Below are 262,356 nucleotides of genomic sequence, written 5' to 3'. Positions count from 1 at the left end.
ACATCAATGTGAGCTGTAGCAAGAAGGTTTGCTGTGTCTGTCAGCGTAGTGTCCAGAGCATGGAGGCGCTACCAGGAGACAGGTCAGTACATCAAGAGACGTGGAGGAGGCCGTAGGAGGGCAACAACCCAGCAGCAGGACCGCTACCTCCGTCTTTGTGCAAGGAGGAACAGGAGGAGCACTGCCAGAGCCCTGCAAAATGACCTCCAGCAAGCCACAAATGTGCATGTGTCTACTCAAACGATCAGAAACAGACTCCATGAGTGTGGTATGAGGGCCCGACGTCCACAGGTGGGGGTTGTGCTTACAGCCCAACACCGTGCAGGATGTTTGGCATTTGCCAGAGAACACCAAGATTGGCAAATTCGCCACTGGCGCCCTGTGCTCTTCACAGATTAAAGCAGGTTCTCACTGAGCACATGTGACAGAGTCTGGAGACGCCAAGGAGAACATTCTGCTGCCTGCAACATCCTCCAGCATGACCGGTTTGGCAGTGGCTCAGTAACGGTGTTGGGTGGCATTTCTTTGGGGGGCCGCACAGCCCTCCATGTACTCGCCAGAGGTAGCCTGACTGCCATTAGGTACCGAGATGAGATCCTCAGACCCCTTGTGAGACCATATGCTGGTGTGGTTGGCCCTGGGTTCCTCCTAATGCAAGACAATGCTAGACCTCATGTGGCTGGAGTGTGTCAGCAGTTCCTGCAAGACGAAGGCATTGATGCTATGGACTGGCCCGCCCGTTCCCCAGACCTGAATCCAATTGAGCACATCTGGGACATCATGTCTCGCTCCATCCACCAATGCCACGTTGCACCACAGACTGTCCAGGAGTTGGCGGATGCTTTAGTCCAGGTCTGGGAGTAGATCCCTCAGGAGACCATCCGCCACCTCATCAGGAGCATGCCCAGGCGTTGTAGGGAGGTCATACAGGCACGTGGAGGCCACACACACTACTGAGCCTCATTTTGACTTGTTTTAAGGACATTACAGGCTGATCTAACTTTGATGTAATGTGTTTTTCCACTTTAATTTTGAGTACGACTCCAAATCCAGACCTCCATGGGTTAATAAATTTGATTTCCATTGATAATTCTTGTGTGATTTTGTTGTCAGCACATTCAACTATGTAAAGAACAAAGTATTTAATAAGAATATTTCATTCATTCAGATCTAGGATGTTTTATTTTAGTGTTCCCTTTATTTTTTTGAGCTATATATATATATATATATATATATATATATATATATATATATAATTTTTTTTTTTTTTTTAACTAAAATCATTTGGGATAGGGTTAAATTCATGATCTTCACCTAATTCACTCACTAAAAAAAAACGTCAATTTCGGAGTGGTTTTTGGCTAAATAGTCAGTTAAGTGGTTAACGGACATATGCAGTATGAGTAATGCTTACCCATTGTGCAGCACTACATAAAGCAATGGCTTTTTCTATAACCACAATGAAACAATAGCACTTTCTGAACATTTCTGTGCAAGAGTAATGATACACAGGGGGCTTGTAACAGGTAACAATCCTGCATCTGCTGTGTGACAGCCCCCTATATAACTCCTGGCTCTCTCCTCCCGTAAACAACTCTGTGCCCCTGGACCTTCTCTCCATCCTCTGCCAATAAGTGGCCACATACAGCCAGTCTCCTGGGACCTGGCCTCTCCCTCTCTGTCACGCCTGGAACAGAGGGAGTTAGGTCCAGCTGTCAGCACACTGACCCTCAATCCTCCATCAATAGATGGGACAGCTGTTGCCACGACTCCTAGAGGCATTGTGGCCGGAGCCCTATAAGCATACGGCTTTCTCCCCATTTTCATTCTAACGTTTTCTTTTTTTTCTTCCTTTAACTCAGTTAAAAAAAGAAAAAAAGAAAAGCAGAGGAAGCACCGAGCAGCTGTATTCAGCAGGTTCACACAATACATCTGCACATGTGAAGGGTTTATGGATTAATACCATCTATTCTTCCAATATTAATCAGCGTACTTCGTGTAAGACAGTTACAACAGTGCATTGCTAAACCTTACCCACGAATGCATGAGATGGTTTGAAAGGACGTTTCACAATTATTTATTAAATGAAAAGTATTATTATATAGTTTTTGGGATTACCATGACTGATCTCTTCATCTTTGCGGTTCCCTATAGTGAACGGTGTGGCTTCTTTTATATATTCCAGGCAGCCCTCCTCCCCTTCCCCCACTACCGATCACACACAAACTACAAATCTCTAATGTCACTTCTCCCGTCACACTCTTCTTTCATCTATTAGTCTAATATCCATGCATAAAATATAAAAACATGCACCAGCCCTAATCAATAAAGATCAAGCAAGAAATGCAACACCAATGTAGGACTACAAGCGAACATTTGGCCAGATGTTTGAGAATAAAACAAGATTTATTTTGTAGCCTGGTGTAAATAGAATAGATGTGGTAACGCATTGATGCTAGGCAGTTGTTCGCATTCATTAACCTATTGCAGGCGTTCCACCTATGGGGGTTATTCAGGTTTGTTAACAAACAAACAAAAGTTAGCAATTGGGCAAAACTATGTGTACTGCGTGTAACATGTGCAGAGAGAGTTAGAGTTGGGTGGGGTATGGGTCATTAGGTCAACCACTTTTGGTCGACAGTCATTGGGTCAACATGGTCACTAGGTCGACATGAGTGACTGTTTTTGGTGAAATTTTTGTCGTAAAGTGACGGGGAACCCCAATTAGTGCACAGTATTCGCTCGCCATACTTCGGGCAATGTTACCATTCCCAATTGTAGTCCACGTGGATCGTAAAGTATGAAAAAGTTTTTTTTTTAAAGTGAAAAACTCATGTCGACCTTTTTCCATGTCGACCTAATGACGGTCAACCTAAGTGCTGTTAACCTAATGACCCTATCCCGTTGGGTGGGTTACGGTATATTGTTTCTGTGCAGGGTAAATACTGGCTGCTTTATTTTTACACTGCAATTTAGATTTCAGTTTGAACACACCCCACCCAAATCTAACTCTCTCTGCACATGTTACATCTGCCCCCCCTGCAGTGCACATGGTTTTACCCAACTGCTAATGTTTTTGGTTTGTTAAAAAACCTGAATAAGGCCCTATGAGAGTATCACAGGATCCTCTCCTTCAAAACTGTTCAATGCTTCCAACTGGCAACCAATCCTATAGAGCACAGGTTCTCAAACTCGGTCCTCAGGACCCCACACAGTGCATGTTTTGCAGATAACCCAGCAGGTACACAGGTAAATTAATTACTCACGGACACATTTTTTAAAGGTCCACAGGTGGAGTTAATTATTTCACTTGTCATTCTGTGAAGAGACCTGCAAAACATGCACTGTGTGGGGTCCGAGTTTGAGAACCTGTGCTATAGAGCAGTGTTTCCCAACCTCGGTCCTCAAGGCACACTAACAGTCCTGGTTTTAGTGATATCCAGGCTTGAACACAGGTGACAATTAGTACCTCAGTTATTTTGATTTAACCATCTGTGCTGAAGCCTGGATATCACTAAAACCTGCACTGTTGGTGTGCCTTGAGGACCGCGGTTGGGAATGCCTGCTATAGAGTAAAGGCTAACGCGGTTCCTCACCTCTCTTGGGGGGGGAAGGGATTCAAGTGTTTTGCGCACCAGTGGCAACTGGATAATGCCCAAGGGAGCAAATAAATTGTTGCTCCGTTCAGACGCGTACAGCCACCGGCTGTGACATTACAGTTATGTTGTTCCGTCATTTTGATAGGCTGGTGCCTAATTTTGATATATAATGCAAGAACCTAATATTGAGACTTCTAAAAAGAAAATACAAATGAACTTAACAGTAATTAGAAGCAAAGATATCATTCAATAAAAACGTACCTATGGGATTTTAAAGCAGACTGCCTGACTATAGGGGGTTGTTCACCTTTGCAGAGACCATTACTGATAGGCAGGTTAAATCCCGGGATCGGCAAGATCCCGGGATTTTGGCCCAAAATTACCAGGAATTGCGAGGTGGGGGGGGGGGGGGATTTGGCTTTGGAACTGGGTGATTGAGGCAGCACACTGGTGGTACGGGACGGGTATACTGTGCTCACCTCTGTTTCCTGGTGCTCGCCAGACTGATAATATTTTCATTGACCAGCTCAGTCCTGGGTATTGAGAGTTTTTCAATCCCGAATTCCGGGATTGAAAAAAAAATAAAAAAATAAAAAAAAAAAATGATCAGGGATTGGCCTCCATAATTACCACCCACACATCCTCCACGTGCCCACTACTCCTGGAATTGAACTGGTTCAGGGGTTTTATTGTAGTGTGGCAGATTATAAATACAATGTACTAATTATGTAACAAACAGTCTCTGCAATACTAAGTCAGAAACATATCCAAACAGGGTATTGTATGATACACTTTGCAAATAGACTTGCTAGCACATCACATAAAACTATGACAAGTTCAGCAACAGTATTATAGATATAAGAAATAGAAAGGAGATCAAAGGTCCATTATAACACTTACCAAAAAGGGGTTATAAAAATAAGAATTTACTTACCGATAATTCTATTTCTCGTAGTCCGTAGTGGATGCTGGGGACTCCGTAAGGACCATGGGGAATAGCGGCTCCGCAGGAGACAGGGCACAAAAGTAAAAGCTTTAGGATCAGGTGGTGTGCACTGGCTCCTCCCCCTATGACCCTCCTCCAAGCCTCAGTTAGGATACTGTGCCCGGACGAGCGTACACAATAAGGAAGGATTTTGAATCCCGGGTAAGACTCATACCAGCCACACTGTACAACCTGTGATCTGAACCCAGTTAACAGCATGATAACAGCGGAGCCTCTGAAAAGATGGCTCACAACAATAATAACCCGATTTTTGTAACAATAACTATGTACAAGTATTGCAGACAATCCGCACTTGGGATGGGCGCCCAGCATCCACTACGGACTACGAGAAATAGAATTATCGGTAAGTAAATTCTTATTTTCTCTGACGTCCTAAGTGGATGCTGGGGACTCCGTAAGGACCATGGGGATTATACCAAAGCTCCCAAACGGGCGGGAGAGTGCGGATGACTCTGCAGCACCGAATGAGAGAACTCCAGGTCCTCCTCAGCCAGGGTATCAAATTTGTAAAATTTTGCAAACGTGTTTGCCCCTGACCAAGTAGCAGCTCGGCAAAGTTGTAAAGCCGAGACCCCTCGGGCAGCCGCCCAAGATGAGCCCACCTTCCTTGTGGAATGGGCATTTACATATTTTGGCTGTGGCAGGCCTGCCACAGAATGTGCAAGCTGAATTGTACTACACATCCAACTAGCAATCGTCTGCTTAGAAGCAAGAGCACCCAGTTTGTTGAGTGCATACAGGATAACAGCAAGTCAGTTTTCCTGACTCCAGCCGTCCTGGAAATATATATTTTCAGGGCCCTGACAACATCTAGCAACTTGGAGTCCTCCAAGTCCCTAGTAGCCGCAGGTACCACAATAAGCTGGTTCAGGTAAAACGCCGACACCACCTTAGGGAGAAACTGGGGACGAGTCCGCAGCTCTGCCCTGTCCGAAAGGACAATCAGATATGGGCTTTTGTGAGACAAAGCCGCCAATTCTGACACTCACCTGGCCGAGGCCAGGGCCAACAGCATGGTCACTTTCCATGTGAGATATTTCAAATCCACAGATTTGAGCGGTTTAAACCAATGTGATTTGAGGAATCCCAGAACTACGTTGAGATCCCACAGTGCCACTGGAGGCACAAAAGGGGTTGTATATGCAGTACTCCCTTGACAAACTTCTGGACTTCAGGAACTGAAGCCAATTCTTTCTGGAAGTAAATCGACAGGGCCGAAATTTGAACCTTAATGGACCCAAATTTGAGGCCCATAGACACTCCTGTTTGCAGGAAATGCAGGAATCGACCGAGTTGAAATTCCTCCTTGGGGGCCTTCCTGGCCTCACACCATGCAACATATTTTCTCCAAATGCGGTGATAATGTTGTGGGGTCACCTCCTTCCTGGCTCTGACCAGGGTAGGGATGACCTCTTCCGGAATGCCTTTTTCCCTTAGGATCCGGCATTCAACCGCCATGCCGTCAAACGCAGCCGCGGTAAGTCTTGGAACAGACAAGGTACTTGCTGAAGCAAGTCCCTTCTTAGTATCTCTTGAAGTTCCGGGTACCAAGTCCTTCTTGGCCAATCCGGAGCCACGAGTATAGTTCTTACTCCTCTCCGTCTTATAATTCTCAGTACCTTGGGTATGAGAGGCAGAGGAGGGAACACATACACCGACTGGTACCCCCACGGTGTTACCAGAGCGTCCCAGCTATTGCCTGAGGGTCTCTTGACCTGGCGCAATACCTGTCCAGTTTTTTGTTCAAACGGGACGCCATCATGTCCACCTTTGGTCTTTCCCAACAGTTCACAATCATGTGGAAGACTTCCAGATGAAGTCCCCACTCTCCCGGGTGGAGGTCGTGCCTGCTGAGGAAGTCTGCTTCCCAGTTGTCCACTCCCGGAATGAACACCGCTGACAGTGTTATCACATGATTTTTCGCCCAGCGAAGAATCCTTGCTGCCATTGCCCTCCTGCTTCTTGTGCCGCCCTGTCTGTTTACGTGGGCGACTGCCGTGATGTTGTCCGACTGGATCAGCACCGGTTGACTTTGAAGCAGAGGTCTTCCTAGGCTCAGAGCATTGTAAATTGCCCTTAGCTCCAGTATATTTATGTGGAGAGAAGTCTCCAGACTTGACCACACTCCTTGGAAATTTCTTCCCTGTGTGACTGCTCCCCAGCCTCTCAGGCTGGCATCCGTGGTCACCAGGACCCAGTCCTGAATGCCGAATCTGCTGCCCTCTAGTAGATGAGCACTCTGCAGCCACCACAGAAGAGACACCCTTGTCCTTGGAGACAGGATTATCCGCTGATGCATCTGAAGATGCGATCCGGACCATTCGTCCAGCAGATCCCACTGAAAAATTCTTGCGTGAAATCTGCCGAATGGAATCGCTTCGTAAGAAGCCACCATTTTTCCCAGGACTCTTGTGCATTGATGCACTGACACTTGGCCTGGTTCTAGGAGGTTCCTAACTAGCTCGGATAACTCCCTGGCTTTCTCCTCCGGGAGAAACACCTTTTTCTGGACTGTGTCCAGAATCATCCCTAGGAACAGCAGACGTGTCGTCGGAATCAGCTGCGATTTTGGAATATTTAGAATCCACCCGTGCTGTCGTAGAACTACTTGAGATAGTGCTACTCCGACCTCCAACTGTTCTCTGGACCTTGCCCTTATCAGGAGATCGTCCAAGTAAGGGATAATTAAGACGCCTTTTCTTTGAAGAAGAATCATCATTTCGGCCATTACCTTGGTAAAGACCCGGGGTGCCGTGGACAATCCAAACGGCAGCGTCTGAAACTGATAGTGACAGTTCTGTACCACGAACCTGAGGTACCCTTGGTGAGAAGGGCAAATTGGGACATGGAGGTAAGCATCCTTGATGTCCAGGGACACCATATAGTCCCCTTCTTCCTGGTTCGCTATCACTGCTCTGAGTGACTCCATCTTGATTTGAACCTTTTTATGTAAGTGTTCAAAGATTTCAGATTTAGAATAGGTCTCACCGAGCAGTCTGGCTTCAGTACCACAAATAGTGTGGAATAATACCCCTTTCCTTGTTGTAGGAGGGGTACTTTGATTATCACCTGCTGGGAATACAGCTTGTGAATTGTTTCCAATACTGCCTCCCTGTCGGAGGGAGACGTTGGTAAAGCAGATTTCAGGAACCTGCGAGGGGGAGACGTCTCGAATTTCCAATCTGTACCCCTGGGATACTACTTGTAGGATCCAGGGGTCCACTTGCGAGTAAGCCCACTGCGCGCTGAAACTCTTGAGACGACCCCCCCCCCCCCCCACCGCACCTGAGTCCGCTTGTACGGCCCCAGCGTCATGCTGAGGACTTGGCAGAAGCGGTGGAGGGCTTCTGTTCCTGGGAAGGGGCTGCCTGCTGCAGTCTTCTTCCCTTTCCTCTACCCCTGGGCAGATATGACTGGCCTTTTGCCCGCTTGCCCTTATGGGGACGAAAGGACTGAGGCTGAAAAGACGGTGTCTTTTTCTGCTGAGATGTGACTTGGGGTAAAAAAGGTGGATTTTCCAGCTGTTGCCGTGGCCACCAGGTCCGATGGACCGACCCCAAATAACTCCTCCCCTTTATACGGCAATACTTCCATGTGCCGTTTGGAATCCGCATCACCTGACCACTGTCGTGTCCATAAACATCTTCTGGCAGACATGGACATCGCACTTACTCTTGATGCCAGAGTGCAAATATCCCTCTGTGCATCTCGCATATATAGAAATGCATCCTTTAAATGCTCTATAGTCAATAAAATACTGTCCCCGTCAAGGGTATCAATATTTTCAGTCAGGAAAACCGACCAAGCCACCCCAGCGCTGCACATCCAGGCTGAGGCGATCGCTGGTCGCAGTATAACACCAGTATGTGTGTATATACTTTTTAGGATATTTTCCAGCCTCCTATCAGCTGGCTCCTTGAGGGCGGCCGTATCTGGAGACGGTAACGCCACTTGTTTTGATAAGCGTGTGAGCGCCTTATCCACCCTAAGGGGTGTTTCCCAACGCGCCCTAACTTCTGGCGGGAAAGGGTATAACGCCAATAATTTTCTATCGGGGAAAACCCACGCATCATCACACACTTCATTTAATTTATCGGATTCAGGAAAAACTACAGGTAGTTTTTTCACACCCCACATAATACCCTTTTTTGTGGTACTTGTAGTATCAGAAAAATGTAACACCTCCTTCATTGCCCTTAACATGTAACGTGTGGCCCTAATGGAAAATACGTTTGTTTCTTCACCGTCGACACTGGAGTCAGTGTCCGTGTCTGTGTCGACCGACTGAGGTAATGGGCGTTTTAAAGCCCCTGACGGTGTTTGAGACGCCTGGACAGGTACTAATTGGTTTGCCGGCCGTCTCATGTCGTCAACCGACCTTGCAGCGTGTTGACATTATCACGTAATTCCCTAAATAAGCCATCCATTCCGGTGTCGACTCCCTAGAGAGTGACATCACCATTACAGGCAATTGCTCCGCCTCCTCACCAACCTCGTCCTCATACATGTCGACACACACGTACCGACACACAGCACACACACAGGGAATGCTCTGATAGAGGACAGGACCCCACTAGCCCTTTGGGGAGACAGAGGGAGAGTTTGCCAGCACACACCAAAACGCTATAATTATACAGGGACAACCTTATATAAGTGTTTTCCCTTATAGCATCTTAATATATTATAATATCGCCACCAAAATGCCCCCCTCTCTGTTTTAACCCTGTTTCTGTAGTGCAGTGCAGGGGAGAGCCTGGGAGCCTTCCTAGCAGCGGAGCTGTGTAGGAAAATGGCGCTGTGTGCTGAGGAGAATAGGCCCCGCCCCCTTTTCGGCGGGCTTCTTCTCCCGTTTTTCTGACAACCTGGCAGGGGTTAAATACATCCATATAGCCCCAGAGGCTATATGTGATGTATTTTTAGCCAGCATAGGTACTTTCATTGCTGCCCAGGGCGCCACCCCCAGCGCCCTGCACCCTCAGTGACCGTTGGTGTGAAGTGTGCTGAGAGCAATGGCGCACAGCTGCCGTGCTGTGCGCTACCTTAAGAAGACTGGGAAGTCTTCAGCCGCCGATTTCTGGACCTCTTCTCTCTTCAGCATCTGCAAGGGGGTCGGCGGCGCGGCTCCGGTGACCCATCCAGGCTGTACCTGTGATCGTCCCTCTGGAGCTAGTGTCCAGTAGCCTAAGAAGCCAATCCATCCTGCACGCAGGTGAGTTCACTTCTTCTCCCCTAAGTCCCTCGTTGCAGTGAGCCTGTTGCCAGCAGGACTCACTGAAAATAAAAAACCTAACAAAACTTTTACTCTAAGCAGCTCTTTAGGAGAGCCACCTAGATTGCACCCTTCTCGGCCGGGCACAAAAACCTAACTGAGGCTTGGAGGAGGGTCATAGGGGGAGGAGCCAGTGCACACCACCTGATCCTAAAGCTTTTACTTTTGTGCCCTGTCTCCTGCGGAGCCGCTATTCCCCATGGTCCTTACGGAGTCCCCAGCATCCACTTAGGACATCAGAGAAAATAAGAATTTACTTACCGATAATTCTATTTCTCGGAGTCCGTAGTGGATGCTGGGGTTCCTGAAAGGACCATGGGGAATAGCGGCTCCGCAGGAGACAGGGCACAAAAAAGTAAAGCTTTTACCAGATCAGGTGGTGTGCACTGGCTCCTCCCCCTATGACCCTCCTCCAGACTCCAGTTAGGTACTGTGCCCGGACGAGCGTACACAATAAGGGAGGCAATTTGAATCCCGGGTAAGACTCATACCAGCCACACCAATCACACCGTACAACTTGTGATCTAAACCCAGTTAACAGTATGATAACAGAAAGAGCCTCTTAAAGATGGCTCCTTAACAATATAACCCGAATTTGTTAACAATAACTATGTACAGTATTGCAGATAATCCGCACTTGGGATGGGCGCCCAGCATCCACTACGGACTCCGAGAAATAGAATTATCGGTAAGTAAATTCTTATTTTCTCTATCGTCCTAAGTGGATGCTGGGGTTCCTGAAAGGACCATGGGGATTATACCAAAGCTCCCAAACGGGCGGGAGAGTGCGGATGACTCTGCAGCACCGAATGAGAGAATTCCAAGTCCTCTTTTGCCAGGGTATCAAATTTGTAGAATTTTACAAACGTGTTTTCCCCCGACCACGTAGCTGCTCGGCAGAATTGTAATGCCGAGACCCCTCGGGCAGCCGCCCAAGATGAGCCCACCTTCCTTGTGGAATGGGCCTTAACAGATTTAGGCTGTGGCAGGCCTGCCACAGAATGAGCAAGTTGAATTGTGTTACAAATCCAACGAGCAATCGTCTGCTTAGAAGCAGGGGCACCCAACTTGTTGGGTGCATATAGTATCAACAGCGAGTCAGATTTTCTGACTTCAGCCGTCCTTGAAATGTATATTTTTAAGGCTCTGACAACGTCCAACAACTTGGAGTCCTCCAAGTCGCCAGTGGCCGCAGGCACCACAATAGGTTGGTTCAGGTGAAACGCTGATACCACCTTAGGGAGAAAATGCGGACGAGTCCTCAGTTCTGCCCTATCCGAATGGAAGATTAGATAAGGGCTTTTATAAGATAAAGCCGCCAATTCAGATACTCTCCTGGCGGAAGCCAGGGCCAGTAACATAGTCACTTTCCATGTGAGATATTTAAAATCCACCTTTTTCAATGGTTCAAACCAATGGGATTTGAGGAAATCTAAAACTACATTTAGATCCCACGGTGCCACCGGAGGCACCACAGGAGGCTGTATATGCAGTACTCCTTTAACAAAAGTCTGTACCTCAGGAACTGAGGCCAATTCTTTTTGGAAGAATATTGACAGGGCCGAAATTTGAACCTTAATAGATCTCAATTTGAGACCCATAGACAATCCTGATTGTAGGAAATGTAGGAAACGACCCAGTTGAAATTCCTCCGTCGGAACACTCCGATCCTCGCACCACGCGACATATTTTCGCCAAATGCGGTGATAATGTTTCGCGGTGACTTCCTTCCTTGCCTTAATCAAGGTAGGAATGACTTCTTCTGGAATGCCTTTCCCTTTTAGGATCTGGCGTTCAACCGCCATGCCGTCAAACGCAGCCGCGGTAAGTCTTGAAAGAGACAGGGACCCTGTTGTAGCAGGTCCCTTCTCAGAAGTAGAGGGCACGGGTCGTCCGTGACCAACTCTTGAAGTTCCGGGTACCAAGTCCTTCTTGGCCAATCCGGAGCCACTAGTATTGTTCTTACTCCTCCTCACCGTATAATCTTCAATACCTTTGGTATGAGAGGCAGAGGAGGAAACACATATACTGATTTGTACACCCAAGGTGTTACCAGTGCGTCCACAGCTATTGCCTGTGGATCTCTTGACCTGGCGCAATACTTGTCCAGTTTCTTGTTGAGGCGAGACGCCATCATGTCTACCATTGGTCTTTCCCAACAGTTTACTAGCATGTGGAAGACTTCTGGATGAAGACCCCCCTCTCCCGGGTGAATATCGTGTCTGCTGAGGAAGTCTGCTTCCCAGTTGTCCACGCCCGGGAAGAACACTGCTGACAGTGCTATTACGTGATTCTCCGCCCAGCGAAGAATCTTGGTAGCTTCTGCCATTGCACTCCTGCTTCTTGTGCCGCCCTGTCTGTTTACATGGGCGACCGCCGTGATGTTGTCCGACTGAATCAACACCGGTTTTCCTTGCAGGAGTGGTTCCGCCTGGCTTAGAGCATTTTAGATTGCTCTTAGTACCAGAATGTTTATGTGAAGAGACTTTTCCAGGTTCGTCCATACCCCCTGGAAGTTTCTTCCTTGTGTGACTGCTCCCCAACCTCTCAGGCTGGCGTCCGTGGTCACCAGGATCAAATCCTGTATGCCGAATCTGCGGCCCTCCAATAGATGAGCCTTTTGCAACCACCACAGAAGATATACCCTTGTCCTTGGCGACAGGGTTATTCGCAGGTGCATCTGAGGATGCGACCCTGACCATTTGTCCAACAGATCCCTTTGGAAAATTCTTGCATGGAATCTGCCGAATGGAATTGCTTCGTAAAAAGCCACCATTTTTCCCAGTACTCTTGTGCATTGATGTACAGACACCTTTCCTGGTTTTAGGAGGTTCCTGACAGGTCGGATAACTCCTTGGCTTTTTCCTCGGGAAGAAAAACCTTTTTCTGAACCGTGTCCAGAATCATCCCTAGGAACAGCAGACGTATCGTCGGAAAACAGCTGCGATTCTTGGAATATTTAGAATCCAGTCGTGCCGTCGAAGAACTACTTTAGATAGTGCTCTTCCGACCTCCAACTGTTCTCTGGAACTTGCCCTTTTTAGGTCGTGCAAGTAAGGGATAATTTAGATGCCTTTTTTCTTTGAAGAAACATCTTTTCGGCCATTACCTTGGTAAAAAGGCCCGGGGTGCCGTGGATAATTCAAACGGCATCGTCTGAAACTGATATTGACAGTTCTGTACCACGAACCAGAGGTACCCTTGATGAGAAGGACAAAATTTGGACATGGAGGTAATCCTTGATGTCCAGGGACACCATATAGTCCCCTTTTTTCCGGTTCGCTATCACTGCTCTGAGTGACTTTATCTCGATTTGAACCTTTTATGTAAGTGTTCAAAACATTTTAGATTTAGACTATGTGTCATCAAGCCGTCTGGCTTCAGTACCACAATATAGTGTGGAAAAATAATACCCTTTTCCTTGTCGTAGGATGGGTACTTTGATTATCACCTGCTGGATATACAGCTTGTGAATTGTTTCCAATGCTGCCTCCCTGTCGGAGGGAGCCGTTGGTAAAGCAGACTTCAGGAACCTGCGAGGAGAAGATGTCTCGACTCTCCAATCTTTACCCCTGGGATAATACTCGTACGATCTAGGGGTCAACTTGCGAGTGATCCCACTGCGCCCTGAGACTCTTGAGACTACCCCCCCACCTTGAGTCCGCTTGCACGGCCCCAGCGTCATGCTGAGGACTTGGCAGACGCGGTGGAGGGCTTCTTTTCCTGGGAAAGGGCTGCCTGCTGCAGTCTACTTCCCTTACCTCTATGTCTGGGCAGATATGACTGGCCTTTTGCCTGCATGCCCTCATGGGAAAGGAAAGATTGAGGCTGAAAAGACGGTGTCTTTTTTAGCTGAGATGTAACTTGGGGTAAAAAGGTTGGATTTCCCAGCTGTTGCTGTGGTCCCCAGGTCCGATGGACCGACCCCCAAATAACTCCTTCCCTTTATACAGCAATACTTCCATCTGCCGTATGGGATCTGTATCACCTGACCACTGTCGTGTCCCTGACATCTTCTGGGAGATATGGACAACGCACTTATCTTGATGCCAGAGAGCAAATATCCCTCTGTGCATCTCACATACATATATATAGAATGCATCCTATTAAATGCTGTACATGAATAAAATATTTTCAGTCAGGGAATCCGACCAAGCCAACCCAGCACTGCATCTCCAGGCTGATGGCGATCGCTGGTCGCAGTATAACCACCGTATGTGTGTATATACTTTTTAGGATATTTTTCCAGCTTCCTATCAGCTGGCTCCTTGAGGGCGGCCGTATCTGGAGACGGTAACGCCACTTGATAAGCGTGTGAGCGCCTTATCACCCTAAGGGGCGTTTCCCAACGTACCCTAATTTCTGGCGGGAAAGGGTATAACGCCAATATTTGCTATCGGGGTAACCCTACGCATCATCACACACTTCATTTTATTTTATCTGATTCAGGAAAAACTACAGGTAGTTTTTTCACTCCCACATAATACCCTTTCTTGTGGTACTTGTAGTATCAGAAACACGTAACACCTCCTTCATTGCCCTTAACGTGTGGCCCTAATGAGAAATACGTTTGTTTATTCACCGTCGACACTGTATTCAGTGTCCGTGTCTGTGTCTGTGTCGACCGACTGAGGTAAATGGGCGTTTTTTCAAAACCCCTGACGGTGTTTCTGAGACGCCTGGACCGGTCCTAATAGATTGTCGGCCGTCTCATGTCGTCAACCGACCTTGCAGCGTGTTGACATTCTCACGTAATTCTCTAAATAAGCCATCCATTCCGGTGTCGACTCCCTAGAGAGTGACATCACCATTACAGGCAATTTCTCCGCCTCCTCACCAACATCGTCCTCATACATGTCGACACACACGTACCGACACACAGCACACACACCGGGAATGCTCTGACAGAGGACAGGACCCACTAGCCCTTTGGGGAGACAGAGGGAGAGTCTGCCAGCACACACCAAAAACGCTATAATTATATAGGGACAACCTTATATAAGTGTTTCTCCCTTATAGCATCTTTTATATATATACAATATCGCCAAAATCAGTGCCCCCCCTCTCTGTTTTAACCCTGTTTCTGTAGTGCAGTGCAGGGGAGAGCCTGGGAGCCTTCTCTCCAGCTTTTCTGTGAGAGAAAATGGCGCTGTGTGCTGAGGAGATAGGCCCCGCCCCTTTTTCGGCGGGCTCGTCTCCCGCTATTTTTGAAGTTAGGCAGGGGTTAAATATCTCCATATAGCCTCTGTGGGCTATATGTGAGGTATTTTTTGCCTCTAATAAGGTTTTTATTTGCCTCTCAGAGCGCCCCCCCCAGCGCTCTGCACCCTCAGTGACTGTTGTGTGAAGTGTGCTGAGAGGAAAATGGCGCACAGCTGCAGTGCTGTGCGCTACCTTTATGAAGACTCAGGAGTCTTCAGCCGCCGATTTTGGACCTCTTCTCTCTTCAGCGTCTGCAAGGGGGCCGGCGGCGCGGCTCCGGTGACCATCCAGGCTGTACCTGTGATCGTCCCTCTGGAGCTAGTGTCCAGTAGCCAAGCAGCAAATCCACTCTGCACGCAGGTGAGTTCACTACTTCTCCCCTAAGTCCCTCGTTGCAGTGATCCTGTTGCCAGCAGGACTCACTGTAAAGTAAAAAACCTAAGCTAAACTTTCTCTAAGCAGCTCTTTAGGAGAGCCACCTAGATTGCACCCTTCTCGTTCGGGCACAAAATCTAACTGGAGTCTGGAGGAGGGTCATAGGGGGAGGAGCCAGTGCACACCACCTGATCTGGTAAAAGCTTTACTTTTTTGTGCCCTGTCTCCTGCGGAGCCGCTATTCCCCATGGTCCTTTCAGGAACCCCAGCATCCACTTAGGACGATAGAGAAAAGGTATTAAAGACCAGAGATCAATTCTGCTATTTACAGCATCATACATACTCTTATAGTCACAAGTTGTGAGGGAGAGTCTGCAAATAGCCACAAGCTGTACGCAACAAACTATGGGACTATTTCAGACTTGGTCGCAGCAGCAAAATTGTTCTCTAATGGGCAAAACCATGTGCAGTGCAGGAGGGGCAGATGTAACATGTGCAAAGAGAGTTAGATTTGGGTGGGGTGTGTTCAAACTGCAATCTACAGTGGCAAACGCAGGATTTGCATGGGGGGGGGGGGTTGTTCCAGAACTGGGCGGAGCCAATCACGGGGGTGGGGACTGAGGTGACCCAGTATATGCTGGGTCCGTAAAACTAGTGTGTGTGTATATATATATATATAAGATTTTACTCACCGGTAAATCTATTTCTCGTAGTCCGTAGTGGATGCTGGGAACTCCGTAAGGACCATGGGGAATAGCGGCTCCGCAGGAGACTGGGCACAACTAAAAGAAAGCTTTTAGACTACCTGGTGTGCACTGGCTCCTCCCACTATGACCCTCCTCCAAGCCTCAGTTAGATTTCTGTGCCCGGCCGAGCTGGATGCACACTAGGGGCTCTCCTAAGCTCCTAGAAAGAAAGTTTATTTTAGGTTTTTTATTTTACAGTGAGACCTGCTGGCAACAGGCTCACTGCATCGAGGGACTAAGGGGAGAAGAAGCGAACCTACCTGCTTGCAGCTAGCTTGGGCTTCTTAGGCTACTGGACACCATTAGCTCCAGAGGGATCGACCGCATGGAACTGGCCTTGGTGTTCGTTCCCGGAGCCGCGCCGCCGTCCCCCTTACAGAGCCAGAAGCAAGAAGAGGTCCAGAAAATCGGCGGCAGAAGACATCAGTCTTCACCAAGGTAGCGCACAGAACTGCAGCTGTGCGCCATTGCTCCTCATGCACACTTCACACTCCGGTCACTGAGGGTGCAGGGCGCTGGGGAAGGGGGGGGGGGGCGCCCTGAGCAGCAATAAAAACACCTTGGCTGGCAAATATATCACAATATATAGCCCCAGAGGCTATATATGTGATAAATACCCCTGCCAGAATCCATAAAAAAGCGGGAGAAAAGTCCGCAAAAAAGGGGCGGAGCTATCTCTCAGCACACTGGCGCCATTTTCTCTTCACAGTACAGCTGGAAGACAGCTCCCCAGGCACTCCCCTGTAGTTTGCAGGCTCAAAGGGTTAAAAAGAGAGGGGGGGGGGGCACTAAATTTAGGCGCAATATTGTATATACAAGCAGCTATTGGGAAAAATTCACTCAATATAGTGTTAATCCCTAAATTATATAGCGCTCTGGTGTGTGCTGGCATACTCTCTCTCTGTCTCCCCAAAGGGCTGTGTGGGGTCCTGTCCTCAGTCAGAGCATTCCCTGTGTGTGTGCGGTGTGTCGGTACGGCTGTGTCGACACGTTTGATGGAGGCTTATGTGATGGCAGAGCAGATGCAGATAAATGTGATGTCGCCCCCTGTGGGGCATATACACATACATACACTTACACATATTAAACATGCATACATATATATACACAGATTATATATATATATATATATATATATATACATACACACACACATACACATATATATATATATATACACACACACACACACACACACATCGTGTGTGTGTGTGTGTTTATATGTATGTATATATGTATGCACATGGATATATATGTACTTTAATTAAAATAAAGTAAACTTTTATTGCACTTACAAGTGCCACCAGGAAGACAGCAGGCTGCAGAGGACGCTAGACAATCATTAATAATACTCATGCAGCTAAAAAAAAAGAAAAAAATAATTTTTTATTTTTTTACTGGAGGGGGGTTTCTGGGTGCGCCACTGATCTAAATTGCAGTGTAAAAATAAAGCAGCCAGTATTTACCCTGCACAGAAACAATAACCCACCCAAATCTAAAGGTGCATACACACGGAGCGATATAACTGAGCGATTTTGACTATATAGTCAAAATCTCTCAGAAAGTTAGTGCATATCTCTCCATGTGTACACAGCCAGCGATAGCGATGCGCGTCCCCACCAGGTCGCTATCGCTGCTAAAAATAGACTGTGCAGGCAAGTCAATTTTGGCTAGGTCGCTGGAAAAGAAAAATCATCCCCTTGCTTGAATGAGTTAGCCAAAATCGCCCATAGCCAAAATCACTGGTAAAGTTAGTCAAAATCTCCTACTGGCAGTTCAAGGGAAATCGCTCAGTCAAAATCTCTCCGTGTGTATGCACCTTAACTCTCTGCACATGTTACCACTGTCTCACCTGCAGAGCACATGGTTTTGTCCATTAGAGAACAATTTTGCTGCTGCGATTTTGTCTGAATTAGGCCCTATATAATGTACCTGAGGAATTCCCTGACCCATGTATTATATTTTTATCTTTTTCTTCAGATCTAGATCAGCACTGGAAATCCAGAATCAGAATATTTTTTGCTTTTTAAAACCCATGTTGGAAGGCAGATCCCCCCCCCCCGGCATAGGAAGTATGCAGGAAATAAGCAAAGATCGCCAACTAGAATAATGAATGATGAATACAGCCAGACATTACAGTAACACACCGCGGAATTATACTTACCCCAGTATACCAGCCATATTCCCACCATCACTGAAACATCCTGGAGTAGCTGACCAGGATAGTCCTAGCCGCACAATAGTAACAATAGTAACACTTTAAAAACTTTAATGCAGTAGTTTATTTATTCTAACACAATGTTGTCGCCAAAATAAGTAAAAAGTGTCTGTTCCTGGAGACCAGTATGACTAGTATGTGAAAAATAGTTTCAGAACAAATTATATTCCTTTATTATGTTAATAGATTATATAGATTATATAGATAATGCAAAGGTGTCTCCCTACCTAAATATTAACACTCTGTATTCAACCAATGTAGATTAAAAAAAAATAATAATAAATAATTTGTTGCATTTGAACCGCACATGACAAGCTTCCTGTCAGTACAGTATTGCTGGAGTATAGATGGGCTCGGATCTTAGTAACCAACACCCGGATATAGTATCACCAGATTCGCTTTCTATTGTCTCTTATTGTTGTACCCACGAACACACGCCTTGTCCCAGAAACCTTTACACATCCAGCGCAAGCAGGGAAGTAGTCTCAGTCATCTCTTACTGGCAGACACTCCACGATCTGGTTCCAACGCCATCCTCCCACCATAAAGGTCAGTCCGAGGCTGGCGCTCTGTCTATATCTGGAGACCTGGGACTGGACCTACACAAGCTACAGTGTCTATACACATAGCCTCCCCAGTGGGCAATAATAGGAAGAGAGTCCAGGAAACAATAATAATGCCCTTATTTATCAATGAGTGATACATTTCACTGCAAGTGATAAATTGCACCAGCCAATCACCTCCTGTCATTTTTCAAACCCAGCCTGTGACATGGAAGATAGGAGCTGATTGGCTGGTGCAATTTATCACTCACAGTGAAATGTATCACTCATTGATAAAATAAGATTTTAAACCTACCGGTAAATCTTTTTCTCGTAGTCCATAGAGGATGCTGGGACTCCGTCAGGACCATGGGGATAGACGGGCTCCGCAGTAGACATGGGCACTTTAAGAAAGACTTTGACTCTGGGTGTGCACTGGCTCCTCCCTCTATGCCCCTCCTCCAGACCTCAGTTAGAGAAACTGTGCCCAGAGGAGACGGACAGTACGAGGAAAGGATTTTTGTAATCCAAGGGCAAGATTCATACCAGCCACACCAATCACACCGTATAACTTGTGATATACTACCCAGTTAACAGTATGAAAAACAACATAGCATCAGTCCAAGACCGATGAAAACTATAACATAACCCTTATGTAAGCAACAACTATATACTAGTCTTGCAGAAGTAGTCCGCACTTGGGACGGGCGCCCAGCATCCTCTACGGACTACGAGAAAAAGATTTACCGGTAGGTTTAAAATCTTATTTTCTCTAATGTCCTAGAGGATGCTGGGACTCCGTAAGGACCATGGGGATTATACCAAAGCTCCCAAACGGGCGGGAGAGTGCGGATGACTCTGCAGCACCGATTGAGCAAACAGGAGGTCCTCCTCAGCCAGGGTATCAAACTTATAGAACTTTGCAAAGGTGTTTGACCCCGACCAAGTAGCAGCTCGGCACAGCTGTAGTGCCGAGACCCCTCGGGCAGCCGCCCAAGACGAGCCCACCTTCCTAGTGGAATGGGCCTTAACAGATTTTGGTAACGGCAATCCTGCCGTAGAATGCGCCTGCTGGATCGTGTGACAGATCCAGCGAGCAATAGTCTGCTTTGAAACAGGGCCGCCAACCTTGTTGGCTGCATACAGGACAAACAATGCTTCTGTTTTTCTGATCCTAGCCGTTCTGGCCACGTAAATTTTCAAAGCCCTGACCACATCAAGGGACTCTGAATCATCCAAGTCACGAGTAGCCACAGGCACGACAATAGGTTGGTTCATATGAAAGGATGAGACCACCTTAGGTAGGAATTGAGGACGGGTCCGCAACTCCGCTCTATCCATACGGAAAACCATATAGGGGCTTTAATGTGATAAAGCCGCCAATTCCGAAACTTGCCTAGCTGAAGCCAAGGCTAACAACATGACCACCTTCCAAGTGAGATATTTTAACTCCACTGTCTTAAGTGGTTCAAACCAATGTGACTTCAGGAAACTTAACACCACGTTAAAGGTCCCAAGGCACCACCGGAGGTACAAAAGGAGGCTGAATATGCAGTACTCCCTTCACAAAAGTCTGTACTTCAGGTTAAGAGGCTAATTCCTTTTGAAAGAAAACGGACAAGGCCGAAATCTGAACTATAATGGAGCCTAATTTTAGGCCCAAATTCACTCCAGTTTGTAGGAAGTGAAGAAAACGGCCTAGATGGAATTCTTCTGTAGGAGCATTCCTGGCCTCACACCAAAAAACATTTTCGCCATATTCGGTGATAATGTTTAGACGTCACGTCCTTCCTAGCCTTTATTAGCGTAGGAATGACCTCATCCGGAATACCTTTTTCCGCTAGGATCCGGCGTTCAACCGCCACGCCGTCAAACGCAGCCGCTGTAAGTCTTGGAAAAGACAGGGACCTTGTTGTAACAGGTCCTGCCTTAGAGGAAGAGGCCACGGATCTTATGTGAGCATTTCTTGCAGATCCGGATACCAGGTCCTTCGTTGCCAATCTGGAACAATGAGAATTGTTCTCACTCCTCTTCTCCTTATTATCCTCAACACCATGGGTATGAGAGGAAGAGGAGGAAACACACATACCGACTGGAACACCCACGGTGTCACTAGGGCGTCCACAGCTACCGCCTGAGGGTCTCTTGACCTGGCGCAATACCTTTGTAGCTTTTTGTTGAGACGGGATGCCATCATGTCTATTTGGGGCAGTCCCCACCGACTTGCAATCTGCGCGAAGACTTCCTGATGAAGTCCCCACTCTCCCGGATGCAGATAGTGTCTGCTGAGGAAGTCTGCTTCCCAGTTGTCCACTCCCGGAATGAACACTGCTGACAGAGCGCTTACATGATTCTCCGCCCAGCGAAGAATTATGGTGGCTTCCGCAATCGCCACTCTGCTCCTTGTGCCGCATTGGCGGTTTACATGAGCTACTGCGGTGATGTTGTCTGACTGGATCAGAACTGGTCGATTTCGAAGTAAGATCTCCGCTTGACGTAGGGCGTGGTATATGGCCCTTAGTTCCATGATGTTGATGTGAAGACAAGTCTCTTGACTTGACCAAAGGCCTTGGAAATTTCTTCCCTGTGTGACTGCTCCCCAACCTCGGAGGCTCGCGTCCGTGGTCACCAGGATCCAGTCCTGAATGCCTAACCTGCGGCCCTCTAGAAGGGTGAGCACTTTTCAGCCACCACAGGAGAGATACTCTGGCCCTGGGGGACAGGGTGATCCGCTGATGCCGTTGCAGATGTGATCCGGACCATTTGTCCAATAGGTCCCATTGGAAGGTCCTTGCATGGAATCTGCCGTATGGAATGGCTTCGTATGTTGCCACCATCTTTCCCAGAACTTGAGTGCAATGATGTACTGACACTTGTTTTGGTTTCAACAGGTTCACGACTAGAGTCATGAGTTCCTGCGCTTTTTCCGTCGGAAGAAAAACCCTCTTCTGGTCTGTGTCCAGAATCATGCTCAAGAAGGGCAGACGAGTTGTAGGATTCAGCTGCGACTTTGGAATATTGAGAATCCAGCCGTGTCGCTGTAACACATTCAGTGAAAGTGATACGCTGTTCAGCAACTTCTCCCGTGATCTCGCTTTTATGAGATCGTCCAAGTACGGGATAATTGTGACACCCTGCGTGCGCAGGAGCACCATCATTTCCGCCATTACCTTGGTGAAAATTCTCGGGGCCGTGGAAAGCCCAAACGGCAACGTCTGAAATTGGTAAGGACAATCCTGTACCGCAAATCTCAGGTACGCCTGATGAGGAGGATATATGGGAACATGCAGGTATGCATCCTTTCTGTCCAGAGATACCATAAAATCTCCCCCTTCTAGGCAGGCGATGACCGCTCTGAGCGATTCCATCTTGAACTTGAACCGTTTTAAGTAAAGGTTCAGGGATTTTAAATTTAAAAATGGGTCTGACCGAACCGTCCGGTTTCAGGACCACAAACAGAGTTGAATAGTACCCCTGCCCTCTTTGAAGCAGGGGAACCTCTACCACCACTTGTTGAAGACACAATTTGTGAATCGCATGTAACACTATCTCCCTTTCCAGGGTTTTTTTCGGTAGGGCCGATTTGAAAAACCGGCGATGAGGCACCTCTTTGAATTCCAGCTTGTAACCCTGGGAAACAATTTCTATTGCCCAGGGATCCACCTGTGAGTGGACCCAGACGTGGCTGAACAGTCGAAGACGTGCCCCCACTGGAGCGGACTCCCTCAGGGAAGCCCCAGCGTCATGCGGTGGATTTTGCAGAGGCCGGGGAGGACTTTTGTTCCTGGGAACTAGCTGTGTTGTGCAGCTTTTTCCCTCTGCCCTTACCTCTGGCAAGAAAGGACGATCCACGTACTCTCTTGCTTTTATTGGAACGAAAGGACTGCATTTGATAATGAGGCGCTTTCTTAGATTGTGAGGGAATATATGGCAAAAATTTTTATTTACCTGCCGTAGCCGTGGAGACGAGGTCCGAGAGGCCCTCTCCAAACAATTCCTCACCCTTGTAAGGCAACAACTCCATATGTCTCTTGGAGTCGGCATCACCTGTCCACTGTCGGGTCCATAAGACACGCCTAGCAGAAATAGACATAGCGTTTATCCTGGAACCAAGTAAACTAATGTCTCTTTGAACATCCCTCATATATAAGACAGCATCTTTTATATGCCCTAGGGTCATTAAAATGGTATCCTTATCAAGGGTCTCAATATCCGCTGATGAGGAATCTGTCCATGCTGCTACAGCACTACAAACCCAGGCCGACGCAATAGCCGGTCTGAGTAACGTACCAGAATGTGTGTAAATGGACTTCAAGGTAACCTCCTGCTTGTGGTCAGCAGGATCCTTGAGGGTAGCCGTATCTTGGGATGGAAGCGCTATCTTTTTTGATAAGCGCATCAAAGCTTTGTCCACCCTAGGGGAGGATTCCCACCGTATCCTGTCCTGCGACGGGAAAGGACACGCTATTAGAATCCTTTTGGGAATCTGCAGTTTTTTGTCTGGCGTTTCCCACGCTTTTTCGCATAATTCGTTCAGCTCATGTGAGGAGGGAAAGGAGACCTCAGGTTTCTTTCCCTTATACATGTGTACCCTCGTGTCAGGGACAGGGGGTTCCTCAGTGATATGCAAAACATCTTTTATTGCGATAATCATATATCGAATACATTTAGCCACCTTTGGCTGTAATTTTGCACCATCGTAATCGACACTGGAGTCTGAATCCGTGTCAACTATTTGGGATAGTGGGCGCTTCTGAGATCCAGGCGACATAGGGACAGGCATGGGTTGACTCTCTGACTGTACCCCAGCTTCAGCTTTGTCTAGTCTTTTGTGCAATAAATTAACATTAGCACTTTAAACATTCCACATATCCATCCAGTCAGGTGTCGGCACTGCCGACGGAGACCTAACATTCATACACTCCCCCTTCCTCCTTAGGTGAGCCTTCAACCTCAGACATGTTGACACACACGTACCGACACACCACACATACACAGGGAAGCTCTTTTCTGAAGACAGGTTCCCCACCAGGCCCTTTGGAGAGACAGAGAGAGCGTATGCCAGCACACACCCCAGCGCTATATGACCCAGGAAAAAACACAGTATGTTTACCCAGTAGCGCTGTTGTTGTGTATATGCGCCAATTATGTGCCCCCCCCTCTACTTTAAAACCCTTCTTTCACCGTGTGTCAAGCAGGGGAGAGTCCGGGGAGCTTCCTCTCAGCGGTGCTGTGGAGAAAAATGGCGCTGGTGAGTGCTGAGGGAGAAGCCCCGCCCCCTCAGCGGCGGGCTTCTGTCCCGCTCAAATTTTCCAATAACATGGCGGGGGTTCTTTATATACATGTACAGTGCCCAGCTGTACATGTATATGTGTGTATTTGCCATAAAGAGGTTTATATTGCTGCCCAGGGCACCCCCCCCTGCGCCCTTACAGTGACCGAGGTGTGTGAGGTGAAGGGGAGCAATGGCGCACAGCTGCAGTGCTGTGCGTTACCTCAGTGAAGATCAAGGTGTCTTCTGCCGCCTCAGATGGTCTTTTCCTCACAAACTCACCCGGCTTCTTTCTTCCGGCTCTGCGAGGAGGAAGGCGGCGCGGCTCTGGGACGGACGGCGAGGGTGAGACCTGCGTACCGATCCCTCTGGAGCTAATGGTGTCCACTAGCCTAAGAAACAGAGCCCTGAAACTCAGAGAAGTGGGTGTGTTTCTCTCTCCTCAGTCCCTCGATGCAGGGAGTCTGTTGCCAGCAGGCTCCCTGAAAATAAAAAAACAAACAAAAATGCTTTCTTACAGGAAACTCAGGAGAGCTCCTGAAATGCACCCAGTCTCCACTGGGCACAGTATCAAACTGAGGTCTGGAGGAGGGGCATAGAGGGAGGAGCCAGTGCACACCCAGAGTCAAAGTCTTTCTTAAAGTGCCCATGTCTCCTGCGGAGCCAGTCTATCCCCATGGTCCTTACGGAGTCTCAACATCCTCTAGGACGTTAGAGAATTAAGGGCATACATCTGGAATCAGAATTACAGGATGTGTCGTAGGAAAAAAAATCAGCGAGTATGTCTACAAAAGGTTTTATTCATATATTCACACACTTCATAACACAAGTCCCTCTCTATGTACACAGGGATGGTGGGGCCAGGGCACAGTTCTCAGTCCAAGTCAAGGATGGGGGTAGGTGGATGCCAATGTCATTGCTGTTTGGAACGAGGCCAGAAGCGGCTGGCAATGGAGCCCAGCGACATGGTCTGTCTCTTGCTGAGCTGGGAGAGTTCAGCTAACCGCTGCTGCTCTTCCTGGGAGAGGAGAACAGAGGAGATAGTCACACTTATACCGTACCATGTTATTCACACCCGTCTCCCTCCCACTGGTGCTTAGAGGAGAACCTCGTTTCCACACCACATGGCCTTACACAGAGAGGCCAAATTCATAAGAGACTATCTGATACATTCCATTACTGTCGGATCCTCTCCGACAGAGGATCAGACAATTCCTTATTCAATTTGTGGGCGTTTTCAACGACTTTTGTCCCGTTTTTGCCCATGCCAATCCGACTTTTGGCATGGGCGAAAACGGGACAAAAAACAGAGTGAAAGCACCCGCAAATTCGTCAAAACAGATGGATCGGCTGCAAATTCGCCGATCCACCTGTTTTTCGACAGTATCAGAATTCCCAACAATTCGAAAAAACGCCACTTACATTGAATAGGGCGAATCGAAAAGTGCCGTTTTTTTGACCGATCGAAAATTCCGACCGGAATTGAACATACCCCTACATAGCAGAGTTTAAGGAAACCTGGGATAACATATAAACTCCCTGCTAAACAATTTTCCATAAATGTTGCAGCAGTGACTTCACATGTTACACATACTACACAATGTCACAGCATCTCACCTGTTGTAGCTGGTTCTGTCGCTGCTTAAATGTTTCTAAAGGGTCTTCCTCCAGAGAGTAATTCTCCAGGACTGTGCGGACGTCACCTACGCCGGTTGTTGCAATGGCTGCACAGATTGAGAGAGAGAATGGATATTAGATCAGACTCGCCTCAGTGATATCACCGTTTTCTAGTCCATTCAGCCTATGAAATGGCGGCTTCCGCAGAGTGTAACAGGCGCACTTAAAGTCTTGAAAAAGTCCTCAGATGGAGGACAAAACATGTTGCTCTGAGAAAACTACTCTATGCCACCATTTACCGCTGTATCCTGCCAGTATACTTGTGCACAGACTACTGCCGTCACTCCTCAGCGCCACGCACCTATACGCAAAGGACTGTTTCACTGGGCGGTAAGTACTGAGTGAATACAAGCTACGTAGCTCCAATATGGGTCTGGGACTCCAGGTCGACAACAAAAAGGTCGCCGCCAATTTGTCGACATGGAAAAAGGTCGACATCAGATTTTTATGTTTTTTTTGGTGTCGTTTTCTTCGTAGAGTGACCGGGAACCCTAATTAGTGCACCGCGTCCCCTCGCAGCCTTCGCTCCGCTACCGCTTTGCTCGGCAGATTACCATTCCAATCGTAGTCCACGTGGATCGTTAAGTATGAAAAGGTTCCAAAAAAAAAAAAAAAACAAATTCGCAAAAAACTCATGTCGACCTTTATCCATGTCGACATGTTGTCCATGGCGACTTAAGGTGTGTCGACCAATTGCCGTCGACCTAAGGTGTGTCGACCTGGAGTCCGGATACCCTCCAATATAGGGGATTTCTTACAGACCACTGGATAAATGATCCGAGTCACCTATCCTCTACTAGGTTATATACAGCTCATCTGGCTAGCGCAATATTCCATTGGAAGCAATGTACCAGCTATATGTTAGTGGGCTCTGGGATATAATCCGGACAGATTTACCACTATTCATTGGACTTGGCATACCAATCTGGACACCAATAACCCGGCAATCTGAAAAGCGCCTGCCATTATAATTACTTGCATGATATCAGATACTGGGCATATTTTATTACATGCGCGGCAATAACAAGCGTATGGTAACTATTTTATTTTAGAAATCCATGTATGTTTTGTCTGTGTGTGTGTGTGGCTATTCATCTTAATAAATTGATTTACATTATTACAGAAGCAATTTTATGGTCTATGCACCTCTGAACTCATTTAACTCATTTAACAATTTAACCACTTAACTGGCTTTGTGGCATGTGATTGCGACCAGAGCCGGGTGTATGTTACTTGGCCAGGTCGCATCACATGCGACGCGCTGCCCCCCCTCAGCTCTCCGGAGCCTCTGTTGGGCGCTGCCTCCAAACCCGGCAGTGACATGGCAGTCTCTGACCGCCGACGTCACTGGCTGAATCGCGCCCCAGAATGCCGTGTGGCCGGCATTCTGGAGCGCATGCTCCGAAGTAGCACAGTGCATGGAAAGGAACTTCATTCCTCCCCCAGCACAATCTAGCACATGTGCACAGATCAGCTGCAGCATGGGGCACCGATGAGGACACATGCTCCGCTGCGCCCTGCACGGGGATGGGTAAAGGGCGGGGGGTGTTGAAGATAAATATTTCAATTATGCTGGAGGGAAAAAAAAAAAAAAAAATACCATGGGTCACAGGATAATTGGGGTTGGAGGTTTCAGAAGAATGGACATTTAATAGGGGAGGCGGGGGGGTGTACTAGTGTCAATTAGCTCCCTCTGGGGCAGATGTACTAAGCCTGGGGAAGTGATAAAGCAGTGATAAGTGGAAGGTGATAATGCACCAGCCAATCAGCTCCCGTCAATTTACATATTGGAGCTCATGGGCTGGTGCGTTATCACCTTGCACTTATCACTGCTTTATCACTTCTCCAGGCTTAGTACATCTGCCCCACTGTATGTAAGACACACTCACTTTTCAGGAATGCTGTGAGGTCGTATAGTGCCCGGTCTTCCGAGTTGCCATCCCACTTCTTTATGGCAAGGCCATTGTAAGGCTGTAGTTTAAATGCTTCTCTATTACAATCCACAATCACTATGCGTGAGGGCTCTCTGTTCAGGCAGGAGATGTCCTACACACAGATGAGCAATGTTATAGAGAGAGAGAGAGACAGTAGGATATTCAACAAAACATCTATGCTTTCACCTCCAGGAAAGACCTTGGAGAGAGATAAAGTACCAATCAGCTTCTGTCAGTTTTCAAGCACCGCCTGTAACATGGCAGTTGGGAGCGGATTGGCTTTTATTTTATCTCTCTCCACAGCTTAGTACATCTGCCCCCTAATCATTTAGCTCCAAGTTGCACATACAAGCAGCAATATGGAAAACCAATTTTGTCTTTTTTAGGCCAAACTAGTCCATTCAGCATTGAGCATATTGTAGCTTCCTAAAGCCCCAGTTATCAGATGACTGACACACATGAATTTCTGCCACAGTATTGCGCAGACCGCACAATGTGAAAGTAACAGCACAGACAGTAACCAGTGCCAGAATTTTAAACATAATCTAGTGTGACAGAGGGTATTTTGCACGTTCTGATGCTCAGATCAGGACTCGTTCCCTAGGACAAGGGGCAGGTAGAGTTAAGAATCCTGCTCCTTGCTACAGCAAAGGTATTACACACAGCTGCACTACGTGAATGCGATTGTGTGAAGGTATAAAGGTTTGTGGGAACCAGTTTACGGGGCTAGCTAGAGGTCTGGGAAGCCGTGTTTTCTGAACAAATATGAAGTGACATCATTTGTGAATAATAAGCCACCTGACAGAGCAAACTCAGTGAAGAGTCGTTCTTTGTAAAGCAAACCTTTGAAACTAGCCTCCCAGGAGTGATAGGATAATGCAGAAAGAGAGCACAGAGCATGACACGGGGCGAAGACGTGCGTTACGGAGCAATCCAGACCTCTTTAGGCAGCGGAGCGGGTGTTGTCAAACTAGAACAAGGTACTTACACATTGGAATAAGTGCTTTATTTATAGTTTGGGAAACTTTAGGTTTTGGACTAATCCATCTGCCTATCCTTAGGTACAGAAGAACGGGACAGTCCATTTGCCAAATACAAAAGTGTTCTAAAACTAAAACATGCAAGAGCTGGTGGGGCGTGGCCTGACTGGATATGGAGTAGGATGTGCATTCCTAGCTCCCCAGCCTACCTAATCCTGTTTAATATCCTGCTGCACCTGTATCTGCCCACCTGGCCTTGCTTGGCTGTCTGAACGGCTGCTGACCGTCCTGGGCTGTGCTCTGGTGCTCTCCTGTGCCCTGTGTCCCTGCAAGAACTACTTTTAGGTGCCGTGTTGCTCCCGCCCTGCAAGTGCCGGCGCCATCTTGGAATTTCCTGCTGGGGTCCTGCGCCGCCTGACCGCTTTCCCCAGCCGTATCTTTGACCGGGGGACTGCCTCTAGAGCCCGGCCGCTGTGCCCGCTCTGGCGATCGGCTCCTCTCTCTCCTCTGCTGCCCGGGAGACGGCTGTGCTAGCCGCGGGTCGCTGCCGGGCGCCATCTTGGGGTTGGCGGTACGCGCGGACGGAGCTCTGCCGCCTATCCCCGCCTGGTCCTGTGCCGCTCCACCGCTGTCGCGCGGCGGGTGAGGGATCCCCGCCACTGAGAGTGACCTGTGGACCCCCTCCTCCTGTATATTTACCTGGCGGCTGGTTCTGTGTGGGATCAGGGGCTGTCTGGCGCCATCTTGGGGTTGGCGGCCTGGGATACTCTGCTCCTGTGGATCCCTCCTACTGCCTGAGCTGCTGGGACCTGGATGTTAGTGGAGACTGTGCCTATGCTCTGCTGGGAAGCACTGTGCTGACTGTTTGCAAATCTCTGTAGTGGAATCACTCCTGTGTTGCTTCTGAATTATCCCCCCTGGTGCCTGCTGGGAAGTCAGCTGAACATCTCTCCCTGCTGCAGTGGTGATTGTCTCTGATATTGGGGGTGCCTGCCTGGTCTCCCCCCCCCCCCCCTCCCCCAACTCTCTCTCCTCTGTACTCCTGGCTGCAAGTCTCACTGATGTAACTTAACACAATTTGTCCTCTGCAGTTTGTACCCCTGGGGAAGCACTGCCGCTCCTGAGCCTCTCCCTGCTGCCTGTCCTGTGATTTATAACAAAACCCCTGTTTATCTGGTTCTGATTCTACAACCTGATGGTCCGCAGGCGCCGTGCCTCTGCTGCGGCCCGCTTAGCGCAATTTGCCCACGTGGAACGGACTCTGGCCTCTTCTCCTTCCTACTCACCATCTTCAGCTGCCTCCTCTCCCTAAACTCTTAATATGGCGGGGGTTGCGGAGGTTACCATGTCCCAGCTTTTGCAAGCCATCACAGATTCTGAGAAGCGGCTCGCAGATAAGGTGGCTGAAGTGCATTCAGACATTTCGCTTATACGTCAAGATATGCAGAAACTCAGGGACAGGGTTGGGGAGACGGAGAACCGCATTTCCTCGTTGGAGGACTCCTGCACACCTATCCCTGCCCGTCTCACCTCCCTGGAAACAGAGATGTCTGCTTGCAAGCTTAAATTGACGGATATCGAGGGACGCCTCCGGCGAAATAATGTCCGCTTCGTGGGTCTCCCTGAAAAGGCAGAGGGGTCTCAACCGGAACAATTTCTGGAATCCTGGCTACTGTCGGTGTTTGGAAAAGATTCGTTCACCCCACAGTTTGCGTTGAGAGGGCTCATCGAGTTCCTACTCGTCCTCTCCCTCCAGGTGCGCAGCCCCGGACCTTCATAGCCAAAATTCTTCATTACAAGGACAGGGATACTATTCTACGTCTTGCCAGGGTCGAGGGCCCGCTGGAACATGGGGGTCAGAGGGTGGCTGTTTTTCAGGACTTCTCGGCTGAGGTCCAGAAATCTCGCTCCCAGTTTACGCAAGTTAAGCAGCGGCTTCGTGCTCTACAGCTCCAATATTCTATGCTATATCGTGCGAGACTTCGGGTGGTGTCTGGCAACCGCACACATTTCTTTGATACTCCAAGGGAAGCATCTGCCTGGATTGATCTACAGCCCCGGCCTCCTGCTGCCCCACCCTGAGGGACTCATATGTACGCATATGTGTTTCAAGTTTGAATGTACCGTTTTCTGCAAATGCTTTTTGCCAGGGTTGGTGAATGTTGGGCACTGGCAGGTTTCTTCTGATAATGGGCTGGGGACTTCATGTACTCAAGGTTATGGAGTATAGTTGCCCCACTGATAGTTTATTTTAGGTTCCTTGACGCTCTTCTAGAGTCAATCTAATGTTCGGGAATCGGTATACCTCTGTTCGGGTTGGTATGCGGGGAGGGGGTGGTTGGGTTTTGTTATTTTTCTTATCATTATTTATATTTTTATGTGGTTTTTTTTTCTGTGCTATTCTGCTCTGAACGTGCTAAAATAAGAATTTACTTACCGATAATTCTATTTCTCGGAGTCCGTAGTGGATGCTGGGGTTCCTGAAAGGACCATGGGGAATAGCGGCTCCGCAGGAGACAGGGCACAAAAGTAAAGCTTTTACAGGTCAGGTGGTGTGTACTGGCTCCTCCCCCCATGACCCTCCTCCAGACTCCAGTTAGGTACTGTGCCCGGACGAGCGTACACAATAAGGGAGGATTTTGAATCCCGGGTAAGACTCATACCAGCCACACCAATCACACCGTACAACTTGTGATCTAAACCCAGTTAACAGTATGATAACAGAGGAGCCTCTGAAAGATGGCTTCCTAAACAATAACCCGAATTAGTTAACAATAACTATGTACAAGTATTGCAGATAATCCGCACTTGGGATGGGCGCCCAGCATCCACTACGGACTCCGAGAAATAGAATTATCGGTAAGTAAATTCTTATTTTCTCTATCGTCCTAAGTGGATGCTGGGGTTCCTGAAAGGACCATGGGGATTATACCAAAGCTCCCAAACGGGCGGGAGAGTGCGGATGACTCTGCAGCACCGAATGAGAGAACTCCAGGTCCTCCTTTGCCAGGGTATCAAATTTGTAAAAATTTACAAACGTGTTCTCCCCTGACCACGTAGCTGCTCGGCAGAGTTGTAATGCCGAGACCCCTCGGGCAGCCGCCCAAGATGAGCCCACCTTCCTTGCGGAATGGGCCTTAACAGATTTAGGCTGTGGCAGGCCTGCCACAGAATGTACAAGTTGAATTTTGTTACAAATCCAACGAGCAATCGACTGCTTAGAAGCAGGTGCACCCAACTTGTTGGGTGCCTACAGTATAAACAGCGAGTCAGATTTTCTGACTCCAGCCGTCCTTTAAATGTATATTTTTAAGGCTCTGACAACGTCCAACAACTTGGAGTCCTTCAAGTCGTCTGTAGCCGCAGGCACTACAATAGGCTGGTTCAGGTGAAACGCTGATACCACCTTAGGGAGAAAATGCGGACGCGTCCGCAGCTCTGCCCTATGTCGAATGGAAAATTAAATAAGGGCTTTTATAAAACAAAGCCGCCAGTTCAGATACTCTCCCGGCCGAAGCCAGGGCCAGTAACATAGTCACTTTCCATGTGAGATATTTCAAATCCACATTCTTTAGTGGTTCAAACCAATTGGATTTGAGGAAATCTAAAACTACATTTAGATCCCACGGTGCCACCTTAGGCACCACAGGAGGCTGTATATGCAGTACTCCTTTGATAAAAATCTGGACCTCAGGTAATGAGGCCAATTCTTTTTGGAAGAATATTGATAGGGCCGAAATTTGAACCTTAATAGATCCCAATTTGAGACCCATAGACAATCCTGATTGCAGGAAATGTAGGAAAACGACCCAGTTGAAATTCCTCCATCGGAGCACTCCGCTGCTCGCACCACGCAACATATTTTCGCCAAATACGGCGATAATGCTTCGCGGTGACTTCCTTCCTTGCCTTTATCAAGGTAGGAATGACTTCTTCTGGAATGCCTTTTCCTTTTAGGATCTGGCATTCAAACGCCATGCCGTCAAACGCAGCCGCGGTAAGTCTTGAAAAAGACAAGGACCCTGCTGAAGCAGGTCCCTTCTCAGAAGTAGAGGCCACGGATCGTCCGTGACCATCTCTTGAAGTTCCGGGTACCAAGTCCTTCTTGGCCAATCCGGAGCCACTAGTCTTACTCCTCTTTGCCGTATAATCCTCAATACCTTTGGTATGAGAGGCAGAGGAGGAAACACATATACCGACTGGTACACCCAAGGTGTTACCAGCGCGTCCACAGCTATTGCCTGCGGATCTCTTGACCTGGCGCAATACCTGTCCAGTGTTTTGTTGAGGCGAGACGCCATCATGTCCACCATTGGTTTTACCCAACGGTTTAATAGCATGTGGAAAACTTCTGGATGAAGTCCCCACTCTCCCGGGTGAAGGTCGTGTCTGCTGAGGAAGTCTGCTTCCCAGTTGTCCACGCCCGGGATGAATACTGCTGACAGTGCTATCACGTGATTCTCCGCCCAGCGAAGGATCCTGGCAGCTTCTGCCATTGCCCTCCTGCTTCTTGTGCCGCCCTGTCTGTTTACATGGGCGACTGCCGTGATGTTGTCCGACTGGATCAACACCGGTCTTCCTTGAAGCAGAGGTTCCGCCTGGCTTAGAGCATTGTAGATTGCTCTTAGTTCCAGAATGCTTATGTGAAGAGACTTTTTCAGGCTCGACCACACTCCCTGGAAATTTCTTCCCTGTGTGACTGCTCCCCAGCCTCTCAGGCTGGCATCCGTGGTCACCAGGATCCAATCCTGCATGCCGAATCTGCGGCCCTCCAATAGATGAGCCTCCTGCAACCACCACAGAAGGGATACCCTTGTCCTCGGCGACAGGGTTATCCGCAGGTGCATCTGAAGATGCGACCCTGACCATTTGTCCAACAGATCCCTTTGCATGGAATCTGCCGAAAGGGATTGCTTCGTAAGAAGCTACCATTTTTTCCCAGGACTCTTGTGCATTGATGTACAGACACCTTTCCTGGTTTTAGGAGGTTCCTGACCAGGTCAGATAACTCCTTGGCTTTTTCTTCGGGAAGAAAAACCTTTTTCTGAACTGTGTCCAGAATCATCCCCAGGAACAGCAGACGAGTTGTCGGCATTAATTGGGATTTTGGAATATTCAGAATCCATCCGTGCTGCTTTAGCACCTCTTGAGATAGTGCTAAACCCATCTCTAGCTGTTCTCTGGACCTTGCCCTTATTAGGAGATCGTCCAAGTATGGGATAATTAATACGCCTTTTCTTCGAAGAAGAAATATTATCTCGGCCATTACCTTTGTAAAGACCCGAGGTGCCGTGGACAAACCAAACGGCAGCGTCTGAAACTGATAGTGACAGTTTTGTACAACGAACCTGAGGTACCCCTGGTGTGAGGGGTAATTGGAACGTGGAGATACGCATCCTTGATGTCCAAGGATACCATAAAGTCCCCTTCTTCCAGGTTCGCTATCACTGCTCTGAGTGACGCCATCTTGAACTTGAACTTCTTTATGTACAGGTTCAAGGACTTCAGATTTAGAATAGGCCTTACCGAGCCATCCGGCTTCGGTACTACAAAAAGAGTGGAATAATACCCCTTCCCTTGTTGTAGAAGAGGTACCTTGACTATCACCTGCTGAGAATACAGCTTGTGAATGGCTTCCAAAACCGTCTCCCTTTCTGAGGGGGACGTTGGTAAAGCAGACTTCAGGAAACGGCGAGGTGGCTCTGTCTCTAATTTCAACCTGTACCCCTGAGATATTATCTGCAGGATCCAGGGATTTACCTGCGAGTGAGCCCACTGCGCGCTGTAATTCTTGAGACGACCGCCTACCGCCCCCGAGTCCGCTTGCGAAGCCCCAGCGTCATGCTGAGGCTTTTGTAGAAGCCGGGGAGGGCTTCTGTTCCTGGGAAGGAGCTGCCTGTTGCTGTCTCTTCCCTCGTCCTCTGCCTCGTGGCAGATATGAATAGCCCTTTGCTCTCTTATTTTTAAAGGAACGAAAGGGCTGCGGTTGAAAGGTCGGTGCCTTTTTCTGTTGGGGAGTGACTTGAGGTAGAAAGGTGGATTTCCCGGCCGTAGCCGTGGCCACCAAATCCGATAGACCGACCCCAAATAACTCCTCTACGCATCGCCTGTCCACTGTCGTGTCCATAAAGCTCTTCTGGCCGAAATGGACATAGCACTTACCCGTGATGCCAGTGTGCAGATATCTCTCTGTGCATCACGCATATAAAGAAATGCATCCTTTATTTGTTCTAACGACAGTAAAATATTGTCCCTGTCCAGGGTATCAATATTTTCGATCAGGGACTCTGACCAAACTACCCCAGCACTGCACATCCAGGCAGTCGCAATAGCTGGTCGTAGTATAACACCTGCATGTGTGTATATACCTTTTTGGATATTTTCCATCCTCCTATCTGATGGATCTTTAAGTGCGGCCGTCTCAGGAGAGGGTAACGCCACTTGTTTTGATAAGCGTGTTAGCGCTTTGTCCACCCTAGGAGGTGTTTCCCAGCGCTCCCTAACCTCTGGCGGGAAAGGGTATAAAGCCAATAACTTCTTTGAAATTAGCAGTTTTTTATCGGGGCACCCCACGCTTCATCACACACGTCATTTAATTCTTCTGATTCGGTAAAAACTACTGGTAGTTTTTTCACACCCCACATAATACCCTGTTTAGTGGTACCTGTAGTATCAGCTAAATGTAACATCTCCTTTATTGCCAAAATCATATAACGTGTGGCCCTACTGGAAAATACGGTTGATTCGTCACCTTCACCACCGGAATCAGTGCCTGTGTCTGGGTCTGTGTCGACCGACTGAGGCAAGGGGCGTTTTACAGCCCCTGACGGTGTTTGAGGCGCCTGGACAGGCACTAATTGAGTGTCCGGCCGCCTCATGTCGGCAAACGACTGCTTAAGCGAGTTGACGCTATCCCGTAATTCCACAAATAAAGGCATCCATTCTGGTGTCGACCCCCTAGGAGGTGACATCCTCATATTTGGCAATTGCTCCGCCTCCACACCAATAACGTCCTCATACATGTCGACACACACGTACCGACACACAGCAGACACACAGGGAATGCTCTATACGAAGACAGGACCCACTAGCCCTTTGGGGAGACAGAGGGAGAGTCTGCCAGCACACACCAAAAAGCGCTATATATGACAGGGATAGCCTTATGATTAAGTGCTCCCTTATAGCTGCTTTTATATTAATATATTGCCATTTATTTTGCCCCCCCTCTCTGTTATACCCTGTTTCTGTAGTGCAGTGCAGGGGAGAGACCTGGGAGCCTTCCTGACCAGCGGAGCTGTGACAGAAAATGGCGCCGTGTGCTGAGGAGATAGGCCCCGCCCCTTTTTCGGCGGGCTCGTCTCCCGCTATTTAGTACATTTAGGCAGGGGTAAATATCTCCATATAGCCTCTGGGGCTATATGTGAGGTATTTTTAGCCTTTTTAAAGGTTTTCATTTGCCTCCCAGGGCGCCCCCCCCCCAGCGCCCTGCACCCTCAGTGACTGCCGTGTGAAGTGTGCTGAGAGGAAAATGGCGCACAGCTGCAGTGCTGTGCGCTACCTTAAGAAGACTGCAGGAGTCTTCAGCCGCCGATTCTGGACCTCTTCTTGCTTCAGCATCTGTGAGGGGGCCGGCGGCGTGGCTCCGGTGACCATCCAGGCTGTACCTGTGATCGTCCCTCTGGAGCTTCATGTCCAGTAGCCAAGAAGCCAATCCATCCTGCACGCAGGTGAGTTCACTTCTTCTCCCCTCTGTCCCTCGTTGCAGTGATCCTGTTGCCAGCAGGAATCACTGTAAAATAAAAAACCTAAGCTAAACTCTCTAAGCAGCTCTTTATGAGAGCCACCTAGAATTGCACCCTTCTCGGCCGGGCACAAAAATCTAACTGGAGTCTGGAGGAGGGTCATGGGGGGAGGAGCCAGTACACACCACCTGACCTGTAAAAGCTTTACTTTTGTGCCCTGTCTCCTGCGGAGCCGCTATTCCCCATGGTCCTTTCAGGAACCCCAGCATCCACTTAGGACGATAGAGAAATTATGGTTACTCTGTATTTGTGCGGGGGATGACTGATACCGTGCTGATGTGCTGTTGGCCTACTGTTGCCTTACTTAACTACTGTGTCCCACTATGGTAAATGTTTTCTCATGGAACGTTAGAGGCCTTAATGATAAGGTTAAACGTTCACTAGTTTTGAAATATATTAAGTCCCAAAATCCTGGATTGGTTTGTCTTATGGAGACACATCTTACTAATAGTCGGGTTCTTTCACTCAAAAGGCCTTGGGTGGGGTAGGCGTTTCACTCCACTTTCCACTCACTCCAGGGGGGTTTCACTGCTGATCCATAAAAACCTGAATTTCGTTTGTACTAAGGTCCAAATTGATCCACTAGGTTGCTATGTCTTTTTAGCTGGCACTATACATGGCTCTGCATTTGTGTTACTTGCTATATATATTCCCCCTCCTTATAACTCTGAAATTTTGGTGAAGGCCTGTGCTTTTATGCAAGACTTTCCCTCCGCCCCAGCTATATGTATTGGTGATTTTAACGCTGTTTTGGATGAGGCGGCTGATAGATGGAGGCCTGTTACCCAACAGGCGGAACCTAAACCTACTGCCTTTGCCCGTCTGATTTCTGAACTCGGCCTAGTGGATGTCTGGCGTTTACGTAACCCCACTGATAGTTGTTTTTCCTGTTTCTCAAGCTCGTATGGGGTGTTTTCACGTATTGATATGACACTACTTACACGTTCCCTACTCCCCTGTGTTTCCTCGGTGAGATTCTTACCACGTGGGATTTCTGATCACTCCCCTATATTGTTATCTATAGGTTTTGATATACCCAGGGGAGCGTCATTCTGGAGGTTGAACCCTTTCTGGCTAACCCAGATGGGTGCGGCCTCCGAATTAATTGCACTTTGGGAGGAGTTTTTTGCTAATAATCCTGTTTGTGATAATGCTTTGTTGATATGGGATGCTTTTCTCCGGGGTTCCTTGATGTCCAGAGTTGCCCCGTTGAAGATATCTAGTAGACAGCTTGAGGGGGAGTTGGAGAGGAGGAGTGCGGAGCTTGAACAGACCTATTTACGTAGTGGCCTCGCTGCGGACCGGGTGTAATGGCTGATTGTCCATAAGCAGTTGACGGACTTACTCCTTGATAAATCGAAGAGGAGTCTGCTTTTTCGTGCCCATGATTTTTATATTCAGGGTGACCGCTCGGGAAAATGTCTGGCTTACCTGGCAAGGCAGGAGTTGCCCCCCCGTCACTGTGCATGGCATAAGGAGTGTGTCTGGTGTTGTATGCACTGACACACCTTCTATAGCTTCTATTCACATTTTTCGGATGTTTATAGGTCCAGGGTACAGTATACATACTCAACACTGTCTAATTACTTTGATAAAATAGAGGTTCCCTCTTTAAGTCCTGAGTCACGACAATTTCTGGATGCCCCATTTACACTGGAGGAGGTTAGAAATGCCATTATGTCCTTTCCCAATAATAAGGCCCCAGGGGTTGATGGTCTCCCTATCGAACTGTATAAGGCTCATTTGGATTTTTTTGCCCCTAAACTCCTGCTGTTTTTTGAGTTGTTGTTACAGGGTGGCACCCTTCCCCCATCTATGGCGGAGGCACTGGTGGTACCGATACCGAAGCCGGGTAAAGACCCCCTTCTTTTAGACTCGTACCGTCCTATCTCCCTACTGTCAACTGACATAAAAATTCTTGCTAAACTTTTAGCGCTCCGACTTAATACTGTGGTTTTGGAGCTAGTACACGGTGATCAAACTGGCTTTATGCCGGGCAGATCTACCACCATCAATCTCAGACGATTATTTACGTATATGCAGTTGGCGGGGGATGATATGGACGGTGCGATTGTGGTTTCTCTCGATGTTGCCCGTGCCTTTGACTCCGTGGAGTGAGTTTTTCTCTGGGAGTCACTTACCAGATTTGGGGTAGGCCTGAGCTTTTTATCCTGGGTTAAACTTTTATACTCCTGTCCTGCTGCGAGGGTAATGGTCAACGGTTTTACTACTGAATCTTTTCAGTTGCAGAGAGGTACCCGTCAAGGGTGTCCTCTGTCCCCGCTGCTTTTTGCTCTCGCGGGGGAGCCCTTGGCCTGCGCAGTTACGGCCGCAGCGAATATAGCGGGGCTCTGGGTTGCGGGCCAGGAGGAAAAAATTGGGTTGTATGCAGACGATATGACATTATTCCTAAGTGATGTATCCCCCTCATTACCTGCCCTTTTGGAACTATTACGGGAATTTTTTTTTTTTTTCAGGTATCTGTATTAACTGGGGCAAATCGGTGGTGTTTCCATTAAGTCCCTCTGCATCACCTCCACCCTCTTACAATCTTCCCCTCCAATGGTGTACCCAATTTAAATACCTTGGTATTCGGATTTCCCATTGCCCTAAAGATTTTATTACCCTGAATCTGACCCCTCTGATTGATAATCTGCGTATGAAGGTACGCACCTGGCAGAAACTCCCTTTAACTGTGACGGGCCGTGTAAACCTTACCAAAATTATTATTCAACCCAAATTTCTTTATATACTACAGAATTCTCCAGTTTATATCCCTGCCTCACAATTTTCGTTGATTTCACGTTTTATTACTTCCTTTATCTGGGGTGCCAAGCGGGCACGTATTGCATACAAAACACTTAGTAGACCTAGAGCCGAAGGTGGCCTGGCCTTACCGGATATACGTTTATACTATTTGGCTGCCCAACTAGTACAACTTTATGAATGGGCTGCCCCCGGGGATTATGGGGGCCTTCCTGTGGCTCTTTTAGATAGGGCTGGCCTCTTATTTTCTCCGTTGCAGTTTTTATTAGCAAATACTCCACTGACCTCTCTCTCCCCATTATTACAACAGGCTCGTAGAGTATGGTTGGCGGCTGAGAAGCTGCTAGGTGATCCCACGGTGGACCCCTGCTCTCCGCTTTGGAACAATATGAATTTCTCCGAGCTCTTTAAAATGGAGGGTGGTTAGATTTGGATTGCATATGAGGTGACTGCAGTAAGGCAACTTTACCAGGACGGGGTACTCCATAGTTATGAGTATCTGTCCACTACGTATAGTATCCCTAGACAATATTTTTTCCGCTATTTACAGCTCCGACATGCTATGACGGCACAGTGGCGGGGCTCTGCTCCACAACTTTCTGAATCCCCCGCTCAAACGGATTCGTACTATGCCTGCTCGTGGGAGGGTTTCGGCTTCGTACTCCTCTCTTCTCTCCTCCTCTGGATTGGGTGGGTTGCCCGCCCTCAGGGCTAAATGGGTGCTGGATATAGGTGAAATTGATGGAGGAGGATTGGAGTTATATATTGGCTTCCCCGCGTGCGGCCTCGGCGAGTGCTAGATTCCAGCAAATACAGCTATATATTTTACATAGGGTCTACTGGACTCCTTCTCGTCTATTTAGATTTGGAGGCTCGACCTCTGATAATTGCCCGAAATGCTCTGCTCCGGCTGCTGGGTTCTGGCACTTGCTCTGGCGATGCCCGTGGGTGGGAGGATGTTGTGGCGTCTGTTGCCCGTACGGGTATTAGGATCCCGTTTCTGACTCCGCGTATTTGCATATTCGGCCTAGACTTGAGGGACCGCCTTCCACTTCACTCCTGTCTCTATGTGACTATTGTTATGGCACTGGCCCGGGTGTGTATTGCTCGCACCTGGATGGCTCATGCTCCTCCGTCATCTGCTGAATGGGTTGCCCTTGTAAATTCTACCCTTTCCCATGAGCGCTTTATGTATACGAAGCGTAATTCCTTATTGAAATTTGATAAGATTTGGGCTCCTTGGAAGAACTCTTCGTACTCTATTGACCCCCTACTGTAAATAATGTATCCATGTATCAACTGACCCTGTGCATTGCTTCCGATACGGCCCGGCTCGCCTTCTTTCAGTATCTCCCCTCGACTTCTAGCACGCCATCTGATTCTCTTGTTTTCTTTTCTATGTCTGTGGATGTGACTATGTCCTATATTCACATAACGCAATAGTTTGAAGAACCACCTATGAAGCACGTCTTTGATTTTGTAGATTTTTTTTTTTTTTTTAACTTTGTAATGTTTATTGTAAAGTTCTATTTTTTGTTCTTCTCTCATGCAAAACAATAAAAAAATACATGATTGAAAAAAAAAAAAAACATGCAAGAGCTACAGGAAAACACTAGTAAATATAGAGGTACACCTGATGAGAACTTATGTTGGATACTTGGTAAACATTTGTAGTAAATTTACCTTAACATGATGTCCATCTGAGTAACGTGTGGCATCACGGAAAAGCCGGTATGATACAAAACCGTGAGGGTCAATGCTGTCGATCAGCGGGAATGCTGTCTGAAGAACAAAACCGCGCATTAAAATATATATATAATGGGGAGGAGGGTAGTAGCATAGGCAGAGGTGTGAGAGGAAGAGATACAAGAAAAAAATAGTCAGTGTCTGAGGAGATTCCAGAGAGGTCAAAACACCACAAAGTGAGTGAGAACACCGCGCAAGGAGGGAGGCAATTTAGCACATCCCCACTCCCTCCTGGATTGTAACTGGTGGATGAGCAGTGCAACCATGGCTGCATGTTGAATAAGCAGGCTGGGGGTGCTGCCTGGGCAAAATCCTCTGCCTGCATCTTTGCCACCAGACACTACTACAATAGTGTGCAACCACAGACAACCTGTCCCCTTGCTAGGGTGCAGTGGTGTGTACTAAGGAAGGAGGGAGGGTGGGACAACACATTTGGGCCGGGTAGTGGGGGTGTTCAAGTAAAAAAAGGATTGTACGGAATAAGTTAAGAAGCCAACATATTTGTAAGAGAAGACTAAAGAACAACCAAGGGTAATTTGAAGCAGGAGAAGAAGCTAACACGGCAGACAACATATACAGCGCTCAAACTTACCATGCCTGTTTCAGAGGTAAATATAATAATCTCATACAGAGGCGCTAGTTGCTGAAACAAGTTGTCAATACCGGCTCGCTTTTTGAACCTCCATCCTGTTTCTAACTGGGAGCAGAGAACAACATTAGAACAGGAAATTGGTATGAGGAGCAAGGGTGTCATTTTATATCAAATATGAGAATAAAAGCGGGAGTAGAGAGTGGCACAGAGAGAAGACCGGGGGAATCAGAAACGCTTGGATCACTCACCGACCACTCCGGATGCAGCAGCACATTCTTCAGCTCAAGAACTAAGGTGTAGGGAGGCTGGTAATAGGGCTCTTTCAATGGGTCTGGCAGAAGCTTGGGGCTTGTGGGCTCTATGATCATCTACGACACAGAGGGAAGAGACATAAGCGATTAAAGTGTCACCGTAACGAGGGGAGCAAGGAGTGACATACGGCGTAACCTCACCTGCCGATAATCTTTAAAGTATTTGTATGTTCTTCTCATCTGCTGTACAACGGGAGGATCTGAAACCGGAATAGTGGAATTAATATGACAACATGGTAGGTAGGAGTGTGTGATAAAGGAATGTATAGGTCATAGTTACAAAGATCAAAGCCTAACCAGGTCCACCGACTATTCCTGGGAGATACTTCATCTCGGGATCGCAGTCAGCTGCAGAGGTGACAAGCAGCAGCCAATAAGAATCAGGCAGATTCATACTGGCTAGACTGTCACATGTAACAGCCTCCATTGTGCCGGCAGAACGGCTAGGGGGTGAGATGCCCCCAACAACATGTTAGGATCACTGCATCGATGCTTAGGAATAAATGGCAGAGCAACAGATTCATAAATTGCTACCAATCCAGCTATTGTAGAACTACATCTCCCATAATGCTTTGTAAGGGCTGGCTGACCTCTGTATAGTTGGAAAAAAAAAAAATTAGAGCGACTGAAGGCTCTCCCATGGTTGCCTACCTTGCACTGTACATTCCTTATTGCCTCGTAGCCCCCCAAAAATAAGATTTTAAGCCTACCGGTAAATCGTTTTCTCGTAGTCCGTAGAGGATGCTGGGACTCCGTAAGGACCATGGGGATAGACGGGCTCCGCAGGAGACATGGGCACTTTAAGAAAGACTTTGACTCTGGGTGTGCACTGGCTCCTCCCTCTATGCCCCTCCTCCAGACCTCAGTTAGAGAAACTGTGCCCAGAGGAGACGGACAGTACGAGGAAAGGATTTTTGTAATCCAAGGGCAAGATTCATACCAGCCACACCAATCACACCGTATAATTTGTGATATACTACCCAGTTAACGGTATGAAAAACAACACAGCATCAGTCCATGACCGATGAAACTATAACATAACCCTTATGTAAGCAATAACTATATACAAGTCTTGCAGAAGTAGTCCGCACTTGGGACGGGCGCCCAGCATCCTCTACGGACTACGAGAAAAAGATTTACCAGTGGGTTTAAAATCTTATTTTCTCTAACGTCCTAGAGGATGCTGGGACTCCGTAAGGACCATGGGGATTATACCAAAGCTCCCAAACGGGCGGGAGAGTGCGGATGACTCTGCAGCACCGATTGAGCAAACAGGAGGTTCTCCTCAGCCAGGGTATCAAACTTATAAAACTTTGCAAAGGTGTTTGACCCCGACCAAGTAGCAGCTCGGCACAGCTGTAGTGCCGAGACCCCTCGGGCAGCCGCCCAAGACGAGCCCACCTTCCTAGTGGAATGGGCCTTAACAGATTTTTGGCAACGGCAATCCTGCCGTAGAATGCGCCTGCTGGGTCGTGTTACAGATCCAGCGAGCAATAGTCTGCTTTGAAGCAGGGCCGCCAACTTTGTTGGCTGCATACAGGACAAACAGTGCTTCTGTTTTTCTGATCCTAGCTGTTCAGGCCACGTAAATTTTCAAAGCCCTGACCACATAAAGGGACTCGGAAACCTCCAAGTCACGAGTAGCCACAGGCACGACAATAGGTTGGTTCATATGAAAGGATGTGACCACCTTAGGTAGGAATTGAGGACGGGTCCGCAACTCCGCTCTATCCATATGGAAAACCAGATAGGGGCTTTTATGCGATAAAGCCGCCAATTCCGAAACTCGCCTAGCCGAAGCCAAGGCCAACACATGACCACCTTCCAAGTGAGATATTTCAACTCCACTGTTTTAAGTGGTTCACACCAATGTGACTTCAGGAAACTTAACACCACGTTAAGGTCCCAAGGCGCCTCCGGAGGTACAAAAGGAGGCTGAATATGCAGTACTCCCTTCACAAAAGTCTGTACTTCAGGTAAAAGAGACCAATTCCTTTTGAAAGAAAATGGATAAGGCCAACATTTGAACTTTAATGGAGCCTAATTTTAGGCCCAAATTCACTCCAGTTTGTAGGAAGTGAAGAAAACGGCCTAGATGGAATTCCTCCGTAGGAGCATTCCTGGCCTCACACCAAGAAACATATTTTCACCATATTCGGTGATAATGTTTAGAGGTCATGTCCTTCCTAGCCTTTATTAGCGTAGGAATGACCTCATCCAGAAAACTTTTCTGCTAGGATCCGGCGTTCAACCGCCATGCCGTTAAACGCAGCCACGGTAAGTCTTGGAGCAGACAGGGACCCTGTTGCAACAGGTCCTGTCTTAGAGGAAGAAGCCACGGATCTTCTGTGAGCATTTCCTGCAGATCCGGACACCAGGTCCTTCGTGGCCAATCTGGAACAATGAGGATTGTTCTCACTCCTCTTCTCCTTATTATCCTCAACACCTTGGGTAGGAGAGGAAGAAGAGGAACTACATAGACCGATCGGAACACCCACTGTGTCACTAGGGCGTCTACAGCTACCGCCTGAGGGTCTCTTGACCTGGCGCAATACCACTGTAGCTTTCTGTTGAGGTGGGACACCACCATGTCTACCTGGGGCAGTCCCCACTGACTTGCAATCTGTGCGAAAACTTCCAGATGAAGTCCCCCCTCTCAAAGCAGGTCGTGTCCGCTGAGGAAGTCTGCTTCCCAGTTGTCCACTCCCGGAATGAACACTGCTGACAGTGCGCTTACATGATTTTCTGCCCAGCGAAGAATCCTGGTGGCTTCTGCCATTTGCACTTTGCTCTTCGTGCCGCCTTGGCGGTTTACATGAGCCACTGCGGTGATGTTGTCTGAGTGGATCATACCCGGTAGGTTGCGAAGCAATGTCTCCGCTTGCCGAAGGGCGTAGTATATGGCACTCAGCTCCAGGATGTTGATTTGAATACAAGTTTTTTTGTAACTTGACCCAAGACCTTGGAAGTTTCTTCCCTGTGCGACTGCTCACCCACCTCGGAGGCTCGCGTCCGTGGCTACCAGACTTCAGTCCTGGATGTCGAATCTGCGACCCTGCAGAAGGGGAGCACTCAGTAGCCACCATAGGAGAGACACTCTGGCCCTAGGGGACAGGGTGATTAACTGATGCATCTGTAGATGTGATCCGGACCACTTGTCCCGTAGATCTCACTGGAAGGTCCTCGCATGGAACCTGCCGAAGGGAATGGCCCCGTAAGATGCCACCATCTTCCTCAGGACCCAAGTGCAGTGATGTACTGACACCTGTTTTGGCTTTTATAGTTTTATAACCAGAGTCATTAGTTCCTGGGCCTTCTCTATCGGAAGATAAACCCATTTCTGGTCCGTATCCAGAATAATACCCAAGAAGGGCAGACGAGTCATAGGAACCCACTGTGACTTCGGGATAACGAGAATCCAGCCGAGTTGCTATGACACCTTCAGCGAAAGTGACACGCTATTCAACAACTGCTCTTTTGCCTTATTAGGAGATCGTCTAAGTATGGGATAATTGTGACTCCTTGCTTGCGTAGGAGCACCATCATTTCCGCCAATTACCCTGAAATTGGTAATGACAATATTGTATTGCAATTCTTTGGTACGCCTGATGGGGTGGATAAACGGGAACATGAAGGTATGCAGCCTTTATGTCTAGATACACCATAAAATCCCCCCCTTCCAGGCTGATGATGATCGCTCTGAGCGATTCCACCTTGAATATGAACCTTTTCAAGTATAGGTTCAGATTTGTAATTTTAAAATAGGTCTGACCGAACCGTCCGGTTACGGGACTACAGCCAAGGTTGAGTAATATCCCCTTCCCTGTTGAAGGAGAGGAACCCTGAGCACCACCTGTTGTAGATAATAGGATTTTGGTACTTACCAGGTAAATCCTTTTCTTTGAATCCATAGGGGGCACTGGAGTACTCTTGGGATATGGACGGGCTTCCGTAGGAACAGCACTGAATATTTAAATTTAGAACACTCCACCCCTCCATATCCCCGAGTACTTCTCAGTGTTTTTTACTGAGCCGAAACAGGAACTATAGAGAGGTTGACAATGGAGTATTACATATAACATAATGGACAATAACGAAGTTGACACATAACGTTACTGACAACTAAACAGTTGACACCCTAACCAGCACTTGTAATTTGAACCAGTCGGTGAAAGTGTGTTACCATAAGATCCTCAGAACTAACCACAACTAGGTAAAACTGCTCTGGGTGGGCGTCCAGTGCCCCCTATGGATTCAAAGAAAAGGATTTACCTGGTAAGTACCAAAATCCTATTTTCTTTATCATCCACTAGGGGTCACTGGAGTACTCTTGGGACGTACCAAAGCTTCCCCCGTGGGCGGGAGAGCTGTTTGGCACTTGTAACACTAGGCGGCCAAAGCTAGATGCTGATGCCGGAAACGTATCAAACTTGTAAAAGCGCACAAACGTGTGCACTGAAGACCATGTAGCCGGACGGCAAAGCTGCGTCGTAGAAGCCCCCCGACCAGCTGCCCATGAAGTTCCCACAGAACGTGTGGAATGAGCGGTTACTGACGTAGGCGGTTGTAACCTAGCATGAAGGTAAGCCTGACGTATGGTCAGTTTTATCCATCTGGATAAAGTTTGTTTAGATGCTGGCCAACCTATCTTGGCAGCATCATAGAGAACAAATAACGTATCCGTCTTACGAACTGAAGACGTTCGGGATACATAAACGCGTAATGCGCGTACCACATCCAGAGTTCCAGAATGTGCTTTCAACACAGGAACTACTATTGGTTGATTTATGTGAAAAGATGACACTACCTTTGGTAAGAAGGCGGGATTCGTCCGAAGTTCCGCTCTGTCATCATGAAACACCAAATACGGTGCCTTGCATGACAAGGCACCCAAATCCGAAACACGCCTTGCCGAAGCTAAGGCTAGGAGAAAAATAGTTTTCCAAGTGAGAAACTTTATATCCACTTGCTGTAAGGGTTCAAAATATGAAGACTGTAAGAACTCTAAAACCAGATTCAAGTCCCATGGCGCTGTAGGTGGAATGAATGGAGGCTGTACTCTGAGTACACCTTGGAGAAAAGTGCGTATAGACGGCAATAGAGCCAATCGTCTTTGAAAGTAAATTGACAAAGCAGATACCTGCACCTTTAGTGTAGATAAACGCAATCCTCCATCTAACCCTGTTTGTAGAAACAACAAAAGGCGGCATAACTTGAAAGATGATGTCGGGAATTTCCGAGCTTCACACCAACCTATATAGGCACGCCATATTCTGTAATAATGAGCTGCCGTAACCGGCTTCCTAGCTCGTAACATGGTTGGTATAACTGAATCTGGGATACCCTCTCTTTTTAAGAGGGCGGTCTCAACAGCCACCCCCGTCAAACGCAGCCGCGCTAAATCGGGGTAAAGGAACGGACCCTGTTGTAACAGGTCTGGACGTAGCGGGAGCGGCCAAGGATCGTCTGCGAGTAATCCTCGGAGATCCGAGTACCAAGCTCTCCGAGGCCAATGAGGCGCCACTAGTATGACTGTGACCGACTCTTTTGATTCGTTTTAGCACCAGAGGGAGCAACGGAAACGGTGGAAACAGATACACAAGACTGTACGGCCACTCGACCGTGAGAGCATCCACCGCCACCGCCTTTGGATCTCTTGTTCTGGACACATACTGGAATGTCTGGTGATTGTGTCGAGACGCCATCAGGTCCACCTGAGGATAACCCCATCGCTGAACCAACATGTGAAACACTTCTGGATTTAATGCCCATTCGCCTGGATGAAAATCCCGACGACTGAGATAATCCGCTTCCCAGTTGTCCACTCCCGGAATGAACACGGCCGACAATATCACCTGGTGGCATTCCGCCCAATTGAGGATTCGAGCTACTTCCCGCATTGCCATGCGGCTTCTCGTTCCTCCTTGTTTGTTGATGTATGCGACCGCCGTCGCATTGTCCGACTGCACTTGGACAGGCTGAGAGCGAAGCATGTGCACAGCTTGTCGTAGCGCATTGTAAATTGCGCGGAGTTCTAGAACATTTATAGACAATTTCTCGTGATCCGCCCAGAGACCCTGGAGCTGACAATTTTGAATTACCGCTCCCCAACCTCTGAGACTGGCGTCCGTAGTTAGAATTATCCAATTCCAACCTCCGAACCGTCTTCCTGCGGTTAAATTGTGTTCCTTGAGCCACCAGAGCAGAGATACTCTTGCTGTTGGCGACAACCTCACCCTGTGGTGAATCTGCAGATGCGAGCCCGACCACTGGGCAAGCACATTCAGCTGAAATGGACGAGAGTGAAATCTTCCGAACTGAAGCGCCTCGAAAGCTGCCACCATTGTGCCTAAGAGGCGAATGCACAAGTGTACCGACACTGTGCGTGGCTTGAGCACTAATTGTACTAGATGGCGTAGCATTTGTACTTTCTGCTGTGGTAGGTAAATTCTTTGATTGACCGTATCGAGAATCATACCTAGGAACTGAAGGCGTTGAGACGGAATTGGATGTGATTTCTTGAAGTTGACAATCCAACCGTGGTGAACCAGTACATTGTATGTTAGCAGCGCATGTTGGAGAAGTATCTGTTGAGACGGAGCTTTGATGAGCAGATCGTCTAAATACGGAACTATTGTCACTCCCAGGGATCTGAGGTGAGCCATCATCACAGACATCACTTTGGTGAATACCCGAGGTGCTGATGACAGGCCAAACGGTAGAGCCTGAAACTGGTAATGGTTTTGGCGTATTGCAAACCGTAAGAATTTCTGATGAGGCTGCCAAATTGGAATGTGTAAGTACGCATCCTTGAGGTCTAGCGCGCTCTAAACCCGCAATCACCGAACGTAGAGACTCCATCTTGAATCTGTAGTAAGTTACGTACTGATTGAGCCCCTTTAAGTTCAATATTGGTCTGACTGAGCCATCCGGCTTCGGTACCACAAGCAGACTTGAATAATAACCCTGACCCTGTTGGTGTACAGGGACCGGAATCAACACTGCCGAATCCAGTAGGGACTGAATGGCAATTTGCAAAACCGTCCTCTTGTCGTCCGACAGAGGCAATCCTGTCTTGAAAAACCGCAGAGGCGGAAGACAGTCGAACTCTATTTTGTAACCTTTTAACACTAAATTGCGGATCCAGCCATCCGCGGATGTGTGGAACCACGCCACATGGAACGTCTGAAGGCGTGCTCCCACAATTGGAGAACCGAGATGGCCTGGTAGGCTGTCATGCCACTGGCTTGTCGGTAACCTTAGCGTCTTGGCGAGTTGTGTTGGTTTGTTGGAAACCACGTCCGCGACCACGTCTAGCAGGCGTGGCTGATCCTCTGCCACGTCCTCGAAAGGGCTGAGGTCTAAAGGATTTGAACGAAGGTCCAGCGTACCTTCTTCTTGGAACCGGTGGAGGCAATGGTAAGAAAAATAAGAATTTACTTACCGATAATTCTATTTCTCGTAGTCCGTAGTGGATGCTGGGGACTCCGTCAGGACCATGGGGTTTAGCGGCTCCGCAGGAGACAGGGCACAATAATAAAAGCTTTAGGATCAGGTGGTGTGCACTGGCTCCTCCCCCTATGACCCTCCTCCAAGCCTCAGTTAGGATACTGTGCCCGGACGAGCGTACACAATAAGGAAGGATTTTGAATCCCGGGTAAGACTCATACCAGCCACACCAATCACACCGTACAACCTGTGATCTGAACCCAGTTAACAGTATGATAACAACGAAGGAGCCTCTGAAAAGATGGCTCACAACAAGAATAACCCGATTTTTGTAACAATAACTATGTACAAGTATTGCAGACAATCCGCACTTGGGATGGGCGCCCAGCATCCACTACGGACTACGAGAAATAGAATTATCGGTAAGTAAATTCTTATTTTCTCTAACGTCCTAAGTGGATGCTGGGGACTCCGTCAGGACCATGGGGATTATACCAAAGCTCCCAAACGGGCGGGAGAGTGCGGATGACTCTGCAGCACCGAATGAGAGAACTCCAGGTCCTCCTCAGTCAGGGTGTGCCCCTGACCAAGTAGCAGCTCGGCAAAGTTGTAAAGCCGAGACCCCTCGGGCAGCCGCCCAAGATGAGCCCACTTCCTTGTGGAATGGGCTTTTACTGATTTTGGCTGTGGCAAGCCTGCCACAGAATGTGCAAGCTGAATTGTACTACAAATCCAGCGAGCAATCGTCTGCTTAGAAGCAGGAACACCCATCTTGTTGGGTGCATACAGGCTAAACAGCGAGTCAGATTTTCTGACTCCAGTCGTCCTGGAAACATATATTTTCAGGGCCCTGACAACGTCAAGTAACTTGGAGTCCTCCAAGTCCCTAGTAGCCGCAGGTACCACAATAGGTTGGTTCATGTGAAAAACAGAAAACACCTTAAGGAGAAACTGAGGACGAGTCCTCAATTCTGCCCTGTCAGAATGAAAAATTAAGTAAGGGCTTTCATATGATAAAGCCGCCCACTCTGACACACGCCCGGCTGAAGCCAGGGCCAATAAAATATTTCACATGGAGGGTGAAGATTCTAATTCCACAGTGGTGAGTGGATCAAACCAATGTGACTTTAGGAAACTCAAAACAACATTGAGATCCCAAGGTGCCACTGGGGCACAAAAGGAGGCTGTATATGCAGTACCCCTTTTACAAACGTCTGAACTTCAGGCACTGAAGCCAGTTCTTTCTGGAAGAAATTCGACAGGGTCGAAATTTGAACCTTAATGGACCCTAATTTTAGGCCCATAGACAGTCCTGTTTTCAGAAAATGTAGGAAACGACCCAGTTGGAATTCCTCTGTAGGGACCTTCTTGGCCTCACACCACGCAACATATTTTCGCCAAATGCGGTGAAAATGTTTTGCGGTTACATCCTTCCTGGCTTCGACCAGGGTAGGGATGACTTCATCTGGAATGCCCTTTCAGGATCCGGCGTTCAACTGCCATGCCGTCAAACGCAGCCGCGGTAAGTCTTGGAACAGACAAGGCCCCTGCTGGAGCAGGTCCTCTCTTAAAGGTAGAGGCCACGGTTCTTCCGTGAGCATCTCTTGAAGTTCCGGGTACCAAGTCCTTCTTGACCCATCCGGAACCACGAGTATCGTTCTTTTTATGATTCTCAGTACTTTTGGTATGAGATGCATAGGAGGGAACACATACCCTGACTGGTACACCCACAGTGTTACCGGAGCGTCCACCGCTATTGCCTGAGGGTCCCTTGACCTGGCGCAATATCTGTCTAGTTTTTTGTTCAGGCGGGACGCCATCATGTCCACCTTTGGTTTTTCCCAACGGTTTACAATCATGTGGAAGACTTCCCGCTGAAGTCCCCACTCTCCCGGGTGGAGGTTATGCCTGCTGAGGAAGTCTGCTTCCCAGTTTTCCACTCCCGGAATTAACACTGCTGAGAGTGTTATCACATGATTTTTCGCCCAGCGAAGAATCCTAGCAGTTTCTGCCATTTCCCTCCTGCTTCATGTGCCGCCCTGTCTGTTTACGTGGGCGACTGCCGTGATGTTGTCCCACTGGATCAATACCGGCTGACCTTGAAGCAGAGGTCTTGCTAAGCTTAGAGCCTTGTAAATTGCCCTTAGCTCCAGTATATTTATGTGGAGGGAAGTCTCCAGACTTGATCACACTCCCTGGAAATTTTTTCCTTGTGTGACTGCTCCCCAGCCACTCAGGCTGGCATCCGTGGTCACCAGGACCCAGTCCTGAATGTCGAATCTGCGGCCCTTTCATAGAGGAGCACTCTGCAGCCACCGCAGAAGAAAACACCCTTGTCCTTGGAGACAGGGTTATCCGCTGATGCATCTGAAGATGCGATCCGGACCATTTTCCCAGCAGATTCCACTGAAAGGTTCTTGCGTGAAATCTACCGAATAGGATCGCTTTGTAAGAAACCACCATTTTTCACAGGACCCTTGTGCAATGATGCACTGATACTTTTCCTGGTTTTAGGAGGTTCCTGACTAGCTCGGATAACTCCCTGGCCTTCTTCTCCGGGAGAAAACATCCTTTTCTGGACTGTGTCCAGAATCATTCCTAGGAACATTAGACGTGTCGTCGGAAAAAGCTGCGATTTTGGAATATTTAGAATCCACTCGTGCTGTCGTCGAACTACTTGAGATAGTGCTACTCCGACCGCCAACTGTTCTCTGGACCTTGCCCTTATCAGGAAAGCGTCCATATTTCTTTTAGGAAGAATCATCATTTCGGCCATTACCATGGTAAAGACCCGGGGTGCCGTGGACAATCCAAGCGGCAGCGTCTGAACTGATAGTGACAGTTCTGTACCACGAACCTGAGATACCCTTGGTGAGAAGGGCAAAATTTGGACATGTAGGTAAGCGTCCCTGATATCCAGTGACACCATATCGTCCTGGTTCGCTATCACTGCTCTGAGTGACTCCATCTTGATTTGAACCCTTGTATGTAATTGTTCAAATCTGGCGGGAAAGGGTATACCTCCAATAATTTTCTATCGGAGGAAACCCACGTATCATCACACACTTTAATTTATCTGATTCAGGAAAAACTACAAGTAGATTATTCCCACCCTACATAATACCCTTATTTGTGGTACTTGTAGTATCAGAAATATGTAACACCTCCTTCATTGCCCTTAACATTTAACGTGTGGCCCTAAAGGAAAATACGTTTGTTTCTTCACCGTCGACACTGAAGTCAGTGTCCGTGTCTGTGTCGACCAACTGAGGTAAATGGGCGTTTTTACAAGCCCCTGACGGTGTCTGAGACGCCTGGACAGGTACTAATTTGTTTGCCGGCCGTCTCATGTCATCAACCGACCTTGCATCGTGTTGACATTATCACGTAATTCCTAAATAAGCCATCCATTCCGGTGTCGACTCCCTAGAGAGTGACATCACCAATACAGGCAATTTGCTCCGCCTCCTCACCAACATCGTCCTCCTACATGTCGACACACACGTACCGACACACAGCACACACACAGGGAATGCTCTGATAGAGGACAGGACCCCACTAGCCCTTTGGGGAGACAGAGGGAGAGTTTGCCAGCACACACCAAAAACGCTATAATTATACAGGGACAACCCCTTATACAAGTGTTTTCCCTTATAGCATTTTCACATATGTAATCATATCGCCAAATAAGTGCCCCCCCTCTCTGTTTTAACCCTGTTTCTGTAGTGCAGTGCAGGGGAGAGCCTGGGAGCCTTCCTCACAGCAGAGCTGAGCAGGAAAATGGCGCCGTGTGCTGAGGAGAATAGACCCCGCCCCCTAAAACGGCGGGCTCTTCTCCCGGAGTTTGTGAGATCTGGCAGGGGTTAAATACATCCATATAGCCTCAAGGGCTATATGTGATGTATTTTAGCCATAAAAAAGGTATAATACATTGCTGCCCAGGGCGCCCCCCCCAGCGCCCTGCACCCTCAGTGACCGCTGGTATGAAGTGTGCTGACAACAATGGCGCACAGCTGCAGTGCTGTGCGCTACCTTATGAAGACTGAAAGTCTTCTGCCGCCTGTTTCTGGACCTCTGGACCTCTTCAACTTCGGCATCTGCAAGGGGGGGTCGGCGGCACGGCTCCGGGACGAACCCCAGGGTGAGACCTGTGTTCCGACTCCCTCTGGAGCTAATGGTGTCCAGTAGCCTAAGAAGCAAATCCATCCTGCACGCAGGTGAGTTTACTTCTCTCCCCTAAGTCCCTCGTAGCAGTGAGCCTGTTGCCAGCAGGACTCACTGAAAATAAAAAACCTAACTTAAACTTTTATTCTAAGCAGCTCAGGAGAGCCACCTAGATTGCACCCTTCTCGGCCGGGCACAAAAATCTAACTGAGGCTTGGAGGAGGGTCATAGGGGGAGGAGCCAGTGCACACCACCTGATCCTAAAGCTTTTATTATTGTGCCCTGTCTCCTGCGGAGCCGCTAAACCCCATGGTCCTGACGGAGTCCCCAGCATCCACTTAGGACGTTAGAGAAACAGACTTACCTCCCGTAGCCTCCGCAATCCATGCGTCCAATTCTGGACCAAACAACTTCTTGCCATCGTAAGGCAACGCCTCTATACTTCGTTTGACCTCTGCCTCCGCATGATAAGTACGCAGGTAGAGTGCTCTTCGTGCCGTAACTAGCGACGATGAAATACGAGAAGTGAGCTGACAGACGTCAGTAGACGCTGTACAGAGATACTGTACAGCCTCAATCATTTGATTTACAAGAATTATCAGGTTTTCGTCATGTAAAGCAGATTTGAGTTCTGTAAGCCATATTATGAGCGCCTTAGTGACCCAAATGCCAACCAATCCAGGTCTTAGCATCACACCTGCTGCTACATACATGGATTTTAGCATAGTTTCTATCTTGCGATCTGAAGGATCTTTAAGCGTAGTAGCTGCTGGCACTGGTATGGTTAATTTCTTGGTAAGCTTGGACACTGACGAATCAACTATTGGTGGATTCTCCCATGTACACGTTACCGAGTCTGGAAACGGATAACTAGACTTAAATCTGCGAGGTATAGAAAACCGTTTATCTGGATTCTGTCGTGTTTCTACTAACATCTGATTTAGAGAATCCGACAGAGGAAAACTTATTGGCGTCTTCCGTCGTTTCGTAAATACGACCTGATCATTTGTGAGAGGCTCCTCAGTTTCAGGAAACCTCAGAGACTGACGTACCGCTCTGATGAGATCATCAATGCCGGAACTGTTAACCTCCTCGCCATCTGACTCCACTTCGCCCTCCTCACACTCATCTCGTTCCGTGAGGTCTGGCATGGAATCGTCAGAATGCAACATAGCAGACACTGGAAAATCATAAGATATGAAATTTATCCCGTTTACCCAAAATGGATTTGGACCTTACGCAAGGCTGAGACGCCTCCGGTAGTTCTGGCGGTCTCACCCTAGACTCAGATCTTACCGTTTCCCGCTCCTGACGAGCGGCGGTCAATTCTGATTGTAACCTATCCAGTACATTTACTAACATACCCCACGGAGGGTCCGGTGAGGAAATTGGTTGTAAAACAGGAGCAGAAATGGTATTCTGAACCGAATTCACAAAACATACTGTACATGTGGTAGATCCATCCGGTAATACACTGTTACAGACTTTGCAATTATGCTTTTTAGTTTTTGCTGGTGCCTTACTCATTATGGCGACAGACAATACAATACACAAAAAACAGACACCTGCACGACTCAGTAAAATAGCAGTAAGGTGTCTCTGTATATATATCTGGCCAAGTGCAGTACACGTGGCCAGTACTATGAAATGTGATCCCACTGCAGTTTCATGCTGATATTATAACCAGCCTGTGTAATCATGATAAAACCTCCTCCCTGGCAGTATAAACATCTTATATAGTTATATGCCATACTACCAACAGCCTGTTTCTGCTGTTCTTTCTCCCACCCCCTCGCATCTGCCCCATAGCGTGCAGTGCGGGTAGCGGGCACCCCGGTACCTGGGAGCGCGTGTTAGCGCTATGAGACCCGGCAGCAGCGGTCAAGCGACGGGCGGAAATGCAGTACAAGCGGCGGGCGGACCCGTTGTTTCCCCCTGCAAGACGCGCCGGACCAGCGGGGAAGCCGACTTCAGAGACGCGGGAGCAGTGTCTGAAGCGGCGGGCGTAAGCGGGGCTATGTTACCCGGCGGCCGGAGCAACTGCGGCGGGCGGCAGACACTTCCCCACACCTCGGGGCGGCAGCGGAAGCTGACCGCCCCCCGTTCTCTCCCCTCACATACCTTTATAGAAACGTCTGTGAAGAGGCTCCGACGGGGCTTCTTAGTAAGCGCCGGCCAGCCTGCAGGAAATGCTGTGTGGGCTGTGAGGGAGCTCTTTCAGAGAGGCCCGACACGCCCCTGCTGCTATCAGCAGCTGCACTATCCCTGACCCTGCCTTTTGGAAGGGGGAAAGGGATGTGTAAAATAGAAAAAATAAAAATAAAAAGAAAATTCTTCAATATTAATCGTGACTTAAGTCACCTAGCTGTTGCTACGTTGAGCACAGAAAAAACACTGAGAAGTACTCGGGGATATGGAGGGGTGGAGTGTTCTAAATTTAAATATTCAGTGCTGTTCCTACGGAAGCCCGTCCATATCCCAAGAGTACTCCAGTGACCCCTAGTGGATGATAAAGAAACAATGTGTGGATTGTATTTAATATTATCACCCTTTCTGGGGGAGAAGCCGGTATGGCCGATAAGGAAGACCAGCGAGGAGGCACCTTCGAATATCAGCTTGTAACCCTGAGAAACAATTTCTATTGCCCAGGGATCCACCTGTGAGTGAACTCAGATGTGGCAGAAGAGTCGAAGACACGCTCCCACTGTGGCGGACTCCCCTAGGGGAGCCCCAGCCTCATACGGTGGATTTAGTAGAGGCCGGGGAGGACTTCTGTTCCTGGGAACTAGCTGTGCCCTGTGCCCTTACCTCTGGTAAGAAAGGACGCTCCTCGTACTTTCTTGTTGTTCTGCGACCGAAAGGACTGAATTTGATAATGTCGTGCTTTCTTAGGCTGTGAGGAAATATAAGGCAAAAGATCAGAATTACCAGCTATAGCTGCGGAGACCAGGTCCGAGAGCCCTTCTCCACACAATTCCTCAGCCTTGTAAGGTAAACCCTCCATATGCCTCTTTTAGTCGGCATCACTTGTCCATTGCGTGTTCCACAGGACACGTCTAGCAGCAATCGACATAGCGTTGACTCTAGAACCCAGTAGACTAATGTCTCTTTGGGCATGATTATTATATACATACACATATATACATACACATATACATACACACACACAGGTCAATAACATGGCATCCTTATCCAGGGTTTCAATCTCCGCTGATAAGGTATCTGTCCAGGCTGCCACAGCGCTATACGCCCACGTCGACACAATCGCCAGTCTGCGTAATGTACCAGAATGTACGCATTGCAGGCGGACACTGTAACCACTATGTAAATGGACTTCAAAGTACTTTTACTGCATGCTATCTGCAGGATCCCTGAGGATAGCTGTTAAGTCAGCGCTACCTTTTTTGGGTAAACGTGTCAATGCCTTGTCCACCCTAGGGGAAGATTCCCATCGTATCCTGGCCCTAGTAGGGAAAGGATACTCCCTGAGAATTCTTTTTGGGAATCTGCAGTTTCTTGTCTGGAGATTCCCGCTCTTTTTCTTCATGAGAGGAGGGAAATTTACCTCAGCTTTCTTCCCCTTAAACATGTGTACCCTCGTGTCAGGGACAGATGAGTCATCAGTGATATGCAAAACATCTTCTATTACAATAATCATATATTGAATATTATTTCTGCCAGTCTTGGCTGTACTTTGCATTATCTTAGTCGACACTGGAGTCAGACTCAGTGTCGATATCAGTGTCTATTATTTTGGATAGTGAGCGTTGGGAGACTCTGAAGGTCTCTGCGACAAAGGGACAGACATGGGTAGATTCCCTAATCTTTTGTGCAATAAATTTATCTTAGCACTTAATTCCACATATCCAATCAGGTGTCGGCGTTGTCGACAGACACCACACACACATTTGCTCCATCTCCTCCTTAGGAGAGCCTTTTACCTCAGACATGTCGACACACACGTACCGACACACCACACACTCAGGGAATGCTCTTCTGAAGACCGTTCCCCCACAAGGCCCTTTGGAGAGACAGAGAGAGAGAGAGTATGCCAGCACACACCCAAGCGCTATATGACCCAGGAAAAACACAGCAATTTAATGTTTACCCAGTAGCGCTGTTATTATCTGCGCCGAATTATGTGCCCCCCCTCCTCTTTAAAACCCCCTCTTCTACTGTGGTATAAGCAGGGGAGAGTCCGGGGAGCTTCCTTTCAGCAGCTGTGGAGAAAAAACATGGCGCTGGTGAGTGCCGAGGAAGAAGCCCCGCCCCCTCGGCGGCGGGCTTCAGTCCCGCTAAAAGTGTAAAATTGGCGGGGGCTCATGCATATATACAGTGTCCAGCTGTATATATGCTCTCTCTTGCCAAATAAGAGGTTTATATTGCTGCCCAGGGCACCCCCCCTGCGCCCTGCACACTTACAGTGACTGCCGTGTGTGAGGTGTGTGGGAGCAATGGCGCACAGCTGCAGTGCTGTGGTTACCTCAGTGAAGATCAATGAAGTTTTCTGCCGCCTCTGAAGATCTTTTCCTCTCATACTCACCCGGCTTCCATCTTCCGGCTCTGCGAGGAGGACGGCGGCGCGGCTCTGGGACGGACGGCGAGGGTGAGACCTGCGTACCGATCCCTCTGGAGCTAATGGTGCCCAGTAGCCTAAGAAACAGAGCCCTGAAACTCAGAGGTGGGTCTGTTTCTCTCTCCTCAGTCCCTCGATGCAGGGAGTCTGTTGCCAGCAGGCTCCCTGAAAATAAAAAACCTAACAAAAATGCTTTCTTACAGGAAACTCAGGAGAGCTCCTGAAATGCACCCAGTCTCCACTGGGCACAGTATCAAACTGAGGTCTGGAGGAGGGGCATAGAGGGAGGAGCCAGTGCACACCCAGAGTCAAAGTCTTTCTTAAAGTGCCCATGTCTCCTGCGGAGCCCATCTATCCCCATGGTCCTTACGGAGTCCCAGCATCCTCTAGGACGTTAAGTACTGCATTATGTACTATGGTAGATTGGGAAAAATTTTCTCCTTTAGAGCAGGGATGGGGAACCTTTGGCTCTCCAGCTGTTGTTGAACTACACATCCCAGCATGCCCTGCAATGGTATTAACATGACCAAATAGCAAAACTGTAGCTGGACATGCTGGTATGTGTAGTTCAACAACAGCTGGAGGGACAAAGGATCCCCATCCCTGATTAAATCACCGAACCAATAGTCTGACCATCCCTTCCTAAACCTATAGGGAACATCAGGGCTGTTTCGTGTATATTCCACTTTGACTCATCACTGAGTATAGGAAATAGAGAGGAAGCAATGTAGTATTTTTGAAAAAAAGGTTTCTATTCTGAACAGGATTAAAAATCTACATGAATTCATCAAAAGAACTGCTCGTCTGCCAAATCACAGCATGGCGACTGTGGTCCGATCATTAGCTTTTATAACTAAAACGTGGAAAATAAATAAATCATAAAATATTGTCCTTTAACTCACCATTGTCAAATTCATCAGGTATCTAAAAGAACGAGAAGAGATACATTAATGTGTGAGGTTTCTGGCTGTCCATGGTTCTAGAACAAGACTCACACTGCACTAATGTCCCATACAGGAGGCCAGTGTGATAAGTATACACACAATCATACTGCGACAGGTCAGATACCAAATACTCTACATTAGTTTGGAGAAACAAAAATGGTTCATCAGTATGAGTACAATCGCTAAAATGATGGCCTTGTAAAATTTGCAATCTCTCACATAGTCAGAGGCAAAAAACAGAAATGGATTTTCTGAGCAATGAAAGGTTTAAAGCCCCGCACACACGGGGAAGATGTGTCCTGAGCAATCTAGCACAGACCGCTCAGCACACAGCGTGATGTATGCTGAGCGAGGGGGGCTCTCACTTCACACAGCAGTGAAGTGAGCACTCTTACTATAGTCCGCGATAGCGACGCGGCTATGGGCATACACACGGAGAGATTCGTGCTTAATTTCTAAGCAATCTAGTCAGATTGCTTAGAATTTAAGCACGGATCTCTCCGTGTGTACCCCCCTTAAATCTGCAAGAAGGAAAGATCTACACATGTAATGACTTTGATCTATTGGACTACAGTGTGCACAGAACATAAGCAAGGCCCCAGTTATACCCACACTGTGAAAGGAAGGCCAGTTGATAAGTGTGCTATTAAACACACAATAAACAGCGGAGAAACAAAAGGTTGGTCCCACCTCACACACCTCGGAGTGTGCCAGATCAGAGGGACCAGCAAGGTGAGACACTCTGCATATCAAAGGCCGGAAGAGGAAGGAGAGGAGCCAACAGGATGACTGTGTGATTAAAGGGATCCGCTCTTTTACATCTATAGACTCGTTAACCCAGACAGACAGCAGACAAACCTGGATAATGCTGGAATTACCCAGGCATCACATGCTACAAATGGGCCAAGGGCTCAGTGTACTGTTCCTGCATTGCCTCCAACTTTAATCTGAGTTGGAAAATTTCTGGAGAGAATGGATCTAGTTCAGAGTAATGTATTCCGTCGCGACTGCCCCTTTGCAGGCAAATGCTGTGTGAAAATGTGCATACGTCCCAGGTACCGGGATTTCTAGTAAGACACTCACCGGCAACTTTGCAAATCCAAACATCGGTTGCAGGTCAGTCAACTATTGGCCTTCTAATTTTAAGGGCCCCATACACTAGGACGATAATGCCTGATTTCATCCAATTTCGGGCATTCGGCCCGATATATCGGATAAAATCTGGCATTTTGGAGGCGTTTCCAATCTGATCCGCATTGGTTTTTAGCCTTGCAGATGGGTGTAATCTGTCTTTTGCCACTCTCTCCCCCCCCCCCCTTTTCAAAGTCTGCAAAAATTACCCAAATATATACTTCTACCCATTTTTTAGGTAACCTGAATTTACTGAGCACTCATTTTGCTGGAAAAAAAAAAAAAAAAAAAAAAAAAAGATAGCTTCTATAATATTTTTTTTGAAATGCATATAAACAGCCATTTAACTATATTTAAGTACCCCAAATCTATTTAATAATATGACCTTTAATGTACTTCTATACTGTTATCCTATGTTAGTTTGGCATTTTTTCGGGTCCAGGCTTATTTCCCCATTTTAACCTAAACAAATCCTGTTTTCGTGATTTTGGAATTGAATAGGTGCAAGTTCAAAAACAGTGAACACAGGATTTGCGCAAAATTTCTTGCTGTGAAAAGTGTTTTTTGTGGAATCTCCATATTTTGATTGACAAAGAGTCAAAATTTCCCAGCAATATTTCAAAACTTTGACCCCCTAGATCTCAAAAACTGTGAGGCCTAGAGAAGAAAATATTGACATGGGCTAGTAGCTACGTGGTAGTATCCAGTGTACAAAGTATCATGAAAATCTGAGTTGGTGGGTGTCATGCCTGGGTGAACGGACATCGGGTACCATAGGGTCAGGGAGCTCTGTCCAGTGGTCTGTTATGGTTGTATAAGACCTAAATGGGTGTTCTGTACATGTATATATTCATGTTACAGCCCAGTTTAAAGGATAAAGATTCAGTGTATTGTTTGTAAAGCAGTGTTTATCCAGTCACAAAGACAAAAAGCGGAGCTACGTATTAGATCAGAAGTCTGTCCAATAGTAGAAAACGATTGGGTATTAATTATCTCCCCTACTCAGAGAAGCAGCCAAATACCAAAATAAACATATACTTACACACATCACATTATAATCAATGCAAAAAATATGTGTGTAAATATCTATATATTATTTACATATGTACACACAAGCAAACAAATTGTGTGTAAATAAACGCACACATTTGCTATCCCATCAGCTGCCGCAGACATAGGGGTCGATTCAATTCTCTCGACAGTTGAATAGCGCCGGGAATTAGCTCCCATCGCTATTCATTTCAGCTCATGTTAAGTCGGCGAAAGCCCGTTCTCCCGGACTTAACAGGTTGATTTGTCGGGAGAACGGGCCTTCCACGACTTAACTTCCCGGCACAATGCTGATTCCCGACAGAATTAGCCTCACGCTGGCCGCGCGGCAGCACTTTTGTCGGATTTCCTCTCGCATCCCCCGGGGGTGAGAGAATTCCCGACAATCGAGTCACTTGGCGCTGTATTGAATAGCACCGGGAGCTAATTCCCGGCGCTATTCAACTGTCGGAGAATTGAATCAACCCCATAGTGTCTTCAATATAACATCATACATCAGTCATTTTGTCATATTTAATGCGCAAGTTTGTCCAAGGAGAGATTAAAAGAAAAAGAAAAAAAATGACTTAAATCAAACTGACGGAGGTACTAATTAATTTCACCTGTGCTCAAGCATGAATATCCTTAAAACTTGGACTGTACTGGCCGTTTGGGAACCTCTGCAATAAATGTTTCTTGGGTCACAGCCTACGTAGCAGGTTAGCCAGACTGGACGCAGAGGTCTTTTAGACACAGGTTACCCCACTGCTCGCTGCTCTGCTCTTATAGCTTGTTCTGAGGTTTCTCTACCAATGTATTTAAGGTGCCAATGGCCGCTTGTGATGTCCCTAAAAAATATTAAGTCCCCTACTACAATGATGTTCACATCTTCAGACCACTCCTTTTTCTAAGACAGACTTTAGCCTTTCTACCAGGCATGTAGAGAGGGATGTAATTCCAGGTACACTGCTATATGGGGAGACCACTGGGCACTTCAGGAAGTGCAAATCTATGGTGCCAATCAGTTATCATTAAGATGTTCCAGCAAGTCGGGCCAAGTGTAGGTACATGCACAATAAACCCATATTCACAGGACAAACTCCATAAACAGAAACATGTAAACGCAGTCAAAAGTTCACAGTATTTCAATGTTCTCAAAGACTTTTTGCTTAACTTTAAGAATCCTGATTGAGGGACCTGGAACTGTGTGTTGTGACGTAAGAAGGTTTTAGGACTCCGTGTTCAGGACAGAACCTTCCATCTTTAAATGGTTATATGGTCCCAACTCTTGCAATGCATCAGATGTAATCTATGTATATTTACATGTGTTATTTTGTAATGTGTTAATTTATACTAGTCATTGCAAAGCAGCATTTCTGCCCTATTATCTGTTAATTGCAATACTTCAAAGCATGAGAGATGTACAACACAGCCCTCAAGGTTCAATATTCGGGAACTTCCTCTTCACATTCTACTCTTAATTCTAAAAGAACTGCTATATAGCCCTCTGCCTACATCTGCCCATCATCAAAGGGGAGCAATAGGAAGCTATATGGCTGGTGGCTGGAGTCTCGTGAAAGTCAGTCTTTGGATTAAAGACCTTGTAGGAGGACACACTTGACACGTCACTGTGAAGAGCCCTACGTTCAAGGGTGCGTGTGACATTCCCAGGGATTGCAGATTAAAGCCTAGACTGGTCTGGAAACAAATCTCACACCGGACAACAAGGTGGTTTAATACCACTTAGATGTAGCGCTAAGTAGGGCAGAATGACATACACCTAACGAGAAGGGCTCTAATCATTACAAAATAAAATCCCTGACACCCAGGTGAGATGACGATTGCACAGACCATAAAATCCATCTTGTACTTCCTTTCCGTGTCCAAATAAGGTGTCCTAGGAACCCATCACTGCTTCTCCTGCCAATTCAGGTACATCACAGCTGTAATCATTGGGAAATAAGTATCGCAGGTTTAAGATTCTGGGTGGAAGCAAATGGGAAATAAGGTAAAAAGGACACATGGGAAACTTACTAAACAGGGTTGATCGGTATCCATTCAGATGGTCGACAGTGTTAAGGTCGACACTCATTAGGTCGACCACTAATGGTAGACACTGAAAAGGTCGACACATGAAAACGGTCGACACATGAAAAGGCCGACATGACTTGAATTTTTTTTTTAGATTTGTAACTTTTTCATACTGTACCATCCACGTGGATTACAATTGGGAATAGTAACCTGTGCCGAGCGCAGCGAGGCACCTTGCCAGCAGCATGGCGAGTGAAGCAAGCCATGCAAGGGGACGTGGTACACTAATTGGGGTTCCTGGTCATGTTACGGAAAAAATTACACCAAAAACAGTCCAAAAATCCATGTCGACTTCATGTGTCGACCATTTGTCCATGTCGACCATTAGTGGTCGACCTAATGAGTGTCGACCATTCATACCAGAACCGGGTTGATCGATACTAGAGCTACTGGTTTCTGCTACAAGCAGCCACGTACATAGGGGGGTCATTCCGAGTTGATCGCTCGCTAGCTACTTTTTGCAGCCATGTGAACGCATAGTCGCCGCCACTGGGGAGTGTATATTTGCTGTGCAAGTGTGCGATCGCTTTTGCAGCCGAGCGATGCAAACACAGTTTGTGCAGTCTGAGTAGCTCAGAACTTACTCAGGCGCTGCGATCACTTCAGCCTGTCCAGTCCCGGAATTGACGTCAGACACCCGCCCTGGAAACCTTTGGACACGCCTGCGTTTTTCCAACCACTTCCAGAAAACGGTCAGTTGCCACCCACAAACGCCTTCTTCCTGCTAATCTCCTTGCGATCGGCTGTGCGAATGGATTCTTCGTAAAATCCATCCCTCACCAACGATCCGCTTTGTACCTGTGTGACGCGCCTGCGCACTGCGTTGCATATGCAGTTTTGTGCTGCTAAAAACAGCAGCGTGCGATCAGGTCGGAATGACCCCCATTATACAACACAGACTGCCGTTAACCAGGAGAGCTTGCAGTCCAGGGAAGAAGAGTACTAGGATGAGTTTAGTTCCATGTGTGACAAGACAGGTAGTATGGGTCACACCGTGTTATACGGGCTGATGCAATCGGGTGTACATAGGGGCTGATTCAGAGGTGAAAATTATAGCGTTTTCTTCGCAGTTGCCCGTTGTTTAAAGATTTGTACAAGAGCCACACTGCGCATGTGCAGATCTGGGGATGAAATGCCGCTCATAGTGCCCCAGGCCCCGCTGTATGATTGACATGCTGCTGCCCTGTGTGGGTGGCATTGTGAAGAGTTCCAGAAAACGAGCGTGTTGCCCCCATTTTCTGATTGTGTCCAAGCCAGTGGCTGTGTTCTCGGAGGCAGCTTTACCGGCCCCGGCAGTGTGACTCCAGACACCCCGCGTAACCTCATAATTACTCAGGATGTCTGACTGTCACGCAGATGACCCAATGCTGCGACCACGGACACAGCAGCGGATCAGAGAAGCCGGCAGTTTGTGTCTTATTACTTAAGATGCCTCCTGAGGCTTATACATACTTTAACGTCCAACGACGAATCAGCCCATTGCTGCACACGTCTTCCTCATGTCCTTGCACCTGTCTTAGTCATTTCAAAGATTGCCTCCTAACAGACACTTACTGTATTCAGTGTTCTCCACGTGAGAGTAAGAAGCATTTTTAGCAAGCACGCCCTCAACGAACAGAACGGATCAGAACGCCACTTTCCAACATCTTCCGGGGCAAGTGTGGATGGGGTGGGGGGGCTATGCAATATTGGCATATGATCAACCCAGCATTTGCCCCAAAGAGGGTTTAAGTGAAATCAATTATGGTCGGATCTTAAGCTTGTCAAATCCACACCATATTTCATACTATTATTACCAAGGAAAAAAAAAATTCTAATTATTTTCTGAGCTTCTGTAATTACAAGATCGTTAGATTAATTTTGGAGTCTTCTGGAACCACACCTGCTTTTACTGAATAAACAAAATGGAACATGAACGAACAGAAGATAACTCTGTATCAGATCAAACTGACCGCAAACATACAGCCAATGTCATTGAGAACTATTTTCAGCATAAAGAAGAATAAGGAGCCCCGATCTAAACATCATCAAGTCTATCTGGGATTACATAAAAGAGACACAAAGATTTGAGCAAGCCTACGTCCACAGAAGATCTGTTGCTAGTTTTCCCAAGATGCCTGGAACCACCATGCAGTTCTTTCAAAAGCTGTGTGCAAGTGTACCTACAGCAATTGTTTTTAAGGCAAAGGGTGGTCACACCAAATATTGATATGATTTAGATTTATTTTCATTTATTTTGCATTTTGTTAATCGATAAAAATAAACTATTAACCCCTATTTTTGCAGTATTTTTTCCACACCTGCCTAAAACTTAGGTACAGTATTGTATATAAATGTTATGGCACTATCAGGGGATAGACAGGAGAATACACTATCCACCTGGACATCATCAGTCATGAGACAATGCAGGAGTATATAGCAAACTAACCCTACTAATGAATCATTAAAAAAGGGTCACGTTTTCAATTTTCTCTCTTTAAATAATGGCAAGCAGTATAACAGCATTCAGCCACAGCCTAGACTAAGGGGTCTATTCATGAAGAAGTGGAGAAGTGTGGATAAGTGAGCCAGTGAAGAAGTTGCCCATGGTTACCCCAAGTGATGATGCGGAGTGACAAAGCTGAAGTGACTTATTTGAGACACTGCACGTCAAGTAATGGCCCTTTTCCACCGGCATGAAAATACCAGGTTTTTGCACGTGAACGCGCTTCAACCTGGGATTTTTGTCAATAGAAACTGCTCCCTCAAAAAACAAAACAAACCCCCCCAAAACACCCAGTTGAGTGACCCAGCAATCCTTCCTGGGTAGCTAGGAGGGTTTTGCCCAGGAAAACAGGTCATCCAACCAGGGTCCAATTTACAGAATGGGGAGAGCCAGATTTCTCGACGCTTGGAGATGTCATCACCAGGTGTCAGGAGAAGAGAGACTAGACAAGAGCAGTGGGAACGGGGTCTGTCCTGGATTGGAACAGTTTGCAAATCTCAGTTCAGACCAGGGACTTTTGTGGAAGAGAGGTATAATAGAACACAGTTTTGTTTTTTTACTCTCACTTCTGTGTATTAAAGCAAAAATAAGAGAGTTTGCTTTCCTGCCTGGATAACCAGCACTGTACGAGCATGCAGAATTCCGAAGGAACCTTGTGGCAAATTCAATCTGCTCTTACAAGTGAACGTGTAGTAGTATACATAAAAGCCCATTGTCCTCCCCTATGGAAGGCTAGCTACAGGAAATAAGCAGCACTAGGTCTTTATTTTACTAGCACAAAGAAGCACAATGAGCCCTGGTGTTATACATAAACTGCCAGTACACACTGTAAATGTCCCCTTATTGTCTCACACATTGAACACTACTGACCCCTAGTGGCACATTTATATTATACTGAATGATCTATGCAATAATCCTTTTTGGACAGAAATAAGGAGAGGATTTTAATTACAAATCCTTTTCTCGTAGTCCATAAGGGATACTGGGGACACTTAGTACGATGGGTACAGATGGGGTGCAAAGAAGCCGTTGCACTTTAAATTTCTTCAACAGGGTGTGCTGGCTCCTCCCCTCTATGCCCCCTCCCTCGCAGCTCGGTCCAGGAAAACTGTGCTCTAAGGAGATGGACATACTTGAGAGGAGGAAACATGACAATACAACTAGTGGCGAGATAAGTATCCCTTATCCTCTTTTCTCTATCATCCATAAGGGATTCTGGGGACACTTAGTACGATGGGGACGTACCAAAGCTCCAAGAATGGGTGGGAACATGCTGAGATGCCTACAGCACCGTATGTCCACACTAGACATCCTCTTTAGCCAGGGTATCAAACCTGTAGAACTTTAGAAACGTATTTGTCCCCGACCAGGTAGCGGCCCGGCACAGTTGCAAGGCTGAGATACCACGGGCAGCCGTCCAGGAAGAACCTACAGACCTGGTAGAGTGGGCCTTGACAGACTGAGGAATAGGCAAGGCCGCCGAAGCATAGGCCTGGTAAATAGTAAGCCTAATCCAATGGGCAATAGACTGCTTTGAAGCAGGGCGACCCTTTTTGTGAGCATCATACTGCACAAAGAGGGAATCTGACTTTCGGACAGCAACAGTCCTCTTGATGTAAATCCTCAGGGCTCGCACCACATCCAAGGACTCAGGAATTGAGGAAGTAGCAGTAGCAGCCAGAACCACAATAGGCTGATTCAGGTGGAATGCAGAGACCACCTTAGGCAGGAACTGTTGTAGAGTCCTGAGTTCTGCTCTATCCTCATGAAAGACCAGGTAGGGACTCCGACAAGACAAAGCGCCAAGTTCTGAAACGCGCCGGGCGGAAGCCAAGGCAAGGAGCATGACCGTCTTCCACGTAAGGTACTTTACCTCTACCGACATCAGAGGTTCAAACCAAGAAGACTGTAGAAAGGTCAGAACCACTTGTAGATCCCAAGGTGCCGTGGGTGGCACAAAAGGAGGCTGGATGTGAAGGACACCCTGCAGGAACATCTGTACCTCAGGTAAAGAGGCCAATTTCTTCTGAAAGAAAATGGACAAGGCCGAGATCTGAACCTTTATGGAGCCCAACCTTAGGCCATATCCACACCAGCCTGTAAGAAACGCAAAAAGCGTTCTAGGTTGAAATCCGCAGGTGGATATTTTCGGCCCTCACACCAGGAGACGTATCGTTTCCAGATATGGTGGTAATGCTTTGACGTGACAGCTTTCCTGGCTTGCATCATGATGGTAATAACCTTACCTGGAAATCCTCTCTCAGCTAGAAGGTTCAGCTCAACCGCCATGCCATAAAATGAAGCCGCCGTAAGTCTGGGTAGACTAGCGGTCCCGGCAGAAGATCCTCCCGAAGTGGCAGTGCCCAGGGGTCTTCTATTGTCATGGCCAGAAGATTCGCGTACCAAACCCTTCGAGGCCAGTCGGGGGCAATGAGAATTGCCTGACTCCCTCTCTTGATTCCTTTTAGAACCCTGGGGAGCAACGGAATTGGATGAAAAGGGTACACCAGCTGGTAAACTCATGGCATGGTCAGCGCGTCTACTGCCGCCGCCAGAGTGTCTCTCGTCCTGGAACAATAGCACTGAAGCTGGTTGTTGAGCCGAGAGGCCATCACATCGATCTGTGGACAGCCCCACCGATCTGTTTTCAGTCGAAATAGCTGTGGGTGGAGACCCCACTCTCCTGGGTGTAGGTCGTGACGACTTAGGAAGTCTGCCTCCCAGGTGTTTACTCCTGGAATTAAAATGGCCAAGACCACCCTTGCATTCCTCTCAACCAAGAGGAGAATCTTGGATACCTCTTGCATGCAGGCCCTGCTCTTCGTCCCTCTTTGTCGATTGATGTAAGCCACCGGCGTGGCATTGTCCGATTGAACTTGAATGGCTCGACCTTGGAGCAGATGACAAGCCTGCAGCAGAGCATTGTATATCGCGAGTTCCAGTATATTTATGGGAAGGCAGACTTTGAGGCTTGACCACCTGTACTGAAACTGTGCCCCTTGGGTGACCGCTCCCCAGCCCCAAAGGCTCGCGTCCGTGGTCAAGAGAATCCAATCCTGGATCCCGAAGCTCCACCCCTCCAAGAGGTTGGAGGGTTGTAACTACCACAGGAGAGAGATCCTGGCCTGCGATGAGAGACGTATGACCTGGTGCATCTGCAGATGCAAACCCGACCACTTCTTCAGGAGATCCAGTTGGAATGTCCTTGCATGGAATCTGCCATATTGAATGGCCTCGAAGGAGCCGAGCATCTTACCCAACAAAAATGTACCGAGACCCTGTTTGGTTGCAGAACTGCCCGAACCAACTCCTGAAGTGCCTTTGCCTTGTCTGCAGGAAGGAAGACCTTCTGAGACACCATGCCCAGGACCATTCCGAGGAACTGGAGACGCTGGGTTGGCACCAGGTGGGATTTTTGAAAATTCAGAATCCAACAGTGTTGTAACAGGGATGTCGTGCGGCAGATGCTGTCCAGCAGTAGTTCCTTTGATCTTGCTTTGATCAGCAGATCGTCCAGGTAGGGGACAATGTTCACTCCCTGAATCCTGAGTGGAACATAATTTCCGCCATCACTTTGGTGAAGACCCTTGGGGCAGTGGATAGGCCGAAGGGTAGCGCCTGGAACTGGTAGTGTTCCTCCAACAGGGCAAACCTGTGGTAGGCCTGATGAGGCGGCCATATAGGAATATGGAGGCGAGCGCCCTTTATGTCTAGAGAGACCAAGAACTCCCCCTCCTCCAGACTGGAGATCAATGCTCTCAGAGACTCCAATTTGAACCGGAAAACACGCAGATATGCGTTTAACGATTTGAGGTTCAAAATGGGCCTCACTGAACCGTCCGGTTTTGTTACCACAAAAAAGCTGGAATAGTATCCCTCGCCTTGTTGCTGAAGTGGCATAGGAACATTGACCTGAGTCTGGGCTAACTTTTGAATGGCCTCCTGCAGCGTGAGGTGCATGGTTTCTGAAGCCAGAAAACACGATTTGAAAAACCTGTGAGGTGGAGAACTTTCAAACTCAAGTTTGTAGCCCAGGGAGATCAGGTCTTTTACCCAGGCATCCTGGCAGGAGCTGTTCCAAATGGAGCTGAAGAATCTCAGACTAGCTCCCACCCTGAGATCCCCCTGGAGCAGAGGGACACAGTAATGCTGAGGGTTTTGAGGAGACAGAACTGACGCTCTGGTCCCGAGACCCAGTGGTGGGTTTACATGACTTACCTCTGGAGCCTCGTGCCGCATTTGAGGCACCTCTTGCCTTACCCTTAAAGCGAGCTGTTTGAAAGGACTGCAGTGAAGGCTCAGTGTAAGAATGTCTAGCCGGTGGAGCAGCAGAGGGGAGGTACGCGGACTTTCCAGCAGTAGCCTTCGAGATCCAGGTATCTAATTCACCTCCAAAGAGCCAATCACCTGAGAAGGGCAAGGCTTCTACACTCCGCATCTGCCACCAACTGCGTTACCACAACTCTCTGCGTGCAGAAATCACCATGGTAGAGGTACAGGCATTTATAACGCCAATAACTTTTATGGTATCACAGAGGAAGCGGGCAAATTCTTGGGGGTGTAGTATGGTATGCCGGCGGCCGGGCTCCCGGCGACCAACATATCGGCGCCGGAATCCCGACCGCCGGCATACGGACAGCGTGGCGAGTGCAAACGAGCCCATTGCAGGCTCGCTGCGCTTGCCACGCTGCGGGCACGGTGGTGCGCTACGCACGCCACGCTATTTATTCTCCCTCCAGGGGGGTCGTGGACCCCTAAGAGGGAGAAAAAGTGTCGGTATACCGGCTGTCGGGATTCCGGCGCCGGTATACTGTGCGCTGGGATCCCCACAGCCGGCAAACTGAAGACCACCCAATTCTTGGATGTGCTGAATCAGCGTCACCATATCAGCCAGGGACTTATCCCCAGTGAGGCCCTCCTGAAGGTTACCAGCCCAACCTGCAATAACAGGTCTTTGGGAGGCCCCTGCTGCAACACAAATAGATTTTAAGGTTGTCTCTATTTTCCTGTCTGCGGGTTCCTTTAAGGCTGTAGCCCCTGGAAACGGCAATACTGTCTTTTTTGACAGACGTGATACTGACGCATCAAAAGCAGGGGGAGTTTCCCTGACCTTCCGCCCCTCCTAAGCAAAAGGAAAGGTGGCTATCCATTATATTTTGACACATGGAATTTTTTTTCAGGAGTAGCCCATGGCTCTCTGAAAAGATCCTCCAGTTCCTTTGAGACAGGAAATGTGACCTGCAGCTTTTTCTGTGCAGAGAAAAAGGATTGCTGCACATCTGTCTCATTCCCAGGAATATTTAGGACATCCCTTATTGCAATGATAAGCGAGTCTACACCCTGTGCAGCAGAGGAATCATCTAACTCAGTATTAGATTCCAGGTCCTCCCCCTCTTCCACCTCTGGCACCTCCTCCTCGGATTCCGAGAGGATATCCGGAAACCCCCTTTTTTGGGGTAATGGATTAGGAAGAGGAGAAACATGTCTGCTGTCTGCCCTATTTTTTTGTCAGAGCAGCCATAGACTGTTGTAACTGCTGCCTTTCCTGTCTGGCAGTAGTCCATTCATTGGACATGTCAGCCATCATAGCTTTAATAGAACTGAGCCAAGCTGGCTCCTGCAAATCACCCCCAGAAGCCCCACTACCTTGTGAAGGCTGACTGCATTGTTCACACATGAGAAAATCTGCAGAGGAGGGGGAAAACCAAGTGTGACAAAATAGGATTTTAATTACCTACCGGTAAATCCTTTTCTCGTAGTCAATAAGGAATATTGGGGAGACCTAGTACGATGGGGTTTAGACGGTTGCTGGTTCCATAGACGACGGCTGCCAGCCGCACCCGACATCGCCAATAACAAGCCGCTCCTGCACGAGGACATCAGACGCCGCCGTTAATAAGCTGCCTCGGCCAGAGGACGCTCGGGCTTGACTTTCTCCTCATCTGCAAATAGGTCCCCGATGCAGCAACAAACGGGATAGAGTGAGTAGCAGCTATCTTAAACAGCAATCTTAAACAAGTGGCTTAAACTAGCACTTGTGTGATGTTTTTAAGTGTTACGGGAGAAATGGCGCCATTACAGAGGGTGGAGCTTTCTCCGAGCGGGACCAGCGGCATTTTGGAGCCTTCCTCTGCTTAAGGCTGCAGCAGCAGGCACACTCAGCTCCTCCAGACACTCAGGAAACACTGGAAAACTGATACAGTGTGTAGCAAAGGGGGAGAGCTGCTATTGTACACAATCTGTCCCCTGAAACAGGACAGAATACCAGCGTTATACTGTGATATATCAGCTTACAGCCTCACTGGGGCTATTTAGCTGGGGTGAACTGGTCTTCCCTCTCTCTCTCTGGGCGGGACGTACTAAAGGAAAAATGCGGTAAAACCCCCGAAAATGGGAGTTTTACCGGATTTTCAAATGCACTAAGACCCTATAGCCGTTTTTTTTCGCCGCCCAGGGTATCGTCATATAGAAGCCTATGGGCTTCTTATCGCCAACCGCCGCAGACGCCAACCCCCCTCCCCCCGGCATACCTTCCTCCAGGCAGCCCTGGACCCAGAAGGTAATTTCCTCCTCCCCCTAGCAACACAGCCGGAGGTCCTTCCGGCTGCAGGGGGAGGAGGCGGCGCCGGGAGCAGCCTGCTGCTGCTTCCCAGTGTTGGAGGAGTCTGGAGAGCCGAGGGAGATGACGGAGACCCCCCGCAGACCACCTCACAGGTATCGCGGGGGGCCTCCGTAACCGCATTGCGATATTATATATATATATATATTCATTCTATCGCTTATGTAAGTGGTCTGATACCTTTTTTGGATTTTAACCAATCGGACTAAGGGGATTATTCAGAGTTGTTGTTATTATTATTATGCACCTTGAGTCCTGTTTGAGAAAGAGCGCTATATAAATAAAAAGATTTTAAACCTACCGGTAAATCTTTTTCTCCTAGTCTGTAGAGGATGCTGGGGACTCCGTAAGGACTATGGGGTATAGACGCCTCTGCATGAGATATGGGCACTCTAAGAACTTTTAGTATGGGTGTGCACTGGCTCCTCCTTCTATGCCCCTCCTCCAGACCTCAGTTAGAGAAACTGTGCCCAGAGGAGATGGACAATATGAGGAAAGGATTTTGTTAATCCAAGGGCAAGATTCATACCAGCCCACACCAATCATACCATATAACCTGGAATATATGCAACCAGTTAACAGTATCAAAAAACAGTATCAGCCAAAGACCGATTCCAACTGTAACATAACCCTTATGTAAGCAACAACTATATACAAGTCTTGCAGATTTAGTCCGCACTGGGACGGGCGCCCAGCATCCTCTACGGACTAGGAGAAAGAGATTTACCGGTAGGTTTAAAATCTTATTTTCTCTTACGTCCTAGAGGATGCTAGGGACTCCGTAAGGACCATGGGGTATATACCAAAGCTTCAAACCGGGCGGAAGAGTGCGGATGACTCTGCAGCACCGACTGAGCAAACGCAAGGTCCTCATCAGCCAGGGTATCAAACCTGTAGAATTTTGCAAAAGTGTTTGAACCCGACCAAGTAATTGCTCGGCAAAGCTGTAATGCCGAGACGACTCGGGCAGCCGCCCAAGAAGAGCCCACTTTCCTAGTGGAATGGGCCTCTACCGAATTTGGTAACGGCAATCCCGCCGTAGAATGAGCCTGCTGAATCGTGTTACAGATCCAGCGTGCAATAGTCTGCTTAGAAGCAGGAGCGCCAACCTTGTTGGCTACATACTGGACAGACAGTGCCTCTGTGTTCCTAACCCGAGCCGTTCTGGCTACATATATTTTTAAAACCCTGACTACATCCAGGGACTTGGAATCCTCCAAGTCACCCGTGGCCACAGGCACCACAATAGGATGGTTCATGTGAAAAGACGAAACCACCTTAGGTAGAAATTGCGGACGAGTTCTCAATACCGCTCTATCCACATAGAAAATCAGATAGGGGCTCTTGTGAGACAAAGCCGCCAATTCGGACACCCGCCATTGCAGATGTCAAGGCCAATAACATGACCACTTTCCAAGTGAGAAATTTAAATTCAACTGTTTAAAGAGGCTCAAACCAGTGCGATTAAAGGAACTGTAACACTACGTTAAGGTCCCATGGTGCCACTGGGGGCACAAAAAGAGGCTGGATGTGTAGCACTCCCCTTTACAAAATTTTGGACTTCTGGGAGAGAAGCCAATTTCTTCTGGAAGAATATAAACAGGGCCGAAATCTTTATCTTAATGGAGCCTAACTTTAGGACCATATCCCTTCCTGTCTGTAGAAAATAAGATTTTACTCACCGGTAAATCTATTTCTCGTAGTCCGTAGTGGATGCTGGGAACTCCGAAAGGACCATGGGGAATAGCGGCTCCGCAGGAGACTGGGCACAACTAAAGAAAGCTTTTAGGTCACCTGGTGTGCACTGGCCCCTCCCACTATGACCCTCCTCCAAGCCTCAGTTAGGACACTGTGCCCGGACGAGCTGACATAATAAGGAAGGATTTTGAATCCCGGGTAAGACTCCTACCAGCCACACCAATCACACCGTATAACTCGTGATACTATACCCAGTTTAACAGTATGAAAACAACTGAGCCTCTCAACAGATGGCTCAACAATAACCCTTTAGTTAACAATAACTATGTACAAGTATTGCAGACAATCCGCACTTGGGATGGGCGCCCAGCATCCACTACGGACTACGAGAAATAGATTTACCGGTGAGTAAAATCTTATTTTCTCTGACGTCCTAGTGGATGCTGGGAACTCCGTAAGGACCATGGGGATTATACCAAAGCTCCCAAACGGGCGGGAGAGTGCGGATGACTCTGCAGCACCGAATGAGAGAACTCAAGGTCCTCCTCAGCCAGGATATCAAATTTGTAGAATTTTGCAAACGTGTTTGCCCCTGACCAAGTAGCAGCTCGGCAAAGTTGTAAAGCCGAGACCCCTCGGGCAGCCGCCCAAGATGAGCCCACCTTCCTTGTGGAATGGGCTTTTACTGATTTAGGATGCGGCAGTCCAGCCGCAGAATGCGCCAGCTGAATTGTGCTACAAATCCAGCGAGCAATAGTCTGCTTAGAAGCAGGAGCACCCAGTTTGTTGGGTGCATACAGGATAAATAGCGAGTCAGTTTTCCTGACTCTAGCCGTCCTGGAAACATAAATTTTCAAGGCCCTGACTACGTCCAGTAACTTGGAATCCTCCAAGTCCCTAGTAGCCGCAGGCACCACAATAGGTTGGTTCAAGTGAAAAGCTGATACCACCTTAGGGAGAAACTGGGGACGAGTCCTCAATTCCGCCCTATCCATATGGAAAATCAGATAAGGGCTTTTACATGACAAAGCTGCCAATTCTGACACACGCCTGGCTGAAGCCAAGGCCAATAACATGACCATTTTCCACGTGAGATATTTTAGATCCACGGTTCAGTGGCTCAAACCAATGTGATTTTAAAAAACTCAACACCACGTTGAGATCCCAAGGTGCCACTGGAGGCACAAACGGGGGCTGAATATGCAGCACTCCTTTCACAAACGTCTGAACTTCAGGTAGTGAAGCTAGTTCTTTCTGGAAGAAAATCGACAGAGCCGAGATCTGTACCTTAATGGAGCCTAATTTCAGGCCCATAGTCACTCCTGCTTGTAGGAAATGCAGAAATCGACCTAGTTGAAATTCCTCTGTTGGGGCCTTTTTGGCCTCACACCAAGCAACATACTTCCACCATATGCGGTGATAATGCTTTGCAGTTACATCTTTCCTGGCTTTAATCAGCGTAGGAATGACTTCCTCCGGAATGCCCTTTTCCTTCAGGATCCGGCGTTCAACCGCCATGCCGTCAAACGCAGCCGCGGTAAATCTTGGAACAGACAGGGCCCCTGCTGCAGCAGGTCCTGTCTGAGCGGCAGAGGCCATGGGTCCTCTGAGATCATCTCTTGAAGTTCCGGGTACCACGCTCGTCTTGGCCAATCCGGAACCACGAGTATTGTTCTTACTCCTTGTTTTCTTATTATTCTCAGTACTCTTGGTATGAGAGGCAGAGGAGGGAACACAAACTGACTGGTACACCCACGGTGTCACTAGAGCGTCCACAGCTATCGCCTGAGGGTCCCTTGACCTGGTGCAATATCTCTCTAGTTTTTTGTTTAGGCGGGACGCCATCATGTCCACCTGTAGCCGTTCCCATCGATTTACAATCAGCGTGAAGACTTCTGGATGAAGTCCCCACTCTCCCGGGTGGAGGTCGTGCCTGCTGAGAAAGTCTGCTTCCCAGTTGTCCACTCCCGGAATGAACACTGCTGACAGTGCTAGTACGTGATTTTCCGCCCATCGGAGAATCCTTGTGGCTTCTGCCATTGCCATCCTGCTTCTTGTGCCGCCCTGTCGATTTACATGGGCGACTGCCGTGATGTTGTCTGACTGGATCAGTACCAGCTGGTGTAGAAGCAGGGATTTTGCCTGACTTAGGGCATTGTAAATGGCCCTTAGTTCCAGAATATTTATGTGTAGGGAAGTCTCCTGACTCGACCATAGTCCTTGGAAGTTTCTTCCCTGTGTGACTGCCCCCCAGCCTCGAAGGCTGGCATCCGTGGTCACCAGGACCCAGTCCTGTATGCCGAATCTGCGGCCCTCTAGAAGATGAGCACTCTGCAGCCACCACAGCAGAGACACCCTGGTTCTTGGAGACAGGGTTATTAAACGATGCATCTGAAGATGCGATCCGGACCATTGGTCCAACAGGTCCCACTGAAAGATTCTGGCATGGAACCTGCCGAAAGGAATTGCTTCGTAAGAAGCCACCATCTTGCCAGGACCCGCGTGCAGTGATGCACCGATACCTGTTTTGGTTTCAGGAGGTCTCTGACTAGAGATGACAGCTCCTTGGCTTTCTCCTCCGGGAGAAACACTTTTCTGGACTGTATCCAGAATCATACCCAGGAACAGTAGACTTGTCGTCGGAACCAGCTGTGATTTTGGAATATTCAGAATCCAACCGTGCTGGTGTAGCACCTCCTGAGATAGTGCTACTCCCACCAACAACTGCTCCTTGGACCTCGCCTTTATTAGGAGATCGTCCAAGTACGGGATAATTAAAACTCCCTTTCTTCGAAGGAGTATCATCATTTCCGCCATTACCTTGGTAAACACCCTCGGTGCCGTGGAGAGTCCAAACGGCAGCGTCTGGAATTGGTAATGGCAATCCTGTACCACAAATCTGAGGTACTCCTGGTGAGGATAGTAAATGGGGACATGCAGGTAAGCATCCTTGATGTCCAGGGATACCATGTAATCCCCCTCGTCCAGGCTTGCAATAACCGCCCTGAGCGATTCCATCTTGAACTTGGATTTTTTTATGTATGTGTTCAAGGATTTCAAAATTTAAAATGGGTCTCACCGAACCGTCCGGTTTCGGTACCACAAACAGTGTGGAATAGTAACCCCGTCCTTGTTGAAGTAGGGGCACCTTGATTATCACCTGCTGGGAATACAGCTTGTGAATTGCCGCTAGCACAGCCTCCCTATCTGAAGGAGTAATCGGCAAGGCAGATTTTAGGAACCGGTGGCGTGGAGACGCCTCGAATTCCAGTTTGTACCCTTGAGATACTATTTGCAGGATCCAGGGATCCACCTGTGAGCGAGCCCACTGATCGCTGAAATTTTTGAGGCGGCCCCCCACCGTACCTGGCTCCGCCTGTGGAGCCCCACCGTCATGCGGTGGACTTGGAAGAAGCAGGGGAGGACTTTTGCTCCTGGGAACCTGCTGTTTGTTGCAGCCTTTTTCCCCTACCTCTGCCTCTGGACAGAAAGGACCCGCCTTTTCCACGCCTGTTTTTCTGAGTCCGAAAGGACTGTACCTGATAAAACGGCGCCTTTTTAGGCTGTGAGGGAACATGGGGTAAAAATGCTGACTTCCCAGCAGTTGCTGTGGAAACTAGGTCCGAGAGACCATCCCCAAATAACTCCTCACCCTTATAAGGCAAAACTTCCATGTGCCTTTTTGAATCTGCATCCCCTGTCCACTGGCGAGTCCATAAGCCTCTCCTAGCAGAAATGGACAATGCACTTATTTTAGATGCCAGCCGGCAGATCTCCCTCTGTGCATCTCTCATGTATAAGACTGAGTCTTTTATATGCTCTATGGTTAGCAGAATAGTGTCCCTGTCTAGGGTGTCAATATTTTCTGACAGGGAATCTGACCACGCAGCGGCAGCACTGCACATCCTTGCTGACGCAATAGCTGGTCTAAGTATAATGCCTGAGTGTGTATATACAGACTTCAGGATCGCCTCCTGCTTTCTATCAGCAGGTTCCTTGAGGGCGGCCGTATCCGGAGACGGTAGTGCCACCTTTTTAGACAAACGCGTGAGCGCTTTATCCACCCTAGGGGGTGTCTCCCAACGTGACCTATCCTCTGGCGGGAAAGGGAACGCCATTAGTAACTTCTTAGAGATTACCAATCTTTTATCAGGGAAAGCCCACGCTTCTTCACACACTTCATTTAATTCTTCTGATGGGGGAAAAACTACGGGTAGTTTTCTCCCCAAACATAATACCCTTTTTAGTGGTACCTGGGTTTATATCAGAAATTTGTAACACCTCTTTCATTGCTTCAATCATGCAACGAATGGCATTAGTGGACATTAGACTAGACTCATCGTCGTCGACACTGGTGTCAGTATCCGTGTCGACATCCGCGTCTGCCATCTGAGGTAGCGGGCGTTTTAGAGCCCCCGGTGGCCTTTAAGACGCCTGGACAGGCACGAGCTGAGAAGCCGGCTGTCCCGCATTTGGCATGTCGTCAAATTTTTTGTGTAAGGAGTCGACACGTGCACGCAATTCCTTCCATAAGTCCATCCACTCAGGTGTCTGCCCCGCAGGGGGTGACATCCCTTCTATAGGCATCTGCTCCGCCTCCACATCATTATCCTCATCAAACATGTCGACACAGCCGTACCGACACACCGCACACACACAGGGAATGCTCTAACAGAGGACAGGACCCACAAAAGCCCTTTGGGGAGACAGAGTGAGAGTATGCCAGCACACACCAGAGCGCTATATAATGCAGGGACTAACTGAATTATGTCCCCTATAGCTGCTGTTATATATACTGCGCCTAAATTTAGTGCCCCCCCTCTCTTTTTTACCCTTTTCTGTAGTGTAGACTGCAGGGGAGAGCCAGGGAGCTTCCTTCCAGCGGAGCTGTGAGGGAGAAATGGCGCCAGTGTGCTGAAGGAGATAGCTCCGCCCCTTTTTCGCTGACTATTCTCCCGCTTTTTTATGGATTCTGGCAGGGGTAATTATCACATATATAGCCTCTGGGGCTATATATTGTGGTATTTTTGCCAGCCAAGGTGTTTTTATTGCTGCTCAGGGCGCCCCCCCCTAGCGCCCTGCACCCTCAGTGACCGGAGTGTGAAGTGTGTATGAGGAGCAATGGCGCACAGCTGCAGTGCTGTGCGCTACCTTGGTGAAGACTGATGTCTTCTGCCGGCGATTTTCCGGACCTCTTCTTGCTTCTGGCTCTGTAAGGGGGACGGCGGCGCGGCTCCGGGACCGAACACCAAGGCCAGTTCCATGCGGTCGATCCCTCTGGAGCTAATGGTGTCCAGTAGCCTAAGAAGCCCAAGCTAGCTGCAAGCAGGTAGGTTCGCTTCTTCTCCCCTTAGTCCCTCGCTGCAGTGAGCCTGTTGCCAGCAGGTCTCACTGTAAAATAAAAAACCTAATTATATACTTTCTTTTTAGAAGCTCAGGAGAGCCCCTAGTGTGCATCCAACCTCGGCCGGGCACAAAATCTAACTGAGGCTTGGAGGAGGGTCATAGTGGGAGGAGCCAGTGCACACCAGGTGACCTAAAAGCTTTCTTTAGTTGTGCCCAGTCTCCTGCGGAGCCGCTATTCCCCATGGTCCTTTCAGAGTTCCCAGCATCCACTAGGACGTCAGAGAAAGTGGAGAAAACGGCCCATGTGGAAACCTTCCATAGGAGCATTCTTGGCTTCACACCAAGATACATACTTTCTCCAGATACGGTGATAATGTTTCGCCGTCACTTCCTTCCTAGCCTTTATCAGAGTAGGGATGACTACTTCCGGAATACCCTTCCCCGCTAGGATTCGGTGTTCAACCGCCATGCCGTCAAACGCAACCGCGGTAAGTCTTGGAACACGCAGGGCCCCTGCTGCAACCGGTCCTCTCTGAGAGGAAGAGGCCACGGATCTTCTGTGGGCATCCCCTGAAGAACTGAATACCAGGCCCTTCGAGGCCAATCTGGAACAATGAGTATTGTCAGTACGCTTTTCCGTCTTATGATTCCCAATATTTTTGAGATGAGATGAAGAGGAGGAAACACATAGACCGACTGAAACACCCATGGTGTCACCAGGGCGTCCACCGCTACTGCCTGAGGGTCCCTTGACCTGGCACAATACCTCCAAAGCTTCTTGTTAAGGCGTGATGCCATCATGTCTATTTGAAGAAGCTCCCAAAGACTTCTTGATGAAGTCCCCACTCTCCCGGATGGAGATCGTGTCTGCTGAGGAAGACTGCTTCCCAGTTGTCCACTCCCGGAATGAATATCGCTGACAGAGTGATTACGTGATTTTCTGCCCACCGCAGAATCCTGTTGGCTATCGCAATTGCCACTCTGCTCTTCGTACCGCCTTGGCGGTTTACATGAGCCACAGCTGTGACGTTGTCTGATTGAATCAGAACCGGTAGGTCGCGAAGAAGATTCTCCGCTTGTCGTAGGCCGTTGTAAGCGTCCCTTAATTCCAGTAAGTAGATGTGTAGGCAAGCCTCCTGGCTTGACCACAGTCCCTGAAAATTCCTTCCTTGTGTGACTGCTCCCCATCCTCGGAGGCTCGCGTCCGTGGTCACCAGGACCCAGTCCTGAATACCGAACCTGCGACCATCTAGAAAATGAGCACTCCGCAGCCACCACAGGAGAGACCCCCTGGCCCTGGGGGACAGGGTTATCCTCTAATGTATTTCAAGGTGATACCCGGCCACTTGTCCCGAAGGTCCCACTGAAAAGTCCTCGCCTGAAAACTGCCGAAGGGGATGGCCTCGTAGGTCGCCCCTACTTTCTCCAGTACATTGATGGTTTTAACAGGTCTCTGACCATGTTCTGGAGTTCCTGGGCTTTTCCCATTGGGAGAAAAACCCTCTTCTGTTCTGTGTCCAGAATCATGCCTAAGAAAGACAGCCGAGTTGTTGGAACCAACTGTGACTTTGGTAGAATTAGAATCCAGCCATGTTGCTGCAGCACTCTCAGGGAGAGCGACACGCTTTTCTGAAACTGTTCCTTGATCTCGCTTTTATCAGGAGATCGTCCCAGTACGGGATAATTGTGACCCCTTGCCTGCGCAGGAGTACCAAAAACCCTTGGGGCCGTGGAAAGCCCAAACGGCAACATCTGAAATTTGAAATGACAGGCCTATACAGCGAATCTCAGGTACGCTTGATGAGGAGGATAAATGGGGACATAAAGGTATGCATCCTTTATGTCTAGTGACACCATAAAATCCACCCCCTTCCAGGCTGTAGATCACTGCCCTGAGCGATTCCATTTTGAACTTGAACCTTTTTAAGTACAGGTTCAGGGATTTTAAGTTGAGAATGGGTCTGACCGAGCCATCCGGTTTCGGGAGCCCAAATAGGGTTGAATAGTACCCTTTTCCCTGTTGCATTAAGGGAACCTTGATAATCACTTGCTGTAGACACAGCTTTCGAATTGCAGCCCACACTATCTCCCTCTCTGGGGGAGACGTTTGAAGAATCGGCGGGGAGGCACGTCTTCGAATTCCAGCTTGTAACCTTGGGACAATTTCCATCGCCCAAGGATCCACATCCGACTGAACCCAGACGTGACTGAATAGTCGAAGACGTGTCCCCACCGGAGCGGACTCCCTCAGGGGAGCCCCAGCGTCACGCGGTGGATTTAGTAGAAGCCGGGGAGGACTTCTGTTCCTGGGAACTGGCCGTAGCAGGCATTCTTTTTCCCTCTAACCTTACCTCTGGCGAGGAAGGAAGAGCCCCGATCTCTTCTAGACTTATGCGACCGAAAGGACTGCATCCGATACTGCCGCGTTTTCTTTTGCTGTGGGGGAACATAAGACAAAAAAGGTAGATTTACCCACGGTAGCTGTTTAAACCAGGTCCGCGAGACCTACCCTAATTAAAAGCTCACCCTTGTAAGGCAAAATTTCTATATGCCACTTTGAGTCGGCATCACCCGTCCGTTGGCGGGTCCACAGCACAGATAAGACTGCGTCTTTGATGTGACCTAAGGTCAATAAAATGGTATCCCTATCTAGGGTATCAATATCAGCTGACCAGGTATCTGTCCAAGCTGCTAACGCGCTATAAATCCAAGCCGATGCTATTGCCGGTCTGAGCAAAGCTCCCGTATGTGTATAAATTGATTTTAAGGTAGTTTCCTGCTTGCGATCCGCAGGATCCTTTAGTGTCGCCGTGTCCGGGGACGGTAGGGCCACCTTTCTGGACAAGCGTGTTAAGGCCTTGTCGACCATGGGTGATGATTCCCACCGTAACCTGTCCGTTGAGGGGAAAGGATACGCCATAATAATTCTTTTGGGAATCTGCAGTTTTTTGTCTGGAGTTTCCCAAGCTTTTTCAAATAATGTGTTCCGCTCATAAGATGGGGGAAACATTACCTCAGGTTTCTTTTCCTTAAACATGTGTACCCTCGTGTCAGGGACAGAGGGGTCATCTGTGATATGCAAAACATCTTTTATTGCAATAATCATATAATGAATACTTTTTGCCACACTTGGGTGTAACTTTGCAACATCATAGTCGACACTGGAGTCAGAATCCGTGTCGGTATCAGTGTCTACTATTTGGGACAGGGGACGTTTTTGAGACGCTGAAGGGCCCTGTGACACAGTCAAATCATTGGACTCTGCTTTGTCCAATCTCTTATGTAATAAATTTACATTTGCATTTAAAACATTCCACACGTCCAACCAATCAGGTGTCGGCGTTGCCGACGGAGACACCACAATCATCTGCTCCACCTCCACCTTAAATGAGCCTTCCGCTTCAGACATGCCGACACAACCCCACACACACAGGGATATTTATATGGAGACAGATCCCCAATAAGGCCCTTTGGAGAGACAGAGAGAGAGTATGCCAGCACACACCCAGCGCCAACTGACACCGGAAATAGAATTCCCAGATAAAACAGCGCTTTTATATAAATATATGTATAATATACACTACTGCTGCTAATAAGTGCCCCCCCCCCCCCCCCTCTGTTTTGCCCTGTGTCTTCAGCAGGGGAGAGTTCAGGGAGCCAGCCCCATGCAGTGTGCTGTGGAGAAAATGGCGCTGGTTAGTGTTGAGGGATCAAGCTCCGCCCCCTCACGGGCGGGCTTCGGTCCCGCTCATTTTTACAATACTGGAGGGGGTTATGATATATATTGCCTCTGTAGCCTATATATGTATGTTTGCCAGCCCTAGAGGTTTATTGCTGCCCAGGGTGCCCCCCTGCGCCCTGCACCCATCAGTGCCTTGTGTGTTGTGTGTGGGAGCAATGGTGCACAGTGGCTTACCTCAGTGAAGATCTGAAGTCTTCTTTTCTTCTTATACTCACCCGGCTTCTATCTTCCGGCTCTGCGAGGAGGACGGCGGCGCGGCTCTGGGACGAACGGCAGGGTGAGACCTGCGTTCCGACTCCCTCTGGAGCTAATGGTGTCCAGTAGCCTAAGAAGCAGAGCCCATCACTTAAGTAGGTCTGCTTCTCTCTCCTCAGTCCCACGATGCAGGGAGCCTGTTGCCAGCAGTGCTCCCTGAAAATAAAAAAAACCTAACAAAATTATTTTTCAGAGAAACTCAGGAGAGCTCCCCTGTAATACACCCTATCTCCTCTGGGCACAAAATCTAACTGAGGTCTGGAGGAGGGGCATAGAGGGAGGAGCCAGTGCACACCCATACTAAAAGTTCTTAGAGTGCCCATATCTCCTGCGGAGCCCGTCTATACCCCATGGTCCTTACGGAGTCCCCAGCATCCTCTAGGACGTAAGAGAAATAATTATTATTTACATTTTATTTATAAGGCGTCACAAGTGTTTCGCAGCGCCAACGGACATACAATAGAACAGTACAGGGAGACAGAACTTAACATTACAGTAAATAAATAACAAAAATAGAGTACAGGTAACGAAGAGCACCACAATTCTCAATACAGCTTAGTTATAAGTAGCGAGTGAATGATCAGCGTACTACTTGGGGCTGGAGGCCATAGACAGAGATGAGCCTTTACCAGCAGGAGAAGAAGCAGGTAAAGATGGTCGCTGAGTAGGAGAGAGCTGTGAGTGAAGTGTGTGTCGAGAAGAGGGCTTTGACAATAAGAGAAGAAAAAAGAAAAAAAAGTGCCCTGCTCTGAGGAGCTAACAATCTAGTGGGAAGGGGCGACAGACAGATGACATGAGGTGCAAGCAAACGGGAAGTAGCCTGATGGCAGGATGTAAGGAAAGCAGAGATAGTTAAGGCATGAGGTAGGGGGATGGAGGAGCAGCCTCAGGACTATGTTATGCATCAGAGGGGTACGCTTTGATGAACAGGTAGGTTTTAAGTGCCCGTTTGAAGCTTGTGCCCATTGATATAAAACCAAAAGTTAGCAACTGGGCAAACCCATGTTGCACTGCAGGTGGGGCAGATGTAATATGTGCAGAGAGAGTTAGATTTGGGTGGATTATATTGTTTCTGTGCAGGGTAAATACTGGCTGCTTAATATCTACACTGCAATTTAGATTTCAGTTTCCCACCTAAATCTAATGGTGCCCATACACCAGGGCGATTGGCCGCGATGCGATATCCAGCTGCGATTTCCCCGGCAGGGAAGGCTGCGATAAATTGCATCTGTAGTGGGGGTTTTTTTTGCATTCGATGTGCATGCAATCACGCGATAAATCGCATGCCACTTGCGACCTGAAATCAGGTGCTCGCATGTGAGTGTCCAGGAGGTGAGTGCGAAACAACAGTTCACACATCGTAGTGCGATAAATCGCATGTGCTTAAAAACCACATGCGATCGCGCATGCGATACGATAAATATTAAGTGCAGCACATAATATCTTGAGATGCGAGTTTCGACCAGCGTGCCCGCGCATCACATCGGGGGGACACATGCGATCGACATGCGATATGTGCAATATATCGCACCAATGCGGTCATAATCGCATCATAGGACCGGATATCGTCCTAGTGCATGGGCACCATAAATCTCTCTGCACAAGTTACATTCTGCCCCACCTGCAGTGCAACATGGTTTTGCCCAAATGCTTACAACTCTGAATAACCAGTAAGCGGCCAAGGGCCTTTGTATTGGCACGGCCGCCCAAGCATCCCTATATGTGGCAGCGGCGTGTCTTCAACCGCAAAAGCAGACAGCAGGGCTCATTTATCGTTGTTTACATGTTCAGTGCGATATTACCCATGATTGCATTGCAATACGAGATTGCTTTGGGCGAATGTATTAAGCTGCACCCACAGGCACAGGGGGCTCTGAAAGGATTCCGTCCCTACTATGATCTCAGTCAGCTGCAAAAGCTTCTGCTCTTGTGCAGTCCAGCTGACTGCACATACACAGCGGCCATATCTGTGGAGGTTTCCAGGGAAACCCTCCAGAACTATATTTGTGGTGTGTAGCCCATAGGATACCGCCTTCTGTGCATTCTGGATGTTGGTAAATATGGCAGCATCGCATCCCCCACAGAAACCTATAGGGGAAGCGGCTGCTGGTGAAAATGGAGCAGCTTTTAGAAGAAATCTGCTGCAGTCCCTCCTACATACATTCAGGGGATAATTAATATTTGTGGTTAACCCCCCAAAAAATGATTAAGCTGCAAATATACAATGATAAACGGGCCCTAATGCAAGGTGATTACAAACCTGGCAGGAATATCCCATTTGAATAAATTCCCCCCATGGTTTCTCAAATTCAGCAAAGAGCATCAACACTGACCCCTAGTGGTGACGTATGGGAGGATCAATACTAAATTAGCACTAGAATGGAGTATTTAAATTATATATTTATTTATTACCAGTTATTTATATAGCGCACACATATTCCACAGCGCTTTACAGAGAATCTTTGGCCATTCACATCAGTTCCTGCCCCAGTAGAGCTTACAATCTATATTCCCTATCACATGTGCACACAAACATTCACGCTAGGGTTAATTTTTGTTGGGAGACAATTAACCTACCAGTATATTTTGGATTGTGGGAGGAAACCGGAGTAACGCAAGTACGGGGAGAATATACAAACTCCACACAGTTAGGGCCATGGTGGGAATTGAACCCATGACCTCAGTGCTGTGAGGCAGTAATGCTAACCATTACACCATCCGTACTGCCCAATATAGCCTTAGGTGACAGCAATAACACATTATTAATTACATATAGAAGATAAAAAGCAAAGTCATTTTCACATAGACTGAAATTCCAGGACTACCTAATAACTAAGGTGACAATGATACTGCACATCACACAAAACATCATGGGGGACATAACGTGATAGACACGGGAGGACGCAAATTAAGTTTTACCTTGTTTCCCTGTTCGTCCAAAGAGCTGCTACCTGCATAAATAACAAAATGTAAGAGAAGCATGAGCCACGAGGGAGGAGGGACATCACAGTGAAAGGAAGAGCAGTGTCTATATTACATAATGCAACATGGTATTCTCACCAAAAGTGTACACCATATATCCACTACTCAACACGCCGACGAGTCCGGCTACCCTCAGGATAATCTTTTTGGCCTTTGCTTTGTTTTCCTTCTGCTGCTCCTCAGATTCAGGAGAACCCTTCGGGACTTCGGGGACCTGTGAATTGAAGACAGAGCACCTGGCATTAACATGAAGCGGACAGAACATTTATATGGTCAGAAGGGAAAAGTCAAGCAGCACACTGGTGGGATGTGGGCCAAGGGCACAGAGTGGTTAGGTGGCAGGGCAGCCAGACAAAACACAGCGAGGACGACCACACAAGGGGCAAGCAGAGATTGGGGGGGGGGGGGGGGGGGGAATAGGGCTCCAGCTAGGGACCAACCAGTGGTGAGGGACCAGACACGGGCCAAGCAGGTGGCAAACGGGGGAGGGGGAGACAACCAAGGGAGGCAGGCACGAGGTATAGGGCAAGGGGCAACCATGGGTGGCATCAGGCATAGGGCAAATGCCAACCAAGGGAGAGCGACAGCAGACACCGGTAGACCAAGTGTATGTCAAAGGTGGTATCAGGAAAGCATCAAGCAGGTGGTAAGTGGTAATCGCAGGTGAGGGGATGGCATCAGGTGGCTGACAAGTAGCCATAAGGTGGGGGAGCTGTACCGGAGGCAGTAATGGTGAAGAATCAGGTGTTGTCAAGTAGCAGGGGGGAGCACCAGGCAAAGGTCAAGGGGCGGCAATACCAGGGTGGGATCAGGCTGAAGGCAGTACCAGGGAGGGCACCAGTCAGAAAGCAAGGGGCAGCAATACAAGGGAGGCATCAGCTGGTGGGCAGTACCAGGGAGGGCACCAGGCAGAGGTTAAAGGGCAGCAATACAAGGGAGGAATCAGGCAGAGGGTAAGGAGCAGCAATACCTAGAAGGCATCAGGCTGAGCGCAGTACCAGGGAGGGCACCAGGCAGAAGGCAAGTGGCAGCATCATGTGGTGGCCAGTAGCAGGGAGGGCACCAAGCAGAGGGTAAGGGGCGACAGTACTATGGAGGCATCAGGCAAGTGCAGTACCAGGGAGGACACCAGGTAGAGGGCAAGGGGCAGCAATACTAGTGAGGCATCAGCTAAATGGCACCAGGCAGAGGGCAAGGGGCGTCATCAGGTGGTGAGCAGTACCAGTCAGTGCACCAGGCAGAGGGTAATGGGCGGCAGTACCAGGGAGGCATCAGGCGGAGCGGGGGCTGAGTGGGAGGCAGAGGTCACTGGGTGACAGATGACAGGAGAGACGGTAACAGCTCCTGGGGTCTCACCTCCTTCTGCTGGGACCGCATCTTGTCCTGCAGTACGGCGCCGGTGAGGCTGCCCCCGGAGTCGGAAGCGAGCTGCCGGCATCCTGTCAGAGCCTGGGGTGAGGGAAGCAGCTGCCGCAGCGACCACCTGCACGCAGGCACCAGAGCAGCCGCCATCTTCTTCACGCTGCGCAGGGAAGCCAATCCCAGGAAAGCCGGGCCAAGATTCCACCAATTAGCGCTGAGGAAACAGCCAACCAATCAGGACTGTAGGAGCACGCAGCCAATAGAAGCTCGGACAGCTGTTTTTTTTTTCTCTGCAGCGAACTGGGAGACAGTTTGACCTCAGCGAGTGTTACTGTGCGGCCGTCATGTTACGTGTGGCAGATCCCACAGCCATGTTACGTGTGGCAGGACAGGGTGGTTTGCAGACACACCTCCTGTTCCTAAAGGCACTAGTACACGTGGTGGCTGGCTCCTCACCTCCTCTGCAGTGTAAACGTCCCAACCTATCCCTTTTCACTACCGCCCTTGAACTGTGGATGCTCATAATCTAGTATCAGAGAAAACGCAGAGGAAGAGCTTTTGGGCAGTGACTGTCCATGGCAGTGGGTGTTTATGGCTGGGGTGTGGTATTGAAAGTCGACCACTATTGGTCGACAGTAACTAGGTCAAAAGGTCGACATTACTTTAAAAAAAAAAATTGGTGTCGTTTTCGCCGTACAGTGACCGGGAACCCCAATTAGTGCACCGCGTCCCCTTGCATGGCTCGCGCAAGGGACGCAGGTTACCATTCCCAATCTAGTCCACAGAGATTGTAAAGTATGAAAAAGTTTTAAAAAAGAATAAAAAAAAAAAAATTATGTCGACCTTTTGACCTGTTGACCTAGAGACCCTGTTGACCAATAGTGGTCGACCTAAACACTGTCGACCTAAGTCTTGTCGACCTGGAGACCGGATACCCTATGGCAGTGGGTGTCTGATTGCTGCCAATGACCATGGATTAGACCCCTGTCATCTCTTGGTGGGTAGGATAAAATAGAAATAAGGTGGCAATTACATTTTCTTTTATGTGTCACCTCAATGACCGGCTGCGCACATTACCATGCAGATTATGGGGTGCAAGGAAAAGGAGGAGCAATGAGGCATCAGTACGATGTGACCACCACCCTATCTCTTGTACATCCCTGGGAATTGAATTGCTCCCTAAGAACCGCTTGAGGTTTTGCACTCAGGGAAGGACGGTAATCACTAAGGGGCAGATTTAACAACGACTGATATTCTTGTTATCACTCGTTACTAATCTTAAATGGTGCTGCAGGCAATCAGCTCCTTAGTGTCATGTGTTTAAGAAATGACTGAAGCTTATTGGCTGGAGCACCATTTAAGGTTAGTAACGAGTGATAACGAAAATATCACTCTTTAAATCTGCCCCAACATTCTAATAGCACAGCAACTAACACTGGGCCTAATTCAGAGTTGATCGCAGCAGCAAATTTGTTAGCATTTGGGCAAAACCATGTGCACTGCAGGGGGGGCAGATATAACATGTGCAGAGAGAGTTAGATTTGGGTGTGGTGTGTTCAAATTGAAATCTAAATTGTAGTGTAAAAATAAAGCAGCCAGTATTTATCCTGCACAAACTCAATATAACCCACCCGAATCTAACTCTCTCTGCACGTTATATCTGTCCCACCTGCAGTGCACATGGGGGATCATTCCGAGTTGGTCGCTTGCTGCCGTTTTTCGCAGCGCAGCGAACAGGTTACTACTGCGCATGCGTATGCACCGCAATGCGTACGTGCGTCTTACGGGTACAAAGTGGTTCGTTGCTGGGTGATGGATTTAACGAAGAATACATTCGCATAGCCGATCGCAAGGAGATTGACAGGAAGAAGGCATTTATGGGTGTCAACTGACCATTTTCAGGGAGTGTTTGGAAAAACGCAGGCGTGTCCAGGCGTTTGCTGTATGGGTGTCTGACGTCAATTCCGGGACTAGAAAGACTGAAGTGATCGCAAGGGCTGAGTAAGTCCAGAGCTACTCAGAAACTGCAAAAAACGTTTTCGTCCCGCTCGGCTGCACACGCATTCGCACACTTGCAAAGCAAAAACACACTCCCCCGTGGGTGGCGACTATGCGTTTGCACGGCTGCTAAAAGTAGCTAGCGAGCGATCAACTCGGAATGAGGGCCCATGGTTTTTCCAAACTGCTAACAAATTTGCTGCTGTGATCAACTCTGAATTACCCCCATTGCCTCTTCCGCCTCCAAGATTAGTCCCCACCACTGGAACTTTCCCCCTCTCTGAATCTCCATATCTCTCCAAAGCAATGGCTTATCTATAACGGGTACAGTGTGTGCAGTACATATAGGCCCCTTAGTTCAGAGGGGCCCTGACCACACACCTTGCACCCATTTTTTTCAGTACCTCTCCAGAGTCCCCCACTGGCGGCAGCAGTGCTGAACAGTAGGAAAATCTCCGGGAAAACAGAACGGGCTCATATTTATACATTAACACATATTCTGTCACAGGTGTAATGAACTTATAACTCAATGCATACAGGTTGACCCTGATGTACTAAAATACTAGCGCAAGATTTACAAGCCGTGTTATAAATTAAATTTCATATTCAGGGGGAATTTTAATTTTACTGCTGATCTCCATAAAATTTATGTTGATAACTGTATGTGGTGATAAATACAAACATGGAGGTGAACTTGGCGGATGATTCTTGGGGCTGTTGCGATCCTTACTGCATTTACCCCGGGGGTCTTGCGCATGTGCAGAACGGGTCCTGCAATCTCAACGTAGGAATGCGAATGCCTCTGCCTGATTGACAGGCAGAGGCGTTCGCTGGGAGGGGCGGACAGCATTTCCGTTTCCTGCAGATGAACGGTCGTGATGGTCATCTCAGATGCAGTCGCATCGCAAATGCTGGGAGGAGGTGGTGTGCTGGGAGGAGGTGGTATTCAGGGAGGAGGTGGTACGGAGGAGGAGGTATGCTGGGAGGAAGTGGTATGCTGGGAGGAGGTGGTATTCAGGGAGGGAGGAGGTGGTATGCTGGGAGGAGGTGGTACGGAGGAGGAGGTATGCTGGGAGGAAGTGGTATGCTGGGAGGAGGTGGTATGCTGGGAGGAAGTGGTATGCTGGGAGGAGGTGGTATGCTGGGAGGAAGTGGTATGCTGGGAGGAGGTGGTATGCTGGGAGGAGGTGGTACGGAGGAGGAGGTATGCTGGGAGGAAGTGGTATGCTGGGAGGAGGTGGTATGCTGGGAAGATGTGGTATGCAGGGAGGGAGGAGGTGGTATGCTGGGAGGGAGAAGGTGGTATGCTGGGAGGAGGTGGTACGGAGGTGGTGTGCTGGGAGGAGGTGGTATGCTGGGTAGAGGTGGTATGCAGGGAGGGAGCAGGTGGTATGCTGGGTAGAGTTGGTATGCAGGGCGGGAGGAGGTGGTATGCTGGGAGGGGGTGGTATACAGGGAGGGAGGAGGCGGTATGCTGGGAGGAGGTGGTATGCTGGAGGAGGTGGTACGGAGGAAGTGGTATGCTGGGAGGAGGTGGTACGGAGAAGGTGGTATGCTGGGAGGAGGTGGTACGGAGGAGGTGGTATGCTGGGAGGAGGTGGTACAGAGGAGGTGGTATGCTGGGAGGAGGTGGTATGCTGGGAGGAGGTGGTACGGAGAAGGTGGTATGCTGGGAGGAGGTGGTATGCTGGGAGGAGGTGGTACAGAGGAGGTGGTATGCTGGGAGGAGGTGGTACGGAGGTGGTGTGCTGGGAGGAGGTGGTATGCTGGGTAGAGGTGGTATGCAGGGAGGGAGGAGGTGGTATGCTGGGTAGAGGTGGTATGCAGGGCGGGAGGAGGTGGTATACTGGGAGGAGGTGGTATACAGGGAGGGAGGAGGCGGTATGCTGGGAGGAGGTGGTATGCTGGAGGAGGTGGTACGGAGGAAGTGGTATGCTGGGAGGAGGTGGTATGCTGGGAGGAGGTGGTACGGAGAAGGTGGTATGCTGGGAGGAGGTGGTACGGAGGAGGTGGTATGCTGGGAGGAGGTGGTACAGAGGAGGTGGTTTGCTGGGAGGAGGTGGTATGCTGGGCGGAGGTGGTACGGAGAAGGTGGTATGCTGGGAGGAGGTGGTACAGAGGAGGTGGTATGCTGGGAGGAGGTGGTACGGAGGTAGTGGTGTGCTGGGAGGAGGTGGTATGCTGGGAGGAGGTGGTACGGAGGAGGTGGTATGCTGGGAGGAGGTGGTATGCTGGGAGGAGGTGGTACGGAGGAGGTGGTATGCTGGGAGGAGGTGGTACGCACCTCCTCATGCATTTGCATTGCTAAGGATTGCTATTGCAAAGCTGCTGCAAACAGCTTTGCAATTACAATCCTTAGTGAATTATGACCTTATTCAGGTTTGTTAGCAAAGAAAAAGAGCACACTAATTGGCAAGAAGCCCCCAAAGTAGGACTGCAGCAAAAAAGGCAAACAAGGTATTCTCATGTATAAAGTGGGGAACTGATTCAAGGGATGAGAGTGTTATACTCCCATTATATAAATCACTAGTGAAGCCACATCTCGAATACTGTGCACAACTATATATAAGGGGTCAATACACAGAGCTAGCGGGAGATTTGTTTTTGGTAAGATCATCACAAAGGACACTGGACACCCTCTTAGGTTAGCGGAGAGGAGATTTTGCACACTGAGACGGAAAGGTTTCTTCACAGTACGGACAATACGTATTTGGAATTCCCTGTCTGAGAGAGTAGTAATGGAGGACTCGGTCATTACTTTTAAGAACGGGCTAGATAAATTCCTACTGGATAAGGATATACATGGTTATGGTGGGTAAATTATGCACTCTAGTAATAAAATTAAATAAATAAAAACATAACTTGTCTTTTTTCAACCTCAGCATCTATGGGGGCTAATTCAGACCTGATTGTAGCCGTGCAAAATTTTGCACGGCTACGATCAGCCACCCAGACATGCGGGGGGATGCCCAGCACATAGCTAGTCTGCCCCGCATGTCTGTCCCTCCCCCCCTGCCGCACCCGGTAAGTCCCTACTTTGGCGCGTCCTGGGTCTCAGCGGCTGCACATGACGTCATGGTCTGCGTTGCTCGGACAATGCCCCCAAAACGGCGGTTGAACGCCGCCGGCCCGCCCACTGACCACATCAAAACTTACCCTCTGCTGGGTAATGCTCATAGCAGTCACCTCTCAATAGGGTCTATTCATGAAGCAGTGAAATGAGTGGAGAAGTGAGCCAGTGGAGAGGTTGCCCTTGGCAACCAATCAGCATTGAAGTAACATTTATAATTTGCATACTATAAAATTATACAGAGCTGCTGATTGGTTGCCATGGGCAACTTCTCCACTGGTTCATTTCTCCACTAATTTCACTGCTTCATGAATAGACCCCATTGAGAGGTGACTGCTATGAGCATTACCCAGCAGAGGGTACGTTTTGATGTGGTCTGTCAAGGTTTAATGGGCCCTACACACTTGCCGATGTTTCCGATTTGGATGATGTTAATTTTCAACGATTAACGACCATCGTCCAAATTGGCTTGCTATGCTAAACGAGGGAAAACCAACACTGAGCGACCGCGGGGACGCGCATCGTACATTGTTGGTGCATACACACTGAGCAATATAACGATTTAGCGTTCATTACAGAACTAGATTGTTCATATCACTCATACACATCGGCAAGTGTGTAGAGCAGGCATTCCCAACCACGGTCCTCAAGGCACACTAATAGGCCCTACACACTGGCCGATCCGCCGCTGAGCGGCCCGACGGCGGATACGGCCGACGGGTGATCCGGAGGCGGGGGGGGGGGGGGGCAGTGACGGGGGGGAGTGAAGTTTCTTCACTCCCCCGTCACCCGGCTGCATTGAAGTGCAGGCAAATATGGACGAGATCGTCCATATTGGCCTGCATGTACAGACGACGGGGGACCAGCGATAAACGAGTGCGGGCCGCGCATCGTTCATCGCTGGGGCCTCCACACTGCACGATATGAACGTTATCTCGTTCATTAATGAACGAGATCGTTCATATCGTGCAGTCATGTCGGCCAGTGTGTAGGGCCCTTTACAGTGCAGGTTTTAGTGATATCCAGGCTTCAGCACAGGTGACTTAATTAGTAGCTCAGTTATTTTGATTTAACCATCTGTGCTACAGCCTGGATATCACTAAAACCTGGACTGTTAGTGTGCCTTGAGGACTGTGGTTGGGAATCCCTGTTGTAGAGCCTATAACACTGCTAATCCCGGAGGCACATAGTCTAACGCACAGGTTTTCAAACTCGGTCCTCAGGACCCCACACAGTGCATGTTTTGCAGGTCTTCTCACAGAATCACAATTGAAATAATGAGCTCCACATGTGGACCTTTAAAAATGTGTCAGTGAGTAATTAATACACCTGTGCACCTGCTGGGTTACCTGCAAAACATGCACTGTGTGGGGTCCTGAGGACCGTCTTTGGGAAACTCTGGTCTAACGTGATAAAAATGCCTCTAAATGGTTACAGCCAAGTATCTGTTGGGGAAAGGGGGGAGTATATAGAATCAGGCGCCTCGGGAGCAAGACAGTTAACGTGGGTACACACTAGTGTGTCCCCCTCCCAGGCTGGGCCGCCCGACGGTGGGCATACACAGTGTGCGATATCGCCAGTGTCAGACTGGGGCATGAAGGGCCCACCGGGGGAATGCAGTGATAGGGGCCCATACTTAGGGATGTGGCCAGCCTACAAAGGGGGTGTGGCCAGCCTCCACAGAGGCTTGAAATACACAATAATATAATGCAGTGTAATGCAACATATCTACCGTGTATAATAAAAGTGCACAGTCTGGAACCTGATCCCTAGAGGAAGAAGTGGGCCCTCAGGTAGTGGGGCCTACCGGTGGTTTCCCTGGTACCCCGTCCGACCCTGGATATCGCTAGCATGCAGCTTTGAATGAGGAGTCCAAATTGAGCTGCATGCACGGCCGAGACCCAGGGTCGCATGGCCACGCATCGCTCGTTGTTTACAGCATACATACTAGTTGATATAGTAAACGACGTTGCTCAGAAAGGGTCAAAATGAGCGACGTTGTTTACTTTATCGACTACTGTGCACAGGGTAGCGTCTAGTTTCCCTTTGTGGAGAGGACCTTTCTCCCTGTGCACAGGCACACATCAGGGCCTGGCCAGCAGGGGGCAGAGGTGGGCAGGTGGCTGTGACACGGGGAGATACAGAAGCCTGCACATTGCTGGGAGCAGGATAGGTGCTTTCACAAATCAGGCTATGGCCAGCAGGGGGCACAGGTGGGTACGTCCAGGCTCCAGGGCACTTTCTCTCTATCACCTGTGACGTCATTTCCGGGGTACCGACCACTGCCGGAAGTCACCTCGGAAAGCGGCTTCCTGCGTCCTGTGTCAACCGTACATGGTGGCCTCTCCGGCGCTGTAGACGTCGCTCCCCGGTTGTAGTAATTGCGGGTGGCGGAGCTGCGGCCGTCTCTCTCCGGTGTCCGGGCGGTGAGTTCTCCCTGCTCCCAGTGCTGGCTGTGTGCTGTGCAAGGCCGCATGGACCGTACGCCGGGCTGTGCCCCCGCTGCTGCTTCCTACCCAGCTGTATGGTCGCCGCCGCTGTGTGTGTAATACTGAGATGACACACTGCGCTCCCACCGCCACTGCTGTGCAGCTACACTGTAACCCACATATATACATCAGTGACTGTCCCCACCGCCATAGTGCCACCGTATGCCATGCTCTGTCCTCACAGCGTCACCGTATGCCATGCTCTGTCCTCACAGCCACAGTACCACACGCTGCGCTCTTCCCCACAGTGCCATGCTCTGTCCCCACAGCCACTGTGCCACCACATGCCGCGCTCAGTCACCACAGCCACTGTGCCACCATATGCCACACTCTATCCATGTCATGCTACTGTATGCTTCACTCTCTCCATATAGCCACTCTCCCTTATGCAGCTTTCTATTCATACACAAATGCCAACATACACTGTGTTCTGTCCCCACAGTCATGCCACCGTCGGGCACTGTCCCCACAGTCATGCCACCGTCGGGCTCTGTCCCCACAGTCATGCCACCGTCGGGCTCTGTCCCCACAGTCATGCCACCGTCGGGCACTGTCCCCACAGTCATGCCACCGTCGGGCTCTGTCCCCACAGTCATGCCACCGTCGGGCACTGTCCCCACAGTCATGCCACCGTCGGGCTCTGTCCCCACAGTCATGCCACCGTCGGGCTCTGTCCCCACAGTCATGCCACCGTCGGGCTCTGTCCCCACAGTCATGCCACCGTCGGGCTCTGTCCCCACAGTCATGCCACCGTCGGGCTCTGTCCCCACAGTCATGCCACCGTCGGGCTCTGTCCCCACAGCCATGCCACCGTCGGGCTCTGTCCCCACAGCCATGCCAAAGTCGGGCTCTGTCCCCACAGCCATGCCACGTATGTCGCGTTCTGTCCCCACAGCCATTCCACCTATGCCGCGTTCTGTCCCCACAGCCATTCCACCATATGCCACGCTCTGTCCTCACAGTGATGACACATTGGTTTATCCATTAACAAGCCACCATATACTGTAATCCACAAACACTTCCGTATGCTACATTACTATTACCATGCCATTGCATGCTGTACTCTGTCACAGTGCCTCTCCACTGTATGCTGTGCCCCCATCACAATTCTGCTGTATGCCTGGCCCACATCTGTGCTGCACTATGTCAATAAAAATGTATTGCACTGTATTGTACTTCCCTATAAATTCTTTACCATATTCCTATATTGTGCCATCATAGGTGTACTACCATATACAGTATTGTTCTCACACGACTACAATCACATGGGGGATTTCAATTAGCATTGCAGGGATGTAGTTCTCGTTTTTAGTGGCTGGAGCTATTCTATTGATTACATTGCCACAGACTCTTTACCCAGGAGGTGAACTTTACTGTGACTGTGATGCCCAGGGTTTAAGTGTTGGGCGCGATACCCTAACCGCATATGGGAAGTCTGCGGTTAGCCGCAGGGGACTATATAATGCAGATATTGGGTTATAGTAGAAATCCACTGTGTCCGGCACTTTTAAACAGCAGAAAAGGTTCCTGTTGCCTTCCCAAGTAGACTCGAAATATTAGCAAAGTGGGGCGACACGCTATGGGCTTTTGACCATAAATGAAATGTGGTCTCGGCAAATACATTGTCGATGTAACGCTGTGACGGGAGGCGATCACGACATGCCTGTCGGGATCCCGGCGGTCACCATGCCCGACGCCGGAATCCTGACCGGTGGTTAAATCCCGCTGCCACAGGCTTGTCTCCCTCTGGGTGTCCATGACACCCACAGAGGGAGAACAGATCCTGTGGCGTGCACAACCAGGCCGCAAGGGGCTTTCTAGCGCTCGCCCTACTGCCGGCATGCCGGTGGCCGAGATCCCGCTGTCGGGATCATGACAGCTGGGATCCCGACCACCGGTAAAAACACGTGACAGCTTTTAGTTTACAGGTAAATGTCCCCTGAGCAGCACTCCACTTTGCTATTATTTGTATATAAATATAGTTGTGCGCATTAATGACCAAATAATTGTCATATACTGAAGTGTCCCTATTACTATCTCTTTATAGAGTATACTGTACTTAGCCCACATATCACAATATGCTGGTTTCATACAAACATATGATAGAAGTTTACAGTGTTCACATAACCGTTTCCTCATGTACTGTGTTGTACCCATGTATTTTGATGTCACTCTGAAATTCTAGTTACGCAACACTTTATAAATAATGGGAAATTTGCAAGTGACTAAAGAGTAGCTCCCCCCCCCCCCCCCCCAACAACCGTAATCAATCGTATGCTGTAATGCTCAGCTGCCAATAAGATATTTGTTATAGTCCCTGCAGTGTAACTGATGTATTACATTTACGCAGGCTTATTATTCCTGTGTCCGCACTTAGCGGAGTAACATGTCCGACAGTGAGGACAGCAACTTCTCTGAGGAGGAGAGTGAGAGGAGCAGTGAGGCTGAGGAAGTGGAAGACAATGAGGTGAGTGACTGGCGCTGACACCGTGACTTGATCCTTGCTCCTAAAGTGTCACTAACACTAAACAGCAAGTTTGTGAAGTCATTTGTTTGTGGCATTCACAAGTGAACATGTAAAAGTTCCTCTATTTCTGGCTTTGCATTTACACTATTGGTCCGTTTCTCTAATTAGATGCCCTGCATTGTCCTTCTGTAGGCATGCATACAGCAAAATAGGCATGCGTAGGGGAACCTCTGCCACCGTCATCACATCTCCACTCCTACAGTAGATCCTGAAACGTTTTCATATACACGTAGAATCATTTATGTGTTTATGAATGTTACTAATTTATGGCATTTTGTGTTCTAGCTTTGGGTATACCTGTAAAAATTGGCGCCATTTACATGCATAAAACAGCTCCAAAGTTAATATACTTATAGGCCCTACACACTGGTCGATCTCACTGAAAAATATGAACGATCTCGTTCATTAATGAACGAGATACCGTTCATATCTTTCAGTGTGGAGGCACCAGCGATGAACGATGCGCGGCCCCTGCACTTCTATGGAGCCGGGTGACTGGGGGAGTGAAGAAACTTCACTCCCCCTGTCACTGCCCCACGCCGCCGGGCAGCTCAGCGGCGGATCTTTAAATGTGTAGAGCTCTTAAGAGTGGATCTGTAGCAGGGTTTGTGCATTCCGTGGTCTCTCTGCTGCTGTGAGAGTTGCTTTGTGGCAGCCGTGTTACCCTCATAACATTTAAAGCTGTTATTGGATTACCATGATCTTCCGTAGTTATTTGGTATTTAAAATATGTAATACAGTACAGTTTTAACAGCAAATAGTCTTGGTTAGGATTAATTGGTCTCGGTGCCTGGAGCCCTTTGCCGCTGCCATACTTGCACAGACGGCTACTCGCATAAGAAACCGTGTTTATCCTACACAAGTCCTCCGCCAGAATCGTGTTGCTGCTGACATTTACCAGTCTCCATATTGGGGTAAATTTACTATAAGGTAGGAGATTTTTAGAGCTGGTGATGTTGCCCATAGCAACCAATCAGATTGTATCTATTATCTTCTAGAAGCAGCTAGACAAATGTTAAGGAGAATCTGATTGGTTGCTATGGGCAACATCACCAGTTCTAAAAAACTCCCACCTTAGTAAATTTACCCCAGTGAGTCAGTAGTGATTTTAAGATCTGTGCTTTTGAAGCTGGATACACACTGTAAAAATATCTGTCTATTCGGGATACGGGCTGTCGAAATACAGATGACGGAATACCGACACTTCTCGGAATGCTGTTGCCGGCATCCCGAGATCACAATGCCGGTATCCTGACACCCGGGTTCCTGATCCACTGACTGCTGATCCACCGGAGAAATGAGTTGCGGAGAGGGGGGGGTGATAGGCTTGGGCTGAATGGGGGATAGGGAGGGTTTAGGCTGCAGTTGTTGTGGCGGGGAGGGGGGGGGGGGGATGCATGCTTCTGACCTTTATCAGGATTCTAAATGGACATCCAGACAAATGACATCCGACCATTGTTGCCCATTTTCTGGCTTTTGGGAGCAAATGATTGATTGTCATTTGCTCCCAGACATTACAGATCTTCACTCCAACCTGAAAGATTGGACAGATAATCTTATAGTGTGTATCCAGTTTAAGAAGAATACTGATTGTGATAGTCTATATTAGCGGTTCCCAAACGTGATCCTCAAGTAGCCCAGCAGTTCATGTTTTCCAGGTCTCCTCACAGAATCGCAAGTGAAATAATTAACTCCACCTGTGGATCTTTGAAAATGTGCCAGTGAGTAATGAACACACCTGTGCGCCCGCTGGATGACCTGGAAAACATGAACTGTTGGGGGTCCTTGAGGACTGAGTTTGGGAACCACTGGTCTATACAATTATAACCTGCAGCAAACGCATCCCATTTAGCTCAGGCCATCTTATACAGCACTCTCTGTCCTGGAGCCGCAGGCTTTCATCGCTCACGTTTCATCAGCACCCTTCCCTGTAAGCAGTTTGTTCCCCGACCCGGTAACGCCGCATGATCATACACAATGCATATTTTCTCGTTCACCCAATGAGGGACCGTGGATACAGTGTAGTACAGGAGCATGGACACCTGAAATTCAACTCCAAAAAATGAAGCTGTTCCTTCTATTCCACACTGGCTGCCTGGGAGTACAAGGTATTACAAGTGCTTGCAGCCACCTGGAGCTGTGGCCTATTGCTGAGTTTTCGGGGCGGCGCATGCAGCGATCTGCGCCCATCTATGAATCAGGTCCTGTGATTCTTTTAAGAGAATGTTTTCTACTGTCCCTCTTGCTTGGTACCCTTTGTAAGACCAATACTGATCGCACAGGCAGCCACTGGGGTATAAAGGTGGGAGAAACTTGAGTTTTTGGAGTTAAGCTGGGTACACACTGGAGCGATATTGGCCCGATATGCCGAATCGGAACGACATATAGGCATATCGCTCCGTGTGTATCCCCAATATGCGTTCCGCAGCTTGTCATTAGCGACGTCCTCAGGATTGTTTTTCTGCACATCAAACCTGACAATATCGCTAGTGTCCTGTGGTATGCCTATGACGGACAGAACACGATTGTTCCGTCCTTCATTAACGTCGCTCAAGTGTGTGCACACAATCTGGGCTGATGGGCATTCGTTCTGACGTCGGAACGTATTTACGTCGCTCCAGTGTGTACTTGGCTGAAGATTTAAAGTGCTCAAGCTCCTGTACTGTATGTCTATACCTCAGCCTGTCTAGTGTCCCCCATAAGTCTCAGAGGAAAGGATTTAACGGTTAAGCACAAAGATCCCATTATTTTGTATTTGGCTCCAGGAAGTGGAGACGGTGAGGGCCAGCCCTGCTAGAAGTGAGAAGGGTGATGAGGAAGAGGTTGAAGAAGAAGAAGATGAGGATGAGTATGATGAAGAGGAAGAAGAAGACGACGAGGATGACGACCGTCGTCGAAAGAAGCCAAGACATGGAGGATTCATCTTAGACGAAGCCGGTTAGATCATTTGAAGGTGTCTTGGATTTTCCAAGTACTCTTAGGTTACTATTCCGTTATTAATCAGACTTAGCCTCTCTCCACAGATGTGGATGATGAGTATGAAGATGAAGATCAGTGGGAGGATGGCGCAGAGGACATTCTGGAGAAAGGTAATTTCTGAACCACGCAGATCATAGCGTCTTTGCTGGGCTGTGTTAGTGTGTTTTCTTGGTGTGGAAGTTTGTGTACTGAACGAAGCGGTGACAGTGAAAGGATAAAGTGTGTGGGGGTCTTTTATTATTTGTTGAATAATGTGTTGATGTGTCGGATGCTGTGGTGTCTGTTGGGGCTCTGGCCCAGAATGCCAGTTGGGTGACCTTACTAATGACTCTGGCGCTTGGTTCTCGTTGTGTCTGATCTCTGTCATGGCTTGGGTGGCGGTGGGGTCTGTGATTGTCGTGCAACTGAGTTCTTGTCTCTTGCTATTTGCTGTTCTAGCGATGCCATTGGTGTTCAGACTTTGTTAGAGGATTCTCTTTCAGCTCTGGCGCTTTCTTGTTGTCTGCTGTTGGGTCAAGTCTTTTGGAGATTGACTGGGTGTGGCTGGTGGATGACTCCCTTTGGACCCCCAGTGTTGTATGTCTACAGGTCGATGCTTCGTGGGAGCTTGGGGGGAGTTAGTAGATTTTGTCTGTTCATTTGTAATTGTTAGACCTTACTCCGGTTTATCTTATTCCTTGCATGCCTTCTCTCAGTGTCTGGTAATAAAACTCTATATTCTTGCGTGTTACATTGTGTAATGTATATAATGTATCCTAATTCCATTGATCATAAACATTGTGTGTGTAATATGCCCACCCTGCTAGGGTGTTGTTGGACAGCGCAGTTTAGACCATCTGCTTGTGCTCCCTGAGGTCCTCAGATGTCAAAAACCCACACCTTGCATTATTGACCTTCCAGCCAGATACCGGGGGAGATGCACAATGATGGTTTCATGTAACAAAACATGTTTTTAATACAAAGCTCTTCATCAGCTGTGAGATCCTATTGTAGTATCCAGAAGTAAATCACTGGTCTCATCCGCCATATTCACCTGGCCCACACAGTATTTCTCACAGCCAGCGACATGTACACTAGTGGAGGTTTCACATTGTTTAGAACCTGGCTGTGTCTCTCCGCAAGCGATTGTCCACTGATTCTAGCTGTTGGAAGAATCGGAGAGCCTCCTGCAGTATACGTCAGGACTTTGGCGTTGATGTATCAAGCAGTGGAGAAGTGGAAGAGTAGAAAATGTACCCATAGCAACCAATTAGCTTATACCCATCATTTTCTAGACTATAATTGAGTAATGTAGCCTCATAGTCAATTGGTTGCTAGGGGCAACTACTTCACTGGTCCACTTCTCCAGTTCTTACACTGCTTGATGCATCAGCTTCATAGTCACCTCTTTCTTTAGGTCTGATAAGCATCTGGCTAGCAGACGATGGGCACTTCTATATTGTGGCATTTTATCTAGATAGTTTGGCAGCCTACGTGGATAAAAGTAATCTGCAGAGAATTAAGTCTGTTGCATTTATTTTAGACCTTCTGCATGTTTTGTAGGAGAGTATTGACAGAGAGCTTTGTACTCTAAACATGTTGTGTGACGTCCAGTGACCTTGCTTGTGATTTGTGATCACTGTGTGTCTCCCGTATCTGTGAGGCTGGAGATCTGCCCCTTCACAGCAGCTAGTGCTGTGTATCACACACCCGGTTCCCCTCTCTGTGTCCTCTTATTATTCCCCTTCTCCTCACTGATCAGAGTGTGTGCAGCTTGCCCTCGTGCCGGGAACATTGCAAAAATCTTAGTCTTGCCCTCTGCTTCTCCCATTGTACCTCTCTCCATTTATGCTGCTCCGTGACTCATGCTGCTTCTTCTGCCATATATTATAATTTCTCCCCTTTCCCCATTTCCGGTCCTCGTGGTTGATTTTGGCGCTATGTTTTGCACCATACTGTCTTGGCTTCACCATCGCTCGCAGCTGAAGAAATTGAAGGTGAGTGATCATGCCACGCACACCAACCTGCCTAAGATCAGCCGCAGCGATGGGTAATGTGTTAGCGGGAGGGCCAATAAATGGGTCTCAGGAGTTAGCAGGAGAGACAGATTCAGTATGATTTAACGGCATTAGGAATGCCGGCTTTCAATATCCCGTCAGCGGCATCTCACCCGCCAGACTGCCGGCAGCGGGGCGAGCGCAGAGTCCCCTTGTGGGTTCGGGGCGCTCGCCGCAGGATTTATTCCCACTCTATGGTTGTCGTGGACACCCACGAGTGGGAATAGTCCTGTTGCGCCGGGATTCCGGCTGGCGGCATTGTCGGCTGCCGGGATTCCGGCGTCGGTAAACTGACCGCTGGGATCCACGACAGCCGGAAAATAAAACGCATCCCGTGGGAGACGTACACTGCTAGAACATTACTTAAAGCTTTGTGTATATAGCATTTGTACTGTGACTGATAGCATCCACAAAGCTGATGTCCCAATTTTTGTGTACGGAACTTGTAAATTAAAAACTTCTTTGGAACTCTGTGCGATTCTGTATATACGCTATGACTAGTACGGCTCAAGACTGGGTACTCTGCCCCCAGCCAATACGTTCCTCCACTCTCTGGTTACCTTGAAGTTTCGTGGATGATTTTTTTTTTCTTTTAGTTTTATATGCGATTTGCTTTTATCTTGAAAAACTGATAATTTATTATCTTTTTTGCCATTGTCAGCAGCACGTGTGTAATGTACAGTCACATTATAAGTGTTTGTAGGAATAAGGCGTTACTGACGGACTGTAGATTGAGGAAAGTCCGTTATAAGTGACAGCAAGAGGCTATTTTTGCCACTAGGCAACAGTACATTGAAGTGAACCCCTCACACAGACATGGCGAAGTAGCTGGGTCGCGATAGGATGGGACATTCATGAGAATGCAGGCTTGTTATAGCCTAGCAATCGGCGGTGATCCTATAGTTTCTGTTGATCTCATAGGATATATTTTCATGAATAATAACTAATCGCACACAATAGCTGTCTCTTGCTGTGTGCAGACATATCTATATATAGTGTTCATTCTAGCACCCTGTACCTTTTCAAATCCTGTGCAGTTCCTCTTTCCTGCCTGGGGTGTCGCTCTCTGCTTCTCAGCACACACAGGTCTGTATCACAGCACTAAGTTACAGATCCGAGTGTGCTGAGAAGCACCACAGCAGAGAGCGACACCTCTGGCAGGAAAGAGGAACTGCACGGATTTTGAAAGGTGCAGGGTGCTAGAATGAATACTATATATTTTTTTCAATATATTTCCAAGTACATCGGTATTCGGTGTCTTATGCGGATGGGGAGATTAATTTAGTTACAGGAGAGCTTTTTTTTTTTTTTTTTTTTTTTTTTTTGTGTGAAGTGGACTGACACCAGTTTGACACAGTGGAATACTTTTTACCCGCAGCTTCTAACATTGATAATGTGGTCCTTGATGAGGATCGCTCCGGGGCCAGGCGCCTACAGAATCTGTGGAGGTAAGAGTCGCCTTGATGGTAAGTGGGACGGGCACAGACCGGTGCTCTATAGTGTCACAGTGCCAGCGCTACGCACACTGTCTGACATTATCTTCTCTGTGTCAGCGCATGTGTGTTTCTCTCCACAGAGACCAGAGAGAAGAGGAGCTGGGGGAATATTACATGAAGAAATACGCCAAGTCCTCAGTCGGGGAGCAGTGAGTACATTACTTCATTCGTTTAGACATATGCAGTGTTCCATGTCTGTACCTAATACCTGTTCTCTTCTTTCCAAGTATATATGGAGGATCGGATGAGCTGTCAGATGACATCACCCAGCAGCAACTGCTTCCTGGAGTCAAGTAAGAAGCTTTTACTTTCCACTGTGCCAGCGTGCTTTGTAGAGCACATGTAGTATCACCTTTCCATCATAGGTAGTAATAAGTAGCCCTGGAATGTTTTCAGATGTTTACAAAGTGTTTCTCATTTTCGCAGATTATGCTTTATTTACATCGCAGGATAATTAATATCAATGGTTAGGTTTTCATAGGCGGATGCCTCATTCATTTTTTGCCTCCTCTTTCCAGAGATCCCAATCTGTGGACTGTGAAGTGTAAGGTGAGTGTTTTACTAGTGTGCCTAGGGAGCGGAGAGCGCGATGGTTGTAGTGACAGATGGAATCTTAGGGTTAGGCTTATGTTCGGTGTGCTTAGCGTTTGTTAGTCTGCAAGTAGTAATCTATATTAATCAGACATTATTCTTTTAACGTGCTCTGCTAACAACTAGGTTCACATTATGAATCCAGACTCTAAAAGCAATCTGCAAGGTCCTAGTTTCAGCACTCGGCCATTACTAAGCTCACTGTAGCATTTAGGACTTTGTTCAGCCAGATCTGCGTCCATCTTCTCATGCTGGTGGTCGCCCTCTCCAACGCCACGACGATCCCCCCCCCCCCTCCAACGACACGGCGATTCCCCCCTTCCCATTGGCTAGGCATCTGCAATGTGTGTGCCCGCACCATGCATTAGCTTGTAGATATCCGTAAAGGTTGATGCTAGTAGCATAGTGTTCCTGTAGTAGAAGCGCCTCTATCATTCTATATTAATATTTCCATATGTATGGTGAAAGTAGCACTTTATCACACCTATTACCTGGTGGTCACCAGGGGGTTAATTTCTTAATTCGCCCATTTCAAAGCCACCACGTCTTTCTACCGTTTTGTCCTCTAGATTTAAAGGGACAGTAATATTAAATACAAAGCCAGGCATGTGCTATAGTTAATACTAACACCCCTGTGATCCCAGCTTCACTGCTTAGTGGATTTTACCCCCTAGTGTTTAATACCGCTTCTGTTTGATTCTTTATGACTTCTGTAGGCCGGAAGTTGATTGCTAGAGTGATGACAATCTATCCTGAAGATTGGCATTGCTGAGCTGTGGCTAAAGAGAGCACTCCTAACTAGGGAAATGCTCCACCCTCATTGTCAATACACTTTGGGGGTCATTCCGAGTTGATCGTAGCTGTACTAAATTTAGCACAGCTACGATCAGGCACTCAGACATGCGGGGGGACGCCCAGCACAGGGCTAGTCCGCCCCGCATATCAGTGCCGGCCCTCCCCGCAGAAATGCAAAAGCATCGCACAGCGGCAATGCTTTTGCATTTGAGGAGTAACTCCCGGCCAGCGCAGCTCCTTGGGCTGGCCGGGAGAACCTCTTTGCTGCCCGGGTCGCAGCGGCTGCGTGTGACGTCACGCATCTGTGCCCCCCCCAACACTCCGGCCACGCCTGTGTTGGCCGGACCGCGCCCCCCTAAACGGCGGCTTAACGCCTCCGTCCAGCCCAGCAACCGCCTCTGCTTGCCAACCAGGCAGAGGCAATCGCTAGGGAACAACGGCCTTCGGCCGGCGCATGCGCAGGTCCGACCCAATCGCTGAGCTGTGATAAACTGAGCGAGCGATCGGGTCGGAATGACTCCCATTATAACAATAGTTACGTAAAGTAGCTTCAATAAAATCTCCTGTAGCATACGTTATTGCTACTAAGACAAGACTGTGTTGCTTAAAGTACGTTACATGGGATGTGCGAGAGAGGACAGCAGAGACCATACGGGGTAGGAGGCTGGTAGCCACACAAATGCTTCTGGTTACTTGGGGTGTGTTTGTGCTGAAGGTTATTGTTTCCTGTGCCCCTGCAGATCGGAGAGGAACGTGCCACCGCCATTGCTCTGATGAGGAAATTCATTGCATATCAGTTCACAGACGCAGTAAGTGTTGTTGGGATCCCCCTCTCCAATTGTGTTCCTTTTCTTTTTGGTCTAAAAAACACAAAACTGGGTTACATCTGTATATTTGGTGCTACCTCTGCATTCAGACCACTCTATTCTTCTTCTCCTCTGTTTTATACCCTCCAGTTCTTCTAAAAGCCACTTTCAGTCTGCTTTTTTTTCTACTTCTTCCTACAGCCCCTTCAGATAAAGTCTGTAGTCTCACCAGAGCATGTCAAGGGTTATATCTACGTTGAAGCCTACAAACAAACTCATGTCAAACAAGCCATTGAAGGGGTGGGCAACCTGCGAATGGGCTTCTGGAACCAGCAGATGGTACCCATCAAAGAAATGACTGATGTCCTAAAGGTGGTGAAAGAGGTCACGAATCTGAAGCCTAAATCATGGGTCCGGCTCAAGAGGGGAATATACAAGGATGATATTGCCCAGGTAATCAGGTGTAAGGTCTGTATTGGAGGGGAGGCTGGCATTCATTCTCCACTCCAGGTTGAAGCAGGCTATAAGTCAGCAATGGCATGTCCTTGAGCATCTTCAATGTGTCTAAGTAGTAGGAACACGGGTGAAGTTAAGTATCTGGGTTTACTATACTCGTGGGGCAGCTATCAGAGGATGGCAGGAAATGAAAATCTAACTTCTCGTATGTGTATAAATATGTGTAGATGTAAATGTAATTTCTCTAACGTCCTAAGTGGATGCTGGGGACTCCGTCAGGACCATGGGGTTTAGCGGCTCCGCAGGAGACAGGGCACAATAATAAAAGCTTTAGGATCAGGTGGTGTGCACTGGCTCCTCCCCCTATGACCCTCCTCCAAGCCTCAGTTAGATTTTTGTGCCCGGCCGAGAAGGGTGCAATCTAGGTGGCTCTCCTGAGCTGCTTAGAATAAAAGTTTAAGTTAGGTTTTTTATTTTCAGTGAGTCCTGCTGGCAACAGGCTCACTGCTACGAGGGACTTAGGGGAGAGAAGTAAACTCACCTGCGTGCAGGATGGATTTGCTTCTTAGGCTACTGGACACCATTAGCTCCAGAGGGAGTCAGAACACAGGTCTCACCCTGGGGTTCGTCCCGGAGCCGTGCCGCCGACCCCCCTTGCAGATGCCGAAGTTGAAGAGGTCCAGAGGTCCAGAAACAGGCGGCAGAAGACTTTCAGTCTTCATAAGGTAGCGCACAGCACTGCAGCTGTGCGCCATTGTTGTCAGCACACTTCATACCAGCGGTCACTGAGGGTGCAGGGCGCTGGGGGGGGCGCCCTGGGCAGCAATGTATTATACCTTTTTTATGGCTAAAATACATCACATATAGCCCTTGAGGCTATATGGATGTATTTAACCCCTGCCAGATCTCACAAACTCCGGGAGAAGAGCCCGCCGTTTTAGGGGGCGGGGCCTATTCTCCTCAGCACACGGCGCCATTTTCCTGCTCAGCTCTGCTGTGAGGAAGGCTCCCAGGCTCTCCCCTGCACTGCACTACAGAAACAGGGTTAAAACAGAGAGGGGGGGCACTTATTTGGCGATATGATTACATATGTGAAAATGCTATAAGGGAAAACACTTGTATAAGGGGTTGTCCCTGTATAATTATAGCGTTTTTGGTGTGTGCTGGCAAACTCTCCCTCTGTCTCCCCAAAGGGCTAGTGGGGTCCTGTCCTCTATCAGAGCATTCCCTGTGTGTGTGCTGTGTGTCGGTACGTGTGTGTCGACATGTAGGAGGACGATGTTGGTGAGGAGGCGGAGCAAATTGCCTGTATTGGTGATGTCACTCTCTAGGGAGTCGACACCGGAATGGATGGCTTATTTAGGAATTACGTGATAATGTCAACACGATGCAAGGTCGGTTGACGACATGAGACGGCCGGCAAACAAATTAGTACCTGTCCAGGCGTCTCAGACACCGTCAGGGGCTTGTTAAAACGCCCATTTACCTCAGTTGGTCGACACAGACACGGACACTGACTTCAGTGTCGACGGTGAAGAAACAAACGTATTTTCCTTTAGGGCCACACGTTACATGTTAAGGGCAATGAAGGAGGTGTTACATATTTCTGATACTACAAGTACCACAAATAAGGGTATTATGTAGGGTGGGAATAATCTACTTGTAGTTTTTCCTGAATCAGATAAATTAAAGTGTGTGATGATACGTGGGTTTCCTCCGATAGAAAATTATTGGAGGTATACCCTTTCCCGCCAGAAGTGAGGGCGAGTTGGGAAACACACCTTAGGGTGGATAAGGCGCTCACACGCTTATAAAAACAAGTGGCGTTACCGTCTCCAGATACGGCCGCCCTCAAAGAGCCAGCTGATAGGAAGCTGAAAAATATCCTAAAAAGTATATACACACATACTGGTGTTATACTACGACCAGCAATCGTCTCAGCCTGGATGTGCAGCGCTGGGGGGGCTTGGTCGGATTTCCTGACTGAAAATATTGATACCCTTGACAGGAACAATATTTTATTGACTATAGAGCATTTTAAGGATGCATTTCTATATATGCGAGATGCGCAGAGGGATATTTGCATTCTGGCATCAAGAGTAGATGTGATGTCCATATCTGCCAGACGATGTTTATAGACACGACAGTGGTCAGGTGATGCAGATTCCAGACGGCACATGGAAGTATTGCCGTATAAAGGGGCGGTCCATCGGACCTGGTGGCCATGGCAACAGCTGGAAAATCCACTTTTGTTACCCCAAGTCACATCTCAGCAGAAAAGGACACAGTCTTTTCAGTCTCAGTCCTTTCGTACCCATAAAGGCAGGCGGGCAAAAGGCCAGTCATATCTGCCCAGGGTTAGAGGAAAGGGAAGAAGACTGCAGCAGGCAGCCCATTCCCAGGAACAGAAGTCCTCCACAGCTTCTGCCAAGTCCGCAGCATGACGCTGGGGCCATACAAGCGGACTCAGGTGCGGTGGGGGGTCATCTCAAGAGTTTCAGCACGCAGTGGGCTCACTCGCAAGTGGACTCCTGGATCCTACACGTAGTATCCCAGGTGTACATTGGAAATTCGAGACGTCTTCCCCTCACAAGTTCCTGAAGTCTGCTTTACCAACGTCTCCCTCCGACAGGGAGGCAGTATTGGAAAAAAATTCACAGGCTGTATTCCCAGCAGGTGATAATCAAAGTACCCCTCCTACAACAAGGGAAGGGGTATTATTCCACACTATATTGTGGTACTGAAGCCAAACGGCTCGGTGAGATCTAAAAGATTTGAACAATTACATACAAGGGTTCAAATCAAGATGGAGTCGCTCAGAGCAGTGATAGCGAACCAGGACGATATGGTGTCACTGGATATCAGGGACGCTTACCTACATGTCCAAATTTTGCCCTTCTCACCAAGGGTATCTCAGGTTCGTGGTACAGAACTGTCACTATCAGTTCAGACGCTGCCGTTTGGATTGTCCACGGCACCCCGGGTCTTTACCATGGTAATGGCCGAAATGATGATTCTTCCTAAAAGAAATATGGACGCTTTCCTGATAAGGGCAAGGTCCAGAGAACAGTTGGCGGTCGGAGTAGCACTATCTCAAGTAGTTCTACGACAGCACGAGTGGATTCTAAATATTCCAAAATCGCAGCTTTTTCCGACGACACGTCTAATGTTCCTAGGAATGATTCTGGACACAGTCCAGAAAAGGATATTTTCTCCCGGAGAAGAAGACCAGGGAGTTATCCGAGCTAGTCAGGAACCTCCTAAAACCAGGAAAAGTATCAGTGCATCATTGCACAAAGGTCCTGTGAAAAATGGTGGTTTCTTACAAAGCGATCCCATTCGGTAGATTTCACGCAAGAACCTTTCAGTGGAATCTGCTGGGAAAATGGTCCGGATCGCATCTTCAGATGCATCAGCGGATAACCCTGTCTCCAAGGACAAGGGTGTTTTCTTCTGCGGTGGCTGCAGAGTGCTCATCTATGAAAGGGCCGCAGATTCGACATTCAGGACTGGGTCCTGGTGACCACGGATGCCAGCCTGAGTGGCTGGGGAGCAGTCACACAAGGAAAAAATTTCCAGGGAGTGTGATCAAGTCTGGAGACTTCTCTCCACATAAATATACTGGAGCTAAGGGCAATTTACAAGGCTCTAAGCTTAGCAAGACCTCTGCTTCAAGGTCAGCCGGTATTGATCCAGTGGGACAACATCACGGCAGTCGCCCACGTAAACAGACAGGGCGGCACATGAAGCAGGAGGGAAATGGCAGAAACTGCAAGGATTCTTCGCTGGGCGAAAAATCATGTGATAACACTCTCAGCAGTGTTAATTCCGGGAGTGGAAAACTGGGAAGCAAACTTCCTCAGCAGGCATAACCTCCACCCGGGAGAGTGGGGACTTCAGCGGGAAGTCTTCCACATGATTGTAAACCGTTGGGAAAAACCAAAGGTGGACATGATGGCGTCCCGCCTGAACAAAAAACTAGACAAATATTGCGCCAGGTCAAGGGACCCTCAGGCAATAGCGGTGGACGCTCTGGTAACACTGTGGGTGTACCAGTCAGGGTATGTGTTCCCTCCTATGCATCTCATACCAAAAGTACTGAGAATCATAAGAAGGAGATGAGTAAGAACGATACTCGTGGTTCCGGATGGGTCAAGAAGGACTTGGTACCCGGAACTTCAAGAGATGCTCACGGAAGAACCGTGGCCTCTACCTTTAAGAAAGGACCTGCTCCAGCAGGGGCCTTGTCTGTTCCAAGACTTACCGCGGCTGCGTTTGACGGCATGGCAGTTGAACGCCGGATCCTGAAAGGGCATTCCAGATGAAGTCATCCCTACCCTGGTCGAAGCCAGGAAGGATGTAACCGCAAAACATTTTCACCGCATTTGGCGAAAATATGTTGCGTGGTGTGAGGCCAAGAAGGTCCCTACAGAGGAATTCCAACTGGGTCGTTTCCTACATTTCCTGAAAACAGGACTGTCTATGGGCCTAAAATTAGGGTCCATTAAGGTTCAAATTTCGACCCTGTCAAATTTCTTCCAGAAAGAACTGGCTTCAGTGCCTGAAGTTCAGACGTTTGTAAAAGGGGTACTGCATATACAGCCTCCTTTTGTGCCCCCAGTGGCACCTTGGGATCTCAATGTTGTTTTGAGTTTCCTAAAGTCACATTGGTTTGATCCACTCACCACTGTGGAATTAAAATATTTCACATGGAAGGTGAAGATTCTATTAGCCCTGGCTTCAGCCAGGCGTGTGTCAGAATGGGCGGCTTTATCATATAAAAGCCCTTACTTAATTTTTCATTCTGACAGGGCAGAATTGAGGACTCGTCCTCAATTTCTCCTTAAGGTGTTTTCTGTTTTTCACATGAACCAACCTATTGTGGTACCTGCGGCTACTAGGGACTTGGAGGACTCCAAGTTACTTGACGTTGTCAGGGCCCTGAAAATAAATGTTTCCAGGACGACTGGAGTCAGAAAATCTGACTCGCTGTTTAGCCTGTATGCACCCAACAAGATGGGTGTTCCTGCTTCTAAGCAGACGATTGCTCGCTGGATTTGTAGTACAATTCAGCTTGCACATTCTGTGGCAGGCTTGCCACAGCCAAAATCAGTAAAAACCCATTCCACAAGGAAGTGGGCTCATCTTGGGCGGCTGCCCGAGGGGTCTCGGCTTTACAACTTTGCCGAGCTGCTACTTGGTCAGGGGCACACCCTGACTGAGGAGGACCTGGAGTTCTCTCATTCGGTGCTGCAGAGTCATCCGCACTCTCCCGCCCGTTTGGGAGCTTTGGTATAATCCCCATGGTCCTGACGGAGTCCCCAGCATCCACTTAGGACGTTAGAGAAAATAAGAATTTACTTACCGATAATTCTATTTCTCGTAGTCCGTAGTGGATGCTGGGCGCCAATCCCAAGTGCGGATTGTCTGCAATACTTGTACATAGTTATTGTTACAAAAATCGGGTTATTCTTGTTGTGAGCCATCTTTTCAGAGGCTCCTTCGTTGTTATCATACTGTTAACTGGGTTCAGATCACAGGTTGTACGGTGTGATTGGTGTGGCTGGTATGAGTCTTACCCGGGATTCAATATCCTTCCTTATTATGCACGCTCGTCCGGGCACAGTATCCTAACTGAGGCTTGGAGGAGGGTCATAGGGGGAGGAGCCAGTGCACACCACCTGATCCTAAAGCTTTTATTATTGTGCCCTGTCTCCTGCGGAGCCGCTAAACCCCATGGTCCTGACGGAGTCCCCAGCATCCACTACGGACTACGAGAAATAGAATTATCGGTAAGTAAATTCTTATTTTCTTATTGGGGGACACTGCTACAATGGTGTATAAACATCTTTAAAGTGGTCTACACAAATTCAAAAGCTCATCAGTTTAGCCTAAGAACCCAAGGAGTTTGGGTGTTCTGGTGCTGGACTGTCTATAAAAGCTAACTTTAAGATTTATTTTCTTTTACTCTTATTTCATTGGGGCATCTTCTGAGGTGTGTGTGTGTGTGTGTGTGTGTGTGTGTGTGTGTGTGTGTAGCACTGTGTTTGAGGTGTGCAGGAGACGGTAGAGCTTGGAATGCTCCCTCTTCCTAAACCACCCCAACTCTGCAACCCCATCCCATCCTCTCTCACTACTGTTCACAATTCTCTTCCCTCCTCCTTTCCTCTTCCCTTCAATCCCCTTTTTCTTTCCCCTTCCCCTTCCCTTTCCTTCATCCAGCCTTTCCCACTTAATCCACCCATCCTCTCTCCTTCTTCTCAAATCTCCATTTCCAGTCTGTCTCCAATAACCTCCCTCCATCCTGTCTCCAATGCCAACCATCCTCTCGCCTCCATCTCTAATCCTACATCCTTTCTCATCCCCCATCCTACCCCCCCAATCGCCCATTCTCTTCTCCTCAGTCCCCCATTCCCCTACTCCTTATGAAACCCCCCTTCCTTCCTACACCCTCAATCACCCCCATACTCTTTTCTCGACAATCCCACATCCTCTCTCCTATACATCTTATCCCCCTCAATCCCCCACCCTCTACTCTCTATCAAATCCCTCTTCCACCCCCTCATTTCCTATCCACCCTCAATCCCCCCCATCCTCTCTTCAATCCCAACTATCCTCTTTCTCCCTTATTTCCCCTCAATCCCCCATCCTCTCCTCCCTATCAAATCCCCATACCTCCCCCATCCTCCATCTCCTCCCTCTCCCATCCTACTTCCTCTCTCCTCCTCAATCTAGCACCCCCTCTGCTCCGTCCTCTCTCTCCCAACCCCCCCCCCCCCCCCAACACTCTCTCACTCTGGTTGATTTCATTTTCTGAATGTTTCAGTCTGTGGAATGTGTTTCTGCACCTTACTTTTGATCTAGTTACACTCTCCTTTGGGATTTAGCAAATGTACTGATGAGATGTTGCTGTGGTGCTATAGAAAATGGGAAAATCTTCTCATTTTGTATCGTTTTTAACGCTTAAACACCCAGCTGCTTTATCTTCCTCTGTACACATGTTAACAGTGCCCCCCTCCCCCCCCCCCCTCCCCTCCCCTCCAAAGAAAATCAGAGAGCATGAATTTAATACAAGTACAAAAAAAACTTTTTCTATGTATTTTTTATTATGTGTAAAGCTGATAGTGACCTGTTCCTCCCAAGGTGGATTATGTAGAGCCCAGCCAGAATACAATCTCTCTGAAAATGATTCCCAGAATTGACTATGATCGGATCAAGGCACGCATGAGTCTGGTATGTAGGTGACCTGATGATCATTACTGCTCCTGGTCTGACTGTCCATACTTTATGCATCGCTTGCCACTTGGTTTTGAAACTTCCTTTTCTGTGCGCTGCGGATTATTATTAGCTCTGTATAAGGTAATACCAAGAACATTGTGATCTAATGTAGTGAAATCACCTGACATGATCCAAATACTTGTTTCTGGCAAAAGCCTATTAAACATTACAATTAAACAGTCACACACCCCTGCTCACTCCTAAAGTCTCTGCCTAGTTCTGTGTCATACAACTCGTTAAGCCAAGTGATGCACTGTACCCTCTCCTGCTCTTATTGGTTATTCCTGTCCGTATTGTCTGACTTCCTCCAGCTGTCTGCCACACTACCACCAGCATTGTCTGGCTTCCCCCAGCTGCCTCATTCCCCCCCACACCACCACCAGCATTGTCTGGCTTCCACCAGCTGTCTCCCACACCACCACCAGCATTGTATGGCTTCCCCCCCTTCCCCCCCCCATCTGCCTCACACCCCCCACACCATCACCAGCATTGTCTGGCTTCCACCAGCTGTCTCCCACACCACCACCAGCATTGTATGGCTTCCCCCCCCCATCTGCCTCACACCCCCCACACCATCACCAGCATTGTCTGGCTTCCACCAGCTGTCTCCCACACCACCACCAGCATTGTATGGCTTCCCCCCCCCCAATCTGCCTCACACCCCCCACACCATCACCAGCATTGTCTGGCTTCCACCAGCTGTCTCCCACACCACCTGCATTGTCTAGCTTCCCCCAGCTGCCTCACACACCCCACACCACCACCTACATTGTCTAGCTTCCCCCAGCTGCCTAACACACCCCACACCACCACCTACATTGTCTAATTTCCCCCAGCTGCCTCACACACCCCACACTACCACCTGCATTGTCTAGCTTCCCCCAGCTGCCTCACACACCACACACCACCACCTGCATTGTCTAGCTCCCCCCCCCCAATCTGCTTCTCACACCCCACACCACCACCAGCATTGTCTGGCTTCCCCCAGCTGCCTCACACACCCCACACCACCATCAGCATTGTCTGGCTTCCCCCAGCTGCCTCACCCCCCCCCCCCCCCCCCCCACCAGCATTGTCTAGCTTCCCCCAAGCGGCCTCTCACACCCCACACCAGCATTGTCTGGCTTCCCCCAGCTGCCTCAAACACCCCACACCACCACCAGCATTGTCTAGCTTCCCCCCAATCTGCCTCTCACACCCCACACCATCACCAGCGTTGTCTGGCTTTCCCCAGCTGCCTCTCACACTCCACACCATCACCAGCATTGTCTGGCTACCCATATGCTACCTCACACACCCCACACCACCACCAGCATTGCCTGGCTTCCCCCAGCTACCTCACACACCCCACACCATCACCAGCATTGTGTGGCTACTCCCATCTGCCTCACACACTTCACAACACCACCAGCATTGTCTGGCTTCCCCCCAATCTGCCTCTCACACCCCACACCATCACCAGCATTGTGTGGATTCTCCCATCTGCCTCACACACCTCACACCACCAATAAGCTAATGCCTCCAATTTTACGTTTTTCTTTATTGCTTTCTCACACAATATAGAAAGATTGGTATGCTAAGAGGAAGAGGTTCCGTAGACCTCCACAGAGATTGTTTGATCCGGAGAAGATCAGGTAAGAGCGTAGTGTGCTGTAAAGCAACATATGGTAATCATAGAGCAGGTAAATGTGTAATTTGCTGCTGTTCTTCTATTACTGATCAGTCGCCTCCCTCTGCACAGGTCCTTGGAGGGAGATGTCTCCTCAGATGGAGACTTCCTCATTTTCGAGGGGAATCGTTACAGTCGTAAAGGTTTTCTCTTCAAGATCTTTGCCATGTCTGCTGTGGTAAGCCAGCCCCTCTGTGTGCGATAGGATGCCTCTGCCCATAGTGACATAACCCCAATCTAAGCCTACTCCCACGTCATTCACAAATTAATGTTTTTAAAATCTTTGTAGTGGGGTATATGTCACGCTGGTTCCCCCTTTAATCTCTGTATGTAATCATTAAATGTGTTGTATATACAGAGGCAGAACCCAGCTCTCTTCCCCACAGATCACAGAAGGGGTGAAGCCAACGCTGTCTGAGTTAGAGAAGTTTGAAGATCAGCCAGAAGGGGTTGACCTGGAGGTGGTAACAGAGTCAACAGGTAATGCACTCCAGATCTTTCATGTACTTCGTCTCAGAAGGCAGGATCACTGCAGAAATGGTAGACGTGTTGTAAATATAGATTTACACAGACTCCTAATCAGAGTAGCCCGCTTCCAGAGAAACTCTTGCAAGGTACCAGTTTACTGCACGATTCTCCAGCTGGAGTCTGAAGTTTTTCATAAATACCCTACATCTGCAGACTCTCCCTTTTATGTGAAGATAGCAACTCTGAGCTTTTTCCCAGTGTTGTGGCAATACATGTACCAAACATTCCCTGTCTTCCAAAAACTGCTGGGACTTGTAGCTCCACAACACTTTCCTGCTATCCACCTTAAAGGAATATAATGCTGGGTGGTACACACTTGGCGATAAATCTGCCTTTTGAGTGAATGGTCGATACGTAGCGGGGGGTGTACACCCGATACGTCCGTGAAAGACGTTGTTCACAGACATATCGTGTCTGCTCCACAGCACAGCGGATGGACGATATCTGATGATATGTCGGGCATCTGTCTGTGTTACTGGGTGGTCCGATGACCACCCGAACACTTGCTGCAGGACTTGGGTCAAGACGACCCATCAAGTGGACGATTGCTAAGTGTATATGCTTACCTGCATTAGCCGCTGTGTCAGATACGCTGACGAGGTGTGTACCCAGCCTAACTGTTTTGTGCTTTCGGACGTCAATGTGTCTGTTATTTCTGTGTCTGTTAATGCCTAATGACCACAGCACTGGTAATATGACTGTTACACAGGAAAAGAACGTGAGCACAGCCTGCAGCCCGGAGACAATGTGGAAGTGTGCGAGGGGGAGTTGATAAACCTGCAGGGTAAAATCCTCAGTGTGGACGGGAACAAGATCACTCTCCTGCCCAAACATGAGGACCTCAAAGTGAGTTTATCCTTGATACATTATTCTGATTCATTACTATTTATAACATTGCTTTAATGATATGATATTTTATATATATATATATATATATATATATATATATAAAACTAGGCTGGGTGCCCTCCGTAGTGGAATAGGTATTCGGACAAAATAACACAGCGTCACTCCAGGTCTTAAAATGGTGCAATCTTCAAAAAGTGTATTAAAAAAAAATCAATCACATATCCAACGTTTCGAGGTGATTGTTTTTTTTTTCATATACAATTTTTGAAGATTGCACCATATTAAGACCTGGAGTGATATATATTTTTTTTTTAACTGTGCTCTGGTGAAAAAGTTTGAGCCCATAATGAACTTAAATATGAAGATATGAGGTCATATTGAAAAATATGTAAAAGGATCCTAGTTTGCCAGAGGGACGGGATGCCGGGCAATCTCCAGAAGTTTTTTTTAAAGCGGCAATCATTTACAAGGTAAAACCAACCTGATTTTCTCTATCGTCCTAGTGGATGCTGGGGTTCCTGAAAGGACCATGGGGAATAGCGGCTCCGCAGGAGACAGGGCACAAAAAGTAAAGCTTTAGGATCAGGTGGTGTGCACTGGCTCCTCCCCCTATGACCCTCCTCCAAGCCAGTTAGATTTTGTGCCCGGCCGAGAAGGGTGCAATTCTAGGTGGCTCTCATAAAGAGCTGCTTAGAGAGTTTAGCTTAGGTTTTTTATTTTACAGTGATTCCTGCTGGCAACAGGATCACTGCAACGAGGGACAGAGGGGAGAAGAAGTGAACTCACCTGCGTGCAGGATGGATTGGCTTCTTGGCTACTGGACATGAAGCTCCAGAGGGACGATCACAGGTACAGCCTGGATGGTCACCGGAGCCACGCCGCCGGCCCCCTCACAGATGCTGAAGCAAGAAGAGGTCCAGAATCGGCGGCTGAAGACTCCTGCAGTCTTCTTAAGGTAGCGCACAGCACTGCAGCTGTGCGCCATTTTCCTCTCAGCACACTTCACACGGCAGTCACTGAGGGTGCAGGGCGCTGGGGGGGGGCGCCCTGGGAGGCAAATGAAAACCTTTAAAAAGGCTAAAAATACCTCACATATAGCCCCAGAGGCTATATGGAGATATTTACCCCTGCCTAAATGTACTAAATAGCGGGAGACGAGCCCGCCGGAAAAGGGGCGGGGCCTATCTCCTCAGCACACGGCGCCATTTTCTGTCACAGCTCCGCTGGTCAGGAAGGCTCCCAGGTCTCTCCCCTGCACTACAGAAACAGGGTATAACAGAGAGGGGGGGCAAAATAAATGGCTATATATATATTAATATAAAAGCAGCTATAAGGGAGCACTTAATCATAAGGCTATCCCTGTCATATATAGCGCTTTTTGGTGTGTGCTGGCAGACTCTCCCTCTGTCTCCCCAAAGGGCTAGTGGGTCCTGTCTTCGTATAGAGCATTCCCTGTGTGTCTGCTGTGTGTCGGTACGTGTGTGTCGACATGTATGAGGACGATATTGGCGTGGAGGCGGAGCAATTGCCTGTAATGGTGATGTCACTCTCTAGGGAGTCGACACCGGAATGGATGGCTTATTTAGGAAATTACGTGATAATGTCAACACGCTGCAAAGTCGGTTGACGACATGAGACGGCCGACAAACAATTAGTACGGTCCAGACGTCTCAAAAACACCGTCAAGGGTTTTTTAAAACGCCCGTTTACTTTAGTCGGTCGACACAGACACAGACAGGGACACTGAATCCAGTGTCGACGGTGAATAAACAAACGTATTCCTTATTAGGGCCACACGTTAAAGGCAATGAAGGAGGTGTTACGTATTTCTGATACTACAAGTACCACAAAAGAGGGTATTATGTGGGATGTGAAAAAACTACCATAGTTTTTCCTGAATCAGATAAATTAAATAAAGTGTGTGATGATGCGTGGGTTCCCCCCGATAGAAAATTATGGGCGGTATACCCTTTCCCGCCAGAAGTTAGGGCGCGTTGGGAAACACCCCTTAAGGTGGATAAGGCGCTCACACGCTTATCAAAACAAGTGGCGGTACCGTCTATAGATAGGGCCGTCCTCAAGGACCAGCTGACAAGGCTGGAAAATATAATAAAAAGTATATACACACATACTGGTGTTATACTGCGGCCAGCGATCGCCTCAGCCTGGATGTGCAGAGCTAGGGTGGCTTGGTCGGATTCCCTGACTAAAAATATTGATACCCTTGACAGGGACAGTATTTTATTGACTATAGAGCATTTCTATATATGCGAGATGCACAGAGGGATATTTGCACTCTGGCATCATGAATAAACGCGATGTCCATAACTGCCAGAAGATGTTATGGACACGACAGTGGTCAGGTGATGCAGATTCCAAACGGCACAGTATGGCCGTATAAAGGAAGAGGACTTGTTTGGGGTCGGTCCATCGGACCTGGTGGTCACGGCAACTGCTGGAAAATCCACCGTTTTTTACCCTAAGTCACATCTCTGCAGAAAAAGACACCGTCTTTTCAGCCTCAGTCCTCTCGTCCCTATAAGATCATATCTGCCCAGGGATAGAGGAAAGGGAAGAAGACTGCAGCAGGCAGCCCATTCCCAGGAACAGAAGCGTTCCACCGCGTCTGACAAGTTCTCAGCATGGCGCTGAGACCGTACAGGACCCCTGGATCCTACAAGTAGTATCCCGGGGGTACAGATGGGAATGTCGAGACGTTTCCCCTTCGCAGGCTCCTGAAGTCTGCTTTACCAAGTCTCCCTCCGACAAGGAGGTAGTATGGGAAAAAATTCACAAGCTGTATTCCCAGCAGGTGATAATTAAATTACCCCTCCTACTACAGAAAAGGGGTATTATTCCACACTATATTGTGGTACTGAAGCCAGAAGGCTAGGTGAGACTTATTCTAAAAAATTTTTTTTGAACACTTACAAAGGTTCAAATTAAGATGAAGTCACTCAGAGCAGTGATAACGAACCAGGAAGAAGGGGACTATATAGTGTCCCGGGACATCAGGGATGCTTACCTCTATGTCCCAAATTTGCCCTTCTCACTAAGGGTACCTCAGGTTCGTGGTGCAGAACTGTCACTATCGGTTTCAGACGCTGCCGTTTGGATTGTCCACGGCACCCCGGGGTCTTTACCAAGGTAATGGCCGAAATGATGATTCTTCTTCGAAGAAAAGGCGTCTTAATTATCCCTTACTTGGACGATCTCCTGATAGGGGCATAGTCCAGGGAACAGTTGGAGGTCGGAGTAGCACTATCTCGGATACTGCTACAATCAGCACGGGTGGATTCTAAATATTCCAAAATCGCAGCTGATCCCGACGACACGTCTGCTGTGCCTAGGGATGATTCTGGACACAGTCCAGAAAAAGGTGTTTCTCCCGGAAGAGAAAGCCAGGGAGTTATCCGAGCAAGTCAGGAACCTCCTAAAAACAGTGCATCATTGCACAAGGGTCCTGGTAAAAATGGTGGCTTCCTACGAAGCAATTCCATTCGGCAGATTTCACGTAAGAACTTTTCAGTGGGATCTGCTGGACAAATGGTCCGGATCGCATCTTCAGATGCATCGGCGGATAACCCAATATCCAAGGACAAGGGTGTCTCTCCTGTGGTGGTTATAGAGTGCTCATCTTCTAGAGGGCCGCAGATTCGGCATTCAGGATTGGATGCTGGTAACCACGGAGCCCAGCCTGAGAGGCTGGGGAGCAGTCACACAAGGGAAAAATTTCCAGGGAGTGTGATCAAGTATGGAGACTTTTCTCCACATAAATATACTGGAGCTAAGGGTAAATTTATAATGCTCTAAGCTTAGCAAGACCTCTGCTTCAAGGTCAGCCGGTATTGATCCAGTGGGAAAAACATCACGGCAGTCGCCCACGTAAACAGACAGGGCGACACAAGAAGCAGGAGGGCAATGGCAGAAACTGCAAGGACTTTTCGCTGGGCGGAAAATCATGTGATAACACTGTCAGCAGTTTTTCATCCCGGGAATGGAAACTGGGAAGCAGACTTCCTCAGCACGACCTCCACCCGGGAGAGTGGAAACTTCATTGAGAAGTTTTTTCCACATGATTGTAAACCGTTGGGAAATACCAAAGGTGGACATGATGGCGTCCCGTCTGAACAAAAAACGGGACAGGTATTGCGCCAGGTCAAGAGACTCTCAGGCAATAGATGTGGACGTTCTGGTAACACCGTGGGTGTACCAGTCGGTGTATGTGTTCCCTCCTCTGCTTCTCATACCTAAGGTGCTGAGAATTATAAGACGTAGAGGAGTAAGAACTATACTCATGGCTCCGGATTGGCCAAGAAGGACTTGGTACCCGGAACTTCAAGAGATGCTTACAGAGGTCTTATGGCCTCTGCCGCTAAGAAGGGACTTGCTTCAGCAAGTACCATGTCTGTTCCAAGACTTACCGCAGCTGCGTTTGTCGGCATGGCGATGGAAAGCCGGATCCTAAGGGAAAAAAGGCATTCCGGAAGAGGTCATTCCTACCCTGGTCAAAGCCAGAAAGGAGGTGACCGCACAACATTATCACCACGTGTGGCGAAAATATGTTGCGTGGTGTGAGGCCAGGAAGGCCCCACAAAGAAATTTCAACTCGGTCGTTTCCTGCATTTCCTGCAAACAGGAGTGTCTATGGGCCTCAAATTGGGGTCCATTAAGGTTCAAATTCGGCCCTGTAAATTTTCCTCCAGAAAGAATTGGCTTCAGTTCCTGAAGTCCAGAAGTTTGTCAAGGGAGTATTGCATATACAAACCCCTTTTTTGTGCCTCCAGTGGCACTGTGGGATCTCAACGTTGTTCTGGGATTCCTCAAATCACATTGGTTTAAAACCAGTCAAATATGTGGATTTGAAGCATCTCACATAAAAAGTGACCATGCTCTTGGCCCTGGCTTGGACCAGGCGAGTGTCAAATTGGTGGTTTTTTCTCAAAAAAGCCCATATCTGTTTGTCCATTCGGACAGGGCAGAGCTGCGGACTCGTCCCCAGTTCTCTCCCTAAGGTGGTGTCAGTGTTTCACCTGAACCAGCTTATTGTGGTGCCTTGCACCTACTAGGGACTTGGAGGACTCCAAGTTGCTAGAAGTTGTCAGGGCCCTGAAAATATGTTCCAGGACAGCTGGAGTCAGAAAATCTGACTCGCTGTTTATACTGTATGCACCCAACAAGTTGGGTGCGCCTGCTTCTAAGCAGTCGATTGCTCGTTGGTTTTGTAACACAATTCAACTTGCACATTCTGAGGCAGGCCTGCCACAGTCTAAATCGGTTAAGGCCCATTCCACAAGGAAGGTGGGCTCATCTTGGGCGGCTGCCCGAGAGGTCTCGGCATTACAACTCTGCCGAGCAGATACGTGGTCAGGGGAGAACACGTTTGTAAAATTCTACAAATTTGATATCCTGGCAAAAGAGGACCTGGAGTTCTCTCATTCGGTGCTGCAGAGTCATCCGCACTCTCCCGCCCGTTTGGGAGCTTTGGTATAATCCCCATGGTCCTTTCAGGAACCCCAGCATCCACTAGGACGATAGAGAAAATAAGAATTTACTTACCGATAATTCTATTTCTCGGAGTCCGTAGTGGATGCTGGGCGCCCATCCCAAGTGCGGATTATCTGCAATACTTGTACATAGTTACAAAAATCGGGTTATTATTGTTGTGAGCCATCTTTTCAGAGGCTCCGCTGTTATCATACTGTTAACTGGGTTTAGATCACAAGTTGTACGGTGTGATTGGTGTGGCTGGTATGAGTCTTACCCGGGATTCAAAATTCCTCCCTTATTGTGTACGCTCGTCCGGGCACAGTACCTAACTGGCTTGGAGGAGGGTCATAGGGGGAGGAGCCAGTGCACACCACCTGATCCTAAAGCTTTACTTTTTGTGCCCTGTCTCCTGCGGAGCCGCTATTCCCCATGGTCCTTTCAGGAACCCCAGCATCCACTACGGACTCCGAGAAATAGAATTATCGGTAAGTAAATTCTTATTTTTCCCTAGAGCTATTTAAGAGAACAACTGCATCTGTTATAGATAGATATCTGGTCAAATGGTCGACAGTGACCATGTCGAAATTCAGAAGGTCGGCACTGCAACGTCGACATCAGAAAGTCAGCATGGCTCAAATGTCACCATGCGAAATGACAAAATTTTCTTGCACTAGGGGGAGAAATTCTCTGCCTGCTGCAGCATCAGAGGTCCAATGCCAAAAGCGACTTTAACAGCACCGCCACCAGGGGGCGTTTTGTCGACAGTTCATCATGTCATACCACACTCTCTGACACCTATTGTAGGACATTGACGCACAATGTCAACATTTCTAAGCTGTCCCTAATGGAGGGTACGTAACAAGGTTGCTGTAGTCAGCACCTACTGTCCTATATGGACATCAATGAATGCAACAGTATTTGTGCTGTGACACCCAATCCACCAATGTGGTGTATGCGCCCTTACAGGTTCAGGAACAGAAAGTCCTGCCCCCAAAGTAAGCCTGGTGAAATGAATCCACCTGGCAATAGACTTTGGAAGCTGGTCAGCTTCTCTTGTGATCATCAGTAAGAATCAATAATCCTCAATACCCTGACAACACCCAGAAAATGGAAAGGGTCCTCTTCATCTGAAGATGTACTTGGGTCCAAGATCAGGATAACAATGCTACACCAAATCTAATGATTCGAATACAGGGTGCTGCAATGTTGTAAATGCAGTTGGGATTCCCAATGCAAAAACAGCAACCAGTCCGGGCAAAAAGTACATGTAAGAAGTCAATCGCTTCGCGCAAAGTGGTAGAACTTCCAAACCCTGTGGTAATCCAGGTTCTTCAGCTTCAATCGTGCTTCAGCCATGGTCTAAACCACACGTTGGGCTCCATACTCAGAATGCTTGTGTGTAGCCCTTTAAAAAATAAATAAATAAATGCTCATGAGGAGATACAGGAGGATAACTGTTCCCTGAGGACTACATTAAATATATATATATATATATATATATATATATATATATAATAGTTACCTAATGCCTGTGTAAATATATGAAATATATACTATTTACCTAATGCCTGTGTAAATATATGAAATATATTCAAATTGGTTAATGTAACACTTGTAGTGTGTATATAATAGAGGGTTGATGGTGGTGAACAGGGACATTAAACAGTAACGCTTTTAATGGGTAATGTGGCACATTGGCACGAACAGGACTAGAGAGACTCTTCCAGAAGCCCTCGTGCCGACTAGGGGGTGCCCGGATTGAGAGAGCCGTAGAGGGGAGCGCGAGGGGGAAGCGGGAAGGAGAGCCGCGAGGACGGAGGAACTCTGAGGAGTCACTGTGAGGCGGAGGTGCGGGACCCTTGTCGCTGTATAGTACGGCCACGGAGACCTCTGGTACGCCCATCCAAGTTGAGAGAGAGTGAAGGGACTTACCCGCGGTAATCTCCGGAGAGCCGGGTAGAGTGAGAGGATCGCGGGCAGCCGAAGCCCGGTAACCAACGCCGGACAGAGGTGACTCCAGCCGTGAGCGGATCTGAGGAAAACTCCAATGGGCAGCGCAGATGGCCTATCCCCGAACACACCCCCTCAGGGACCGGCTAACAGGTGCTCCACCAACCCGATCGATGCAGCGGTGACACAGGAACAGTGAGTGCCTGTGTAAGGGAAAATAGGAGGCGTCTTCAGCCATTTAATAGAAAGTGAGGGGTGTATCTACATAGACTGCATCGCAGAAAGGCCCCCACTGAAGGGGATTTCATTTAGTAAAGAGTACTGCAGTGAAGGGACTTCATCCCAGTATCTCACCAGCAAATTAGCAGTTCTCCTGTCAATGCTATATGAAGAGTCCTAAATAAAAGGGGCTGTTAATTATTGCACGGAACAAAAATCTCCCTTCTTAAAGAGTATAAAGTTGCTTATAAGAAAGTACCTGATATTTATAATAAATAATAATTATAGAAGCAGTATATGGCCTGCCCACCTTTCACCTCCTAATTACCCAGAACTGCCGTTATCTAAAAACGGAAAGGGCAAGTGAATAACAGGATCTGACGACAATAGTGGTTGACAGATCCCCAGTAGCTTTCCATGAAGAAGGTAGTTGGGGGAGACAGATCATAGAGGCATTCTTTATAACTCACTCTGGAAATAGATATCTAATGAGGAATTCCCATTCCTAAATTGTGTGGACCTGTGAGTTATAAATTGCGGAGGATCTTCGAGTCCGATACACAGACTAGAATAGTGAAGGTGGAAAACTCCAACTCCACAGTGATAAAAAGGATCGAACTAGAGGCACACAGGTACCGGTCTCCGGGGACGCCTGTAATTGTAATCTCAATCTGCAGAGATAAGCTCCTTGGGCCCCCCTTCGGCCCTCGATAGGCCACGATCAGTGGAATTTTAGCACCCTACACCAGACTACTGAAGACAGGGTACAACAGAGGGTGTACCTATATTTACCTCTTCTATTTAGTTACAATACTAGCAAAACATTCATCCTGAAGTGACGACTACAGCCGGAGTATCTAAAGTAAATTGGGCCCCAACAGTGCACCAACGTTAACTAAAGGGTATACCCAACAAGTGAAAAAAGAGACTGCAGTGGGACACATAAGGTTAGGGTAGCTTTATTTATAATCTATCTGATAACCCCCGTAATAATAAGTTTGTTTTATTGCATAACAGGTAACAATTTTTCTCTATCGTCCTAGTGGATGCTGGGGTTCCTGAAAGGACCATGGGGAATAGCGGCTCCGCAGGAGACAGGGCACAAAAAGTAAAGCTTTCCGATCAGGTGGTGTGCACTGGCTCCTCCCCCTATGACCCTCCTCCAAGCCTCAGTTAGATTTTTGTGCCCGGCCGAGAAGGGTGCAATCTAGGTGGCTCTCCTAAAGAGCTGCTTAGAGAAAGTTTAGCTTAGGTTTTTTATTTTACAGTGAGTCCTGCTGGCAACAGGATCACTGCAACGAGGGACTTAGGGGAGAAGAAGTGAACTCACCTGCGTGCAGGATGGATTGGCTTCTTGGCTACTGGACATCAGCTCCAGAGGGACGATCACAGGTACAGCCTGGATGGTCACCGGAGCCTCGCCGCCGGCCCCCTTGCAGATGCTGAAACATGAAGAGGTCCAGAATCGGCGGCAGAAGACTCCTCAGTCTTCTAAAGGTAGCGCACAGCACTGCAGCTGTGCGCCATTTTCCTCTCAGCACACTTCACACGGCAGTCACTGAGGGTGCAGGGCGCTGGGAGGGGAGCGCCCTGGGAGGCAAATGAAAACCTATTTGGCTAAAAAATACCTCACATATAGCCTCCGGGGGCTATATGGAGATATTTAACCCCTGCCAGAATACACTAAAGAGCGGGAGACGAGCCCGCCGGAAAAGGGGCGGGGCCTATCTCCACAGCGCCATTTTCCTTACACAGCTCCGCTGGTCAGGACGGCTCCCAGGTCTCTCCCCTGCACTGCACTACAGAAACAGGGTAAAACAAGAGAGGGGGGGCAAAATAGTGGCAAAAATTATATTATAAAAGCAGCTATACAGGGAGCACTTATTATAAGGCTATCCCTGTCATATATAGCGCTTTTGGTGTGTGCTGGCAAACTCTCCCTCTGTCTCCCCAAAGGGCTAGTGGGGTCCTGTCTTCGTTAAGAGCATTCCCTGTGTGTCTGCTGTGTGTCGGTACGTGTGTGTCGACATGTATGAGGACGATATTGGTGTGGAGGCGGAGCAATTGCCAAATATGGGGATGTCACCTCCTAGGGGGTCGACACCAGAATGGATGCCTTTATTTATGGAATTACGGGATAGTGTCAACACGCTAAAGCAGTCGTTTGACGACATGAGACGGCCGGACAATCAGTTAGTGCCTGTCCAGGCGCCTCAAACACCGTCAGGGGCTGTAAAACGCCCTTTGCCTCAGTCGGTCGACACAGACCCAGACACAGGCACTGATTCCAGTGGCGACGGTGACGAATCAACCGTATTTTCCAGTGGGGCCACACGTTATATGATTTTGGCAATGAAGGAGGCGTTACATTTAGCTGATACTACAGGTACCACTAAACAGGGTATTATGTGGGGTGTGAAAAAACTACCTATAGTTTTTCCTGAATCAGAAAAACTAAATGATGTATGTGATGAAGCGTGGGTTGCCCCCGATAAAAAGATGCTAATTTCAAAGAAGTTATTAGCTTTTCTCTATCGTCCTAAGTGGATGCTGGGGTTCCTGAAAGGACCATGGGGAATAGCGGCTCCGCAGGAGACAGGGCACAAAAGTAAAGCTTTTACAGGTCAGGTGGTGTGTACTGGCTCCTCCCCCTATGACCCTCCTCCAGACTCCAGTTAGATTTTTGTGCCCGGACGAGAAGGGTGCAATTCTAGGTGGCTCTCATAAAGAGCTGCTTAGAGAGTTTAGCTTAGGTTTTTTATTTTACAGTGATTCCTGCTGGCAACAGGATCACTGCAACGAGGGACAGAGGGGAGAAGAAGTGAACTCACCTGCGTGCAGGATGGATTGGCTTCTTGGCTACTGGACATGAAGCTCCAGAGGGACGATCACAGGTACAGCCTGGATGGTCACCGGAGCCACGCCGCCGGCCCCCTCACAGATGCTGAAGCAAGAAGAGGTCCAGAATCGGCGGCTGAAGACTCCTGCAGTCTTCTTAAGGTAGCGCACAGCACTGCAGCTGTGCGCCATTTTCCTCTCAGCACACTTCACACGGCAGTCACTGAGGGTGCAGGGCGCTGGGGGGGGGCGCCCTGGGAGGCAAATGAAAACCTTTAAAAAGGCTAAAAATACCTCACATATAGCCCCAGAGGCTATATGGAGATATTTACCCCTGCCTAAATGTACTAAATAGCGGGAGACGAGCCCGCCGAAAAAGGGGCGGGGCCTATCTCCTCAGCACACGGCGCCATTTTCTGTCACAGCTCCGCTGGTCAGGAAGGCTCCCAGGTCTCTCCCCTGCACTACAGAAACAGGGTATAACAGAGAGGGGGGGCAAAATAAATGGCTATATATATATTAATATAAAAGCAGCTATAAGGGAGCACTTAATCATAAGGCTATCCCTGTCATATATAGCGCTTTTTGGTGTGTGCTGGCAGACTCTCCCTCTGTCTCCCCAAAGGGCTAGTGGGTCCTGTCTTCGTATAGAGCATTCCCTGTGTGTCTGCTGTGTGTCGGTACGTGTGTGTCGACATGTATGAGGACGTTATTGGTGTGGAGGCGGAGCAATTGCCAAATATGAGGATGTCACCTCCTAGGGGGTCGACACCAGAATGGATGCCTTTATTTGTGGAATTACGGGATAGCGTCAACTCGCTTAAGCAGTCGTTTGCCGACATGAGGTGGCCGGACACTCAATTAGTGCCTGTCCAGGCGCCTCAAATACCGTCAGGGGCTGTAAAACGCCCCTTGCCTCAGTCGGTCGGCACAGACCCAGACACAGGCACTGATTCCGGTGGTGAAGGTGACGAATTAACCGTATTTTCCAGTAGGGCCACACGTTATATGATTTTGGCAATAAAGGAGATGTTGCTTTTAGCTGATACTACAGGTACCACTAAACAGGGTATTATGTGGGGTGTGAAAAAACTACCAGTAGTTTTTACCGAATCAGAAAAATTAAATGACGTGTGTGATGAAGCGTGGGGTGCCCCGATAAAAAAACTGCTAATTTCAAAGAAGTTATTGGCTTTATACCCTTTCCCGCCTGAGGTTAGGGAGCGCTGGGAAACACCTCCTAGGGTGGACAAAGCGCTAACACGCTTATCAAAACAAGTGGCGTTACCCTCTCCTGAGACGGCCGCACTTAAAGATCCATCAGATAGGAGGATGGAAAATATCCAAAAAGGTATATACACACATGCAGGTGTTATACTACGACCAGATATTGCGACTGCCTGGATGTGCAGTGCTGGGGTAGTTTGGTCAGAGTCCCTGATCGAAAATATTGATACCCTGGACAGGGACAATATTTTACTGTCGTTAGAACAAATAAAGGATGCATTTCTTTATATGCGTGATGCACAGAGAGATATCTGCACACTGGCATCACGGGTAAGTGCTATGTCCATTTCGGCCAGAAGAGCTTTATGGACACGACAGTGGACAGGCGATGCGTAGAGTAGTTATTTGGGGTCGGTCTATCGGATTTGGTGGCCACGGCTACGGCCGGGAAATCCACCTTTCTACCTCAAGTCACTCCCCAACAGAAAAAGGCACCGACCTTTCAACCGCAGTCCTTTAAAAATAAGAGAGCAAAGGGCTATTCATATCTGCCACGAGGCAGAGGACGAGGGAAGAGACAGCAACAGGCAGCTCCTTCCCAGGAACAGAAGCCCTCCCCGGCTTCTACAAAAGCCTCAGCTTGACGCTGGGGCTTCGCAAGCGGACTCGGGGGCGGTAGGCGGTCGTCTCAAGAATTACAGCGCGCAGTGGGCTCACTCGCAGGTAAATCCCTGGATCCTGCAGATAATATCTCAGGGGTACAGGTTGAAATTAGAGACAGAGCCACCTCGCCGTTTCCTGAAGTCTGCTTTACCAACGTCCCCCTCAGAAAGGGAGACGGTTTTGGAAGCCATTCACAAGCTGTATTCTCAGCAGGTGATAGTCAAGGTACCTCTTCTACAACAAGGGAAGGGGTATTATTCCACTCTTTTTGTGGTACCGAAGCCGGATGGCTCGGTAAGGCCTATTCTAAATCTGAAGTCCTTGAACCTGTACATAAAGAAGTTCAAGTTCAAGATGGAGTCACTCAGAGCAGTGATAGCGAACCTGGAAGAAGGGGACTTTATGGTATCCTTGGACATCAAGGATGCGTATCTCCACGTTCCAATTACCCCTCACACCAGGGGTACCTCAGGTTCGTTGTACAAAACTGTCACTATCAGTTTCAGACGCTGCCGTTTGGTTTGTCCACGGCATCTCGGGTCTTTACAAAGGTAATGGCCGAGATAATATTTCTTCTTCGAAGAAAAGGCGTATTAATTATCCCATACTTGGACGATCTCCTAATAAGGGCAAGGTCCAGAGAACAGCTAGAGATGGGTTTAGCACTATCTCAAGAGGTGCTAAAGCAGCACGGATGGATTCTGAATATTCCAAAATCCCAATTATTGCCGACAACTCGTCTGCTGTTCCTGGGGATGATTCTGGACACAGTTCAGAAAAAGGTTTTTCTTCCCGAAGAAAAAGCCAAGGAGTTATCTGACCTGGTCAGGAACCTCCTAAAAACCAGGAAAGGTGTCTGTACATCAATGCACAAGAGTCCTGGGAAAAAATGGTAGCTTCTTACGAAGCAATCCCTTTCGGCAGATTCCATGCAAAGGGATCTGTTGGACAAATGGTCAGGGTCGCATCTTCAGATGCACCTGCGGATAACCCTGTCGCCGAGGACAAGGGTATCCCTTCTGTGGTGGTTGCAGGAGGCTCATCTATTGGAGGGCCGCAGATTCGGCATGCAGGATTGGATCCTGGTGACCACGGATGCCAGCCTGAGAGGCTGGGGAGCAGTCACACAGGGAAGAAATTTCCAGGGAGTGTGGTCGAGCCTGAAAACGTCTCTTCACATAAGCATTCTGGAACTAAGAGCAATCTACAATGCTCTAAGCCAGGCGAAACCTCTGCTTCAAGGAAGACCGGTGTTGATCCAGTCGGACAACATCACGGCAGTCGCCCATGTAAACAGACAGGGCGGCACAAGAAGCAGGAGGGCAATGGCAGAAGCTGCCAGGATCCTTCGCTGGGCGGAGAATCACGTGATAGCACTGTCAGCAGTATTCATCCCGGGCGTGGACAACTGGGAAGCAGACTTCCTCAGCAGACACGACCTTCACCCGGGAGAGTGGGGACTTCATCCAGAAGTTTTCCACATGCTATTCAACCGTTGGGTAAAACCAATGGTGGACATGATGGCGTCTCGCCTCAACAAGACACTGGACAGGTATTGCGCCAGGTCAAGAGATCCGCAGGCAATAGCTGTGGACGCGCTGGTAACACATTGGGTGTACCAGTCGGTATAGGTGTTTCCTCCTCTGCCTCTCATACCAAAGGTTTTGAGGATTATACGGCAAAGAGGAGTAAGACTAGTGGCTCCGGATTGGCCAAGAAGGACTTGGTACCCGGAACTTCAAGAGATGGTCACGGACGATCCGTGGCCTCTACTTCTGAGAAGGGACCTGCTTCAGCAGGGTCCTTGTCTTTTTCAAGACTTACCGCGGCTGCGTTTGACGGCATGGCGTTTGAATGCCAGATCCTAAAAGGAAAAGGCATTCCAGAAGAAGTCATTCCTACCTTGATAAAGGCAAGGAAGGAAGTCACCGCGAAGCATTATCGCCGTATTTGGCGAAAATATGTTGCGTGGTGCGAGCAGCGGAGTGCTCCGATGGAGGAATTTCAACTGGGTCGTTTTCCTACATTTCCTGCAATCAGGATTGTCTATGGGTCTCAAATTGGGATCTATTAAGGTTCAAATTTCGGCCCTATCAATATTCTTCCAAAAAGAATTGGCCTCAGTCCCTGAGGTCCAGATTTTTATCAAAGGAGTACTGCATATACAGCCTCCTGTGGTGCCTAAGGTGGCACCGTGGGATCTAAATGTAGTTTTAGATTTCCTCAAATCCAATTGGTTTGAACCACTAAAGAATGTGGATTTGAAATATTTCACATGGAAAGTGACTATGTTACTGGCCCTGGCTTCGGCCGGGAGAGTATCTGAACTGGCGGCTTTGTCTTATAAAAGCCCTTATTTAATTTTCCATTCGACATAGGACAGAGCTGCGGACGCGTCCGCATTTTCTCCCTAAGGTGGTATCAGCGTTTCACCTGAACCAGCCTATTGTAGTGCCTGCGGCTACAGACGACTTGAAGGACTCCAAGTTGTTGGACGTTGTCAGAGCCTTAAAAATATACATTTAAAGGACGGCTGGAGTCAGAAAATCTGACTCGCTGTTTATACTGTATGCACCCAACAAGTTGGGTGCACCTGCTTCTAAGCAGTCGATTGCTCGTTGGATTTGTAACAAAATTCAACTTGTACATTCTGTGGCAGGCCTGCCACAGCCTAAATCTGTTAAGGCCCATTCCGCAAGGAAGGTGGGCTCATCTTGGGCGGCTGCCCGAGGGGTCTCGGCATTACAACTCTGCCGAGCAGCTACGTGGTCAGGGGAGAACACGTTTGTAAATTTTTACAAATTTGATACCCTGGCAAAGGAGGACCTGGAGTTCTCTCATTCGGTGCTGCAGAGTCATCCGCACTCTCCCGCCCGTTTGGGAGCTTTGGTATAATCCCCATGGTCCTTTCAGGAACCCCAGCATCCACTTAGGACGATAGAGAAAATAAGAATTTACTTACCGATAATTCTATTTCTCGGAGTCCGTAGTGGATGCTGGGCGCCCATCCCAAGTGCGGATTATCTGCAATACTTGTACATAGTTATTGTTAACTAATTCGGGTTATTGTTTAGGAAGCCATCTTTCAGAGGCTCCTCTGTTATCATACTGTTAACTGGGTTTAGATCACAAGTTGTACGGTGTGATTGGTGTGGCTGGTATGAGTCTTACCCGGGATTCAAAATCCTCCCTTATTGTGTACGCTCGTCCGGGCACAGTACCTAACTGGAGTCTGGAGGAGGGTCATAGGGGGAGGAGCCAGTACACACCACCTGACCTGTAAAAGCTTTACTTTTGTGCCCTGTCTCCTGCGGAGCCGCTATTCCCCATGGTCCTTTCAGGAACCCCAGCATCCACTACGGACTCCGAGAAATAGAATTATCGGTAAGTAAATTCTTATTTATACCCTTTCCCGTCAGAGGTTAGGGCGCGCTGGGAAACACCTCCTAGGGTGGACAAGGCGCTCACACGCTTATCTAAACAAGTGGCGTTACCCTCTCCTGAGACGGCCGCACTTAAAGATCCAGCAGATAGGAGGATGGAAAATATCCAAAAAAGTATATACACACATACAGGTGTTATACTACGACCAGCTATAGCGACAGCCTGGATGAGCAGTGCTGGAGTAGCTTGGTCAGAGTCCCTGATTGAAAATATTGATACCCTGGATAGGGACAATGTTTTACTGTCTTTAGAGCAAATAAAGGATGCAATTCTTTATATGCGTGATGCACAGAGGGATATCTGCACACTGGCATCACGGGTAAGTGCTATGTCCATTTCGGCCAGAAGAAGTTTATGGACGCGACAGTGGTCAGGCGATGCGGACTCAAAACGGCATATGGAAGTTTTGCCGTATAAAGGGGAGGAGTTATTTGGAGTCGGTCTATCAGATTTGGTGGCCACGGCTACAGCCGGGAAATCCACCTTTTTACCTCAAGCTACTCCCCAACAGAAAAAGACACCGACTTTTCAACCGCAGCCCTTTCGTTCCTTTAAAAACAAGAGAGCAAAGGGATATTCATATCTGCCACGAGGCAGAGGAAGGGGGAAGAGACACCAACAGGCAGCTCCTTCCCAGGAACAGAAGCCCTCCCCCGCTTCTACAAAAGCCTCAGCATGACGCTGGGGCTTCTCAAGCGGACTCGGGGGCGGTGGGCGGTCGTCTCAAGAATTTCAGCGCGCAGTGGGCTCACTCGCAGGTAGATCCCTGGATCCTGCAGATAATATCTCAGGGGTACAGGTTGGAACTAGAGACAGATCCGCCTCGCCGTTTCCTGAAGTCTGCTTTACCAACGTCCCCCTCAGAAAGGGAGACGGTTTTGGAAGCCATTCACAAGCTGTACTCTCAGCAGGTGATAGTCAAGGTACCTCTTCTACAACAGGGAAAGGGGTATTATTCCACTCTATTTGTGGTACCGAAGCCGGACGGCTCGGTAAGACCTATTCTAAATCTGAAGTCCTTGAACCTGTACATAAAGAAGTTCAAGTTCAAAATGGAGTCACTCAGAGCAGTGATAGCGAACCTGGAAGAAGGGGACTTTATGGTGTCCTTGGACATCAAGGATGCGTACCTCCACGTTCCAATTTACCCCTCACACCAGGGGTACCTCAGGTTCGTTGTACAAAACTGTCACTATCAGTTTCAGACGCTGCCGTTCGGATTGTCCACGGCACCTCGGGTCTTTACAAAGGTAATGGCCGAGATGATGATTCTTCTTCGAAGAAAAGGCGTATTAATTATCCCATACTTGGACGATCTCCTAATAAGGGCAAGGTCCAGAGAACAGCTAGAGAGGGGATTAGCACTGTCTCAAGAAGTGCTAAAACAGCACGGCTGGATTCTGAATATTCCAAAATCCCAGTTAATGCCGACAACTCGTCTGCTGTTCCTAGGGATGATTCTGGACACGGTTCAGAAAAAGGTTTTTCTCCCGGAGGAAAAAGCCAAGGAGTTATCCGAGCTTGTCAGGAACCTCCTAAAACCAGGAAAGGTGTCTGTACATCAATGCACAAGAGTCCTGGGAAAAATGGTGGCTTCTTACGAAGCAATTCCATTCGGCAGATTCCATGCACGAATTTTCCAGAGGGATCTGTTGGACAAATGGTCAGGGTCGCATCTTCAGATGCACCAGCGGATAACCCTGTCTCCAAGGACAAGGGGTATCTCTTCTGTGGTGGTTGCAGAGTGCTCATCTATTGGAGGGCCGCAGATTCGGCATACAGGATTGGATCCTGGTGACCACGGACGCCAGCCTGAGAGGCTGGGGAGCAGTCACACAAGGAAGAAACTTCCAGGGAGTGTGGACGAGCCTGGAAACGTCTCTTCACATAAACATTCTGGAACTAAGAGCAATCTACAATGCTCTAAGCCAGGCAGAACCTCTGCTTCAAGGAAAACCGGTGTTGATCCAGTCGGACAACATCACGGCAGTCGCCCATGTAAACAGACAGGGCGGCACAAGAAGCAGGAGTGCAATGGCAGAAGCTGCAAGGATTCTTCGCTGGGCAGAGAATCATGTGATAGCACTGTCAGCAGTGTTCATCCCGGGAGTGGACAACTGGGAAGCAGACTTCCTCAGCAGACACGACCTTCACCCGGGAGAGTGGGGACTTCATCCGGAAGTCTTCCACATGCTGGTAACCCGTTGGGAAAGACCAATGGTGGACATGATGGCGTCTCGCCTCAACAAAAAACTGGACAGGTATTGCGCCAGGTCAAGAGATCCGCAGGCAATAGCTGTGGACGCGCTGGTAACGCCTTGGGTGTACCAGTCGGTGTATGTGTTTCCTCCTCTGCCTCTCATACCAAAAGTATTGAGAATTATACGGCAAAGAGGCGTAAGAACGATACTAGTGGTTCCGGATTGGCCAAGAAGGACTTGGTACCCGGAACTTCAAGAGATGATCACGGAAGATCCGTGGCCTCTACCTCTAAGGAGGGACTTGCTTCAGCAGGGTCCCTGTCTGTTTCAAGACTTACCGCGGCTGCGTTTGACGGCATGGCGGTTGAACGCCGGATCCTAAAGGAAAAAGGCATGCCGGAAGAAGTCATTCCTACTTTGATTAAAGCAAGGAAGGAAGTAACCGTGCAACACTATCACCGCATTTGGCGAAGATATGTTGCGTGGTGCGAGGATCGGAGTGCTCCGACGGAGGAATTTCAACTGGGTCGATTCCTACATTTCCTGCATTCAGGATTGTCTATGGGTCTCAAATTGGGATCTATTAAGGTTCAAATTTCGGCCCTGTCGATTTTCTTTCAAAAAGAATTGGCTTCAGTTCCTGAAGTCCAGACTTTTGTTAAGGGAGTGCTGCATATACAGCCTCCTGTGGTGCCTCCAGTGGCACCGTGGGATCTCAATGTGGTTTTGGAATTTCTAAAATCTCATTGGTTTGAACCACTAAAAAAGGTGGATTTAAAATATCTCACATGGAAAGTGACCATGTTACTAGCCCTGGCTTCGGCCAGGAGAGTGTCAGAACTGGCAGCTTTATCTTACAAAAGCCCATATCTGATTTTCCATTCGGACAGGGCAGAACTGCGGACTCGTCCGCATTTTCTCCCTAAGGTGGTGTCAGCATTTCATCTGAACCAGCCTATTGTAGTGCCTGCGGCTACAAGTGACTTGGAGGACTCCAAGTTACTGGACGTTGTCAGAGCATTAAAAATATATATTGCAAGGACAGCTGGAGTCAGAAAATCTGACTCGTTGTTTATATTGTATGCACCCAACAAGATGGGTGCTCCTGCGTCTAAGCAGACGATTGCTCGTTGGATCTGTAGCACAATCCAACTTGCACATTCTGTGGCAGGCCTGCCACAGCCTAAATCTGTAAAGGCCCACTCCACAAGGAAGGTGGGCTCATCTTGGGCGGCTGCCCGAGGGGTCTCGGCATTACAACTTTGCCGAGCAGCTACGTGGTCAGGGGAGAACACGTTTGTAAAATTTTACAAATTTGATACTCTGGCTAAGGAGGACCTGGAGTTCTCTCATTCGGTGCTACAGAGTCATCCGCACTCTCCCGCCCGTTTGGGAGCTTTGGTATAATCCCCATGGTCCTTTCAGGAACCCCAGCATCCACTAGGACGATAGAGAAAATAAGAATTTACTTACCGATAATTCTATTTCTCGGAGTCCGTAGTGGATGCTGGGCGCCCATCCCAAGTGCGGATTATCTGCAATAATTGTACATAGTTATTGTTAACTAATTCGGGTTATTGTTTAGGAAGCCATCTTTCAGAGGCTCCTCTGTTATCATACTGTTAACTGGGTTTGATCACAAGTTGTACGGTGTGATTGGTGTGGCTGGTATGAGTCTTACCCGGGATTCAAAATTCCTCCCTTATTGTGTACGCTCGTCCGGGCACAGTACCTAACTGAGGCTTGGAGGAGGGTCATAGGGGGAGGAGCCAGTGCACACCACCTGATCGGAAAGCTTTACTTTTTGTGCCCTGTCTCCTGCGGAGCCGCTATTCCCCATGGTCCTTTCAGGAACCCCAGCATCCACTACGGACTCCGAGAAATAGAATTATCGGTAAGTAAATTCTTATTATGTATAGGAAAATCCGTTGGTATAGTATATCATTATTTTGTGTGTAGTGATTTACAATGAATATATGTATTGGCAACATACTGTGAACATAAGGTAAGGGAGTGTCCATTCTGTGAATAAAAGAACCTATGAAGGTATTAAAGTCATATTAATAAATACTTACCGTGGACGTGGACAAGTTGTCTCAGTCATCTGAACATACGAATCTGAAGGACAAAAGAAGACACAAAAGGTAAATTAAACATCTTACCCAACCCACACGAGAAACAGTAAATATAACCCTACTGGCAACAGCTTTCCCAAGCAAGCCCGGGTTGGAATAACGACCGCTTGGGTGGAGGCACTCTGTCATATGTATTAAGTACCCCCAGGTGGTGAGATAGGGGTTACATTTGGAGGCACTGCTGAAATTTAAAATACCCATGATTCATTGGTCGACACCGAATCTATAGATCATGGAAGAAGTTACCAGCGCTGATCTCTATAGGTGGTGTAAAGAAAAGGGTGTGGAGCCCTTATGCAGCTTTGGCCTTGTTGGAAAGCTATCATTAGTCAGTGATGATGCCGTCATTCGGGCTGTAGGACAACTGTATGTTATCAGTCAACCATGTACCGTTGATCGATGGAAAGGACAGGATGGAGAAACTTTTGCTATCTTACTTAGTAATAGACTCCCTTTGGATAACACCTTACTACCCAGTATGGTGGTGGTTGAAGATGTCCCTGGGCGAAAAGTTCAAATAGTGTGGCCTGAAGGTATGGAAGAAGCAGCCACTCCAGTAGAAGATACGGGAAATGGTACCTCTGCTGCGGGAGACTGCTTTCATATTAATAGTGGGGAACCGGAGAGGATAGTTGATAAGGAAGAATCTCCTGAGAAAGGGGTGGAAACAATGGTAGATAAAATGGTTAGTCACATGGAGAGATGGCATTACGAAGGGGGTTATCGGAGACTCAGGATTTTCTCGGGTATTTCCCCTGTGCGTGCTGGTGAAGAAACCTACGATACATGGAGAGAGGCGGCCATTCAGCACTCTGAAGAGTGGCAATGTCCGGAGCATATAAAACGACAGCGTATAGTGGAAAGTCTCAGGGGACCCGCTATGAGGGTGATTCAAGCCACTAGGAGGAGTAAGTCGACAGCTACTCTAAAAGACTATCTCGAAGCTTTGGATTTCTCTTATGGCACCATGGAGGATGTAGGGGATTTGATTTCAAGATTACATCGCACATATCAGGAGCCGGGGGAGACCCTGACTCAATATATTTATAGAGTGGATCGATTGATTTATCAAATTGTAGAGAAAGGGGGGATAACTAAGGAGGCGCAGTAGATGACAGCCGAATGAGACAGGTTCTGAAAGGAGCACTCACTAATAATCCAGTGGCGCAGAGACTTCGGTGTACCTGTCTGTCAGGGCCATCCCCAACTCTCACTGAACTAGTGAAGGAGGTCAAGTTAGAGGAAGTGCAAACAGAGACTAGAGAAAAGACCATTAAGAGAGTCAAAGCGATTATACCTGCCCCGACCTCGACTGGTATGGATGATCGACTGATTAAGCTATTGGAAGATCAAAATAAAAAAATAGACCAATTGATTGCACTACAGAGCACAGCGTCCTCGAGGCCCTACTGGTCATCCGAATCGAACAGAGGAAGGACAAGGGGAAGTGGTAGTCGTGGGTCTATACTCTGTTATAGTTGTGGACAATCGGGGCATAGATCCTTTGAATGCCCAGTGAGTGGTCTGGAGAGGAGTGGAAGGATGCCGTTTTACCACCGGTCCAGAGATGAGCAGATGGAAAACCCCAACGGGAGTTCTGTGAACCCCTCACAGGCTCCCCAACAATAAATGTTCATGCTATGGGGAGTGCCCAGTGGTCCGATACTATTCCGGACAGTCTCATGGGGCATGCACCGCTAGTGAAAGCCTTAATAACTGGACAGGAATGCATGGTGTTGATGGACAGTGGATCGCAGGTGTCCATCGTATTTGAAACATGGTACAGGGAGAATCTGTCATCTGTTCCCATTCAAGCTCTTAGCGGTCTTACAGTCTGGGGCCTAAGTGAACAGAATTACCCGTATTTGGGATACATAGTTACACAACTTACTTTGGAACCTGGACTAGTTACACCTAATGAGTCTATTCCCTTGGTTGCACTGATTTGCCCCGATTCCCCTGGGGATAATGGCCACTTGTCCGCTATAGTGGGTACTAACACAAATATGTTCCGATACCTAAGACAGAGGAAATAATGAAGAGATGAGACCATCGGTAGAACCAGAAATATTTCACTGTCAATTCTTGGAAAGTCATACTGACCGACTGGTTACCAAATCGTCTACTGGGACTCCGTTCAATTACAACCGATGGAACCTGGAAGAGTGTTTTCATGGGAGTGATATTGATCAGACAAGGAAAGACATGCTAATGGAACAGCTCATACTAAGGGAAGATGTTTTTTCCAAAAGTGATTGGGATCTAGGGACTGCCACAGGTGTTGAGCATCATATCAAATTGACAAATAATACTCCATTTCGAGAGAGATCCAGGAGGTTGGCTCCGGCTGATTTCGAAGACGTCAGGAGTCACCTTAGGAATTTATTGGAAAATAATGTCATCGCTGATTCCAAGAGTCAGTATGCGTCACCTATTGTGGTTGCTCATAAAAAAACTGGAGAAATTCGTCTATGTATCGACTATCGTACCCTGAACAATAGAACAGTGCCTGATCAGTACACGGTACCTAAGGTAGACGAGGCCTTGGATTGCCTTGAAGGGAGCCAGTGGTTCTCCGTTCTTGATCTACGATGCGGTTACTATCAGATCCCCATGAGTAAGGAGGATAGGGCCAAAACCGCTTTCATCTGCCCTATTGGGTTCTATGAGTTCTTAAAGATGCCCCAAGGGATCAAAGGAGCACCGGCTACTTTCCAACGAACCATGGAACAAACTGTTGGTGACGTGTTACCGGGAAGTATTAGTGTATCTAGACGATATCATCGTGTTTGGGAAAGATCTAGATGAACACAACGCACGGTTACTGAAAGTGTTAGATCGTCTACGAGCCAGGGGGTTAAAGCTGTCAGTCGAAAAATGTAAATTGTGTCGATCTTCAGTTAAATACTTGGGACATGTGGTGAGTCGGCAAGGGATAGCTACGGACCAAGATAAAGTAGCCACGGTGAAGCAATGGCCCCGACCCACCAACCTTAAAGAATTGAGGTATTTTCTAGGTTTCTGCGGATACTACCGGAAGTTCGTAGAGCACTATTCTAAAATCGCTAAACCATTGACGGATTTAACAAGAGGATATCCGCCGACAAATAAAGACCGAAGTAAGAAATCGGATGCAGACAATTATTACCATAAGCCCAGAGAGTTGTTCGGAAACAGGTGGAATGAACAGTGTGAGGAAGCCTTTGTTATGCTGAAAGATCGCCTCACTAAATCTCCTGTTAGCATATGCTATACCCGATTTGCCTTAAGAAGTGCACGTAGATGCCTCCTTAGAAGGACTTGGAGGGGTGTTGTACCAACGACAAGAGCAACTGTTGAGACCCATTGCCTATGTTAGCAGAGGAATTTCCAGTAGTGAAAGAAATTATCCTGTCCATAAGTTGGAATTTCTCGCATTAAAATGGGTGGTTAGCGAAAAATTTCATGACTACCTTTACGGAGCTCAATTCACTGTGCAGACGGATAACAATCCCCTGACCTATGTACAGACCTCCGCTAAACTTGATGCCACTGGACACCGATGGCTTGCAGCCCTTACCAACTACGACTTCAATATCAAATATAGGCCAGGTATTAATAACCAGGATGCGGATGCTTTGACAATGCTAAATTCCTTTGTCGTATAAACAACCCTTTATGAAGTCTAAGAACACTGTACGCTGTTTATTTAAGAAGTACCGTACGGGTACGCTGGTTGCGTAACGATCGCTCCGCCGTAGGCGAGACGCTCAAGCGTCACGTTCGCTCACGGCCCAGCGATCACAGGACAGCACGTTAAGGGCTATGACTAGAGTAATGATTCGCTATGGCGTAGCGGACGCTCGAGACCACGAGGAGATCACCAGCGGCGCTGACGCTCACAACGCTATACCTTTATGTCTAAACCTTATACCAATGAAATACACAGAATACCTTAATGTGAATACAGGGTGTAAGTGCAACCTTGTGTAACCTGACTAACTACAAAGCTGCTTGAGCGTCACCGACGCTCAAGTGAACACTTAACACTATAGGAAATACACAGATACTGGTTTAGGGTCCAAAGCCTATTAACTGTATTATATCTAATATACTTGTAAAAGGGGATAACAGTACAAATGATACACTACAATATAACAGAGACTTCCTAACCAAAATACAATACTATCTAATACAATTCAATACTAGTCTAGGGGAGATGTGAGAGAAAAGAGAAAGGAGAGAGAGAGAAATGGAGAGAGATGAGAGAAATTGGCTCACAGTAAGACAATGATTACGGAGAGAAACTTACGCACAAAGGGTATGATCGCATGCGCCTCGATATCCAGCTCCCGGTTATCAGCAGAAAACCGTTGATGAGAGAGTGAAGTTGGATATGGTCGGCCTGCCTATTTATGCCCCTCACACAATGCAATCTCATAGTCCCTACAATCCCATTGTCCATTGGACGTCGGAATTCGGCCCTGTATCATAACAAAAGGTCATAGGTTGATTCATACAGGTGGGCTGTGACGATTTCAAACAGCTCAGGTGGGTGGGAAACTAGGTTTCCCGCCGCATACCTGAGTATGAGTAAATAATAGAAATGGACATAAACTTCTTATGTCCATAACTATTCGCACGAGCGATTAATACGCTCCAAACCAACACCGGAATATTGCTAATTAAATACTCTTCCGATGGGTACCAAACACTGCTGCATGACTCTTGTTAGACCCTTCCCACAATACAAAGAGGGATTCCTCAGCTCAGGGACATTCTATATTAACTAAACTTTCAGAAACTATCAAAGGGACCATGATCTACAAACTACATTAATTGTGAAAATATGTAACGATTGGGTCGCACGCTACGACTACATACTCTTTACCGTAAATACGCATACCGATGCGAGCGGGTGCACGCATCAGCGGGTATGCGCTATCACGGGAAAGCGCACGCATGCGCAGCACGGACCAGCATGAGGTGCAAATATGGCAGCGTGTATAGGGATATTTTTCTGACTTTGACAGTCCACCCTTTGGCAGTCAGTAATAACTGCCACCTTCTAAAACATTTCAAAAGGAGAAAAATATATGTCAGGGGTTAATTCATTTCCATGGTTGGGTGAGGGAGGAGAGAGGAGTAGGTGTGAAGAGGGTATGACCTAGTGTGATAGCAGAAGCATGTGTGTATGAGTCCATGTTTGGAGGGTCATGTATCATCGTGCCGTACGTGTTGTAAATCAAGCTTCGAGGTATTGCGAAGTATACATTTGAATTCCTTCTTATCCCGTGGTACGGGTCTGTGGATGGGCTGTCAAACTTTACCGATCTCATTTCGGCTTTCAGTTGTAACAAAATGGGGATGCACATTTTAGTTGATGATACATGAATGGGGGAGGTATGTGGTTGCTGATATCTGTGCCTGTATTCCCTATCGTCTATGTGTGTCATTACCTGAGGGTTGTAGAGATGAAGATAAAGAACACTTATGGAAAATGCAATGATATTCTATGTCAGGGAAATGTACATCTGTCGTTGAAGTTGTGTTCGGTATCTGTTGAGAGTCGTCTTCTTTGCGCTGTATTGCTCCTTGGGCATGAGCAAATAGCTTTGTCAGTGCCATCAGATTTACAAAAAATGTTGGGCTAGCGTGAGTTTAAAAATACTAGGGAAACTGGGGATCCATGGCAAAGTTCATCAAGTGTCCATATCATAGGTTGTCAAAACTTCATCTTTGGTGCTTGTCTGTTGTCTGTATAGCGTCTCGTCAACTTCCTCGTCCAAGGCGGTCTTTGTATCTTGGAGAAAAGCAGAAAAACAGGTGAAAGAAACGGACCGTATAATCGCATTTTCATCACATTCTGGTTTCTATCATTGGGTCATAAATCAAATCCAGGTTAATTACAGTTTCCTCACTCCTCAAGCGGTGCGAGTGAAATCTAACGCTACCAGAACCTGAATCCCGGTGGATTCATGGATAAGATCAGAGGCCGGATGCTCTAACCTTTCTGACAGTTGTCTTTTAACTCGGTGCTCGTAATGAGTGTGAGTATAAGGAGCTTGGGCACCACGGTGTATGTCCTTCATTTTGTCATGTGTAACAGTCATCACTTCAGGCAATACTTTTCCAATATAACACAATCCTTCAGAGTTTGGGGCAAGCCACTTGTACGCCTTTCTCCCGCATATGAAATATGCATCATCGGGGAGAACATATGGGACGGAGAAGGACATTACCATGTTACAAACCTTCCAGGTGAAATCTCCTGACCCTAATTCTTCCATCTGCTTAATGCACGTATCAGTTTGTACGATATGTGCACAGTATCCTGGTGATACCTCTCCAACTCTAGTAATCCTATTTCCTAAGGTATATCGATACCGGAAAGATTTTCCTCTACTGGCTATGTGGCGTACAAGCTCTGTATCTGTAGGCATTCTATCTGCTCTGTGTGAAAAGGTCATGGTTAAATTGCTCCACGACACTTCCCAATTTCCCGGTTTTCTGGGATTGGAGATGTTGAAACATAAGAGGGACCTATCCACATGGTATTGGTGGAGCTTCAAACTAGGAGGGCTGGAGATATTAAACCTCCGGTCCACCGGTCTCCCACCACTTAGCTCAAGTACCTCCCCTAACGTTAAAGGAAATGGTACTAGCCCTGATTTGCTATGACCCTGAGGTACTTGAGAGCATACCCAACAATCTGTTTGGTTTAATACGTTACCCACTAAGGAGTGATAGTCACTCAATGGATGCCGGTCTATATGGATATTAAAACTGGATTGGCATTTCTTTATGCATCCATCTTCAACCAGATTATCACAGAGCCTACAGATACAGTTTTCTTCAGCTAACAATCCGTCACAATTTCTTCTATGATCAATGCTATCGGATCGTTTTCTGATACTCGCCTTTGCTTGTTGGTTTGGTTGATCTTGGAAAACTACGCCTCCATCATCATAATCGGAACCCATTCCAGAACCTCTCTCGACCTCTATGGTACTCTCGCCGGAACAGACTGCTCTGGTCAACATCATGGTCAACATCATAATCCGGATCACAGTCTCTTGGGGCAAGTCCATCTTTGAGGAGGAAATGGAGAAGAATGAGAAGGGGGAAAATAAATTTTAAGGGAGAGGGGATGGGAAGTGGAGAAAAACAATAAAAGGGAGAGGGGAGTCGACAACTGCTTTCGGTCTTCAAGGCTCAGGTGCCGCCTCAGTCCTCCTGGAACAGACACTCCAGTGATACAACCTCTACCGTCTGTTCCTTATCACGGGACTTCTCTGGATCAGCAACCTTTATGCAGTGGGATGAATGGACCCAAGTCTCTCTCTCAGCAACCTTCAATGCTGTGGTGCTAGTCAATAAGACCTGGTATGGTCCTTCCCATCTATCAATAAGACAACCTGAGCGTAGAAAATTTCGTATCATTACATAATCCCCAGGTTCAATGTCATGACAATTACTATCTGGTAAATCAGGAATCACCAACTTCAGATTATCATTTTGATTCCTTAACTGTTTACTCATGTTAATTAAGTACTTTACAGTTACTTCATTGTTACATTTCAAATCATCCTGAGGGTTAATCATGACATGCGGTTGTCGACCAAACAAGATTTCAAAAGGAGACAGATTAAGAGGGGACCTGGGAGTGGTTCTGATGCTATACAAAACGATGGGTAAAGCTTCTGGCCACGTCAGTCCTGTCTCTGCCATTACTTTACTCAATTTATTTTTAATAGTGCTGTTCACTCTTTCGACCTTCGCACTCGCCTGTGGACGGTACGGAGTGTGCAGCTTGCTATCAATACCCATTAATTTACACATTCCTTGAAAGACATCACCTGTAAAATGGGTACCCCTATCACTTTCAATGATTCTAGGGATACCATATCTACATACAAATTCCTGCACAATTTTCTTAGCTGTAAACATAGCGGTATTTGTAGCTGCTGGAAATGCTTCGACCCAATTCGAGAAAACATCTATACAAACAAGTACATATTTCAAATTTCGACATGGGGGTAATTGAATGAAGTCAATTTGTATTACCTGGAAAGGGCCGCCGGCAGGTGGGATATGGGATGGTTCTGTAGGTATTGCCTTTCCAATATTCTTTCTCAGACAGGTAAGGCATGACATTGCTCTTTTACTCGCATGAGAGGAGAATCCTGGGGCGCACCAGTATGCTCTTACCAATTTGCACATTCCCTCCTTGCCTAGATGAGTCAGCCCGTGAGCTGCTTCAGCCAGACATGGAAGATATGCTCTGGGGGCCACTGGTTTACCATGTCCATCCGTCCAGAGCCCTGAGGACTCCTGGCCATATCCCTTTGCCTTCCAGATTGCTCTTTCCTGTGTGGAACACAAATTCTGCATCTCACACAACTTTTGTGTGTTGATGGTATGAAATACCATCAGTTGTGTGGTGTCTGTCTGTATGGGGGTAGCAGCTGCAAGCTTTGCGGCTTCGTCTGCTCGGCTGTTACCAAGTGACACTGGGTCTTGACTATATGTATGTGCTTTACATTTGATAACAGCCACTCTGTCGGGTTCCTGTATCGCTGTTAGAAGCCTTTTTATGTGAGCTGCATGCGCTATCGGTGTACCAGCTGCCGTCATGAAATTTCTGAGGCGCCATAGGGCTCCGAAATCATGTACTACCCCGAAGGCGTATCTAGAATCGGTGTAGATATTGGCTGACTTGCCCTTAGCCAATTCACATGCTCTGGTTAGGGCGACCAGTTCAGCAACCTGGGCTGAGTGAGGTGGGCCTAGCGGTTCCGCTTCTATGGTGTCTTGGTCATCTACGACTGCGTATCCAGTACACAAGTCTCCCGAGTCTGACTGTCTATGACAACTACCGTCAGTGTAGAACGTGAGTTCTGCATCTTCCAGTGGATTGTCACTGATGTCAGGCCTTGCGGTAAAATTTTGGGTCAAATATTCCATACAATCATGTGTATCTTCCTTTGTATTAAATCCTCCTTCCCCATCACTCTCACCTTCCACCCTTTGTGTCTGACCAGGCACACCTGGTAGAAATGTTGCAGGATTTAATGCGCTGCATCTCCTTATGGTGATGTTTACTGGGGCCATTAATGCCAATTCCCATCTTGTAAACCTTGCTGATGAGACGTGTCTGGTTTGGGCAGGATTCAATAAGGCAGATACCGCATGTGGTGTATGGATTGTGAGGTTGTGGCCTAGCGACATCTTCGCTTTTTGTCACTAGCAATGCTATCGCCGCAACGCTACGCAAGCATGTGGGGAGAGATCGCGCTACCGTGTCTAGCTGGGCGCTGTAGTATGCGACTGGCCTGCTGGCGTCACCGTGTTTTTGGGTTAGTACACCTGCTGCGCACCCAGCACTTTCTGTTCCGTATAGTTCAAAGGGTTTCCCATAGTCTGGCATACCTAGTGCTGGTGCCTGCGTTAGGCATTGCTTAAGTCTCTCAAATGCTGCTTCGGATTCGTCTGTATGCGAAATCCGATCAGGTTTGTTTGAAGAGACCATTTCCTGCAAAGGTAGCGCCAATATGGAAAACCCTGGGATCCAATTACGGCAATACCCACACATTCCTAAAAACGTCCTGATCTGTTGCTGGGTTTGTGGCAGTGTCATGTCTCTAATGGCTTGGATTCTATCAGCGGTCAGGTGTCTCAGTCCTTGTGTTAGACAGTGTCCCAAATATTTTACCTTAGTCTGGCATAATTGTAACTTGTCTTTGGAAACCTTGTGACCTGTGTCTGAAAGATGAAACAGGAGCTGTTTCGTATCCTTCAGAGAGGCTTCCAGTGAATCTGAACACAGCAGTAAATCGTCCACGTACTGTATCAATACTGATCCACTCTCCGGTTGGAAAGACTGTAAACAATCATGCAAAGCCTGAGAAAATATACTTGGACTATCTATGAAACCTTGGGGTAACCGAGTCCACGTGTATTGGACTCCTCTGTATGTAAAAGCAAACAAATATTGGCTGTCAGGGTGCAGAGGTACCGAAAAGAATGCGGAGCAGAGGTCAATAACAGTGAAAAATTTGGCAGTGGGAGGAATTTGCATTAGGATGACAGCTGGATTAGGCACTACGGGGAACTGACTCTCAACTATTTTGTTAATCCCCCTTAGATCCTGCACTAGCCTGTAACCCCTCCCCCCACTCTTTTTAACAGGGAAGATGGGACTATTTGCTGTGCTGGACGTTCTTACTAGAATGCCCTGTTGCAGCAAGCGTTCTATTACTGGGAAAACTCCTAACTCCACCTCTGGCTTCAGAGGATACTGTGGGATTTTTGGAGCTATCCTACCATCTTTTACTTGTACAACTACTGGAGCTACGTTTGCCATTAATCCAGTGTCCTGTCCATCTTTTGTCCAAAGTGACTCTGGTATCTGAGATGTCATCTCTTCTACTTGGGATGGATTCCTATTTGTCATAATGGAATGTGACATTAATTTTGATGGGGAGTCTAACATGTCTCGTACCTCCTGAGCGTGATTCTCAGGAATGTCCAAGAATACACCTTCAGGAGTACAATAAATGACGCAACCCATTTTACATAGTAAGTCTCTACCCAGGAGATTAGTTGGTGCCGATGCAGCCAGCAAAAAGGAATGCTTGGTATGCAAAGGCCCTATTGTAATCTCGGCTGGTTTGCTAACAGGGTAGTGCTGGACTACTCCTGTTACTCCCATGGCTGGAATTGTCCTACCAGTGGTTCTCATGCCCACTGTCGAATTTATCACTGACTTGGCCGCCCCTGTGTCTACAAGAAAGTTTAAAGTTTTACCAGCTACATTGATTGCAATCTCTGGTTCGCTTCCAAGACTGGCAATCAACTTAACTGGCTGCAGATTACAGGTATGGCCACACCCCTATTGGGTATGGTGACCTGCCTGTACCCCGCTGGCAGCGACTACTTGTGAGGGAGTTAGCTGGGAACTACCAGAGGCATGCCAGTCTCTGTTCGGGGGATATCTTTTTGTTTCCCCTGTATGTGGCTCAAAACTCCGCCTCTGTGGACCCTGCTCCCAATGTCGTGTGTCGTGTCGTTGTCTAGGGGGTTGAAAAGATCTTTGTACACTCTTTGTTCTACATTCTCGTGCATAGTGTCCTGGTCTGTTAGAGGAATAACAAGTTATTACAGTTGATTTACTTACAGGATTCGATGGTACATACGCAGGCTGCCTTGTGGTCAGCGCCTGTATACTTACTGACATTAACATCACTTTGCGACTCCCTGTGTCTAGTGATGTTTCTGTCGTGATCAATAGCAGCCTCTCTCAAAGTGGACACCGACAGACCTCGCCAACATGGTTGCGTGGTCTGTACCCTAGTCTTTAATGTTTCCTTTAAACCATCCATCAGTACAGATACTGCTACGTCTTGATGGTTTGGGTTGGTCTTAATGTCTTCTATTCCAGTGTACTTTGCCATTTCTAATAGTGCCCGGTGAAAATATTCTGATGCCGTCTCGGACTCTTTTTGTCTAATGGAGAATATCTTGTTCCATTTAACAACGGCTGGGAAATACTCCTTTAGCTGTAAATTTATCCTTTTTACATTATCCTTGTTGTACACGTCTGTAAGCGGTACATCTTTATCCAATGCACAGTCAGCTAAAAATTGAGTTGCGTCGACATTGGAAGGTAAACAAGCTCTTAGCAGTATCTGCCAATCCTTGTTGGGTTCTACAGTGTTGCCTAGATCCCTGATGTATTTTTGGCTAGCAACTAAGTCCTTCCTGGGGTCAGGAAATTCGGACACTATTGTTCTTAATTCCATTCGGGAAAATGGAGTGTACATGGCAATGTTCCTTATGGGAGTGGCTCCAGACACATCTGTTTTTCCATTGGGAACTGCTATTACCCTTACAGGAGCAAGTCTAACAACCTCATTCTGTGTAGATTCTACAACTTGTGGTGAAATTGTTTCAGTGTAGTGCATGGTGCCGTACTTACCCGTTGACACGACCTCACCTATCCCTCCGCTAGGGGCTTTCGCTAATCTCGTGGGTGTTGTTGTGCCTACTGTGGTCTCTGCTATGGTGGCCGCGAGAGAGAGAGCTGAAATTGTTGTTGAATCGTCTTCTTGATCACACTCCTGAGGAAGGTTCAAAACAGGGTACATCTTGCACGGGTTAATAATTGCATGAGTTACTTGGTTAACATCATTAACATTTACAGGGTTACTAAGAGTTTGTGTTTTACAACCCAGTGCGTTTCTCTCCGCAATCAACTTCTCTCCTGCAATGTATGGTGGAGGAGGGGCTGTGGCTATCAGCTTCCTGACTGCCCCAGATCCTGCCGCCAGAGCCAAACCTCTCTGTATCTCACCTTCCTGGTGCCATAACTGTAAATAATCATGATGCTGAATTCGTCTCTTTGTTGATTTTAGGAGACATATCCTCCTCCTTAAATTTTGTAACACTTCTGGACTGAAGCTACCTATTCTTGGGAATTTGTCCCTGTCTTGTACAGTCATTCTCTCCCATTCATCACATAAAGATTCTGTGTGACTTCCGTATTTTTCACACATGATGTACCTTGCCGACCCGACGGGTCGGTTCTCTGAATCAACCCGAACCAAGGTTGATCGCCCCCTACCTGAACAATTGGCCCCCATAATCTGCAGGTGTTGCTTACTACTCCTGTGATCTTTATATCACGGTCTTCAGCGAACCCTTACAGCAAACCAAATTGTCCAAAAATAGGCCGGCGGTGGCGGTGGCGGTTTACCGAGTACCCCACTCACTCGCCCACCTCGACCAATACGACCTGATCACACCGATATGGTGCTGGCGTACTCGATACAGGGCCCCTATGGAACCTTCTGTTTACTGGAACATATGAGGGTTACCCGCAGGACACTTACTCTTTCCAGTAAAGGTGGGGTTGTTAGATAGTTCCTGAGTGACCAGCGAACTTCCCTTCCAAAAATAAAAAATTACACAAATCACGTCAGAATGTACAAATAGCGTTTGTGACCACTTTACTCTAATGGTATTAGGTCAGATTACTAACTACTGCACACAATTACGTGCGGTACAATCGTTCAGTACATAAGCACTACTTGTCATGTACTGAAAGATCAATGGAATCGATGTTTCCGGCCGCGATTCCTTCAGCAAGAGCTTGTATGGCCTATATGGGTTCTGCACCAACACCCCAGGCGTTGTGCCTCTTGTACCTTTATAGCGGACCTCTTTGTCTATTTAACCTGTTACCTTATGACCTCCTGGTCTGTTACCGTCTGTTAATGACCTCCTGGTCTGTTACCTTATGACCTCCTGGTCAGTAACCTTATGGTCCGCTATACTCTAATGCTCAAATATTATTTAACCAGGGATGCCTCCCTAGCCACCGTATATGTCACTTACACGTATGTCCTTTGACGAGTACCCGACTTTCCTTTTGGTTCAACCTCTAAGTTATATAAACTTATGTGATAAAAACACACTCACTCAACACATGTACACTTTGTTTCTATATCTATTTCTGCGCAGAAATTTTCTTCAGCCCAGCTGTGTTACCAATTAGGAGCAGGATCTGTTAAACTAAATTTCAGATTTTTCCAAAAATAGATTTGCGTTATTTACCGCGTCGCGTTATCTACCGCTGTGCGTTAATTATCGCTTTGCGCTAATTATCGCTTTGCGCTAAAATCCAACTTTTCGTGACTTGAGCTACGTGGGCGTAACCGGACGCTACGTTGCGTAATGAACGCTGCGTGCGTCTGCCTTTGGATTGCGTACGCTAGTCTTTGTTAGTGACACGTGTACGCAAAACAAAGATCCACCGTAACACAATTTCTACTTTTATCAATGTAGATGATCCCTGATCATCTACCGCACACCACACTGACTGCCTCATCTCCCAGACAAGCCGTGTGTTGGTCTATACTTTAACTATTACCTCTACTATGAAATAACAGCAAATCTCTTTTAGCACTTTCTATCAACTATAAAAATTGGCAAACAGGAATAGTGATATACGAAATTTGAAAAAAGAAATGCAGATATATATGTATGCGTGCGTGTATACGCAAGACAGAAGAGAAATAAACAGTTTTAAAAGACACAAGCGTTTTGTTCTTACTTCCGGTTCCCGGATTCCTTCAGCACTCTTTGTCTAAGCGAAGCAGACGCTTATCCCGTCAGCACAGCACTGCGAGACAACCTCCCACCCTTTGCTGGGGGGATAATGTCTGCTGATCTACCTAGTGCAGATATGAGAAGGATAGGACGAGTCCCCAATTGACAATGCTAAATTCCTTTGTCGTATAAACAACCCTTTATGAAGTCTAAGAACACTGTACACTGTTTATTTAAGAAGTACCGTACGGGTACGCTGGTTGCGTAACGATCGCTCCGCCGTAGGCGAGACGCTCAAGCGTCACGTTCGCTCACGGCCCAGCGATCACAGGACAGCACGTTAAGGGCTATGACTAGAGTAATGATTCGCTATGGCGTAGCGGACGCTCGAGACCACGAGGAGATCACCAGCGGCCCTGACGCTCACAACGCTATACCTTTATGTCTAAACCTTATACCAATGAAATACACAGAATACCTTAATGTGAATACAGGGTGTATGTGCAACCTTGTGTAACCTGACTAACTACAAAGCTGCTTGAGCGTCACCGACGCTCAAGTGAACACTTAACACTATAGGAAATACACAGATACTGGTTTAGGGTCCAAAGCCTATTAACTGTATTATATCTAGTATACTTGTAAAAGGGGATAACAGTACAAATGATACACTACAATATAACAGAGACTTCCTAACCAAAATACAATACTATCTAATACAATTCAATACTAGTCTAGGGGAGATGTGAGAGAAAAGAGAAAGGAGAGAGAGAAATGGAGAGAGATGAGAGAAATTGGCTCACAGTAAGACAATGATTACGGAGAGAAACTTACGCACAAAGGGTATGATCGCATGCGCCTCGATATCCAGCTCCCGGTTATCAGCAGAAAACCGTTGATGAGAGAGTGAAGTTGGATATGGTCGGCCTGCCTAATTATGCCCCTCACACAATGCAATCTCATAGTCCCTACAATCCCATTGTCCATTGGACGTCGGAATTCGGCCCTGTATCATAACAAAAGGTCATAGGTTGATTCATACAGGTGGGCTGTGACGATTTCAAACAGCTCAGGTGGGTGGGAAACTAGGTTTCCCGCCGCATACCTGAGTATGAGTAAATAATAGAAATGGACATAAACTTCTTATGTCCATAACTATTCGCACGAGCGATTAATACGCTCCAAACCAACACCGGAATATTGCTAATTAAATACTCTTCCGATGGGTACCAAACACTGCTGCATGACTCTTGTTAGACCCTTCCCACAATACAAAGAGGGATTCCTCAGCTCAGGGACATTCTATATTAACTAAACTTTCAGAAACTATCAAAGGGACCATGATCTACAAACTACATTAATTGTGAAAATATGTAACGATTGGGTCGCACGCTACGACTACATACTCTTTACCGTAAATACGCATACCGATGCGAGCGGGTGCACGCATCAGCGGGTATGCGCTATCACGGGAAAGCGCACGCATGCGCAGCACGGACCAGCATGAGGTGCAAATATGGCAGCGTGTATAGGGATATTTTTCTGACTTTGACAGCTTTATCTAGGATGCTGCACCATGAAGCTCCAGGAGATGACTCTGATTGGATTGAAGTACCCGCTGGGGTAGTGAAAGGACTGTGTAAACATATTAGTGTCACCAGAAATCAAGAGGTGGCCGCTGTATATAATATAGGAGCTTCTGAAATAGCTATTCCTCCTTCCTATTGTAGGTTAGGAAGGGCTGAACTGCAGGGGTTAGGGATAATGACCTCAGACCAACTGGCTCAAGAACAACGAAATGACCCCAATATTCTTCCTATTGTACGGATCATTGAAGATCCTAATTATCATTTACATCGCTCTCAATTACCAAGGAAGGCACAAGTGTTAATGCGACAGTACAGGAAGTTAATTATTATGAATGGGGTATTATATCGAAAGGTAATTAAGAATGACGGAGGTACTAAAGTGCAGATAGTATTACCAACAAAGTATAAGCAGATGGTGCTAGAAGCATTGCATGATCAACATGGTCACCTTGGATATGAGAAAACCCAGGGGTTGGTGTCCGATCGCTTCTTCTGGGCTCATATGAATCAGGATATAGAACAATAATGTAGAACATGCGGAAATTGTATTCTCAGAAAAACTTTACCTGTATCTGCCGTTCCATTAGTCAATATCACCTGCACGGGACCTCTGGAGTTAGTATGCATCGATTTTCTCACATTAGATGGCCCTGGAAGATCAGACTGTCATATTCTTGTGGTAACCGATCATTTCACAAGGTATGCCCAAGCCTACTTAACCGTGAACCAAGCTGCGATAACTGTTGCGAGAACATTGTGGGAGAAATTCTTTGTACATTACGGATTGCCAGCAAGGATTCATTCCAATCAAGGTCGAGAATTTGAAAGTAAAGTAATTCGAGAACTGTGTCATTGCTGCGGTATAACTAAATCCCGCACTACCCCTTATCATCCCCAAGGAGACCCCCAGCCTGAGCGATTTAACAGAACTTTGTTAAACATGTTGGGTACATTGGACTCTAAAAGAAAATCCAACTGGTGGAAATATATTGCTCCTTTAGTGCATGCATATAATTGCACTCAAAACGACACTATGGGATATACTCCATATTACCTCATGTTCGGTCGGGAGGCCAGATTACCCATAGATATTTGTTTAGGAACTCACAATAATTCTGGTTCAAAAATATCTCACAGCCAATATGTTAGGCAACTTCGTCAACAATTGTGAGAAGCATATCAACTAGCTGCTGATGCTGCACGAAAAATGGGTGAAAGAAACAAAGAGTACGTCGATAGGCACATTAAGGAACACCTCTTAGAGCCGGGAGATCGAGTGCTGATTAGAGCTCTGGGGGTACCTCGAAAGCAAAAGTTACAGTATAAGTGGTAACCCACTCCTTATATAGTATTGAGACAGCTCCCTAACATTCCTGTATACCAACTCGCACCGGCAAATGGACATGGAAGTATGGTAACCTACCATAGACAACATTTACTCCCTATTGCCCAGGACATTAGTTGGGAGAATACGGTATCGTGTCCCATGGAAGATACTGAAGCTGAAAACCCTGTTACACATGAAATTAACCTTCGGAGCATGAGAAAGGAAGCTGAGGAGATTGAGGATGACTCTAATGCGGGATATTACTATTGGGATAGTGAGCCTTGGGGAGCAGGAACCAATGTATCTGAGTCATACCCTGGGGGACAAGTAGAAATACCCTCTTCATACAATGGGATAGAACAGGAGAATGTTGGAAGCAATGATGGTAATGGAAGTGAATCAAGATGTGAAATAACAGAAGTTCCTGAACCAATCCATATGGGTGATAAGGGAAAGGGAGTTATTCCTGAACAACCACCTATGTCACCTAGGCCTCAAAGGGTTAGGAGGGCCCCTAGAATACTCACCTATGACCAGTTAGGAACCCCTACTAAAATTCCATTGGTATTGCACCCTAACATGGTGATGTCATGGCCATATTTCGGATGGATAGTACCCGGTAATACTTAGATGGAACCATGGAAAGTACATGTAGGTGGTGAGATGCACTTAACTATAAAATTGTGTAAATGTACTCACCAGGGGGAGAGTGTAGCCCTTTAAAAAATAAATAAATAAATGCTCATGAGGAGATACAGGAGGATAACTGTTCCCTGAGGACTACATTAAATATATATATATATATATATATATATAATAGTTACCTAATGCCTGTGTAAATATATGAAATATATACTATTTACCTAATGCCTGTGTAAATATATGAAATATATTCAAATTGGTTAATGTAACACTTGTAGTGTGTATATAATAGAGGGTTGATGGTGGTGAACAGGGACATTAAACAGTAACGCTTTTAATGGGTAATGTGGCACATTGGCACGAGCAGGACTAGAGAGACTCTTCCAGAAGCCCTCGTGCCGACTAGGGGGTGCCCGGATTGAGAGAGCCGTAGAGGGGAGCGCGAGGGGGAAGCGGGAAGGAGAGCCGCGAGGACGGAGGAACTCTGAGGAGTCACTGTGAGGCGGAGGTGCGGGACCCTTGTCGCTGTATAGTACGGCCACGGAGAACTCTGGTACGCCCCTCCAAGTTGAGAGAGAGTGAAGGGACTTACCCGCGGTAATCTCCGGAGAGCCGGGTAGAGTGTGAGGATCGCGGGCAGCCGAACCCCGGTAACCAACGCCGGACAGAGGTGACTCCAGCCGTGAGCGGATCTGGGGAAAACTCCAATGGGCAGCGCAGATGGCCTTTCCCCGAACACACCCCCTCAGGGACCGGCTAACAGGTGCTCCACCAACCCGATCGATGCAGCGGTGACACAGGAACAGTGAGTGCCTGTGTAAGGGAAAGTAGGAGGCGTCTTCAGCCATTTAATAGAAAGTGAGGGGTGTATCTACATAGACTGCATCACAGAAAGGCCCCCACTGAAGGGGATTTCATTTAGTAAAGAGTACTGCAGTGAAGGGACTTCATCCCAGTATCTCACCAGCAAATTAGCAGTTCTCCTGTCAATGCTATATGAAGAGTCCTAAATAAAAGGGGCTGTTAATTATTGCACGGAACAAAAATCTCCCTTCTTAAAGAGTATAAAGATGCTTATAAGAAAGTACCTGATATTTATAATAAATAATAATTATAGAAGCAGTATATTGCCTGCCCACCTTTCACCTCCTAATTACCCAGAACTGCCGTTATCTAAAAACGGAAAGGGCAAGTGAATAACAGCCCTACCTGAGGAGAAGGAATTTAAGAAGTTGAAAAGCCCCCTCCTAAGTTTAATTATTTAGTATTGACACAAGCATGGAACAGTGGTGTGGATGGAAGTGAGAGGGGTGAAATTCACTGATGCAGACCAGTAGAAGTGATCTAGACTTTTCCTCAAATACTCTAACTTTGATTATATGAGTCAAAGTGTTTATTAACATTTAGTTCTACAATACCACCCTGAATATACTGTATTATCCTAACAGTATACTAATTGATTAGCCCGGTGCGGACGAAGGATCTGACGACAATAGTGGTTGACGGATCCCCAGTAGCTTTCCATGAAGAAGGTAGTTGGGGGAGACAGATCATAGAGGCATTCTTTATAACTCACTCTGGAAATAGATATCTAATGAGGAATTCCCATTCCTAAATTGTGTGGACCTGTGAGTTATAAATTGCGGAGGATCTTCGAGTCCGATACACAGACTAGAATAGTGAAGGTGGAAAACTCCAACTCCACAGTGATAAAAAGGATCGAACTAGAGGCACACAGGTACCGGTCTCCGGGGACGCCTGTAATTGTAATCTCAATCTGCAGAGATAAGCTCCTTGGGCCCCCCTTCGGCCCTCGATAGGCCACGATCAGTGGAATTTTAGCACCCTACACCAGACTACTGAAGACAGGGTACAACAGAGGGTGTACCTATATTTACCTCTTCTATTTAGTTACAATACTAGCAAGGCATTCATCCTGAAGTGACGACTACAGCCGGAGTATCTAAAGTAAATTGGGCCCCAACAGTGCACCAACGTTAACTAAAGGGTATACCCAACAAGTGAAAAAAGAGACTGCAGTGGGACACATAAGGTTAGGGTAGCTTTATTTATAATCTATCTGATAACCCCCGTAATAATAAGTTTGTTGTATTGCATAACAGGTAACAATTTATGTATAGGAAAATCCGTTGGTATAGTATATCATTATTTTGTGTGTAGTGATTTACAATGAATATATGTATTGGCAACATACTGTGAACATAAGGTAAGGGAGTGTCCATTCTGTGAATAAAAGAACCTATGAAGGTATTAAAGTCATATTAATAAATACTTACTGTGGACGTGGACAAGTTGTCTCAGTCATCTGAACATACGAATCTGAAGGACAAAAGAAGACACAAAAGGTAAATTAAACTTTTTTCCCAACCCACACAAGAAACAGTAAATATAACCCTACTGGCAACAGCTTTCCCAAGCAAGCCCGGGTTGGAATAACGACCGCTTGGGTAAAGGCACTCTGTCATATGTATTAAATACCCCCAGGTGGTGAGATAGAGGTTACATGTGTACCAAGAGTATATGGGCCAGTCCTGTGCTACCAGAATCACTGGAATGCCCTCTCATTTTAGCACCTGTGGAGGCATCACTATCAGAAGTAACACAGATCAAATGAAAGCTACAAGACATGGTGCCTGTGGATCTCTCGCCCGGGAAGATAAGCCCGCATCCTTGTGGTTCAATCATCATGTCAACATCTGCTTGCTCCCGTCAGTCTACCAGCTGTTAAAAGGCCTCTGGATGGAGGGTCCACTATGATCTCTTCATTTAGATGGAAACTTGAGACTACCTTTGGGAGGTAGCCCGGTTTGGTCCTGAGAACAACTCTATCCCGGTGAAAGATCAAGAAGGGGGATTAACATGAAAGCGCCCCTTAAATCAGACACCCTTCTGGCAGATGCAATTGGCAGAAGAAAAAGTGTCTTAGCCGTAAGCCATTTGAGATCCACAGAGTCCAGAGGCTCATATGGGGACTGCTGTAGAGCCCTGAGTCTATGGACAGGTCCCAAGGAGCCCACAAAGAGTAAAATGTAGGACGTTTGGTTTCTCTGACTAAATTGCTCATCAAGGAAATCTAGAGTCTCATTATTCACCTTGAACAGCCCTTGCCAACTTGTGGCTATACAGCTATTGCAAAACTACACATCCCAGCATGCCCTGCCACGGTTGTAGCATACTCCTAATAGCAAAACTGCGGCAGCACATGATATTACTTTCGTTTCCCAACAGCTGGAAAGCCGCAGGTGTTATACATAATAGGTATTTTTGACGTGATATCACAACTATTTGGAGGATTTGAGACAATGTTGACTCGGACCTTATGTATATAAGACACTCTGGGGGACATTTACTAAGCAGTGATAAGAGCGGAGAAGTGAGCCAGGGGAGAAGTTGCCCATGGCAACCAATCAGCACTGAAGTAACATCTATAATTTGCATACTTTAAAATTATAAACAGCTGCTGATTGGTTGATGGAGCAGCTTTTCCACTAGCTCACTTCTCCGCTCTTATCACTGCTTAGTAAATGTCCTCCTCAGACATTAAACCTGAAAGTAATATTGTTCGTAGTCCGGTATTCAAATATATATAGTGTCATGATCTCAGTATGGGACCCAAAAATGTGGGATTTTGGATAAGGGATACTCAACCTGTATTTACTAGTAAGTAGTAGGTTACACGTATAGAAGCGAAATTAGGATCAGTCCGTACATAACATTTATTACATCCAAGGTGTTTTGAAGTAGGATTTTCCAGTACAGCTATTCAGATGACCTTATAAATAACAAGGTTGTACTACACATAATGAACGAGTGGATGTTTGTGATTATAAATACAATATACTATTTCATCCAGTGGCAAACGCAGGATTTCTAGAGGGGGGGTGTCCAAATGCAGTCCACAATCTCCCACTCTGTGGAACATTGGAGCAAGTATGGGAGTCTGGGAGAGTGGTAGAAGAAACAAGTAACGACTCTGGACATTAATGTAAACATTGGTCTTTTTATAGACTGGAAACTGTATGGAATGCAGTATTAATATTTCTCTGACGTCCTAGTGGATGCTGGGGACTCCGTAAGGACCATGGGGAATAGACGGCTCCGCAGGAGACTGGGCACACTAAAAGAAAGATTTGGTACTACCTGGTGTGCACTGGCTCCTCCCTCTATGCCCCTCCTCCAGACCTCAGTTAGATTTCTGTGCCCGGCCGAGCTGGATGCACACTAGGGGCTCTCCTGAGCTCCTAGAAAGAAAGTATATATTAGGTTTTTTATTTTACAGTGAGACCTGCTGGCAACAGGCTCACTGCAACGAGGGACTAAGGGGAGAAAAAGCGAACCTACCTGCTTGCAGCTAGCTTGGGCTTCTTAGGCTACTGGACACCATTAGCTCCAGAGGGATCGACCGCAGGACCCGTCCTTGGTGTTCGTTCCCGGAGCCGCGCCGCCGTCCCCCTTACAGAGCCAGAAGCAAGAAGATGGTCCGGAAAATCGGCGGCAGAAGACTTCAGTCTTCACCAAGGTAGCGCACAGCACTGCAGCTGTGCGCCATTGCTCCTCATACACACTTCACACTCCGGTCACTGAGGGTGCAGGGCGCTGGGGGGGGGGCGCCCTGAGCAGCAATAATATCACCTTGGCTGACAAAATAACCACAATATATAGCCCCAGAGGCTATATATGTGGTAATTACCCCTGCCAGAATACAGAAAAAAAGCGGGAGAAAAGTCCGCCGAAAAAGGGGCGGAGCCATCTCCCTCAGCACACTGGCGCCATTTCTCCCTCACAGTTCCGCTGGAAGCAAGCTCCCTGACTCTCCCCTGCAGTCTACACTACAGAAAAGGGTAAAAAAGAGAGGGGGGGCACAGATTTGAGGCGTAGTAAATATTATAGCAGCTATAGGGGACATAATTCAGTTAGTCCCTGCATTATATAGCGCTCTGGTGTGTGCTGGCATACTCTCTCTCTGTCTCCCCAAAGGGCTTTTGTGGGTTCCTGTCTCCTTTAAGAGCATTCCCTGTGTGTGTGTGTGCGGTGTGTCGGTACGGCTGTGTCGACATGTTTGATGAGGAGACATGTGGAGGCGGAGCAGATGCCTATAAATGTGATGTCACCCCCTGCGGGGCAGACACCTGAGTGGATGGACTTATGGAAGGAATTACGTGCAAGTGTCGACTCCTTACATAAAAAATTTGACGACATGCCAAATGCGGGACAGCCGGCTTCTCAGCTTGTGCCTGCCCAGGCAATTCAAAGGCCATCAGGGGCTCTAAAACGCCCACTACCTCAGATGGCAGACACAGATGTCGACACGGATACTGATACCAGTGTCGACGACGATGAGTCAAATTTAATGTCCACTAGGGCCATTTGTGGCATGATTGAGGCAATGAAAAAGGTTTTACACCTTTCTGATATAAACCCAGGTACCTCAAAAAAGCGTATTATGTTTGGGGAGAAAAAACTACCAATAGTTTTTCCCCCATCTGAAGAATTAAATGAAGTGTGTGAAGAAGCGTGGGCTTTCCCTGATAAGAAATTGGTGATTTCAAAAAAATTACTAATGGCGTTCCCTTTCTCGCCAGAGGATAGGTCACGTTGGGAAACTACCCCTAGGGTGGATAAAGCGCTCACACGTTTGTCTAAAAAGGTGTCACTACCGTCTCCGGATACGGCCGCCCTAAAGGAACCTGCTGATAGAAAGCAGGAGGCTATCCTAAAGTCTATATATACACACACTGGTGTTATACTGAGACCAGCTATTGCTTCAGCGTGGATGTGCAGTGCTGCTGCTGCTTGGTCAGATTCCCTGTCAGAAAATATTGACACCCTGGACAGGGACACTATATTGCTAACCGTAGAGCATATAAAAGACTCAGTCTTGTACATGAGAGATGCACAGAGGGAGATCTGCTGGCTGGCATCTAGAATAAGTGCATTGTCCATTTCTGCTAGGAGAGGTTTATGGACTCGGCAGTGGACAGGGGATGCAGATTCTAAAAGGCACATGGAAGTTTTGCCTTATAAGGGTGAGGAGCTATTCGGGGATGGTCTCTCAGACCTTGTTTCCACAGCAACAGCTGGGAAGTCAGCATTTTTACCCCATGTCCCCTCACAGCCTAAGAAAGCGCCGTACTATCAGGTGCAGTCCTTTCGACCCCAGAAAAACAGGCGGGGAAAAGGCGGGTCCTTTCTGTCTAGAGGCAGAGGAAGGGGAAAAAAGCTGCACCACGCAGCAGGTTCCCAGGAACAAAAGTCCTCCCCCGCTTCTTCCAAATCTGCCGCATGACGGTGGGGCTCCACAGGCGGAGCCAGGTACGGTGGGGGGCCGCCTCAAAAATTTCAGCGATCAGTGGGTTCGCTCAAGGGTGGATCCCTGGATCCTTCAAGTAGTATCTCAGGGGTACAAGCTGGAATTCGAGGCGACTCCCCCCCGCCGTTTCCTCAAATCTGCCTTACCGACAATTCCCTCGAGCAGGGAGGCTGTACTAGAGGCAATTCACAAGCTGTATTCCCAGCAGGTGATAGTCAAAGTACCCCTACTTCAACAAGGACGGGGTTACTATTCCACACTGTTTGCGGTTCCGAAACCGGACGATTCGGTGAGACCCATTTTAAATTTGAAATCCTTGAACACATACATAAAAAAATCAAAGTTCAAGATGGAATCGCTCAGGGCGGTTATTGCAAGCCTGGACGAGGGGGATTACATGGTATCCCTGGACATCAAGGATGCTTACCTGCATGTCCCAATTTACCTTCCTCACCAGGAGTACCTCAGATTTGTGGTACAGGATTGCCATTACCAATTCCAGACACTACCGTTTGGACTGTCCACGGCACCGAGGGTGTTTACCAAGGTAATGGCAGAAATGATGATACTCCTTCGAAAAAAGGGAGTTTTAATTATCCCGTACTTGGACGATCTCCTAATAAAGGCGAGGTCCAGGGAGCAGTTACTGGTCGGAGTAGTACTATCTCGGGAAGTTCTACAACAGCATGGCTGGATTCTAAACATTCCAAAGTCACAACTGGTTCCTTCCACACGCTTACTGTTCCTGGGGATGATTCTGGACACAGAACAGAAAAAAGTGTTTCTCCCGCAGGAGAAAGCCAAGGAGCTGTCATCTCTAGTCAGAGACCTCCTAAAACCAAACCGGGTATCGGTGCATCACTGCACATGAGTCCTGGGAAAAATGGTGGCTTCGTACGAAGCAATTCCATTCGGCAGGTTCCATGCAAGGACCTTCCAGTGGGACCTCTTGGACAAGTGGTCGGGATCGCATCTTCAGATGCATCAACTGATAACCCTGTCTCCAAAGACCAGGGTGTCTCTACTGTGGTGGCTGCAGAGTGCTCATCTTCTAGTGGGCCGCAGATTCGGCATACAGGACTGGGTCCTGGTGACCACGGATGCCAGCCTTCGGGGCTGGGGCGCAGTCACACAGGGAAGAAATTTCCAGGGACTTTGGTCAAGTCAGGAGTCGTCCCTACACATAAACATTCTGGAACTGAGGGCCATTTACAATGCCCTAAGTCAGGCAAGGCCCCTGCTTCAAAACCAGCCGATTCTGATTCAATCAGACAACATCACGGCAGTCGCCCATGTAAACCGACAGGGCGGCACAAGAAGCAGGGTGGCCATGGCAGAAGCCACAAGGATTCTCCGATGGGCGGAAAATCACGTACTAGCACTGTCAGCAGTGTTCATTCCGGGAGTGGACAACTGGGAAGCAGACTTCCTCAGCAGACACGACCTACACCCGGGAGAGTGGGGACTTCATCCAGAAGTCTTCCTACTGTTGGTAAACCGCTGGGAAAGGCCACAGGTGGACATGATGGCGTCCCGCCTCAACAAGAAGCTAAAGAGATATTGCGCCAGGTCAAGGGACCCTCAGGCGATAGCTGTGGACGCTCTAGTGACACCGTGGGTGTACCAGTCGGTCTATGTGTTCCCTCCTCTGCCCCTCATACCAGAGGTACTGAGAATAATAAGAAGGCGAGGAGTAAGAACGATACTCGTGGTTCCGGATTGGCCAAGAAGAGCTTGGTACCCGGAACTTCAAGAAATGTTATCAGATGACCCATGGCCTCTACCGCTCGACAGGATCTGCTACAGCAGGTGCCCTGTCTGTTCCAAGACTTACCGCGGCTGCGTTTGACGGCATGGCGGTTGAATTCCGGATCCTAAAGGAAAAGGGCATTCCGGAGGAAGTCATTCCTACGCTGATAAAAGCCAGGAAAGAAGTAACCGCAAACCATTATCACCGCATTTGGCGAAAATATGTTGCGTGGTGTGAGGCCAGGAAGGCCCCTACAGAGGAATTTCAGCTGGGTCGTTTTCTGCACTTCCTACAGTCAGGAGTGACTATGGGCCTAAAATTGGGTTCCATTAAGGTCCAGATTTCGGCTCTGTCGATTTTCTTCCCGAAAGAACTGGCTTCACTGCCTGAAGTTCAGACTTTTGTAAAGGGAGTGCTTCATATTCAGCCCCCTTTTGTGCCTCCTGTGGCACCTTGGGATCTCAATGTGGTGTTGAGTTTCCTAAAATCACATTGGTTTGAACCACTTAAAACCGTGGATCTCAAATATCTCACGTGGAAAGTGGTCATGTTATTGGCCTTGGCTTCGGCCAGGCGTGTGTCAGAATTGGCGGCTTTGTCATGTAAAAGCCCTTATCTGATTTTCCATATGGATAGGGCAGAATTGAGGACTCGTCCCCAGTTTCTCCCTAAGGTGGTATCAGCTTTTCACTTGAACCAACCTATTGTGGTGCCTGCGGCTACTAAGGACTTGGAGGATTCCAAGTTACTGGACGTAGTCAGGGCCTTGAAAATTTATGTTTCCAGGACGGCTGGAGTCAGGAAAACTGACTCGCTTTTTTATCCTGTATGCACCCAACAAAATAGGTGCTCCTGCTTCTAAGCAGACTATTGCTCGCTGGATTTGTAGCACAATTCAGCTGGCGCATTCTGCGGCTGGATTGCCGCATCCTAAATCAGTGAAAGCCCATTCCACGAGGAAGGTGGGCTCATCTTGGGCGGCTGCCCGAGGGGTCTCGGCTTTACAACTTTGCAGAGCTGCTACTTGGTCAGGGGCAAACACGTTTGCTAAATTCTACAAATTTGATACCCTGGCTGAGGAGGACCTTGAGTTCTCTCATTCGGTGCTGCAGAGTCATCCGCACTCTCCCGCCCGTTTGGGAGCTTTGGTATAATCCCCATGGTCCTTACGGAGTCCCCAGCATCCACTAGGACGTCCGAGAAAATAAGAATTTACTCACCGGTAATTCTATTTCTCGTAGTCCGTAGTGGATGCTGGGCGCCCATCCCAAGTGCGGATTGTCTGCAATACTTGTATATAGTTATTGCCTAACTAAAGGGTTATTGTTGAGCCATCTGTTGAGAGGCTCAGTTGTATTTCATACTGTTAACTGGGTTAAATATCACGAGTTATACGGTGTGATTGGTGTGGCTGGTATGAGTCTTACCCGGGATTCAAAATCCTTCCTTATTGTGTCAGCTCTTCCGGGCACAGTATCCTAACTGAGGTCTGGAGGAGGGGCATAGAGGGAGGAGCCAGTGCACACCAGGTAGTACCAAATCTTTCTTTTAGTGTGCCCAGTCTCCTGCGGAGCCTTCTATTCCCCATGGTCCTTACGGAGTCCCCAGCATCCACTACGGACTACGAGAAATAGAATTACCGGTGAGTAAATTCTTATTTTAACATTATAGATGGTCTATACTATAGGCTGTATCAAACATATTTAAATAATATAAATAAGATATGTGGTCAGGAAAAGGTTAAACATACCATAATAAATACACAAACATAATAGAACCAGTCCTGCACTTTCTAAGCACACATTCTCCCACCTCATGGTAAGGCTCCTGTCTCTTCTTCCTATTAGCTACTCTCTGGTCCAGTGCTTTGACTGAGGACTCAGATCCACACACACACACACACACACACACACACACCAAACTTTGTAGAATAAGCTGCTACCACTGGGATGTGCAGGAGCTCTGCTTTGTCCCTTAAATTGCATAATGTGCTGGCAGCTCTAGTAATTGCATTATATACCATTGTTATTGTCATCATTTGAGCCACTTGCCAAGAGGAGGGGGTTTCTGGGCAACCTTTTTTTTTTTTTTTGTTTGTGCGTCAACAATACAGATTTTCTCTTTTCAGTTTTGTCAGTTGTATTATGCACTGTAGTTGACAGCACCCCGTCTATTGACTTAGAATTCTCTGATAGTAAAAGGGGTCTGATAAGTGGATGTATCTCAGTGATTCATATGCATTCACACTATTTTGATTTGAGTGTGCAGATATTCAGTCTCTCTGCGAGCAGCAGGTAGGCCAGGCCTGGGCTAGAGGGCCATCCTTGCTTCATGGGTATTGATCATCAGATCTACATTACAAAGGTCTACAGTCATTAGGTTGCCCACTATTGGATGACAGGGTCAAAAGGCCAACAAATGAAAGGGTCGACGTGATGAGGTAGACAGTAGGGAAGGTCAACAGGATCAAAAGGTTGACACACAAAAGGTTGACACAACATTTTTACCAGGGTTCTTTTTGTTGTTTTCGCCGTCAAAGGACATAGAACCGCTACTGGTGTACCGCATTGCCAATCGTAGTCCATGTGGATGGTATAGTATGAAAAAGTTGATTAAAATGCTTAAAAAAATAAATAAATAAAAAGCGGTGTTGACAATGTGCGTTGACCTTTTGTACCTGTCGACCTATTGTCCTTGTTAACATTTTGATCATGTCGACCATTAATAGTTGACCTAACGACCTTTACATGGCCAACCTAGAGCTCTGATACCCTGCTTCATGTACTGACTGCGCATTCACCGTCTCTCGTTTCTTCCACCTACAGGACGTGTTAGAGTTCCCAGCTCAGGAGTTGAGGAAGTATTTCCGCATGGGTGACCATGTCAAAGTGATTGCAGGGCGCTACGAGGGGGACACAGGTCTTGTTGTGCGAGTTGAAGAAAATTTTGTCATCCTGTTCTCTGATCTTACCATGCACGAGGTGAGTGACCTAATCCCGTCCACTTCAGTTTCTCATGCCGGCTAAAAACAGCTGGCTAAAAACACTATCCTAAAGTACGTTCAAAAATGTCTTCCGCCTTCTGCTAAATCGGCCTTTTTATTTTTTGTGATCTGTATTCTCACCAGTATTTATTTTGTCCAATTTCTTTCTTATTGGGATTTATTTTTCTTTAACGTCCCAGTGCAGGCCTGGCCAACCTGTGGCTCTCCAGCTGTTGTAAAACTACAAGTCCCATCATGCTTTGCCACAGTTTTGCTATTAGGGAATGCTAAAACTGACAGGGCATGCTGGGATGACAACATCTGGAGAGCCACAGGTTGGCCAGGCCTGTCCTAGTGGATACTGGGATGACATTAGTACCATGGGTATAGATCAGGTGCATTGAAGCCTGGCACTTTAATAAATCATTACTGTGTGCTGGCTCCTCCCCTCTATGCCCCTCCTAGCAGACTCAGTTTAGAAAAATGTGCCCAAGGAGCCGGGTGCATTTAGTTTGTTACTTTCATGCAGCACTGGTTGGCAACCAGTCTGCTTGCGTCGTGGGACTTAGAGGAGGGGGGGGGGGCCGAACCAACTTCCTGTAGAGTTAATGGTTCATATCCCCGCTGACAGGACTCTAAGCTCCTGAGGCGCTGTTTCACATACCCCCAGGGTGTGCGCACACGCCGGCAGCATGCCGCCACCCCTAACAGATGCTGAGGTAAGAAGACGCGGTGAGTGATTACACCGGGGTCCTGGTTAGTGGGTCCACAGTGACAAATGGCGGCATTAGGGCACAGCGGTCCCCAGGCTGCGAGCTGCGTTGCCCGCTGCGTACCCCAGGCTGGTGCTAACTCAAAGGGGCTATTAAGCTTTTCTTCTCTAACGTCCTAGTGGATGCTGGGAACTCCGAAAGGACCATGGGGAATAGCGGCTCCGCAGGAGTCTGGGCACAACTAAAAGAAAGCTTTTAGACTACCTGGTGTGCACTGGCTCCTCCCACTATGACCTTCCTCCAAGCCTCAGTTAGATTTTTGTGCCCGGCCGAGCTGGATGCACACTAGGGGCTCTCCTGAGCTCTTAGAAGAAAGTATATTTTAGGTTTTTTATTTTACAGTGAGACCTGCTGGCAACAGGCTCACTGCAACGAGGGACTAAGGGGAGAAGAAGCGAACCTACCTGCTTGCAGCTAGCTTGGGCTTCTTAGGCTACTGGACACCATTAGCTCCAGAGCGACCGACCGCATGGAACTGGCCTTGGTGTTCGGTCCCGGAGCCGCGCCGCCGTCCCCCTTACAGAGCCAGAAACAAGAACAGGTCCGGAAAATCGGCGGCATGAAGACTTCTGTCTTCTCCAAGGTAGCGCACAGCACTGCAGCTGTGCGCCATTGCTTCTCTTACACACTTCACACTCCGGTCACTGAGGGTGCAGGGCGCTGGGGGGGGGGGGCGCCCTGAGCAGCAATAAAAACACCTTGGCTGGCAAAACAATCACAATATATAGCCCCAGAGGCTATATATGTGATAATTACCCCTGCCAGAATCCTTAAAAAAGCGGGAGAATAGTCAGCGAAAAAGGGGCGGAGCTATCCCCCTCAGCACACTGGCGCCATTTTTCCCTCACAGTTCCGCTGGAAGGAAGCTCCCTGGCTCTCCCCTGCAGTCTACACTACAGAAAAAGGGTAAAAAAGAGAGGGGGGGCACTAAATTTAGGCGCAGTAAATATTATAGCAGCTATAGGGGACATAATTCAGTTAGTCCCTGCAGTATATAGCGCTCTGGTGTGTGCTGGCATACTCTCTCTCTGTCTCCCCAAAGGGCTTCTGTGGGGTCCTGTCCTCTGTTTAGAGCATTCCCGGTGTGTGTGCGGTGTGTCGGTACGGCTGTGTCGACATGTTTGAGGAGGAACATTATGTGGAGGCGGAGCAGATGCCTGTAGAAGTGATGTCACCCCCTGCGGGGCAGACACCTGAGTGGATGGTTTTATGGAAGGAATTACGTGCAAGTGTCGACTCCTTACACAAAAAAATTGACGACATGCCAAATACGGGACAGCCGGCTTCTCAGCTTGTGCCTGCCCAGGTGTCTCAAAGGCCATCAGGGGCTCTAAAACGCCCGCTACCTCAGATGGCAGACCCAGATGTCGACACGGATACTGATACCAGTGTCGACGACGATGAGTCTAATCTAATGTCCACTAAGGCCATTAGCTGCATGATTGAGGCAATGAAAGAGGTGTTACACATTTCAGATTTAAACCCAGGTACCACAAAAAAGGGTATTATGTTTGGGGAGAAAAAACTACCCGTAGTTTTTCCCCCATCTGAAGAATTAAATGAAGTGTGTGAAGAAGCGTGGGCTTTCCCTGATAAGAGATTGATAATCTCAAAAAAATTACTAATGGCGTTCCCTTTCCCGCCAGAGGATAGGGCACGTTGGGAAACACCTCCTAGGGTGGATAAAGCGCTCACACGTTTGTCTAAAAAGGTGGCACTTCCGTCTCCGGATATGGCCGCCCTGAAGGAGCCTGCGGATAGAAAACAGGAGGCAATCCTCAAGTCTATATATACACACACAGGCATTATACTTAGACCAGCTATTGCGTCAGCATGGATGTGCAGTGCTGCCGCTGCGTGGTCAGATTCCCTGTCAGAAAATATCGACACCCTAGACAGGGACACTATTCTGCTAACCATAGAGCATATAAAAGACTCAGTCTTATACATGAGAGATGCACAGAGGGAGATCTGCCGGCTGGCATCTAAAATAAGTGCATTGTCCATTTCTGCTAGGAGAGGCTTATGGACCCGGCCGTGGACAGGGGATGCAGATTCCAAAAGGCACATGGAAGTTTTGCCTTATAAGGGTGAGGAGTTATTCGGGGATGGTCTCTCGGACCTTGTTTCCACAGCGACAGCTGGGAAGTCACCATTTTTACCCCATGTTCCCTCACAGCCTAAAAAAGCGCCGTTTTATCAGGTACAGTCCTTTCGGACCCAGAAAAACAGGCGAGGAAAAGGCGGGTCCTTTCTGTCCAGAGGCAGAGGTAGGGGAAAAAGGCTGCAACAAACAGCTAGTTCCCAGGAGCAAAAGTCCTCCCCCGCTTCTTCCAAGTCCGCCGCATGACGGTGGGGCTCCACAGGCGGAGCCAGGTACGGTGGGGGGCCGCCTCAAAAATTTCAGCGATCAGTGGGCTCGCTCACAGGTGGATCCCTGGATCTTTCAAGTAGTATCTCAGGGGTACAAGCTGGAATTCGAGGCGTCTCCCCCCCCGCCGTTTCCTCAAGTCAGCCTTGCCAGCAACTCCCTCGGACAGGGAGGCTGTGCTAGAGGCAATTCACAAGCTGTATTCCCAGCGCGTGATAGTCAAGGTGCCCCTACTTCAACAAGGACGGTGTTACTATTCCACACTGTTTGTGGTACCGAAACCGGACGGTTCGGTGAGACCCATTTTAAATTTGAAATCCTTGAACACATACATAAAAAAATTCAAGTTCAAGATGGAATCGCTCAGGGCGGTTATTGCAAGTCTAGACGAGGGGGATTACATGGTATCCCTGGACATCAAGGATGCTTACCTGCATGTCCCCATTTACCATCCTCACCAGGAGTACCTCAGATTTGCGGTACAGAATTGCCATTACCAATTCCAGACGCTGCCGTTTGGTCTGTCCACGGCACCGAGGGTGTTTACCAAGGTAATGGCGGAAATGATGATACTCCTTCGAAGAAAGGGAGTTTTAATTATCCCATACTTGGACGATCTCCTAATAAAGGCGAGATCCAAGGAGCAGTTGTTGGTAGGAGTAGCACTATCTCAGGAGGTGCTACACCAGCAAGGTTGGATTCTAAATATTCCAAAGTCACAGCTGGTTCCGACGACACGTCTACTGTTCCTGGGAATGATTCTGGACACAGTCCAGAAAAAAGTGTTTCTCCCAGAGGAAAAAGCCATGGAGCTGACGTCTCTAGTCAGAAACCTCCTGAAACCAAAACAGGTGTCGGTGCATCACTGCACGCGAGTCCTGGGAAAGATGGTGGCTTCTTACGAAGCAATTCCTTTCGGCAGGTTCCATGCCAGAATCTTTCAGTGGGACCTGTTGGACCAATGGTTCGGATCGCATCTTCAGATGCATCGGCTAATAACCCTGTCTCCAAGAACCAGGGTGTCTCTACTGTGGTGGCTGCAGAGTGCTGATCTTCTAGAGGGCCGCAGATTCGGCATACAGGACTGGGTCCTGGTGACCACGGATGCCAGCCTTCGAGGCTGGGGGGCAGTCACACAGGGAAGAAACTTCCAAGGACTATGGTCGAGTCAGGAGACTTCCCTACACATAAATATTCTAGAACTGAGGGCCATTTACAATGCCCTAAGTCAAGCAAAATCCCTGCTTCAAAACCAGCCGGTACTGATCCAATCAGACAACATCACGGCAGTCGCCCATGTAAACCGACAGGGCGGCACAAGAAGCAGGACGGCGATGGCAGAAGCCACAAGGATTCTCCGATGGGCGGAAAATCACGTGTTAGCACTGTCAGCAGTGTTCATTCCGGGAGTGGACAACTGGGAAGCAGACTTCCTCAGCAGACACGATCTTCACCCGGGAGAGTGGGGACTTCATCCAGAAGTCTTCACACTGATTGTAAATCGTTGGGAACGGCCACAGGTGGACATGATGGCGTCCCGCCTAAACAAAAAACTAAAGAGATATTGCGCCAGGCCAAGGGACCCTCAGGCGATAGCGGTGGACGCTCTAGTGACACCGTGGGTGTACCAGTCGGTTTATGTGTTCCCTCCTCTGCCTCTCATACCAAAGGTACTGAGAATAATAAGAAAACGAGGAGTAAGGACAATTCTCGTGGTTCCGGATTGGCCAAGAAGAGCGTGGTACCCGGAACTTCAAGAGATGATCTCAGAGGACCCATGGCCTCTGCCGCTCAGACAGGACCTGCTGCAGCAGGGGCCCTGTCTGTTCCAAGACTTGCTGCGTTTGACGGCATGGCGGTTGAACACCGGATCCTAAAGGAGAAAGGCATTCCGGAGGATGTCATTCCTACGCTGATTAAAGCCAGGAAAGATGTAACTGTTAAACATTATCACCGCATATGGCGGAAATATGTTGCTTGGTGTGAGGCCAATAAGGCCCCAACAGAGGAGTTTCAGCTGGGTCGATTTCTGCACTTCCTACAGGCAGGAGTGTCTATAGGCTCCATTAAGGTGCAGATATCTTCTCTGTCGATTTTCTTCCAAAAAGAACTAGCTTCACTACCTGAAGTTCAGACATTTGTAAAAGGAGTGCTGCATATTCAGCCCCCTTTTGTGCCTCCAGTGGCACCCTGGGATCTCAACGTGGTGTTGAATTTCCTAAAATCACATTGGTTTGAACCACTGAAGACCGTGGATCTTAAATATCTCACGTGGAAAGTGGTCATGTTATTGGCCTTGGCTTCGGCCAGGCGTGTTTCAGAATTGGCGGCTTTGTCATGCAAAAGCCCTTATCTGATTTTCCATATGGATAGGGCAGAATTGAGGACTCGTCCCCAGTTTCTCCCTAAGGTGGTATCAGCTTTTCACTTGAACCAACCTATTGTAGTGCCTGCGGCTACTAGTAACGTGGAGGATTCCAAGTTGCTGGACGTAGTCAGGGCCTTGAAAATTTATGTTTCCAGGACGGCTGGAGTCAGGAAGACTGACTCGCTATTTATCCTGTATGCACCCAACAAACTGGGTGCTCCTGCTTCTAAGCAGACTATTGCTCGCTGGATTTGTAGCACAATTCAGCTGGCGCATTCTGCGGTTGGACTGCCGCGTCCTAAATCAGTTAAAGCCCATTCTACAAGGAAGGTGGGCTCATCTTGGGCGGCTGCCCGAGGGGTCTCTGCTTTACAACTTTGCCGAGCTGCTACTTGGTCAGGGGCAAACACGTTTGCAAAATTCTACAAATTTGATACCCTGGCTAAGGAGGACCTTGAGTTCTCTCATTCGGTGCTGCAGAGTCATCCGTACTCTCCCGCCCGTTTGGGAGCTTTGGTATAATCCCCATGGTCCTTTCGGAGTTCCCAGCATCCACTAGGACGTTAGAGAAAATAAGATTTTACTCACCGGTAAATCTATTTCTCGTAGTCCGTAGTGGATGCTGGGCGCCCGTCCCTTGTGCGGATTGTCTGCAATAATTGTACATAGTTATTGTTTAATAACGGGTTATTGTTATGAGCCATCTGTTGAGAGGCTCAGTTTTGTTTCATACTGTTAACTGGATATGGTATCACGTGTTGTACGGTGTGATTGGTGTGGCTGGTATGAGTCTTAGCCAGGATTCAAAATACTTCCTTATTGTGTCAGCTCTTCCGGGCACAGTATCCTAACTGAGGCTTGGAGGAGGGTCATAGTGGGAGGAGCCAGTGCACACCAGGTAGTCTAAAAGCTTTCTTTTAGTTGTGCCCAGACTCCTGCGGAGCCGCTATTCCCCATGGTCCTTTCGGAGTTCCCAGCATCCACTACGGACTACGAGAAATAGATTTACCGGTGAGTAAAATCTTATTTATTTATTTATTTTACACAGATTCTGTATATTATAGCCAGTATAATGTGTGTGGCGAGAAGGGAGAGGGACTCTCGTTTTTTGGGGGGGCACTCATTAGAAATATTTTTTTTTTTTTTATAAAATTTTACTTATTTCAGAAATACACACACAAAAATATACACAAAAAAACATAAATTCACACACGCCACACCCAAAGTTCCGTGTGGAATCCTGTGATAAAGTGTCACGTTTTGCGAAGTATTAAGAAACAATTCAATGATGAAGGATACAGATATCCATGACAAAGAAAGTTGATACCAAAAATATATCCGTATAGATACCACAAATTCAGCCAGTGCAGTACAAGGATTAACGCAGAGATAATGTGATCAATTTCACTATTCAGACGTATGCATATTTGGTGCCAGTATGTCACAATATTAAGTATTCAATAAGGAGAGATTTTTCTTTCAGGGCACTTTGTATGCATATGTGGTTTATATAGTTACACAAAGAAACATAGTTTCACAATCCATGTATCTATCAAACAGCAAGTATGTGTCAAAAAGAGTCAGGAATATAAAATGCTTTATAATCAGAAAAGGCGGTAGGTTATATCTATCACACTTGTTGATTTGAAGTATAGCTGTTGATTGGAATATAGCTATCAAATAGGTCCTATCCTTACAATGACACGTAGTTCATGCTTGAACTATATTCAGGTGTCTGGACGATAGTATATACTTACATCAGTAGTAGGGAAAGTAATGGAAAAACTATTAAAAGAAAGAGTAGTGGAATATCTTAAATCAAACAACTTACAGGATCCAAAACAGCACGGATTTACTGGTGGGAGATCATGCCAAACAAATCTTATTGACTTTTTTGACTCTGTGATGAAAATAATAGATCAAGGGGGAGCTGTAGATGTAGCATATCTAGACTTTAGTAAGGCCTTTGACACTGTCCCACATCGCAGACTGCTAAATAAACTTGAAAGCCTGGGGGTGGATTATAAATCAGTTAAATGGATAAGAACCTGGTTGCAGGATAGGAAACAGACAGTCGTAGTTAATGGAGTGCAATCTTTGGAGGGAAATGTTACCAGTGGAGTACCCCAGGGATCTGTACTTGGTCCAGTTCTCTTTAATATCTTTGTTGGTGACATTGCAGATGGTATTGAAGGGAAGATATGCCTTTTTGCAGATGATACAAAGATATGCAACAGGGTAGACACACCGGGAGGGGTCAAACAAATGATTAATGACTTAGGTAGGCTTGAGAAATGGTCAAGAATGTGGCAACTACAGTTTAATGCTAAAAAATGCAAAATCATGCACTTGGGTCTCAAAAACCCAAAGGCTAAGTATAGTATCAAGGGTACTATAATGGAAACTACTGAGGAGGAAAGAGATTTAGGAGTCATTATTTCAAGTGACTTGAAGGCAGGAAAGCAATGCAACAAAGCAATGAGAAAGGCAAGTCAGATGCTTGGTTGCATAGGGAAAGGAATCAGTAGCAGGAAAAAAGAAGTGATAATGCCACTGTATAGGTCATTGGTACGGCCCCATCTGGAATACTGTGTCCAGTTCTGGAGACCCTATCTCCAGAAGGATATAAATACATTAGAGAGTGTACAAAGAAGGGCAACTAAAATGGTGCATGGCCTACATCACAAAACTTACCCAGAAAGGCTAAAAGATCTTAACATGTATAGTTTGGAGGAGAGAAGGGAAAGGGGGGACATGATAGAAACTTTCAAATATATCAAGGGTCTTAACAAAGTTCAGGAGGGAAACATTCTTCAAAGGAAAAGAAGTATTAGAACTCGAGGGCATACATTGAGACTGGAGGGGGGGAGGTTCAGGGGAAATTTAAGGAAAAATTACTTCACAGAAAGGGTAGTGGATAAGTGGAATAGCCTCCCATCAGAGGTGGTAGAGGCTAAGACTAGGGCAATTTAAACATGCTTGGGATAGGCATATGAATATCCTTACAAAGAATTAAGGTTAAAAAAGGGTTGAGATTGCCTAAAGGATAAAATAAAAAAGGGGCAGACTAGATGGGCAAAGAGGTTTTTATCTGCCGTCAAATTCTATGTTTCTATATATGTGTAACTTTGAGTCCAGATAAGTATGTCTGAATTAACACTCATTGTTTTTGAGGAAAAACAGGTACGCCTGTTAGGGGTACAGGTAAGTACGTAAGGAATGACTCTCCTTGTTTAAAGAAAGATAGGAACACCTATTGTGTGCTGTGGAGGCAGCTGCTGTTCACTGTGTGAGGAGCATTGTACAGTGAATGAGCGTGCTTCACTGCACCGAATGGAGGCATCTCCAAACTGCAGCCCTCCAGCTGTTGAGAAACTACACATCCCAGCATGCCCTGACACAGCTTTAGCATTCCCTGACAGCAAAACTGTGTCAGGGCATGCTGGGATATGTAGTTTCACAACAGCTTGGAGGGCCACAGTTTGGACATGCCTGACCTAAGGGATGGAAAAAGGTAAAGAGTACTTCTGCTTTTGAGGTGACTGCTCCGCACACCCTGATGAATCAGCGCCCGTAGTCCTGTGAACCCTCACATCCAATGAGAGAGCACAGAGATAGTGGTACAGAGTCAATCACAAAAGAATAAGATAAAGTACACCGGTTCCCTTCCAAGTGTAAGCTTCTTCCCTGCATGTGTATAACATTGATGAGTCCCTCTCCCTTCTCCCCATACACATTGAATATTTGACTCTCAGGGGTGCACCTCCACTCAAGGTATTTCTCTAAACATCCTCCTAGGAGGATAACACAGTGAAAAACAATCGTGGAAAATCATATTGCTGGTTATTATAACCAAATCACAATGTTCTTTTGACCGGTGCTCGAATTTTCCCATTCTCCCCTCCCCCCAAAGCCAGCCAGTATAATATGTAAAGGACTGCGCGCCATTAAGGGTGCGGGGCTTCCCGGAGAGCAGGACCAGAGGCTGAAAGGTGCCATTTCCCGCTGCTGCTGACTGCCAGGCTGCATGCTGGAGCTGCTTCTCCACAGAACCCACTGAATCATCAATTGTACCAGTACCAGGGGGTTTTGGAGAGTGGAGGGAGCATATAAACGGCGGTGACAGTGCTGCCGTGTTAAAATAAATGTGTGTGTATGTGTGTGTATATATATATATATATATATATATATATATACACACACACACACACACACACCCCCCCCCCCCCACCCACCCACCCAGTGGAGCACTGTTCATGCTGACGTATTGTGTGCTGGTCCCAAACCTCTCTGCGTCACTCCATTCGGGCTGTCTGGGGTTGTTATGCTGTTTCACCATCTGTGTTGTCACTACACTGTGTGTTTTCACCTAACTCTGTGTGTTTTCTGCCGTAAGAATGTCTGGGAAAAAGACTCTGTCCCCCTCATGTAACACTAAGTTTACACCTTCCCCAGGAGGTTCTGTCCTGGGGATGCGGTCAAGATCACGTCGGACGGAATCCCGGCGGTCGAAATACCAACAGCGGGATCCCGACCAGCACAATCCAGACATATTCTCCCTCTGTGGGTGTCCACGACACCCATAGAGGGAGAATAAATTAGTGTGCCGAGCGTAGCGAGGCACTGTGCCCGCAAAGGGCTGTGTTGCGCTCGCCCCCCTGTCGGGATTGTCAGTCGGAATCCCGATGTCGGTATTCCGACCGCCGGGATCCCGTCCGGCGGTCTTCGTACTGATACCCTGTCCTGTGTGCCTAATGTTATCTCCCTTCACAGGATAAGTAGTATGCAGGAACCTGAGTGGTTAGATTCATTCCAAACCATGATTACTAACATTAATACAGAGTTGGCTACCGCCAGACTGGGAAGGCAGACCCTTAAACAATCTGTAGATGTTTTCTTGGTTAAAGCTGCTGACCACAGTCCTCAGCCCCCTCTGGTGGTCTTTCATAAATGCACACTCGCACAGGTACTCCAGTCTGACTCTGATACTGACATGCCAGAGCTGGATGAGGTAGAGTTAGACATGGAAGATGACAATTCTCTGACCCCTGGGGTTGTGGCCCTGATTTATGCTATTAGAGAAGTCCTCAACATAACGGATAAAGAGTCAGAACCAGAAGAGGAATTGTTTTTTTATCGTAAAACCAAAATCCTCTGCCACCTTCCCCAGATCAAAGGAGCGTGGGTCAATCCTGACAAGAAATTCCAAACTCCTAAACGGTTACTAAATTCCTTTCCTTTTCTTCCTGAGAATAGGAAAGTATGGGAAAATCCACCGTCTGTGGATACTTCAGTGTCCAGGCTGTCACGTAAAATTGTACTGCCTGTACCTGGGGTTCTCTCTCAAGGACCCAGCTGACCGCAAAATTGAGACTACTGTCAAATCTATTAATACTGCTGTGGGCGTAGCTCAAAGGCCCACTATAGCTTGTGGCTGGATTTCCAGCGCCATGGTAAAATGGCCTGATAATATAATAAGGGGTTTTGACTCCCTGCCTCAGGAAGAGATCTTTACGCTACTGCATCATATCCAGGGTGCTGCAAACTTTGAGGCTATTAAAGAATTATGTCTCCTAAATGGTCGTACCACAGCTATGGTGGTCTTGGCTCGCAGTGCTCTGTGGCTGCGAAACTGGTCAGCGGATGCTGATTCCAAGGAAGATGTGAAGAATCTTCCTTTTACAGGAGATGTCTTGTTTGGGGAAGAACTAAACAAGTGGGTCTCTCAGGCGACGGCGGGTAAGTCTACATATCTGCTGTCGGCTGCACCTCCTGCTAGACGTCCCTACCCTGGGCACTCTGCAGTCCTTTCATGTGGTCAGATTCAGAGGCACCTCAAATGCTGCTAGAGGAACTCGTGGTAAGTCCCGTAAACCAGCAGCTGTTGGATCTCTGGACCAGGCCTCCGGATCCTCATCCACTAAGCCCTCCACGTGACGGTTGATCTCAGCAGCAGGGTGAATTTCAGGTAGGTGCTCGCTTTCAACACTTTGCCCATGTGTGGGTACAGTCCTGCCAGGATCCTTGGGTGAGGGACCTCATATCCCAGGGGTACCGGTTGGAATTTCAAGCACTACCTCCTCCCAGATACTTCAAGTCAGGCTTACCAGCTTCACTTTTAGCAAGGGTTACCTTGCAAGATGCCCTTAAAAACTACTGCAAACGAGGATTGTTGTCCCAGTTTCTCCTCCGTTGCCCAACAGGGGTTTTTACTACAGTCTTTTTGTTGTACCGAAACTGGACGGTTCGGTACAGCCCATCTTGAACCTAAAATCCTTGAACCCGTATTTACGTGTGTTCAAATTCAAGATGGAGTCTCTGATAGCGATGGTCTCTAGTCTGGAGGAGGTGGAGTTCCTAGTGTCCCTGGATGTCAAGGATGCTTACCTACATATCCCCATATGGCCTCCTCATCAGGCTTACCTCCGGTTCGCTATACTGGACCACCACTTCCAGTTTCAGGCCTTACAAAAGTAATGGCGGAGATGATGCTGCAATTGCGCAGGATGGGAGTCAACATAGTCCCCTATTTGGACGATCTCCTGATAAAGATGGTGTCCAGGGAACGTCTGCTACACAGCATTGACTTGACTAGCCTGCTTACAGACCATGGGTGGATCCTAAATCTCCAGAATTCTCACCTGGAACCGTCACAAAGAATTCAGTTCCTGGGAATGATACTGGACACGGTGTCTCAGAAGGTATTCCTTCCAATAGACAAGGCCTTGACTATCCAGGCTATGGTCCGCTCAGTGCTCAGACCCCGTAAGATCTCAGTTCATCTTTGCATTCGCTTACTGGGCAAGATGGGTGCCTCCTACGAGGCAATCCAGTACGGCAGATTTCATGCATGTCCGTTCCAGCTGGATCTGCTGGACAAGTGGCCAGGGTCTTACCTGCACATGCACCAGAGTATAGCTCTGTCGCCAAAAGCACGGATCTCCCTGTTATGGTAGCTACAAGTCTCTCACCTTGTGGAGGGTCAGAGTTTCAGTACCCAGTATTGGACTCTACTGACAACTGATGCCAGCCTCTGGGGTTGGGGTGCTGTGACCCTGGGGGCCCAGTTCCAGGGGAAGTGGTCAAGTCAGGAATCTGCACTCCTAATAAATGTCCTGAAACTCAAGGCAATTTACAATGCTTTTCTGCAAGCCTCCTATCTCCTTCGGAATCAAGCCACCCAGGTGCAGTCGGACAACGCCATGGCGGTGGCGTACATAAACCAACAGGGAGGAACAAGAAGCAGGGCTGCAAAGCGAGAGGTGTCAAGGATACTCCTCTGAGTGGAAACAAACGCAAGGGCCATCTCGGCCATATTAATTCCAGGCGTGGACAATTGGGAAGCGGACTTCCTCAGCAGGCACGACCTCCATCCGGGGAAATGGGGCCTTCACCCTCAGGTGTTTCAACAGCTGGTTCACCGATGGGGCTGTCCGCAGATGGTCCTGATGGCTTCTCGTCTCAACAAGAAGCTCCGTGGTATGTTCCATAACGAGGGATCCGCAGGCTGCAGCAGTGGACGCTCTGACCTGTTTCCTCCAATCCCTCTCATTCCTAGAGTTCTAAAAAGACTGAAAAGGGAAAGCGTTCATGCAGTTCTCATTGCCCCGGATTGGCCTCGAAGGGCCTGGTATGCAGACCTCCTGACCATGTCTCTGGGGGAACCCTGGCCTCTGCCGCTTCTCACGGACGTTCTTCAACAAGGACCGTTAGTCTATCCAGACTTACTGCGGCTACATTTGATGGCTTGGAAGTTGAGAAGGAGATTTTAGCTAGAAAAGGTCTTCCATCCGAGGTTATTTCCACTATGGTCCGTACCCGTAAGGTGGTCACGTCAAAACATTACCACCGTATCTGGAAGAAATATGTTTCGTGGTGTGAGGGTAGAAGATATTCTCCTGCGTAGTTTCGACTGGGCAGTTTCTGCTCTTCCTGTAAGCAGACGTGGATAAGGGCCTATGGTTGGGCTCCATCAAAGTTCAGATTTCGTCTTTTTCCATCTCCTTCCAGAAACAACTAGCGGTGCGGTACTGCCGGAAGTACAGACATTCCTGAAAGGTGTTCTTCACATTCAGCCACCTTTTGTCCCTCCCACTGCTCCGTGGGATCTCAATGTGGTTTTGACCTTTCTCCAGTCGGACTAGTTTGAACCCTTGCAAAGGGTGGACTTGAAATTTCTAACTTAGAAGACCGCCATGTTGCTGGCTTTGACTTCTGCAAGACGTGTGTCAGAATTGGGAGCCTTATCCTGTAAGAGTCCGTATTTGATATTTCACGTGGCTAGGGCGGAACTCGGACTCGCCCGCAGTTTTTGCCGAAAGTGGTGTCGGCCTTTCACGTAAGTCAAATACAAGAAATGTGTGTTCTAACGATGCGCAAAACCGCAACATTAGGATTTCGGTGATAAGTGTCGCCCACACTTAAATACATAGAAATGAAAATATATCACTGACTCCTTTTGCGCAGGTTTCTCAGAATGGAGTTGTTCAACATCCGTAGTATCAATTAACCTCAAAAAGATATGACATAAAATAACATAGTGTATAACTGTATAATCGGTCTGTAACTTTTCAAGGTTCACTCTTCTAACTAAAATTCGTACCAGATAGGTTGGTCTACAAAGATAAGCAGACAATAAAGCAATGTATCTCCTCAGGGTATAACTGGAACTGTGACGTTCTCTCCCTGTTGTTTCACCAATAACCTCCGATAAAATAGGAAATGGCTCCAAATAGTGTAAAAAAGTTTTAATAAAAATTTAACACATACAAGACAGGGTAAATTGGACTCTCACCGGCTCAATCAGTCTACTAAAGCTAACTTTAGACTCGCCCGCAGTTTTTGACGAAAGTGGTGTCGGCCTTTCACGTAAGTCAGCCAACAGTGGTTCCAGTGTTGGCTGACACATCAGTTGCTCCAAAGTCCCTGGATGTTGTGAGGGCTATGAAAATTTACGTCAAGAGGACGGCTCATCACAGGAAAGCTGACTCTCTCTTTTTGTCCTTTATGACGCTACCAAAATTGGTCGTCCTGCTTCTAAGCAGTCAATTGCTCGTTTGCTCAGGTTGACCATTCAGAGTTCTATCCAGGCCTACTCCACAAGGTCGGTGGGTCTTTCCTGGGCTGCTGCCTGGGGCGCCTCGGCCTTACAGTTGTGCCGTACAGCTGCTTGGTCTGGTTCAAACGCGTTTGTAAAGTTCTATAGGTTCGACACCTTGGCCAGAGATGACCTTCAGTTTGGTCAGGTGGTTTTGCAGGGGTCTCAGCACTCTCCCACCCGTTCTGGGAGCTTTGGGATTTCCCCATGGTACTAATGTAATCCCAGTATCCACTAGGACGTTAGAGAAAATAGGAGTTTAATACCTACCGGTAATTCCTTTTCTCGTAGTCCGTAGTGGATACTGGGCGCCCGCCTCAGTGCTTCGTGTTCCTGGTTGTAAGTGTTCTTGGTTGGGTCTGCTGTTGCTGTCCCTGTTCCATGTTTGGGTAGCGTTGCTATCCTTGTTATAGTTAGCGTGGCTATACTCTGTTCTGGTTAGCGCTGCTATCTTTTTTTTATTACTGTTGTGTGTTTATTCGTTACCTAACAGCTTTCCTTGTATTTCCTTCTCTCATGGTATGTCCGTCTCCTCGGGCACAGTTTTCCTAGACTGAGTCTGGTGGAGGGGCATAGAGGGGAGGAGCCAGCAAACACTAATGATTTCTTGGCTCCAATGGACCCGATCTATACCCATGGTACTAATGTCATCCCAGTATCTACTACGGACTACAAGAAAAGGAATTACCGGTAGGTATTAAATTCTTATTTTTGTTATTTCTGCCGTCCTTAATCTTTCGCTTGTTTTATTCTTTCCTCCAATACAGTTAAAGGTCCTGCCCAGGGACTTGCAGCTGTGCTCGGAGACTGCCTCGGGGGTAGATGTTGGAGGACAGCATGAATGGGGTGAGCTGGTACAGTTGGACCCACAGACTGTGGGTGTGATTGTACGCCTGGAGAGGGAGACCTTTCAGGTAAGTGTTACCCTGCTAGAGGTTGCTCCATGTGATTGGTGGGCAAAATGCTTGGTGACCTGTGAGATGATTGCAACAAATACAGTAATAAATCTAAATGCAAAATACCACTCTATTGTTAGAGGCACTGCTATATTTGTTCCCCACAACTTGCATTTAGTGTCTTCTTTCTCTCCTATCACCTTTTATCCACCTCCTGCTGTTTCCCATTGTCTTTTATTTATTTATTTCTCTTACGTCCTAGAGGATGCTGGGGACTCCAAAATGACCATGGGGTATAGACGGGATCCGCAGGAGCTTGGGCACACTAAAAGACTTAAGACTGGGTGTGAACTGGCTCCTCCCTCTATGCCCTTCCTCCAGACCTCAGTTAGACTTTGTGCCCAGGAGTGACTGGACACACACTAGGGGAGCTCTACTGAGTTTCTCTAGAATAGACTTTTGTTAGGTTTTTTATTTTCAGGGAGCCCTGCTGGCTACAGGCTCCCTGCAGCGTGGGAGTGAGGGGAGAGAAGCAGGACCTACTTCTGTGAGTTTCAAGGCTCTGCTTCTCGGCTACTGGACACCGTTAGCTCCAGAGGGTTCGATCACTTGGTGCGCCTAGCTGCTTGTTCCCGGAGCCACGCCGTCAATCCCCTCACAGAAGTCAGAAGTCGGGTGAGTATGAGAAGAACAGAAGACTTCAGGACGGCAGAAGACTTCAGTAACGGAAGGTACAGCACAGCGGTGAAGCTGTGCTCCATGCTCCCACACACATCACCAACGGTATTCACTGGGTGCAGGGCGCTGGGGGGGGGCACCCTGGGCAGCATGTTACTGGGGTTTCTTTTAGGGCGGCAGAATGATTGTGGGTGCCTCGGCACCGTGTACAGACCCCCGCCGGCATCTTTTACAATTTTGAAATTGGCGGGCCGAAGCGCGCCGGGAAGGAGGCGGAGCTTCGACCCGCAGCTCACGGGCGCCATTTTCCCTGCTGCACGCGGCTGAGGGATAGACGCTGGTCGGACCTCCACGCTTTCCAAGTAACGGGGGGCTTGTTCTGAGGGGGGCCGCAGTGTTGGTGCTTAATAGTGGTGTAGGCAGCGCTGGGTACATATATCGTTTTTTGCGATATATGGGCGCTGGGGTGTGAGCTGGCATACTCCCTCTGTGTCCTCTATCTGGGCTTTTTTGGTAGGCCTGTCACCTAGCAGGGACCTTCTGTGTGTTGTGGTGTGTCGGTACTGCGTGTCGGCATGTCTGAGGCGGAAGCTTATTCACCGGAGGAGGTTATTGGGGGAGTGGATGCGGGGCTAGAATTGGGACTGTCGACGCAGCCGACACCTGATTTGCTAGCATTGCTCAGTACATTAAACTCGAATGTAACTTCCTTATCAAAGAGGTTCGATAAGTCTGAGGCGCAGACTCAGGTGTGGAAAAAGTCTATGGAAGAGGCTTTGTCTCAGGTTCAAACCCCATCTGGGTCGCAAAAGCGGCCATTTAATCAGTTGGTAGATACTGATACCGACACGGACTCTGATTCCGACGTCGATTTCACTGAGGCAGCATTATATCCCCGTTTGGTTAAGAGTATTCAGTACATGATTGTGGCTATAAAAGATGTTTTACACATTTCTGATGAACCTGCGGTTCAGGAAACAAGCATTTGCTTGTTCAAGGAAAAGAAACCTGAGGTGAAATTTCCCCCCTCTCATGAAATGAATACTCTTTGTGAAAAGGCTTGGGAGTCGCCGGATAAGAAATGGCAGATTCTCAAGAGAATTTACATGGCGTATCCTTTCCCCTCTGATGACAGGGAAAAATGGGAGGCATCTCCGACTGTTGACAAAGCTTTATCTCGTTTGTCTAAGAAAGTGGCACTTCCGTCTCCCGACACGGCAGCTCTCAGGGATCCGGCGGATCGCAAGCTGGAGACGTCTCTGAAGTCCATTTTCGCTAATTCGGGTGCTTTACTCAGACCCGCTGTGGCGTCGTTATGGGTGAGTAGTGCTATTGCTAAATGGGCTGAGAATTTAGCTAATGACATGGATACTCTTGATAAAGATAATGTCCTTCTAACTCTTGGTTATATTAAGGACGCTGCAGATTTCATAAAAGATGCGGCGAGGGACGTCTGTCTCTTGGGTTCAAGAACCAGTGCCATGTCGATATCAGCCAGAAGTGCCCTGTGGATCCATCAATGGAACGCTGATGCCGACTCCAAGAGGGCTATGGAAGCGCTACCCTTCAAAGGTACTGTCTTGTTTGGGGAAGGCTTGGCTGACCTGGTCTTGACCGCGACTGAGGGTAAGTCCTCTTTTCTTCCTTATGTTTCCACACAACAGAAGAAGGCACCACATCCGCAAATGCAGTCCTTTCGTCACAATAAATTCAGGCGTGGTAAAGGTTCGTCCTTCCTCGCTTCAAAAGGGAAGGAAACCTTCTGCAGGTTCGGGCGCCCAGGACCAAAAGTCCTCCCCTGCTGCTACCAAGTCCACCGCATGACGCTGGGGCTTCCCTGGGGGAGTCCGAACCGGTGGGGGGCGTCAGTCGACATAAAGGATGCCTACTTACATGTCCCGATATATCCTCCGCATCAGGCTTTCCTCAGGTTTGCGATACAGGATGCTCATTACCAATTTCAGACGTTGCCGTTTGGGCTTTCCACGGCTCCGAGGATTTTCACCAAGGTCATGGCGGAAATGATGGATCTTCTTCGCAGACAGAGGGTTTCAATTATCCCGTACTTGGACGATCTCCTGATAAAGGCGAGGTCCAAGGAACGATTGCTGAGAAGTGTGGAGTTGTCTCTATCGGTTCTGCGACAACACGGATGGGTTCTCAATTTGCCGAAATCCCAGTTGACTCCGACCACTCGGCTTACGTTTCTGGGCATGGTTCTGGACACGGAGTTACAGAGGGTATTCCTTCCAGAAGAAAAGGCTCTGGAATTGCAGACGATGGTCAGAGAACTTCTGAAGCCGTCGAGTGTGTCGATACATCATTGTACTCGGGTTCTGGGGAAGATGGTTGCGGCGTACGAAGCCATTCCATACGGCAGATTTCACGCCCGCGTGTTTCAGTGGGACTTGCTGAGCAAATGGTCCGGGTCTCATCTACACATTCACCGGAAAATAAGTTTATCTCCCAGAGCCAGAATTTCTCTCCTGTGGTGTCTACAAGCTTATCACCTCCTGGGAGGACGCCGATTCGGTATCCAGGAGTGGGTACTTCTGACAACAGAAGCAAGTCTCCGGGGCTGGGGTGCAGTCACCCAAGGAAGAAATTTCCAGGGAAAATGGTCGATCCAGGAAGCTTGTCTCCACATAAATGTTCTAGAGTTAAGAGCCATTTACAACGGCCTGCTCCAAACAGGAAGTCTTCTTCAGGGTCGACCGGTCCTGGTACAGTCAGACAACATCACAGCGGTGGCCCATATAAACCGGCAAGGCGGAACAAGGAGCAGAGCGGCAATGGCGGAAGCCACAAAGATACTTCGCTGGGCAGAACAACACGTCGGCGCACTGTCAGCAGTTTTCCTACCGGGGGTGGACAACTGGGAAGCGGATTTTCTCAGCAGACACGACCTCCATCCGGGAGAGTGGGCTCTGCACCAAGAGGTTTTTGCAGAGGTGACAAGACGCTGGGGAATTCCGTTAATAGACATGATGGCGTCTCTGCTCAACAAGAAGCTCCCGAGGTATTGTTCCAGAGCAAGGGACCCACAAGCCACGGCGGTGGACGCCCTGGTGTCTCTGTGGGTTTTCCAGTCGGTGTATGTGTTCCCTCCTCTTCCTCTCATTCCAAAGGTGCTGGGGATCATTCGTCGAGCAAAGGTTCAGGCGATTCTCGTCGTTCCAGACTGGCCAAGAAGGGCCTGGTATCCGGATCTTCAGGACTTACTGGTGGAAGATCCTTGGCCGCTTCCTCTAAGGGAGGATCTGTTGTTACAGGGTCCATGCGTATTTCCAGACTTACCGCGGCTGCGTTTGACGGCATGGAGGTTGAGCGCCAGATCTTAGCTCCTAAGGGTATTCCCAGGGAGGTCATTCCAACTCTCATTAATGCTAGGAAAGAGGTTACGGCGAAACACTATCACCGTATCTGGAGAAAATATGTTTCCTGGTGTGAGGTTAAAAAGACTCCTGCGGAGGATTTTCACTTGGGTCGTTTTCTCCACTTTTTACAGGCGGGTGTAGATGCTGGCCTGAAATTGGGTTCCATCAAAGTGCAAATTTCGGCTTTGTCTATTTTCTTTCAAAAAGAGTTAGCTGCCCTCCCAGAGGTTCAGACTTTTGTGAAGGGTGTAATGCATATCAATCCACCGTTTGTACCGCCTGTAGCGCCATGGGACCTTGATGTCGTTTTGCGGTTCCTCATGTCTTCCTGGTTTGAACCTTTGCGGAAGGTTGAGTTAAAGTTTCTCACTTGGAAGGTGGTTATGCTTTTGGCGCTGGCATCTGCCAGGCGAGTATCGGAATTGGCAGCTTTATCTCATAAGAGTTCGTACTTGATTTTTCATTCGGATAGGGCGGAATTGAGGACTCGTCAACAATTTCTGCCAAAGGTGGTTTCGTCGGTTCACATTAACCAACCTATTGTTGTTCCGGTGGCTACGGAAGAAGTGGCGATTCCAAAATCTCTGGATGTTGTAAGAGCGTTAAAAGTTTACGTTTCTAGGACAGCTGTTACTAGGAAAACTGAAGCGTTGTTTGTTTTGTATGCTGCCAACAAGGTTGGTCATCCCGCGTCAAAACAGACTATTGCACGCTGGATTTGTAGTACGATCCAGCCAGCTCATTCTTCGGTGGGGTTGCCGGTGCCGAAGTCGGTTAAAGCCCATTCTACCAGGAAGGTGGGCTCCTCTTGGGCGGCTGCCCGAGGTGTTTCGGCACTACAGCTTTGCCGAGCGGCTACTTGGTCGGGTTCGAACACTTTTGCTAAATTCTATAAGATCGATACCCTGGCCGATGAGGACCTGGCGTTTGCTCAGTCGGTGCTGCAGAGTCGTCCGCACTCTCCCGCCCATTCTGGAGCTTTGGTATAATCCCCATGGTACTTTTGGAGTCCCCAGCATCATCTAGGACATAAGAGAAAATAGGATTTTGGTACTCACCGTTAAATCCTTTTCTCCTAGTCCGTAGAGGATGCTGGGCGCCCGTCCCAGTGCGGATTATATTTTGCATTATATATATTTTCTTACTGGTTAAGTTAGTTATACACGACTTGTGTATTGGGTTGCTGCAGCTGGTTGCTGGAGTTTAATGCATTCTGTTATCTAGTTCGGTGTTATTCTGGTTGTACGGTATGTTTATGGTGTGGGCTGGTACTTTGGTAGCCCTTAGTTGAGACAAAAATCTTTCCTTGTAATGTCCGTCTCTCCTGGGCACAGTTCCTATAACTGAGGTCTGGAGGAGGGGCATAGAGGGAGGAGCCAGTTCACACCCAGTCTTAAGTCTTTTAGTGTGCCCAAGCTCCTGCGGATCCCGTCTATACCCCATGGTCCTTTTGGAGTCCCCAGCATCCTCTACGGACTAGGAGAAAAGGATTTAACGGTGAGTACCAAAATCCTATTTCTCTATCGTCCTAGTGGATGCTGGGGTTCCTGAAAGGACCATGGGGAATAGCGGCTCCGCAGGAGACAGGGCACAAAAAGTAAAGCTTTAGGATCAGGTGGTGTGCACTGGCTCCTCCCCCTATGACCCTCCTCCAAGCCTCAGTTAGATTTTTGTGCCCGGCCGAGAAGGGTGCAATCTAGGTGGCTCTCCTAAAGAGCTGCTTAGAAAAGTTTAGCTTAGGTTTTTTATTTTACAGTGAGTCCTGCTGGCAACAGGATCACTGCAACGAGGGACTTAGGGGAGAAGAAGTGAACTCACCTGCGTGCAGGATGGATTGGCTTCTTGGCTACTGGACATTAGCTCCAGAGGGACGATCACAGGTACAGCCTGGATGGTCACCGGAGCCTCGCCGCCGGCCCCCTTGCAGATGCTGAAACGAGAAGAGGTCCAGAATCGGCGGCAGAAGACTCCTCAGTCTTCTTAAGGTAGCGCACAGCACTGCAGCTGTGCGCCATTTTCCTCTCAGCACACTTCACACGGCAGTCACTGAGGGTGCAGGGCGCTGGGAGGGGGGCGCCCTGGGAGGCAAATGAAAACCTTTTTTGGCTAAAAATACCTCACATATAGCCTCCGGGGGCTATATGGAGATATTTAACCCCTGCCAGAATCCGTTGAGAGCGGGAGACGAGGCCGCCGAAAAAGGGGCGGGCCTATCTCCTCAGCACACAGCGCCATTTTCCCTCACAGAAAGGCTGGAGGGAAGGCTCCCAGGCTCTCCCCTGCACTGCACTACAGAAACAGGGTTAAAACAGAGAGGGGGGGCACTAATTTGGCGTTAGAAATATATAAAAAAGATGCTATAAGGGAAAACACTTATATAAGGTTGTCCCTATATAATTATAGCGTTTTTGGTGTGTGCTGGCAAACTCTCCCTCTGTCTCTCCAAAGGGCTAGTAGGTCCTGTCCTCTATCAGAGCATTCCCTGTGTGTGTGCTGTGTGTCGGTACGTGTGTGTCGACATGTATGAGGACGATGTTGGTGAGGAGGCGGAGCAATTGCCTGTAATGGTGATGTCACTCTCTAGGGAGTCGACACCGGAATGGATGGCTTATTTAGGGAATTACGTGATAATGTCAACACGCGCCAAGGTCGGTTGACGACATGAGACGGCCGACAAACAATTAGTACCGGTCCAGACGTCTCAAAAACACCGTCAGGGGTTTTAAAACGCCCGTTTACTTTAGTCGGTCGACACAGACACAGACAGGGACACTGAATCCAGTGTCGACGGTGAATAAACAAACGTATTCCTTATTAGGGCCACACGTTAAGGGCAATGAAGGAGGTGTTACATATTTCTGATACTACAAGTACCACAAAAGAGGGTATTATGTGGGATGTGAAAAAACTACCGTAGTTTTTCCTGAATCGGATAAATTAAATGAAGTGTGTGATGATGCGTGGGTTCCCCCCGATAGAAAATATGGGCGGTATACCCTTTCCCGCCAGAAGTTAGGGCGCGTTGGGAAACACCCCTTAGGGTGGATAAGGCGCTCACACGCTTATCAGAACAAGTGGCGGTACCGTCTATAGATAGGGCCGTCCTCAAGGAGCCAGCTGACAGGAGGCTGGAAAAATATCATAAAAAGTATATACACACATACTGGTGTTATACTGCGACCAGCGATCGCCTCAGCCTGGATGTGCAGAGCTGGGGTGGCTTGGTCGGATTCCCTGACTAAAAATATTGATACCCTTGACAGGGACAGTATTTTATTGACTATAGAGCATTTAAAGGATGTATTTCTATATATGCGAGATGCACAGAGGGATATTTGCACTCTGGCATCAAGAGTAAGTGCGATGTCCATATCTGCCAGAAGATGTTTATGGACACGACAGTGGTCAGGTGATGCAGATTCCAAACGGCACAAAGGTGTATTGCCGTATAAAGGAAGAGGAGTTATTTGGGGTCGGTCCATCGGACCTGGTGGCCACGACAACTGCTGGAAAATCCACCGTTTTTACCCTAAGTCACATCTCTGCAGAAAAAGACACCGTCTTTTCAGCTTCAGTCCTTTCGTCCCTATAAGAGTCATATCTGCCCAGGGATAGAGGAAAGGGAAGAAGACTGCAGCAGGCAGCCCATTCCCAGGAACAGAAGCGTTCCACCGCTTCTGACAAGCTCTCAGCATGACGCTGAGACCGTACAGGACCCCTGGATCCTACAAGTAGTATCCCAGGGGTACAGTTTGGAATGTCGAGACGTTTCCCCTGCGCAGGCTCCTGAAGTCTGCTTTACCAAGGTCTCCCTCCGACAAGGAGGCAGTATGGGAAAAAATTCACGAGCTGTATTCCCAGCAGGTGATAATTAAATTACCCCTCCTACAACAAGAAAAGGGGTATTATTCCACACTATATTGTGGTACTGAAGCCAGAAGGCTAGGTGAGACCTATTCTAAATCTAAAAAAATTTGAACACTTACAAAGGTTCAAATCAAGATGGAGTCACTCAGAGCAGTGATAACGAACCGGGAAGAAGGGGACTATCTGGTGTCCCGAGACATCAGGGATGCTTACCTCCATGTCCCAAATTTGCCCTTATCACTAAGGGTACCTCAGGTTCGTGGTACAGAACTGTCACTATCAGTTTCAGACGCTGCCGTTTGGATTGTCTACGGCACCCCGGGTCTTTACCAAGGTAATGGCCGAAATGATGGTTCTTCTTCGAAGAAAAGGCGTCTTAATTATCCCTTACTTGGACGATCTCCTGATAAGGGCAAAGTCCAGGGAACAGTTGGAGGTCGGAGTAGCACTATCTCGGATACTGTTACAACAGCAGGGGTGGATTCTAAATATTCCAAAATCGCAGCTGATCCCGACAACAAGTCTCCTGTGCTTAGGGATGATTCTGGACACAGTCCAGAAAAAGGTGTTTCTCCCGGAAGAGAAAGCCAGGGAGTTATCCGAGCTAGTCAGGAACCTCCTAAAATCAGTGCATCATTGCACAAGGGCCATGGTAAAAAAATGGTGACTTCCTTCGAAGCAATTCCAGTCGGCAGATTTCATGCAAGAACTTTTCAGTGGGATCTGCTGGACAAATGGTCCGGATCGCATCTTCAGATGCATCAGCGGATAACCCTATATCCAAGGACAAGGGTGTCTCTCCTGTGGTGGTTACAGAGTGCTCATCTTCTAGAGGGCCGCAGATTCGGCATTCAGTTTTGGATGTTGGTGACCACGGAGGCCAGCCCGAGAGGCTGGAGAGCAGTCACACAAGGAAAAAATTTCCAGGGAGTGTGATCAAGTCTGGAGATTTTTCTCCACATAAATATAGCTAAGGGTAAATTTATAATGCTCTAAGCTTAGCAAGACCTCTGCTTCAAGGTCAGCCGGTATTGATCCAGTGGGATAAAACATCACGGCAGTCGCCCACGTAAATAGACAGGGCGGCACAAGAAGCAGGAGGGCAGTGGCAAAAACTGCAAGGACTTTTCGCTGGGCGGAAAATCATGTGATAGCACTGTCAGCAGTGTTTCATTCCGGGAATGGAAACTGGGAAGCAGACTTCCTCAGTAGGCACGACCTCCACCCGGCAGAGTGGGAACTTCATGGGGAAGTTTTCCACATAATTGTAAACCGTTGGGACTTACCAAAGGTGGACATGATGGCGTCCCGTCTGAACAAAAAACGGGACAGGTATTGCGCCAGGTTAAGAGACCCTCAGGCAATAGCTGTGGACGTTCTGGTAACACCGTGGGTGTACCAGTCGGTGTATGTGTTCCATCCTCTGCTTTTCATACCTAAGGTACTGAGAATTATAAGACGTAGAGGAGTAAGAACTATACTCATGGCTCCGGATTGGCCAAGAAGGACTTGGTACCCGGAACTTCAAGAGATGCTCACAGAGGACTTATGGCCTCTGCCGCTAAGAAGGGACTTGTTTCAGCAAGTACCATGTCTGTTCCAAGACTTACCGCAGCTGCGTTTGACGGCATGGCGGTGGAACGCCGGATCCTAAGGGAAAAGGCATTCAGGAAGAGGTCATTCCTACCCTGGTCAAAGCCAGAAAGGAGGTGACCGCACAACATTATCACCACATGTGGCGAAAATATGTTGCGTGGTGTGAGGCCAGGAAGGCCCCACGAAGAAATTTCAACTCGGTCGATTCCTGCATTTCTTGCAAACAGGAGTGTCTATGGGCCTCAAATTGGGGTCCATTAAGGTTCAAATTTCGGCCCTGTCGATTTTTCTTCCAGAAAGAATTGGCTTCAGTTCCTGAAGTCCAGAAGTTTGTCAAGGGAGTATTGCATATACAACCCCCTTTTGTGCCTCCAGTGGCACTGTGGGATCTCAACGTAGTTCTGGGATTCCTCAAAACACATTGGTTTAAAACCAGTCAAATCTGTGGATTTGAAGCATCTCACATGAAAAGTGAACATGCTCTTGGACCTGGCCTGGACCAGGCGAGTGTCAAATTGGTGGGTTTTTTTTTTTCTCAAAAAAGCCCATATCTGTTTGTCCATTCGGACAGGGCAGAGCTGCGGACTCGTCCCCAGTTCTCTCCCTAAGGTGGTGTCAGTGTTTCACCTGAACCAGCTTATTGTGGTGTCTTGCGCCTACTAGGGACTTGGAGGACTCCAAGTTGCTAGATGTGGTCAGGGCCCTGAAAATATAGGTTCCAGGACGGCTGGAGTCAGGAAAACTGACTTGCTGTTATCCTGTATGCACCCAACAAACTGGGTGCTCTTGCTTTTAAGCAGACTTTTGCTAGTTGGATGTGTAATACAATTCAGCTTGCACATTCTGTGGCAGGCCTGCCACAGCCAAAATATGTAAATGCCCATTCCACAAGGAAGGTGGGCTCATCTTGGGCGGCTGCCCGAGGGGTCTCGGCTTTACAACTTTGCCGAGCGGCTATTTAGTCAGGGGCAAACACGTTTGTAAAATCCTACAAATTTGATACCCTGGCTAAGGAGGACCTGGAGTTCTCTCATTCGGTGCTGCAGAGTCATCCGCACTCTCCCGCCCGTTTGGGAGCTTTGGTATAATCCCCATGGTCCTTTCAGGAACCCTAGCATCCACTAGGACGATAGAGAAAATAAGAATTTACTTACCGATAATTCTATTTCTCGGAGTCCGTAGTGGATGCTGGGCGCCCATCCCAAGTGCGGATTATCTGCATTACTTGTACATAGTTACAAAAATCGGGTTATTATTGTTGTGAGCCATCTTTTCAGAGGCTCCGCTGTTATCATACTGTTAACTGGGTTCAGATCACAGGTTGTACAGTGTGATTGGTGTGGCTGGTATGAGTCTTACCCGGGATTCATAAATCCTTCCTTATTGTGTACGCTCGTCCGGGCACAGTACCTAACTGAGGCTTGGAGGAGGGTCATAGGGGGAGGAGCCAGTGCACACCACCTGATCCTAAAGCTTTACTTTTTGTGCCCTGTCTCCTGCGGAGCCGCTATTCCCCATGGTCCTTTCAGGAACCCCAGCATCCACTACGGACTCCGAGAAATAGAATTATCGGTAAGTAAATTCTTATTTTTTTTTTTTAATTTTTAATTTTTTTTTTTCTTCTTCTCTGGCTTATGCCTGTCCTGTTTTTTTAGAGTCAATTATATACTTTTCCTTCATTCTTATTCTTTCATCTTTGATTTAAGGTCCTGAACATGCACGGTAAGGTGGTCACGGTCAGACACCAGGCTGTCAATAGGAAGAAGGACAATCGCTTTGCTGTTGCTCTGGACTCAGAGGAGAACAATATCCACGTCAAAGACATTGTCAAGGTCATTGATGGACCCCATTTGGTAAGGCATAGTTTCTCTTCTCATCCGCCTTCAGAGTCCTCCTTCATGCGTCTTCTGCTACAATATTATTTTATCCCTCTCATGCAAACCCTTGTTCAGGGCCGGGAGGGCGAGATCCGTCACTTGTTCCGGAGTTGCGCCTTCCTTCACTGTAAGAAGCTGGTTGAAAACGGAGGGATGTTTGTCTGTAAAACCCGTTACCTGGTTCTGGCCGGAGGTTCAACTGTAAGTTTGTTCAGGATAGTGAAATTTGTTTTATAATTCCCTTGTCCAATGTTCTGGCTAATCCGCCGTCTCTTCTACAGCGTCCAGATGTCACAAACTCACTTGGGGATTTTGCTCCAATGAGCCCTCGAATCAATAGCCCGGCACACCCTGCTGGAGGAGGTAAGGGTCATAGCTTAATGCATCTTTTATAGAATGGATTCTTGCTTAAGATACTGATCACGTAACACGTTTCGCATTAGTACCACATCTTTCCATCCTTGATCCTTCTTCGCTGTCATTACAGGAGGACAACAAGGGGGGATGGCAGGTGCTGGAGGTCCAGGGAGAGGAAGAGGCCGCAGGGATAACGATCTGATAGGTCAGACTGTTAGAATTTCTCAAGGTCCTTATAAGGGTGAGTGGCCATAGATGTACCTTTTACTTTACCTTCCTGTATCCATGACAAAGCATTGTGGCCTCGCTAGCACTTACACAACTCCTTCTCTTCCAGGCTATATTGGGGTGGTGAAAGATGCCACGGAATCCACAGCTCGAGTTGAGCTTCATTCCACCTGTCAGACGATCTCCGTGGACAGACAGCGTCTCACCACAGTGTGAGTAAACCAAACATGTTTCCTACCCAGTAACTGTGCGTATGTATCTCTTGGCTGCATCTTATGTTGAAGGTGTATATGGACTGTGTGTGTGTGTGTGTGGACTGTGGGCGCATCAGTAGCAGAAGGTATAATTTGCTGTGTGTGTCAATAGAAATTAGACTGAGTGGAATAGATATTTGGTACCACTAAAACCACTGAAGATACAGTCTTTCCTATAAAGTACATTAGAATTGTTTTTCCTTTCTTTAACATAAAGCCTTTTTCTTGGCAGTGGTGCTCGTCGCCCTGGAGGAATGACCTCCACTCGTGCCAGCACACCAATTTATGGCTCTCAGACCCCAATGTATGGTACTGGCTCCAGGACCCCGATGTATGGCTCACAGACTCCAGTGCACGATGGTATGTATCTCCTGTAACCGAATTCAAACGATTCTCTTGAGGCTGTCAGCACTGAACCTCAGTGTGATATCTCACTGGACTTCTGCGTGTAAGAAAATCCCAGCTGCTAGATATCTTAAGTTTCAGGAGCGTAATATTTACATATTTACGTACTTTTATAAAGCATAATGCATTTTATATTTTAGTGGTCCTTCTAATGTTATTTCTTCTTCAGGGTCCATAGGGAGTCCACAGGGATACCATGGGGTGTAGGTGGTTGAAGAGGACCGGGCACCAAACAGTTTAAGCTTTCAGCTCCCGGGATGCCTTTGTCCCTCCTCCCCTACACCCAAGCCCCAGGCATGCCAGTTTTAGTTTGGTGCCGGCAGGAGCTGGATGCACCTTTTTAGATAGGATGGCTTTATTTTATGATTTATTTTATTTTTAGACTTTTTGCTAACGAACGCATGCTGCTGCTCTATCGACTTTCTGCCGGCGCCGTGACACTGGTAAGCGGTCCAGTGATCTCAGTGGGTGCCAGCGGAGTACAATTAGCAGCACTTTCCCTGGGCACCCAAGGCTGCAGTTGGGCAACAGGAAGCAGGTAAGTTGATTCCCCACAGCTTTGCCTCCCGGTGCGGAGACCACCAGAGGCACTGATGTGAGCGTCCGGTTCGTCCGCAACCCCCACTAGACCACTTAAGGCATCCGGGACACTTAGGGCACAGCCCTGGGGGTTAATGTCAGCTAAGGGGAGGTAGGCTTTTCCTCCGATAGCTCCTCCCCTGGCTCAGAGCGGGATCCCTCAGAGGATTCCTGCCCGAGCTGCTGCTGATCCTCCCAAGTGAGACGCTCAATGGTTTGTTTGTATGTATTTTATTCAACTATTTATTCAGAGAGACAGAACAAATTCAGAACAATACATTTGTAGGTTGAGCCATATAAGTAACTCTCAGATTAAAAAAAACAATTTTCGCCAGAGTAAAACAAGCAGAAAACGGATTTAAGATGATGAGAGAGAAAAAAAATGGGGGGAGGGGGGAAGCAACTTCGCACCTTGTGGAAGCAGCCTTAGATACTGGAGTACTAAGGTGTCTGCCACCTCCGTGGCAACTCAACATGTTCTCTGGCTCCGTTCCTGGAGGTCAGACTCTGATTCCAAGAAAATGCTCAAATCTCTGCACTTCACAGGGGACCTACTCTTTGGCGCTGAATTGGATAAAATTGCGGCCACTGTTGCTGCTTCTCAAACCGCCTTCTGCTATTGCACCAAAGCTCAGGACATCCTTCTTTCTCCCCCAAGGTAAAGCTAAGGGCCAGTTCTTTCCCAAGCAGACCAGTTCAACAAACCATGCTCCAAGCAATCCTGGGCTGCCAGACGTCTACCTGTAAAGTCATATGACAAGCCCTCCGCCTGACAGACGAGCCCTCTCCTGGGGGATCCCAGTGTGGGAGGCCAACTTCTTCAGTTTGCAGAGTCCTGGCGTCAAACTACAAGAGATGCCTGGGTGTGAGAAGTGGTATCCCATGAGGGAGCTCTCACTTTTCAGGGGTGTTCTCCTCAACAATTCTTTTGTACGGGTCTTCCAGTAGATCCGATCAAGGCCTTGGCTCTGCAACAGGCCGTGCACTCTTTTACAATCCGGAGTCATTCTGCCAGTTCCACCAGAGCAATAGGGGACAGGCTTCTACTCCACTCTGTTCCTGGTCCAGAAGCCAAATGGTTCCTTTCGATCCATACTTAATCTCGGGGCCCTCAACAAGTTTATCTAGGTGCCCAGGTTTCACATGGAAACCCTACATTCCATTATCCTTGCACTGGAGCCTGGGGACTTTATGGCTTCCCTGGATGCATAACTGCATGTACCTATCACTTCCAAACATCCGCAATATCTCAGGTTTTCTTTCCATAAACAGCATTACCAATTCCAGCGTTGCCTTTTTCGGACTTTCTACAGCCTCTCGGGTCTTTACCAAAATTACTGCGATCAGGCGACGGGGGTTCGAATTCTACCTGACCTGGATGACCTGCTGATTTTCGACCAGTCTCCGGAGGTCTTTCAGCAACATCTCCGTCTGACCATTGCCTTCCTGAAAGAGCACGGCTGGATAATCAACTGGAAAAAGTTCTCCCTAATCTCCTGCCCAGAGGATGTTGCATCTAGGAGGGCCTCCTAGATCTCGGGTCCAGCGGATTTTCCTGCCAGCGGACACGATAAGGGCACTTCACATGTGCCTGTGCAGCTTTCTTCAGCTCTGGCGAGTGTCCATCTACTTAGCCAATGCAGTTCCATGGTTTCCACCTTAGACATGGTGGAATACGCCCAGTTTCACTCCAGGCGTCTTCAAGATTTGATCTTATCATGATGGAATGGACAGTATCCGCTCATCAGATCTCAGACAATGGTCCTCTCCCTTTGGTGGCTACAGGCGTCCCTCTTGGACAAGGGTCATCACTTTTGGATTTCGGATTGGGTACTCCTCACCACGGATGCCAGCTTCTGTGGGTGGGGAGCAGTGAACAGTCAACGGTCCTTTCAGGGACGTTGGAAAGTTCAGGAAAGTCGCCTTTCCCTCAACATAAAGGAGCTACAGGCAGTGTACAGAGAGCTACATCTGATGCAGGACCTTCTTCACAGCCGACCTGTTTAGGTCCAATCCGACGACACCACCGCAGTGGTCTACCTCAACCATCAGGGAGGCACGCGATGTCTAGCCGCCATGAGGAAAGTGACGCATATTCTCACTTGGGCGGAACGTCATCTACCAGCTATCTTGGCAGTGTTCATCCCGGGGGTCCTAAACTGAGAAGTGGACTTCTTAAGCAGACAAGACATCCGGAGTGGTGAGTGGGCTATACATCCGGGTGTCTTTCAGATTCTGGTCAACAAGTGGGGCCTGCCTGACGTGGATCTCATGGCCTCATACCACAACTACAAACTGCCAATTTACGGGTCCAGGACCAGGGATCCCGATGCCGTCTTCGTGGAAGCTTTAGTGGTGCGGTGGAACTTCAATCTGCTATACATAGTTCCTCCAGTTTCACTCCTCACGAGAGTTCTACGTAAGTTCAGGTGGAAAGTAGGCTCCCTGCTTCTCATAGCTCCAGACTGGCCGAGGAGCCATTGGTTTGCAGACCTGTAGTGTCTCCATAGACGTTCCCTTTCGGCTTCCTTTGCGGACACATCTGCTTATTCAGGCTCTGTGTCTCCACTCAGACCTAACTCGTCTGTCTTTGATGGCATGGCTCTTAAGACATCCCTCTTAAGAGCTAAAGGCTTCTCTCGCTCAGTTGTGCACACTATGGTTAGGGCTCGTAAACCATCCTCAGCCAGGATTTACTACAGAATTTGGCATTCTTATTTTTAGTGGTGTTCAACTCGGGGCTATAATCCTACTGCCGTCAGAGTTGCCAGAGTTCTTGCCTTCCTTCAAGCTGGGTACAGGTTTCGGCACTGTCCGTTTGGTTCCAACATCAAATCTCTTCCTTACCTGATATCCGGATCTTCTTTCAGTGAGTTCTCCGCATCCAACCCCCATTTGTGCCTCTGGTGACTCCGTGGGATTTGTCCTTGGTTCTCCGGGCTTTACAGGCAGCTCCGTTTGAACCTTTGCACTCTGTGGACTTCAAGTGGCCTACTTGTAAGACGCTTTTCCTCCTTGCTATTGCCTCTGCTCGCAGAGTATCTGACTTGGGAGCGCTCTCATGTCGCTCCCCTTTTTTGATCTCCGATCCGAACAGAGCCATCCGCAGGACCAGGTCAGGCTTCCTTCCGAAATGGTAGATTTCATATTAATGAAGAGATTGTTGTCCCAGCCTTCAAATTTCCCACCCTTTCCACAGGGTTATGGTGCGTAGGCACGCATTATAGTTAATATAACTAGTCCTAACATAAAAATAACTAGTCCTATAATAAGACTGCATAGGAGACCACAAATAGGTTGAACTCGATGGACAGTTGTCTTTTTTCAACCTTAGTTACTATGTTACTAAGTGACGCCTTGCTTGAAGTGGTACGGGCTCTTCAGATTTATGTCAATAAAACGAAAGCTTTCCGTAAATCTGATACCCTTTTTGTACTTTATGGCTTCCACAAACTGGGCTGGCCTGCTAACAGACAGACCTTGGCTCATTGGCTGTGTCTAACAATTTCTAAGGCATACATGGAGGCAGACCCCTGGGTTCCAAATATGGTCACCGCTCATTCCACTCGATCTGTGGGGCCCTCAGGGCGGCTAGTTGTGGCGTATCTGCAAACAGTTGTGTAGGGCAGCCATGTGGTCTTCGGTCCACACTTTCCTTGGTTTCTATGCCTTTGATATCTTTGCCTCCCAGGCTGCTGCCTTTGGGCAAAGAGTTCTCCATATCACTCAGGCACGCCCTCTCTCTTAGGGGGAACTGCTTTTGGACATCCCCATAGTATCCCTGTAGACCTACCTTTTGTTAACTTTTTCTTCTAAGTACATAGGGTCCACTGGGCGCCCACCCTGACGCACCTGGCTTCAATGGGTATTTCTGGTCACAAGTTCTCCTCTCATTATGAGTGTATTTCTTGTATGTGTACCGTTCTTCCATCTCCTCTCTCCTGCCTCGGGCTTGTTCATTAAACTGGCTAACCTGGGGCTGGGGGCGGAGTATGGGGGAGGAGGGACCAAGGCATCCTGGAAGTTAAAAGCTTTAACTGTTTGGTACCCGGTCCTCTCCAACCACCTACACCCCATGGTATTCCTGTGGACCCTTTGGACTTCGAAGAAAAAGAGTTAACAAAGGTAGGTCTACCACAACTTATTTTTTATTTATTTTTTTACCCTTATTAGGAAGCCGCACACCTTACTATGGATCTCAAACCCCTGTGCATGATGGCAGCAGGACTCCAGCACAAAGTGGGGCCTGGGATCCCAACAACCCAAACACACCTTCAAGGTAACTTTTTGTGATTATTTGGTCTTTTCTTGTTCTCCTATACCCCTCTGTCAACAACTCAGACATACTTTCCAGGTTCCTTACATTCCTTTGAACTTTTACATTTACAGGGCGGATGAAGAGTATGATTACAGATATGACGATGAGCCATCTCCATCACCGCAAGGCTATGGTGGAACTCCCAACCCACAAACTCCAGGGTACCCCGATGTGCCGTCCCCGCAGGTCAATGCTCCTTATCACCCCCAGACGCCAGGAACTCCTGCCATGTGAGTCTCTAGAAGGTCTTATTTTTGTATCTGTAACACTAATATATCTGGTGGGTACTGCAGGGTGCAAGACGTCCTTAGTCTATGTGATGGCAGCCCATCAGTTATCTAGCTGTCCGTTTTCTACAGCTGATAAAACGTTTAAGGCCTTTTTTAAATTTATGTTTGAATAAATGCCAGGCAACTGTGGGCCTAAACCTTCTGGCACCCAGCTTTTGGGCTCCCTTCTAAAGCCGTCAATGGTTTTATTATGTTCTAGGCTCTTTTTCGAAACTCCAACTTATATAGCTGCTATAGTCTGGTACATGCATAGACCGATCCCAGCGCTATGTTCTGGTTGTTTTCAATTAATAAACGTAACATTTGGGAAGTAAATATAGTTAGTATTAGGCCTTGGCAGCTTTATTTAGATAGTTTTTTGGCATGCCACATTTCCATACCTTCTTGTTCACAGAAAGTGTCATACTCACTGCTGCCATCTTGTGTTCCATCACAGGTACAACACAGACCAGTTTTCACCCTATGCTGCTCCATCACCTCAAGGCTCCTATCAACCTACTCCCAGTCCACAGAGCTACCATCAAGTGGCCCCAAGTCCTGTGGGCTATCAAAATACGCATTCTCCAGCAAGTTACCACCCGACTCCGTCACCGATGGCCTACCAGGTAAATGAACCCTTTGCCTTTTAGTTGTTAAGTGTCCGGTTTTACATGTAGGTAAATGTTTCAATTCTTCCCTTCCAGGCCAGTCCTAGCCCTAGCCCCATGGGTTATAGTCCAATGACCCCTGGTGCACCTTCGCCGGGTGCGTACAACCCTCACACACCTGGTTCCTCCATAGAACAGACTTCCAACGAATGGGTGACTACAGACATCCAAGTGAAAGTGAAAGACACTTTCCAGGACAGTCAGGTGGTGGGGCAGACGGGGATTATACGCAGTGTCACGGTAAGTCCCACCTCCTCCAGTATCGCTGGCTATAGGCCCATCATTATGGTCTGCGGTTTCCCTGCTAAGGGTATTGGTCACTGACGCCCTTCTCTTCATTTTCCAGGGGGGTCTTTGTTCTGTGCTGCTGCAGGACAGTGAGAAAGTGATCAGTATCTCTGGAGATCACCTGGAACCTGTGACCCCCACCAAGAACAGCCGGGTAAGCAAATGAAGCTTATGGATCCCGTCCTGCAGACAATTACGGGAAATATTTGTAGACTTTTGTATACAGTTACACATAGAACAGCTATCATAAATGTCGCAATGTATATCCTGTAATTACTGTACTGTCTGTTCTGCGGCTTATGGTGCAAAAACTTTATTTGCAAGTTAATCTAATAACCCAGGCATCTGTATTGTATAAATAACCCTTCCCACGCGGCCCTTGCGGTAAGCGCCATTGCTAAAGCGATCAGCTGCTGATTTTATATAAAAACTTTTTTAAACCCATCTATTTTTAAAGCTTTATTACCATATATTTATGTAGCACCAGCAGATTCTGTTGTGCTTTACAGTTGGGAACATGGTAATATGAGATTTAGTAATTAGGACAGATAGTTAACAATGTGTCTCTTAGGGAAAAAGGGATTTGATAAATGAGGTGCATATCACCCACATGGTGCATATTCATCCACCTTGATCGCATGAGTCTAAAGTGCTTTGTGGGATACAAGGTCTGATCACACAGCAATAGTTTTTTTATTGGAGTCAGAGGGTTGTCTGAGAACGTGAGACGCTGCCTGAAGAGGTGCGTTTTCAGGGAACAGTATTATGGTTTAGAGACACTAAGAAAGTGCTGCGTGAAGGACGGTTTTCCACAGAGTATGTGCAGCCCGAAAAACGCCCAGTCACCGTGACTGGGAGCGGGTAATGTGTGGGTAAGAGATGCAGAGTGAAGACGGTGAGTTTGGGGATATTTTGAACAAGAGAAGATCTGTACGTAGGTGTAGTTTTGTTTATGGACTTGTATGATAGAAGTATTTAAATTGGGTTTGGGAAAATACAGGCAGCCAGTGTAAGGACTGACAGAGCGGAGCAGCAGTAGAAGAATGCTTTTGCAAGGAGAATCTGTTGCATTCAAAATAGATTGTATGGGTGAAAATCTGGTATGGGGGAGACTAGGAGGTGGTGAGTGTGAGTTTCTATAGTGCAGTGTGTATTGTGGAAATATTTCTTAGATGTATGTAACAGGAGTGGGAAACAGATTGAAATTACGGGAAACACCTAGGCAGTGACCTTACGGAGATGTCCCCTAGGCAGTGGACTTACAGGGGGTTTCCCCTAGGCAGTGGCCTTACCAGGTTGTCCCCAAGGGGATCCGGTCTGAAGGTCGACACTGTCTAGGTCGACAATGTTTAGGTCGACCACTATAGGTCGACAGTCACTAGGTCGACGGGGTTTCTAGGTCGACATGTGCTAGGTCGACAGGTCTAAAGGTCGACGTGAGTTCTTTTTTTACATTTTTTCATACTTAACGATCCACGTGGACTACGATTGGAACGGTAATCTGTGTCGAGCGAAGCGGTAGCGGAGCGAAGGCACCATGCCCGAAGCATGGCGAGCGAAGCGAGCCATGCGAGGGTACGCGGTGCACTAATTGGGGATCCCGGTCCCTCTACGAAGAAAACGACACCAACATTTTTTTAAACCTCATGTCGGCCTTTAGACCTGTCGACCTAGCATATGTCGACCTAGAAACCCTGTCGACCTTCCATCCATGTCGACCTAGTGACTGTCGACCTATAGTGGTCGACCTAAACATTGTCGACCTAGATACTGTCGATTTGATGAACCACACCCGTCCCCAAGGCAGTGGCCTTACATCGGGTGTCCCCCAGGGCGGTGGCCTTATGGGGGTGTCCCCAAGGCGGTGGCCTTATGGGGCTGTCCCCAAGGCGGTGGCCTTATGGCGGTGGACCCATGGGGGTGTCCCCATGGGGTTGGTATTGATTGTTGTGTTGTCAATAGAGAGAGAGTAGGCAGGTTGGTAACGTATGTTGGTTGGTGGGAATATGATTAGTTCTGTTTTGGAAAGATTGAGTTTGAGGTTGTGAAAGGACATCCAAGATCAAATGGCAGAATTCAGTAACACGGACCATCCGGTGAGTAGAAGTTGTGTATCGTCCGAATAGTGATGATACTGAAATTCAAAAGAGCTGATTACTTTTCAAGCGATGCATTCTACATAAAGAAGAGCAGAGGTCCTTCGTCTGACTCTTGTGGTACTCCCAACTTGTTTAGGAATCAGAGAGGAACACACACAGTTTGATTTGATATGATTGTAGCATTTGTATGAGAAGAGAGTGGTCCATAGTGTAAAATGGAGCAGAGAGATCCAGGAGAATTAGAAGATCAGGCCTCTGATTTAGCTGTGATAAAATCATTGAGCAGTCATTGCATTTCTGTGCGAGTGGTAATAGCCGTATATATGAGAAGTATGGCTCTTATCCCAGTGACATCCTACTTTGCTGAAAAGATGTTAAACGTGTCTTTCTTTAGTTTGCCCTGGCCGACATTGAAGGCAACTTGACATATGAAGAGCAGCTGGGGCTACTTGGTCAAGAGCTGTTGATAGGTTTTGGCTAAGATGTGGTAATATTCCATTAGGGCAGTAGAATGTGGAAATTGGGGAAGTAAGTTGTTGCAGTGAGGCGGCGAGTTGCTGATAGTTAATAGAACTGAGAATTTTGTGAATGAGGAAGATTGGAGGCGTTTTGTCAGCAGAGAGTCTAGAACAATGGAGGAAAGTATGCAGGAGATAAGGTGATACGGGGGAACGGAGTGTTCCAGTTCAGAGACTGATCATAGTCACCATCCCAATGTGTAGAAGAGTCAGTCCACTGGGAGAGGCTGAGAGAGGAGGTTAGAGAGAGAGAGTAGTTTGGAAGCACAAGGAGAATGTTGATTATCAATACAGATGTTCAAATCACCCATGATGATGGTGCGGATGCCAGGGTGTAGTCATTAGGTTGACACACAGTGTTGACAGTTATAACATGTTGACGAGCAACATGTCTACATTCCCAGAATGTCAACATGTGAAGAGCTGACCTCAGAATGCCGACATTAGGGTTAGCCTGTAGGAGGGGAGAGTTAAGGTGTGTACACACTAGTAGATATATCTGCAGATCAATTGATCTGCAGATATATCTATGGACGGATCGAGCAGTGTGTTCAGCATACACACTGCTCGATCCGTCGGGGACTGACGTCATGAACTGGACGGACGTGTACACACGCCCGCCTAGTTCTGCTGTCAATTACTGCCGGCCGCCGCAGCATGTGTACGGTACACACACACAGCGACGCGCCAGTATATCGGTAGATATATTGGCCGTCGGCTGTGCTGCGGGGCCGACGCGATACATCTGTGAACGACGGAGTTCACAGACGTATCGGCCATACACACTGGCCGATGGTCCCGCGATATATCGGCCGTTCAGGAGAACGGCCGATATATCGACCTGTGTGTACGGGCCTTTAGCGATACGGGGACTGTATCCTGTAGTTCTCCAGTTGTGTTGTCCTCTTCTCATGTCTTGTCAGCCAGAAGGCACTACTTGATGTACATCATTATCGAACATACCTACAAATGTCATACTCTCCCTCCAATATTCTCCGCCACCAAATATCCTACAGATTGTTCTGTCTGAGCCATTTTCTCGTCTGCTTTCTTACAGGTAAAAATCATTATAGGAGAAGACCGTGAGGCGATGGGCATTCTTCTCAGTATAGATAATGAGGATGGAATTGTCCGTATGGACCTGGAAGAACAGCTGAAAATTCTCGATCTCCACTTCCTGGGGAAGCTAGAGTCCTGAGAGAATGCGGAAAGTGCAGAGCAAAGGCCTCCACCTCTCGCTCCCTGACACAAAGCCACTCTCCATGGTAATGCAGTCCTCCTACCTCTGGTTCTGGCAGAAGAGCAGAGAGTGCTGAATACACCCATCTTCTAACACTGAACTGCATTCAGAACCTTTCTCTCTACACGTTACATCGCAACTTCTTGTTCAGCAAATTCATCCTTAGAGTTATGTTTTTATTTCTCATGTCACCTGTTCTCTTCTGGTTGATCCAATAGTGACGTGTTCTCTGGTGCGAGTTCCACTGTGTAATATTTATATGGTGCAGTCAATAAACCAGAAGAACGGTGTGTCTGCGTGATCTCTTCACTATCCCAGCGTCAGACCACTGGAATTGCCAAGATGGCGTATGACAGTCTCTAGCGGTAGGCCCTGGCCAGCCTGTGGCTCTCCAGCTGTTGTGACACTGCACATCCCAGCATGCTCTGCCACAAGTTTAGCATTCCCTAAAAGGGCATGCTGGGATTTGTAGTTTCCCAACAGCTGAAGAGCCACGCTGATTGCCAGCCGCGGCTCCTTCAAAAATACTGCAGTCAGTCAGGTGACCGATCCTAATTTATACTAAGAACGGGATCTGCAGTTGTCCGTGGCAACAAGGAACAAGAAGCGAGGAGGCAACAGATCTAATAAGAGAACAGCAGCCAAACGGTTAAAACACGGTAAGTGGTGGTTCAAAGTGATTCTTACGTTCTGTCCGTGCTACTTGTTCTATTACAAGGAACATGGCCTGTAACCACTGGCTCTCTCCCCCATCTGTATCGCATGTCTTTTTGTTTTATTACAGGATAGAGACAGCCAAAGAGGAACTGTAGTAATTCGCTGGCATGAATATTTGTATGTTCTAAGGCTTTTTATAGAACTTAATGTCAGTACAGTAGCTTCTGATTTGTTAAACGATCTAGCCCCGTAAATACCAGCGGGCATAGCTCAAAAGTATTTGGCCCTGCTTGCTAGTTCATTGCCAGTTTTTGAGGCTTCCCGCCCTTGTTCTTCTGCTAGAGCTCTCTGCATACTATAAAGTAATTTATATTGAGCAGCGGCTGCTGTAATGTGTACATATGTATATCAGCCGTGCTGTTCAGAATAACCCTTTGTAAATAGATTATTGCCTGCGTGTTGACTATAAGGGTATAAGTGGTTTTGTAAACCAGTTATGTTGTTTTGCCTTCTTTCTGTCAATTTTTACTGAGCAGACTAATAAAGCTTTCCTTTTTTTTTTTTTTTTTTATAATAAAAAATTAGTTGTAGACTGTGGTTAAGTATTTTTAGTAACTGGTGGCATCAGCAACTATCTTATAAATAACACACTGGCATACCGTGGTGATAGCTTGGCGGGGAAGGGGGGGATACAATTAGATGCGGGACTAATGTGTGGCTGCAGATTCCGGGTTTAACGTCCAGAGTAGTTAAATTACTGTAACTCAGAGGTTCTCATATGCGGTCCTCAAGGCACCCCAACAGTCCAGGTTTTAAGTATATCCATGCTTGGCCACAGGTGACTTAATTAGTACCTCAGTCAATTTGATTCAACCATGTGTGCTGTACCTAAAACCTGGACTGTTGGGGGGGCCTTGAGGACCGCGTTTCAGAACCGTTGCTGTAATTTTTTTTTCTCATGCACAAGCCCATTTATTCTGGGGAAAGTGCCTGGAAATCTGGTATAAACCAGAGGTTCCCAAACTCTGCCATTACAGTCCAGGTTTTAAGGCTATCCATGCTTGAGCCCAGATGGTTAAATGAAATTGACAGGAATTAAGTTATCTGTGCTCAAGCATGGATATCCTGAAACCTGGACTGTAATGGTGGAGTTTGGGAACCTCTGGGTTAAACATACAGATAGATTCACGGTTATCTTGACTTCTTTCCTGCGCCTAGGTACACTATTAACATAAACTCTTCATGTATTGTTCTCAGCTGCAATACAATACAGAGAACAATACAGCAGGGGATTAAGTCCGACTGCCCAGTCTCAGTTAATCCTATTAAAGGCCAAGATAAACATGGACCCATCTGTATGTAGGCAGTGGCACCACGCCCTGAAAGCCTTACTTACCGCAGGATGCTGAAAACAGAAATGTGCATTTAAGTGCCATTGTATAGCACTTAACCTGGGTGCTACAAGCCTGCAGTAAGTGCAGTGATCGCGCTCAGTGAAAACATTATTGGGTCCCAGGGACCCCTCACTTTGAAAAATTGGGGTCCTATGACACTTTTTTTTGGGTCCCATCACATATTATGGGGGGGGGGGGGGGGGGGGTGAGGGCAGGCAGCAGTTGGGACAATGCTGAGGGGGAGGGGGTGTGTGTGTGTGTATATATATATATATATATATATATGTGTGTATATATATATGTGTGTGTGTATATATATATATATATATATATATATATACATACACTGTTCCAAAAAAATAAATAAAGGGAACACTAAAACAACACATCCTAGATCTGAATGAATGAAAATAAGAATTTACTTACCGATAATTCTATTTCTCGGAGTCCGTAGTGGATGCTGGGGTTCCTGAAAGGACCATGGGGAATAGCGGCTCCGCAGGAGACAGGGCACAAAAGTAAAGCTTTCCGATCAGGTGGTGTGCACTGGCTCCTCCCCCTATGACCCTCCTCCAAGCCAGTTAGGTACTGTGCCCGGACGAGCGTACACAATCAGGGAGGAATTTTGAATCCCGGGTAAGACTCATACCAGCCACACCAATCACACCGTACAACTTGTGATCTAAACCCAGTTAACAGTATGATAACAGCGGAGCCTCTGAAAAGATGGCTCACAACAATAATAACCCGATTTTTGTAACTATGTACAAGTATTGCAGATAATCCGCACTTGGGATGGGCGCCCAGCATCCACTACGGACTCCGAGAAATAGAATTATCGGTAAGTAAATTCTTATTTTCTCTATCGTCCTAGTGGATGCTGGGGTTCCTGAAAGGACCATGGGGATTATACCAAAGCTCCCAAACGGGCGGGAGAGTGCGGATGACTCTGCAGCACCGAATGAGAGAACTCCAGGTCCTCCTTAGCCAGGGTATCAAATTTGTAGAATTTAGCAAACGTGTTTGCCCCTGACCAAGTAGCTGCTCGGCAAAGTTGTAAAGCCGAGACCCCTCGGGCAGCCGCCCAAGATGAGCCCACCTTCCTTGTGGAATGGGCATTTACATATTTTGGCTGTGGCAGGCCTGCCACAGAATGTGCCAGCTGAATTGTATTACACATCCAACTAGCAATAGTCTGCTTAGAAGCAAGAGCACCCAGTTTGTTGGGTGCATACAGGATAACAGCAAGTCAGTTTTCCTGACTCCAGCCGTCCTGGAACATATTTTCAGGGCCCTGACAACATCTAGCAACTTGGAGTCCTCCAAGTCCCTAGTAGGTGCAAGGCACCATAATAAGCTGGTTCAGGTGAAACACTGACACCACCTTAGGGAGAGAACTGGGGACGAGTCCGCAGCTCTGCCCTGTCCGAATGGACAAACAGATATGGGCTTTTTTGAGAAAAAACCACCAATTTGACACTCGCCTGGTCCAGGCCAGGGCCAAGAGCATGGTCACTTTTCATGTGAGATGCTTCAAATCCACAGATTTGACTGGTTTTAAACCAATGTGATTTGAGGAATCCCAGAACTACGTTGAGATCCCACAGTGCCACTGGAGGCACAAAAGGGGGTTGTATATGCAATACTCCCTTGACAAACTTCTGGACTTCAGGAACTGAAGCCAATTCTTTCTGGAAGAAAATCGACAGGGCCGAAATTTGAACCTTAATGGACCCCAATTTGATGGCCCATAGACACTCCTGTTTGCAGGAAATGCAGGAAACGACCGAGTTGAAATTTCTTTGTGGGGCCTTCCTGGCCTCACACCACGCAACATATTTTCGCCACATGTGGTGATAATGTTGTGCGGTCACCTCCTTTCTGGCTTTGACCAGGGTAGGAATGACCTCTTCCGGAATGCCTTTTTCCCTTAGGATCCGGCTTTCCACCGCCATGCCGACAAAACGCAGCTGCGGTAAGTCTTGGAACAGACATGGTACTTGCTGAAGCAAGTCCCTTCTTAGCGGCAGAGGCCATAAGACCTCTGTAAGCATCTCTTGAAGTTCCGGGTACCAAGTCCTTCTTGGCCAATCCGGAGCCATGAGTATAGTTCTTACTCCTCTACGTCTTATAATTCTCAGCACCTTAGGTATGAGAAGCAGAGGAGGGAACACATACACCGACTGGTACACCCACGGTGTTACCAGAACGTCCACAGCTATTGCCTGAGGGTCTCTTGACCTGGCGCAATACCTGTCCCGTTTTTTTGTTCAGACGGGACGCCATCATGTCCACCTTTGGTATTTCCCAACGGTTTACAATCATGTGGAAAAAACTTCCCGATGAAGTTTCCACTCTCCCGGGTGGAGGTCGTGCCTGCTGAGGAAGTCTGCTTCCCAGTTTCCATTCCCGGGATGAAACACTGCTGACAGTGCTATCACATGATTTTCCGCCCAGCGAAAAGTCCTTGCAGTTTTTGCCATTGCCCTCCTGCTTCTTGTGTCGCCCTGTCTGTTTACGTGGGCGACTGCCGTGATGTTTTTCCCACTGGATCAATACCGGCTGACCTTGAAGCAGAGGTCTTGCTAAGCTTAGAGCATTATAAATTTACCCTTAGCTCCAGTATATTTATGTGGAGAAAAGTCTCCAGACTTGATCACACTCCCTGGAAATTTTTTCCTTGTGTGACTGCTCCCCAGCCTCTCGGGCTGGGCTCCGTGGTCACCAGCATCCAATCCTGAATGCCGAATCTGCGGCCCTCTAGAAGATGAGCACTCTATAACCACCACAGGAGAGACACCCTTGTCCTTGGATATAGGGTTATCCGCTGATGCATCTGAAGATGCGATCCGGACCATTTGTCCAGCAGATCCCACTGAAAAGTTCTTGCGTGAAATCTGCCGAATGGAATTGCTTCGTAGGAAGCCACCATTTTTATCAGGACCCTTGTGCAATGATGCACTGTTTTTAGGAGGTTCCTGACTAGCTCGGATAACTCCCTGGCTTTCTCTTCCGGGAGAAACACCTTTTTCTGGACTGTGTCCAGAATCATCCCTAGGCACAGCAGACGTGTCGTCGGGATCAGCTGCGATTTTGGAATTTAGAATCCACCCGTGCTGTTGTAGCAGTATCCTAGATAGTGCTACTCCGACCTCCAACTGTTCCCTGGACTATGCCCTTATCAGGAGATCGTCCAAGTAAGGGATAATTAAGACGCCTTTTCTTCGAAGAAGAATCATCATTTCGGCCATTACCTTGGTAAAGACCCGGGGTGCCGTGGACAATCCAAACGGCAGCGTCTGAAACTGATAGTGACAGTTCTGCACCACGAACCTGAGGTACCCTTAGTGAGAAGGGCAAATTTGGGACATAGAGGTAAGCATCCCTGATGTCCCGGGACACTATATAGTCCCCTTCTTCCTGGTTCGTTATCACTGCTCTGAGTGACTCCATCTTGATTTGAACCTTTGTAAGTGTTCAAAAATTTTTTTAGAATAAGTCTCACCTAGCCTTCTGGCTTCAGTACCACAATATAGTGTGGAATAATACCCCTTTTCTTGTAGTAGGAGGGGTAATTTAATTATCACCTGCTGGGAATACAGCTTGTGAATTTTTTCCCATACTGCCTCCTTGTCGGAGGGAGACCTTGGTAAAGCAGACTTCAGGAGCCTGCGAAGGGGAAACGTCTCGACATTCCAATCTGTACCCCTGGGATACTACTTGTAGGATCCAGGGGTCCTGTACGGTCTCAGCGCCATGCTGAGAACTTGTCAGAAGCGGTGGAACGCTTCTGTTCCTGGGAATGGGCTGCCTGCTGCAGTCTTCTTCCCTTTCCTCTATCCCTGGGCAGATATGATCTTATAGGGACGAAAGGACTGAGGCTGAAAAGACGGTGTCTTTTTCTGCAGAGATGTGACTTAGGGTAAAAACGGTGGATTTTCCAGCAGTTGCCGTGGCCACCAGATCCGATGGACCGACCCCAAATAACTCCTCTTCCTTTATACGGCAATACACCTTTGTGCCGTTTGGAATCTGCATCACCTGACCACTGTCGTGTCCATAACATCTTCTGGCAGTTATGGACATCGCATTTACTCTTGATGCCAGAGTGCAAATATCTCTCTGTGCATCTCGCATATATAGAAATGCATCCTTTAAATGCTCTATAGTCAATAAAATACTGTCCCTGTCAAGGGTATCAATATTTTTAGTCAGGGAATCCGACCAAGCCACCCCAGCTCTGCACATCCAGGCTGAGGCGATCGCTGGTCGCAGTATAACACCAGTATGTGTGTATATACTTTTTATGATATTTTCCAGCCTCCTATCTATAGACGGTACCGCCACTTGTTTTGATAAGCGTGTGAGCGCCTTATCCACCCTAAGGGGTGTTTCCCAACGCGCCCTAACTTCTGGCGGGAAAGGGTATACCGCCCATAATTTTCTATCGGGGGGAACCCACGCATCATCACACACTTTATTTAATTTATCTGATTCAGGAAAAACTATGGTAGTTTTTTCACATCCCACATAATACCCTCTTTTGTGGTACTTGTAGTATCAGAAATATGTAACACCTCCTTCATTGCCTTTAACGTGTGGCCCTAATAAGGAATACGTTTGTTTATTCACCGTCGACACTGGATTCAGTGTCCCTGTCTGTGTCTGTGTCGACCGACTAAAGTAAACGGGCGTTTTAAAAACCCCTGACGGTGTTTTTGAGACGTCTGGACCGGTACTAATTGTTTGTCGGCCGTCTCATGTCGTCAACCGACCTTGCAGCGTGTTGACATTATCACGTAATTTCCTAAATAAGCCATCCATTCCGGTGTCGACTCCCTAGAGAGTGACATCACCATTACAGGCAATTGCTCCGCCTCCTCACCAACATCGTCCTCCTACATGTCGACACACACGTACCGACACACAGCACACACACAGGGAATGCTCTGATAGAGGACAGGACCCACTAGCCCTTTGGAGAGACAGAGGGAGAGTTTGCCAGCACACACCAAAAACGCTATAATTATATAGGGACAACCTTATATAAGTGTTTTCCCTTATAGCATTTTTTATATATTTCTAACGCCAAATTAGTGCCCCCCCTCTCTGTTTTAACCCTGTTTCTGTAGTGCAGGGGAGAGCCTGGGAGCCTTCCCTCCAGCCTTTCTGTGAGGGAAAATGGCGCTGTGTGCTGAGGAGATAGGCCCCGCCCCTTTTTCGGCGGCCTCGTCTCCCGCTCTTAACGGATTCTGGCAGGGGTTAAATATCTCCATATAGCCTCCGGAGGTTATATGTGAGGTATTTTTAGCCAAAATAGGTATTCATTTGCCTCCCAGGGCGCCCCCTTCCCAGCGCCCTGCACCCTCAGTGACTGCCGTGTGAAGTGTGCTGAGAGGAAAATGGCGCACAGCTGCAGTGCTGTGCGCTACCTTTAGAAGACTGAGGAGTCTTCTGCCGCCGATTCTGGACCTCTTCTTACTTCAGCATCTGCAAGGGGGCCGGCTGCAAGGCTCCGGTGACCATCCAGGCTGTACCTGTGATCGTCCCTCTGGAGCTGATGTCCAGTAGCCAAGAAGCCAATCCATCCTGCACGCAGGTGAGTTCACTTCTTCTCCCCTAAGTCCCTCGTTGCAGTGATCCTGTTGCCAGCAGGACTCACTGTAAAGTAAAAAACCTAAGCTAAACTTTTCTAAGCAGCTCTTTAGGAGAGCCACCTAGATTGCACCCTTCTCGGCCGGGCACAAAAATCTAACTGGCTTGGAGGAGGGTCATAGGGGGAGGAGCCAGTGCACACCACCTGATCGGAAAGCTTTACTTTTGTGCCCTGTCTCCTGCGGAGCTGCTATTCCCCATGGTCCTTTCAGGAACCCCAGCATCCACTAGGACGATAGAGAAATATTCTTATTAAATACTTTGTTCTTTACATAGTTGAATGTGCTGACCACTAAATCACACAAAAATTATCAATGGAAATCAAATTTATTAACCCATGGAGGTCTGGATTTGGAGTCACCCTCAAAATTAAAGTGGAAAAACACACTACAGGTTGATACAACTTTGATGTAATGTCCTTAAAACAAGTCAAAATGAGGCTCAGCAGTGTGTGTGGCCTCCACGTGCCTGTATGACTTCCCTACAACGCCTGGGCATGCTCCTGATGAGGTGGAGTATGGTCTCCTGAGGGATCTCCTCCCAGACCTGGATTAAAGCATCCGCCAACTCCTGGACAGTCTGTCGTGCAACGTGGCGTTGGTGGATGGAGCGAGACATGATGTCCCAGATGTGCTCAATTGGATTCAGGACTGGGGAATGGGCGGGCCAGTCCATAGCATCAATGCCTTCGTCTTGCAGGAACTGCTGACACACTCCAGCCACATGAGGTCTAGCATTGTCTTGCATTAGGAGGAACCCAGGGCCAACCGCACCAGCAATATGGTCTCACAAGGGGTCTGAGGATCTCATCTCGGTACCTAATGGCAGTCAGGCTACCTCTGGTGTGCACATGGAGGGCTGTGCGGCCCCCCAAAGAAATGCCACCCCACACCATTACTGACCCACTGCCAAACCGGTCACGCTAGAGGATGTTACAGGCAGTAGAGCGTTCTCCTTGGCGTCTCCAGACTCTGTCATGTGCTCAGTGAGAACCTGCTTTCATCTGTGAAGAGCACAGGGCGCCAGTGGCGAATTTGCCAATCTTGGTGTTCTCTGGAAAATGCCAAACGTCCTGCACGGTGTTGGGCTGTAAGCACAACCCCCACCTGTGGACGTCGGGCCCTCATGGAGTCAGTTTCTGATCGTTTGAGTAGACACATGCACATTTGTGGCTTGCTGGAGGTCATTTTGCAGGGCTCTGGCAGTGCTCCTCCTGTTCCTCCTTGCACAAAGGCGGAGGTAGCGGTCCTGCTGCTGGGTTGTTGCCCTCCTACGGCCTCCTCCACGTCTCCTGATGTACTGGCCTGTCTCCTGGTAGCGCCTCCATGCTCTGGACACTACGCTAACAGACACAGCAAACCTTCTTGCCACAGCTCGCATTGATGTGCCATCCTGGATGAGCTGCACTACCTGAGCCACTTGTGTGGGTTGTAGACTCCGTCTCATGCTACCACTAGAGTGAAAGCACCGCCAACTTTCAAAAGTGACCAAAACATCAGCCAGAAAGCATAGGAGCTGAAAAGGGTTCTGTGGTCACCACCTGCAGAACAACTCCTCTATTGGGGGTGTCTTGCTAATTGCCTATAATTTCCACCTGTTGTCTATTCCATTTGCACAACAGCATGTGAAATTGATTGTCGATCAGTGTTGCTTCCTAAGTGGACAGTTTGATATCACAGAAGTGTGATTGACTTGGAGTTACATTGTGTTGTTTAAGTGTTCCCTTTATTTTTTTGAGCAGTGTATGTATGTGTGTATATATATATATATATATATATATATATATATATATATATATATTTCTCTGACGTCCTAGTGGATGCTGGGGACTCCGTAAGGACCATGGGGAATAGACGGGCTCCGCAGGAGACTGGGCACTCTAAAAGAAAGATTAGGTACTATCTGGTGTGCACTGGCTCCTCCCTCTATGCCCCTTCTCCAGACCTCAGTTAGAATCTGTGCCCGGCCAGAGCTGGATGCACCTAGTGGGCTCTCCTGAGCCTGCTAGTAAAGAAAGTAATGTTAGTTTTTTTTTTTTTTAAAGTTAGGTTTTTTATTGAGAGTGATCGATAATCAAAACAGTAACAGTAGCACAGTTGTACAGATTAAGGTATTGTACATAACAACATACAGTGTACATATTATACCATACCAATAAAGACAGTTTTATGGTGATATAGGCTAACAGGTAATAGCAATATGTGGTCTGTATAATTCTGTGTGTGTACTTGATCAGTCTCATTTTATTTTTTATTTTTTCAAATATCGAGTCGAGTCTGTATCATAGCAGAGTATAATCTTATGGTGAGTTGAAGCAAGAGAGAGAAAGAGGAGGAAAGGAGAGAAAAAGCAAGAAAACAAATGTTAATAAAGGAGGAACGTAGTGGATGTTGCCTATAGGAAAGTAAGAGGTTGGGAGCAGTTCTCTGTATTAATAACAGGGGGAGGGATAATTGAAGTGCTAGAGGAGATAGTGTTATGAGCAGTGTTGGCACCGCTAGCAGAGTCCGGGCATCAATAAAGAGCGTGCAAGGTACCAGGGAGACCAAACGTTGTGGAACTGGGCCACAGTATTATTCCTTAGGCTTGTAATATATTCCATATTGGCTATGTGGTTAATCTTGGTCAATAGTACAGCCTTGGAGGGTGGTTTATGATCTTTCCAGCATTTAGCAATCAGTGATTTAGCCGCCATGCAAATATGCATGGTAAGCTTGTCTTGGGTTTTGGGTAGTGACGGTGTGGGGGCGTGAAGCAAAGCGATTTCAGGGGAGAGATCTAGGTTATGCCCGCAGGTTTGAGCAACAAGTGCTCCAACCGTGTTCCAGAAGGGGCGAACAGAGGGGCACGTCCACCATATGTGAAAAAAGGTGCCCTCCTCTCCACAGAGTCTCCAACACAAGTCTGATGTCGTAGGGAAGATGGAGTGAAGTCTGGAAGGAACCAGATACCACCTGGTGTAGACCTTATAACATGTTTCCTTAAGTGCCACACTAATAGAAGCTTTCGCTATGCGTGTTCTGATTTCCTCCCATTGATCATCTTCCAGCGAGTGGGAGAGATCTGATTCCTAAGCTAATTCATGGGGTTCACGGGTCGGGGGATCTGGAGCCAAGATTGAGTTGTATATTGTTGAGATATTCCCCTTTTTGCCAATTGAAAGTAGACACATATGTTCAAAGGAGGTGGGTGATTTCAAAGGGGTAGTTTTAAGCTGAGATTTGAGGAAGCTAAGAATTTGGACATAATGGTATTGACACGAGGAAGGGATACCAAAGCGCTCTTGAAAATCTCCAAAAGAGGTCGGTGCTGAGTGACCTTTAACATGTATAAATCTTGTGACACCCTGGGATTGCCATGGGGCCGCTATTCTACGTTCGCAGCCTGGGGGGAAGGCAGGGTGTCCCCAAATAGGCGATAAAGGTGAGGGGTATGAAGATAGATTGTGAGTGCTGCGGAGTTTGTCCCACAGTCCAAGGGTGAATTTAATCGTGGGAGCTGAATAGGCCGAGGCTGGTCTGCAGGACCTGGGGAGCCATGGAAGTGAGTCGAGGGGTATACCCTGATATATTGAGTTCTCAATATCAACCCATTTTCTGTTACCTTGGGGGGAATGCCAGGACACTATATGATTGAGGTGACAGGCGTTAAAGTAAGCCTGAAGGTCAGGGTATCCCAAGCCCCCCGAGGAGGCACTCTTAGTCAACAACGATCGTCTCAGTCGAGATTTACGATGAGCCCAAATAAATTTGTTGCACATTGATTGTAGGGAAGCCAAAGTCACTCTGGGTACCATTATTGGAATGGTCTGAAACAGGTAAAGAATACGTGGTAGGAGATTCATTTTTAGGGCATTGATCCTCCCGATCCATGAAACAAATAGACGGTCCCATTTATCTAGATCTTGAGTGAGAGTTTTAATCATGGGAACATAGTTAGCCTGGTATAGGCTGGTGTAGGATTTAGTAATAAATATGCCAAGGTATTTAATAGCCGAAGGTCTCCAAAGAAAGGGGAAGGAGGAAGTTAAAATCAAACGGGTATGAGATGGAATATTAAATGTAAGGGCCTCAGATTTGGTGTGATTTATTTTGTAACCAGATAGGGAACCATATAAGAGTAATTCTTTCTGTAGGTTAGGGAGAGATATCAGGGTTAGAGAGAGTCAAGAACACGTCATCTGCAAACAAAGATATTTTATACGAGTTCTGTCCCACTGTAACACCCCCAATGTCGGTATTAAGTCTGATTCGGGCCGCAAGAGGTTCAATGCATAGGGCAAAAAGTAGGGGCGAGAGGGGGCAACCCTGCCGTGTACCATTCTTCAGGCTAAATCGAGGTGAGCTCAAGCCATTGGTCAAGACCGCAGATGAGGGGTTAGAATAGAGAGCCGCTATTGCAGTGATGAAATTACCATGGAAGCCAAATGTTGATAAGGTAGAAAACAAAAAGGGCCAAGAGATGCGATCAAATGCCTTTTCGGCATCTAGCGCTAAAGCAATCGCTGGTGTTTTCGTCATGTTTATTTGATGAATCAAATTAACTATGCGCCTGGTGTTGTCCGAGGCTCTATTAATGATGGCAGCACAGTGTTTAGACGTGTAGCCAGTATTTTGGCAAAAAGTTTGAGATCGGTATTAATCAAAGAAATGGGTCTATAATTAGAGCAATGCGAGGGATCTTTTCCGGGTTTCGGGATTACGATAATGCGGGACGTCGTGGAGTCAGTGTGAAAAGGAGTACCCTGTAGTATTTTATTAAACAGAGAAACCATGTGAGGAATGAGTTGAGGGGCGAAGGTTTTATAGTACACCATCGGATAGCCATCCGGACCGGGTGCTTTAGAGGGTTTCTGGGTTTTTAATGCAGCCTCAATTTCCTCAGCAGAGATTTCAGCATTGAGAGCTGAGTTAGTCTCCTCGTCTAACCGAGGGAGAGCGCACGAGTCTAGATATTGTTTTGCTTGGTCGGCTTGTGCTAAAGGGTCAGACGGGGGATCAAGGTTATAGAGTGTCTTATAGTAATCAAAAAAGACACTATTAATTTTTTTGGGGTCGTAGGTAATGTTACCTGAGGGTTGTCTTATAGAATGGATGCATTGGTTAGCCTTTTTGGCCCGTAAGCGATTGGCCAACAATGTGTGTGCTTTGTTACTTTTGTCATAAAACGATTGATTAGCCCATCGAAGCGAGCGCTCGATATTTTCCGCCAGAAGTGATTGTAGGCCATCACGTGCTTTAGAAAGTTCGGCTAAAGTTTTTTTGGAGCGTGTACGTTTGTGTTCCTGATCCAATGTTGCAATGTTATTTGTTAACAGTGTAATTTGGCTTTCCCGGTTTCTCTTACGGTGGGATGCAAATTTGATAATGGATCCTCTGATGACCGCCTTATGGGCTTCCCATATAGTGGCTATACTGCAGTCACTTTCTACATTAACCTCAAAATATTCCCGAAGCTCAGTTTTAATTAGGTCTTGGAACTTAGGTATCTTCAATAATGTCTCGTTAAGTCTCCATGTCGGTCTACCGTCAGGGATATCAAAAATGTCAAATGTCGCAACTAATGCTGCGTGGTCAGTCCAGGTAAGCGGGGTTATCGAGGAAGAGCATGCGATCCGGGAAAGAGGTGCACAACTCAAAAACATGTCAATGCGAGAGTACACATCATGTGGATTATGTTAGTTTTTTTATTTTCAGTGAGATCTGCTGGCAACAGACTCACTGCTACGTGGGACTGAGGGGAGAGAAGCAAACGTACCTGTTCACAGCTAGGTTGCGCTTCTTAGGCTACTGGACACCATTAGCTCCAGAGGGTTCGAACACAGGCAAAGGTCCTCGGTCGTCCGTTCCCGGAGCCGCGCCGCCGTCCCCCTCGCAGAGCCAGAAGATCAGAAGTTGGTGATGAAATCGGCGGCTGAAGACTCCTGTCTTCATTAAGGTAGCGCACAGCACCGCAGCTGTGCGCCATTGCTCCCACTGCACACCACACACTCCGGTCACTGTAGGGTGCAGGGCGCTGGGGGGGGGGGCGCCCTGGGCAGCAATAAGAATACCTTTGGCATAAAAAAGACACATAATACAGTCTGTGACTGTATATGTGTAAAACCGCCGCCATTTTTTAGTCAGAAACAGCGGTACAGAAGCCCGCCGCTGAGGGGGCGGGGCCTTCTTCCTCAGCACACCAGCGCCATTTCTCTTCACAGCTCCGCTGGAAGGACGCTTCCCAGGCTCTCCCCTGCAGTCTCCTGGCACTAAGAGGGTAAAAAGAGAGGGGGGCACATAAATTTAGGCAAAAGGTGTATTGATACAGCAGCTATTGGGAAAAATTCACTTCTGGTAGTGTGTATCCCTGTGTATATAGCGCTGTGGTGTGTGCTGGCATACTCTTTCTCTGTCTCCCCATAGACCTTGTGGGGTCCTGTCCTCAGTCAGAGCATTCCCTGTGTGTGTGTGCTGTGTGTCGGTACGGCTGTGTCGACATGTTTGAGGGTTACGTGGAGGCGGAGCAAGTGCAGATAAATGTGGTGTCGCCCCCGTCGGTGCCGACACCTGATTGGATGGATATGTGGAAGGTCTTAAATGACAATGTAAACTCATTACATAAGAGATTTGATTATGTTGCTGCTGGGGGACAGCCGGGCTCTCAACCCAGGCCTGCCCAGGCGCCTCAGAGGCCGTCAGCGTCTCAAAAAAGCCCACTATCTCAGTTGGTTGACACAGATGTCGACATGGAGTCCGACTCCAGCGTCGACGAGGATGAGGCACTATTACAGCCCAAAATGACTAAGGCCATCCGATACATGATTATTGCAATGAAAAATGTATTACACATTTCAGAGGCTGACCCTGTCCCTGACAAGAGGGTAAATATGTTTGGGGAGAAAAAGCAGCCAGTGACTTTTCCCCCGTCACATGAATTAAATGAGTTATGTGAAGAAGTGTGGTCTTCCCCTGATAAGAAAGTGGTGATTCCCAAGAGAATACTAATGGCGTACCCTTTCCCGCCAACGGATAGGTTACGCTGGGAATCCTCCCCTAGGGTTGACAAGGCCCTGACGCGCTTATCTAAAAGAGTGGTCCTGCCGTCTCAGGATACGGCCGCCCTAAAGGAACCTGCGGATAGGAAGCAGGAAGGTATCTTGAAGTCTGTGTATACACACTCTGGTACTCTACTGAGACCGGCTATTGCTTCAGCTTGGATGTGCAGTGCTGTTGCAGCATGGACAGATACTCTGTCAGAGGGGTTGGATACCCTGGACAGGGATACTGTATTGCTAACACTTAGCCATATTAAAGACGTCGTCTTATATATGCGGGATGCCCAGAGGAACATTTGCCTGCTGGGCTCTCGAATAAATGCAATGTCCATTTCTGCCAGGAGGGTCTTATGGACTCGGCAATGGACAGGGGATGCCGACTCTAAAAAACACATGGAGGTTTTGCCTTATAAGGGTGAGGAATTGTTTGGGGACGGTCTCTCGGACCTCGTATCCACAGCGACAGCTGGAAAGTCGACTTTCTTGCCACAGGTTTCCTCACAGCCTAAGAAAGCACCGTATTACCAAATGCAGTCCTTTCGTTCTTAAAAAAGCAAGAGAGTCAGAGGTGCATCCTTTCTTGCCAGAGGCAGGGGTAGAGGAAAGAAGCTGCACCATGCAGCCAGTTCTCAGGAACAAAAGTCCTCCCCTGCTTCCACTAAGTCCACCGCATGACGCTGGGGGTCCACAGGCGGAACCAGGAGCGGTGGGGGCGCGTCTCCGAAATTTCTGCAACCAGTGGGTTCGCTCACAAGTGGATCCTTGGGCTATACGAATTGTATCTCAGGGATACAAGCTGGAATTCGAAGTGACGCCCCCTCACCGTTACCTAAAATCCGCCTTGCCAGCTTCTCCCACGGGGAGGGAAATAGTCCTGACGGCTATTCACAAGCTGTACCTCCAGCAAGTGATAATAATGGTACCCCCCCTTCAGCAGGGAAGGGGTTACTATTCCACACTGTTTGTGGTACCGAAACCGGACGGTTCGGTAAGACCCATTCTAAATTTAAAATCCTTGAACATTTACATGAAAAAGTTCAGGTTCAAAATGGAATCGCTCAGAGCGGTCATTGCCAGCCTGGAAGAGGGGGATTTTATGGTATCTCTGGACATCAAGGATGCGTACTTGCATGTCCCCATTTATCCGCCTCACCAGGAGTACCTCAGGTTTGTGGTACAGGACTGTCATTACCAATTCCAGACGTTGCCGTTTGGTCTATCCACGGCACCGAGAGTCTTTACCATGGTAGTGGGGGAGATGATGGTACTTCTCCGGAAGCAAGGAGTTAGTTATCCCGTACTTGGACTATCTCCTCATAAAGGCGAGGTACAGAGAGCAGTTGTTGGTCAGCGTAGCACACTCTCAGGAAGTGTTGCTACGGCACGGCTGGATTCTGAATATTCCAAAGTCGCAGCTGATTCCTACGACGCGTCTGCCCTTCCTGGGCATGATTCTGGACACAGAAAAGAAGAAGGTATTTCTCCCGGAGGAGAAGGCTCAGGAGTTAGTGACCATGGTCAGGGATCTCCTGAAACCAAAGCAGGTGTCGGTGCATCACTGCACGCGAGTCCTGGGAAAGATGGTAGCGTCATACGAAGCCATTCCTTTCGGCAGGTTCCATGCCAGGATCTTTCAGTGGGATCTGTTGGACAAGTGGTCTGGATCGCATCTTCAGATGCATTGGCTGATCGCCCTGTCCCCGAGGGCCAGGGTGTCTCTTCTGTGGTGGCTGCAGAGTGTTCATCTTCTCGAGGGCCGCAGGTTCGGCATACAGGACTGGGTCCTGGTGACCACGGATGCAAGCCTCCGCGGATGGGGGGCAGTCACTCAGGGAAGAAACTTCCAGGGGCTGTGGTCAAGTCAGGAGACTCGTCTGCACATAAACATACTGGAATTAAGGGCCATATACAACGCCCTGAGTCAAGCGGAGCCCCTGCTTCGAGACCAACCAGTGCTGATTCAGTCAGACAACATCACGGCAGTCGCCCATGTAAACCGACAGGGCGGCACAAGAAGCAGGGTGGCGATAGCGGAAGCCACAAGGATTCTTCGTTGGGCGGAGAATCACGTACAAGCACTGTCAGCAGTGTTCATTCCGGGAGTGGACAACTGGGAAGCAGACTTCCTCAGCAGGCACGACCTCCACCCGGGAGAGTGGGGACTTCATCAAGAAGTCTTCGAGCAGATTGCAAATCGGTGGGAACGGCCACAGGTGGACATGATGGCGTCCCGCCTAAACAGAAAGCTAAAAAAATATTGCGCCAGGTCAAGGGACCCTCAGGCGATATCTGTGGACGCACTGGTAACTCCGTGGGTGTTCCAGTCGGTATATGTGTTTCCTCCTCTTCCTCTCATACACAAGGTACTGAGAATAGTAAGAAAAAGAGGAGTGAGAACAATACTCATTGTTCCGGATTGGCCAAGAAGGACTTGGTACCCAGAACTTCAAGAGATGGTCACAGAGGACCCATGGCCTCTGCCTCTCAGACAGGACCTGTTGCAGCAGGGGCCCTGTCTGTTCCAAGACTTACCGCGGCTGCGTTTGACGGCATGGCGGTTGAACGCCGGATCCTAGCGGAAAAGGGTATACCGGATGAAGTAATTTCTACGCTGATTAGAGCTAGGAAGGATGTGACAGCAAAGCATTATCACCGCATATGGCGGAAATATGTTGCTTGGTGTGAGGCCAGGAAGGCCCCTACAGAGGACTTCCAGTTGGGTCGTTTTCTGCATTTCCTACAGTCAGGTGTGACTATGGGCCTCAAATTAGGGTCTATAAAGGTTCAGATCTCGGCCCTATCCATTTTCTTTCAAAAAGAACTGGCTTCACTGCCTGAGGTTCAGACGTTTGTAAAGGGAGTGCTGCATATTCAGCCTCCTTTTGTGCCACCAGTGGCACCTTGGGATCTTAACGTTGTGTTGGATTTCCTGAAATCCCACTGGTTTGAGACACTTAAGACCGTGGAGCTAAAATATCTCACGTGGAAAGTGGTCATGCTATTGGCCTTAGCTTCGGCTAGGCGTGTGTCAGAATTGGCGGCTTTGTCATGTAAAAGCCCCTATCTGATTTTCCATATGGACAGGGCAGAATTGAGGACACGTCCCCAATTTCTCCCTAAGGTGGTATCATCGTTTCATTTGAACCAACCTATTGTGGTGCCTGCGGCTACTAGGGACTTGGAGGATTCCAAGTTGCTGGACGTAGTCCGGGCTTTGAAAATTTATGTTTCCAGAACGGCGGGAGTCAGAAAGTCTGACTCGCTGTTTATTCTGTATGCAGCCAACAAGGTTGGCGCTCCTGCTTCGAAGCAGACTATTGCTCGCTGGATCTGTAGCACGATTCAGCTGGCTCACTCTGCGGCTGGATTGCCGCATCCAAAATCAGTAAAAGCCCATTCCACAAGGAAGGTGGGCTCTTCTTGGGCGGCTGCCCGAGGGGTCTCGGCTTTACAGCTTTGCCGAGCTGCTACTTGGTCGGGTTCAAACACATTTGCTAAGTTCTACAAGTTTGATACCCTGGCTGAGGAGGACCTTGAGTTTGCTCATTTGGTGCTGCAGAGTCGTCCACACTCTCCCGCCCGTTTGGGAGCTTTGGTATAATCCCCATGGTCCTTACGGAGTCCCCAGCATCCACTAGGACGTCAGAAAATAAGAATTTACTCACCGGTAATTCTATTTCTCGTAGTCCGTAGTGGATGCTGGGCGCCCGTCCCAAGTGCGGACTTCTTCTGCAATACGTGTATATAGTTATTGCTTACTAAAGGGTTATTGTTATGAGCCATCCGTTGATTGAGGCTCAGTTGTTGTTCATACTGTTAACTGGGTATGGTTATAACAAGTTATACGGTGTGATTGGTGTGGCTGGTATGAGTCTTACCCTGGACTCCAAATCCTTTCCTTGTAGTGTCAGGTCTGGAGGAGGGGCATAGAGGGAGGAGCCAGTGCACACCAGATAGTACCTAATCTTTCTTTTAGAGTGCCTAGTCTCCTGCGGAGCCCGTCTATTCCCCATGGTCCTTACAGAGTCCCCAGCATCCACTACGGACTACGAGAAATAGAATTACCGGTGAGTAAATTCTTATTATTCTCTCCAGCATTTTTTTCCAGCTGAATGGCATAAGAAATCACCGAGTGGGGGCCTTTGCACATTTTTTTAACCATGCCCAGATTGCTCTGTGGACACTTGTGTTTTTAAAGAGCTCACAGATACTGCCCAGTTGCTTTGTGGATGCAAATAAAAAATTTTTACAGCTTCCAGATACTGTCCCCACTTGCTTGCTTGACTGACGGCCAGCTCCTATACTGCCCCCATGTGCCAGCTATACAGAATGCCCCCCAGTAACAAACACTTGACGTGTCCGAAAAACACGCCGTGCTGACGTTAGTGTGTTGCAGCTTTTGGATGCGTCTCTGTGCTAGGAGGGTTGAGGGAAAGCCGTTAAAATACCGCTAGTTCGGGATCCCGGTGGTCACAATGCAGACGCTAGAATCTCGACTAGCGATGAAATGCCACAGCTGGAATTATGGCGAAGTAGGTGATGCTCCCTCTATGGGTGTCCACGACACCCATAGAGAGAGAATATAACCTGTGGTGAGCGTAGCGAGCCACCAGGCCCACATCGTGGCGAGCCTTCAGGGGACTTTCTAGCGCTCGCCCAGCTGCTGGCAGACTGTTGGCCGGGATGTTGCTGTCTGTATACTGACGGCCCTGGCATCCGGGCCGCCAGTCATTCATACTGAACCCGGGGTGAGTGCTGGTGACAGGCAGCAGGAGATTTTTGCTGGGCTGACAGCCCGGGCAGAACACTGTATTGGCCTGTAATACTGCTCTGACAGCACCCCTCAATCTGTCATATTGCCCTCACAGAACTCCCCTCCCACCCATTTGTCTCTGTAAATCCCCCTACCCCCACACACACACACAAACAAGTCTGTCATACTGCTGCCCCTCCCCCCCGGCCATACCCCGTTACTCCTGGGCCCTGACCCTTACAGGCTGCCTCCCCTGTACTTGATCAGCTCCTCCATGCTCCACTTAGTGCTGCTGATACCAACAAACTTCTCCAGCTTCCGCTCCACCGTCAGACATTACTCCATGTCCGCGGATGGCGGGGCTGGGGAGTCCAGGGGCCTTCCTCAGGCAAGAGTAGCTCCTCAACCGGGGCCAAACCCTCCGCTGCCAGTGTAACTTGTGCGGGGCTGGGGCGGCTCGCCAGTACAGGTCTCTAGCTCTCTGCGCTCGGGTCTCCTCTGTGCACGGTAGCGTCTAGTTGACCTTCAGACACAACCCTCTGTGCACTCCCCGGGTAACGCCGGCACCGACACAGCTGCTGTGATCGGCTGTATGCAGCCCTCTGCGGGCAGGTTTAGCCGGATGCTGCTCAAGTTCTCATTGGAGCAGCGCGCTGGCGGGCAGGAAGGAGGGAGGTCCCGGGAGGCACCTCAATGGGGATTGGCTGAGGTGGGACTCAGAGCCAAGCGCGTCCTGCAGGACCTGGTCATTTTGAAAAAAATGAGTCCTTTGCTGCCCATAGCGCATAAAAACGCGCTATATCGCGTATTTTGCGATCACTGCTAGGGTTAGGAGTTGGCCATTGCAAAAATTTGCTTTCTGCAATGTTCTTGAAGGTATAGAAAACATTGATGCTTGCTTAAAACATTAGCAAAGGACACTACTGCCCTATCATGTTGGCAGTAAAACTTATTGGCAAGGCCATGCTACTTTCGGGGCTTTCTCTGATGAGTTTGGTGAACAAAGAGGTTAAATAAAAGCTTTGTAGTTTTGGTATGCTATTGTGCTTGACTTGACTTGTGCAGACCTTTTGGTTCCTGGTTAAAGCACTACAGGTGAAACTCAGAAAATTAGAATAAGTTCATTTATTTCACGAATTCAACTTAAAAGGTGAAACTAATATATAGACTCATTACATGCAAAGTGAGATACATCAAGCCTTTATTTGGTTTAATTTTGATGATTGTGTCTTACATTTTAATATAACCCCAAATCTCAGAAAATTTGAATATTACATTAAATCAATAAAAAGAAAGGATTTTAAATACAGAAATGTCGGTCCTCTGAAAGTATAATCATGCATATGTACTCAGTACTTGGTTTGGGCCCCTTTTGCATGAATTACTGCCTCAATGCGGCGTTGCGTGGATTCTATCAGCCTGTGACACTGCTGAGGTGTCATGGAAGACCAGGATGCTTCAATAGCGGCCTTCAGCTCTTCTGCATTGTTCGGTCTCATGTCTCTCATCTTTCTCTTGGCAATGCCCCAAAGATTCTCTATGGGCTTCAGGTCAGGCAAGTTTGCTGGCCAATCCAGCACAGTAGTCGTATGGTCATTAAACTAGGTTTTGGTACTTTTGGCAGTGTGGGCAGGTGCTAAGTCCTGTTGGAACATGAAGTCAGCATCTCCATAAAGCTTGTCTGCTGAAGGAAGCATGAAGCGTTCTAAAATGTCCTGGTAGACGGCTGCATTGACTCTGGATTTAATAAAGAACATTGGACCAACACCAGCAGATTGCATGGCTCCCCAAATCAACACAGACTGTGGAAACTTCACACTGGACTTCAAGCATCTTGGATTGTGTGCCTCTCCATTCTTCCTCCATATTATGGGACCTTGGTTTCCAAATCAGATGCAAAATTTGCTCTCATCAGAAAAGAGGACTTTGGACCACTGAGCAACAGACCAGTTCTTTTTGTCTTTAGCCCAGGTAAGACGCTTCTGACATTGTTTGTTGCTCAGGTGCAGCTTGACAAGAGGAATACGACGTTTGAAGCCCATGTCCAGGATCCATCTGTGTGTGGTGGCTTTTGATGTACTAACTCCAACCTCACTCCACTCTTTGTGAAGCTCCCCCACACTTTTGAATGGCCTTTTCCTGACAATCCTCTCTAGGCTGCGGTTATCCCTGCTGCTTGTGCACTTTTTTCTTCCACACTTTTCTCTTCCACTTGACTTTCTATTAGTGTGCTTTGATACAGCACTTTGAGAACATCCAACTACTTTTGCGGCTTTCCCTCCTTGTGGTGGGTGTCAATGATGGTTTTCTGCACAACTGTCAGGTCAGCAGTCTTTCCCATGATTGTGAATTGTACTGAACCAGAGTGAGAGACCATTTAAAGGCTCAGGAACCCTTTGCAGGTGGTTTGGATTAATTAGCTAATTAGGGTGTGACACATTAAGCCAGGGGTGTAGAACCTTTTTTCTAAAGAGGGCCATTTGGATATTTATAAAATCCTTCGGGGGCCATACAAAAATTCTCAACTTAAAAAATGACCCTGCCCCCCAGTAGGTCTGCCCCTTAGAGGTACTGTGTGTGCACGCCGGAGGCGCGTGTGCCAAAAAAAACGGGTGTGGACAGTTAAAATGGCACGTGATACACATATGCCCCCAATAGGGCAGTGCTAGATCCACAATTGCCCCCACAGTGCCAGGTATACAAATGCCCCTCACAGTGCCAGGTGTACAGATGCCCCCCCACAGTGCCAGGTATACAGATGCCCCCACAGTGCCAGGTATACAAATACCCCTCACAGTGCCAGGTATACAGATGCCCCCACAGTGCCAGGTATACAGATGCCCCCACAGTGCCCCCCCCCCCCCCCGTGCTGCTTACCGCTCCTTTCGGCGCGGCTATGTTGGGCGGCGGCGTGTAGGACTTGAAACCAGCCGCCAGTTCGAGAGCCAATCAGAGCTCTTGGACCGGCAGCCGCGGCTCCTGATTGGCTGCCGGTCCGCGAGCTCTGATTGGCTCACGAACCGGCGGCTGATTTCAAGTTATACATGCCGCCGCCCGTCATAGCCGCGCTCTCCTCCGTGTCCTGACAGCTGAGACACGCTGCTGCCGGACTGAGCGGCAGCGTGTTTCACTGAGAGAAGCGAGAGGGCTGGAGCAAACGGCTTCGCGGGCCTTATACGGCCCGCGGGCCGGTGGTTCCCCACCCCTGCTTTAAGCCTACAATATTGAACCTTTTCAAAATATTCTAAATTTCTTAGATTTTGGATTTGGGGTTATTTTAAGCTGTAAACCACAATCATCAAAATTATAACAAATAAAGGCTTGAAATATCTCACTTTGCATGTAATGAGTCTATATTATGTATTAGTTTCACAGTTTAAGATGAATTACTGAAATAAATGAACTGTTGCACTATAGGAGGATTTTGGTACTTACCAGATAAAGCCTTTTCTTTGAATCGACAGGGGCACTGGAGTACTCTTGGGATATGGACGGGGCATTAGCAGGGATAGACACATTTAAACATTTAAATCAGTAACTCCACCCTCTCCATACTCCCAAGATACCTTAGTGTTTTATTTTTTACTGAGCCGAACAGGAGCGATAGAAAGGATGAACAATGGAGAATTACATATAACATCAGGGCCGTAACTAGGGGGGGGAGGGGGGGGGGGGGGGGCTGGCTAAGGGGGCATGTGCCCCGGGTGCAGGATTTGAGGGGGCGCCAAGGAGTTACAGAGGAGCAGGGTTTTTTTGTTTAGTTTTTTTACCGGCAGTGCTGTGCTGCTCCAGTGAGACAGCAGACAGCTCCCAGGGCAATGTATCTGACTCACCTGTCTGCCCACAGCTGGCTCCGACGCTGTGCGGGTGAGCTCCAGTACCTGAGATCTCTACCATGTTGGCTACTGTCTTAAACTCTCTTCTTTGCCATGCAGTGATGAGACTAGCGTGTGGTGCATCGTACAAGCTACTATAGAAGCGCACTGTGCACCCAGTTAGCAGTATCAACCTACGCTTTGCCTCCCAGATGGGGGGATTTGGTGTAGTTTATAGGGGGGTGTAGTGCAGTGATGTAGTGTACCATATAGGGTATGTAGTGTGGTCATGTATTGCAGTATATAGGGGCATGTAGTGCACCAATGTGGTATAGCATATAAGGGGATGTAATGTAGTGTAGCATATAGGGTATGTAGTGCAGTGCATAGGGGCATGTAGTGTAGTGATGTAGTTCAGCGTGTAGGGGATGTAGTGCAGTGGATAGGGGAGTAGTGCAGTGATGAAGTGTTATGATATAGTGCAATGTATGGGGACACACAGAGGAGTATGTAATTGAACACGCTGGTGGGGCATGTGACGCATAGGGCATTTGAGGCACATAGGGGAATATTGTCTAGTAGTATCCCCTTTCTTTAAAATGTTTGATAATCTGAATATATTAGTCTGATAGGTTTTTTTTTTTTTGTGGGGGTGAATGGGGTGGGTTAGGGGGGCTCCAAATTACTGCCTTGCCCCGGGTGACGAAAATCCTAGTTTCAGCCCTGATAACATAACTATAAAGTTGACACATAACATAACGGACAACTATAAAGTTGACACAACAATAGATAACAATCACCTTAACATCTGAACAAGTCTGTGAGAATGTGCCACTGGCTTGTCAGCAGCCTGTGTGTCCTGACGACGGTTAGGGGTTTGTTGAAAACCACGTCCTCTACCATATCTACTCTGTATGGTTGTTCTTCTAGCACGTCCTCGAAAGGACTGAGGTATAAAATATTTTAACGCTGGTCCAGCGTATTTGCGTTTTGGAACTGGTGCAGGCAATGTCAGGAAAGCAAACTTTCCCCCAGTAGCCTGAGAACTCCATTTGTCCAATTCAGGACCAAATAACAGCGCTAGTGTAAGGCAACGCTTTTTATTCCTCGTATTGACTGTGCCTCTGCCTGCCAAGAGCGCAGCCAAAGTGCCCGTCGGGCCACAATTAGTGAAGCTGAAAGCCGAGAACTAACCTGGCCGACGTCCATAGAAGCTGTACCTAAATACTCAGCAGATTTACAGATGTGATCAGCAATAAGTATAAGCTGGTCTAAGGGAAGATCCTGTTGTAGGCCCAACTTGAGCGGTGTTGCCCATGCAACTACAGCCTTGTTAACCCAAACTCCAACTAAAGCAGGTCTAAGCAACACCTCTACTGCTGTATACATTGACTTCAGCATAGCTGCTAGCTTACGCTCTGATGGGTCTTTAAACGTCGTTGCAGCGAGGACTGGAATGGTTAACTTTTTTGAAATTTTTGAGATAGAGGAATGCACTGTTGGTGAATTTTCCCATTTAGTTGTCATAGACTCTAGGGACGGGTAGTTGGACAGAAACCGCCTTGGCATCGAAAACCGTTTATCTGGAATTTTCCATGCTTCCGTTAACTGCTTATTAAGAGAATCTGAATAAGGAAGACATACAGGTGCCCTCTGTTTTTTAGTAAATAAAATGTCATCATATGAAAGAGGTTCTTCAGTCTCAGTAAAATTTAGAACCCGGCGTACCGCCCTGATGAAATTATCAATGGCCGGGCTATCAGTAACCTCACTTTTTCTTACGTCCTAGAGGATGCTGGGGGTCCACATTAGTACCATGGGGTATATATGGGTCCCTTGGGAGTTGTGGGCACTTTAAGAGGTTAATAGTGTGGGCTGGCTCCTCCCTCTATGCCCCTCCTACCAGACTCCGTTTAGAAAATGAGCCTGCTGGAGCCAGTCACAGCTAGGGGAGCTCCTAGAGCTTTTCTGGTTTTACTATTTTATTTAAGATGTCAGGCACTGGGAGGCTGCTGGTATCAGCCTACCTGCGTCGTGGGACTTGGGGGGGGGGGGGGGGGGGGAGTAGTATCCAACCCTTAAGGTTAATGGCCACTATCTCCGCTGACAGGACACTGAGCTCCTGAGGGTGATGATCGCAAGCCCCTGAGGCGCCCGCTCACTCCCGCAGCATGCCACCACCCCCTAACAGCCAGAAGATCGCTGTGGTGAGTATGACGCCGGCGCCCTGGTAAGCGGGGAGCTGGCGAGGATGGCGGCATAAGGGTGGGATCGCAGCGCTGAAGTTGCGCTCCGGAGGGCTCAGAGGTACAGATGTGCGGTGCTGTGAGGGGCGCCCTGGGCCAGGGCTATACCCTCAAATCTGGTCAATTTAGCAATCAGGGACTGTGTACTGCTCCTAGCAAGTATTTTACTTCAGGCCAGTATAATCTCAACAGAGCGGGAAGACGTGCCATTACAGGGGGCGGAGCTTCTCCTCAGAGCGGACTCAGCACTCGCCAGCGCCATTTTCTCCCTGCAGACCACACACACAGATGCTGACAGGGAGCGCTGACCCTCCACAGAACTCCAGCTATCCTGTGCGGTACCAGGGGGTAAGGAAAGGGTGGGGGGGAAAGAGTGTGTTTTAATCACATTATACACTGAGTAGTCTTCCAGTTACCCAGTCAGCGCCAGGCTTTTATTATTTCTCTTACGTCCTAGAGGATGCTGGTACCATGGGGTATAGATGGGTCCACCAGGAGCCATTGGCACTTTAAGAGTTTGAGAGTGTGGGCTGGCTCCCCCCTCTATGCCCCTCCTACCAGACTCAGTTTAGAAAATGTACCCGGAGGAGCCGGTCACAGCTAGGGGAGCTCTACAGAGCTTCTTTAGAAAAGTTTATTTTAGAGTTTTTTTTTTTACAGGGAGGCTGCTGGCAACAACTACCCTGCATCGAGGGACTGAGGGGGGGAGCAGTGTCCGCCCTGTGGGGTCTGAGCCACTGTCTCCGCTGACTGGACAATGAGCTCCAGAGGGGATAGATCGCTCCCCGCCGCAGGGGAACGCTCACCCCAGCAGCATGCCGCCACCCCCTTACAGAGCTGAAGTGTGGCGAGTGAGTCATCGGCTCCCTAACAAGCAGGGAGCTGATGTGAAGATGGCGGCTACAGGGTAGGAGCGTAGTACTAACTGCGCTCCGGGGAGCTCAGCAGTACTTTGGTGCAGCGCTGTGAGGGACACCCTGATCCGGCGCCTTAACCCTACACTGACCAGAAAGCCTGTCGGGGTCCGCGGATCTCAGCCAGCACAAAATCCTCAGGCCAGTATAATCTAGGAAGAGCGGGAAGACAGCGCCATTAAGGGGGCGGAGCTTCTCAGAGCGGACCCAGCAGCGTTAAGCGCCATTTTCCTGCCTGCAGACACGCTGCCAGTGGAAGAGCAGTCCCTCCAGAGCACCTCCAGCTATCTGTACGGTACCAGGGGGTTGTAGGAGAGGTGGGGGGGGGGGACAGGGAGGCTGTGTACAGACTGTGTCACCTATTAAGGGACACAGTCAGCGCTGGTTAAGGGTCTCCCTATACCTATATAGCGCTGTGTGTGGGTTGGCTCCAATCTCTGTGTCTCTCTGCCATTCTTGGGGGGGAAACTCTGTCTGCCCTGTACCCTGTGGGTGTGTGGGGTGTACAAGCAAACATGTCTAGAGACTCTGGGGGTCATTCCGAGTTGATCGCTATCTGAATTTGTTCGCAGCGCAGTGTTCAGGCTAAAAAACTGCAGTTCTGCGCATGTGGCGCACGCGCGACGTACGGGCCTAACGAACGATGTAGTTTTGCACAGGGTCTAGCGATGCATTTCAGTCGCACTGCTTGCCGCAGAGTGATTGACATGAAGTGGGCATTTCTGGGTGGCAACTGGCCGTTTTCAGGAAGTGTGCAGAAAAACGCAGGCGTGCCAGAAAAAACGCAGGCGTGGCTGCCCGAACGCTGGGCGGGTTTGACGTCAAATCCGGAACTGAATAGTCTGAAGTGATCGCAAGCGCTGAGTAGGTTTTGAGCTACTCCGAAACTACACAAAAACTTTTTGCAGGCGCTCTGCGATACAACCGTTCGCACTTCTGCTAAGCTAAAATACACTCCCAGTTGGCGGCGGCATAGCGTTTGCACGGCTGCTAAAACTAGCTAGCGAGCAATCAACTCGGAATGACCCCCTCTGTCTTACATGCTGCCGAGGATTTATCTTCTCAGGAAGATCCCATGTAATCAGGATTGCACTGTTGTAGCGCAGATCCCAGCTAGAGAACCGGAGTGGTTAACCTCTCTTAGGGGGGCTATTTCTCAGATTTCTGAAAGGGTTAAAAGGACGGAGCATGCTACTCAGGTATTGCAGTCCTCTATGGCAGTATGGTCCGATACTGCTCCCTTGGGGCCCCCTGCGGTACATCTCACAAACGTGTTCTTGCCCAGATTATGCAGGATGACATGGATACCGATTCTGACACAGCAGACGGTGATGGGGATGTGTCGAGGGGGTCGGCGTCACTTGCTAAGGGGGTGCAGTTGTTGATTAAGGCCATGCGGGATGTGATACATATTTCTGACACACCTCCTGAGCAGGTTGAGAAGGCCTTTTCACAGACAGTAAGAAAGCCTTTCTCACCTTCCCGGTATCTAAGGAATTAAATGCTATATTTGAAAAAGCCTGGGAAAATCCGGAGAAAAAAAAGTCCAGATCCCTAAAAGGGTTCTGGTTGCTTTTCCTTTCCCGGAAGATGATAGAAAAAAATGGGAGCCTCCGTCTATAGTTGACGCCTCTGTCTCTAGGCTGTCAAAACAAGTGGTCTTACCATGCCCGGGATCTACCGCGTTAAAAGACCTGGCAGATCGCAAAGTGGATGCTACGCTCAAATCCATATACACGGCTTCAGGGGCTATACTGTGGCCTACTACTGCCTGTGCATGGATTTCAAAAGCTATAGCAAAGTGATCAATCACTCTGCAGGAGGACTTGACCACAATGGATAAAAGTGACGTTGATTTATTTTTACGTAACATACAGAATTCTGCAGGGTTCCTGGTAGAATCCATGAAGGATCTGGGTTCCATGGCTGCGGGGATCTCCTCCTTGTTCGTCTCTGGCTGCGCCAATGGTCTGCGGACGCGGAATCCTGGAAAAGTGTGGAGAGCCTACCCTATACAGGTCAGGCTCTGTTTGGGGAGGCGCTGGATGCGTGGATTGCCACGGCTACAGCAGGTAAGTCTCCTTTTCTCCCCTCAGCTGCACCGGCGACGAAGAAGCCTTTTACTCCCAACACGTCACAGACCTTTTGGCCCACTAGGCCTAGAAAGAACAAGCCCTCTCACACCTTCTTTAGAGGTGGTCATGCGAAATCCAAAGAGCCTGCTCCCTTAGGTTCACAGGACCAGAAGCCTTCTGGTACCTCAAAGTCCTCAGCATGACGGTGGACCGCAAAGCCTGGAGGAAGGTCAGGTGGGAGCAAGACTCTGGCATTTCAGCCACGTCTGGGTGTTGTCTGGCCTGGACCCCTGGACACAGGATATTGTGTCCCGGGGTACTGGCTGGAGTTTCAAACTCCCCCACCTCACAGATTCTTCAAATCAGGCTTGCCGGCAGACAGAGCTATTCTACTGGACGCTATCCGAAAATTGATAGTGTCCGAGGTCATTGTTCCAGTTCCACCTCATCGGTTCCGAAGCCGGATGGGTCAGTAAGGCCAATTCTGAACTTGAAATCTTTGAACCCTTATCTCAGGGACTTCAAATTCAAGATGGAGTCTCTAAGGGCAGTTATCTCAGGACTGACGGAGGGGGAGTTCCTGATATCCCTGGACATCAAGGATGCATACCTCCACATTCCCATTTGGTCGCCGCATCAGGCTTATCTCAGGTTTGCACTGTTAGATGATCACTATCAGTTTCAGGCACTGCTGTTCAGTCTCTCCACGGCACCGAGGGTCTTCACCAAGGTGATGGCAGAGATGATGGTTCTCCTCCGCAAGCAGGGGGGTGAACATAATTCTGTATCTGGACGATCTGTTGATCAAGGCATCGTCCAAGGAGAAGTTGTTAAGATCCATTGCTCTCACGACGCATCTGCTCAAGGAGCACGGTTGGATTCTGAACCTTCCAAAGTCTCATCCGGAGCAGACAAGGAGGCTGTCTTTCCTGGGGATGATCCTCGACACGGAGGTGCAGAGGGTGTTTCTACCGGTGGAGAAAGCGTTGGTGATTCAAACCATGGTTCGGGATGTCTTGAAACCTGCCAGGGTGTTGGTTCATAAGTGCATCCACCTTCTGGGGAAGATGGTTGCCTCCTACGAGGCTCTGCAGTACGGAAGGTTTCATGCTCGCTCCTTTCAACTGGATCTCTTGGAACAGTGGTCAGGATCTCACCTACATATGCACCAGAGGATACGTCTGTCTTCGAAAGCCAGGATTTTGCTCCTCTGGTGGCTACAACTACCACACCTTCTGGAGGGCCGAAGGTTTGGAGTTCAGGACTGGATCCTTCTAACCACGGATGAAAGTCTAAGAGGTTGGGGAGCAGTCGCTCAAGGATCCTGGAGCTAAGAGCCATATACAACGGCCTTCTTCAAGCAGCACACCTTCTACAGGATCAGACTGTTCAGGTGCAGTCGGACAACGTGACCACAGTGGCTTACATAAACCAACAAGGCGGAACGAAGAACAGGGCTGCAATGTCGGAGGTGACAAAAATTCTCTGGGCAGAAAGGCACGCTGTAGCGATGTCAGCAATCTTCATTCCGGGAGTAGACAACTGGGAAGCGGACTTCCTCAGCAGACACAATCTCCATCCAGGAGAGTGGAGCCTCCACCCAGAGGTGTTCGAGGAGGTAACCAGTTGGTGGGGGGTTCCTCACATAGACATGATGGCCTCCCGCCTCAACAAAAAGCTGCGAAGGTACTGGTACAGGTCAAGGGACCCACAGGCAGTGGCGGTGGACGAACTAGTAACGCCGTGGGTGTTCATGTCAGTGTATGTATTCCCTCTTTATTGTTTGTTTTAGATAAGAGTTCTGTTTAAGCAGTTTGAAGCTGATCTGCTACATATAAAGGGACACAGCTGCAGCTGAGATAAGCGCTTTTTAAGGAGGACTGATACCTTTTCTACAGTGGACAAAGTTATTCCTACCCTGATACAGGCTAGGAAAGGAGTAACGTCTAAACATTTCCATCGCATTTGGAAAAAGTATGTGTCTTGGTGTGAATCCAAGAAGTTTCCTACTGTGGAGTTTTAACTTGGGCGGTTTCTCTTCTTCCTGCAAGCAGGTGTGGATGTGGGTCTATGTTTGGGCTCCATAAAAGTCCAGATTTCGGCCTTGTCCATTTTCTTCCAGAAACAATTGACTTCTCTCCCTGAGGTTCAGACTTTCTTAAAAGGGATGTTGCCCATCCAGCCTCCCTTTGTGCCTCCTACGGCACTTTGGTATCTTAACGTGGTGTTGCAGTTCCTGCAATCGGATTGCTTCGAGCCTCTACAGGAAGTTGAGGTCAAGTTTCTCACTTGGAATGCGGTCACACTGTTGGCATTAGCTTCGGCTAGGCGTGTGTCTGAACCCCTACTTGATTTTCCATGAAGATAGAGCTGAGCTCAGGATGCATCAGCAGTTTCTTCCAAAGGTTGTGTCGGCTTTTCATATCAACCAACCTATTGTGGTGCCAGTGGTGACTGACTTCTCAATTACATCAAAGTCCTTGGATGTTGTGAGGGCTTTGAAGATTTATGTGAAGAGGACTTCACATCACAGGAAGTCGGACTCTCTGTTTGTCCTTTATGATCCCAACAAGATTGGTTGTCCTGCTTCTAAGCAGACGATTTCTCGCTGGATCAGGTTCACTATCCAGCATGCTTATTCTACGGCAGACTTGCCATGTCCAAAATCTGTAAGGCCCACCCTATTCGTACAGTGGGTACTTCCTGGGCGGCTGCCGGGGGTGTCTCGGCTTTACAACTTTGCCGATCAGCAACTTGGTCAGGGTCGAACATGTTTGCTAAGTTCTACAAGTTCGCTACTTTGGCCTCTGAGGACCTAAAGTTTGGTCTATGTGTTCTGCAGGAGCCACTGCACTCTCCTTCCCATACTGGGAGCGTTGGTACATCCCCATGGTACTAATGTGGACCCCATCATCCTCTGGGATGTAAGAGAAAATAGTATTTTAATTACCTACTGGTAAATCCTTTTCTGGTAGTCCGTAGAGGATGCTGGGCGCCCGCCCATCGCTTTGCTCTCCTGCAGTTGTTACTTGGTTCGGTACTACCTTGTTACTTGGTTAAGTACCGCATTGTTACTTGGTTAAGTACTGTTGTTCAGCTGTTGCTGAATTGTTCAAGCTCGTTAGCTTGGTTTGCCTTGTTATGTGTGAGCTGTTGTGAATCTCACCACGATCTGTGTATTTCCTTCTCTCGAAGTATGTCCGTCTCCTCGGGCACAGTTTCTAGATTGAGTCTGGTAGGAGGGGCATAGAGGGAGGAGTCAGCCCACACTATTAAACTCTTAAAGTGCCCATGGCTCCCAAGGGACCCGTCTATACCCCATGGTACTAATGTGGACCCCAGCATCCTCTACGGACTAAGAGAAAAGGATTTACCGGTAGGTATTAAAATCCTATTATCTGACTCCTGGCCCAAGTCACCTTCCTCTTGTTCCTCCTGAGATATAAGGTCTGGCATTGAATCGTCAGAATGCAACACAGCTGAAACCAGTAAATTATGACCCAAACTATGACTACTTTTAGGAATTGAGCTAGACTTGGACTTTTATAAACTCTACAAAGTCCTTGACATATCCTGAGCCCACTCTGGAAGCTCAGACGGTATTACACTAGAATCAGACCTAGCCGCCTCACTACCTTTTCGCACTGCGGCAAGCTCTGATTTTAACTCGGACATCACACCTGCTCCAGTGGCCAAGTGTTGTAGGCTACACTAAATTCATGCAACAACCAGGAAGATGTGTTAAAATTAGAGATGTGCACCGGAAATTTTTCGGGTTTTGTGTTTTGGTTTTGGGTTCGGTTCCGCGGCCGTGTTTTGGGTTCGAACGCGTTTTGGCAAAACCTCACCGAATTTTTTTTGTCGGATTCGGGTGTGTTTTGGATTCGGGTGTTTTTTTCAAAAAACCCTAAAAAACAGCTTAAATCATAGAATTTGGGGGTCATTTTGATCCCAAAGTATTATTAACCTCAATAACCATAATTTCCACTCATTTTCAGTCTATTCTGAACACCTCACACCTCACAATATTATTTTTAGTCCTAAAATTTGCACCGAGGTCGCTGGATGGCTAAGCTAAGCGACCCAAGTGGCCGACACAAACACCTGGCCCATCTAGGAGTGGCACTGCAGTGTCACGCAGGATGGCCCTTCCATAAAATACTCCCCAAACAGCACATGACGCAAAGAAGAAAAAAAAGAGGCGCAATGAGGTAGCTGTGTGAGTAAGCTAAGCGACCCTAGTGGCCAACACAAACACCTGGCCCATCTAGGAGTGGCACTGCAGTGTCACGCAGGATAGCCCTTCAAAAAAATACTCCCTAAACAGCACATGACGCAAAGAAGAAAAAAAAGAGGCGCAATGAGGTAGCTGTGTGACTAAGCTCAGCGACCCAAGTGGCCGACACAAACACCTGGCCCATCTAGGAGTGGCACTGCAGTGTCACGCAGGATGGCCCTTCCAAAAAATACTCCCCAAACAGCACATGACGCAAAGAAGAAAAAAAAGAGGCGCAATGAGGTAGCTGTGTGAGTAAGCTAAGCGACCCTAGTGGCCGACACAAACACCTGGCCCATCTAGGAGTGTCACTGCAGTGTCACGCAGGATGGCCCTTCCAAAAAACACTCCCCAAACAGCACATGACGCAAAGAAAAATGAAAGAAAAAAGAGGTGCAAGATGGAATTGTCCTTGGGCCCTCCCACCCACCCTTATGTTGTATAAACAGGACATGCACACTTTAACCAACCCATCATTTCAGTGACAGGGTCTGCCACACGACTGTGACTGAAATGACGGGTTGGTTTGGACCCCCACCAAAAAAGAAGCAATTAATCTCTCCTTGCACAAACTGGCTCTACAGAGGCAAGATGTCCACCTCATCATCATCCTCCGATTCATCACCGTGTACATCCCCCTCCTCACAGATTATCAATTCGTCCCCACTGGAATCCACCATCTCAGCTCCCTGTGTACTTTGTGGAGGCAATTGCTGCTGGTCAATGTCTCCACGGAAGAATTGATTATAATTCATTTTAATGAACATCATCTTCTCCACATTTTCTGGAAGTAACCTCGTACGCCGATTGCTGACAAGGTGAGCGGCGGCACTAAACACTCTTTCGGAGTACACACTTGTGGGAGGGCAACTTAGGTAGAATAAAGCCAGTTTCTGCAAGGGCCTCCAAATTGCCTCTTTTTCCTGCCAGTATACGTACGGACTGTCTGACGTGCCTACTTGGATGCGGTCACTCATATAATCCTCCACCATTCTTTCAATGGAGAGAGAATCATATGCAGTGCCAGTAGACGACATGTCCGTAATCGTTGGCAGGTCCTTCAGTCCGGACCAGATGTCAGCATCAGCAGTCGCTCCAGACTGCCCTGCATCACCGCCAGCGGGTGGGCTCGGAATTCTGAGCCTTTTCCTCGCACCCCCAATTGCGGGAGAATGTGAAGGAGGAGCTGTTGACCGATCAAGTTCCACTTGACTTGATAATTTTCCCACCAGCAGGTCTTTGAACCCCTGCAGACTTGTGTCTGCCGGAAAGAGAGATCCAACGTAGGTTTTAAATCTAGGATCGAGCACGGTGGCCAAAATGTAGTGCTCTGATTTCAACAGATTGACCACCCGTGAATCCTGGTTAAGCGAATGAAGGGCTCCATCCACAAGTCCCACATGCCTAGCGGAATCGCTATGTCTTAGCTCCTCCTTCAATGTCTCCAGCTTCTTCTGCAAAAGCCTGATGAGGGGAATGACCTGACTCAGGCTGGCAGTGTCTGAACTGACTTCAAGTGTGGCAAGTTCAAAAGGTTGCAGAACCTTGCACAACGTTGAAATCATTCTCCACTGCGCTTGAGACAGGTGCATTCCACCTCCTTTGCCTATATCGTGGCCAGATGTATAGGCTTGAATGGCCTTTTGCTGCTCCTCCATCCTCTGAAGCATATAGAGGGTTGAATTCCACCTCGTTACCACTTCTTGCTTCAGATGATGGCAGGGCAGGTTCAGGCGTTTTTGGTGTTGCTCCAGTCTTCTGTACGTGGTGCCTGTACGCAGAAAGTGTCCCGCAATTCTTCTGGCCACCGACAGCATCTCTTGCACGCCCCTCTCGTTTTTTAAATAATTCTGCACCACCAAATTCAAGGTATGTGCAAAACATGGGACGTGCTGGAATTTGCCCAGATATAATGCACGCACAATATTGCTGGCGTTGTCCGATGCCACAAATCCACAGGAGAGTCCAATTGGGGTAAGCCATTCTGCGATGATCTTCCTCAGTTGCCGAAAGAGGTTTTCAGCTGTGTGCGTATTCTGGAAAGCGGTGATACAAAGCGTAGCCTGCCTAGGAAAGAGTTGGCGTTTGCGAGATGCTGCTACTGGTGCCGCCGCTGCTGTTCTTGCGGCGGGAGTCAATACATCTACCCAGTGGGCTGTCACAGTCATATAGTCCTGAGTCTGCCCTGCTCCACTTGTCCACATGTCCGTGGTTAAGTGGACATTGGGTACAACTGCATTTTTTAGGACACTGGTGAGTATTTTTCTGAGGTCTGTGTACATTTTCGGTATCGCCTGCCTAGAGAAATGGAACCTAGATGGTATTTGGTACCTGGGACACAGTACCTCAATCAAGTCTATAGTTGGCTCTGAAGTAATGATGGATACCGGAACCACGTTTCTCACCACCCAGGATGCCAAGGCCTCAGTTATCCGCTTTGCAGCAGGATGACTGCTGTGATATTTCATCTTCCTCGCAAAGGACTGTTGGACAGTCAATTGCTTGGTGGAAGTAGTAAAAGTGGTCTTACGACTTCCCCTCTGGGATGACCATCGACTCCCAGCAGCAACAACAGCAGCGCCAGCAGCAGTAGGCGTTACACTCAAGGATGCATCGGAGGAATCCCAGGCAGGAGAGGACTCGTCAGAATTGCCAGTGACATGGCCTGCAGGACTATTGGCATTCCTGGGGAAGGAGGAAATTGACACTGAGGGAGTTGGTGGGGTGGTTTGCGTGAGCTTGGTTACAAGAGGAAGGGATTTACTGGTCAGTGGACTGCTTCCGCTGTCGCCCAAAGTTTTTGAACTTGTCACTGACTTATGATGAATGCGCTGCAGGTGACGTATAAGGGAGGATGTTCCGAGGTGGTTAACGTCCTTACCCCTACTTATTACAGCTTGACAAAGGCAACACACGGCTTGACAAATGTTGTCCGCATTTCTGTTGAAATACTTCCACACCGAAGAGCTGATTTTTTTGGTATTTTCACCAGGCATGTCAATGGCCATATTCCTCCCACGGACAACAGGTGTCTCCCCGGGTGCCTGACTTAAACAAACCACCTCACCATCAGAATCCTCCTTGTCAATTTCCTCCCCAGCGCCAGCAACACCCATATCCTCCTCATCCTTCAACACTGACATCTTCAATCTGACTATCAGGAACTGGACTGCGGGTGCTCCTTCCAGCACTTGCAGGGGGCGTGCAAATGGTGGAAGGCGCATGCTCTTCACGTCCAGTGTTGGGAAGGTCAGGCATCGCAACCGACACAATTGGACTCTCCTTGTGGATTTGTGATTTCGAAGAACGCACAGTTCTTTGCTGTGCTTTTGCCAGCTTAAGTCTTTTCATTTTTCTAGCGAGAGGCTGAGTGCTTCCATCCTCATGTGAAGCTGAACCACTAGCCATGAACATAGGCCAGGGCCTCAGCCGTTCCTTGCCACTCCGTGTGGTAAATGGCATATTGGCAAGTTTACGCTTCTCCCCCGACGATTTTAATTTAGATTTTTGAGTCCTTTTTTTACTGATCTTTTGTGTTTTGGATTTTACATGCTCTGTACTATGACATTGGGCATCGGCCTTGGCAGACGACGTTGATGGAATTTCATCGTCTCGGCCATGACTAGTGGCAGCAGCTTCAGCACAAGGTGGAAGTGGATCTTGATCTTTCCCTATTTTTGGAACCTCAACATTTTTGTTCTCCATATTTTAATAGGCACAACTAAAAGGCACCTCAGGTAAACAATGGAGATGGATGGATACTAGTATACTTATGGATGACGAGTGACTGACGACACAGAGGTAGCTACAGCCGTGGACTACCGTACTGCGTCTGCTAGTATAGAGATGATAATTAATGATATTAAAAAAATATATATATAACTACTGTAGGTATATATAATATAATGACGGACCTGGTGGACACTGTCAGCAGACTGCTAAACTACTAGTATGAAGAAGATAGAAAAAAAAAACCCCACCACAGGTAGGTAGGTATACAATTATGGACGAGTGACGACACAGAGGTAGGTACAGCCGTGGCCTACCATACTGCGTCTGCTAATATAGATAATATACTAAATATATTACTACTGTAGGTATATAATATAATGACGGACCTGGTGGACACTGTCAGCAGACTCCTAAACTACTAGTATGAAGAAGATAGAAAAAAAAAAACCCCACCACAGGTAGGTATACAATTATGGACGAGCACTGACGACACAGAGATAGCCACAGCCGTGGACTACCGTACTGCGTCTGCTAGTATAGATAATATACTAAATATATTACTATTGTAGGATTATAATGACGGACCTGGTGGACACTGTCAGCAGACTCCTAAACTACTAGTATGAAGAAGATAGAAAAAAAAAACCCACCACAGGTAGGTAGGTATACAATTATGGACGAGCACTGACGACACAGAGATAGCCACAGCCGTGGACTACCGTACTGCGTCTGCTAGTATAGATAATATACTAAATATATTACTACTGTAGGATTATAATGACGGACCTGGTGGACACTGTCAGCAGACTCCTAAACTACTAGTATGAAGATAGAAAAAAAAAAACCACCACAGGTAGGTAGGTAGGTATACAATTATGGACGAGCACTGACGACACAGAGATAGCCACAGCCGTGGACTACCGTACTGCGTCTGCTAATATAGAGATGATAAAGATGATAGAGATGAAAAAAAAAAAATATAACACTACTGTAGGTAAATATTTATATAATATAATGAATGACGGACCTGCTGGACACTGTCAGGAGAATGCGTTTATACTATAGAATAAAAAAAAAAAACACCACAGGAGTGTTTAACTTTTTCAGGCAGACAATATACTGGTGGTCACTGGCAGCAAAAGTGTGCACTGTACTCCTGCTATAACTGCACCCCAGTCTCCCCCACAATTCAGCTGTGTGAGCAGTGAGCACTCAGCACAGTCAGATATACATAGATGATATATCATGCAGCACACTGAGGCTGAGCACAGATATGGTATGTGACTGTGTATCGTTTTTTTTTCAGGCAGAGAACGGATTATAAATAAAACTGGTGGTCACTATCAGCAAAACTCTGCACTGTACTGAGTACTCCTAATGCTCCCCAAAATTAGTAAATCAAGTGTCTCTCTAATCTATTCTAAACGGAGAGGACGCCAGCCACGTCCTCTCCCTATCAATCTCAATGCACGTGTGAAAATGGCGGCGACGCGCGGCTCCTTATATAGAATCCGAGTCTCGCGAGAATCCGACAGCGGGATGATGACGTTCGGGCGCGCTCGGGTTAACCGAGCAAGGCGGGAGGATCAGAGTCTGCTCGGACCCGTGCAAAAAAGGCTGAAGTTCGGGCGGGTTCGGATTCAGAGGAACCGAACCCGCTCATCTCTAGAATAGCGTCCAGCCATGTGCTTCTGTCTAAGTTCTTATATATACACATCAGATTCCTTATGTATAATATAAACACTGTTACATGCATAATAGAAGCACTTTTGCTATATATATATATATATATACACACACATACATACATATATACACACACATTATTCCATATATATTTTTTGCCATATATACACACATTAGATCCCCTGTACTTATGGATCTCACATTACTGCCACTGCTGTCCCCTTTATGAGCTGCGGTGCTGCCCCTTGTAATCTCCCGGCTAGAATAACAGCGATCTCCCCCCTCAGCGTCATCATGCACACGTGCTAGCGGGCCGCAGCAGCGGTGGAGCTGTCCGCGGCCGGTGTGCAGGGAGAGATGAACCGCGGAAGCAGTGGAGCTGTCTGCAGCCGGTGTGCAGGGAGAGGCGAGCTGCGGCTCGCCACGCTGTCGGTAAGCCGGCGGTCGGGCTCCCGGCGCCGGGATGCTGGTCGCCGGGAGCCCGACCGCCGGCCAGCCGTAGTGAACCCGTCAGTGACACCCTGGTTGTAATGTGCAGGTCAGTGACACCCTGGTTATAATGTGCAGGTCAGTGACACCTGGTTATAATGTGCAGGTCAGTGACACCTGGTTATAATGTCTGAGACATGGTAGAGGGATCAATATGTCTGGGCAATACATAATGTCTGATACACTTGGTGTATTACGGTGTACTACTAATGTAGAAATTAGCCTATCAGACAATCTCTTTGTATTCTGGAAGGAAGAAATTTTTATTTGAAGTCCCTTATACTCTGGTAACGGCTGGCCACCTCCTTCTGTTTACTCTGAGGGGTAAATTTACTAAAGCTTCTAAAACAGAGAATTGGTGATGTTGCCCATAGCAACCGATCAGGCGATAGAGAAATGATAGATAGCATCTGATAGGTTGCTATGGGCAACATCACCAATTCTGTTTTAGAAGCTTTAGTAAATTTACCCCTGAGTGTTTAGCACGGCCGGGAACATAATGAGCCACCGTCATAGGCGAATACTACCTCAAAATATGGGAAAGCGACAGTGTTTCTCCTGTGTAATAATAGGATTTTGGTACTTACCAGATAAATCCTTTTCTTTGAATCCACAGGGGGCAATGGAGTACTCTTGGGATATGGAAGGGGCGTTAGCAGGGACAGGCACATTTAAATATTTAAATTAGTAATCCTCCACCCCCTCCATACTCCCAAGGTACCTCAGTGTTTTTTACTGAGCCGAACAGGAGCGATAGAGAGAACGAACAATGGAGAATTACATATAACATTATAACATAACGGACAACTAGAAAGTTGACACAACAATAGATAACAATCACCTTAACATTTGAACAAGTCGGTGAGAATGTGTTACCATGAGATCTACTGAACTTACCACAAGCCAGGTGAAACTGCTCTGGGTGGGCGTCCAGTGCCCCCTGTGGATTCAAAGAAAAGGATTTATCTGGTAAGTACCAGAATCCTATTTTCTTTTTCATCCACTAGGGGTCACGGGAGTACTTTTAGGATGTACCAAAGTCTCCCCCTTGGGCAGGAGAGCAGGTTGGCACCTGTAACACTAGATAGCCATAGCTAGATGCTGATGCCGCAAGCGTATCAAACTTGTAAAAGCGCACAAACGTGTGCACTGATGACCATGTAGCTGCATGGCAAAGTTGTGTCGTAGAAGTTCCACGACCCGCTGCCCATGACGTTCCCACAGAACGCGCGGAATGTGCTAAAACTGATGCAGGCTGTGTTAGACTAGCATGAAAGTACGCTTGACGAATGGTCAGCTTAATCCATCTAGCCAAGGTCTGTTTGGAAGCTGGTCACCCTATTTTGACTGCATCATAAAGAATAAAGTATCCGTTTTATGTACTGTTGATGTTCGGGCTACATAAACGCGGAGTGCGTGTACCACATCCAAAGTAGCTGGAGTACCTGAATCTTCTGGAAAAAACAGGAACTACTATTGGTTGATTGATGTGAAAAGAAGAAACTACTTTTGGTAGAAAAGTGGGATACGTCCGAAGTTCCGCTCTGTCATCATGAAACACCAAATACAGTGGCATGCATGGCAAGGCACCCAACTCTGAAACATACCTTGCTGAAGCTAAGGCTAGGAGAAACACTGTTTTCCAAGTTAGAAACAACATACACGTGTTGCAAGGGTTCAAAAATTGATGATTGCAAAAAATCCAAAACTAGATTCAAGTCCAACGGAGCTGTAGGTGGAATGAATGGAGGCTGAACTCTAAGGACACCTTGCAGGGAAGTGTGAACTGTTGGCAAAAGAGCCAAACGCCTTTGAAAGAAAATTGACAAGGCAGAAACCTGCACCTTTAGTGTAGCTAAACGTAGTCCTTCATCTAACCCCGCCTGTAAAAATAGCAAAAGACGGGATAATTTGAAAGATGATGTCGGAAACTTCCGAGCTTCACACCAAACTATATAAGCTTGCCAAATCCTGTGATAATGAGCTGCTGTAACTGGCTTCCGAGCACGTAACATAGTTGGTCTAACCGACTCTGGAATGCCCTCTCATTTCAAGATAGCGGGTTCTAAAGCCACCCCGTCAAACGCAGCAGCGATAAATCAGGGTAAAGGAACGGAGCCTGTTGTAGTAGGTCTGGACGTAGCGGAAGCGGGCAGGGATCGTCTGCAAGTAGACCGCGGAGATCCAAGAACCACGCTCTCCGAGGCCAATGAGGCGCCACTAGTATGACGGTCGTGGATTCTCTTTTGATCCGCTTTAGCAATGGAAACGGTGGAAACAGATACACGAGGCTGTACGACCATGCTATTGTGAGAGCATCCACTGCCTTTGGATCTCTTGTTCTGGACACATACTGGGGAGTTTGATGATTTTGGCGAGATGCCATTAGATCCACCTGTGGGTAACCCCACCGCTGGGCCAACATCTGGAACACCTCTGGATGTAAAGCCAATTCTCCTGGATGAAAATCCTGACGACTGAGATAATCTGCTTCCTAGTTTTCCACTCCTGGAATGAAGACCGCCGACAATATCACTTGGTGATGTTCGGCCCAATTGAGGATTCAAGCAACTTCCCGCATGGCCATGCGACTTCGAGTCCCTCCTTGTTTGTTGATGTATGCGACTGTCGTCGCGTTGTCAGATTGAACCTGAACAGTCTGAGACTGGAGCAAGTGAACTACCTGACGCAGAGCGTTGTAAATTTCTCTGAGTTCCAGAACATTTATTGACCGTAATCTTTCTCGGTCTGACCAGGGACCCTAAAGCTGACAATGTAGGACTACTGCTCTGTAACCTCTGAGACTTGCGTCCATCATCAGAACTATCCAATTCCAGACTCTGAACCTTTTTCCTGCTGTGAGATTGTGTATGTGGAGCCACCAGAGTAGTGATACTCTGGCCCTTGGAGACAACCTCACCATTTGATGAATTTGTAGATGAGAGCCTAACCACTGTGCGAGAAGATCCAGTTGAAATGGACGCAAGTGAAATCTTCCGAATTGGAGTGCCTTGAAAGACGCCAACATCTTACCTAACAGTCGAATGCACAAATGCACGAGACTGTCCATGGTTTGAGCACTAACTGTACCAGATGACGAATAGTTTGTGCTTTCTGTTGTGGCAGGTAAATTCGTTGATCCACCGTATCCAGAATCATTCCTAGAAATGTAATTCTTTGACATGGAACAAGGCTTGATTTTTTGAAGTTGACAAACTAGTACATTGTAAATCAGTAAGGCATATTGAAGGAGTATTTCCTGAGACCAGTGGCGCACGCAGGGGGGGGTTTCTGAGTACCCAGAAACCCCCTCTGACCAGCCAAATTATTTTTCTCTGAGACGGAGACAGCTGTGACTCCATCTCAGAACAAACCACGATCGCGATCACTGAAGCTGTTGCTGCGCGGAGCTCTCATCCGGGCAGAGCTCAGGCTTCACAGCAGCCAGTGCCGGCCTGACGCATACGCGTACAGCGCCAGACTCAGGAGTGAGCTGCTCTACTGTAGAGTGTGAGTGACCGTCAGTCACTCACGCTCTACACCGCCGCGGCCACCCGCTCACCAGCACCTGCCCGCTCGCCTGCCCGCTCGCCCAGGACACAGAGAGCACAGACTGAGCACAGCACAGCTGTGCGTCCTCCCGGCTCCCAGCATTCCCGCGATGCAGGGAAACAGGGGGAAGCCGGAGACTGAGAGTGAAGTATTTGGTGACGAAGGGGGAGCTGGAGCTGCACTATAGCAGAGAAGGTATGTGCTTCTGCATGGCTGGCAACTCCCCCTTTATACTGTGTGTGCATTTGTCGGTATTCCTCTGTAGTGTGTGTGTGTGTGTGTGTGTCAGCGTGCTGGTCCCTGCGTCTGTCTGTTGGGATGTATTTGTGTATATATATATATATATATATATATATATATATATATATATATATATATATATATATATATATATATATTTTTTTTTTTTTTTTTTATTTTTTTTTTATTTTAAATATAAATTTATTCGGAAACACCCCTCGGTAAATCCTGCGTTTGCCCCTGGAGACGGTGCCTTGATGAGAAGGTCGTCTAAGTACGGAACTATTATCACTCCCAGGGATCTGAGATGAGCCATCATCACAGACATCACCTTTGTGAATACCCGAGGCGCTGATAAGAGACCAAATGGTAGTGCCTGAAATTGATAATGGTTTTGTTGTACTGCAAACCTTAAGTACACCTGATGCGGTGGCCAAATTAGAATGTGTAAGTATGCATCCTTGAGATCCAGCGAAATCATGAATTCCTGTGGTTCCAAATTCCATCTGGAATCTGTAGTAAGTGACATACTGATTGAGCCCCTTCAGGTTCAATATCGGTCAGACCGAGTCGTCCAGCTTTGGTACTACAAAAAGATTGGAATAATAACCTTGACCCTGTTGGTGAACTGGAACCTGAATAATAAACTGCTGAATCTGCGAGAGATTGAATCGCGGACTAAGAACCACCTTTTTGTCTTCTGACACAGGTAGGACTGTCTTGGAAAACCGCATTGGTGGTAGACTCTATTTTGTAACCTTTGAACACTAAATTGTGGATTCACCCATCTGTGGATGAGTGAAACCACGCCAAGTGAAATGTTCGAAGGCGTGCTCTCACAACTGAAGAAGATAGGAGGCTTGCAGAAGAGCATTGTAAATTGCCCTGAGTTCCAGGATATTTAATCGGGAGTGCAGATTCCTGACTTGACCACTTCCCTTGGAACTGGGTCACCACACCCCAACCTTGGAGGCAGGCACCCGTCAGTAGAGTCAAAGACTGCGAACCGAAACTTTGACCCTCCACTAGGTGTAGTACTTGAAGCCACCATAACAGGGAAATCCGTGCTTTTGGCGACAGAGTTACACTCTGATGCATATGTAGGTGAGACCCTGACCACTTGTCCAGCAGGTCCAGTTGGAACGGACGGGCATGAAATCTGCCGTACTGGATTGCCTCGTATGAGGCCACTATCTTGCCCGGTAGGCGGATACAAAGATGAACAGAGACCTTGCGGACCATAGACTGCATAGTCAGGGCCTTGTTCAGTGGAAGGAACCCCTTCTTCGATACTGTGTCCAGTATTATTCCCAGGAACTGAATCTTTTGTGACGGTTCCAGGTGAGACTTCTGCAAATTTAGGATCCACCCGTGATCCGTAAGCAGGCGAGTAGTTAAGTCGATGCTGTGTAGCAGACGTTCCCCCGGACACTGCCTTTATCAGGAGATCATCCAAGTAGGGGACTATGTTGACTCCCATCCTGCGCAATTGTAGCATCATTTCCGCCATGACTTCTGTGAACACCCTCGGAGCTGTGGAGAGACCGAAGGGCAATGCCTGGAACTGTAAGTGGTGGTCCATCATGGCAAACCGGAGGTAAGCCTGAAGAGGAGACCATATCGGGATATGCAGGTAAGCGTCCTTGATGTCGAGATACCAGGAACTCCACCTCCTCCAGACTGAAAATCACCGCCCTCAGGGACTCCATCTTGAACTTGAACACCCGTAGATACGGCATCAGAGATTTTAGATTCAAAATGGGCCTTACTGACCCGTCCGGCTTCGGTACAATGAACAGACTGGAGTAAAAACCCTTGCGCTGCAATGTTGGGGGTACTGGGATCCTTGGGTCAGGTCCCTCACCCAAGGATCCTGACAGGACTGCGCTCACACGTGGGCGAAGTGACGAAGGCGAGCACCCACTTGAAAGTCGCCTTGCTTCTGAGGCCAACCATCATGCAGAGGGCTTAGTGGAGGATGATCCAGAGGCCTGGTCCAGGGATTCAGCAGCATCAGGTTTACAGGACTTACCTCGGTTTCCTCTAGCAGCATTAGAGGCACCTCTGGCTCTGCCTCCGAATCTTGCCACACGAAAGGACTGCAGAGAAGGTCCAGTGTAGGGACGTCTAGCAGATGGCGCAGCAGACTGTAAATATGTAGACTTACCCGCTGTTACCTGGGAGATCCACTTGTTCAATTCCTCCCCAAACAAATGGAAGATTTTCCACACCTTTCTTGGAGTCAGCATCCGCTGGCCAAGTACGCAGCCACAGAGCCCTGCGGGCCGAGACCGCCATATAGCCGTGGTACAGCCATTGATCAGACACAATTCTTTAACATTCATAAAGTTCGCAGCATCCTTGATATGATGCAGAAGTGTAAAGAAACCCACTTATTACCTTATCAGACCATTTCACCATGGCCCTTAAAATCCAGCCGCAGGCTATAGTGGGCCTTTGAGCTACTCCTGCCGCCGTATAGATTGATTTGAGCGTAGTCTCAATCTTGTGGTCAGCAGGGTCCTTGGGTGAGATAGCCCCAGGTACAGGCAGCACAAGTTTTCGTGACAGCCTGGACACTGACGTATCTACAGACGGGGGATTTTCTCATAATTTCCTATCCTCAGAAGGGAAAGGAAGGTATTAAAAATCCTCTGAGGAGTTTTACATTTTTTGTCAGGGTTAACCCATACCTCCCTGGAGAGTGAGTTTAACTCCTTAGAAACAGGAAAAGTGGCAGAGGATTTCGGATTTACATTAAAAAACTTTCCTCATCTGGTTCTGCCTCTTTGTCCGGAAGGTTGACGACCTTCCTAATAGTATAAATCAGAGCCTCAACACCCGGGGACAGAGAAGCGTCCTCCTCCATGTCGACCTCTCCCTCATCCAGCTCTGTTAATTCAGTATCAGAGTCAGACTGTAGCACCTGTCGGAGTGCACGTTTATGAGAGGCCAACAGGGGGGGAACGTGGAGCCAGCCTGTGATCAGCATTCTGTACAAGTATGGTATCAACAGATTGTTTAAGGCTAGCCCGGATCCCGGTGTAAACACTCACCACACCTGGCGTCTTCTTCGGCATCTGTTATAGGTGCTGCCCATAATAGACCTACCTTACAAGTAGAATGAGCAGAGACATTAGCCGGAACAGGGAGATCAGCTTGAGAGTATGCTTCTGAAATTTTCATCCGAAGCCACTTCGCCCGCCAGGTGTCTGCTTATCAGCAGGCCATCCTCTCTTGTGAAATCCATAGAGAACGAAGAGTGTGTCTGTCTTTCTGCTGGCACTGGTATGATCCACGTAGATCCTTAAAGCACGGACTACGTCCAATGATGCATCTCCCGCAGAAAGGTCCGGCCCGTGGAAGGCCGAGACTACAATTTCTTCGTTAAGGTGAAACTTAGACACCACCTTAGGAAGATACCCAAATTTTGTTCTAATAGCCGCTCTATCTGGATGAAAAATCAGAAATGGAGGGCGACATAACAATGCCCCTAAATCTGAAAACTTTTCTAACTGAAGCAAAGAGAACTTTAGCTGTCAACCATTTAAGATCCACTCTTTTTAGAGGTTCAAATGGGACAACTTGAAGGGCCTTTAGGACTAAACTTAAGTCCCAAGGCACTGTAGGAGGAACAAAGGAAGTTGAATGTGCAACATTCCCTGGAAAAAAGTTTGCACATCCCGCAGGTTAGCAATTTTCTTTTGGAACCAGTCAATGCTGACACTTGTTCTCTCAAGGAAGCCACCCATAAACCTTTATGCATTCCTGCTTGAATGAATGCTAAGACCCTGGAAACTCTGAAAAAAACCAAGGGTCAAATTTTTGATCACTGCACCATTTAATATAGGCTGATAAATGCGGGCTGAGGAAAGTTTCCTTGCTCTGAGCATAGTTTGAAATACCTGCTGTGAGAATCCTCTTGCCTTCAGGATGGAAGTCCCAAGAGCCACGCCGTCAAAGACAGTCGATCCAGGCGTTTGTGATGACCAGGACCCTGAGACAGTAGATCTGTACGTTGAAGGAGTAGGAATGAAGCATCCATCGACATCCTCTGCAGATCTGTGTACCAATGTCTTCAGATCAAACTGGAGCTATTAGTATCACGGAACCCTTACCTTGTCTTACCTTTCGCATCAGCCTGGATCAAAGGCGACTGGTGGAAACACGAGCCAGACGAAAAGTTGACAAGTCATCCACAAAGGTTCCTCTGGGATCCTTTGTTCTTGACCCGTATGCGGAAACTTTGTTGTTCTGATGGGACGCCATGAGAGCTATCTCTGGTAACCCCCATTATCTACCAAAGTTTGTAAGACCTTGGGGTGTAAAGCCCATTTGTTTGCATGAAATCTGCTCAGGTCCCAGTTTATGACTCCCGGAATGAATACTGCGCACAAGGCTGGATAATGAAGTTCTGCCCACCTTAAGGTGTGACTTACCTTCTTCATTGTGTTTAGGCTGCGAGTTCTTTCCTAATGGTTGAGGTACGCTACTACCATTGCATTGTCCAAGCGGATTTGAACTGGTTTCCTCAGAAGGATATTCTTTGCCTGAATAAATGCCAAATATAGGGCCCGAAGTTCCTACATATTTATTGGTAGGCAACTTTTTTCCTTGGTCCACTGCCCCTGGAAACAACTCCTTCCTGACACTTCTCCCCAGCCCTGCAGGCTGGCATCCATTGTCAGAGTTTCCCAATCTGATATCCAAAGGAGCCTCCCTTTGTCCAGATAGGATGTCTGTAGCCACCAGGCTATTGACCTCCTTACTTCTGGAGGAAAAACCATAATCTGTGCTTGTCTGATGAAAAACCTTTCCACTTGGAAAGGATCAGACGTTGCAGATGTAGCGAGTGGAACGGAGTATACTCCATCATGTCTAATGTCTACACCATCAAACCCATCACACGCATTACCGCGGAAATGGATACCGTTTGACTGTGTAGTGACTCCTGAATCCTTAAGTGAATTTTGATTACTGGTAAAATTACTTCTCTGAATACCCAATTCAGAGAAAGATGAGAGGCATGAGACCGAACAATGCAGAAGAGCTGAAGGCCGCTATTGAAGCATCCTGGTCTTCCATAACACCTCAGCAGTGCCACAGGCTGATGGAATCCATGCCACGCCGCACTGAGGCAGTAATTCATGCAAAAGGGGCCCAAACCAAGTACTGAGTACATATGCATGATTATACTTTTCAGAGGCCCGACATTTCTGTATTTAAAATCCTTTTTTTATTGATTTTATGAAATATATTAGTTTCCCCTTTTAAGTTGAATTACTGAAATAAATGAACTTTTGCACGATATTCTAATTTTCTGCATTTCTCCTGTATAGTTCCACAACAGCTGGAGGGCTGCAAGTTGGGCACGACTGTCCGTTTAATAAAACATAAAACTATGACAGTTCTATTGTGTAGACATTACATTTACGTCCTAGATTCTATGTTACGTTACTAACAGCTTATTAAGGGATTGTCTTTGGCGTATAAAAAGACTGGCCTTGAATTGCCTATGTTACGTTTAAAGAAAGCGCTAAAAATATTTAAGTGGTCAAAATGCTGATATTAAAATTAAAAGAACGGTACCTGTTTGTAATCATTGTACCTTTAAAAGGGGAAGTAGTCAGGTGACCGGCAAGATACCGACGCCAAGAATCCGGCCGGCTGGGAGCCCAGGGCTAGTCCCACTCATGGGTGTTGTTAAGTTCGTTTAACTTACAGGAAAAAGCAATACATAAATACAGAAATGTTCAGGCCGCTGCGACCACTAAGCGTGTGTGTGATAACCCTCTATGAAATGCGTACACGTTGCGTAAGCACACCGTCACACTGTAAGCACAAAGTAGCTACACGTGCGGCGGAATACACTTTAAAACCCCTAACAGGAAAGGAATGCGACACCAGTTGTATATGTTATGTTGTGGTCCGACGCAGCAACAAATATTTACTTAAAAGGGGGTTCACAGAGCAATACAACAATACAAGAGAAAAGCTACAACCAATGGATACATACGTTTATTCGCCTGCGCCACCCGGATCCGGTCCTCAGTCAATCTGGAAAGATGACCTTCAGAGAATAGACTAAGGCCGGCCAGGAGGCTTGGCATTTATACAATAGTCTAAAGCATGAAACAAAGGAAACTGTAATCTCTTCTTTCATAGGTCAAAGGGCTGGTCATTTACAGTACATGAGGGGTCATAGGTCGGTTTGAATAGGTCCAGGTGCACTTGCAGGTGTCCTCCACTGGGTTCCCGCCGAATATCAGGAGTACAGTAAATACAGTGTGATATTAATAATATATTCTCGCGTATATCTATGCGCAGGAGCGTGCTACTCTCTGCAAACTGCCATCAGAATATTGCCCTTGAAATACTGTACGGCTGGATACAAAACACCACCTCCTAACCTAATTCTGTCCCCTCACATCCTGTAAAGTTGAATCCCTCTGTTGTTATGCCTCTGAAGTAAATGTAAATTGCTGGTGTGGTGCGTGTAGGCTATGTGTAAATTATGCACTATGTGGATTAAATATCAGATATGTCTTTGTGGCTTTTCCATGCGAATGCGTATGCTACCGTATTTACTCATACCACGCGTTAATGCGCAGGACTTCGTGAGCCAATATACGCAACGTGCGGGCATGCGCACGCACGGCAGATCAAGCACACGCACGGAGGCCACTCTGTGGTGTTTGCTCGTGATGCATGTGGGTATAATATTTTCGACTTCGACAGTGTCCACCCACCGAGCCCACAAGGGGCTTCGTTGCGCTCGCCCTCCTGCCAGCATACTACTCGCCGGGATCCCACCCACCGTTCACCCAACCCTTTAAAAGACCGCACAGGTAATAGCTAGACCATTTAAGTATTAGTTGGATATTTCCGATATCTTTTTATTTTGGCTACATATTCTTTGAGTCTCGGATATAATAATGGCATATTGACCCTCATTCCGAGTTGATTGCTCGCTAGCTACTTTTAGCAGCCGTGCAAACGCATAGTCGCTGCCCACGGGGGAGTGTATTTTCGCTTTGCAAGAGTGCGAACGCCTGTGCAGCCAAGCGGCACTAAAACATTTTGTGCAGAACAGCCCTGTAGATACTTATTCTGTGCGATGATTGCTGAAACGAAGGTCCCGGAATTGATGTCAGACACCCGCCCTGCAAATGCATGGACACGCCTGCGTTTTTCCAAAGAATCCCAGAAAACGGTCAGTTGACACCTATAGACAAAGGAACTGGTGTTACAGCGCATAAAGATTAGAACGAAAGAAAAATTTATTAAAACACATAAAACATGTATATAATATACAATTTGTACCACCGGCCGGCCAACGTACTGATTCAATACTGTATTTATAAACAGACTAGATACAACATGTAACGTGACATAATACTCTGTGTCCACTTGTAATTTTTAGCAACACATGCTGTGATAGTAAAAATGTAACTTTTCTGATGTTTACTGAAGCTTAATAGCACACAGAGTTCTCCCTTGTATAACTATAGAACAGTCACTTTTAGGAAAAAGAAGAACTTTTTTCTTCACAATAAATGAGAGCTTAGGAGCTGTTTAGCTGTCCCATTTAGATAGCCAGAAATCCATTGGTAAAGTGAAACTGTGCTTCCTATAAAAGCATGTCTGGCCAGACAATTAAACAATAACGGTGAAGAATCCGTGGAGCGTTATAGCTGGCTAGCAAGATCTCCGGAGATCTCGCTAGCCAGCTATAACGCTCCACGGATTCTTCACCTCTATTTATGATCCCCCAGAGATGACTGCATGATAAAGGTTAAAGCACCAGCAGCCGGGGAGGACACTCTTGGTGAAAGAGTCCACAAGCAGGAGAGGTGAAATCGTTATTGTTTAATTGTCTGGCCAGACATGCTTTTATAGGAAGCACAGTTTCACTTTACCAACGGATTTCTGGCTATCTAAATGGGACAGCTGAACAGCTCCTAAGCTCTCATTTATTGTGAAGAAAAAAGTTCTTCTTTTTCCTAAAAGTGACTGTTCTATAGTTATACAAGGGAGAACTCGGTGTGCTATTAAGCTTCAGTAAACATCAGAAAAGTTCCATTTTTACTATCACAGCATGTGTTGCTAAAAATTACAAGTGGACACAGAGTATTATGTCACGTTACATGTTGTATCTAGTCTGTTTATAAATACAGTATTGAGTCAGTACGTTGGCCGGCCGGTGGTACAAATTGTATATTATATACATGTTTTATGTGTTTTAATACATTTTATTTTAGTTCTAATCTTTATGCGCTGTAACACCAGTTCCTTTGTTTCTTGATTGATTTTTTAATCTAATAGGGGTGAGTAGCCCTATGTTACTGGCAGCATACTGATTAGAGTGACAGAGCGCTTGATTTCATTTTTTTTGTTTTGTATTGTAAAAAGACACCTATAGACTCCCACTTCCTGTCAAACTCCTTGCGATCGGCTGTGCGAATGGAATCGTCGTTAGCAGTACAAAAATAGGATTTTGGTAATTACCAGGTAAATCCTTTTCTTTGAATCCATAGGGGGCACTGGAGTACTCTTGGGATATGGACGGCTTTAGCAGAACAAGGCACTGAATATTTAAATTTAGCAACTCTCCTCCCCTCCATACTCCCAGAATACCTTAGTGTTTTTTACTGAGCCGAACAGGAGCGATAGAGAAGATGACAAGGAAGAATTACATATAACATTATAACATAACGGACAACAATAAAGTTGACACATAACGTAACGGACAACTAAACAGCTGACACCAGAACCGATATAACTTGAACGTTTGAACAAATCGGTGAGAATGTGTTACCATAAGATCCACTGAACTTACCACAAACCAGGTAAAACTGCTCTGGGTGGGCGTTCAGTGCCCCCTATGGATTCAAAGAAAATGATTTACCTGGTAAGTACCAAAATCCTATTTTCTTTTTCATCCACTAGGGGTCACTGGAGTACTCTTGGGACGTACCAAAGTTTCCCCCTTGGGCGGGAGAGCTCTTTGGCACCTGTAACACTAGGCGGCCAAAGCTAGATGCTGATGCCGCAAACGTATCAAACTTATAAAAGCGCACAAACGTGTGCACTGATGACCATGTAGCCGCACGGCAAAGCTGCGTCGTAGAAGCCCCACAACCAGCTGCCCATGAAGTTCCCACAGAACGTGTGGAATGAGCGGTTACTGATGTAGGCGGCTGTAGCCTAGCATGAAGGTAAGCCTGACATATGGTCAGTTTAAGCCATCTGGATAAGGTCTGCTTAGAAGCTGGCCAACCCATCTTGGCAGCATCAGAGAGAACAAACAATGTATCCATCTTACGAACTGTAGACGTTTGGGCTACATAAACGCCTAGTGCGCGTACCACATCCAAAGTTCCTGAATCCTCTGATAACACAGGAACTACTATTGGTTGATTGATGTGAAAAGATGACACAACCTTTGGCAGGAAAGCGGGATTCGTCCGAAGTTCCGCTCTGTCATCATGAAACACCAAATATGGTGTCTTGCATGACAAGGCACCCAAATCTGAAACACGCCTTGCCGAAGCTAAGGCTAGGAGAAAAATTGTTTTCCAAGTGAGAAACTTAACATCCACTTGTTGTAAGGGTTCAAAATATGAAGACTGTAAAAAATCTAAAACCAGATTCAAGTCCCATGGCCCTGTAGGTGGTATAAATGGAGGCTGTACTCTGAGGACACCTTGCAGGAAGGTGTGTACAGACGGCAAAAGAGCCAAACGTCTTTGAAAGTAAAATCGACAAGGCAGAAACCTGCACCTTTAGTGTAGACAAACGTAGTCCTCCATCCAACCCCGTCTGCAGAAATAACAAAAGACGGGATAACTTGAAAGATGATGTCGGAAACTTCCGAGCTTCACACCAACCTATATAGGCACGCCAAATTCTGTGATAATGAGCTGCCGTAACTGGCTTCCTAGCACGTAACATGGTTGGTATAACAGATTCCGGAATGCCCTCTCTTCTTAAGAGGTCGGTCTCAACAGCCACCCCGTCAAAAGCAGCCGCGCTAAATCGGGGTAAAGGAACGGACCCTGTTTTAACAGGTCCGGACGTAGCGGGAGCGGCCAAGGATCGTCTGCGAGTAGTCCACGGAGATCCGAGAACCAAGCACTCCAAGGCCAATGAGGCGCCACTAGTATGACTGTGGCGGACTCTCGTTTGATCCGTTTTAGCAACAAAGGGAGCAGTGGAAACGGTGGAAACAGATACACGAGGCTGTACGGCCACGCGATTGTGAGAGCATCCACCGCCACTGCCTTTGGATCTCGCGTTCTGGACACATACTGGGGCGTTTGGTGATTGTGGCGAGATGCCATCAGGTCCACTTGTGGGTAACCCCACCTCTGGACCAACATGTGAAACACTTCTGGATTTAATGCCCATTCTCCTGGATGAAAATCCCGACGGCTGAGATAATCCGCCTCCCAGTTCTCCACTCCCGGAATGAACACTGCCGACAATGTCACTTGGTGATGCTCGGCCCAATTGAGGATTCGAGCTACTTCCCGCATGGCCATGCGGCTTCTTGTTCCTCCTTGTTTGTTGATGTACGCGACCTCCGTCGCATTGTCTGACTGCACCTGGACCGTCTGAGACCGAAGCATGTGCACTGCTTGTCGTAGCGCATTGTAAATTGCCCGGAGTTCCAGGACATTTATAGACAGCAATCTTTCGTGATCCGCCCAGAGACCCTGGAGTTGACAATTTTGAACCACAGCTCCCCAACCTCTGAGACTCGCATCCGTCGTTAGAATTATCCAATTCCAGACGCCGAACCGTTTCCCTGCGGTTAGACTGTGTACTTTGAGCCACCAGAGTAGAGATACTCTGGCCCGTGGAGACAACCTCACCATCTGGTGAATCTGCAGATGTGAGCCCGACCACTGTGCGAGCACATCCAGTTGAAAAGGACGTGAGTGAAATCTTCCGAACTGAAGCGCTTCGAAAGCCGCCACCATTTTCCCTAACAGTCGAATGCACAAATGTACCGAGACTGTGCGTGGCTTGAGCACTAATTGTACCAGATGACGAATACTCTGTACTTTCTGTTCTGGTAGGTAAATTCTTTGATCCACCGTATCGAGAATCATTCCTAGGAATTGAAGTCGTTGAGACGGAATCAGATGTGATTTCTTGAAGTTGACAATCCATCCGTGCTGAACTAGCACATTGTATGTTAGCAACGCATGTTGGAGGAGCATCTGTTGAGACGGAGCTTTGATGAGTAGATCGCCCAAGTACGGAACTATTATCACTGCCAGGGATCTGAGATGAGCTATCATCACAGACATCACTTTGGTAAATACCCGAGGCGCTGACGAGAGGCCAAACGGTAGAGCCTGAAACTGGTAATGGTTTTGCCGTACCGCAAAACGCAAGAACCTCTGATGAGGTGGCCAAATTGGAATGTGTAAGTACGCATACTTGAGATCCAGCGCAATCATGAATTCCTGTGGCTCTAAACCTGCAATTACTGACCGCAGGGATTCCATCTTGAATCTGTAGTAAGTGACGTACTGATAGAGACCCTTTAAATTCAATATTGGTCTGACCGAGCCATCCGGCTTTGGTACTACAAACAGACTGGAATAATAACCCTGACCTTGTTGGTGAACAGGGACCGGAATCAAAACTGCTGAATCCAGCAGAGACTGAATGGCAATTTGCAGAACCGCCCTCTTGTCGTCCGACACAGGCAGTCCTGTCTTGAAAAACCGCAGTGGCGGGAGACAGTCGAACTCTATTTTGTAACCTTTTAACACTAAATTGCGGATCCACCCATCTGTGGATGTCTGGAACCACGCCAAATGGAACGTCTGAAGGCGTGCCCCCACAACTGGAGATCCGAGATGAGCTGGGAGCCCGTCATGCCACTGGCTTGTCGGTGACCTTAGCATCCTGACGACTGGTGGTGGTTTGTTGAAAACCACGTCCTCTACCTCGTCTGCCAGGTGTGGCTGTTCTTCTACCACGGCCTCGAAAGGGCTGAGGTCTAAAGGATTTGAACGCTGGTCCAGAGTATTTCCGTCTAGGTACCGTTGGAGGCAATGGTAGGAAAACAGACTCCGCCCCCCGTGGCCTCAGAAATACATTTGTCCAATTCAGGACCAAACAACCTCTCGCCACCGTAAGGTAACGCTTCTATTCCTCTCTTGACCTCTGCCTCCACCTGCCAAGAACGCAGCGAGTGCTCGCCGTGCCGTAACCAGTGACGATGAAAGTTGAGAACTGACCTGACAGACGTCAGTAGAAGCTGTACAAAGATAATCAGCAGCTTCGCAGATTTGATCAGCAAGAAGTATAAAGTGATCGTCCTGTAGGGCGGACTTGAGTTCCGTCATCCATACAATTAGCGCCTTAGTTACCCAAATGCCAACCAAACCAGGTCTAAGCAACACTCCTGCTGCAGTATACATCGACTTTAGTATAGCCTCTAGTTTACGCTCTGAAGGGTCTTTAAGCGTAGTAGCAGTTGGCACTGGAATGGTTAATTTTTTAGTAAGTTTTGACACAGACGAATCCACCATTGGTGGATTCTCCCATGTAGATGTCACAGACTCTGGAAATGGGTAACTAGACTTAAATCGGCGAGGTATAGAAAACCGTTTAACCGGATTCTTCCGTGACTCTATTAACATCTTGTTAAGAGATTCAGAAAAAGGAAAACACACTGAAGATCTGTGTCGTTTAGTAAATACCACCTCATCATTTGTCAGAGTCTCTTCAGGCTCTGTAAACTTCAGAGACTGACGCACCGCCCTGATGAGATTATCAATGCCCGGACTGTCAATATTCTCACTATCTGACTGCTGGTCTTATTCGCCATCCTCATGCTCATCTTGGGCCGTGAGGTCTGGCATAGAATCGTCAGAAAACAACATAGCAGAAACTGGTCATAAGACAAATGAAAATTATCCTTTCTACCCAAAGTGGACTTGGACCTTTGCAAAGGCTGAGAACCTTCTGGTATCTCTGGCGGTCTCACCTGAGACTCACATCTTGCCGTTTCCCGCTCGTGCCGAGCGGCGGCCAATTTAGATTGCAACCCAGCCATTACATCCGCTAGTATTGCCCATTGAGGGTCGGGGAAAGAAACCGGATTATTTGTAGCTAAATTTACAAAACATACTGTGCACGTGGTAGAACCATCCGGTAACACACTCTTACAGACATTGCAGTGAAACTGCTTTTTTGTTTTTGCTGGTGCCTTACTCATTATGCAGACAGACACAAATAGACAAAGACAGACAGCTCGCAGGACTCAGTAAAACTGTTACTAAGGTGTGTCTATATATGGCCGAAGTGCAGAGCACGTGGCCAGTACTATATGAAACCTGATCCAAAATTCCCACTAACACCCCTGCGCCATCCGGTGGAGTAATGTTGTAGGACAGGAACGTTCTGGAATCATAAACAGGAAGAAACAGGAAGCATGGTTAAAATGGCCCCCATGCCATGCTTACAGTCATAATCACAGTTTAGGTTATAAATACTTGTGTAACTAACCCCTGTTAATATAAGTATAACAGCCTGTTAACCCATGCAGCCTTGCTATATTTTGCTGCTGCTATGGGCATTCACTCCCCCTCACCCCCCTGCAGCTGTGTTGCTTGTGAGGATAGGCTTCTCTCCCCGTGTACCTCCGACTATCCAGCGGACGGGAGCGGGTGCAGGGAGCCGGGGAGCGGATGCAGGGAGCTGGGGAGCGCTGTGCATAGCGCCGGGGAGCTGCGGTCCGGAAGTGCGGCCGGCATCTGAGTGACGTGCGGCCGCTCCGAGCGGTGTCTGGCGGGCGCTGAGTAGTGGCCGTATACAGCGGCGGGAGGAGCGGCTGGGCGGGCGGCTTAGTGTGTAAGCAGCTGCGGGAGCGGGCGGCGTTAATAAAGCACGTTCCCCACACAGCGGGGCGGCAGCATGAGCTGACCGCCCTGTTCCCCAGCATACCTGATGTCCTGTAGTGAGGGCTATGACGGGGCTTCTTCTGTAAGCTCCGTCCAGCCTTTCCTGCAGCTCAGACAGAGTTGCTTGTGGCTGTGAGGGTGCTCTGTGTGAGGACCGACACGTCAGTAGCTGCCCGTGCAGCGTGCACTATCCCAGACTAAGCTTCTTGCTAAGCTGGGAAGGGATGTGCTGAAGTTGTAAAAAAAAAAAAATAGTATAAAAATCAAAGTATGAGTGGAGGATCCACTCGTGCGCGTCACTGCTGTGAGCACAGAAAAAACACTGAGGTATTCTAGGAGTATGGAGGGGAGGAGAGTTACTAAATTTAAATATTCAGTGCCTGTCCTGCTAAAGCCGTCCATATCCCAAGAGTACTCCAGTGACCCCTAATGGATGAAAAAGAAACGATGCTCTTTGTACCCGTACATCACGCGTGCGCATTGCGCCCCATACGCATGAGTAGTTTTGCACTTTTTTTTAAGTGATCGCTACGCAGTGAACATTGGCAGCTAGCGATCAACTCAGAATGACCCCCATAGTGTTCAACAACTTGCAAAGGTGAGGCTGTCACAGAACATAGCCTTCCTGCCGGGTGATTAAGTACAAGAGCGTACGAAAAGTGTCATTGGCCCGAGTTAAGATGATTTAATCAGAGACTAAATAAAGCTTTTCATTTGTAAAAAGTATCGCAGTTTATCAGGGAGCCCATATTTCTCGCCACAATCCCGAAATAAGCGTGGAGCGAAGTCCTCCATGACATCTAGTTACACCTACAACGACCCAGGGACATGAAGTGTATAAACTGATGGTTTATGTACTGTGTGAGGAGCTGTGCGGCCCTTGTGTGCCAGGACATCTGCAAACCTTGGCCTGCCTACAAAATGCGGCAAAATGCCCCTGTATTGTAAACCGCACCCCACACGGCATGCTGCAGCTTTGGGTCACTGCAAGCGAGATCACAGACAGATATCAGCACCAGCGCAGTACAGATTCTGCGCATGTGCTGATCGGTAAAGATAGAAGTTATGCGTAAACCACCAGGACTAATTACAATACAAAATGGTTTTATATAAACATCGCGAGAAGCTAGAACTGAAAGGAAATTACTTTTTTTTAATGAATTATTGCCCAGGTGTTACACGCGTTACGGGTAGTGCAAACCAAGTTCCAGTGTCCCCAAATACGCCAAGGCCCCCAGCTCATTCTCAGTGCCGCATGACAATGATCTCTTGTTGCTGTGGAACGTTATCACCATGGAAGCGGATGCGTAATAGTTTAATGTAATGGTTTAGGCAGGTGATAGGCCCAATATATATATAACACAGTATACTGCATAATCTGTAATGCACAGCTGCCAATTTATATTGGCTGAAGGAGGGCAGAGTAAC

The 262,356-nt window shown here is 47.9% G+C and overlaps 2 protein-coding genes across 2 annotated transcripts; one reads left to right on the top strand and one right to left on the bottom strand.

Annotated features, from left to right (window-relative positions):
• Positions 1–25,009: 25,009 nt before the first annotated feature.
• On the bottom strand, positions 25,010–88,194 carry TIMM50 (translocase of inner mitochondrial membrane 50). Its single transcript, XM_063937976.1, has 11 exons — positions 87,905–88,194; positions 86,627–86,762; positions 86,486–86,517; positions 59,129–59,150; positions 42,179–42,237; positions 41,975–42,094; positions 41,727–41,831; positions 41,072–41,170; positions 27,796–27,952; positions 25,847–25,953; positions 25,010–25,247 (listed from the first exon to the last, which is right to left on the bottom strand). The coding sequence occupies exons 1-11, from the start codon at positions 88,058–88,060 to the stop codon at positions 25,143–25,145; spliced, it is 1,098 nt and encodes a 365-aa protein (XP_063794046.1). The 5' UTR covers positions 88,061–88,194; the 3' UTR covers positions 25,010–25,142.
• A 7,039-nt stretch (positions 88,195–95,233) lies between these two features.
• On the top strand, positions 95,234–204,770 carry SUPT5H (SPT5 homolog, DSIF elongation factor subunit). Its single transcript, XM_063937966.1, has 30 exons — positions 95,234–95,404; positions 97,818–97,934; positions 100,760–100,931; positions 101,018–101,083; positions 102,935–102,949; positions 104,388–104,457; positions 104,586–104,654; positions 104,733–104,798; positions 105,024–105,054; positions 106,632–106,700; positions 106,899–107,150; positions 114,297–114,386; positions 115,995–116,065; positions 116,173–116,278; positions 116,487–116,580; positions 117,338–117,474; positions 166,200–166,355; positions 181,734–181,880; positions 193,087–193,233; positions 193,333–193,458; positions 193,539–193,620; positions 193,745–193,855; positions 193,952–194,054; positions 194,329–194,456; positions 199,254–199,359; positions 199,470–199,628; positions 200,125–200,293; positions 200,372–200,575; positions 200,682–200,777; positions 204,298–204,770. Exons 2-30 carry the CDS (start codon positions 97,854–97,856, stop codon positions 204,436–204,438), a joined length of 3,264 nt encoding a protein of 1,087 aa, XP_063794036.1. The 5' UTR covers positions 95,234–95,404; positions 97,818–97,853; the 3' UTR covers positions 204,439–204,770.
• The last annotated feature ends 57,586 nt before the right edge of the window (positions 204,771–262,356 follow it).

Source organism: Pseudophryne corroboree, chromosome 8, assembly GCF_028390025.1.
Source record: "Pseudophryne corroboree isolate aPseCor3 chromosome 8, aPseCor3.hap2, whole genome shotgun sequence".
Classification (NCBI taxonomy): Eukaryota; Metazoa; Chordata; class Amphibia; order Anura; family Myobatrachidae; genus Pseudophryne; species Pseudophryne corroboree.
Note: the sequence above shows the minus strand (reverse complement) of the source record. Positions and strands in the feature narration are given on the sequence as shown.

Coding starts and splice junctions, on each gene's coding strand:
- SUPT5H (XM_063937966.1), top strand. CDS start 97,854: ATGTCCGACAGTGAGGACAGCAACTTCTCTGAGGAGGAGAGTGAGAGG. Junction 116,279..116,486: donor TCTTTGCCATGTCTGCTGTG/GTAAGCCAGCCC, acceptor TCTTCCCCACAG/ATCACAGAAGGGGTGAAGCC. Junction 200,778..204,297: donor CCCCCACCAAGAACAGCCGG/GTAAGCAAATGA, acceptor GCTTTCTTACAG/GTAAAAATCATTATAGGAGA.
- TIMM50 (XM_063937976.1), bottom strand. CDS start 88,060: ATGGCGGCTGCTCTGGTGCCTGCGTGCAGGTGGTCGCTGCGGCAGCTG. Junction 86,763..87,904: donor TGCGGTCCCAGCAGAAGGAG/GTGAGACCCCAG, acceptor TTCAATTCACAG/GTCCCCGAAGTCCCGAAGGG. Junction 59,151..86,485: donor TGGACGAACAGGGAAACAAG/GTAAAACTTAAT, acceptor TCGTTCTTTTAG/ATACCTGATGAATTTGACAA.